The following is a 263155-nucleotide window of genomic DNA, read 5'->3' as shown; positions in this document are numbered from 1 at the left end:
TTGCAAAAATCATCTATTTGGACATTTTAGTCGTCAAGATGTCCAACCTTAGGATGTCCAAACATCCACATTGAAAATGTCCAAATCCAGACCATTTTGACATGGGAGGGTTCAGAATTGTAATGGATTGGCCACATAGATATCTAAAATCATTTTTTCCATGAAAATCGGCTCTCTGTACATCCAGATGTTTGATCGTCCAGGTTGCCACTACCTCTATCTTTATAGTACATTGTCAACCAAAAATTTGTCAAAGTCTCAAACACCCAGAACAAGACCATTTGGATGTGGGAGGGGCCAGTATTATGATGGACTGGCTACCCAGACATGGCAACAGAGCAGAGGGGCACCTTATAGGGTATCAGATAACCTATAAGGGAGTTTTGATGAGATATTTATGGTGAGCCCCCTAAAACACCCCCAAAACCCACTATACCTACCTGTCTACATCTCCTATATGGGTTAGGGGGGAGGAGGTTTGGTGGGCTCACATTTTCCACCATTAATGTAGGGGTTAGAGTGGCGTTTGGGCCTGGGTCTTCCTCTCCATGGTTCAGTAGCCCACTCGGCAGACTACTTAAGCCACCTCTGTGTAGCTCTACTAGGCTTTCCTATAGCAGGTGCTGATGTTTTTATTCTGAACTCTGTGGGGGTGCATTGGGGTCAGTGAACACGGAGGGAGTGTGTGAGGGTTTTTACTTCGTCCCTGCAGGTACTTTGGATACCTTTTTGGCACTTACACCTGCTTTTACATTGTCTAACTCACAACGTATAAGTTTTGCCTAGGAAGTCTTGTCAAAAATTTAATTATCCCTGCAGGACGACTTGGTCTAGCTTTAAACACTAGACCCCCTCCTCCCCCCCCCCCCCCCCCCCCCCCCCACAGTAACCTTGCAAGATTAATGCAAGCTCAGTTAATATTCAAGTCAACCTTTTTTTTCCCCCTTTTTTTGGGGAAAAAGGTTACCTTGGTTATATTCGGATGGATTTATATTTGAGTATACATGGTAAGTCACCTTGAACTATTAGAAAAGTGTGAGCTAGCTACTCATAAGCCTTCCACATGCTGTTTGACAGAACATATTTCAACAAGCTCCAAATTTATGTACAATAAGCTTCTGTGAAACTGTCAGCCTTGGGTTGGTGGCATGCTCTTCACCAGGGACCAATGCTTAAAACTTAGTCCAACACCTGGAACATGCAAAGTTAAATTCTAATGCCACACCAAAATCTGCAATGACTATGAAACCAATTGTAAGGTGGCTGACTGCCTGTTGATAGTCTTCACAATAGCCACGTTGCTGGTACAAATGAAGACTCTCCTACTTAACCACTGTCCCCAAACCATCAAAGCTTCCGATGAAGAGAACAGGTCCAAATGTGCAATGTTTCAACCCCAAATCCTTCTATTCCTATTAATCATTTCTACTTTATAATGCTGCTAGACATACAGAGTGCTTTACATAAAACGCATGAGACAACCCTGCTCGACAGAGCTTACAATCAATCCAATCAAAACAGACAAATAGGGGTTAGAGAATTGCTTGCAATGGGGTCATTTTACTAAGGCGCTCTAGCTGTTTTAGGGCGTGCTAAATACTAACGCTAATGATAAGTCTATGGACCCCAATAGGAATGATTAAAACAGACATGGGTACTTTACAAGTGAGTGTAAGTTAGAAGTTAAAAGCATCCTCAAAAAAAGTGGTCTTTTAGCCTCGATTTGAATCCAGCCAGAGATAAAGCTTGACATACTAGCTCAGAAAGTCTATTCCAGGTAGAAGGGACAGTAGAGGAGGAAGGTACGGATAAGAGAGATGTCTCTCCTGCTGACTTTCACAAGGTATCCTTCAAAAACCCTTCAAATTCCAGGTCCCCAGAGATAATGCACCCTTGGAGTTATGAACTTTGGAATTTGAGCATAGAACTTAAAGAATACTGACTATAGCAGTTACACATCTAATTACCAATTAATACTAATGATAGCAAAAAATGTTTTTTAAGGCCAATCAGAAGCTAATTAATTCAATAAGTAGCATGCATAACTGATCTTATGCTATAAGTAATGTGCACTAGTTGAACATTTGGGCTCCCAATTTTTATAGAATTATGGGGTTAATGTTTAACACAATATCCCAAAAGATAAGTAACGTACACTGACTGGTAGATGTTTTTGCAAATTCAAAGGGAGCCCATAAGCCTCAGCCAATTAAGCTGTCAGATCCTGCCAGTTGTTCAACTGCTCAATGAAAAAAGGATGCAAATGCTTCAGTGCAGTGCCATAGGGCAACCCACATTCCCTCAAAATGAAAGCCCTATAAATGAAAAGAATCAAAGTGAATGTACAGGAACTGAGAAGCTGATTCAGCATCAGTCTTTATATCAGCAATTCAGGCCTAATAGACCACAACAGGCCTAGTGCCAAATCAAAACAATCGTACAGCACCAAAAAGCCAGATTAATAAAAGAATCAACACTGTCCTCAAGAGGATAAGACATACATTTAAAAAAATAATTCTAGCTTTGTTCAGAATGATACTAGATAGGGAAATAACAAGATTCAGGAAAGGGCATTAATTAAAGTGGTTTGCAATCCTGGCCAATTCTAATTCTTTCTATAATGTGTGAGCAACTACCTTATAGTAACATAGCAAATGACGGCAGACAAAGACCTGAACGGTTATACCCATTAAAAATACATGACTAAATTAACCTCTCTTCTTTGATATTTCTTGGTCATAGAATGTAAGGTCTACCTGATATTGTCCTAGGTTCCAAATGCTGAAGTTGCCGTCCAAGCTCACTCCAGCCTATCCAACCATTCTGTTTGCAGGATATCTACCATAAAGTCTGGCCAGTAACATCCTCGTGTTCCAAGTTAGTGGAGATCCCATTGATGCCCTCCCCAGCCCAATCCTACACCAAATCACCACATACAAGACATAGGTCGTGCAAGCCTGTCCAGTACCGGCCTTAGCTCTTTAATTTACATTCTTCAAGGGGCGCTAGCGTGCCGCGTCGGAAATGGCCGCTTGAACGTGCAGCTCCAGCGTGATAGAAATTGAAAGTCTCAAACAACGTGTTCTAACCTGACTCTTCAAAATTTAAAAGGTATCCGCTGCATTTTCGCCACAATGGCTTCGGGAAAAACGGGAAAGCGCCGCAGTTTGGAGCCGGTATCGCCTTCTAAGCCGCCTCTAAAGATTGATGACGTCACCGCGGCCTCCTTACTCGAAGAACTGCGTGCGCTCCGATCCCTAATGGCCGAAAATAAAACTGTGACGGATGAAATACTCTCAGAAATTTCTACTTTTAAATCGGAGATCGCTGACCTTAATGTCAGACTTGACACAGCAGAGAGTAAAATCACAATGAATGCTGAAAATATAAAAACGATGCAGAAACAACTCAAATGAATTACACTGCTAGAAAATGAGCTGGAAGATTATGGTAATCGTTCTAGAAGAAGCAATTTTCGTATACTTGGTATTCCTGAGGCTCGGGAGGGGCGAGACATGGTGAAATTCCTTGAAGATCTGTTACCTAAGTTGCTCAAGATTGAGTTCAAACATGCATTCGAAATAGAAAGAGCTCATCGGGTCCCCACACAACAACCCACTAATCCTGGAAAGTATCCACGACCGGTGATTGTTAAACTCCTCAGGTACACACAAGTGATTGAAATAATGCAGCAAGCCAGGCTTCAGTCTCCTGTTAAGTATGAAAGCTGCACCCTGCTATTTGTTCCAGACCTTTGCAAGCAGACGGCTAAGGCCAGGAAAAAACTCCTAGAATACAGACCCAAACTGAAACAGCTCGGAGCAAAATTTGGAATGCTGTATCCGGCTAAAATGAGAATCACACTGAACAACTGTACAAAGGACTTTACCAGACCGGATGAATTAGCTGATTACCTGGAAACCCTATCTCCAAGTTCTATTGACACTGCTTGATGAGTATAGCATTTTTTGTGTTCTGTTACATCACTATAATATTATGTCACTGTCTGCCATATACTGGCGCGGTCTTTTATACATACTATGATGGAACAGGTTGTTGATTTCGTTATACTGACTAGTTTCAGATTTTCTTACACGCCTGGTGGCCATGTTTGAGTCCATTCCACGTGCTCACTATCCCGTGTTTAACCTCTATAAATGTTAAATGAGTTTTCATCTCTTCTCTTTTCCTTTTCTATATTGTTACTTATGGATGACGTCCTGTGTATTCAATATCTCATACATTTACTGTGTAATTGCTTGTGCACTATTGCTTCAACTGTGAAGATTCATTTATTGCTGTTTATATGCCTCTTCACTGTTTAACACTTAATGTCAAAGGGTTAAATAACCCAATTAAAAAAAAGAAAATCTTTAATTATATTTCTAAACACCAGGCAGATATCATTTGTTTACAAGAGACCCACTTAAATGAAGCTGAATCCAAAAAATGCAGTCTTCCTTGGGCTTCTCCGGTATTGTATTCACCAGCACTGGGTAAGAAAAATGGTGTTTTACTTTTCATTAAAAAACGACAAGATATTATCATCCAATCTCATCTTACGGATACTAATGGCCGTTGGATAAAGGTGTGTTTAGAAATAGCTGGGACCAAATTAGTATTTATCAATCTATACGGTCCCAATGTAGACGATGCTAATTTCTATGAGGAAGTAGCTGAAATTTTAAATGAAAGTAGAGATTTCCACTATATTATAGGAGGAGACTTCAATGTAATTCAAGATCCCTCTAGAGATAGAAAATCATCTATAACATATAAAAAATCCAAAAATTGGTTTTCTCTGCAAGATATCATCTCACAATTCAAACTGGTTGATACCTGGAGAATCACACATATTGATGATAAAGAATATACATTCTACTCCACGCCTCATAATTCTTATTCACGACTTGATTTTTTCTTAATTAGCCCATCTTTAGTTCGGTTTTTAAAATCCTCTGTTATAAATGAAATCAGTGTCTCGGATCATGCGATGGTACAACTTCACCTGAATAATTTTGGAAAAACCTACTCAGCAGGTCAGTGGAGACTAAATAATTCGCTACTATATGAAGACGAATTTCAAAAATCAATAGGGTTTGCTATCACAGAATACTTTTCCAATAACTTACCTGCGGATACCAGCTGGCCTGTCATTTGGGATGCCTTTAAGGCATATTTGAGAGGTCATGTCATTTCATTTGCCGCTGCTCGAAAAAAAAAGGTAATGAAAGAACTGCTTGATCTTGAATATGAGATTAAAAATTTGGAGAAGGAACATTCTATGAACATCACAAATATGACCACACTGGGCAAACTAAGAGCCACACGCTTCTCGTACAATGTTACTTTAAGCAAAGTGGCTGCCAATCAAATATATTCACAAAATGCTATTTACTACTCTGACACAAATAAATGCGGCCACAGTTTAGCCAATTATTTAAAAGGTAAACGAGATAAGACTAATATTACTGCGATATATAATGACTCTGACACATTATTACATGATCCTAAAGATATATTGTCTTCTTTCCAACAGTTTTACAGCCATTTATACACATCAGAGTTGGATGATGAGGTTGATTTTGATGGATTCCTTAATGATCTACCTCATAATATTATAGATGAATCTGACAACTCCAGATTGAGTGAGCCTATTACCGCATCTGAACTACTTGAGGTTATCAAAACCATGGCGAAATCAAAAACTCCTGGCCCTGACGGGATAACCAGTGAATTTTATTCGACTTTTCATGAATTGATGGTGCCCCGTCTCCTAGATTACTTTAACTTCCTTATCTCAACTGGAGATGTGAGTGGTTCCTTTACAGAAGCTACAATTATAGTTCTACCCAAACCAAACAAAGACCCACTCAGGATTACCAATTACAGACCTCTTTCCATGATTAATACTGACGCAAAAATATTTGCTAAACTACTGGCTACCAGATTACAACTCGTTCTTCCTAAAATCATTGCAAAAGATCAAAATGGCTTTCTCCCCAATAGGTTCTCCAGCGATAATACTCGCACCTTCCTCAATGTCATATTAAGAGCTGGTGAAATGAAAGATCCCCTGGTTGCTGTCAGTTTAGACGCAGAGAAAGCCTTTGATAGGATAGAATGGTCATATTTATTTCATGTCCTACAATGGTATAGATTCCATCCGCACTTTATTAATATGCTTAAAGTACTTTATACTTCACCTCTCACCAGAATCTATATAAATGGTTTATTTTCAACTTCATTTAATCCAACGAGGGGCACTCGTCAAGGATGTCCTCTGTCCCCACTATTATTCAATCTGGCGCTTGAACCTTTACTGATAGCATTGAGAAATAAAACTGATATTAGAGGAATCACTACAGTTGAGTCTGAAGTAAAAGTTTCTGCTTATGCAGACGACGTGTTATTATACATTACTTTGGATTCTATTCGTCCCGCATTACAGATAATAGACTCTTACTCAATGGTATCAGGTTATAAGCTAAATTTAACAAAGACAGAAGTGATGGCTCTAAATGCCCCAGAAGCATGCGAAACGATTCAAAGCATGGGTTTACAATGGTCAGGTAGAAAGCTCAAATATCTGGGCGTTTTTTTTGCACCATCGATTGAAGAAACAATTCAACTTAATACTGAACATTTACTGGACCTAGTTACGAAAATGACAACCAGATGGTCTCCCCTTCGTTTATCTTGGTGGGGACGCCTAGACACAATTAAGATGATGATTGCTCCGGTGATAAATTACACATTAAGTATGATTCCGGTTTACCTCAAGCGATCAACTTACAAATCATTTGATTCTATACTATCCAAATTTTTATGGAATAACTCCACTCCACGTATCAGTTTAAAGAAATTGAAAAAGGAAAAAGTTGATGGGGGTGTCAGATTTCCATGTTTCTATGCTTATCACTCCGCTATGCTGTTACGACAGGGATCTCACTGGTTACCCACTTCTGTTGAGGAGACTCATCCTTCATGGGTCAATATGGAGAGCGAATGTACCAACAAAGAAAATCTCTTTTATGACACCTTTTTACCTATTAAGTTCAAACCTCCTACTGATCCTGTCTTGTCGACTAGATTGGCAGTTAGAGATTTGGATAATCTCTTAAAAATAAATTGGAAGGATACTACTTACATCCCCATTTGGAATAACCCGAAAATAATCATTGAGAACAAAACCATAAATTGGATTCCGTGGAAAAGTGCTGGTATTGCGTTCCTGACACATTTATATTGTGACAGTTCCTGGATTCCGTTTGAACAGCTATGTCAACAATACCATTTACCACCCAGTCAATATTATAAATGGTTACAACTACGACATGCCATCACAGCTAGTTACGACATGAGATCTCTCAAACAAATTAAACCTTCTATTTTGAGATTATATGAATTAATGAGACATAAAAGCAAAGGTCTCACATCTGCCTGGTACACGTTAATAATCAGTCTTAAATATGATGATAAATTAGGCACATATGACTCATGGGCCAAGGATACAGGTGTGAACCCTGAATTACTCACCTGGTCTAAAATCTGGAAAGATACATTTTCGACCCTTCACTCTGCAAGCATTGTGCAATCCACCTACTTCTTATTGCACCGAGCCTTTTGGACCCCCCACAAACTGAACAAGCTGCCTACTTCAGATGTCAACTGCTGTTGGTCATGTAAAAAGGATATTGGTAAATTGGATCACATGATCTTTCATTGTCCTTCTATCCAAACCTTTTGGCTAAGAATTTGGAAAACAATTACTGAAATACTTCATATTGATGAACGTCTGACACTAGCGGTAGTGATTTATGGGCCATATGGTTTACAAACCTCTCTTGAGGCGGCCAATGCAAAATTATTAAAATGCTTGCTTCTGATTGCGTTGAAACTGATATTTACTAATTGGAAGAATCCTGATAATTTATCACATACTTTGTGGTGGCATAATGTCTGTCTAATCATGCGTTATGAACGGAGCTTCGCCATAAAACATGGAGGGGTCGATAGTCATGATAATATATGGCACCCTTTGACAGCTTACTGTGAAGCTTTAGTTACTACTGAATGATGTGTTTTCATCTTTATTGATACACTAGTGATGCACAATTTAATGATCTACTTTAGTATACATTCTTTGTTACTGAATGTCATCTATTGTTCATGATTGTTCCTTATACTCTTCTTATTTCTAACTCATTCTAATAATTGTAGAATCTGTCAATTATCTGTACTATTATTATATTCACAAAACCAATAAAAAACATTGAACTTAATTTACATTCTTCATTTTCTAATTAGAGATCCTCTATGTTTATCCCATGCTTTTTTGAGTTCCATCACCGTTTTCCTCTCCACCACTTCCCTCAGGAGGGCATTCCAGGCATCTACCACCCTCTCCGTGAAAAAGAATTTCCTAATATTGCTCCCGAGTCTTCCTCCCTGCAACCTGAAATTATGCCCTCTAGTTTTACCATTTTCTCTTCTTTGGAAAAGATTTGATTTTATATTAATACTTTTCAAGTATTTAAACGTTTGTATCATATCTCTCCTATCCCTCCTCTCCTCTAGAGTATACATATTTAGGTATTCCAGTTTCTTCTCATACTTCTTTTGGTTCAAACCTCTTACCATTTTTGTCGCCTTCCTCTGGACCGCTTCAAGTCTTTTTATATCCTTGACCAGATACGGCCTCCAAAACTGAACACTGGTTATTTCTGCTGGTTATTCCTCTTTCTGTACAGCCTAGCATCCTTCTGGCTTCAGCCACCACCTTATCCTACTGTTTAGATGTCTTTAGATCCTCAAAGACAAAAACCCCAAGGTCCCTCTCTCTGTCAGCACATACGGTTCCCTCGGATTTCTACCCCCTAAATGCATCACTCTGCACTTCGCATTGAATTTTAGTTGCCAGACATTAGACCTCCTTCTTAGACCGCACTGAAATGGTGGACCATCAAACGGAATGATAAATTTAGACCTAAACTCTGGCCATAATAAATCTGTTACTCAGAATAGATCTAGGGCCAGCTTTCCATGAGAGGCTGCTAAAAAGTTCTCAACCCAGCCCAAAAAGTTGGGGCAGTTTCCATCTAGGGCTATACACTGAGTTCAATGATTTTCTACTTTTTGTCGTTGCATATTTTTCCAACAGAATGAAAAAAGTGGGAAATCACTGGACTAAGGAGCTGATTCTATAAACAGCACCTAAATCAGCTGGATCCTATAAAAAAGGTAAAGTAGCATAGGGGGAGGAGGTATAGGGATATGTAGGCTTCTGGTGAGGGAAGTGGTATTGGTGATGGTATGAAAACTGTACAAGAAACAAGAGGAATTTTGCCTCAGCAATATCGCAGAAAACCAGAAACAAGAGGCAAAAGAGATGTCAGAATATCAACCAAGGGAACTCTTTTTTTTTGGTGAGTTTTTGCCCTCACAGATGCTCTCATCATGTTTTGACTGTTATCAGTGTCCTGCCGGTTTTTGCAGTCCCTCACTCATAGCAGTGTCCATTCGTCCCCTGATGAAGGCATCTAAGGATGCCAAAACCGGGATCCCTGTTGGGACAATCTAGGCGTGACCTAGACTCAGTTGTACTTATATCAAGATGGACATTATACTATAGATTGCGTCTCTATTTTTATGATTTCATTTTATTAACTTAATAAAGAGTTCCCTTGGTTGATATTCTGGCCTCTCTTTTGTCTCTTGTTTCTGGTTTTCTGCGATATTGCTGAGGCAAAATTCCTCTTTCCTCCTTTTGTTTGTGAGAACTGTACACCATAAATAAAATCTGTTCACTGAGCTTTACATGAAGTTTCTCTGTATGGCATGGACTCCGTCCTGGAATGCACCCTTACACAAGGAACCCCCAAACCAATATACTCTACCACCTCCCAAATACACACCAGGTAAAACAAAACAAATCATCCCACTTTTCTCCAGGCCAGAAACCCACTCTCTCCCTAGCAACACAGAAAGCACTGCTTGCAATTCTCAGTGCAAAGTGGAGGTACTGTAAGGCCATAAAATGAATTCACTCTGCGATTCTCACAGATGCAGGCTTGCTGAAGTCTTCCCCTTGTCTCAGAGTGCTTAACTCGGCACCATCCCCCTCCGCACCAAACCTGTCTCTCCCACTGGCTCCCAAAAGCAACTTGTGGGGAATCAGACCCGGATACAAATCCCACTCTCATGCAGTGAGAGAGTCCATTAAAAAAACCATCCATGCCAGAAAAGAGAATCCTATAAAGCCACCCAACCGTGTCACAGACTGCTCTTTGGTGCTCTTTAATTCTCAGTTACCAACCCAAAACTAAGGTTTATTACTCCATAATTACCCCCCTAATGTTCCTGCTCTCTTTCCCCCAAACAGCAGCCATTCTAATACCTTGTCAGCTTGTACTTGTTGATGGAGTCCACCGAGCAATACTTCTCCAATGACATTATTCTGTTTTAATTACTATATAGGTTGGTAACCCATGCAGAGGAGAGCTGTAAGAATCTCTCAAACAGAAAAAAAAAAGTGTATTTCAAAAATCATTAATTAAGAGAACAGAGGCCAAATTGATTTCAAAGGCACGCATAGACCATGCTCTTACCCCGGTAACGGCACTTCAGCTCATTACTGTGAACATTTGAGCTTGATTTGAATCTACTGATTTGTTCTTGCAGCTTATGCTAATGTCATAGAACTGTATCCCTTGTGTGCAAACTCTTGAAGAGATGTACATTCTGCATCTATGAGCCACACACACCATATGGTAGAGACATATTATTACGCTTATTATCGGAGCAAAGAGTTGCAGTTCTGTGAGAAACAATACACAGCACAGTGGATGCTCGATTGAACATGCTGTGGTTGAAAAACATATTGGCTACTGTCTGCTGGAGCATCCTTGCTCCTTTCTGCATCTTGGGGTATAATTTGGTACTCTTTTAGCATGCATATCATTTATTTTGTCAACTATAAAGAGTCTGATTTCTGCTAAACTGCATTCCCTTTTGCTTTTCCCCATCACTTTTTTTTATTTTTATGAAATGATGTAACCTTCTCCGTCTTCCTTTTATATCTTATATAGTCTCCTCCATTGTTTGCATCATAAACAGTCTCTTATGTCATTTAATTGTTTATGTCTAGCCTCCCTGTTTTAAATTATGTAAACCACTTAGGATGGTTTTAAGCGGTATATCAAACCTAATTAAACTTGAAACTTGGGATAACTATGAAACATAAAAGTTAAGTATGCTGTAATAATAATAATAATAACTTTATTCTTTTATACCGCCATAACCAAAAGTTCTAGGTGGTTTACACTAAAAAGAGCTGGACAATCAGCGAAATACAATAATACAATAAAAAAATACAAATATTTGTAAAATAGAATTTCAATAATAAAACTCACTAAGTAATAAACTTATCGAACAAAGTGGTCGTAATTAATTTCCGATAACATAGCTTGCTGAGTACATTTACCTAACCAAGATTGTTGCCTACCAGCTTGAAATGCTAAGAAGGTCTTATATCTACACCCATTAAGTTTTGGATAAGCAAATAAGTAGAAGTTTCTAGTTTCTCTTAGTGGTCTATGCAACACAAAATGAGGCAATGTTTCTCACCTTCTAGGGTTGATGGTCTAGTTCAATGGCCAATCCAGTGTTCAAGATATCCCTAATTAGTATGCATTATCATTCACACTACGAGTTCACTAGAAAATCACTGCGTGTGTAGAAAATTTCCACCACAAAACACAAGTCCATTCCTCATTCAAAATAATATCTTGAAACTATACAATATTTAAAATATGATGTGCTCAGACCCATAGCCAAAATGCCACAGGGTAGGCAAGGGTTATGATGGGACCATCATAGCCACCTCAATGTCCCAACTGCCTATACCTTGTCACACTTTTAGTCTTTTTATCACCACCATATGTCTAGAAATATATACTGTATATTTTTTTAAAAATCCTCTATCTGGACGTCCAGCCATTGGGACACCCAGACCTTCAGGACATCTATCTTTATACCACATTTTCAAACAAAATTCTGTCCAAGCCAGAAACAGCCAGAACAAGACCATTTGGACGCGGGAGGGGCCAGTCCTGTAAAGGAATAGCGACCCAAACATGGCGACAGAGTAGTGGGGCACCTTAGAGGGCACTGCTGTGAACTTCACAAAAAGGGTGCCAGATAAACATCTCACCTTCGTATAAGTTATGATGAGCCCCCCAAAACACCCTCCAAACCCACTGTACCCACCTGTCCACAGCCCCAATAGCCCTTATGGCTGCAGGTGGCACCTATATGGCAGTAGAGTAAGGTTTTGGGGGGTGGGTGCACATTTTCCACCATAAATGTTGTGTTTAGAGTGATATGTAGGCCAGGGTCTTCTCTATGGCTCACTTGCCCTACTAGGATGCCCCATACCAGATGCTGCTGTTTTAGAGACAAGTATGTACCTTTTTGTTTTCATTTTTATGTGGTGGAAGGGGGTCAGTGAGCACTGGGGGAGTGTGGAGGGTGCATGCAATGGTCATTTAATCATTTTGGGCACCTTTGTGGCACTTAGACCCTTTTTAAAACAGGTCTAGTTCCAAATGTATAAGTTCCATCCAGGATGTCCTGCAAAATCTTTCCATAACACACATCCACCATGCCCATCTCGTGCTCTGAACGCACAGAAGCTGGAATACTTGTTAGATGCACAAAAAGATGATTTAGATTATTCGCACCGCTAACTGTGATTCATGGTTATTCTTCCCAACGTGCATCACTTTGCATTTGTCCACATTAAATTTCATCTGCCATTTGGACGCCCAGTCTTCCAATTTCCTAAGGTCCACCTGCAATTTTTCACAATCCGCATGCGTTTTAACAACTTTGAACAGTTTAGTGTCATCTTCAAATTTAATTGCTTTATACATTCTTTTGAATATTGTGCAGAGTGTGTGGGTAAAAAGCAACCATGGACAATTTGAACATAAGGTATGCTATGTTCTCTTAGGCTTCCATGGCTGACGTCATGATTATAGCAGTCTCCGGGTCTCACTACGTCTGTGTAGAAAGAACCGTCGTTTCAGCCATCATGCTGTGGCTTTCTTTACGGTATGCTTTCTACACCAGGGGTAGGGAACTCCGGTCCTCGAGAGCCGTATTTCAGTCGGGTTTTCAGGATTTCCCCAATGAATGTGCATTGAAAGCAGTGCATGCAAATAGATCTCATGCATATTCATTGGGGAAATCCTGAAAACCCGACTGGAATACGGCTCTCGAGGTCCGGAGTTCCCTACCCCTGTTCTACACAGATGAGGTGGGACCTGGAAACTTGCTACAATCATAAGGAATGCTATGTTGGCTCAGACCAAAGGCTCAAGACCAGTATCCTGTCTCTGAGAGTGACTAATCTAGATCACAAAGACTGCAGGATTTTAGAGTAAAATCCATATTTTGTTGCTTGCTCCTAGGAAAGTGGTCGGTTTTTTTGGTTTTTTTCTTCCAAGTCTACCAGGCAACTAATGGTTTACGTATGTACTTTCCCCCCACCTTTAATGTTGCATACTCTAGCAAAACAACTCCCACGGCTTGCTGTAATTGTGCATTAAGAAAAAAAAGACTTTCTCTGGTTCATATTAAATGTGCTACCTATTAGTTTCATGCAGTTTCCTCTATTTGAAATGCTATTTAACAGTTCCACTCCATTCATAATCTCCTAGGCTTTTATCAGATCTCTCAGTGGTTTCTTTTCTTTAGCCTGTAGACCTATGCCATGCTGTTTGTCATTTCGGTTGCCCTTCTCTGTATTTTTTCTAGTTCTGTGCCATTATAGAGATGAAGGGAGCAAATTATATAACTTCTTGCTTAAAAATAGCCACCCAGAGGGTAGGAACGTATTCTATTAAGGAACACAGATGCCTAATCTCCTTTATAAAATTCTAGTGTAAACATGAAAATGCACAAATACATACACAAACGCACAGAGTTGGTATAATTGTCTGCACTAGAGAATGACACGGGGACCATTTACCGTGGTAAACCGTGGTCACTGCAGTAAAACTGCAGGAATGGAGACATTTGCAACTGGTTTTCCGCGGGAATGGAGACAAGACCTTTTACCGTCCCGTGGGAGCAGTGGAAAGTCATGCTCCTGTGGTAAAAAAAATTGCGCCCTTGTCAGACTCGGCATCTCTTCTCCAGCTCCTCTTGTACCTATTTTACCTTCAGGAGCCATCCATGCCACGATGAAGACAGAAGGAATCCAAAGCCTGAGACCAATGTGATTTTGTGATTAGAATATTTCAGATTTTAAATATGTATCCTGTTAGAGCTGATATTAGATATAACTGGGGCACAAAGCCCAGGCTGTGCTTCTTTAGCTTCCAGATGGCTTAGTGCTCTCTCTGACCAGGGGGCAGTTGCCCTAGTTGAACTCTCCTAACACTATACCTGCCATGTGTGACTGAAATATTCTGCTAGCTAGCTTGATTTTTCTATGTAGCATTCTGTAGTAATTTGGTTTGTTCAGTTTTCACAACAGTGGAGAGGATATTTGTAAAAGGGAGGGAGACAGGGGTTTTATTGATTTTTGCTCTGTATTATTTGTGTTTATAAAATGACAATTGTACAGAATATTGTCTTTTTATACTTTAATAAGATAAGTTCATTATAAAATCATAACTATTTGAGGCTTGTACGGATGGGATCTAACAGCTTGCGGGGCGGGGACAGGGACTGAGCTCGCGGGGATGGGGCAGGGACAGGGACTGAGCTCGCAGGGAGGGGGCAGGAACGGTGATAAAAAATTTTCTCCATGCCATTCTCTAGTCTGCACCTAAGTTACAGTGATGTGTGAGTAATTTATAGTGAGGGATGGTGCAACCTGAGAGAAGGCGAGTTAGAACAATCAGATTGGGATGGGGTTAGGGATGGAGATTGGGGAAGAGCAACCAAGATGATAAAGGGGATGGAACTCCTCTCGTAGGAGGAAAGACTAAAACAGTTAGGGCTCTTCAGGTTGAGGGGAGAGATAGGATTGATTTGATTGGTACATGAAAATATTACCACACTTTAGTAAGACTCCCTTAGACTAATTGTAGGTTCTGATACCTTTTACTAGGTCAAGATCCATATTTAACAAACATGCGCTTGTACAGCAGTTTTTAAGACTATCACGTCCTTATTTCAGATAGTTAAATTATTTCTAAAGAAGTAACTTTGGGCTGGATTCACTAAGTCCCTACCACTTTGCGACCTGATTTATCTCCAACCCAATTCACTAACCTTGTGGCCGATCATCCTCCAATCCGATTGATCCGTGCATGCAAATGAGGGGAAACGGCATGTAAATCCTGAGTGAAGTAGAACGGGTACAAGTGGATCAATATTTCACTAGGGGACATGCAATGAAGTTACCGGGAAATACTCAATAGGAGGAAATTTTTTTTCACTCAGAGGTTGTGGTAAGAGCGGATAGCGTAGCTGGTTTTAAGAAAGGTTTGGACAAGTCCATAGAATGTTATTGAGAAAGACATGGGGGAAGCCACTGCTTGCTCTGGAGTGGCAGCATGCAATGTTGCTGCTATCTGGGTTTTTGCCAGGTACTTGTAAACTAGATTGGCCACCATGAAGGAAGTTATCAATGAAAACTATTATTAAATCAGGTTACTTTAGCACTGGATCTCATTGTTTAATATGGGACCCTGAGCTAAATTACCTGATGTGGTAAACTAACCTGACTTATGATATAATAACCATCTTAATGGTAGCCTATGTTGATAGCTTCCTCCCTAAGTCTAATAAGCCATAAACTATAAAAAGGAGGAACACCTGTCTTAAGAAGAAAGGCTAGAGTACAGAGTTCTTCACTGTTGAGAAGAGATATGACAGAGATCTTTAAAATCATGAGTAGGGTCAATGGAGTTATAAGGAATTGTTGTTTAACCCTTGTGTAGGGTCAATGGAGTTATAAGGAATTGTTGTTTAACCCTTGTGTAGGGTCAATGGAGTTATAAGGAATTGTTGTTTAACCCTTGTGTAGGGTCAATGGAGTTATAAGGAATTGTTGTTTAACCCTTGAGTAGGGTCAATGGAGTTATAAGGAATTGTTGTTTAACCCTTGAGTAGGGTCAACGGAGTAATAAGGAATTGTTGTTTAACCCTTGAGTAGGGTCAATGGAGTAATAAGGAATTGTTGTTTAACCCTTGAGTAGGATCAATGGAGTTATAAGGAATTGTTGTTTAACCCTTGAGTAGGGTAAATGCAGTAATAAGGAATTGTTGTTTAACCCTTGAGTAGGGTCAATGGAGTTATAAGGAATTGTTGTTTAACCCTTGAGTAGGGTCAATGGAGTTATAAGGAATTGTTATTTAATCCTTGAGTAGGGTCAATGGAGTCATAAGGAATTGTTGTTTAACCCTTGAGTAGGGTCAATGGAGTCATAAGGAATTGTTGTTTAACCCTTGTGTAGGGTCAATGGAGTTATAAGGAATTGTTGTTTAACCGTTGAGTAGGGTCAATGGAGTCATAAGGAATTGTTGTTTAACCCTTGAGTAGGGTCAATGGAGTCATAAGGAATTGTTGTTTAACCCTTGAGTAGGGTCAAAGGAGTCATAAGGAATTGTTGTTTAACCCTTGAGTAGGGTCAATGGAGTCATAAGGAATTGTTGTTTAACCCTTGAGTAGGGTAAATGCAGTAATAAGGAATTGTTGTTTAACCCTTGAGTAGGGTCAATGGAGTTATAAGGAATTGTTGTTTAACCCTTGAGTAGGGTCAATGGAGTTATAAGGAATTGTTGTTTAACCCTTGAGTAGGGTCAATGGAGTTATAAGGAATTGTTGTTTAATCCTTGAGTAGGGTCAATGGAGTCATAAGGAATTGTTGTTTAACCCTTGAGTAGGGTCAATGGAGTCATATGGAATTGTTGTTTAACCCTTGAGTAGGGTCAATGGAGTCATAAGGAATTGTTGTTTAACCCTTGAGTAGGGTCAATGGAGTCATAAGGAATTGTTGTTTAACCCTTGAGTAGGGTCAATGGAGTCATAAGGAATTGTTGTTTAACCCTTGCAACTGTACTAAGGCTAGGAGGCAGTCCAGAAAACTAACAAGTTGCACGTTAAAATGAAGCAGAGAAACAATTTTTCCCCAGTAAAACATTAAAGCTGTGGAACTTTTTGCCAGGTCTCATCAAGAATAGTTGTGTTCAAAAAAGGGATTAGACAAGGTCCAGGAGTCATGCTGATCTTTGCATATAAGGATCTCACTGAACACTTGTGTCATTGATTGGCCACTATTAGAAACAGAATGTTAGGCTGGATGTATGGTACACATGATGTCTCTATGTTCTTCTTGGATGCACGCAAGCTGTTCTACTTCTATAGATAACTAGCCTTTAATTTCCATTTCTTGCCCCTGGCCATTTTTCAGTCATCAATTAACACTGTGAGGACATCCTACTTCCCTATTGTAGGCAAGGAGCACTTTAGAAAAAGTTAGATATAGCTACTTTTACTGGTGTAAAATTGCAATTATTTTTCCATCATGCAGTGTAGATTTCAGTTTTTGTGTTTGAGAATTTCTACAATCCTTAAGTCTTCCTTGTAAAAGCTAGCAAATTGCAACAAATCATAAAAAAAGAAATATACTTGATGGAGACCCATCTGAACTGGAGGCTTCCTACAGAAGCATGGAACTAATATTTTAAAGTTTTTGAAAGAATGAAATTTACTCTCCCCTTTTACAAAACCATGCTAGTGTTTTTTTAGTGCTGGCTGCGGCGGTATCAGCCCAGACGCTCATAGGAATTCTATGAGTGTCGGAGCTGTTACCGCTGTGACCCACAACAAAAAAACCACTAGGGCAGTTTTGTAGGGTGGGGTTTAAGTAGTAGACTAACCCCCTCTCACCACCACCACCTTTTTACAAAAGCACTTTTTAGTGCCGGCTGGTGCGCTGAATGCTGTGTGCTGTCCCGATGCTCATAGGAACTCAATGAGCATCGGGAGCAGTGCGGGCCATTCAGCGTCTCTCTGCATAGAAAAGGGGGTGAGTTAGGACTTAATGTACTAATATGCCTTAACCAATTAACATGCATTATTTTAAGCTGTGCGCATACAGTAATTGATACATAGACCTTAGTGAGAAAAATGGGACTTTTGATATTTAATATCTATTAAAACATATTAGTAAATGAGGCTCTCTATTTCTGCCTCAGATTTCTCTCCTCTTCTCTGCTTTGGTCAATAGGTCCTTGTGCTGCATAATATAACTAAAAACTTTCATTGGCATTTAGTGTTAACCCAAGCTAGTAGAAATCGCCCCTGGAAACAAATTCACCAATCCTACTAGAAATCTGAAACCACCCAAACTATGAAAGTGAGAAGGAAACAACCTCAGAGCTCCACCCCTTCCCTGTTTGAATAGGCATAGGTGGGGGATCACTGGCATAAAACAAAACCTCCTTCGCTACAAATATAAGGGTGGTTTCGTGGATGGCAAAAACAAGCTTTACGTAATCTTAAATTTTAATGTTTTGCACGCTTATCGGTTGTTGGAGAGCTCAGTCACACCGACATCGGCCAGTGTTTCGCATTGGGGTGTGAGGGCAAACAGTCCACCCGTTTTTGATGCATATTTTTTAATGGTTTTGGCATTAATGCCTGTTTTATCGTATATTGTGTTGGTTGTTATCTGCTTAGGCTATGCAGTATAGATAATGCATTTAAAGCTGAAATGGGCATGAGTTCACTATAATAACAGTTAATACAACAGTATGATACCTAGCCAGCACTATTTCCTGCATTAACGACATAATGGACTTAACATGTGGTTCGGTACCATATGTTGTTCCTTGTTAAAGAAGCAAAGACAGAGGCTGGGATGCCTCCATCGGTAATAGAAAATATTATCACACTTTAGTAAGACTCCCTTAGACTAACTGTAGGTTCTGATACCTTTTACTAGGTCAAGATCAATATTTGGCAAACAGCAGTTTTTAAGACAATCACGTCCTTATTTCAGATAGTTAAATTGCAGTAACTTTGGGCTAGATTCACGAAGCCCACCGATCAAGTCCTGATTTCCCTCCAACCCAATTCACTAACCTTGTGGCCGATCATCCTCCAATCCGATCTGATCCGCGCAAGCAAATGAGGGGAAATGGCATGTAAAGTAGGCAGGCAGCGATTCACTAACCAAAAACTGGAACACCGAGTGGGCTGGCCGATCAACAAATAAGCGATTGCTGGGGACCAGTCGCTCACATCGTTTCCAACTGCATCTCCTGCTCACTGCCCCGACTTTCCTGCTCTCTGCCCCGATCACCGCCCTGCTTCTGCCCCGACTGTCCTGCTCTCTCTGCCCCGACTTTCCAGCTCTCTCTCTGGCCCCAACTCTCCTGTTCTGCCCCGACTTTCCAGCTCCCTCTCTGCCCCCAACTCTCCTGTTCTGCCCCGATCAACGCCCTGCTTCTGCCCCGATTGTCCTGCTCTCTCTTCCCCGACTTTCCAGCTCCCTCTCTGCCCCCAACTCTCCTGTTCTGCCCCGACTTTCCAGCTCCCTCTCTGCCCCCAACTCTCCTCTTCTGCCCCGACTTTCCAGCTCCCTCTCTGCCCCGACTTTCCAGCTCCCTCTCTGCCCCCAACTCTCCTGTTCTGCCCCGACTTTCCAGCTCTCTGCCCTGATCAACGCCCTGCTTCTGCCCTGACTGTCCTGCTCTCTCTGCCCCGACTTTCCAGCTCCCTCTCTGCCCCCAACTCTCCTGTTCTGCCCCGACTTTCCAACTCTCTGCCCCGATCACCGCCCTGCTTCTGCCCCGACTGTCCTGCTCTCTCTGCCCCGACTTTCCAGCTCTCTCTCTGGCCCCTACTCTCCTGTTCTGCCCCGACTTTCCAGCTCCCTCTCTGCCCCCAACTCTCCTGTTCTGCCCCGATCAACGCCCTGCTTCTGCCCCGATTGTCCTGCTCTCTCTTCCCCGACTTTCCAGCTCCCTCTCTGCCCCCAACTCTCCTGTTCTGCCCTGACTTTCCAGCTCCCTCTCTGCCCCCAACTCTCCTCTTCTGCCCCGACTTTCCAGCTCCCTCTCTGCCCCCAACTCTCCTGTTCTGCCCCGAATTTCCAGCTCTCTGCCCTGATCAACGCCCTGCTTCTGCCCTGACTGTCCTGCTCTCTCTGCCCCGACTTTCCAGCTCCCTCCCTGCCCCCAACTCTCCTGTTCTGCCCTGACTTTCCAACTCTCTGCCCCGATCACTGCCCTGCTTCTGCCCCGACTGTCATGCTCTCTCTGCCTCCGACTCTCCTGCCCTCTGCCCTGATCGCCTCCCTGCTTCTGCCCCGAATTTCCTGGCCTTCCCCTGTAGTGCAAGCCTGTGGTTTTAACCCGCAGAGATCTTCTAACCCACTAGATCCCTGAAAAGGTTCAAGTGGCTCACATAACTGAATGGTAGTACAATAAAAAGGGACTTAAAAAAAAAGCTACAGATTTAGCTGTGTCCTGGGAGTCAAAAGATAGACTGATCTATTGTAGCATCACCTTGGCTAATTCTTGTTGTTCCTAAAAGGCATCACAACCTTCAACATGGCATCTTCCACCCAAATTTGATGAGAATGGCACAGCAGTGCTGGTATGTATGTCAATCACAACAGGGCTGTAAATAGTTTCTGATGTTTATGTTAAAGCACTGAAAATATCACACCTTTAATAAATATATGTCATTCAATAAATTATTTGACAAAAAAGAAAGAATCCCACAGCATTTCTTTTTAATAACTGTTCAGCTACAAAATTTTATTGGTATCCTTGTATGTTCCCCCAAGAGGGTGTAGTGCACAAAAGCACTGCCATGGAACATATAAAATTACAAAGGAAACTGTTGTAAAAAGTAGAATGTCTTCTAGACTGGTGATCGCATTTATTTAATTCATAAACCAAAAACTGTGGGTATAATGCTGTATATTAATTGTCATCAAGTCGGTGTTCTAAACTGCCATCCAATGTTATTGACTGATATAAGACATTTATTGAAAAGACAATTTAAATGTATAATCTTCCAACAAACTGTTCCACAAAAGCATTGTAAAAACTCTTTCGACATGTTGCGTTGTGCTTGACTTTTATGGTTAGCTACATAATTTGGTTGTTTCATATTCCACTGTGTTGGGCAATTTGGCATTAAAGACCTGCAAGGCAGAAAGGATCCTCACTACCTCCGTGGTAGACAGCTTGAGTCTATGGCGGAGAAGGCAGGAGAAAAGGTCCAATAAACGCTGACCAGGTGGGGAAAGTTTATTTACACGATCCCGAATCTCTAGCAATTGCAACAGGGCTGAATCCTGTGATCCCTGAGTATAGGGGTAGTCCAACTGCAAAATCAAGTCTCGAATAGCTTCCGGGTCAAAGTGCATGCTATAGCCAAACACCTGAATACTGTTGATCTTCATGTAGCCCAGGTTCCGTGAAGGGTCAATAAATTCCAAGGGTTCATAGTAAATGCTTTCATTGCCATTTGGACCACTTGACTTTATGCGACTCCTCAGATAAATATGGACTGTTTCAAAAAAAGTCTTCCATTTGTTGCCTAGACTCAGCGTCCAGTTATAGCACTGCAAAGGTAAGTCCAGTTTAGTCCGTTCCCAGTCTGGGAAACTATTTTCATTCACAGGCATAAACCAGCTCTCAGAGTGGCTGCCTCCAAATGGGTTGACATAGACTGCTAAAACAGGTTCCAAGGTGCTGTTCTTTGTTAAACAAATCTGAAGAGAGAGTCCCAAAATTATATGAACCATGTTGGACTTATACTTGTTGCTCTTCAAAGTAAGAAGCATACGTTTGCGCCAGGAAGGATCAAACCAACTGTTGAGGCGCATGTCATTGCTGATGAAGATGGCATGGACTTCAATTCTCCGATCCATTTTCTGCAGCAAATATTTCATCTCCATATCCTGCATATCTGTCTCAAATCTAATGTAGTTGTCAGTGGAATCAGACACTTCAGGTCTGCAAAGGCCTTGGGTGAGCATATATCCAGTGTTACAATTTCCACAACGGGTACGGTTATCAGGTGCACAGGTCAAACATGCTGTTCCATCTCCTACAATGCAAGGAAAATAACTCTGGCAGACTAACTGGTCACTGGGACAAGTGCAAGAATGAGTTTCTTCAGAAAAACTTCCCAGAAGGCCATTTTCATTACAGTACAAAAAAGATTGGATGCGGTTCAGCCAGTAGGATACAGATCTGTAAAAATAAGTAAGCAAATGTTAAATATGGCCATCTATAGAAAATAAATTATCTCAGTAACATTAGTATAAAATAAAAACATAAAGAGCATTTCATTTCTTTACAGATGTCAGTAATACTATAGAGCTGCTGTAGGGATTCATAAAAAATAAAATAAATTTAATGCAGAGGTACTTTTACTAAGCTGTGGTGGAAATTGGCCTCAGCACACCTTTATGCGGGGTTTTCCCTTGCACTTAGGCCATAAAAACCCCGATTTTGTATTTTTTTTTTCAATTAATAGCCATGTGCTAATGTGGTCAATTTCAAAAATTACCATAGAAGCTCTTACAGCCTTCAGTTTAGTAGGTTGGAAGAGATCCTTTATTATCCATGCACTAACCAGTTAACACATGGTAATGTAGATTAGAGAATGACACGGTGGCGGTTACCCGCGGCTAGCCGCGTTTAGCCACGGGAAACCTGCCAAAACGGTGACCAAAAAAAATGGTCACCGCAAGTTCGGGGACAAGGCCATTCACCGCCCCGTGGAGCGGTGAATGGTAGCACGGGGCGGTGAACAATCTTGAACACGCGGTGACCGAGCGTTCGAACTTAGTTCACGGTGCAATACCACAAGCATTAATCTCCAAAGAATCAGATTCTGAAGGTAGATGGGTTAAATTAAATATTTAAATATCTTTGTAAACTTGAAGCAACCACATTTCAGCTAGTCTCAGGAGTCAAAAATTGATTATGCTCAGCCAGTGAGACAAAAAGTATCCATACAAACTCTAGCCCCCTTTTATCGAACTGCGTTAGCTTTTTAAAAAATCGCTGGCTGCTGCAGTAAAAGCTCCGACGCTCATAGGAATTCTATGAGTATTGGAGCGTTTACCGTAGCGGCCAGCAATAAAAAAACATTAATGTGGCTTGATAAAAGTGGGCCTCTTTCTTAGATGATTTCATATAGACTCTATGAACTTAATAGTATGCTCTAACAAGACTGAGGATCAATGAAGAAAAATATGGCCACATTGGGTTAGGGTTACAAGATTTAACGATGGACAAATCCGGACACATAGCCCATTCTGCCTCCAGCCTCCCCCCCACCTCCCCCCCCCACACACAAAAGCCTCATCTCTTTTTTCCTGACTGCCAGGTCATGTCTGGAGGGCCTTCAACCATGCGCAGATGCATTTGACATCATCCGTGCATGCTTGTTGAAGGTCCTCCAGATGAAGCCGGAGCTCGGGGCTTTCCAAACCCAGATAAACAGTCGGGTTTTGGAAAGTCTATCCGGGAACCCAGACAGTCCTCTAAAAAGAGGACGTCCAGGTTTTCCCAGACATTTGCTAACCCTACACTGGGTCATTTTAATAATCAAGTCTATTCAATGATTGGATTTAATAAATCCATCCTCGTTGGAACACTTGTAGTATCAGTGTCCATCTCTTGGTTGTCATCATTGATTGTCTGTTCTGCAGGATGCTTTAAAAGCCATCGTAATATAGGCAAGAAATGCAACTGATGGAAGCAGAGATAAAATGGTTTGAAAGAGGATATGTGGTACATTAAACAAATTTAAATATAATTATAATTTATTCCTATGTAAAGGAGCTGTCGTCATGCTGAAAAAAACAACTAGTGGTTGATCCAATGAAAAAGGTCCAAGTTACAGCCCTGTTTACAATTTCTGGGATGAGTAACATCCAATTCTGAAATCTATAATTATTATGAGACCATATATATTTTATCATCCTTGTTAATGACAACTGATTTAGTAAATTTTGAAAGTAATATAATTTTTGGGCCCAAAAATGGGGGTCTCGTCCTATATTCCTGTCATCACCTAATGACCGCTCGATCCCCTCCCGGACTTGTTGCAGGCTTCTGTCGGCTCCCATATGACCTGGTAGGCCGGGACAGGAGCGATCCCTCCTGTCTCCCGTCCCGGCCAATTCTAACAATTTTTTAAACCCCCCCTCCACCCCCATGTACCTTTTTTCACCTTTTCAAATCCCTGGTGGTCCAGCGTTGTATGGGCAGGAGCAAACTTTCCACGCTCCTGCCCCGCATTGAGCTCCTCCCTCCCTGGATGACTGCCTCAGATTTCGTGGCCAGTGACGCACCTGAAATGCAGGAGAGAGCTTTTCGAGTTCCTGCTCGGCCCTGTGCCGCTCCCTGAATGGCTGCCGCTAGTTCTCACGAGTCCCATGAGAACTGGCGGCAGCCATTCAGGGAGTGGCGCAGGGCTGGACGGGAGCTCGTAAAGCTCGCTCCTGCATGTCAGGTGCGCCACTGGCCACAAGATCTGAGGCAGCCATCCAGGGAGGGAGGAGCTCAATGCGGGGCAGGAGCGTGGAAAGTTTGCTCCTGCCCATACAACGCTGGACCATCTTAGTGTATTGAAAATGCTCCTAATATTGTAATTTTCAAGATGTCTGTAGATTAGAGAACTATAAATGAAAAAAAAAAAAAATACAAACATACATAAATGTTTGGCTATGCATATATTATTTTCTAAAGAAACTCTAGCTACAAATGTCTGAGGGAACAATTGTACCAACAGCAAATTTTAAAGTGAAAGTATGTGCAAAATCCTTAAGTAAACTGTACCTGCAGAATTTTTGACAATGTGGATTATGTAGTTTTTTTAAAAAACCTATTTTGAAAGAGAGAGAAAATTCCCTTATTATCCTTGAATGAAAGACCAGAGGGAGTATGAACCTGAAGTTCTAAATCTTTTACAAAACAATGAGTGCTTGAAATATTACTTCTGCTGATAAAAAAGGTGAGTTGGTTCAATCAAACTATTAATTTGGCAAGCATGCTCTCTACCTCTATATTTAACACAGAATGTCTTCAATACAAGAATATCAATTAATGATTCTATTCTGCTATAGAAAGGATTTTTTTTTCCTAATGTCTTTTTTTTTTATCAGGACAATAGCATATATGCAATTATTTGATAATGACTAAACAAAGTGTAATTGTATGCACTTAGAAATAAAATTGAATTGGCTTCTATTAAATAAAATAAAGAAAAATTACTTGACACCATATTCACTCAATTAATTAGCTCAAAGTGTACTTGGTGATTCTGCTATACCCAGAATAGCTAGGGATTTTGCTGTGTAAGTTGGAAAGTAAGAGAAAGACAGATAGATATGATTTTAGTTTTGATAATGTGAACTGGGGATGGAAGTACAGTTGCTGCGGGGATGGGGACGGTGGTCTGATGACGGGGACATATTTTTTTTCCCCGTGCCATTCTCTAGTTCACAAACTATCTAATGTACCTGGGGCAATGGAGGGATTAAGTGACTTGCTGAAGTTTAAGCATAACGCATATGTGCCGAACGCAAGTTTATGTTTGTGATCTCCTGCCCTGACGCAGCACTATAGCGAAATGGTGGCATGCCTCATTGGCAGGGAGCATCGAAAGGATTAAAAGAACCTTAATTATTGCAGCCCAAGACCGGCATTACATAAATTATATAGACAAGTGTTAGTTTCTCATGATTTTCTCGCAGTCATTGAATGTTCAATGCGGTTTAAAGAATTTAAGGACTAATACAATAGAAGCCTGTTGAATATTGTGGGATAGACTATACAACCAGGTTGGTTTTTTGGTTTTTTTTTTTTTAACCCAGTGAAGTAGTTTCCCTATCCAGCACAGCCTACAAGATATGTTCTGGGGGTGACGAGGATCTGCGGCTTTTTTCCCCCCTAGAGATAGGAATGTTGGAGACTACAATGAAAGTCAAGTTATCATTCAATAATTTATTAGCAGAGGGGCGTATTGGTGGATAGATTAATTTGCTTTTCTCTCACAATTACTTGCATGGTAAACATTAAGAATTAACCCCCTCTTTTACGAACGCATAGAATTCCTATGAGCATCGGAGCAGTTAACTTCCGCTGCCGGCGCTAAAGCCCACGCTATGCATTTGTAAAAGAGGGGGTAAGTGACTTGCCCGGGGTCACAAGGAGCAGCGTGGGCTTTAACCCGCAGCTTCAGGGTGCTGAGGCTGTAGCTTTAGCCACTGCTTCCCTTTCATGTAACCTGCAGGGAAGAGAAGGGGAAATAGCTTGGAACGGAGCAAAGAACAGGAACTACTCCTTAATCCAGCCCCTCTTAGATTGTTGTTCCTGGCTCCACAGATCCACTTCCTTTTTATCTACAAATTATGCCCTGCAACTAAGGGCAATAACAATCTGTTTATGCTCAGATTTTGTGTTGGATCCAGCTTTTACCTGAAATCAGTTAGCTACTAAAAAGACTCTCTGTTTAACAAAAGCTAGCCATTAGAACTAATTTTCCTAAGAGAGTCAAATTTAAGGAACCTTGAAGGGGGGATTTTATTGCTTCCAACCAGTGAACCAGACGCCTGATGGGTTTAGCAAGCTGAATCCAATTATGAGATGAACTGACTCTTACAACCATGTTTATTTGGGATGAAGGGGAAAATCAGTTATGTTCCAGCTGGGACAGGCTGCTAGATTTGGCAGATTGAATTGGGCCTGGCTGGAAGGTCTTATTTCAACCATGGGAGAGATTAATTTTGATATTCAGGCAGGTATTAATGCTATATGTGAACTTTGCATTGGATTTAACCTGAACTGAAAATGTTTGGATGCAAAAAGTGGGCAGTGAATTGCTTGCCTTTTTGTGACATTTATTTGCAAAATCAAAGAAGCACCCCAGGAAACAGCTAACCATTGAATGAAAATTAAATTAACTGTTCCGATTAATACTACACTTTCCCCAACAGAAGATGTATTTGTTATAGACTCTGGAAAGAGCATCAGAATTACATCAGTGTGCCAGGCTGAGAAAAATACATCAGGCAAATCCAGGACTGCCTTCTGTTTCTACAAAAGTCAATAGTTTGAATCCTGAAACAATATCAGCTCCTATTCCAGCTCAAATTTTTGGCAGGAATTGGGTTGTGCTGTGACCACCTGCAGAAACTATGGATGGGCATTACTGTGTTGTGTCTTAGGAAGGATGTGCAAACCGTTTAATTGTGAATTTTAAAAAAGCCCAAACTACTGTTTTTCTCCGAGTTCTCTGAGAAATGTCCTTTCAATTTTAATAAAAACAAAAAAAAACAAAAGGGGTGACAAAAAACAAACCACAAATGCAGAGTGGAAAAGCAACAAATTGCCAGGATGAGAGCAGGAGTCCAAAATAAAATCAATTTATTAAAAATACTATAAAAACTAAGGCAGCAAAGACCAGATGAGTGGAAATACTAAGGATCCAGCAAGGCCCATATTTTGGAAGCCTAGACCATCCTTAGGAGTTCGTATATCCAGAGCTGCGCCCTATAAAATTGTGTAAATAGGGTAACAACCAGGTTGCGTTAAACTCTTGCTGCTGCACTGTGTGTATCAACCTGGCCTTTACCCCATTTACCTGAGGAAGGTAAAGGCTGTCAAAACATGGAACATGTTATCTCCTTAGTATATCAGAAACCTATTCTGACAAAATAACTTAGACACTCGGGAGAGTAGGCTTTTATCCAAAACGAGCCTCAGAGCTACAGGCCCGGCCAGGAACGCCAGAGCCTCTGTGTCCAGCTGAACTGTGAACCATGATCAAAAGGAGATAACGTCAGTGTTTGCAAAAATGATGTTTCCGTTGAAGCCCCGGAACTGAGCAGCTAAGTACTTGGCTTGTCTATGTGTTTGTTTCTTTGTATTACCACACTCTTAGACACTGAGCTTTTGCATTGATTTTGTCTCTACAGCTAGCAAGACCTTAGGTTTTTTTCTCCCTTGGGTGAGGTTTTTTTTCCTGGACCCGATGATTATAGCAGGTCAGCTGTATAGCTGAACACAGAGGCTCTGGCGTTCCTGGCCGGGCCTGTAGCTCTGAGGCTCGTTTTGGATAAAAGGGTTGTTTAACTTAGTCAAAGCCTACTCTCCCGAGTGTCTAAGTTATTTTGTTAGAGTAGGTTTCTGATGTAATTTATTTAGCTGACGTAAGTTACCTTGAGTGTTGCGCAAGGTCCTTAGTATATCCACTCAAGGTGCTTAGTATATAATAATGAGGCATCGAGTAAAATACATCCCATATAAACCTAGAAAATACCTTCATCCCCTATCAAACCCCACTCAATCTATGTATGACTACATGTTTTAAATCATTTAATACCATTTATATATCATTAAATGATATAAATCATTTAATACCCTCTATCTTCCCTCCCCAAACCCTCCCTTCTCTACCCCTCCTCAATCTCAGTTAGGACACCCATCTTAAAACTGCACTACGACCTTTAGGAAATAAGACTTGAAAATATGGATCTCATATTTTGCATAAACAACATCTTTCGCTTCCTCATCCTTCCAGCATCTCTAGCTTCCCAGATGGCCAACTGATCCAACTGGTTTTGCCAATGCCAAAACTTTGGAGGGTCAGGGATCGCCCAATATTGAAGAATACATTTTTTGGCCAGTAGACTCATTTTCCTACACAGCGTCCTATGCCCCTTAGGCAAATGACAAAAAGCTTCTGGCAAATCCAAAATATGTTTTTATGTGGATTATTTATTTGTCTTAATAAAGCCTTCATCTTGGACATCAAATCTCCACAAGCCTTTTGTTTTTTGGTCGTGTCCCCTTTATGGAGGGATCAGGGTTGTTCTGAATTAGGATTCCATTTCATAGATCTGGCACCTTTACTCCAGAAAGTTCCAAATGCACAATGTCATGAACTCGACGAAACAAACTTTGTCATGGCTCGATTTAAAGTGATGCACTTATCGGGGCTATTCCATTTCTGCCCATTCATCCACCCTTGGATTCAGTTCTCTGTAGTATTCTAATGCATAGAAGCATAGCACAGAAGAATGTTTCTTCCTCACAGAAACAAATATTTTAATTGTCATAAGGTGATGGTAGGGATAACGAAACTTTCACCTGTCCATTTTTAATTACTTTTCTACTATGTTATGAATTACAGTAAGAGGTTAGCAGTCTAATAATTCCTAAAGCGCTTGAGAATCACTGTGAAAATGAAAATTGCAATGGCCTAGCAGCACTGATCATTTTAATTAAATGTAACATTTATGTTATAAGAACAGCCTTACTGGGTCAGACCAATGGTCCATCAAGCCCAATAGCCTGTTCTCACGGTGGCCAATCCAGGTCACTGGTACCTGACATCTCTCTAGAGTTTGTGCTTAGTTATATGATGCCAGAAGGTAGCCATAATGTCAACTCGATTGCAGTTGTCATGCTACAGCATTGAAAATCTCCAATGATATCCAGGCAAACAGCAACAATACTGACCTCATGAGAAAATCAAATGTAATTTTTACTGTTCTTGAAGACGGTGTCACATAGCAGCATGCCACTATAAATCAGATTACTGGAATTTGCTCAAGTTATTGCTTTGTCGCCAGCTACAATAAAATGTGGAAGCTTGTATAATTCATGATAAGCTAGCCTGCAATTCCACAGAAGATCACATGAAGATGGTATTATAAAGAATGAGAATGACCCTTTCTTAAAGTGATGGCATTCCACCTTTGATTTCTATTCCATGTGCGTCTAAGTTATGTCTTCATTGTGCTGATGCTTAGAAAGATGATGTATTTCCAGCTCTATAGCACAAACTCCCTATAGGAGCCTTCAGGAATTAAAGTTGCAAAATGACTTTTTTTTTTTTTTTTTAAAGAAAGTGGATCACAACAATCCGATGAATCTGTTAATTTGAAGTTAATGATGGAATGCATGGTCTTAAAATGTCCCTTGCTTTACTTTTCCGTTTCTCTTTCAGAGTCATTCTAAGGACAATGTTCAAAGCCATTTACTGGGGTAAACAGCAATTTGTTCAAGCAAAATGACTTGTCTAAAAATTGACCTTCACCAATTTTATGCAGGGTTGTGAGGAAGCATTTCCAGAGGCGTATTTAGCGAAGGAGAATAAAGAGAGGGCACACAGGACATTTTCACAAGTGCATACTTTAACATGTATGTTGCATTAATTTGCACGGGAGAGTGTGGCGCAGTGGTTAAAGCTACAGCCTCAGAACCCTGAGGTTGTGGGTTCAAACCTACACTGCTCCTTATGACCCTGGGCAAGTCACTTAATCCCCCCATTGCCCCAGGTACATTAGATAGATTGTGAGCCTGCCAGGACAGATAGGGACACTTTAGTAAAAGAGCCCCATTACCTGGATTTCAAACGTATATTTTTTAAATTTAATATTCTGCCTTGTCATTTAAACAGATAAAAAATACGAGCGAAGATAATTAAATCACAAAACTTTATAACTGAACTCTAAAACAAATACCAAATGCCTGAGTAGGCAAAAATGTTTTTATTTTCTTATGAAAACTATTGAGTTCAGTGAAAAATCTAATATCACTTTGAAGTAAAATCCACAGTCGCTGAAAAGATGGTATTATTTAACAATTTCCATGGTTGAAGGCTCGTGATAGCGTGGGCCTTTACAGATGCAGTCAGTCTAGGGTAAAAGAAAAGCAAGACTCTTTAATAACACAAAATATGCTGAAGCCTGTTACTTCACAGGTACATTAAATTAGAAATAAAGTCTCTCGGAATTCGGTTGCAATCTTTATATGTTCCTATTGCTGACAAACTTCACAGTCTCAGCCTAGCTGCAGACCTCTGAAACAGAATTCTCACAAGATTCCAACGTAAAGCTTTGCCTACTTTAGCCAGGTTTCTTATAGGCATAGCCTGTAGGGCTGCTTCTCCCTCTCCTGGGTCTCCCTGGCTTGACTGTGCTCCGTAACTTTATCTGGCTTCTTGAACCATTTCTTCTTTGCTCTGTAGGGTAGGACCAGCTTCTTAATGTGGCTCTGTGAGGACGTGTTATTAAGGGGGGCTGGTAATTTCTTATACACACTATCACACTTTGAATAAATCTTAAAGGAGTATTTGCAATCTAATTTCCTTACCTTAATACGGTCTCACTTTCAAAAGTTTAATACTAACATAGTAACATAGTAGATGACGGCAGATAAAGACCCGAATGGCCCATCTAGTCTGCCCAACCTGATTCAATCTAAAAATTTGTGGTTTTTTTTTTTTTTTTTTTCTTCTTTTCCTTATCTAATTCTGGGCAAGAATCTAAAGCTCTGCCCGGTACTGTTCTTAGGTTCCAACTACTGAAGTCTCCGTCAAAGCTCACTCCAGGCCATCTACACCCTCCCAGCCATCGAAGCCCTCCCCAGTCCATCCTCCCCCATACGGCCATATACAGACACAGACCGTGCAAGTCTGCCCAGTACTGGTCTTAGTTCTTCAGTATTTACTATTATTTTCCGATTCTGGATCCTCTCTGTTAATCCCACGCTTTTTGGAACTCCGTCACCATTTTCCTCTCCACCACCTCTCTTGGGAGCGCATTCCAGGCATCCACCACCCTCTCCGTAAAGTAGAATTTCCTAACATTATTCTTGAGTCTAGCACCCCTCAACCTCAAATTATGTCCTCTGGTTTTACCATTTTCCTTTCTCTGGAAAATATTTTGTTCTACGTTAATACCATTCAAGTATTTGAACGTCTAAATCATATCTCCCCTGTTCCTCCTTTCCTCTAGAGTATACATATTCAGGATTTCCAGTCTCTCCTCATACATCTTTTGCCGCAAACCTCCTACCATTTTCGTCGCCTTTCTCTGGACCGCTTCAAGCCTTTTTGTGTCCCTCACCAGATACGGTCTCCAAAACTGAACACAATATTCCAAGTGGGGCCGCACCAACGACCTGTACAGGGGCATCTTCTACTAGTTACGCCTTTCTTTATACAGGTCAGCATCCTGGCTCTCCCCTCTAACCCCTGCAACTATTGAGGGAGGAGTGTATTACCTTTATCGGGCTGCAGTGATCAGTTTTCAATGTGATTCTTTTAAACATTTTTCTAAGTGAAGTTGTGAAATGGTTATCAGGAAATGCTTGCCTTTTTGCACAAAATACCAAAATCTGCAATATGGTAGATATATGAAGAGGGATCTGCTAAAGCCAAACAAATGGACTGGAACAACCCAATCTTCAAGACACATCCAGCTAGTCAGGTTTTCAGGAAATCCAGAATGAATATGCATGAGATAAATTTGCATATGCTTCCCCCAAATACTAAATTAACAGTGTATAGTCCAAATCTCTGCCCAGAAAATAAAGTCTGTATTTATATTTCAAATATTCTGAGCTCTTCACAACCACTAACAAATTTTAAACTCCTTCATGAGCCTCAGCTCCACCACTCACCACCTCAAAATCCTTTCATCGCGGCAAGCTTTACTTGGTCATTTCCTCATCGTCTCTTTATAATACTTATTTTTCATTTCCTTTTAAGCTATTTTTAAAAGTGCATTTGTGCCTTACATTATTGCACTTCTCCCAATATTTATATAGTTATATGTTAAAGTGCTCCGTGCTTACTCATTCCATCAACCTCTCATAAATATGTAAATAAGTATAAATAAAGCAAATAACTTAGCTTGATTTAGTGCTGCTTAGTTCATGTACAGCTTCTTTCCTAAACCTTCAATTTAATTTATTCGGCTTGGGAGGGCAGCGGTGTCAAAGTCCCTCCTCGAGGGCCATAATCCAGTCAGGTTTTCAGGATTTCCCCAATAAATATGTATGAGATCTATTAGCATACAATGAAAGCAGTGCATGCAGATAGATCTCATGCATATTGATTGGGGAAATCCTGAAAACCCAACTGGATTGCGGCCCTCGAGGAGGGACTTTTGACACCCCTTTTTTAAGGGTATCCTGAAAACTTGGCTGGTTGGGTGTATTCCAAGGACCGGCTAGAGAACCACTAGCCTAGAATTTGGTAGTTAAAATTTCTCCCTAAGAAAAATCAGGGTCATGAATTTAGGATGTGAAAAACTCAAAGGAATGGTAAAGTCCTTTAGTGCACAGAAGAAGAGAAAAATCTGGGAATGATCATATATCAAGTTTCAAGTTGATTAAAATTTTGATAAAACGCAAATCAAGACTTCTAAGCGTTTTACAATTTGTATTAAATAGGGGGTGACAATAAACAAATAAATACCCACTAAACAATACTTGACAAACGTAAAAAATAGGAAAGTAGGGAGACCACAATATGGAAGCTAGAGAATAAGGATTATTGAACAACTCTGGCTGTATCCAAGTCTATTTAGCAGTCCTATGCATCTTGGAAGAGGTAACACTTCAGATTTCCCTTAAATTTGTCTACATTTTTTCCACCCTGATATGAAGTGGTAAGGAATTCCATATTGTGGGGGCCATTGTTGCAAATGAGGTGGCCCGACGTGTGCTAATGATTTTCAAGGATGGTGTATAAAGAAGATGCTGAGAGGAAGATCTTAGAACTCATGTGGAATAAGAAGTTTGTGAATAAAGGCCGGTTCTTTAGTGTTTTGAGAGTTGAAGGCGAGGATGGCTATTTTATATATGATTCGGTGTGGAATTGGTAGCCAGTGTGCATTTTTTAACTGGGGAGTGATGACCTTGATGTAGTAAAACAGGATGCTTGGATGCAAAGGGAGAGGGATAGCCACCAGGAAAAAAAAAAGAGATGAAACTGCATGTTCTAAATCTCCTTCCTCTTCTTCTCTTATCCCTGCCTCTTGCAACATAGTTCTTTGAACAAAAACTTAACCCAAAAAACAAGGAAAAAGGGAAAGGGATACAAAAATATATTCCTCCTATAAACAACAATACACTGGGAGATCACCATCAAGAGTGAATGCCAAACATAAACAATAAAGTTGACTGTTTACATTAATTAATGAATAAAATTATGGTGATGGGTCCTCAGTTTACACAACTCACAATTGGGACCAGCCTGTAAGATGGAGTTGAGAGAGTATAACCCACTGGTTCCCAAACCTGTCCTGGAGGACCCCCAGGCCAGTCGGGTTTTCAGGATAGCCCTAATGAATATGCATGGAACAGATTTGCACGCCTGGCACCTCCATTATATGCAGATCACTCTCATGCATATTCATTAGAGTTATCCTGAAAACCCGACTGGCCTGGGGGTCCTCCAGGACAGGTTTGGGAACCACTGGTATAACCCAGTAGGGTTTTTCACAGGTGTAACATCCCTGGACCCATTGTGAATTTTGTGAAAATGTGCAAAAACACTAAACATTCATCAATTATGAACTCTCCAGTGTATCTTGTGCAAAAATGCTACAAAGTCCTAATTGGTAATATCAAAATTGTGCTCTTTCAATACTGAATCAAAGTATATATGTCCAGCTTTTTGGGAGCAGAAGAGTACTTATCTCACAATTGCTGATGGTCCATTTATTCCTGCCACAATATTGTCCATGCCAATCGACTTGAAAAGCTCAACGGGGCTCCGTTTCGGAGGGTCTCAACCTCCTTCGTCTGGAGCTAAAGCATAGACTTCTCCGATTCAAGAGAGAACTGCAATACAGCGGGTTGATTTCCAAAAGAAAATGGCACCATAATTGATGAATGTTTAGGTGTTTTTGCATATTTTCACAAAATTCACAATGGGTCCAGGGATGTTACACCTGTGAAAAACCCTATTGGGTTATACTCTCTCAACTCCATCTTACAGGCTGCTCCTGATTGTGAGTTGTGTAAACTGAGGACCCATCACCATAATTTCATTCATTAATTAATGTAAACAGTCACCTTTATTGTTTATGTTTGGCATTCACTCTCCCAGTGTATTGTTGTTTATAGGAGGAATATATTTTTGTATCTTGCAACATAGGACATTTTAGAATCCCCTATGGTCTTTCATTCCTCAGGAATAGTTCCCATACATTCTTAAGTGAACAAATTAGCAACCTTAGGATTTTTCTTTTCCATTGGATTACTAGCATGGGGGTGGAAAAGGGTGCTCATAGAATAGGTGGTGATCTAATATTCTATCTTAAGCAGTTGGGTAGCTTGATAATTAAAAGAAAAAAGAAAAATCAATAACTTGCTCAGCAACCAGCTAGCTAAGTTGATTTAAGGTAAATTTCAACCATATAATAGTTAAGTTGTGGCTTTAAATTATCCTAAAGCTAGCTAAATGTAGATGCTCAGTTACTAAAGTATGGAACCACATTTACCACCTCTTCTACAAAACCGCGTTAGTGGCTGCCTCACGGCAAAAGTCCCAAAGCTTTGCCAAAGGGGAGGGGGTGGGAGGTTAGTGCTGCAAAGTCAATGAGAGCAATCAGTGAATAAGTGCTGTTTTCGGTGACTGGCATTGAATAATTTGGATTCTTTTTGCCTGCCCCAAATTTGCCCCCTCTTTTACGAACGCGTAACGCGGGTTTTAGCGCTGGCAGCGGCGGTGACTGCTCCGATGCTCATAGGAATTCTACGAGTGTCGGAGCAGTTACCGCCGCTGCCAGCGCTAAAACCCGCTTACGCATTCGTAAAAGAGGGGCTTAGCCGACTATATCGATATTCAGTGCTGCCAGTTAAGTTTATAGAAGTCTATTTAAGTGGCCCAATTCAGCCTCTAAACATGTTAAATAGAACTGATATTGGGCTCTTGGAAAATCTAGCCTTTACATCAGTGAGTAGGGCATCTGGAGTGTCAAAGTTTTGTTTTTGCTGAATATCTGATTTTCTACCTGAAGTTTTATGCATGTACATTTAGGTGGGTGCATGTGTGGGTAGCTGCTCCATAAGCAGTATTGGATTGGGTTATTTTAACTATGCAAAAAGCCTCTGTCTTCTAATATAAGAACATGGAAAGTGGGAGTAAGCAGAAAAAAAATTAGCATTTCAAAAACTGCTTTAATTACTCTACCAGCCTAGAAGGGGAAAAATCCGGTAAAAACTGTTTGACCAAGTGTTAGCACAAAAAGAAACATTTTTCTACAATTAAATAGCTTAAGTTCACTGTTTACTATTGGATAGAGCCAGGAAGGATACTTAAAGTAATCGGAATGCAGGTATTAGATAAATCCAAAGTAATTTTGATCATGCATAATTCACAATAAGGATGGGCTTTCATTTGCAGCATAGGAAATGTCAATTGCATATCCCATGATGTTTTATCCCATTACCAAATGAAAATAAGCAAGAAAAATATGATGTGCATGTAACTGTGGCCCCCTTTTATCAAGCTGCGTTAGGGATTTTTATCGCCGGCCACTGCGGTAAAAGCTACAATGCTCATAGGTATTCTATCAGTGTTGGAGATTTTATTGCAGCGGCCTGCAATAAATAACTCTATCGCAGTTTGATAAAAGGGGGCTTTATTTATTTATTAATTTAGTATTTATATACTGTGGTTTACATTAAGGTACTCAAACATTTTCCCCTATCTGTCCTGGTGGGCTCATACTTTAGGGGATGTACCTGCCACAATGGGAGATTAAGAGACTTACCCAGGGCAACAGGAATAGCATGGGATTTGAACCCACAACCTCAGGATGCTGAGGCTGTAGTTCTAACCACTGTGGCACTAATTTGGATTTGCACACATGCTGCTCTATAACCTTGGGCATCCAAATCCCACAGCATGCTACCCAAAATGGGGCATTGCCATGGGAGGGGCATAGGTAGGTCAGGGGTATTCCAAAAAGCTGGGCACATTGTTATACAATATGGGGCTGATTCTGTATAAGATACTGCTCTCCGTGGCCACCTAAGAAGCGGCTGAGAATCATGCACTGGTGTCCTATAAAGAATTTCATCTGTTTTAAAGGACAGACGCCTTACCCTGCCCCCCTCCTCCGATTCTCTAACCGGTGCCCATGTCACCGGTACTGTTTAGAGAATCGCGCCTGGGGATCCCTTGCCGTCATCTGATTGTGGCAGGGGCCCCCCAAAACCTCCAATCGTCGATACTCCTCACCCTGGCACCACTCTCAGACCCCCAACTGCCGTACTTTTTCTAGTACAGCCAGCCGGCAGGCCCACCTCTTCACAATGATGGCCCTTTCCCTTCCCAGTGCATCCTAGGATGAACTGAGGAGGGGCTTAAGGCCCTGATTGGCCGAGGCACTTAAGGCCCCTCCCATAGGAAGGGCCTTATGCACCTGGGTCAACCAGAGTCTTAGGCCTCCTTCCCAGAATGCACCTGTGACAGATGCTTACAGTGTAGGCCGCCTACTTCGGGGTATGCTTTTTTTTAAACATGCATCCCGATTGGCTGGTGAGACAGCAGTAGGACACCTACTTATTGTTCTCTACTGATCTGCTTGTACCACACCAGCACATCTAGATGTTAAATTGAGGCATATCATGGTTGTAAAACTCCTGTAATAGTACATCCACCAAGACATTTATAGCTTTTCTAATATCATTGCAGTCAGTAGCTTTGGTGGAATATACAGTAGTCGCTGCGAGCTTTTTTGCCAATTTCGTGAATAAGTGGGGATAATAGCACTTTATAAGGGTCAGCTTTCATTCACTGGCCTAAAAATCTCCTTGTGCTTTTATCCTATTGATATCTTCAATTGATTATACTTTCAAACAAAATTGAGTATAAATATTCACTTATCTCTATAATATGTTTAAAGCTCAACGGTCCAGTTCACCACTTCAGAGGCTTCATCTTAAAGAAGCAGCAAATGGCACATCTATGTATGTCTTTTTAATCCCTGTTACGCTTCAGCAGGTTAACCAAGTGCAGTGGCTGCTGGAACTATAACGGTGGCTTCTTTATGAGAGACAATACAGAACTGAATCATGAGACACACTGTGGTAAGAGCTAGCACGTGCTTATAACAGGTGAGGTACACTCAGGTGTCCTATGGTGCGTACTTTCCACGTGTACGGGGGTGGAAAGTAAGCATGTTCTGAGCTGAACATAGGGTTACCAGATTTTACTCCTGCCCAGTTCTGCCCAAGTTGCGTCCCTCTCCGCCCCCAGCCCTGCCACCTTCAACCTGTTCTCGTCCTCGAGACCGCGTCGGGAGGGCATTTTCAAATGTGTGGATGCAACGCCCTGATGTCCTCCTGAAGCGGTCCCGAGGTGAAGGCTTTTCAAAACCCGGACAAAGTGTCGGGTTTTGGAAAGCCATCCGGATGCCCTAGCTACACAGGCCCGGATTCCTATAAATGGCGTCATTGGTGGCCCCAACCTTACAAATGGCCACTGATCGCATGCCAATTGTGTGACAATTCTGTTTATAGAATTGCACCTTTGAGAAAGATAGTTGCGGGAAATGTAGGTCAGGGTTTTTGAGGCCTATGTTTCCGATGCCTACCTTTCACACGAATCAGGCCTGTGGAGGCGCTTTTAAGATGCCTAATGCCACTTCCAGTGGCATTAGGTATTGTAAAGCGCCTTCGTAGGCATGAGGCACGCACCAAATGGCATTTTGCACTACTAGTGTCTAAGTTAAAGCACAATTTATAGAATATGGGACTTAGTGCAGCTATTATCATGTACTGACCGATGAGCACGTGAAGCCTTACTGCCTAGAAAGCAGGCATCAGTAAGTGCTCATGTGCTAACGGCTACTTGCTAATGGCCATTACTGGGAATAATAGAAAATTTTACCGCTGTGTTAAAAGGGAAAGATTATGCTAGGGATAGCGCTGGCCACATTTTAGTGCAGTTTAGTAAAAGGATCCATGATCTCTAACTCCCTCTTTTACAAAGGTGCACTAATGCGTGCTTGTTATCCTATGGACGTTTTGATTTAGCACGCACTAAAACGCTTAGCGCGCCTTTGTAAAAGAGGTCCCAAGCTTCTTTTTCATTAAAACACTTAAGTTTCAAATCATGTGCAGTTCTTATGCTAACAAGTGCTGCCCACAGACGCACTGGAAAAATACTTGAAAGACAGAAACATAGAAACTTAGAGAATGACGGCAGAAAAGGGCTGACGGCCCAACAAGTCTGCCCACTCAAGAACCCTCCCTCCTCCGGGAATCCATCTTTTAAGCATTCCTCTGGAGCGACCCCACCTGTCAGTTCCATCGTCCCTTGAAGTCGAGTGTGGTTCTGGCCTCGACTACCTGACATGGAAGGCCATTCCATCGATCAATTACCCTTTCAGTGAAGAAATACTTCCTGGTGTCCCCATGAAATCTTCGCCCCCTGAGTTTTAGCGGATGCCCTCTTGTCGCCGTGGTATTTGAATGTTTTATCATGTCCCCCCTTTCCCTGCGCTCTTCGAGAGCATTACTGACAGTTTTGTTGCTAAAGCTACAACTTCTGACTTAATATTCCTTCTCTCAATATGTCACCTATAACAGTAGTTCCCAACCCTGTCCTGGAGGACCACCAGGCCAATCGGGTTTTCAGGCTAGCCCTAATGAATATGCATGAGAGAGATTTGCATGTAATGGAAGTGACAGGCATGCAAATCTGCATATTCATTAGGACTAGCCTGAAAACCCGATTGGTCTGCTGGTCCTCCAGGACAGGGTTGGGAACCACTGACCTCTAAAGCAATGTCCTGCGTGTTATGAATCTCTGTCATGGTCACAGAGGTTCTTACCTTTGCTTTGGCCAGCTGATCAGCGGCTGTTTATGGCACCTTTTGCTAAGGCTAAAGAGTTTGTGGACAATTTTCTGGGCCTTCAGAAAAAGCTGCTTCATGGCGCTTTCCAGTTGCTCGTAGCGACGTTGGAAATTGGAATCCAGAGTCCATAAATGCATTATGGTAGATACGTTGAGGAAATAATTCATGGGCAGTCTTTTCATAAAAAACTTGAATTCATCTGAAAATAAAAATCAATATTTTTGTTTTACTTGTACAGCAGTGCTCATCTACTTCTCGGTAAAGACGTAATATGAAACACTAGTTTGCTTCTATTGATTTTCTAAACATTTGTATGTTCAGCAGATGTACAGTGGATTTGAGTGTGGGCATGTGCATTGTTTGCTTGCTTATCACTAATAAATAATACAGCAGTGTTATTTATTACTCTGCACATAGGCCTACATAGGAAATTGACGATTAAACTAATCATCATTTGTTGCCTTATAAAAGCACTGGTGGCTGAACACCCATCACAGTATTTCCAAGAGCTGTGCTATATACACAGTTTCCCTGGACATCCCTTTACATTCGGAATTATTTCTTACTATAGGCATTTGCACGTCCCCTTCCTATCTTTCTCACTGTTAAGTCACACCACCAAAAAAACCCAACAAAATACCTTGCATGTGGCAATAACTGGCTGAAATTTCATTATGGAAGTTAACATTTGTGCTAAATACCAAGATGCCCCTTAAAATTTCTCAACCAACTCCCCCCTTTTCCTAAACATGCCGACCCAGATTTCAACTGGCATAATTGGGTAACCCTTTCTGGGACTACCTACCGTGCTCTTGCCCCTTTGTCTACTAAACCTATCTCCCACTCCCGCAAGGCTCCCTGGTATCTTCCATACCACAGGAAATTAAAGCAGAAATGTCGAGCCCTGGAACGTAAATGGAAAAAATCGAAATCCCCTTCAGACAGACAATCCTGGAGAGACAACATCAAGTTCTATAACACAGTACTAAAAAAAGCAAGGAAGAATTTCTATGGAGATAAAATCACCAGATCAAAAAACCAAAATAGTACACTGTTCAACATTTGGCGCAACCTAACCTCAAAAAACGACTCCACCTTTCCCATTTCCCCCCCATCCGCAAACGACCTAGCTAAATTTTTCAATGAAAAGATTACTACCTTACGGAGTTCTTTCCCCCCAGCCGTCTCTTACAATTCTCTGCCTCCCAACGACTCCAACCCTATCCCTGCTGATAGATCCTGGACTGCCTTTGAACTTGTATCTGAATCCCAGATCTCTAAACTCTGTCTCAAACTGAAATCCTGCAATTGCATCCTGGATCCTTTCCCTTCCTACCTTTACAAAAACATTCCCGCGCAGACCATCTTCTCCCTTACCAGGCTTATAAATTCTGCTTTACTATCGGGCCTGTTCTCCACAGAAATGGGACACATTGCCTTGTCCCCTCTTCTGAGAAAAGCTGATCTCGACCCTTCCTTACCATCTAACTACCGCCCCATAGCAAATATCCCTCTCCTAACTAAACTGCTAGAGGCCATAGTCGCCACCCAGCTCTCTTCTTACCTAGAGAGATTCTCCATCCTCTATCCCTACCAATATGGCTTCAAACCCAGCTTCAGCACCAAATCCCTCCTAGTTTCCTTAATTTCTAAGGCGCAACAACTACATTCTCGTAACAAATTCGCTGTCCTATTACAATTCGATCTCTCTGCAGCTTTCGATGTTGTCCACCACGACATACTACTTTATCAACTTTCCGAGATAGGAATTGAATCCACCGTCCTAAAGTGTTTCTCAAACTTCCTACGCTCTCGCTCCTACACTGTCAACACAAATGGCACCATGTCCGTTCCTTGGACACCATCTTGCGGTGTCCCTCAGGGATCACCCCTATCTCCTATTCTCTTTAACATCTATATGTCCTCCCTGAAACTCCTCCAATTATCCCCCCTTGAAACAATCTACACATACGCTGATGACATCCTTGTCCTCCTTGAGACAGACCAGAATCTCACCAACCTCCACGAGAACATTACAGCTTGCATAATGAGACTCCATTCCTGGTCCTTCTCGGTACAGATATAATTGAATGAATCAAAAACAAAATTACTCTGGCTCGGCCCAAAATTAGAACACCTGCCCAACCTCTCTGCACTACCCTCAGGAACTGCACTGCAGCTTGAGTTCTCAAGCAAGGTCCTTGGCATTATTATCGATTCTTCTCTCTCCCTCAATGACCACCTCAACTCCTTGGCTAAATCATGCTTTTTCAGCCTCCACATGCTGAGGAAAGTAAGATCCTATTTTCGCCAACAACATTTCGCCGTCCTTGTCCAATCCATCATCCTCTCCAAATTAGACTACTGCAATGCCATCTACTTAAGCCTATCAAAAAAAAGTCTTCAAAGACTCCAGCTAATCCAGAATACTGCAGCCAAGTTGATCTTTGCAAAATGCAAGTCTGACCATGTCTCCCCACTCCTAGCCAAACTTCACTGGCTCCCAGTGATTTCCAGAATCCATTTCAAATGCTCCTGCCTGGCTTTTAAGATCATTCACGGCATCCTTCCTCCCTTAATCCCACTATTTTATAACTCCTCGAGTCCTGAATCTACCAGACCCACCCAAAGGTATAAATTATCCTTCCTCTCTCTACACGGTATTCGCTATGCAGGCAAACTGGGAAAATCCCTTCTCTTCAGAATCACAGGTCTTTGGAACGACCTTACTACCCCACTGCGGAACCTGGGTTCCCTCCAATTATTCCGCAAGCAACTGAAAACATGGCTTTTCACTAAAATGTAATTCTATCCCCCCTTACTCTTCTCTTCTATATATAAGTTCATGTAAACCTTTTTTTCCTTCTTTTCCTATATTTTAAGTTCTTTTAAACCATGCCGAGCTCCACAACATCCGTGGAGATGATGCGGTATATAAACTTAAGGTTTAGTTTAGTTTAGTTTAAAATGGGTACCGTGGAGGAGCATAATAAAAAAAAAAGTCTTTAAGTCCCCTTTTGGACTAGGCTCTAAACGCTGAAAGTAGAAGCAGGGAAAATGTCCATTCTCAAAAAAACGTCCAAAAGGAGGTTTTTTTTTTATAATGGCCTGCCTCTACATTCAGCTGTTTAAACGCCCAAACCACCAGTATGTCTACATTAACAACATATAATCAACAACAACAAAAAAAAAGCCTAAGTCCCAAACGCCAAAAACCAGACCTTTTAGGCGAAGGAGGAGCCAGTCCTTTGCCTAAAAGCTGGATTCTGTAATCGGTGTCTGCCAAAAAGCACACTGGTTACAGAATCCACAGCCCTCCTCCCCTAGCAAGGATTGGGGCAGGAGAGATGGCTCATCTCCCCTGCCGCGGTAACGATCCCAATGTGCCGCCAACCGCAGCACTTCGGATCGCTATTGTGGCAGGAGAGATAGCCAATCTCTCCTGCCACAATCGCCCCCCCTCCTCAACACGACCGGGGCAGGAGGGAGCCCAAGCCCTCCTGTCCCGGCTACCCCCCTACCCCCACTACCCCCACTAACCCCTACCCCCACTAACCCCCTGGGTTCCCAGGCCTTCCTGCCCCGACACAGCCCCCCCACATCCGCCCCACCGCAACCCTGATTGGCACCCCCAAACACCCCCCACCCACTGACCCGCGGTTCGGGGGGTGGGCGATTGCTATCACTGCAGGAGAGATGAGCAATCGTTGCTGGGGGGAGGGGGGTAGGCAGGTTGCCGGGGCCGCTGAGTTGATTGTGGCAGCCACAATCAGCTCAGCAGCTCCTTTTTTGGCACTTATACCTGTTTTGGTTGGCCTAAGTCAAAATGAATAAGTGCCGACTAGGCAACCTATCAAAAGGTTTGGTTATACCTGCTGTACGACTAAGAGTAGGTCAGCCTACCTCTCGCCCTTTCCCTTCCTCTAAAAACGCCTCTTTTCGCTCTATGCGTTTAGTGGCAGGGAAAGGCTTAAACTGGTTTTAGATATGTCTAAAACCAGTTTTGGTTATGGGTACTTGGACGATTAGGCTTTTTGATTGTGCAAGTACCCATTTAGGCCACTTTTTAGACGTTTTTTTGTTTTGATTATGAGCCCCTTAGCTTTTAGCATGTGCTAATTTCATTAGAGCACACAAAGCTTTAGTATAAAGGCTACTTTTAAGTCATCAAACCATCCCCCATACAACAAATCAAGATGTAATAATGTTCCAATAATATAAATACCATTTATTAATTCATGATTAGTTATGTTCAAGATACTGAAGGGAATAGACTTAGTAGACAAAGACAGGTTGTTCACCCTCTCCAAGGTAGGGAGAACGAGAGGGCGCACTCTAAAGTTGAAAGGGGATAGATTCTGTACATAACATAAGGAAGTTCTTGTTCACCCAGAGAGTGGTAGAGAGCAGGAATGCTCTTCCGGAGTCTACTGTAGGGAAAACACCCTCCAGGGTTTCAAGACTAAGCTGAACAAGTTCCTGCTAAACTGGAAGAATGCAGTTGAGGCTGGACTCATAAAGAGCACTGATCTTTGACCTGGGGGCTGCCGCGTGAGCAGACTGCTGGGCAGGATGGACTACTGGTCTGGCAATTCCTATATGTTTATTATCCTAAATAACTGGAAGAATTTTGGGTGGAAGGGAACCCTCTGTAATTATTAGTTAATTCCTAGAGATTCCTTAACCAGCTGCTGGGTGATCGTTGTGACACCTTTCATGTTACTGGATTTTTCCTTTATAGGATATACTCGTATTTCTTTTTTGGGTTCCACATCATTTTTAAAGTGAAAGAACATACATAACTTCAGTTTGAAATCTAGTGTAAAACTTATATTTACAATTACTCTTAGACTTTGCAATAGTTTGAAGTTTGATTAAGGATCCCAAGAAGTAGAAATGACATATGGCTCTTTCATACATAGATGCTAATTTAAGGCACGTTTATCAAGCTGCGCTAGAGGTTTCTGGTGCGAGTTGGTGCAATAAATGCTATTACGCTCATAGAATTCTTATGACCGTCAGAGGACTTGTCTCACTGGCCTGCGCTAAAAATCTCTAATGCAGCTTGATAAAAGCTGCATGTCCAAACATTTTGCTTAGCCACTAATTGTGGCTATTTAGCAGCATTATCCAGAAAGTGCCACTGAAAAACCTTAGAAATAGTCTTGGCACTATCAACATAGCATTGAGGTGTAGCATGGGACGGGGACAGCATCTGAAAAGCGGCAAATACTCAGAACACCATCTGGTAAATCTCTCATATGGTTAGGACAGAATATTTGCTGTCCTATTTTACCCAGAGAGCAGCTTGACTATCGCCACCATCAAAAATGACAAAGACTAGGGGACACTCGATGAAGTTACAGGGAAATACTTTTAAAACCAATAGGAGGAAATTTTTTTTTTCTTAGAGGAAAACCTCTGGAACTCATTGCCAGAGGATGTGGTAAGAGTGGTTAATGTAGCTGGTTTGTTTTTTTTTAAAAAAGGTATGGACAAGTTTCTGGAGGAAAAGGCCATAGTCTGCTATTGAGACAGACATAGGGGAAGCCACTTTTTGCCCCGAGTTGGTAGCATGGAATGTTGTTACTATTTGGGTTTTTGCCAGGTGCTTGTGACCTGGATTGGCTACAGTGGAGATGGGATACGGGATTGGATGGACCGTTGGTCTGACCCAGTAAGTCTGTTCTTATGTTCTGCACTGATAGTCAACACTGCTCACTATCCCCACCAAATTTATTTCTTGAATTCATTTTCTATCTTATTGTCCCCAAGGAGCTCAGAATGGGTTACAGATTACCATATATACTCGAATATAAACTGGGATTTGCCTATATTCGAGCCAATACACCCCCTTCCAAAATTATTGCAGGCTACCGCCACCGCAAAGCTCGGCACCCTGCTCCCTCCCTGTCCTAACCTCATACCTCTACTGCTGATCCCCGGTGGAGGTGCAGCGGGCAGGAGCGAACTTTCCAAGTTCCTGCCCCGCTGTTAACTGGCTGCCGTGAGTGTCTTCGGCCGCTAAGAAGCATGAGCAGGCGCGCGATTTGGCGCTGCTGCTCAGTGTTGAGTGGCTTCCTTTATGGCTCCCGCAAATTCTCGGGAGCCATTAAGGAAGCCGCTCAGCGCTGAACAGCAGTGCCAAATAATGCACCTGCTAGTGACAGCGGCCAAAGACACTCACAGAAACCTGTTAACAGCAGGGCAGTAATTTGGAAAGTTTGCTCCTGCCTGCTGCACCTCCACTGGGGTTCGGCAGTAGAGATATGAGGCTAGGGCAGGGAGGGGGCAGAGCCTGACTGGGGAGGGAAGGAAGGGTGCTTGGAGCAGAGTCTGACAGGGGAGGGAGGGAAGGCACAAAGAGGGCTGGGTGCAGTGCCAGACAGGAAGGGAGTTGGGTGAAGTGCCTGACAGGGAAAGGAGGGAGGGAAGGAAGGGTGCTGGGTGCACAGCTTGACAAGGGAGGGAGAGAGAGAGGGAAGAAAGGGTGCGGGTTGCAGAGTCTGACAGGGGAAGGATGGAAGGAAGGAAGGGTGCTGGGTGCAGAGCCTAATAGGGCAGGGCACTTGACTATTAAGCCGCCGACTTATATTTGAGCCACCCATTTTTCCTCCTTTTTGGGGGGGGGGAGAAAAGGGGTCTCGACTTATAGTCAGATCAACTTATATTCGAGTATATATGGTAAACATACATAATTTCAGTACAAGTTTACGATACAATTTTTTTATCCTAACTTGACACATGCTAGGTGTCTAATATTAATATATATTTAACTAGTGTTAAAGCCCGTTACATTAACGGGTGCTAGAAAGCAGCCCCCTTTCCCTCTCCCCCTCCAGTTCATCCCTGTCTCTCTGTGGCCCTCTTCTGTCTCCCCTCCCCCAAGCAAAGCTGTCTGCCTCTCAGCACACCCCTCCCCCAAAGCAGCCCCCTTTCCCTCTCCCCCTCCAGTTCCTCCCTGAATGTGTCTCCGTGGCCCCCCTTCTGTCTTCTCGCCCCCCCCAAGCAAAGCTGTCTGCCTCCCAGCACACCCCTCCCCCAAAGCAGCCCCCTATCCCTCTCCCCCTCCAGTTCCTCCCTGACTGTGTCTCAGTGGCCCCCCCTTCTGTCTTCTCGCCCCCCCAAGCAAAGCTGTCTGCCTCCCAGCACACCCCTCCCCCAAAGCAGCCCCCTATCCCTCTCCCCCTCCACTTCCTCCCTGACTGTGTCTCAGTGGCCCCCCTTCTGTCTTCCCACCCCCCAAAGCAGCCCCCTTTCCCTCCCATCCGACCCTCCCTTCCCGCGGTGTGGCCGGCTCCCTTAGTCCCTTGTCGCCCCCTTTCCCTTCCTGCGGTCCTGACAAACGTCCTGACTCCAGCAGCGGCTGCAGCACTCTAAACACGCTGCTTTGCGGCCTTCTACTGCCCTGATTTGCTCTGCAATGTCGGGCAGAGCAAATCAGGGAGGTAGCAGGCCGCGAAGCAGTGTGTTTAGAGTGCTGCGGCCGCTGCTGGAGTCGGGACGTTTGTCGGGACCGCAGGAAGAGAAGAGGAGCGGCGGCAAAGGACTTAGGGAGCCGAAGGGAGGGTCGGATGGGAGGCTGAACGGGGTTTCGGGTGTGCCAGGGAGAGGAGCAAAGACGACGACGACCTTTACAATTGGGGCCTTGACTCCCTTAGTTCTGACCGAAGTTAGTTTTAAGTTCTAAGCTGCGGCAGCGGCTTCTCTCACGATCCCTACCTGCGTCGGAAGCCTTCTCCGACGCAGGTGCGGCTCGTGAGAGGAGCCACCACCACGGCTTAGAACTTAAAACTAACTTCGGACAGAACATTACCTTGGGTTCCGTGATCGGGTCCTGAGCTGAAGAGCAGGGAGTCCCGCGTACAGATTCTCTGCCGGCCACTGTCACAGCTAGACACGCATGCGCACTCCTGCGGCCACAGACCTACTGATCATGGAACACGCATGCGCGGCTAGCGTTTTATTATATAGGATATACAGTTTACCAGTTACAGTTGCCATAGTTATCCTTACAGAGCAAAGTTTTCAGTACAAGTTCATTCCTAATTTGACACACACAGACACTTTACGGGTTAGATTTGCCATAATTTCAGTGCAAGATATTTACAATATAGTACAAGTTGTCCTCACCCAATTTGTATATGGAATTTAATTGGGCACTAACAAACAATTTTTGGCACTGATTTGAATTCTATAAAGATGCATGTATAAATTTCACGCATGGATCCAAAAAGGGAGCATAGGTGGGTGGGTCTGGGGAGTTCCTAGAATTTGTGTGCAGTGTTACAGAATCACAAGAATTTAGGTGTCAGGATTTCCACCAGAATTCAGTTGTTGAAAATCCTTATGCCTAAAATTGGGCGCAGATCCTAGCGCCACGGTGCTATTCTATAACATGAGCGCCATTCATTCATAGAATAACATTGCATGCTCATTTGGATAGAAGTGCTGAATACCCATGAATAATAATTTATTTAATTTTAGTATTTATAGACCACTTATAGCTTAAGGGCTCCTTTTACTAAGCTGTGTTAGCGGTTTTAGCGCACAAAGAATTGTCACGCGCGCTAGACGCTACCACCAGCATTGATTGAGCGTTAGATTGAGCTGGGTTTGCACGCGCTAATATTCTGCCTATCTGTCCCAATGGACTCGCAATGTGACTAGTCTTAAGTGACTTGCCTACCAGGGTCACAAGGAACAGTGCTGGGTTTGAACCTGCAGCCCTAACCATTAGGCCACTCCTTGTGGCCAACACTTAAAACAAGCACCAACTGCAGAGCTTAAGTATTGAGCTGAACATTTAACGGTTTCAAGGATAAAAACAAATAACCATTAAGTGATCCTCTGAAACTGGTTTCACTGCAAAAGTGACCTAGAATATTAGTTTGTACATTTTCAACAGAGTTGAAAGAACACCAGAGGACATCAAGTTAAACTTCTTGAGAGAATCAATCCGATGCAAATAATATCTGAAAGCTCTAGTGTCAGCTAAAAACTGCATTAGACTGCAGTAAATTTCCATAGATTTATAGATTTGAATAATCCCTATTGTGCAGGATAAGAATGAACATTATTTACATTCATGAAAATGTATAACATTAACTCACAACTGCTCCTTGGAAACCTATTAGAAAAACTGGGTCATTCAAAAGTTGGACATTTCACTTTGGAAAATGGCTATTCATTGTGGATGTTTTCAGTGTAAAACCATAGCCATAATCAAACAGGAAATTTAGGCATTTTTTCTTGTTTGATTATGACTGTGAGAGAGGTGTTTTGGACAGCTTTATGGTTGAACCAGGAGTTTGCATGGATGTCTGGCACATTTTTAAAAGATAAGCCTACACTCAAAAGTAAATATGGAAGTTACCATGTGTAGGTTTTGGCTATCATTCTATAAAAATCAGTGCACATATAGGTCCCTTCTAGAATCAGCCCCCAGGACTACACGTGTAGGTGTTGGCAAAGGTAGGTGAGATCCCAGCTATATTTGGGAGAAGGATCAACTTTACAAATTTAAATGTGGGAAATATACATAGGGAAACCACAGGGTTTTTACATTTGTGTGTGCTGCCACATGTATGATGTGGATGAGTATGATAATTATTCCTTTCGATTGATTGAATATTGGGCTTTTTGTGAACTAGAAAGAGATAGATACTATTGTAAGAGGATTAGGCTTGCAGTGAATAGACCACAAGAATTATTTGATACAGTGAAACTTCTGATTGAAGGTAACACCGTTAAGGGTAATGCTGTAGGTCCAGATGCTGATGATTATTTAGAGTATCTCTTGGAGAAAGTATCTAAATTACAGACTAGGTTTATTAATATACGAGATATGGAAATACCTGTTGCTGGAGATCGGAACATTAAATGGGAGAGCTTTGCAAATGTAGATAAACAAGAGATAGCTAGAAATTTGAACTCTTGAGTAATTAAAGACCCATAGCAGTAGTTCCTTTTATGGGAAACATAACAGAAAAAAATGGTACTTCAACAATTAGAGGGTTTTGTAGAGAAAGAAAAGTTACATGGCAAACATCAATTTGGATTTCGTGTAGGCCATAGTGTAGAGTCTTTATTAGTAATACTGTGGATGAAATAAGAAAGGAGATGGACGAAGGTAAAACACGTTGTTTAGTTTCTCTCGACATATCTGCTGCATTTGATACAGTGGATACTACAATTTTGATGGGTAAATTTAGGACACTGGGAATAGATAGTACAGTGTTTGCATGGTGTGTATCTTATTTCCAACAACACTCGATCCGAGTACAGAGTAATGACCAAGTATCTGAAGCCCATTTGCAAGGCGGCTTCAGGAATCTGCATTGTCAGAATTAATGTTTAACTTGTATTTGGTGTCATTGAGAAACGTATTTCAATATTTAAAAGTGAACTATCACTTCTATGGAGATGATATTCAGTTGTTTTGGGGTTTGTTTGTTTTTTTGCAATGGATGACTGGACAATGTAGCTGCATCCAAAATTGTCCATGTGTTTACAAGCTGTCACTACATGGATGATGGATCACAAGTTGGCACTCAATCTCACAGAGACTGATGTGATATTGATTGGGAAGGAAGAAGACTCTAGGTGGCAACAATATATTGATATCAATAGTACGAAAATTACAATACATAAGCAACTTAAGATACTGGATGTTTGGTTAGATGCTACCTTGAGTATGCACTATATTATTTATTTGGGTTTTGTCAACCTTGAGTATGCAGGCATAGGTGCGGGCTATGATCAGGCCTGCTTTCTTCCAGATGCAAATGCTTAAATTAAAAGTGATGTTGCAACATTATGATTTTAGGAACGTTGTGCAAACTCTTTTATCATTGAACAATTAGATTACTGTAATGCTTTGTATCTGGTAATTACAGCAGCCAAATGTAAAGCTTTGCAAGTTGTTCAAAATGCAGTAGCTCGGTTGATCTATGGAGGGAGCAGATTCAATCATATTTCACTTTTACTGAAACAACTTCATTGGTTACCAGTGAAATATCAGATTGTTTATAAAGTTCTTCTGTCAATTTTTAAAGTGATAAATTTTCATATCCCCTGGTATCCGACTCAGGTGCTGAGATCAGAGGGGACATTATTGGTAGTTAGTGAAGGGCTGAGAAGCATACATTAATGCAGAGAAAGAAAGAAAGGTCAGGGAGAGAGGAAGAAAAAGTTGGGGGAGGGAATGAGGTGTGGAGGAGAGGAAGCATACAGGCTGAAAGAAAGATTGGATGCACAGTCAGAAGAAGAAAGTGTAACCAGAGACTCATGAAATCATCAGACAAGGTAGGAAAAATGATTTTATTTTAAATTTAGTGATAAAAATGTGTCTGAATTTTACACTATGGTCCCCTTTTACTAAACCGCAATAGTGGTTTTTAGCGCAGGGAGCCTATGAGCGTCGAGAGCAGCGCTGGGCATTCAGCGCAGCTCCCTGCGCTAAAAACTGCTATTGTGGTTTAGTAAAAAGGGAGGGGGTGGGTATTTGTCTACTTTTGTATGGTTGTTACTGAGGTGACAGTGCATAGAGTCATCTGCTTTGACCTCTTTGAAAAAACCCCGGAATAGGAATGATAATTAACAATTCTATGTGTACAGTGTGCGTTGTGTTTTTTAAAAATTTTATTGTTGGTAGATCATTTTGACTTGGTCATTTTAAAAGTAGCTCGCGAGTCAAAAAAGTGTGGGCACCCCTGCCTTAGACAGTTAAGTTAGAGCTGGCCTAAAAGAAAAAAAACCCTGAATATTCAATGCCGATCACCAGAAATGGCCCAGCATGTTGCCAGCCGGGGGCTGAATATCGGGACCAAGTTCTTTAAACATAAACCAACATATTTACAAATACTCATTAGGAAATTTACTGGCTACTCACTGGCAATGAATATTTTTTTTTTAGTCTGGCTAACTGTCGGCTCCTACAGCTGACAGTCCGTTACAATATGTTCCTATTGATGTCCACTCTGAATAAGAAGAGTGCTTGAGCAGTTCCACTTGAAAATTTGCCTTTACTTTTGCTTTGCTCTACACCACTTTCTTTTCCCAAATTAAGCACGTTGGCATAAATTCTCTGTGAAGAATGAAATGCAAGGGATATGAGCGACTGTAAAACTGATATGATCTGCAGTTGATCCTTTTGAGAATTAGCAATCTAGGTCTGGAGCAGACTGACATTTCTGCAGCATGGACCCTGGACGATGATAATGTCATGTTTTGGCCTACCATGTTTTTGTGATACTATTTATGACAGTGGTACGATAGAAAAATAATGGAGAATTCTACTTTGTATGGTTCCTCTCAAACTTATTGAGTTTTAGTACACAAGCAAATTGGCAAAAAGCTTAATTAGTGGTGCAGTTTCTAAGCGTACATCATATTAAAAACCAGAACCTATCTTGTCTAAACGATATTTCTTCTCAGGGAGTTGGATAATTACCCATACCACTGCCAAAGCAGTAATCCAGCTGATATTCTCACCCATTAAAAGTTAAACATAAGGCCACGCTCAACTGCACAGCTGATTTAATATTGTGGGAATCAGAATGTCTGAAATGTCACAATTTAAGTCCAGTGGTGTGCTGTGTAGTTGTGTCTTACAGTTTTGCTTGTTTTCTGCCATCCTGCTATAATTATTTGAACTATATCCCAAAATTTAGGAAGAACCTTAATTACAAATTACATGACTTATTGTACAACAGGTTAAGGCTGAGAGAACATTTTAATGGACTACCTAAGCAGTGAGGAAACAAAAGCTCATATGGTGTGCATCCTTGATAAAGGCAATATAAGAACATAAGAAACGCCGCTGCTGGGTCAGACCAGTGGTCTATCGTGCCCAGCAGTCTGTTCAGGTAGCGGCCCTTAGGTCAAAGACCAGTGACCTAACTAAGTCTAGCCTTATCTGTGAATGTTCTGGTTCAGCAGGAACTTGTCTTGAATCCCTGGAGGGTGTTTCCCCATATAACAGCCTCCGGAAGAGCATTCCAGTTTTCTACCACTCTCTAGGTGAAGAACTTCCTTACGTTTGTATGAAATCTATCCCCTTTTAACTTTAGAGAGCGCGAACAACCTGTCTTTATCTACTAAGTTTATTCCCTTCATTATCTTGAATGTTTCGATCATGTCCCCTCTCAGTCTCCTCTTTTCAAGGGAGAAGAGGCCCAGTTTCTCTAATCTCACACTGTACGGCAACGCTTCCAGCCCCATAACCATTTTAGTCGCTCTTCTCTGGACTCTTTTGAGTAGTACTGTGTCCTTCTTCATGTACGGCGACCAGTGCTGGAGGCAGTATTCCAGGTGAGGGCGTACTATGGCCCGGTACAGCAGCATGATAAGCTTCTCCAATCTGTTCGTGATCCCCTTCTTAATCATTCCTAGCATTCTGTTAACCTGTTTTGCTGCTGCCGCGCATTGCATAGACAGCTTCATTGACTTGTGTACCAGTACTCCCAAGTCTCTTTCCTGGTGGTTCTCTTCAAGTACTGCACCGGACATCCTATATTTGTGTATAAGTATTTTGTTACTGACATGCTTCACCTTACTCTTATCCACGTTAAACCACATTTGCTAAGTCGCGGCCTATTTCTCGAGCGTGTTTGTCACGTTGTAGGTCTTCGCAATCCTTCTGCGTCTTCACTACTCTGAATAACTTTGTATCATCCACAAATTTAATCACCTCACTTGTCGTACCAATTTCCAGGTTGTTTATAAATATGTTGAAGAGCATAGGTCCAAGCACCGAACCATGCGGAACTCCACTCGTGATGCTTTTCCAGTCCAAGTATTGTCCATTTACCCCCAGCCTCTGTTTCCTATCCGCCAGCCAGTTTTTAATCCACATGAGTATTTCACCCTCGATTCCATGGCTCACAATTTTTCGAACTAGTCGTTCATGCGGAATCTTGTCAAACGCCTTCTGAAAATCCAGATATACGATATCGATTGGGTCACCCTTGTCTATCTGCCTGTTTACTCCCTCGAAGAAATGCAGCAAGTTATTATAGTGAACTAACCAGTGCTCCAGGTGTTACCAGTTTGATTTCTGCCTTCAATGTTGATATGAAATGTCTCTGAATATGCCTGGCTTTCCAGAAAAATCCATTATAGGAATTCAAATCCATAGACAACAATAATCTCCCTCACTGAAAAGCTTCTCTTCTGCAAGGTTCAAAAGAGCCTGAAAACTGTTCTTAGGATTTTTCAGTCTCTCATGTCCTCACTAAGGAATCCCTACACACTTGTGGTAAGGTGTAGAACCAACATCAGTTTCTAGTCTAGGTCCACTGGATATAGCTTGAGTAATTCAGAGGCACTTCCCCTACTGCAAGCCTAAAGGGGCTTTCTCTCATCTTTCCCCCCTTTGCAAAAGTTTTCTCCAGTTCTCTCCCAGAACTCAGTGTCTTATGCAAATGACATACAAATTCCATGATTCTTTTTTCAGGTAAATATGATATCCTTAAGGGTTAATTCCCCTCCCTCTTATCAGGGTAACTGACAACATCTCCCCTAGGGACACATCCTCTTTTACCTCTTTCACTACACATTTGCCATCACCATAAAGAAAAAGGGGGCAGGACAGGGCTGGGGCTAGGGTGGGATTGGAGGCGGGGCTGGGGTATAACGGGGCATAGATGGATAGAGCTGGGCGGGCCAACCCTAGGCTTTGTAAATCTTCCTTTAGCTCTAATGCATATCTAGGATCTCTTCAGAAATTCCTGGGCAAGTTTAATTCATGTCCTCCTGTTCAAAGGGGGAATCCTCCATTGCCTTTGGTCTTTCCACCTCCATGAGAGTCTCTTCTTTCTCCTTAGGAGAGTGAGGTGTAGTGGTTTGAGCTACAGCCTCAGCACCCTGAGGTTGTGGGTTCAAACTCTGCACTGCTCCTTGTGACCTTGAGCAAGTTGCTTAATCCTCCACTTCCCCAGGTACTTTGAATGTGGTTGTAAAACTACAAAAAGGTGATATACAAGCCCCAATCCCCTTTGGCTTTCCTAGAACATAATCTGTTCCACCCTCCCCTTGTGAGGGTACTATATACTGCCTGCAGACCTACAGGGGTTTATCTCTTCCTGGGGTTCTGGGCTGGGCCTGAGAGAGATCTTTTTCTACCCTTGCTAATTATCAATGTATAAGGAGTGTTCAATAATTTATTTACTTCAGTAGGAAAGTAGAGTTTTTTAAAACATATTTGTTTTATTTTTCAATATAGTCCTCTGATAGCTCCATACACTTTTTTCTGCAATGACTTTAAGCCCTTTGAAAATAATTTTTTTGTTTGACCTTCAAACCAGGACATCACAGCCTCCTTGATGTCTTAATCACTTGAAAACTACTGTCTATGGAAAGATTTCTTCAAAACTTGGAACACAAAATAATCTGAGGCAGCCAGGTTAAGACTGTACTTCCATTGCATTGATTCCATTTTGGACTCATGATCTTTGTGATATACCCAAGTCTCATCTCCAGTCACAAAATGATGAAAAAAAAATACACTTGGTCTTCACGGAGCATCTCCAAGTTATCCTGACATCACTTGAGCCTGGTGACCTTCTGACATGGCGTCAGCATTCTTGGAACCCATCTTGTACTAACTTTGGACATGCCCAACTTTTCATGAATTATTTTGTAAACTGTACCTGCCAAGATGCCCATTTCTTCAGCTATTTGGGAAATGTGTCTGCCAAAATTAAATCCTCAACTTTCTTGCACATTTCTGTGCAAGTTGCTTCTACAGGCCATCCAGTGTAAGTGTCATCTTCAATGAACTCTCTACCCCACTTAAACTGTTTGCTCTAAAATTTTACTTTGTAGGATGATGGGGCAGACTCAGTATAAACTGCAGTCCTGTGTTCATGGGTCTCTTTTGGCTTTTTCCCTTCTTTTGTGAGAAATTTTATCACATAACAATGCACCAAATCTAGCAGTTACTTGATTTGCACAAGTGCTTTCCTGACATCCTGTCTCTTGAAATGTTAGACTCGCACTGAGCCACGACTGTGCATGAGTAACCTTGAGACATGTCACAACAAGCACAGACTTGTTTAAACACGATTGCTACTTTTTTTTCATTCTCAGGTAAATAAATTATGGAACACCCCTCCTATATTCAGAAGAAAAACTATGCCTATTTTTATTTGAGGGTATATATGGTGAAAACAGTTCATAAAAGAACCTTCAAAAAAAGGAGCGGCTTCATATGGAGCTTTGAATGTATCAAGGCTGTCATACATGTAAACGGCAGATTTGGACCCTATACATGTAACTAGTGGATTTGACCAGATTGCACATCTGAGGGGAGCCAATTAAGGATCCAAATTCTAAAACTTTTTTTTTTAATTACTATTTGGGGTGATTTTGAACAGCAGAGGGAAACCAAGCACAATTTATCACCTCACCTTGAATTATTCCCCTAAATCCTAGGCCTAAACAAACAGCTGGAAATTAAGCATGTCTAGGAGCAGGTGCAAATGCCGATAAGGATGTTTTTTTTTGCAATATATGTGAATTTTATTTCTATAACAGGAAATAGAAGTATAATTTTAAAGTAGACCCAGAGTATGTTCAGAGCTTCAAATCTATGAATGCTAGATGCAGTTCTTCAAAAACTGATTCTCAAACACGTATTATAATTTCCACAAGTAAACCTTCCATATTCACTTCAGAGTTAGCAATACACGCAGTAATACAAAAACTATTCAACCCTAGTATCCCAGTGATGCTTGCATATATAGAGAATCTCTTTAAATCAGACTTATTTTTATGTAAAACCTGTTGTATTTCTAATTTAAATAAGAAGAAAGAAAAGTCAAACCTGATTCTTCAAATTCCTTGTTATAAATGGACCAGGTTTCAGTAATTCGAAGAAGATTGTCTTCCATGGCTTGGATATCTACATATGGACAGTTGCATTCTGGGAATTTAGGGCCACACTGGCACCAGCAGTCATTGTCTTTGCAGATAAAATCCCCTTCAGAATTGCAGGCAATATAACTCAGGGCTGCTTGAACAAAACGCCCCTGCAGGTAATCAGGCAGAATTACTTGAAGCCCTGCAGAAAAGAGAACAGGAAAATTGTTCTGGCAATAAAAAAAAAAGAAATCTAAATCTTCATTCAAAGCTGGCTGTAATTGCTTCAGCAAGTTAGAAGGGGATTAGTATACAAATTCAGCTAAAGGAATCTAAAGTTTGAATCTCTGCATTCCCAGTTGGACTCGGAATCTTAACACTTGCAACGAGCAATGTTCTCTACATTGAGAGTTCACAGAAGCGGTTGCCTTCTGGCTGAGAAAAGACTGCATTGGTTATACACTGTTGAATGTTGAATATACGTATAGTTCCGTCTGTGAGAGATGTGCAATAGGGAAGCAGACCCTGGACTTACAATCTCGCCTCGAGCAGAAATAGAGAGAAACCAATTATGATGGACAGCAGCTGGGAGGGCAAAAGGAGACGTCAACTGAAGAAAATATATACTGATCTCTTTATCATATGAAAAGGCTCATTTGGCAGTGGGATAGCCAAACACTCAAAAAGAAATGACTGTAGTGAAAGCTAGTTTCCAATCTGTCTCATTGGCATAGTCAAACTAAAAATAATAATAATTGTATGTACATCCGCAGTAGTATCATAGATTATATTGGTTGACAATGGAGGCTAGAGTGCTTTTCAAATTAGGTTGTATATGTTTTAAAGCTTTCAACAGATTATTGCCACGTTATCCGGAAACATCTACGTATATTTTGCATCTTTGATTTTCTATCAGTAAAGGGTTGGGTCTACAAACGATTTTGGGATAAAATGTTGGCATATCAGTCGGCTCTGTGGGAAAACCAAAGAACATAAGAACATAAGCACTGCCTCTGCCGGGTCAGACCAGGGGTCCATCGTGCCTGGCAGTCCGCTCCCGCGGCGGCCCTCCAGGTCCATGACCTGAAAGTGTTCCCTACCTAACCTAAAATATCCATACCCTATTCGCTCAATGTCCTGTAAGGTAAACCTCTATCTGTACCCTGTTATCCCCTTCGCTTCCAGGAAGTCATCCAGTCCCTTTTTGAACCCCAGAATTGTACTCTGTCTTATCACCTCTCCGGGAAGCGCGTTCCAGGTGTCTACCACCCGTTGAGTGAAGAAGAACTTCCTTGCATTCGTTATGAATCTGTCTCCTCTCAGTTTTTCCGAATGACCTCTTGTTTTTGTTGTCCCTGCTAGTCTAAAGAATCTGCCCCTCTCCACCTTCTCTATGCCTTTCATGATTTTATAAGTCTCTATCATGTCCCCTCTCAGTCTTATATATCCTTTTTCAGCTCCTCCTATTCAGCTTTCGGAAAAATGTTGAAAACGCATCTCTTTGGTAAATGTGATGATTGTGATCTACTCTATTGTTAGTATTTCTTGATCTGTAATCCACGTAGAACTGTGAGGTCATTGCGGTATATAAGAATCTATGTTATTTTATACAGTAATGCATGATAGTATAATGTCAGCAGGAGCTACATAACAATAAGAGGCATAACATGCAAATAAGTGCAAAATACCTTATTATCAAGTCGCGTTAGAGTGTTGTTTTTTTAATTGCAGACCGCTGTGCTAGAATTCCTATGAGTGTCAGAGCTTTTACAGCAGCGACTTGCGATAAAAAGTCCTAACAGATTGCATTGAATTCTGTAAAGCTTGCGTTATTTTCTGGAAGAAATAATGCCAGTTACAAGGCACCATCTTAAAGGGGATAATACACTTCCCTTAGCAAAATCTCCACCCCCAAAGACTTCCTTTGCCCCAGAAGATACATTGTGGATTTTATGCCTCCAGAAGTCCCTCTCCCCTTTTCCCTTGAAGAATCTCCCTCCCTTCTGAGGACCTCTGGAAATCCCTGCTTATTTAGGATAACGGGGCTGGGGCAATCTCCAGTTTCTCCTGCCCATTCCAGCACCAAATTCAAAATGGCACCAGTCGAACCATAGCATTACTGCTATTGGTTCAAATTGCCATATAAGGTTATTGACTGGAATCTGGTGAGGGAGACTTTTGGCAGGTTTTCGGGAGTCTTGGAGGAGGGGGAATCCATGCTGCTTTTAGCAGGCCCCTTTAATAAAGGTCCCCAGGAGCACAGGGCTGCATGTTAGCAGCCTGAAACTACTGGGAAGAAGAATAATGCAGTTTGTGGACCTCAGCGCAAGCTGGCTGTGTTATTTTACTGTTGGAGTCGCTAACATTGAGTTACCATAGGTCTGTGGCTCCTGCAATATAATAATATAGTTTTCAACAACTTAGGGGCATGGAGGAGCATTTTCAATAGTCTGACTTTGGACATCGCTCGCAAGATGTCCAAAAGTTAGGATGAGGAAACATCCATTTTCAAAACATCAAGATTTCCAACCTTAAGATCCCTAACTTTGTTCAACCACAAAAACATCCAAGTTCAAAATGTCCAAATCCAGACCATTTGGACATGGAAGGGGCCAGCATTGTAATGGACTAGCCACACAGACATGCCAACAGAGCAGTGGGGCACCTTAGAAGGCACTGCTGTGAAGTTCACATAAAGAGTGCCAGATGTACATCTCACCATAACTTCCTTATAATTTATGTTGAACCCCCCAAAACTCCCCCCAAACCCTACTATACTTCCTTTTTGAAGGTGTGTAATAAGAATATGTCAAACATAAGCAATAGACAATTGCTGCAGTAAAAAGAAAATTCAAATTGCAATACAAAGTATGACATAGTAAGTTACATTACAATATCAACTCAATATGCAATAAAACATTTTTAACACAAGTCTCTAGTAGCTCTATAGAGTTCCAGCTGTCAGCAAACAGGTTCTGATATCTCTTGGGCTTTCGCTCTGTCTTCTCATTGCAGGATTTTTCTTTCAAGACTTCTCAGGCCGTCTTTTTTCTTGGTTCTGGGTAAGCCTTCCTTAGGAACTCTCCCTCTTACACCTCTCCTGACCTAATCCAAGGGAGTTTATTAGCACAAAGGTAACAGGATTTATTTATCACCTTTCTGAAGTTCATTCAAGGTGGTAAATTAGCCTCTCTACTCCGTCTTCTCTGGGACTGGATGTTTTCCTTCATTAATCATGGAGTTGAGGAATATCATCCAAAAGAATGACCAGTCATCTACTTTGCTTTAAACTTATCTCTCCACTTGACTAGTAACCAGTCAAGTGAAACCAACACTGGCAAAATATAATCTGCTATTCCATTTTCTTTTTCAGGATTAAGTCATTCTATTTGTGCAATTGAATGCATTCCATTGTAAAAGAGGAATCAAACTTTTGTATTCCAGGTATTTCCTCATCCTAAAGAAGAAAAGAGGACTAATGTCAATTTAGGATCTCAACTTTTTTGTCTCCTAAAAATAAAACCTTTCCCACTATTCTCTCATGCCTAATCAAAGGCTGTGTTTGATGGATCTCAAAGATGTGCATCCCCATGTCTCGCTTTATTCTGCAAAAAGAAGTACGACCATTGCAAAGACCATTGCATTTGGACTATGCTCAGCTTCAAGGGTGTTCATCAACGGGCAAATTCTATAAAGTCTGCCTAAAGTTAGGCACCTATATTGGTGTGCCTAGCTGATGTAGGAACCTAACTTAGACCCTCTCTTACTAAGCTGCAGTGGAGGTTTCTCCTGTGGTCCAGAGCACTAAACGCTCCAGCACTCAAAGGAATTCTATGAGCGTTGCAGCAGAATAGGAACATTTAGGCCCAAATTCTGTAAACCAGCGCCTAAAGTTAGGCACCTATTTCAAAAGCACCAATCTAAATTAAATAACATTACATTACATTACAGATTTCTATTCCGCCATTACCTTTCAGTTCAAAGTGGATTATAAAAAGAGTTATAGAAGAAGGGTTACAACGTTAGATCAGAGAAGGTTTCCAAGAGAGGGAAAAGTAGGATCTGGGGTTAGGGAGGGGATGGTAAGAGGGGGGTTAAGCTTTATCATGGTATTAAGCTTTATTAAGGGATTTCTTGAAGAGTATAGTTTTTATTTCCTTTCTGAATATCTTGTAGTCTGGGGTTGTTGTCAATAGGTTGGAGACTTGGTTGTCTATCTTCGCTGCCTGAGTGGCCAGTAGTCCGTTGTATAGTTTTTTTCCGTTTTACTTCTTTGATTGGGGGGTAAGTGAATGGGGTGTGTGTTTTTCTATGCCTGGTAGAGGTAGTTTGGATGAGGCGGTCGTTCAGGTAGATTGGGCTGTCTCCATTTATAGTTTTAAATAGTATACAGTAGAATTTAAATTGTATTCTTTCCTGGATTGGAAGCCAATGAGAATTGATGAATGCCTCAGTAATGTGATCGTGTTTTTTCAATGAATAGACGAGTCTCAGAGCTGTATTCTGAATTGTCTTTAGTTGTTTAATCATTATTGCAGGGCAGGGGAGGTAGAGGATGTTGCAGTAGTCTAGGATAACGAGCTCAATTAAGCTTTTTATTCAGCACTGATTGAAACCTAGGCGCCTATCAAGAAAGCGCGATTCTGTAACAAGACGCCTCTAAATATTTAGGCAACCTTAAAAAAAAAAGGCGCTATGCATGTTAGGCGTGGGCGTGGCTTCGAGTTAGGCGCCTTGTTACAGAATCGCCGCTCTTAAGCGTGCTTAAGCGCTCGTATGGTCGCCTAACTTTTAGTTGTGCCTAGAGCTGGCCTATTTAATGGGCGCCTGCAAAATAAGTGCCGCTCAGCGTGATTCACTAAACAGCGCCCAATTTTATTTGAATCGCGCTGAACGGTGCCTATATTGGCGCCCAGCTTTTGGGCGCTTCTTATAGAATTTGCCCTTTAGTGTTTGGGCCACAGTAGAAACCTCTACCACAGTTTAGTAAAAGAGAGCATTTAATTGATAGGCTTAAGCGGTGCTGATAATTAGAACTTAACATCTCAGAATTGACATTAATTGAGGTTAATTGAATGTTAGGTACTGTAGTTGGTGCTGACTTTTTAAGTGACCTATATAGAATTGGACCCTAAATGTATTATAGTGATTGCAAAATCAAAGCCTGCTTGTATTTCTGTACCTTGATGACTGATTTCTACTGGTCTCCTTGCTTGAATTGGCATCACCCTTGGCGACACTATATTACATTGCTAGTTTTTCCCATCAACTTTGACAACTTATGAAGAAGATCCCTTTATAGGAGTTCAGAGACATAGAACACGTAAAAGGTGAATGGCTCACAGCCTGAACCCAGTGGAGGATGAGAGCTACCCCTCCCCTCCCCTCTTCCCCACCCCCACAGGCACCTCGTTAATGTTCATGGCATGAGTTGCAACCCTAACCTGATGCTCGCACTAGCATCAGCTCTTCCTCTGCTGTCACTTCCTAGGTGCGGGTCCAGGAAGTGACATTAGAGGAAGAGCCACAAAGGTTAACGAGGTATGGGGAAGGGAAATGTTGCACGCATGCGCAGTAGTGGGAGGGGGGCAGAGAGGAGGATGGGAGCTGGCGCCCCCACAAAGACGGCACCCAGGACAAACCGCCACCCCCTTACAGATGAAAAATCACAATGGGAACACAAGTTTCAGTGAAATCAATGGATTTAATCTTTATTTAACAAAATCAACCATTCCAACTCATAGCAAAACTATGCTGCAGAGATGAACCTCCAAAATCAACTTTCTAAAAAGGATTTGCTTTGTGCCTGAGGAGTATCATGCATACTTACCATGGATGCTTCCAACATGGACTATGGACCACATATCAACACTCACTCAAAATACCGGCTCAAAAGTCAAGAAGTGACTTCAAATCAATCAGCTAGAATTGAGAGCAATATTTTGCTTCTCTAAATTATTTGCCCCTCTTCACCACGATCATTTACAACCAGATTCTATAATAAATGATGCCTAACTCAGTAGGCACCTAGAAAAGGAGCACTTACTGTCAATCATTTGCAGAATTGTGCCTAGCAATGCCTAAATTGACTTAGGTGCCAGTAGGTGTCAAAATCTCAGGTGCCAGAATATTAAGCCAGGGTTTTCTTGCCCTAAAATACTAGCACCTAAATCAGAAGCGGGCAACTCCGTTCCTCGAGTGCCGGAATCCAGTCGGGTTTTCAGGATTTCCCCCAGTGAATATGCATGAGATCTATTTGCATGCACTGCTTTCAATGCATATCCATTGGGAAAATCCTGAAAACCCAATTGCATTCTGGCCCTAGAGGACCAGAGTTACCCACTCCTGGCATAAGTCGATCTATGCCCAAACTCCACCTCTTATCTGCCCCTAATTGTGCCTACTTTTAAGTGGTACCGGGTTAGACACCTACCAACTAATTAATTTTTTAAAATGGCATTTTTAATAATCAGCAGTAATAATAAGCCACAGTAGAGGTTTCTACCGCGGCCTAGAGTTCTAAATTCTCCAATGCGGCTTAGTAAAAGGGGGCCTAAGTTAGGCCCCTAGATCAAGTAGGCATGCCTTACTGTAGGTGTCTTTTCTAGAATCATGGCCTTACTGTCAATGATGTATACCAAAGAGCAAGAAACTATAAGGCAGAGGGATAGCAATGGGTGAATCTAACTGGGTCATCACCCCCTCCACTTCCTCCATATCATAATTTGGATTCAGATCTACTCAACGTTCATACTGCCTATTGTCACCCTAAATGAACCAGGACCCCACCAAAAATCATTTCTAGTTACACAATTGGTACAAGATTCTTTGAAACATGCTTGGAGGCAGCACAGATTTGGGACTTTGTGAGTCTCAATCACATAGCCATCAAAGCTACGAACCTATTGAGATATCAAAAATAATTGGCAGATTTAGCAAAGTTCTGCTGCCTTCCAAGTGACCCCTAGATCATCATACTCTGCAAATCCTATTTCAAAACTGAGGCATTCCTCAGATAGACGTTTTTACCACCAGCTAAAATGCAAAGCTAAATTTCTATCATTCAGTCACTCACCTCTTGCTCTACTAGCACGCTGCCCAAAATGTACTTGACTCTTCCTCAGTCTAATAACCAAAACCCTAAACAAATTCCAAAGGTCATTTTATAAGCTGACACTTAAGTTTAGGCACCTAGTGCACATATGTGACAGAATTCTAGCACTTACATGCTTGATTGGTGCCACTACTTCAAACTTTTGTGTATAAGTATTAGGTGATACTCTAGTGTGTGCGTTGCTTAGCATGCGACTGCAAAGAGAAGCATAGATGTGGCCAGATCACGGATGTGTTGTCAAGCAACACAAGGCAACTTATAGAATACTATCAGTTGTACCTGTTGCATGATGTACATAGATACCACAGGGAGTAGGACACACAATCCCCACAAAGGCAAGCAGCACAGTCAAAAAGAAGTGGGAAAAACAGAGATGCTTTCAGGTGGGATCTTTATTCGTGATGACATCAGTTTTCACAAAACTCAACACTGACAGTGTTTCGACGCCACAAGGGCGCCTTCCTCAGGAGTCTATAGACAAATAAACAAACATCAATATGTAAAACAAGTGTATATAAAAAAAAATAAATGTATGTATGCATCAGAGATTAAAAACAGACAAAATACAAACTCCGTTTAAAAAAAACATATTAAAAAAAAACATTAATGTAACATGAATATTTAAACAACATAAATATAAAAATATGAAAAACCATGTATAAAATTATAAATAAACTCACTGTATTTTTTTAAAGCAGAGGAAAAAAGTTGTAAAACAACAAATTCCACTAAGTGGGGAAATAGTTATATACTGGCTGTCACCCCCCCCCCCCCCCCAACACACACACACAGAGTGGTATATAATTTCTCCAGAAATTATATACCAAAAATCAAAGAATACACCAAAACAATACAATATATTGAATGGAACAATATTTCCCCAAAAATAAGACCTATCCTGAAAAGAAGCCCTAGCATGATTTTTAAAGATGCTCCTAAAATAAGCCCTTCCCCCAAAATAAGCCCTATTTAAGAATGACACCCAAAGCCTCCCCCCCCCGAATATCTCAGACACTCCCTGACTCCAATTTTGACACTAGTGCTGCCTGATTTGCTGAAAAAAATCGGACTCGTCGATTCAGCAGCCCCCACCCCTGCTTCTTTAGGAAGCTTCAGAGTGGAAGGATATCTGTCTCACAGCGGGAGGGGAGGTGGGGTTATGATGCACAGGGTGATGGGAAGGAGGGGTAGAAAGATATTGCATAAAGGAATGGGTAAGAGGAGAGGAAAGATGCTACACATGGGGGGGGGGGGTAGAGAAAGGAAATAGGAAGAATTGGGGTAGAGGAGAGATGATTGTTATTCATGAAAAAACTAAGACATCCCCAAAAGTAAGCCATAGTGTGTTTTTTGGGTCCAAAATTAATATAAGATACTGTCTTATTTTCGGGGAAACACGGTATATGCAGGCACTTTAACACATGGCTTCAAATCAATCCTAGTACCGCAGTCAAGCATCTTGCAATTGTCCATGTGCAAATAAAATTATTTGTTTTGTCCACTTAAATTTTCCAAATCCTAGTTACTACTTTCTGCCTTCTTTAATTCTTTTTCCAAAGGTCTCCTGTCCATTTATCATTTTTTATCCATTTGTCTTCTTCACTTCCTCTACTACATCCAGCTACAACATTCATCTGTTTCAGCTTTCTCCCATTTTTTATTTTTCTCTTTCCATTCATATTTCATTTATTTGCATGAAGTATCTCCCATTTATTACTGTGTCTATCTACTTTTGTTACAGTGTCTACCTACAGATTTTCACCGTCACCTTTTTAACCTGTTTGGCCAGCTTAAGATCATCACATACAATCACACCCATCCTATCCTTTTGTCGTGCATAAAAGTTCTTCTCCCCCTAAACTGCACAGTTCCCTCGGGTTTATGCAACCCAAATGCATGACCTTGCATTTCTTAGCATTAAATTTTAGCTGCTAAATTTCAGCCCATTCTTCAAGCTTCGCCAGGTCTTTATTCATGTTATTCATACCATCCGGCGTATCTACTCTATTTCAGATTTTGGTATCATCCGCAAAGAGGCAAATCTTACCCGACAACCATTCAGCAATATCATTTATAAAAATGTTAAGAATAGGCCCAAGGATAGAACCTTTAGCACACCCTGGTAACATCCCTTTCCTCAGAGCGATCTCCATTGATCACTACCCTCTGTCGCCTTCCACTCAACCAGTTCTTGACCCAGCCCGTCACTTTGGGACCTATCCCGAGGGCACTCAGTTTATTTATTAGATGTCTGTGTAGAATACTGTCAAAGGCTTTGCTAAAATCTAAATATACCACATCTAGCACACTCACTCTATCCAGTTTTCTGGTCACCCATTCAAATAAATAAATCAGATTCTTACAAGACATATATCTAGTGAATCCATGTTGCTTCCAGTCCTGTATGCCACAGGATTCCAGAAACTTCACCATTCCATTAATTTGCTTACCACAGAAGTCAGACTTACCGGCCTGTAATTCCCTACTTCTTCCTTACTTTCAATTTTGTAGAGAGGGACCAAATCCGCCCTTCTGCAGTCCTCCAGTACCACTCCCGACTCTAGAGACTCATTGAAAAGGTCAGTCAGCGGAGCCACCAGAACTTCCCTAATCTCTTAAGCACCCTCGGATATACACCATCCAGCCCCATCTCGTTGTCTATCTTTATTTTAGCTAGCTCCTCACGAACACAACCCTATGAAAATCAATCAGGGTCTACCACGCCTCCATCCTTATTCATGTTTGTCTTTTGTGGTCCTGCTCCTGCCGCTTCAGCCATGAACACAGAACAGAAATATTTGTTAAGCAATTCACCTTTTCTTTATCAGCTTCTACATATTTCTCCCTTCACCTTTGAGTCTCACAATGCCACTTTTCCACTTCTTCCTATCACTAATATATCTAAAAAATATATCTTGCCTCCCCATTTTACCGTGTAAGCTATTTTTTCTTCCATTTGCAACTTTGCTTTCCTGACTATATTATCAGCCTATCTTAACTTTTTCAGGTATTTTTGCCTGTCTTCCTCTTTCTGTGATCTTTTGTAATTTATGAAAGCTAACCTCTTATTCCTTACCTTCTCAACTACTACTTTTGAGAATCAAAGCGGCCTTCTTTTCCTTTTCCTTTGTTGCCTCACAAAAAGGTTTGTCACCCTTACAATCGCTCCTTTCAGTTTTGCCCTCTGCATTTCTACTCCTTCCCAGATGTTCCCATCTAGACAACAATTCCTTGACGTAATCCCACATCTAAACAAAATTAGTTTTTAAAAAGTCTAGAACCTTTACTTTTGAATGAGCCCTGGCAGTATTGTTAGTGGCAACGTGGATGAGCAGCATCGGATAATAGTCATCAGAATTGATAAGTCTCGGCAAGCTCTCCGTAACATCTTGGATTTTGGCACCATCTCATGACATCATGTCTAGTCTACAGATGGATGCTTCTGTACCCCTCAGAAGGGAATCACCAACTACTACTACCTTATGTCTCCTAGTGGTCACAGATCCAGTAATTTTGGGGTTTTCAAGCTTTGGTCCTTTCTCTCCTTGGGATGCCCTCATTTCCTCCACTTCCAGGACAGCATACCGGTTCTTCAGTTCAAGGGTGGGGAGAGTCACAATACCAATCTTGCAGTGTACTGTAATCTGAATCCAGCTGTCTTCCCTCAGCATAGCTTCTTCTTCCCCACTACTGGAAATATTTGATGTATCATGAACCATTTCATCAATGTACCTCTTATTCTTGCCACCTCCTTTGTCATTTCCTTTACTTCTTTCATGAGAGATTCTAGCTGAAGACATCTTGCACATGGAACCACTCCCTCTGCCTGGGTAACATTTTCTTTCTGCACAGAGACAAAAGTTGTAACCTGAGCAGCAGCTTTGGTGATACGATGTTTCTCAGCCATACTGTGGTACAGAAGTATTTATACCTGGAAGAATAAAGAAAGGGCAGAAAAATCCTTACAAAGTAATGCCCTGTTCCTGGTTGGCTGAAGAGCCTATAAATAAAGAAAACTCTCCTTTGGGGTGGGTGAGAGGGAATAAAATTAACACCAGAGCCTTTACTGAACACCTATTTGTGCCCTAATCTGATATTATGCCCTGAAATGCAACCTAAAATACTAATCTGGGCTAAAACGCAGAAACTCTAAAGGCTACACTATTGCCTAACTAATTTTCCTGAGCTAAAATAGAGAACTACAATGATATAACCTACTGAAACCCAAGTTTGAATGCCAGCAGGCAAGATATTCCAATGGATGTTTTTTTCTCCTTAGCAGAGCAGATCCTCCCTCAGTACCTCTTCAGGTGTGGGGAAAAGGTGAGTTTCCAGATCTGGTGAGAAGGTTTGGGGGTTAGGTGTTTCTGCTGATTGTCATTGTTAAGATGAGCTGGAGAAATGTGACGGGTAATTTAAGAGTAGTATAAGAGTAATTTGAGTCTAGGGATGGGTGGGCTTAGAACTAGGCCAGCATTCCTCCCCTCAAGAGTCACTCAGATCTCTTATGAAAGTCCTTGTTGGGGGGAGGGGAGAGCAGAGAGAGATTTAGAGAGAGGCAATGGGGGAGGTCCTGTTTGGAGATGGGAGGGTTACCCTCCCCAAGCCTCTTATCCTGGGTGCCTAAGGTACAAATTTATACAATTGTCCCAAATGTGTAAATGCTGATATTTACAAATGTAGATAATTCTAAAATAACTATCCATAGTAAATTGCTATTCACATGTATGACTGGCTCAGAAAATCATCTTTTAAGAGTTGACCAAATATATTTTTTCAAATTCTCCAACAGGAAGTCATATGAAAAGAGTCCGATCATAAAAACAACCAAGGTAACGGTGGAACCAGCTTATCAACACGTGACATCTCATGCTGATTTATGCAGTTTCAAATGTAGTGACATCCTTCAAGAACCATGGAAGGCTCACAAAGGAAAGTTAGTAAAACTCATCTGTTGCACATCATGCCTCCGTTCAGTCTGATTCGCTTTAAGCAACTCCAGCTCATCAAAGGAGATGTAGAGACAGACGTCAAACAATGTGTCATAAACTGACATGACAATTTTCTTAATAATGCTACTACGAAATATTCTATGCAGTTTCTGCTGGGATGGCTTCTGAAAGAAAGCAAATTAGTTCTATATCGGCACCAGAGAAAGTGTAAGTCCTACTGGAAATATAAAATTGTTGTTGGAGTGAGAGTAAACTTGTCTCAGTGGCATCTCATGAAGACAAAGTAGGGATATCAAATAAGACAAAATAATTAATAATTCACCTATAAAATTCCTTATTGAAGCTAATCTAATCTAAGCTTTAAATTTATATACTGAAGTAGGGGCTCGACTCGATTTATATAAGACTTCAATAAACAGGGAAATCGGTTTAACTAACATGTGAATTACTAAACAAAAGACAATTCACACTCCTTAGTACCATTTCCCTAAAACTGTTGAAACAGCATTACAAAAAATCTGGCGAGAGAAAAGAGTTCTCATATAATAGAAATTTCATTCCAAATCGTTGTAAACCTATATGAAAAGGAGCGAGAGATATTACCAACAAGCTTTATCCTTTTCACTGAAGGAAATGAAAGTTTGTACTTCTGAGAATTCCTTGAAACAGAAGACCAAAGAGAATTCCATGTTAGAGGGACTAGAGGCCAAAATAGGCCATGGATAATTTTGAAACTGACACATTACAGATCTACGAGCCACTACTAGCAGCTGTAAAAGCATGGAAAAATTAAATAAAAATAAAAGCATGCATTAATTAGACCAGTAATGGTGAAGTGACTGAAAACTTAGGCCCCCTTTTATCAAGCTGCGTTAGGATTTTTTTTATTGCGAGTCACTGCGATAAAAGCTCCGAAGCTCATAGGAATTCTATGAGCGTCAGCTGCGATTTAAAAAAAAACAACCCTAACGCAACTTGATAAAAGGGGGCCTTAATTTCTGATTTTGCCCTAATTGCTGCTACTTTTAAATAACATAGAAACACTAGTCTTATAGCCCGTTACATTAACGGGTGCTAGAATATATGTGTGTGTGTCTGTCTTTATTTTTTTTTTCTCTCTCCTTAGCCGCTTTCTGTATTTCTGTCTGTCTTTTTTTTCTTTTTTCCTTGGCTGTCCACTACCACCCCTTTCCTGCTCCCCCTGTCCATTCTCCCTTCCTTTTACCTCCCCTGTGTCCTCCACCACCCCATCACTGCTCACCTTATCCAGCAGAAGCCCTTCTCCCTTTTTTTTACCTCCCCCTGTCCATCATCACCTCCTTCCTGCTCCCCCTGTCCAGCAGTAGGCCTGTGTTCATTTTTCTGCCCCCCTCCCTGTTCATCAGCACCTCTTCCCCTGTCCAGCAACCCCTTTTCTGCCCCTCCATTTCCCTGTGTTGCAGCATTTCCCTCCCACCCCACTTCCTTGTGCAGTATTTTCCTCCCCCCCATACCTTCCTCCTGAACTCCATGCCCTACTTATGTTAAAATGCTTTCCGGGTTTGGCTGCCGCGGCCTGCAGCCGCCGACAGCCACCGTGGCCGACATCCGACTCAGGCCGCCGCGGTTGACATCCACCTCGGGGGGAGGGAGGAAGAGAGAGAGCTTCGGGCGGCCAGCAGCCGCCGCGGCCGACATCTGCCTCGGGCCACCGGCAGCCACCGCGGCCGACATCCACTCCTATCTGCGGTGCCCTACAGCTCACAGAAAACCGTCGCACGCAGATGGGAGTGCGCATGCGAGGCCTAGCATTTTATTATATTAGATGACGGCAGATAAAGGCCAAATGGCCCATCTAGTCTGCCCATCCACAGTAACCATTATCCTAACAAGCAACACATACCCCCTCTTCTATTAAACTGCGCTAGCAGTTTGTAGTGCAGAGGGCCGCGCTGAATGGCCCGCGCTGTTCCCGACGCTCATAGGAACTCCATGAGCGTCGGGAGCAGCATGGGCTATTCAGCGCGGCTCCTTGCGCTAGAAACTGCTATCGCAGTTTCGTATAAGAGGGGGATACTCCTCCACTTGAGCTGGAAATCTGCACTAAAAATTTCTATCTGTTTATAGAGCACAAAAGCTTTGCTTACCATTTGAACAACATTTCTATAGCTTCTAAGGCACTGTTAGTACTTTAGACTAGAGGCCAAAGAACACACTGGTAGCAGAGAAATAAGAGAATAGAGTTCACATTTTAAGTCTGAACAAACAGAGCACGATATACCTCTAGCAAACTTCTTATCATCCGATTCCCGTGGGCAGTGTGGAGGTAACATTGGAGAGGTCCTTTATTGGCTCCAGATTCTATTTTGGGAGATTTTTTGCTATGATTTATTGTTCCTGCAGAATAATCGACTTCAAGCACTGGTTAAGGTCTACCCTAATTGCCACGCTCTCAAGTGCTTCCTTCTTTCTGAACTGTCAAAGATACAGCCAGGGTACCATAACTTATTATTACACCCAAGCCCAATAATTGTTTAGTCAGTGTATTTCTAAGGAATTGAGTTTTTCTCCTTAATACATAGGTAGAATGAGAAGTGGAGCAGGGAACAGAATCAATGGCAGAAAAGCTGATAATGTCCTTGGAGGTTAGATTGGGCATTAGATTTTTCAAGTAGAACACATGGTCATGTTATTTCTCTCTATGTATTGCATCTATTCCAATTAGTAGCTCTCCCACTGGTAAGGATTGCTGGATCATCACCGACAACCACAAGAAAGGGAATTAAACTGAAAATGATAAAAAAAAGAATTCTTATTTACAAAATTAAAGCATGCTTTTAAATAGCCCCTCTTTATAACCCAAATGTGATCCTTATCACAATACTTGCAGATAAGAGAGAGAGATGATTTTATAGCTATTTAATCGTGCTATCTATTGCTTTCTGTGGCACAGTGGTTGGAGCTACAGCCGTAGTACCCTGAGGTTGTAGGTTCATAATATCACTATTTTTGTATACTGCCACAATCAAAAAGAATTCTAGGCGGTTTACACAGGAGAGAAAAACTGGATAATTGGTGAAGTACAATATTAAAATGAGAATACGGCATATTAACTAAAAAGACAATAAAAATTTAAGTAAAAGCAGTAAAATTATATTAAGAATAAAAACATTGAATTAAAAGATAAATTTAGCAAATAATACTGTCTTAATTTCTTTTCAGAAGGCGCCTTAAGATAACATGGCTCCGCTAATATAGTTACCCAACCAGGACTTGCTTGAAATGCCAGCATCCTGTCTAAAACAAGGCCTAACTTTACAGCCTAAAATCTTCGGGTTACCGTCATGGGATTATATAGCACAAAATGAAATAACAGGTAGGTAGGTAGGGGCCAATCCCCAAACCAACTTGAAACAAAGGCATGCAAATCTGAACATTACTCGTGCTTCCACTGGCAACCAGTGTAATAATCGATAATAAGGATTGATAGGGTCGCTTTTCTTCAGCCCAAATATCAGGCGAACAGCCCTATTCTGCACTATTCTTTAATTTTCTCACAGCTTTCTTTGGTGCTCCCAAATAGACAATATTACAGTAGTCCAATATAGATAATACCAATGCCTGCACCAGCAATCTAAAAGATAAAGGGTCAAAATATTTTTTGATGGTCTTTAATTTCCATAGCACGAAAAAGCACTTTTTCACCACCAAATTTGTATGTTCTACCAAGGTTAGATGGGACTCTAAAGTGACTCCTAATATTTTTATAGATTTTAAAATTGGGTAATCATGCCCATTAAAGTGAAGTGATGTCCTAGTTATTTTATCATTTGGACTAGCCAAAAAAATTTTGTCTTTTCTGTATTCAATTCCAATTTAAAATGGTTGTCCATTGATCTATTTCAGACATGATATGAGAAATTTCAGTTGTTATGTTACTCAGAGGAATTAAAATGGAAATATCATCTGCATATATATAAAAGTTTAAATTCAACTTCTGCAATAGGTATCCTAGAGATGAGATATAAATGTTAAAAAGCGTGGGTGACAACGGGGAGCCCTGAGGTACCCCAGATAGATTGCTCCAAGAATCACACATCCATGCTGCTCTTTGTGACCCTGGGCAAGTCACCCATTGCCTCAGGTACATTAGATAGAGTGTGAGCCTGCCAGGACAGACAGGGAAAATTGCTCGAGTCACTGAATGTGCACCTCTTAGGGCTCCTTTGATCAAGGTGCGGTAGGGGGTTTAACGCGCAGAATACCGCGCTAGTCGCTAATGCCTCCATTGACGAGACATTAGTATTTTGGCTTGCCGCGGGGGTTAGCGTGTGATGAAATGTCTGACGCAATAACCCCCGTAACGCACCTTGATAAAAGGAGCCCTTAGGTTATAAGTGACATATAAATAAGAAAATAAATATTTCACCTAAATAATTGGCACCAACTAATATGGCTCTAAGGGCTACTTTTACAAAGCCACGTTAGCGGTTTGACACTCGTAATAGCACGCGCTAATTTGCTGGCCGCGCTAGCTGCTACCACCTCCTCTTGAGCAGCTGCTTTAGAAGTATGCTTTTTTGCCGAAAGGAATATAACAGATGGAGGGGCAGTTTCAATAGGACACCTAAGACAGACTTTGGACATTTCCCACAAGATGTCCAAAAGTCAGAGTGGAGAAATGTCCATGTGTGAAACCGTTAGACGTCTATATTTTTTCTCCAAAATGATCTGTTTGTACGTCTTGGCCATCAGGATGTCCATTTTCAACCACAGAAACGTCCACGTTCAAAACTTCTAAATCCAGATCATTTGGATGTGGGAGGGGCCAGCATTGTAAAGGGCTGGCCACATTGACATACATATAGAGCAGTGGGGTGCCAGATACACATCTCACTATAAATCCTTTATAATTTATGGCGAGTCCTTCAAAACGCCCCTAAGCTTTAAAAAAAATACTTTCACAGTTGTTTGACAAATTGGTATACACTTCTCCCTCTTTATTCGCAGTTTCTGCACTCGCGGTTTCACTTATTTGAGATTTTTCGCATGCTGACTCCGCCCCCCAAAATTACATCATGATTAAAGTTCCTTTCCTTTTACTGTACTGAAAAAAATGTTTAACATTTACCAACATTCACTCTGAAAATCGCTGCTTCCACCAAATCGCTTTCTCCCACCAAATCGATGCTTCAACTCTTTCACCCTGAAAACTGCTGCTTCCCAGCGCGCAGAGAGAAAATCGCTATTACCCAGAAAATCGCTGGGAATCGCTGCTTGCCTGCTAAAAGCCCTAAAAGCTGTACATCATTGTATAGTATGGTCAATAAATATTGTTATTCCACCAAAATTGCAAATTTCAATATTAATAATAGTGGCCGTTTCCAAAAACCGCGAATAACAGTTGAAAAGTTATTCGTGGTTTTAATAACAAAACCGCTGGCTGTTACAAAAAAACCACGAATAACATATAAAAAGTTATTGGTGGTTTTTCCATATTCGCGGCTATGTTCCGCCTGCATACGGAGGGAGAAGTGTAGTATTATTTTACCGTATACGAGTATATATGAATGGATAGAGATGTGTGCAGGCACAATTGTGGGTTTGGATCAGTGGCATAGTAAGAAAGGGGAGGCCCCGAGTGCTATGTTGGTGGGAGCACCGGCAACCCTTCTTCCCCTCCTTCTCGCCTCCCCCTCTGCCTCTTCCCACTCCTCCTCTTGCTATGTACCTTTAGTGGTTCGCCATGAGCAACAACTTCAACATGTTCCTCGCAACCGGGTCTCGCGCATAGGAAGTGACATCAGAGGGAGAGCCACTGGGATTGTGAGGAGCACACTGAAGTTGTTACTCGCGGCGGTGAACAGCTAGAGGTACGAGGAAAGGGAATGTGCGCACAGCAGAGGGGGTTCAGGGATGGAGCAGGGGGAGACAGAGACAGGCGGGTGCCTCCACCCCTGGCGTCTCTCACCCTTGCTATGCCACTGGTTTGGATTATTGAAAATACAGTTTTATTCCCTGATTTTTGATCATTTTTCATTTCATTTTATACATTCATGTTACTAAAAACAGGAGCTGGACGATGAGCAGATTTTGATACCGGGAGCCTCAACCCTGCCGAAAGGTTTTTGAAACATGGACATGTTGGTAGAGGCACTCCCTTAATATCTGAACATAAATACCAAGATAAGTACTATTTAAACTAAATTAAATGATTATGAATGATATTTATTGAAGAATATATAAAAGATATAAAAAAATAACAAAAGACTAAGGGGCTCATAATCGAAAGAGAAAAACATCCAAAAACAGGCCTAAGTCGGCACTTGGATGAACATTTCTCAAAAACGTCCAAGCGCCGAAAATAAAAACGGGTTTTGGACGTATTTCTAAACGACCTAGGCCTTCATAGTGCCACTCAACGTCCAAAGCTAAACAGGGCGTTTCGGGAGGCGTGTCGAGGGTGGGAGTTGAGCGGGACATGGGCTGGCTTAGACTTAGTCGTACAGCATGTATAACCGAAAGTTATACAGCCCAGGATCGACGGAACTTGGACGTTGTGACTTCGACCATGTAAAACATGGTCCAAGTCACAAAAACCCACCTAAACTCACCAGATAAGCACTGCAAACACATAACACAGACCCCCACACACTACCCCAGTGATCACCAACCCCCCCCATGAAAATTTTATTCACAAATTTAAATTTCAGCCTCCAGACCATCATCACCTGGCCGCCTGGCATAGGAAAGCCTAGTCGTCCAGCCCAGAGGCAGCTTAAGTTGGCTTGGGGGTGGGTTAGGGACCCATAGAGAGGAGGACCCATGCCCATAAGCCCCTGTAATCACTGCATTGATACTGAAACATGTGCACTCCCCTATACATCCCCAAAACCCTGGGTGTTCAGTCCATCACTTTGCAGACCCCTCCCACGTCCAACAGGGCTTGTTCTAGGCGTTTTGGACTTGGATGGAAAGTTGGACGGAAATGTGGTATAAAGATGGACGATTTAGCGGCTTGGATGATCAGATCGGTAGGACGTATAATTAGACGATTTTTGAAAGTAAAAATAAGTTGGACGTCTCTTTCGAAAATGTCTCTTAGGCTCTTTTTAACTTTGGACGACTTGCGAGATGGACGTAAATGGATTTAGATGTCCCTTTCGATTATGCCCTTGGGTGTTTGTGATTTGTTTCACGATAACCATTGAGGCATTTTATTAGCCCTTTGAGGATCATAATCAATGAATGAATATATAAAGATTTCATATGAATATGCTTGCTGGAATTTTAAGTTTAAGTTGTATATATTAACTTCTGGCCAATGAATAGCCATAATATAGTATTACAACTTTTATGGACACTGATATTAGCAAAACCAAATACAAGCTACAAATGTCCATCATTTTTAAATGGAGGATTGCTCTACTGCCTTAAATTCCTAAAATACTGTCACAGAGAAGGACAGAAATATTCTGAGGACACTTGGGGTGAGACCACCAAATGGACCTCCCTGAAATGAGATGCCTCCACCCCCTCCCTCACTCCAAAAACGGAAAAGTTATGCTCACACACCTTGCAGCTGTATCTTATTCTCTGGACTTTGAACCAAGACGGAACTGACCGAATCCAGATTGTCGTAGTTACTGCAGCCAAGAGGGCCAGTCCGGGTTTCTGTTACCTGAAATCAAAGGAAGATAAAAAGCTATTTCCAATATTATACACATCAAACCGGGACTTTATTTTATGATAACAAATTGTCCTGAATATTTGTTATGTATGTGTATTTTACCAAGTAATATCCAGTAACTAAAGCATGAAATCTACTATATATGGTAACTATGTTATGCTAAAACCCTTAGGGCCCCTTTTATAAAGCCATGGTAGCAATTCCCAGCACGATAAATGCGACAAAACCCATAGAAATTGAATGGGCTTTATTGCGTTTGAAAAGCTGGAATCACCACTGCTGTTTTGTAAAAAACAAAAAAACGTGAATCCTACTATAAGAATCCTAGGGGTTAATTTAGGTGAAAATCGCACTATGAATTCAAATACAAATGCTTTAGTAAGGAAAATTTCTATATGTTGTGTAAATTACGGACTATTAGACCATATTTTGATGTTTCTTGTTTTAGACTGTAGGTACACTCAATTCTAAATATTTTGGATTATCAGAAAAGTCTTCATAGACCCTGCATCATCCAAATCACAGCAGTCCGATTAATTTTCAATCTGAAAAAATCAAATCATGTCACACCTTATTACCAAAGACTACATTGGTTATCGGTCAAGGCCAGAGTCAGATTTAAGTATGGTTGTACATGCTATAAAGTCTTACATGGTTTAGCACCTGATTATCTTGTGGATCATTTTAAATTCATTAATTCACAACACCCAAGACGTAATTGTAATTGGCTTTATACAAGAGCTATTTTCAGTGATTCCTATCTTTTCAGGCAGCTTCTTGTGATAAACAGGTTGTAAATCTGTTAGCTCTCTTACTAGCCGTTCAGGAAATGATTTAAGGGAGAATTTTTACAATATTAAGGCCTCCTTTTATGAAACTGTGATAGCAGTTTCTAGCGTGGGGAGCCATGCTGAATGGCCCTCGCTGCTCCTGACGCTTATTGAGTTCCTATGAGCGTTGGGAGCAGTGCGGGCCATTCAGCGCTATTGCAGTTTCGTACAAGAGGGGGTAAATTTCAGGAAAAGGCTTCGCTGGTCTAACCCTCAGCTTCTCTAACTTTTTTTCCTCATCTGGAACCACCGGTCAGCTTCTTAAGGTCCAAAATAGATCTTAGATGTTCAAGGTGGAAGAACACATATTTTATACTCAAATATTTAACTACACATTTGCAGCGATAAGCTAGCAAGAAAGTAGAACCCAATCTTCTCATTTCATTTTGCATTATAAGAAATTATTTTTGTCTCTCTTGAGTAGATTTCATTACATTTGAATATAGCCATATTCTCTGTCCACAAAAAGGACAAAGATTCCGGCTCAGTCACCAATTGAAATTTTTAAGAAGTTTCTTATAGAGAATCTGAACTTTCCACTAGAGTCTATTCCACCTATTAACAAGGCTTATTTTTATTATTATTTTTTTTCAGCTGTTAAAGGAAAAAAAAGGTTCCTGTGAAAATGGTTTAATGATTCAAAGTAGTGATGGTGTAGGACAATTACAACACCTAACAGGGATTTTGGAAGATTCCCTATCTGAAGTTAAGGAGCGAAGCACTTTGATAGTGAAATTTGTATTTGGACAAGATCTTACATCTGTGATGAGAATTTTCTTTAAGAAGGGAGTAATCCCTTTTTGTGGACATTTCTGACTGTAAGACAAGTTGTCCAAGTGCCGATAATCAAACCGGGTTTTAGACATATCTCAAAACAATTTAGGCCCTTTCAGTGCTGCTGTACGCCCAGAGCTGAAAGGGGTGTTTTAGTAGGATTGGTGAGGGCGGGATGTGTGGCGGCCTAGACTTAGTCGTAAGTATAACCAAAACGGAAGTTGTGCGTTGCGATTTAGGTCATGTAAAACCAGGTCTAAGTGCCCAGAAGGTCTCCAGAGTGAGCAGATAACCACTGTAGACACAAAGTACAGACCCCCCCACCACACTCCCCCAGTGATCACTGATTCCCCCCCCACCTCCATAAAAAATGGAATAAAAAATCTACATATCTGCCTCCAGAACATACCCCCAAATTATGTATATGATGCCTTAGGTTGGATGCACACATTGGCATATGTAGGTGATGTATATGCACAACTTAATTGAATAATTGGCCTAATCAGTATCAATAATTGACAATAAATACCTTGCAATTGATGCTAATTGGGACTAATTAAAAGTTATGCGCTCAACTTGGAAAGTGTGATTCTTTAAGTATGTGCCAGTTGAAGTATGTGAAGTTGAAAAGAGGGCATGGCCAGGGGTGGATTTGGGCATTCCTAAAAGATATGTACATTGTTACGGAATCCACCCGACACACACATAACTTAGACAAAGGCTTTTAGGCCTGGTTGTAGCGAACCAAAAGGGGTGCCCCTAAAAGTTATGCGACACACTACTTTGCAAAAAGTGGCCTATTAAGTCCAATGAATCATAAACTAATAAACCTCCTAATAGTTCATGCACAGGATTGAGAACCAGGAGAGCAAGTTTCAAATCCCACTTCAGATCTTTGTGAATTTTTTTAAAATTATTTTATTTAAATTAAATGTGAGCTCTTCAAGGGAAATTGATTTTGAAGGAAGACCAGGAAGGAAATGAGATGGACCATGGTGGGGAGAAAGGGTAGAGATGCCCCTGTGAGGTCCTATGCTGCCACAAAGACGTCCATGTTCCTTGTTTACTTGGTTCATAGTTTGGACATTTCCCTTGAGAAAAGGAGACTACGAGGGGATATGATCGAGACATTCAAAATACTGAAAGGAATCGACAAAATAGAGCAGGAAAAAACGTTATTTACAATGTCCAATGTGGCACGGACAAGAGGACATGGGCTGAAGCTAAGGGGGGACAAGTTCAAGACAAATATCAGGAAGTTCTGCTTCACGCAACGAGTGGTGGACACCTGGAATGCTCTCCCAGAAGAGGTAATTGCGGAATCCACCGTTCTAGGATTGAAGGGTAAGTTAGATGTACATCTCCTTATGAGTGGCATGAAGTGACATGGGTAGGGGTAGGCTAGATGCACTTCTCTTTACGAGAAGCTTGGAGCGATATGGGGACCAAAACTATGCCAGGGTACACCTGGTGGGGCCTCCGCGTGTGCAGATCGCCGGACTTGATGGACTGTTCTGGAGATGGCGCTTCTTATGTTCTAAGTATCCTGTATTGTATATGGGAATTTTTGTTTTGTTATGCTGGTGTTTTTTTAAATTATTATTTGTTTGCTTTGTTTCAGGGACAATATCAAATGCACTGCATACTCTTCAGAAGGGGTGAACAGCATTTGTGACTAGGGTGCAGTATTTGTAAAGAATGTACCCAATTTCCAGTAAGGAATTCCAGAACAATCTTCAGAGCACATTTCTATTGCCTTTACCAAACATAAATAAATAAGAAGGAAGCATGTTCGATCTCAGCTACCTTGCATATTTTTAATATTTTTAATTTTAACTGAGACGCTCAAGGGGATAATAATTCTCTGACATCTACATCAATCCTTAATTTTTGTTGTGACCCAGATAGAGACGACGTGACATTAGCTGCTCTGCTGAATTATGTAGTGCACCTGACACACCAGGCTCCACTTTCGGAGGGTATGCAGATGGCTGGAGACATTGTTAAATCCAAGATAGTCAGCTGAAAATTTACAGACACTGATGAAGAAAATTGGTGATAAAGCAGAATTGTGGAAAAAAAAAAAATCTTCAACTTTCCAAACACCCACCAAACAGCATTTTCAGCTATGGAATACTCAAAATGTGATTCATATTCCTATAAAAACTTATGAAGGGATCTGCAAACTCCTTAGCACAGAATGATGGTTAGAAGAGACCTCTACAAGTCCAAAGTAGCCTGCCACCATGTCCTGGAGCGCTAAGTGCTCTGACGCTACTCCAACGCTCAGGAATTCTATGAAAACGTCAGCGCATCTAGCGCTCCGGGCCGTGGTAGAAACCCCTAACACAGCTTAGTAAAAGGGGGGGGGGGGGGGATTTAACTTGTAACTCAGGAGTGGGCAACCTTGGTCCTCAAGAGCCGCAACCCAGTTGGGTTTTCAGAATTTCTGTAATGAATATGCATGAGATCTATTTCTATGCATTACTTCCATTGTAACTTGAATCCCTTTTTCCAAATTCGTTCTTGAAAGCAGCAATGGCGTCATCTTTGAGTACTGCTCTGCACTAATCCACTCTAAGATGATATTACTCTGTTCCCTCCCCCCCACCCCCCATGCAATTCAACCTCATCATTCATCACTCCCTCCCTCCCAATATAGGCTATCATTCCTCATCTTTTCTTCTCCCCTCCAGCTCTAGATTCTGATTTCTTGGTAATCACATGTCCTTCTTCCCTACCAGGCCTCTTCCTGCTCTTTATTCCTTACCTTTATCCCTCTGTTTTGTCTTCTCAGTCTGGTGCCCGATAAAGGTAAGGACTAAGGAGAAGAAGGAGTTACAGCTTAGAGGGAACGTTGACTTCCAGAGTGCCACACTCTCCCCACCTGGGTATTCCCTGGGTAGCTTTGAAAAGAGGAGAGGTAGGAAAGCTAGTGAATCCTTCACTCAATATTCTTTAACAAAGAATAAGCTTTTGAAGTAAGGCTCCTTCACTAGCGGCATTCAAATCCAAGCTAAAAGCCTACCTTTTTGGAGGCTAATTTAAACTCCTAACTCCCACTCGCTGTAAGAAACTTATGTCCATCCTATCATTCTCTCTGCTAGAAACTCCCCAGCCCCTTATGGTCCTATATGTTCAAATTACATTGTAAGCTCTTCTGAGAAGGGACCATCTATTACATTTTAAATGTACAGCACTGTGCACACCTTTCAGCATTGTATAAATGATAAATAGTAGTAGTAAAGGGTGGGACTTGAATATACAGCGCTCCCCAGTGGATTCGCAGTCAGCGGTTCGCGGTCCCGGTCATTCACGTGGTGTATTCTGACCACGAATGACTGGGCAGGAGAGGGCAGCCAGAGCGCCGGCGAGTGAAGGAAATCGCTCGCTGTATGCTCCGACCGCCTCTTCCTGTACTAAAGTCGGGCCGTACCAATCAGAGTTCTCAGCGGTTTACATCTCTTTTACAGGTACTTCAAGCATTTTCCCTGTCTGTCCCAGTGAGCTCATAATCTATCCAATGTACCTGGGGCAGTGGAGGATTAAGTGACTTGCCCAGGGTCACAGGGAGCAGTGCGTGGTTTTGAACCCACAACCTCAGGGTGCTGAGGCTGTTGATTTAACCACTGCACCACTAGAAGGCTGAGGAGGAGGCGGGAATAGTACCAGACGTACAATGGCATGTTTGATCAGTTCTTGTACACCCTGTTCTGGTTCCTTGCCATTCCTTCTCTTACTAATCCTTCTTTTCAGCCACTCCGTTTTCCTACTGAGTCCAGAATGAAGAAATAAGGAGGATAGAAAGGTTCACTGTTCCCCTCTAACATACTGAGATCAATATAGAAATATTTGGTAACTGAGACCTTTGAAAGCTGCGGATGATACGAAGTTATTCAGAGTAGTAAAGACGCAGGGGGATTGCGAAGATCTGCAACGTGACATAATCAAGCTCGAGGAATGGGCATCGACATGGCAGATGAGGTTCAACGTGGATAAGTGTAAAGTGATGCATGTCGGTAACAAAAATCTCATGCATGAATACAGGATGTCTGGGGCGGTACTTGGAGAGACCCCCCCAGGAAAGGGACTTGGGAGTTCTGATCGACAAGTCGATGAAGCCGTCCACACAACGTGCGGCAGCAGCAAAAAGGGCAAACAGAATGCTAGGAATGATAAAGAAGGGGATCATGAACAGATCAGAGAAGGTTATCATGCCGCTGTACCGGGCCATGGTACACCCTCACCTGGAGTACTGCGTCCAGCACTGGTCGCCGTACATGAAGAAGGACACGGTACTACTCGAAAGGATCCAGAGAAGAGCGACTAAGATGGTTAAGGGGCTGGAGGAGCTGCCGTACAGCGAAAGATTAGAGAAACTGGGCCTCTTCTCCCTCGAACAGAGGAGATTGAGAGGGGACATGATCGAAACATTCAAGGTACTGAAGGGGATAGACTTAGTAGATAAGGACAGGTTGTTCACCCTCTCCAAGGTAGGGAGAACAAGAGGGCACTCTCTAAAGTTGAAAGGGGATAAATTCCATACAAACGTAAGGAAGTTCTTCTTCACCCAGAGAGTGGTAGAAAGCTGGAACGCTCTTCCGGAGGCTGTTATAGGGGAAAACACCCTCCAAGGATTCAAGTCAAAGTTAGACAAGTTTCTGCTGAACAGGAACGTGCGCTGGTGGGGCTAGTCTCAGTTAGGGTGCTGGTCTTGGACCAGAGGGCCACCGCGTGAGCGGACTGCTGGGCATGATGGACCACTGGTCTGACTCAGCGGTGGCATTTCTTATGTTCTCCTGCAATCTATGTAACAAGACTGCCCTTTTTAAATTTTACCAGAGATTTCAAGTAATTTGCATGACTAAAATACGCCATAAACTGAAGAGCAAATCTGGATACAATGTTTCTGATTTTCTATAACACCTTATATGAGTCTAATGTATTAAAACCCCCCCACAAAGATTGCTCTAAGAGGAACAGTATACTGTAGATAAGAGGGGCTGCCCAACCAAGAAGAGAATGATGAAATTTACAAGTTATTCCACACTTTTTCTTTCATTTCATATCATTGAAACAAAGTATCAAGAAAACTGTGGAATAACTTGTAAATTTCATGGCTTCCATATCATTCTCTTGTTGGTTGGGTTGAGAGCTTTTCAGTGGCCCCTCGCACATGAAAAGAATTTGATACCATTTAGCTATTCAGATATGATTTTCTAGAAACCGAGGGCTCATTTATCATCTAGAAAAGATACGTAATAAATCAGTTCAAATATATTTTCTCAGGCAAGAAATAATTGATTGAAGGACATCTAGACCTACTGTAGCAGAACCATAATAGCAACAATTCTCCATTGTGACAGCTAATCGCAAGGTAAAAATCCATTGATGATTAGAAAAGAATCTGTTGTTCTACCTTAAACTTTTCATAAAGAGACTCTAATACCATATTATGGCCCCATTTTTCTAAGTCACACATCCGAGAGCCACGCAGCAAATGTCCTAGCCCCCATTCAGTTCCTTTGGGTGGTGGAGCATTTACCACGGCGGCCCACACTGTTGAATTTAGTAAATGGCCGGGGGTATATTATGGATCTCATTCATTTAACTTTTTTTCCCCCCCCCCCATGGATATAGAATAAAATATAATTCTTGATATATTAGGTCTCCTATAAGTTGTAAAACCCAGATTATCTTACTCCTCATTTTACCTTGAGTTACACTAATAAGCGTACACGAAGAGTTCATTTGTTTGCAAATCCCCCTTTAAAATCTTGTCATTTCAGGCCGCCAAACTGAATACATAGCTTGCAAAAATTATGTTAGGAGCTTCCTCTTATCTTGATTTTAGAAAACAGATAAAGACTCAATTATTTGATAGACTGATATCGTAACATATGTTGCTTCTCAATTTATTCCCTTTTATTCTGTTTTAAATTGCTGTATTTTACCTATATGGAATGCATTTAATCTCGCCTATTCTTTAGATGTATTTATCTGTATTGTATGTATTGCCTTGACTGTTGTGAACCACCTAGAACTTTTGGTATGGCGGTATATAAAAATATAATTATTATTATTACCCAGATAGGAGCTTGTACCTAACCTCACCCGAATTCCTTCATTCCTCTCAATAGGAACCCCACAATCTCTGTCTGCTATTATGTCCTCCTCACAACTGTACCCAGCTTCCCGCTGGTGCCTGATGTTCTTCAATGTAATATGAAAATTATGTTAATTCTATTCAATAACCTATGTACATCTTTCTCCTAACCATTTGGCACCTTCTAATTCACTGACCGCTGAATGTTCTCATTTCTATCTATACTCTGTAATTAGCTGATTGTACAGCTTATCTTCATTGTGAACCGCCTAGAAGTCGCAAGATTATGGCGGTATAGAAAAATAAAATGAAGACTATTCTAATAGCTATAAATAATTAAAATCAATCATAAATTAGCCATCCTATTTTTCACATCAAAAGATTTCTCAGAATGATTAGGGGAGGAAAAAAAACCTTGGTTCGGTGAAAGAAAATTCTATTCTCTCTTTAACACTGCAAATCATGATGGGATTTCATAAACAGAACAAATCCCTATAATCAACACAGTGGAAACTGTCAAATATCAGAGCACACAGCTGCAATGGAGAGGGGGGTATTTTCTATTAGGATGTACTGTTAGTCATTGCTTGTTAAGGTTTCTGGCATGTTCTATGGAATAAAGAACTGACTTTGTTAATTCTAGTTGCATCCTCTTTCTTCCTAGGGTCTTATGCTTCAAATTTCTCTAAGAGCCAATAAAGCTCTTAAGCACCACTGAGATTGGAACGAGCCTAACCTGGTGAAAGGGGTTTTTCAATATATTTCAGGTTATAAGGTCACCGACTTTCCTTCAGATCAACCTAATTACACAGCTCACAGAATAGCACTGCAATGTGAAATAAACCGGGTCCCTACCTTTATGGCTGTGGATGCAATTTGAATGTGATGGAGTCTACGCAGAGTGCTGTCCCTATCAATGAAATAAGAGGCAGCCAGTTGATGTAGAGTCTCCAGGGTCACAGAAGAACTATTGCCACTGGGATCGCTTCCTTCCGATTTCTTGCTCAGCTTCCTCTTGTCCACAAAAATTGTGAGCGACTCCTCTCCTGTACAAATAATATGTTCCTAAAATGTAATTACAGCTTTCATAGCACTCATAAACACAGCAAACATATTAAAGTCAAAGTCTCTGCAATATTTATTCTAGCTGTGCTAGTTGTTTAATGCAGGAATTACTTCACTTCAACAGTGTAACGACACTGTGGGCCCCTTTTTACAAAGCAGAGGTAGCGATTCTCCCTCGTCAAATGCACTGAAGCCCGTAGGAATTGAACGGGCTAAGGTGCGTTTGTCACGGTGGAATCGTTACCACAGCTTTGTAAAAGAGGCCTTGTAACATTGACAAGGGGATGCTGAAACGTTCTCAGCCCAACAACAAACTTTCTATATCCTGAGTGTTATTTTGCCCTTGTAGCTGAACATTTTTTTTGAAATGCAGAATCAAAATTCTACGTTTTGCCATTGTTTCGGATCATTGATTGAATCATATCCATGTCATTCTCTTCTTGGTTGGGCTGAGAACGTTTCAGTACCCCTTTATATTGTAGTGGCTATAAATAGTGGTTCCCAACTCGTTCCTTAAGGCATATCCAGTCAATCAGGTTATCAGGATAGCACAATGAATATGCCTAGGAAAGATTTGCATTCCAAGGAGGTACATGGGTGTCAGGTCAAAAGCGCGTCGGGACAAAGGCGCGCACAGACAATTGAGCGCAGCGGGAAAATTACTGTTTTTAGGGCTCCGACGGGGGGGGGGGTGTAGGGGGGAACCCCCCCAACTTTACTTAATAGAGATCGTGCCACGTTGTGGGGGTGTTGTGGGGGAGTTTGGGAGGTTGTAACCCCCTCACATTTTACTGAAAACTTCACTTTTTCCCTGTTTTTAGGGAAAAAGTTAAGTTTACAGTAAAATGTGGGGGGTTACAACCCCCCAAACCCCCCACAACGCCGGCGCGATCTCTATTAAGTAAACTGGGGGGGCTCCCCAACAAAACCCCCCGTCGGAACCCCTAAAAACAGTAATTTTCTTTGGCGCACGCCTCCGTCTTGCGCTCAGTTGTCGGCGCACACCTTTGTCTTTCGCGGTGTTGTCTATGAACCAGGTACATCATGCAAAATTATCTTATGCATATGAATTGCATTTTCCTGAAAACCTGACTGGCTGGGTATACCCCAAGGACTGGTTGAAAAGCATTGCCTTAACAGCACACATATATTCTGTGTTAAACAGCTAATTCATAAAGAAATATGGAATGGGTAGGGAATTTGCTTTATAGTTGACATGACAGTGTTGGCACACATTAATTGTGATCAATTAAAACCAACTTGAGGAGTAGCTTACGAGGGTCGCCTGAAATGTTCTCAGCCCAACCAACAAAGTTGGGGCAGTCTACATCGAGGGTTTTACATTTAGTCCAGCGATTTTCCACTTCTTTTTGTTCCATATTTTTCAGCAGCCCCTCATATATATGAGATATCTTATTGCAATTAGGGAGGATTTGTATAAATGGTAATGTAAATAAAGTAGTAAACGTTGACAAGTCCAATCAAAAAATTCTGGTTTGTTCTAATGTCCTTGGCACTCGTGCCTGCTTTTTGGGGAACAATGGATTTTCTCCCTTAAAGTGGAGTATTAAAGCCAGGAAGGTTGTTCCCACTGTTCCTTTTTACAGGTTGAAACCTGTGATAATAATTAGATTCCACTAAGACTGACAAATGTGAAATATATGCACATCCTGGAGCTTTGAGGTTTCCTTTTTATAAATGTTACTATATAGAGAGGGACATGTTCGATAAGAAGTCTAAATCCAGGTTTAGACATTTTTGGACGTGCATCCAAAAATCAAGTAGAGACAATGGCCATTTTCGAAAAGCAAAACGTCTGTCTTTAAAATGAACATTTCTAGTTATGTTCACTCTTAGTGCATCCATCTTTCTTGATGTTAAAAAAAAAAAGTCCCCCCCCCAAAAAAAAATGCACGAAACAAGTCATTGGGATGTAGGAGAGACCAGCAGTTTTAGTAGACTGGACGCACAAACATCCCAGCAAAGCAGTGGTGCACCTTAGGAGGCACTGTAGTGAAATTTGCATAAAAAGACCCAGGTATGCATTTATTTATTTATTTATTTCAATTTCTATCCCGTTCTCCCAGAAGCTCAGAACGGGTTACAAGTAGACATTCACAGTCGTCTGAAAACATCATGACAACAAATAGGTTACAGTAGACAACAACAGAGCTTATTCTAGAGACCAGACTGCTCATAGCGAAGAGTACTAGGAAAAGTATATTGAGGAGGCAGTTTTTAATGGCCCGTTTGGCGGAAGAGGGAGGTCTTTACTGCTCTACGGAAGGTCATTAGTGAGTCTAGCGACCTGATCTGTGTGGGTAGTCGGTTCCATAGCTGAGGTAGGAAATGGCTGTAGGATCTTTTATACGCCATACTCATTCGGAGGGATCTCCCTGCGGGAATGCTGAGTCTTTGTTCTGCTTTGGAGCGGAGGTGACGGTTAGGGGGTGTATAGGCGTAGCTTGGATGCAATGGATACATCTCACCATAACTCGCTTATATGGCATGATAAGCTCTCATTATGGAATGGGCTCCCTCTGGATCTCCCTCACAAGCTTTTAAAATCGGGTTAAAAATGTACCTATTCTGAAAAGCCTTTCTAGTGTAAATGCTTTTCCCTCGCCCCTCTTGGCATGCTTTGGAGATAATGGGACAGTGGGTTTAAGACCTGTGAGACCTCTGGCAAAGTATTATCCTCTTTTTTGATGGTTTTATTGGAATTCCTTTCTCTTTTCTATAATTTATGTTGCAAACCACTAGGATGGCCTGACCCATAAAGCAGTATTTCAATAAATGTAACCTTGAACCTTGGAGTAGCCACAGGTAGGCTTGGTAGGATCAAGCCCACCCAACAGTAAGTGGTATAGTAATGGGGTGGGGCAGATTGCCCCAGGCACAGTCTTCGCGGTGGTGCTGGCGCCTCTCCTCCTCCCCCCACAGAATACATCTTTAAATGTTCGACAGATCAATCAGCATTTTCTTCCTGCTCACGGCGCAAGCAGTGGGTGGAAAATATTGCTCACCCAGGTGAACATTTCAAGTGGTGTGTGTGTGTGTGGGAGGGTGTTCAAGTGGCAGGGAAGAGTTGTGGTGGTGCCCAAACAGCGGGAAAGAGTGTGGGGGGGGGTGCATGGTGTGGTGATGCTGGGCACCACCACCCCGGGTGCCAACCTCCCTCGCTACGCCACTGCCCAACAGTTTGTGGCCCACTTAATTGCTCCATTTTATTTTTATGCAAACTGCTGTGCTGAGACGTACACAAGATGGAAACAATAAAACTTTTAACACTCTAAAATAAACTTTGCCATTCACTCTTTTCTTTTTCATGTTGCAAATTATTGAGTCTCATAAAAAATGCAATCAACAGCACAAGAAACTGAAATTGTTTTTATTATTATTATTATTATTCAAGGAGAGGATCCAATGTAGCCAATAATTGCATGTGTTTACCCACACTGCTCTGCTGAAGTGAGCGAATATGAAAAACAAGCATAGATACAAGATGGTAATTCACTTTTAAACTAAACTAAACTAAACTAAACCTTGGGTTTATATACCGCACCATCTCCACGAATGCGGAGCTCGGCACGGTTTACAGGAAGAAAGATGAGAGAGGAACTACAGTGGAGAGATTAAAGAGTTAGGTGTAAAGGGGGAAGGTGAGAGGCCTAAGAGGGGGGAAGTGTTATATGCTATTCTGCATCCCAACCCAGTTTGTTACAGTTTTTCCAGTTTCTATAGAAAACTGCCTTTGATTTTGTTACTGGAAAGGCAATTTCTAGTGTGACAGACACTATTCCTGAACTTGTGAGTAGTCAATCCCTTCTTGTGAGAATTCTTGTAGGGAGCCTCATTAACATTCTTTTGCTCTGCCTCCTATCCCTCTCGACTGTCCTCCAATTCCTCGTTTGTTTCTCTACAAGCAAGATGGTAGGAGCCTGTCTTCTCTGCTCATGTTTATTTTCAATTATTATTTTTTTTTTTTTCTAAACATTTGCTAGGCTTTTCGGTGCTGCAGAGGATCCTACTCTTGGGACAGCTCTGGTTGTGGGAGAGCACAGACCCTGAGGTTGAAGGTCCACTTTCAAGGGACAGATTGCTTTCCAGTGCACTAACAGTTCTGGGGCTCAGGGACCGTTCCCTTGGAAGCAAGGCTCACCACAGGTTTGTCCGCAGTGGGCCTGAGTGCAGGCTGAATGGTGTTTTTTTCCAGGATTGGGGCTAACTACTTTCCTCACCCCATTTGCGTGCATAAGGTCCAGAGGGGGGTTGAGGTCTCCAGCCAGTTCATTGTGCCTGAGAGGCAGTCTGAAGACACAAGTAGTCCAGATTCCAGACTTATTGAGGCATAAGCTCTCCCTGTAAGCTGTTTGCAGCTTCCAGACTTACAGCTCCCAGGACAAACATAGCATGGCACAGTGAGTAACAGGCTGACAGCCTGGAAAACAAAATTAGAGGGAGGGTGTATTTAAAATCAATTTAGGAGGGGATTATGGGGTTAAAGTTAGGCTCCCCCACCTCTAAAATCCCAAAATTGCTAGTTTTTGTCACCAGTGTAACTCCCCTGGCCCATTTTTGGCACTAAAATTGCTACTGTGGCAGCTATCTTGGATTTCCAAATTTGAAAATAAAAGCCTCTATCTGCCTCAAAACACCTTGATTTTGCTTAAAAACAGATGTGATAGACTCCTCAGTCCAGGACACCTTGGACTCATGCCAAATATGTGATGGATGACCGTCTCAGGATCATTCATATTCCACGTGCCACACAGCGCATGGAGGGGCAGGAGCCACTGACTTAGCCTTCTCTGGTCCCTTGGGAGGTGTTAATGCCCAGTGAGTGTGAGGGCCATGAAAAAAGTCCAGATGAGTTGGGGAGCAGCACAAGTGTGACCCCTGCACACAGTAGCTGTGGCACTGCCACAAAACACTAAAAAGATAAAGATGAAAAAGTGAGGCCAAATAGAACAACCGCAACGACCAAAATCCTCACTGTTTCGATTCAATACCAGGATGGCAATAGGGCTTTCAAAGTCATCTCATTGCCTCCTTAAGTGGTGTAGCTTGTCTATTCACTTCTGTATCATTTGTCAAAAATGAAAACTAGTAGACAGCATAAATTCTTTTTACTTATCATTTTAATGCAGTGTCTCTAGCATGCCCCAACGGGACCCGTTTCGCCCAAAAGGCTTTCTCAAGAGTTCATGGAGGAGCTCACATACGGCGTCCTTCCTCTAAACGAGAGTACTAGAGTACGACTGCTTCTGTGCCTAGGAAGTGACGTTAGAGGAAGAGCTGGTGCTTACAAAACAGCATCTTGGGGGTTGCTGCTCGTGCCAGGAACGTTACAGATGGGGGAAGGGAAGTGGGTCATATGCGGCAGGAGGGGGCGGGGACGGAGATGGAGCATATTGAGGTAGGGGCAGAGAAGAGGGCAGGGAGGGGCACCATCACCCTGGGTGCCTCGCAATCTTGCTACGCCACTGCACACAGGGTCCAATTACCCTGCAGGATCCAGAATGCTTTGGTCTTATGGCATGGTTCTTGAGCACTCAACACTAGTGCATAAAGACTATTCAGATGGAGTGGTCTCCACCTTTCTAAGATGTAGGAAGAAGCCTGGAAGTGCTTATAAGCTTGGTGTGCTTGGGGGAATGAGGACCTAAGCTCGGTTCCGATCTCTTTGGTGCTCAACTTCCAGCAGGAAGGTTTGAAAAAAGGCCTAGAAGTTGGCTCCCTGAAAGTTCAGATTGTGGGGCTCATGTTTTGGGCCTAGGATTAATAAGAGCACCGTAGCCGCACATCCAGATGTGGCCAGGTTTTTGAAGGGCGCTTTGTGTCTTCATTCTCTGGTGTGACAGCCTTTTCTGGCATGGAGTCTTAATCTGGTCCTCTGGGCACTGGCTAGAGCACCCTACGAACCTCTGGAGCAAGCTTTTCTGATGGATCTTACTAACAAGATGGTGTTTTTGGTGGCAACTACTTCTGCCCAATGAGTGTCAGAACTATAGGCTTTGTCGTGTAGAGATCCCTTCTTCAGAATTTTGGATTCAGGTGTGGTCTTCCACACAGTCTCATCATTTATACCAAGAGTGGTTTCACATCAACCAAGAAGTATGCTTGCCTGCTCATGATCAAGAAAGAATAATCAGGTGTTGAAATTGTTGGATGTGTGTAGACTCGAATTTTGACTGTCAGATCATATGTTCATATCGGTGGGGGCTGCCCATAAAGGCCAACCAACCTCATAAGTGACCATTTCCATATGGACATTTATTCAGCCTATATTGGAAGTGGAAAGCATCTACCTACATCTGTGAAGACATACTCCACTAAAAGCATGGCTTCCTCATGGGCAGAATCCTTGGTGGTGTTCCCAGAAGAAATCTATAGAGCAGCCACTTGGTCCTCTCTCCATATGTTCACAATGTTTTACAGGGTAGACATGGCAGCCAAACAGTTCTGTCAGCAGGATCATCTGTCCTACTCTAAGCTTGGGGGACTGCTTTGATACAGCCAACAAGTTCAGGAATAGAGTGTCTGTTGTACTAGAAGGAAAGATTAGGCTCTTACCTCGATAATCTTCTTTCTGGTAAACAGACACTCTGTTTCTGAAGCCTGCCTTGTCAGATGTTCATTTGCCTGCTTGCTGCCTCAAAGGTGCCAGGGAATCTGGATATCTTGTTTATTTCCTTTACCCAGCCTTGATAAGGACAGAGGATATGGCTGCCGCATTGAAGAATCTAGGGGGTATCTATAAAATCTCCCACACTCTTACTGCAGGTTGTACTCAGGTTGGTGACTTAAGAACATAAGAAATGCCACTGGGTCAGACCAGTGGTCCATCATGTCCAGCAGTCCGCTCCCACGGCGGCCCCTTAGGTCAAAAACCAGTGCCCTAACTGAGGGCTAGCCTTACCTGCGTACGTTCTTGTTCAGCAAGAACTTGTCTAACTTCGTCTTGATTCCCTAGAGGGTGTTTTTCCCTATAACAGCCTCTGGAAGAGTGTTCCAGTTTTGCACCACTCTCTGGGTTTTCACTGTGTTATATTTTGCAAATGGCTAAGTTTTGTTATATGTTTATGATATGAGTAGAATAGACATGTTTCTAGGGGAGTGTCCCTATACTCCTCCCTATTCTGTTTCCACTCCAGGGCTGATCATCTCCTTTGGCATGACCTGAGGAATTAGAGGACAGCCCAGAGGGGATAGCAGGCAGAGCGAAAAAAAGTTGAGGCACCCTATAAGAATCTCATGAGAAGGGATTGACTACCTACATGTTCAGGAACAGAGTGTCTGTCTACTAGAAAGGTTACCAAGATAAGTAGCTAATCTTTCCATAATAAATAAATAAATAAAATCATATGTAACAGTGAGAACAATCTGGCTTTCAGCACAAGATGGCACAAAATGAACTGCCTCTGAAAGCAACTAACATACTCAATGCTGCAGAAGTAATTTCTGCTGCAGTGTTATGTTGACATATAATCTTCCATCTGTGTCACTAATTAAATAATCATTCAGATAATTATACTTTATAGTGCTTAAAACAAAGCTCTGGAACATAGGCTCTGAGTCACATCATTTCCTCTTATTCACTGGGAGTTCAGTTCAGCAAAAAAAAATTTAAGCTGCACAACTGGTGAAACAAATGGGGACTATTTGGTATAGAACACTTGTCATGCCATAAAAGACATTTGAGATAAGAATGCATTTCTTTGAAATGACTTAGGGAATGTCAACATTTACCATGTTTGCTTCAGATCGTTTTAAAACCCAAAACGACAGGAAAAATTTCAAAATTATTTTTTTTTCCCCCTGTGTAATCCAATTGCTTAAACAATGTGCACTAATGGGGTGTACTAGTGTACATTTTTTATGAATAGGCACGCTATTGTTATTGCACAATAGTGAGCATTATTTGAGCAAAAGGGTGCACTATTAGTGACATTTCCTCGAAATGAAAATAAGAAAACTAAACCAGAATAAAACCAAAAGTCCAATGCACAACACAGGAAACTAAACACATACTGGCAGTAGTTAGCATTATGTCCACTGCCGGATGTATTCCTGGATAGTCAATGCTGGACAATGTCCAACTATCTGGCCTATTTTCCGTACAAATGGGACACATTGCTCTGACCCCACTACTGAAAAATGCTGATCTAGACCCATCCTCCCTTTCAAGGTATCGTCCTATAGCAAATATTCCTCTCCTGATCAATATGCTCGAGGCTATAATATCGACTCAGCTTTCATCTTACTTAGAGAGATTCTCCATTCTATTACCTTGCCAATATGGCTTCAGACCCAGTTTCAGCACTGAATCCCTGCTGGCCTCTTTAATCTCAAAGATTCAACAACTTCAATCTCGTAATAAGTTTGCTATCCTACTACAATTCAATCCATCTGCGGCCTTTGATGTTGTCCACCACGATATTCTAATTTACCAACTTTCTGAGACAGGCATTGATTCCACAGTCACTGGTTCTCAAAATTTTTACGATCCCGCTCTTACACTGTTAACATGAATGGAACCATGTCTTCTCCTTGGAGACCACTATGTGGTGTTCCCCAGGGATCACCCCTGTCCCCTCTTCTTTTCAACATTCATATGTCTTCTTTGAAATTCTTCCATCTATCTCCCTTTGAAACTCTATTTACATATGCAGATGACATTTTGTCCTTCTTGAGATAGATTTGAATCTCACTAACCTCACCAAAAATATAACAGCTTGCATAACAAAACTCCAATCCTGGGCCCTCTCTGTACAAATGAAGCTGAATGAGTCCAAAACAAAACTACTCTGGCTTGGCCCAAAATTAGATCTGTTACTCATTCCATTACCTTCTGGTCCCACACTGCAGATCGAATTCTTAAAGTTTTGGGCATCATTATTAACTCTACACTTTCCTTTAATGATCATCTCAACTCTCTGGTAAAAAAATGTTTTTTTTAGTCTTCACATGTTGAGGAAAGTGAGATCCTGCTTCCGCCAACAACATTTTGCTCTCCTTGTACAATCAACCATTCTTTCCAGACTGGACTATTGTAATTCCATCTATCTAAGTCTAACCAAGAAAAATTCTGCGTCTAGGTTGATCTTCGCAAAAAGCAAATTTGATCATGTTTCCCCGCTTCTGTCAAAACTTCACTGGCTTCCAGTGATTTCTAGGATTCACTTTAAATGTACCTGCCTAATTTTCAAGATCCTACATGGCATTCTTCCTCCCCTAATCCCACTATCCTGGAATTCTTCGAGACCTGACACTACCAGATCCGCCCACAAACTCAAACTATCTTTCCCCTCGTTAAAAGGCGTCATGTATGCAGGTAAATTAGGGAAATCCCTTTTCTTCAAATTCACTGAGCTTTGGAATAACCTTCCTGCCCCGCTACGGAACCTAGGCTCATTCCAATTATTCCGAAAGCATCTGAAAACCTGGCTTTTCTCCAACGTAAAGTTATCTATTTAAAATGTAAAGCTAGCTATCCTCTTCATAACCTCTAATTTCTTATTATGTCCTTCCCTCATTTATTGAATTACCTATAAACCGTGTCGAGCTCTATCTTTATGGAGATGATGCAGTATACAAACTTAAGCTTTAGTTTAGTTTAGTTTACCAGAACTCAATATCCAGTTTTACATAGGCTGCTAAAGCTTATGCAGTTGCATTCAATATCCAGGTCTTACCCATAAAAACTGAACAGTTTATAGATTATGCGGCCCAATTTAAGCAGTTATCTGATGTGGTCAAGGGCTAAATATTGGCATTTAAGTGCATAAGGGTCAACTCCGCCCCGTAACACCCACAAGTTAGCTGGTTTCAATGCAGGTGCTAAACTGAATGTTCAGCAGCGTTAACTGGTTAAGTGTCATTGGAATATCAGCAACCGATTTAAGCGGGTAGGAGTCTAAATAATTTTCAATGAAAATTGATTGTCTGCAGACTTTATTTAATGTGTGGAGATTTGTGAGTATCGGGTTGTACTCCTCTGCATCATTTTTTTTGTGGACCTTTGATCAACAAAGGCCTTTATAAGAAATGTCTGGCTGTTTAACATCCTTTATATACTTCACTGAACAATATAGGCACTCTAAGAAAAAACATTAGACAAGACATGGAATATCCTTAGTGGCTGGAAAAGAAAAGTTGTGAACATAAATTTCTTCATGGGAACTGCACCTACATTTTACTAGGGATACCAAAAAGAGGACCAGCATTGGAGACATTCTTCCAAGCTGCACATGTAATTATAGGGATCTGTGCTTAATTTAGACATGGGGATTTGCACTACCTTTCGGATAAAATGAATGGCTGTACCTAAAGTTAGGCACGAAGCACAATTATTTAAACAGTGAGTAACGTTGAGTGACATTTATAGAATAGCGTTCAATATTTTTTTTTATTTCCCAGTGCTAATTTTTTTAGGTACCATATATAGAATCTAGTCCTTTATGTTCTGCTTCTGTTTCATATAAAGGAGCAAAGAGGGGCATAATCGAAAGAAACGTCTAAGTCCGTTTTGGGCCTAAGTCACTGGTCGCCCAATGTCGGCAGTGTCTAAAGTCCATTCTTGAATAATACATCCAAAATATTTTGTTTTCAAGAGTCATCTAATTGTATGGCCAGATGTTTGATCGCCCAGACCACTAAGTCGTCTATCTTTATACCCCATTCTCGTCCAAAAATTTGTCCAAGTCAAAAATGCCTAGGAAAGGACCTTTTGGACATGGGAGGTTATGATAATGGTGGTCTATCTTAATTCCAAACGAGACCAGGCCAAACCTCCTAGATTCCAGTCTTTTCTGATGACATATAAGAATAAGAAAAATGGTGATGTCAACATTCGGTCAATAGACATCTAGTTAGAGATAACCAAATTGACTTGAATTGGATATTCAAAAAGATAACTGACTAAGTTGGACTATTATAAAATACATGGTTAAAGTTAATTGGATAACATTATCCTGTTAACTTTGCAACTAGTATTTTTTTTCTCCCAGAATTACCCAAAGTTGACCACATTGAGCAGAATAGTGGCACTATCTAGTTAATTTCTACTCCCCCCATCCCCACCTTCCGGCCCTCCTCTATTTAACTAGTTAAATGCAATGGGTGATAAGCCTAGAATGTTCAAAACAGGACAATTTACGTAGTTAATTCTCAAAAGTTAAACAACATATGAATATGGCCTCTATGTTTTTAATAAGAGAAAAAGTGGAAACTGCCCTCTGATTAGAGAGTATTAGCAAGAATAACCCACTAATCTCAGACTCATTTCGACCCAATTTAAACGGCTCCAGCTGTCTGGTGATTTGAACTGTGCAAGACTCTGCCGTCTTGCACTGGTAAGCTGGAACATTGAGTTTATTTATTTCGTTATTAATTTGACTGATCTTTGCAAATGCTGCTATCCCTAGGGTTGAAAGCAATTTTCGCATACTTACAAACAAAAATCTGGAAGAACAAAATAAAAATAGGCACAGCCTGGCTTCTTAGTAACAATTGGTTCCTTGCCCAGTTTAAACCTGTCCATTCCAATTCCTTATTTTTTTCTCTAAAGCTTAATATCTTGCTTTAACAAGTTTCCAGGATGACAAGATGCTCTTTGTACATCATTTTTTATTCTCAATGAACTCAGCCAATCTGTCAATGAGAAAGACTTTACATTTTTTTTTCTATCGGTTCCCCTATATTTGTGATTAAATTAAGGGTTGCCATAGGAATGCCCTTCAAAGTCTGGATCAGTGTTTGATGCAAGCTAGAACAGATTTTGAATCATAACACGTCTAGGATGCTATTAGATATCAGAGGACTGACACTTGCTGGACCTTGTGCAAGTCAACAGCTCTGGCAACAGAGAAGGAATTAACACTGGAACAATTTATAAAGAAGTAAGAAGGGAGAAGCTGGACACAGAGAGATATATGAAAAGAGGGGAGATGTGGGCATAGATGGGAGCATAGGAACAGGGACACAAAGGGGAATGTTTTATGGGGGTGTCTAGCCATCTTCTGTGTCCGGCATTGCCCCACTGTCTGTCTACTCTTAACTCACTTGCCAGGGTCTCCTGGCCATTTGACATGTCTTCTTTCTCCATGTTCACCATTCATCTTCCATCTCTGTGTGTTTTTTTCCCATGTTCAGCAAGCATTTCCCTTCGCTGTCTCCTAAACTTTCCTTTCTAATATTTCCCCTGGGCCCATCTCCCTGCCTTTATCATCAACACTATTCTGTGACCCTATCCCCTCCGTGCCTAGTGTCAATCCTCTATATCCCTATGCCCTTCCTCCCAAGTCCAACATCTCTCTTCTGCGTTCCTCTTCTCCCTTATGTCTAGCCATCTTCTGTGTCCGGCATTGCCCCACTGACTGTTGATGATGATGGCTAGACATGAGGGAGAAGAGGAACGCAGAAGAGAGATGTTGGACTTGGGAGGGAGGGCATAGTGATATAGAGGATTGACACTAGGCACGGAGGGGCTAGGGTCACAGAATAGTGTTGATGATAAAGGCAGGGAGATGGGCCCAGGGGAAATATTAGAAAGGAAAGTTTAGGAGATAGCGAAGGGAAATGCATGCTGAACATGGGAAAAAAACACACAGAGATGGAAGATGAATGGTGAACATGGAGAAAGAAGACATGTCAAATGGCCAGGAGACCCTGGCAAGTGAGATAAGAGTAGACAGATGGAAACAGAAACCAAAGAATGAGACCACTGTGATGTGATAAATAAAATGACCAGACAACAAAAGGTTGGAAAAAAAATATTTTCTATTTTGTGATTAAAATATGTCAGATTTGAAATATGTATCCTGCTAGAGCTGATGTTAGACATAACTGGAGACTGCAAAGCCCAAGCTGTGCTTTTTTTTTAGCTTCCAGTTGGCTTAGGTTCTTAGACAACTGGGCCAACAGGAGTCTGCCAGCTCTGCTCACGTGTGAGTCACTCTCACTGCGATCAATCGGATGGGAAAGTTGGGGATTGCGACAAACCTCCAAATGAATCATTTGCATGCAAAATTTTTAGTGCATCAATCACTCTTTTAGAATCAGCCAAAAGTCAGATTGGAGCGGACCCATGTGGCCTTACCAATCCTAGTTAGTCCATCTGTCCCTAGAGCACATCCTGTGGTATGCCTTTTTAATTTGTAGTAAGTACAGGCTAGCACTTATCATGGTTTAGTAAAAGAATCCCAAAGAGCATTAATTTAAAGTTTAAATCTATTAACATGCCCAATGTTTTTCAAAGCACACTAATGAACTTAAAAGATGCTGACAAATATACCTCCCAAATATGGAGCCAACATCATTTGACGAGTCAAATGGAGCAGAGTACCTATGGTTATACAGGATGCCAGGTAGACAATAGAAATGAAATATGGCAAAATATGTTTAAAAAGTAAACTATTTTAATCTTAAGAAATGAAAAATGCTGGAGATTTTATACTTTTTGTATTTTTTTGTTTTTTTTTTTAGTGTGAAAAGAACACCAAGGATACAGGGTCAATAACTCAGTGAAAAGTAAATGAACTAAAATAAAGCTCTGTAAAGGTCCAGGTCTGACAGGGATGCCAGAATTTACTGCATGAAGGTCATCTCTGAAAACACTGATGACTATCTCGCTGGCAGCAGTAACTCTTTGGCAGTACACAGCAGCATTACTGTTAAGGTTCTGCTAATCTCTTGCTGTCGAGTTTTGGATTATATGGCGGCAGCATAAAACTAGGAAGGAAGCATATGGTCCAAATGACACAACAGGGGTTTAATTTATTTTCTCATGCTTCCTGAAAAGTTTTAAAGAAAAAAAATCAGCACCGTGAGCCTCTAGGAGATCCAGCTAATACAGTGAATACTCATGTTCTTTTTCTGGTGTGTTTTTGCTCTATTTCATATAGTCCCATAACCCTGAGTGGTTAGACTGCATCTCTAGTTTAGCTAATGCTTCTATGTCCTCTCTGGCTATATTTCAGTTGAATAACACAGCTGGTAAGAAACATTTCGTCTTATTTCACAGTGAGCATTATTTAAAAGCTGAGTGTTTGTTTTCTAATCCTGTTCATACAAAAGAATATGTTGGTTATGCCTTTTTTTTTTTTTTTTTTTTACTATTCCCCCATTTTATGAAGCCAAATTAAGTTTTTTTTTATCGCCAGCTGCGGCAGTAAAAGCTCCGCCGCTCATAGAATTCCTATGAGCATTGGCGATTTTACCGCCACGGCTGGTGATTTTTTTTTTAAAAAAAACCCTAACACGGCTTCATAAAATGGGGGTATATTAGGGCTTAAATAAAAGGGCTTCTTTTCTCTCTCTTTCTTGCTCATTATGTTTATACCTGCTTAATCACGTATGGGTTTATAAAAAAAAAAATCTTTTTATCTACCAATATATATATATATGTGCCTAGAAAAAAGGTGCCAACCGTGTGTCAATCATGCTTAGGCACCGTTTACAAAATCACAACTAATGGCGCCTATCAAAAAATTTAGGTGCCAGTAATGTAGGCCATGCCTAGGTCGGGTTCCGGAATGTTGGTTGTGTCCTCCCTCGTGAAGACTGACGTGAAGAAGTCATTTAACTTGTCAGCTATCTCTTTTTCCTCTTTTACTACTCCCTTTCTGTCTCCATCATCCAAGGGTCCCTCACAAACTTATTGTACTTCTTGGCCACTCTTCTTTGAACCTTTTCTAGTGCCACTATATCTTTCTTGAGATAAGGAGACCAGAATTGAATGCAATATTCCAGACGAGGTTGCACCATGGAGCGATACAGGAGCATTATAACATACTTAGTCTTGCTAACCATCCCTTTTTTAATAATTCCTAGCATCCTGTTGCTTTTTTGGCCGCCGTCACACATTAGGCGGAAGGTTTCATCATATTGTCTTGATGACACCCAGATCCTTTTGTTGGGTGCTAACCCACAAGGTGGACCCTAGCATCCAATAACTGATTTGGGTTATTCTTTCCAATGTCCACATTAAATTTCATCTGCTACTTGGATGTTCAGTCTTCCAATTTTGTAAGGTCTGCCTGCAATTTTTCACAATCCTCATGCATTTTAACGACTTTGAACAGTTTAGTGTCATCTGCAAATTGAATCACCTCACTCATTGTTTCAATTTTCAGATCATTTATAACTAAGTTAAATAGCACCAGTCCCAGTACAGATCCCAGTACCACTCCACTGTTTACTCCCCTCCATTGAGAAAAATGACCCTCCTAGGAAGTTAGAAGGGAAAAGATTCCGTACAAACGTAAGGAAGTTCTTCTTTACCCAGAGAGTAGTAGAAATCTAGAATGCAATTCCTCTTCTGCCTCCAGCACTGGCTACTTATTCTTTCTCTTATCCTCCTTTTTCTTTGCAACTGTTTTTATTGTAAACACTTTAGTGGCACATTCAGTATATCAAGATAATTAAGGAGGAGGAGGATGATTTTTTATTTTTATTTTATTTTTGTAAATGTATTATCAGTTATTTCCTAGTAACCGACTAATCTTCTTGGCTGTAATCTGCAGTGAACCTCCTGGTATCTGGCACAGTATACTGTAACGATGTTATCGTATTATATTGCATTGTATCTGAACCCCTCTTTTACTAATGTATTCTAGCAGTTAATGTGGGAATTAGCACCAAACCCCACAATGCTTACTATATTGACTGCATAATGTGGAATGGGGCTAAATATGGCATATTTTATGGTTTAATTATCTTGATATATTATCATTTGGGAATGGAATTACAGCTAACGTGGTAAGATAATGTGAAGCTACTACTACTGCCTCAGGGGCTGGTTTTAGGTATGTGCATTTTATCTGAAATACTGTAAACAAACTTTAGTTGTATTGCCGCTGCTGGGTCAGACTAGTGGTCCATCGTGCCCAGCAGTCTGCTCTCGCGGCAGCCCTTAGGTCAAAGACCAGTGCTCTAAATGAGTCCAGCCTCACCTGCCTACATTCCAGTTTAGCAGGAACCTGTCCTACTTTGTCTTGAATCCTTGGAGGGTGTTTTCCCCTATAACAGCCTCCAGATTTCTACTACTCTGGGTGAAGAAGAACTTCCTTACGTTTGTACGGAATCTATCCCCTTTCAACTTTAGAGAGTGCCCTCTCGTTCTCTCTTCAGTACCTTTTTGTGTTCTGTTCCAGTAGGAACTTATCCAACCTTGTCTTGAATCCCTGGAGGGTGTTTTCCCCTATATCAGCCTCCGGAAGAGCGTTCCAGATTTCCACCATTCTCTGGGTGAAGAAGAACTTCCTTATGTTTGTACGGAATCTATCCCCTTTTAACTTTAGAGAGTGCCCTCTCGTTCTCCCTTCCTTGGAGAGGGTGAACAACCTGTCTTTATCTACTAAGTCTATTCCCTTCATTATCTTGAATATTTTGATCATGTCCCCCCTCAGTCTCCCCTTTCAAGGGAGAAGAGGCCCAGTTTCTCTAATCTCTCACTGTATGGCAACTCCTCCAGCCCCTTAACCATTTTTGTCTCTGCATTAACTCAACAGGAAGATCGTAGGCATGCCACCAACAGTTTACTCTTTGTACAGTATTGTCACACCACAAATGTGCTAGGAAGATAAGTTTAAAAAGTATTTTCATGGATAAAAGAGTACCTTATGTTCAGAAATACTGTAGACTTAAAATTAAGCTCCTGAAATGCAGACAAACATGACTTTTCTCGCCATTCAGAAATAATGCTGAGAAGCATGGGAAATCCTCTTTCCCCACCTGTGCCATGCTGCTAACTAGGCAAAATGGAGGCTACTGTACATCTCTCTTTCTCTTACCCTTCCACTACCTTGATATACCTTGACCTATTTTTATTTGCTTTTCTTTTATTACATGATCACTGTTCTTTCCTCCCCTTCTCATTACATTTCTTTTTGTCAGCCATAGCTTCCTCTCTGTGAAATGAATGGTTCCTAAAGTTTAATGGTGTATGAAAGTGCCTATCTTAAAGGTCAGTTCAGACTCATGCATCAACCACATATGGACTGCAGAAGGTCAGGGATGGTTTTAGAAAGTTGAATTCTTCTTCTTATATCCAGATACATACAATAGTAGTTGACATATTTATGGGATGTTTAATATTTGTAAGATAACTTTTTATTAAACATTCTATTCTCATGCAGAAAGATGAATCCTTAATCTAATAGTTCTGAAACTTGTACTTAGGGGAATTCCCATTTGTTTGGAATTTCAGGCTATCCATAATGAGTATGTATGCGATACCTTTGTAATTCAGAGATTTAGTTATTTGTTATTTGGTTTTGGAGCTCATCCTTTCATAAGGGCTCAGAACGGTTTACATATCTCGTTTATAGTGAGTCCGGTGGAGATAAGACGCAGTAGGTTTATAGATACAGGCTTGGATGGTACAGTGTTGGAATGAATACAGATAGTACAGAAAATAATAAGAGGAGGTAACATGTTGAGGAGTAGCATGACCTACTAAGCAGTATGAGTAGGAGAGGCAAGAGGTTTGGGAAGAGAATAATAGTAGCTATACACAGTGGTATAGTAAAGGGGGGGGGGCGGTCCGCCCCGGGCATTGTCTTGGTGAGGGTGCAGCTACCCATCTTCATTCCCCACCCTCACTGCTGCACGTGCACACCACTTTCCTCCCCCGTACCTCTGTAACGTTCTTGGCATGAGCAGCAACCTCCGACCTGCTGTCGCATCAGCGTCAGCTCTTTCTCTGATGTCACTTCCTGGACCCATACCTAGGAAGTAACATCAGAGAAAGAGCTGACGCTGATGCGACAGCAGGTTGGGGGGTTGCCTCTTGCACCAGGAACGTTACAGAGGTCCGGGGGAAGGGAAGTGAAGTGGGCATGGCAGGATTGGGCAGAGAAAAAGCATGTGGAGGTGGGGGGGTGGAGAAGAGGACAGGGGAGAGGTGCTACCACCCCAGGCACCTCTCACCCCTGCTATGCTACTGGTTATACAGTTTCAATTTTCATATAAATTGTTACAAATATATTTACATAAGTAGGAAACTAGGGTATTCTCCTTTTCGATACATCATTTTGAGTTTTTGGTTATAGGATACTTCCTTGTTTAGGACATCACTTTGAATTTACACTAGTTACAAAGTTAACATGGAAGAAGGAGAAGTTGAGAGGAGATTTTGTCGTTTTAGGTTCTGGGGTTGCTGCAGATTCATAAAATCTAATCTAATCTTCTATTTGTGTGTCGCTCATACCTATACAGGCTCAAGGCGACTGTAAAGAGAGGTAAAAGGGGAGAGAAAGAGAAGGGAGAGAGAGAAGATGGATAGGTAAGAGGGAGAGGAAGGGGAGAGAGGAGGAAGGGTAAGAGAGAGAAGAGAGGGTAAAGGAGATTAAGTATCGAACAGATAGGTTTTCAGTTTTCTTTGAAAGATGATGTGGCAAGGTTCAGTTCTGGTCTTTTCTGTAAGGCTATTCCAAGTTTTGACTCCTAGCAAGGTGAGCATGGAGTGGAAAACTCGTTTGTAGTGAAGATCTTTAGTGGATGGGAGATTTAGTAGCATCTGGTTGAGGGTTCTGCGGGAAGTAGACCATGCTATTGAGAAGATTTGGATGAGTGGGGACCTCGTATTGGACAGTTGGTTAAGAAGTTGTGGATTCACTGCTCCCATGTATGCCTCATAGATAGGAGGGCTGGGCTGCAGGTATTAACTAAACAAATAGGTTTTTACCATATTTCTGAAGCTTAGTAGGGTATCGAGTGAACAGATTGCTTGGGGGATTTGGCTCCGGGGTTTGAGTATGAGCATCTGTGAGGTTTCTCGTGTAAAAGTGAGCAGCTCGGCGAGACTGTCAGGCATTTTGCTCCTTGTGTGTGAATATATTTCATTTTATTCACTCTGAATACTCAATAATCATGATTGAGTGTGGGGGGGGGGGGGCAGATTTGGGGATCATTGTGTCCAAGTATTCTTATGCAATTGAAAACTATCAGCTCTGGGTTCTAATGCTTGATCGGCCAAAGTCACTTTATATTCTATTAATTTCTTTCTCTGTCTAAGCTAAGGATTTCTCCCTATTTTGATTTAGAAGATGGTATTTGCTTACTACACCCAGAACAGCAATTCATTCATCTGGTCTGGTGGAAGCTAATTCCCTTTTTTCTTCACTTTAAGGAAATGTGTTAATAACGTGAAAATACCACTATTACTCACACCACTTTTCTCAGAAGGCAGTGCATTACGGAAATCAGAGCTGAGTAGTCTACCTGCCTGCGCATTTAAGAAGTCCTGTAAATGGAAAGCATTTTATGGTAATTGCTTTAGAAGAGTGTTTGCACATTGAAAGCAGAAGTGCAGAACTGTTAGAGGGAAAATGACCCACAAAAAGCATGTTTAAAAAACAGTGAGCTAAGCCATGAAAAAAGGATCCGTTTTTAGGAAACAATGGGAAATAAAAAAAGATCAGGGGGGGAAAAAAACCCACATTTTCATTGTGGGGGGGGGGGATTGTGTGTACTCTTTGTAAATAGTGTGTCCCCTTTATGAACAGTGCACGCTCTTTCATAACGTGAACACATCCATGAATCATCACACATATGGAAATAGCATGTGCATATGCAGACTGACAAGAAAGAAACATAGAAATATGATGGCAGAGAGCACTTTTCCTGAAATAATGTGCACTCTTCAGGGCTGATTGAGGAAGTGCCTGCTGTGTGAAAATCATTGACAGGCACCACTTTCAGAATTGCAGCTTGACAGGATCCCAGGCGCCGGAAATGTAGGCCAGGGTTTCACAGGCCTGCATTTACCCCGTTTCCATCCTGCTGCGCATCCGAACCCCCACTAACCCTCCATCCTTCGCTCCCAACCGATCCCCACTGACCACGACCATAAATAGCTTCCAGAAGAGGCGTGTCAGGCCAGCAGCACTCGCAGGCTGCTTCATGGCCTTCTGTGTACTGATGACATAATCAGTGATGCGGTGGGGACGGCTGCGCGGCAGCGGTTGCTCAAGGGTTCTGCTGCACAAGGGATGGGAGAGAGGGAAGGATGGAAGCTGAGCAAGGGTTCTGCTGCACCGGGGGATGGGAGGGAAGGAGGGATAGAAAGGTGCTGCAGAAGGAAAGCACGATGGGATGGGTGAGTGGGGAGGAAAGATGTTGAACATCTGGGGGAAAGGAAAGAGGAAGAATCGGGGTGAAGGAGAGGAAGGAAGTGATGAACATCTACATGAAAAAAATAAGCCCTACCCAAAAATAAGACCTAGTGCCTTTTTTGGGTCCCAAATGAATACAAGACAGTATTGTTCAACATGACATATGCGACATTTTTCATTTATCATGCGTCTCTTAGTAATGTACAAGTGCGACTTATGACTTATTGGTTTTATTGGAACAACGTTTTGTAATCTCTCACGACTGTTTAGGGCATTTGTTCTTGGTCTCCTATTGTTTTTGTTAACTTAGGGGGTCTTTTACTAAGGCGCACTAAATGATAATGAGTTCATAGAATATAATGGGCGCATTATTATTTAGCGCACGCTCCATCGGTTAGCGTGCCTTAGTAAAAGACCCCCCTTATTGTTTGACCTTGCATATCTCTACTTGTCATGTATTGCTGAAATAGGTCAATTGATTGTTGTAAGTTCTAAAAACGTAATAAAGATTATTGAACTAAAAAAAAAAAAAAAAAAAAAAATCGCAGCCAGTGGCGCACTATGAGGCTGAAGTCTGGCGCCGCCCCTAACCAAGCCCACTTCCGGGCCTTGCTGTCACTATGTGCCACTAGCTGCCAGGGACTTAGGGATCCTTTTACAAAGGTGCGTTAGGGCCTTAACGCGTGGAATAGCGCACGCTAAAACGCCGCACGTGCTAGCCGCTACCGCCTCCTCTGTAAAAGGAGCCCTTAGACGCCGGTCCCGGAAGCTGCATAATGGCACCTTTTTAATTGATTTTAAACAAAGTGGTCAATTACCCTGTCATTTAGCACCAATTAAAACAATTTTACCTAAATTTTGGTGTCCTGACGAGGATCCGGGTCCTCATGAACAGTGTGTCCCTCTTGTGAAAAGTACAGACTTTTCCTCGATCGTGCACATATGCCAATAGTATGTGTATATGCCTACTGTTAAGGAAGTGTGCACTCTTTCTCAAAAGAAAATAAACATAAGACTCCTCCTTTTAAACATTGCCATTGGTCAGCAATTGCTGTCCTGAATTTCTGTTAGTCTTGTTCAGTGTCTTTCAAACTTTTTTTTAGCCCTGGCGCACTAAACGGAGCAAATGGTTTTTGCGGCACATTATAATTGAAATTATAAAATTGCTAAACCAACAAACAAATTTGAAAGCTACATAGTAACATAGTAGATGATGGCAGATAAAGACCCAAATGGTCCATCCAGTCTGCCCAACCTGATTGAATTTAAATTTTTTTTTATTTTTTCTTCTTAGCTATTTCTGGACAAGAATCCAAAGCTCTACCCGGTACTGTGCTTGGGTTCCAACTGCCGAAATCTCCATTAAAACCTACTCCAGCCCATCTACACCCTCCCAGCCATTGAAGCCCTCCCCTGCCCATCCTCCCCCAAACAGCCATATACAGACACAGACCATGCAAGTCTGCCCAGTACCGGCCTTAGTTCTTCAATATTTACTATTATTTTCTGATTCTAGATCCTCTGTGTTCATTCCACACTTCTTTGAACTCAGTCACAGTTTTCCTCTCCACCACCTCTCTCGGGAGCGCATTCCAGGCATCCACCACCCTCTCCGTAAAGTAGAATTTCCTAACATTGCCTTTGAATCTACCACCCCTCAACCTCAAATTATGTCCTCTGGTTTTACCATTTTCCTTTCTCTGGAAAAGATTTTGTTCTACGTTAATACCCTTCAAGTATTTGAATGTCTGAATCATATCTCCCCTTTAAGCTATGGATGGGTAATTGTAACAACGGTGAAACTAAAGTAGACAGAATAGAATTGCTAGTCAATGCAATGGATGTGCTTGTTTTTGAGTGCAAATTAGCTCAAACGTGGCTCGATAGTCAACAAGCAAACACACATTTCATCATCCATCATCTGCAGTTGTTCTCTTTTTGTCAATTTAATTTCTGTCAGAGCTGAAAATCCAAGTTTGCAAAGATAAGAAGATCCAAACAGTAACAAAGCTTTGATTGCTTTGTTGCTCAAGCTTGGATAACTACTGCATAAAAAGTAAAACTAAAATTACTTGCCATTAGTTTTCAAGGACCAATCATCAAAGAATGATGCTTGTCTGGCCAGTTGTATCCCAGTGCACGCAGACGCTCATAACATTGACATACTCTTGCGTATGCGACATATGTGTCATCTATTCTAGTGTAGTCTTATGAAGGGAATTTTAAAAACAATTCAAAGTACATAAGAACATAAGAAGTTGCCTCTGCTGGGTTAGACCAGAGGTCCATCGCGCCCAGAAGTCCGCTCCCGCAGTGGTCCATCAGGTCCATGACCTGTAAGGTGATCGTTGTCTAAACCCTTTAATCCCCTTTATCCTTCTTCCTAAGCCCTTTCATAACCTGTCTGTACCTTTATCTGTATCCCTCAATCCCCGTGTCCTTCAGGAATTTATCCAATCCTTCCTTGAAGCCCGGTAGGATACTCTGTCCTATCACAACCTCCAGAAGCGTATTCCAGGTGTCCACCACCCTCTGAGTGAAAAAGAATTTCCTGGCATTGGTTCTGAACCTGTCCCCTTTCAATTTCTCTGAGTGCCCCCTTGTTCTTGTGGTTCCCAATAGGCTGAAGAATCTGTCCCTTTCTACCTTCTCTATACCTTTCATGATCTTGAAAGTCTCTATCATGTCTCCTCTGAGTCTCCGCTTTTCTAGGGAGAAGAGCCCCAGCCTTTCCAACCTGTCTGCGTAAGAAAGGTTCTCCATCCCTTTTACCATTTTCGTCACTCTCCTCTGAACCCTCTCAAGCATTGCCATGTCCTTCTTGAGGTATGGTGACCAAAATTGGACACAGTACTCTAGATGCGGGCGCACCATCGCGCGATACATCGGCATGATGACTTTCTTCGTCCTGGTCGTAATTCCCCTCTTAATAATACCCAACATTCTGTTTGCTTTCTTTGAGACTGCTGCACATTGTGCCGTTGATTTCATTGTTGTATCCACCAGCACACCCAAGCCTTTTTCAAGGGTACTTTCCCCTAGCACTGATTCCCTCATTTTGTAGCTGAACATCGGGTTCCTCCTCCCTATATGCATGACCTTGCATTTCTCTATATTGAAGCTCATTTGCCATTTATTTGCCCACTTTTCCAGTTTGTTTAGATCCTTTGTAGGGAATTCTGGAATCTCTTGTGGCACACCCAGAATCTCTTTGGGGCAGGCTATTGTGCTGTGGCACACAGTTTGAGAGACACAGGTCTAGTTCCTTATACCGGTCCCAGCTATCCTAATTCATCTGCTCCCCTCAACAACATCTTGCTCCTGAATTGCAATTCCCTTTACAAGATAAGTCTTCTTTATTAAAGCTCAGAAATGATACTCATTCATCAAAATATTACCACGTGTTGTACGTCGATCTAACCTATATTTTCCACAAATTGCTTTTCGTAAAAGAAGCAATGACTTCCGGTTTCATTATAGTATGTTTATTTACGACAACCTTTTTATGAAATACTGTGAGGGTTACAATTAAACTTGTACCTCTTGGAATGAATGACAAAAGGATTTTCTTAAATATAAAAATTATCATATATAATAATGATTATTATAATAGTAATAATAATTACACAGTGCCAATCTTTCTCAACTATTTACAAACTACAATCGCCCAAGAATAATGGCACAATCCATTTCAATCAACACTAGGTTGCTATGATAAGTTCATTATCTCTGCCGTTTGGGAATGCTGCCATTCTCTGTGCCAATCACTGCTGGTACTTTTTCATTCAGAACATGCAGGAATACGTCATAGACCATTAATTAATCTTTGCCAGTGGCACCTATTTTGTACAGAGAGGAAATATGAGTTGGAAAATTCTACGTCTGCCAATCAACTTGACTGATTTGATCTTTTCCAGCATGCCTCTCCCTTTCATATAAAGAAAAATGTGCTTGCAACAAAGGTTCATATAGTTATGTAGGCAGGATGAGAGAAGAATAGGAGTCATTAACCACAGTCCTTTTCTGATTCCTTTACAGAACTCACAAGAATATAATTCAATTGTGGGCAACTCTGTAGCTTAAATAGCTTGCACTAACTAAGGGAGTGTTTTTCAAATGGCCTTAGTGCAGACATGGGGACAAATTTTCCCTGTTCCCGTGGGATCTCTTTATCCCTGTCCCATCTCCCCAAGCTAAACTAAACCTTAGGTTTGTATACCGCGCCATCTCCACAAGCGAAGAACTCACCACGGTTTACAGGGTTAGGTTGAAAAGGAGCTACAATGAAGGATTATAGGAAAGGAGCTAGGAAGATAAAGAGGGACAGGGAACCAAACAGCGGGAAGTGTTAGATTTTTGAAAAGAGCCAAGTTTTCAGGTGTTTGCGGAAGGATTGGAGGGAACTTGAAACTCTGAGCGGGGATGTGAGGTTATTCCAGAGTTCTGTGGTTCTAAAGGGGAGGGATGTTCCTAATTTTCCTATGTGGGATATACCTTTTGTAGAGGGGAATGATAGTTTCAGTTTTTGGGAGGATCTAGTGGAATTAGGGTTAGAGGAGTTCCAGAAGAGAGGGATAACGGGAGGGAGGATGCCATGTAGGATCTTGAAAGCTAAACAGGCACATTTAAAGAGGACTCTGGAGTGAACTGGGAGCCAGTGAAGTTTGGACAGGAGTGGGGAGACGTGGTCGAACTTGCCTTTAGTGAAAATAAGCTTGGTCGCGGCGTTCTGGATTAGCTGAAGTCTATGGAGGTTTTTTTTTAGTTAGGCTTAAATAGATGGAGTTGCAATAATCCAGTCTAGAGAGGATGGTGGATTGAACAAGGACCGTGAACAAGCTCCGTCCCTGTTTCATTCCTGCAAGCTCTATCCTCATCCGCACAAGCCTCAAACACTTTAAAATCATAAGTGTTCCAGGCTTGTGCAGTTAAGGCAGAACTTGCGAGAACTTGAAGGGGATATTGAGAACCCACAGGGATGGGGCCAAATTTGTCCCTGTGTAATAATCTAGGATTTTTATGGGTCTTTCCTGCGCACTACGGCCATTTTTATCAATAGTCATGTGCTAATGTTGCTATTAGCACATGGCCATTTTTAAAAAGTAATGCATGAGAGCATAAGAATAGGCTTACTGGGTCGGACCAATGGTCCATCAAGCCCAGTAGCCTATTCTTACGGTGGCCAATCCAGGTCCCTAGTACCTGGTCAAAACCCAAGGTGTAGCATCATTCCATGCCATCGATCCAGGGCAAGCAGTGGCTTCCCCCATGTCTTTCTCAATTACAGACTGAACTATGATCTTTTCCTCCAGGAAACTGCCCAAACCTCACCTCTACCCATTTTGTAGGTGGTAAGGACTCATGCATTATTCCTATGCTAACCATTTACGACAGGAATGCCCAGTCTTTACCACCAGACATGTCTCCTCCCAAAAAAGATAAATATTTTTTTAGCATCGTTAGCATGCGCTGATTTGACAGTTACGGCAGGATGCTTGAGCACATCTCGTAGTGGACCATTTTAATGCTGTGTTAAGTGCATGTTAGTACCTAATACAGCTTAGTAAATAGGCCCATAAAAGAGGTTAATGAGTACAGATAATTTTATCAAAGGTCCTGAGAATTAAAACAACCCCTCCTTTCATGAAGCTGCGTTAGCGTTTTTTATCATCGGCCGTGGTGGGAAAATTTCTGACGCTCATAGGAATTCTATAATTTACGGAGTCATTTTAGTTTTAAGAGATTGCTTAAAACAAAGCTTTTTGTCGATGCATATCTGTGAATTGTTCCTAGGATTTTAGTTTACATCTAACTATGATGATAGTGAAGGATAATACCAAGGAGTTTTTAGGTTCCACTTCTTGAGTTGCTTTGAATTACTGTACAATGCTTTGTTATCTTGGAAACCGCTGAGACTCCAGGCAGTATATAAATTTTAAAAATTAAATAAATAAATTTTAAGGATCTCATAACTTGTTTTTCTTCACTAACAAATGCAAAGTATTTATTATCTGGACCACCAAATATATAGGGCCTACCTACCCATTGGGAGGGAGTGGCCAGGCAGTGAGATGCTGCAGTGTGGACAACGAGGGAGGGAGGAGAAAAGAGGCATTGGTTTTTTTTGGGTTTTTTTTGGGGGGGGCAAGAGGGGGCGTGGGAATAAAAAATACTTATGCAGGCCCTAGCCTAACATTCAGCTAGGACACGCATAACTCTTATGTGGGCCTGGCTAAATATTGGCTGGATCTGCATAAGCTTCAGGCAGTTAGACCACCCAGAATTATGCCACAATATTCAGTGCCAGCGCCCAGACATGGCCCAGCACTAAATACTGGGGCATAATTTAGTTGGTGCCAATTAGTGCATTAAACAAAAACCCCACAATGATCATTGCTGGCTGAATATCTGTAGGATTCCTTTTATTGAAAAAATATCTTGACCTTCAAGCTACCATCTACTTCCCCTTTCCTGTACTGAGTTTGAGTAGAGTGGCAGAAACCAGCAGTAAAACCAAACCAATCAAAGAAATAGAATGAGGATGGGGGCTGCCCCAGAGGTCACTAGGGACCACCATTGGTCTTGGGCCTTGCATTGAAGAACACTGTGCTAGAGATTGAAACAGAGAATATGATAGCAAATAAAAGTGGCAATCCCTACTTGATGTACAGTATAGCTTTATTCTTGATTCTTCCAAATTAAATCTATTTCGTGTTTTTCCATGTTTTGAAAAAAAAAAAAAAAGGCAGTTCATTTGCATGGTTTTAATTAGACACACCAATTTTGTTGATTGCTATACAGACAGCATACACAGCAAGGCTAAATTTATAACACTGTACCTCCAAGAGTTGCACACAATAGGAAGTGGGTTCCATACTTCTTGATAAGGTTCTCTGTGATCTGTTGCAGGGATGGTCTGCGGCCAAGAAGTCTTATGTTGCGAAAGAATTCAGGGGCCAGAGGCAAGGGAGAGCCAAGAAAATCTCTTCTTTCAATGGCTAAGTTATTTACCTTCCAGCGACCAAACTCTCTACAAAGCAAAAAAAAACAATGCACATCACAATACGACAGAGACATTTAAAATATTTCAAAGATATCAATACACAAACTAATCTTTTTTTTTTCAGAGACTGAGAAGAGGTAGAACTAAGAGGTCATGAAGTGAAGAGCAAGTTGGGAGACTTAGGATCAATGTCGGGAAAATTTTTTTTTTCACAGAAAAGATTTATGTTTATGGTGACCTTTATTTGATATACTGCCTTTCATCCAGAGATATCAAAGCAGGTTACAATACATTGAACAGTAAGCAGGTAGTTTGTGGATGCCTGGAATGCCCTTATGTGAGATGTTGTGACAGAATTTAAGAATACATGAGATAAATACAGAGGAACTTGATCTAGACAAATGATAGAATCCAATTAAATGGCCTCATAATTGGATTAAGCTTTGACAGCAGCTTCAGTGATTAGGAATTATGACCAATGCCAGCCAAACATCTACAGCAGGGGTCCCAGAAATGGGAAAAGCAGATCAGAATTAAGGCTGGGATAGACTTCTACAGTCTGTGCACTAAAATTGGCAGGGAAAAGGACATAGTTGTGGAGGGCCGTTTTCGATATGACATCTAAATCTGAGTTTATACATTTTACGGACCATGCACAGAAATCCAGTAGCAAACGTGACCATTTTCAAAAGAAGAAAATGTCCATCTTTTTGTTTCAAAAATGGCTATTTCTCAGTTGTGTTTGTCTTCAGTGCATCTAATTTTTTGAACCATTTTTTGGAAAAAAAAAAAAAAAAAAGGATCCAAAATAAAATTGCATAAAACAAGACATTGGGACGTAGGAGGGGGCCAGTATTTTTACTAGAGTGGCCACACAAGCACATCCCTTGTTGTTTTCAAATCCAGGCTCAAGACCCACTTCGAGGTTGTTGTCAATTCCTAATCCCCATTTGCTATTAGGCATTCATGCCTGATAAACTTCCTTGTCCTAACCCATACTCGCTATAAGACATTCATGCCTATTGAACTTCTCAACACCCTACTTATCATGTTTGTCTGTTAAATAGATTGTAAACTCTTCTGACCAGGGACCATGTCTTGACTGGGGCACTGCATAGAACTTCACCAAAAATGTCCCAGGCACACATCTTACCATAACCCCCTTATATTGTATGGTAAGCCCTGCAAAACCTATCCAAAACCAGCTGGACCCAACTGTACACCCAAGGCAATAGCCCTTAAGCCTGCAGGTGTCACCTATATGTAGGTACAGTGGGAATAGAGTACGGTTTGAAGACTCACATACTCCATAACTGTGGTAGATAGAGTGGAGTAATGGCCAGAGTCTCAATATCTATAGTTCACTACATCGCCCACCAGGCTGCTCTAGTAGGGATGGCCTTAACCTCCGAAGTGGTCATACAGTTAGCTATGTACGATTTCATTCATATCTTTGGGGGTGGGAGGGGTCATTGACCCCTGGGGGAGTAAGGTGGGGGTCATGTCTTCATCCCTCCAGTGTTCGTCTAGTGAGTTTAGGCACCTGGTTGGCACTTATTCATCATGAAAACAGGTCTAGCCTTAAATGTCCAAATTGTGCTCTGGACGTATTCTACAATATTCCATTATTGCAACAACCAAAAATAAATTCAAATTATAAACCCACCCTTGCCCCGCCCAAACCTCCAACATGCCCTCTTGAGATTTAGATGCACTGCAGACAAAACAGCATACAAATTCATTGACAAAATGGGTTTTGAAAATTGGGATTTGAAAGGTGTGGTAGAAAAATATCCATCTGCCCCATTTCAGACATTTTTCTGTTTTGAAAATAAGCCCCTACGTATGCCAACATTAAATCATGAAAAGTGGAACCTATGCAGATTGTCAGATTCAACTCTAGCAATAGTGCAAGTCGACATTTACTACTACTTATCATTTCTACAGCACTGCTAGACATACACAGTGCTGTACATTAGAACAGTCAAGACATGGTCCCTGGTCAGAAGAGTTTACAATCTATTTAACAGACAAACATGATAAGTAGGGTGTTGAGAAGTTCAACAGGCATGAATGCCTAATAGCAAATGGGGATTAGGAATTGACAACAACCTCGAAGTAGGTCTTCAGCCTGGATTTGAAAACAACAAGGGAAGGAGCTTGACATAATGATTCAGGTAGTGTGTTCCAGGCGTAGGGCTCAAGAAGAACGGAGTCTGGAGTTGGCATTAGTGGAAAAGGGTACTGATAGGAGAGACTTACTTGATGACCAGAGTTCTCGGGGAGGAGTATTGGGGGCTATAAGAGAGGAGAGATATTGAGGAGTTGCAGATGGAATGCATTTGCAAGTCCAGCAAGAGGAGTTTGAATTGTATGCAGCAATGGATAGGGAGTCAATGAAGTGAGTTGAGGAGAGAGGTAATATGGGTATATCAACTCTGGCGGAATATAAGTTGCGCAGCAGAATTTTGGATGGATTGAAGGAGAGAGAGGTGATTACAAGGAAGACGTGAGACATAAGTTGGCGAGAGGTAATAAGGATGTGGACTGCTCGGGGGGGAGGGGGTTCCGTTAAACATGATTGTATGGAAAATCTGAATGAGTGTAGATGCATTTTAAAAGAAAACATCAGAATACAAAGTTCCCCAGCCAGTTCACATAAGCTTATGAAGATCTTTGAATTAGCAGTTAAATTTGATTATATCGTGTGTAGCAATTAAACAAACTAAAAGCAAGGTTTATAATAATAATAACAGCAACCTACTGAAAAGAACGTATAGAAGAAATGCCCAGAGCAAGTAAATTGCCTCAATCTTCTGTCTTCAAAATATTGGAAGAATGCAAGCTTAAGGCCCTACCTCCTAATGCAATAAGGCCGAAGGAAGCACAGTCCGGGCTTTTGTTCGTTAAATCCGAAGTCTGGATAATCGAGGGTTTATTGTAGTTACCTTTGCCAAGTTTCACAAGAAGCTCCAAATCTGAGTTGCTTTAGGTTCAATATGGGAATTTTGCTTTTTCACTGGGGGCAGAAGGACAATTTAGGTTGCGTTCATGATCTCCTAATGATTTTCGAAAGTTGACACTATTTGATCTGAATGATTTGATTCCTTCAAGCACCATCTTGGCCAAGTGTTCTACAGGCAGTTAAGTATAATTCTGAAAGCCAGAGTTTCTCAAAATCAAATAATTGGGATGGAATTGATTCACAGAGTGGTCTAAATATATCAATATTCATTCTTTGGAAGAAAGACAGGAAAGAGTGTGTGGGACAGTCATTAAAGCTACTGCCTCAGCACTCTAAGGTTGTGGGTTCAAATCCCATGCTGCTCCTTGTGACCTGGGCAAGTCACTTAATCCTCCCATTGCCTCAGCTACATTAGAGAGATTGTAAGCCTGCTGGGACAGACAAGAAAAAATGCTTGAGGCCCTGAATAAATATAATCGTGTAAACCGTTCTGAGCTCCCTGGGCAGAACAGTATAGAAAATTGAACAAATAAATAAATATCTCATTTGCTTAAAAGCTTTACACTTTGTATAGATAGATGTATGTTTGAAGACTCATCACAGCTGTGTTTCAGCAAAAACAATGCCTGCATCAGGAGACCAATCTCAGTGGATGTAATCAAATCAGAATAATATGACAGAACAAACACTGGCTGCTGCCGTGTTTCCCTGAAAATAACAGGCTCTTATATTAATTTTAGGACTAAAAAGCGCACTAGGTCTTATTTTTGGGATATGTACATGATCATCTCTCCCAGTTCTTCCTCTTTCCTTTCTCTCCCCCACATGTGCAGCATATTTCCTCCCCTCCCTCCCATCCCTTGTGCAGCAGGACCCTTGCCCAGCTTCTATCCTACTCTCCCTCCCTTCCCTCATGCAGCAGGACCCTTGCCCAGCTTCTATCCTACTCTCCCTCCCTTCCCTCATGCAGCAGAACCCTTGCCCAGCTTCTATCCTACTCTCCCTCCCTTCCCTCATGCAGCAGGACCCTTGCCCAGCTTCTATCCTACTCACCCTCCCTTCCCTCATGCAGCAGGACCCTTGCCCAGCTTCTATCCTACTCTCCCTCCCTTCCCTCATGCAGCGGGACCCTTGCCCAGCTTCTATCCTACTCTCCCTCCCTTCTCTCATGCAGCGGGACACTTGCCCAGCTTCCCTTCCCTCCAATCCCTTGTGCAGCAAGACCCTTGAGCGAGCACCTCCCACGCACACCTGCCACTCAGCCGAATCCCCATCCTTCCCTCTCTCCCATTATAACCTGGCCATGAGCCCTACATACCTCCCTAAGCAGCATTTGTCCGGCAGCACTCTAACAGGCTGCTTCGGCCTTGTCTCTCTGTGAACTCTGCTGCCTTACTGATGACATCATCAGTAACGCGGCAGATTTCACGGGCGGACAAGGTCGAAGCAGCCTGTTAGAGTGCTGCCGGACAAATGCTGCTGAGGGAGGTATGTAGGGCTCACTCGCGGTCAGCGGGGTTCGGATGGGAGGGAGGGAAGGATGGGGGTTCGGCTGCGTGGTGGGTGTGGGTGCTTGGGGTGGAGTGGGGTGCGCTCTCAATAGTTCTGCTGCACAAGAGGTGGGAGGGAGGGAGGGGAAACTGCCAGCGAATCCTGGGACTAGGGCTTATTTGGGGGGGTAGCAAAAATGAGAACAAACAAGCCACAAACATGAACTTATTGATGGTACTTTTTTTTAAAAGAAGGAAAAAGGATCTCAGAAATCCAAACCATAGACTACTTGACTGTCTATTGGTAATCAATGGGTTGTGATCTCTTTCATTGATCCTTAAAAAAAACAAAACCCTTCAATTTTGTCTTACATATATACATATATATATATATATATATATATAATTATTTTTCAATTTCTAATTTCAATCTCTTTTAAAAGAGAAATTTTTCTTTGTGATATAATGGGTGCACCAGCTTATGCCTGTCATAACCTAGCTGTTGAACCTAAGTTTTAGTGCATCAAAGGGAGTAGAGGATTAGTTTAGCGCAGGGATCTCAAAGTCCCTCCTTGAGGGCCGCAATCCAGTTGGGTTTTCAGGATTTCCCCAATGAATAGGCATTGAAAGCAGTGCATGCACATAGATCTCATGCATATTAACTGGGGAAATCCTGAAAACCCGACTGGATTGCGGGACTTTGAGATCCCTGGTTTAGCGGCTAGTACAATGAGCTAAGATCCTGGGGAATTGGGTCTGAGTCCTACTGCAGCTCCTTAGATTCTGGACAAGTCACTTAACCCCTCCAGTTCCCTAGGTAGGGACAGAGAAATTACTTGCATATAATATATGTAAACTGTGTTGATCGTACCACAGAAAGGCAATATATCAACCCCAATAGCCTTATCCCTTTGTGCTACCATTCTGTAATAAGTTAGGCGCCTTAATACCGTCATAGAATTAGGGTTAAGTGCCTCTTTGTTTCACCACCGCTTTATAGAGTTGCTCCAAGAAAATATCTGCCATACCTGAATGTAACTGCTGGGAAAGGCAGGATCCGAATCCAATTTACGCCGCGTGAAAACAGATGGCTTTGCTTCATATGCCCTTTTAAAAATATTTTCTTGATTGTAATAACATCACCTTATTCTAAAGATATTCAATTGAGCTTGTGTACTTTATTTCCCATTAATGATTTATACCGCGTCGGTGTTGTTATCATGCCGTGATTATGTCGACCTGAGCGAACCAGCTGTTATATTATAATAATAATGTATGAAGAGTAAGCAAGCCTGTCTATGGTGAAGCAGTGACTGCCAATAATTGAATTTTCTTGCCTGCTCTATCCTATGAAGGCAGCTGTGGTCAGTTATTTCCCTTGGCAATTCAAACGTTAGAGGCTGCTACAGCAGAGGGTATTTTGAATCCACACGCCATGCCTTGATGGCTCTTTCTCTAAAGCAATATCAGTCACTTTCTGTATTATTGCAACTTGCTCTCAACGTCTAATGAAACAGGGAGGAAAAGACAATAAGAAATATGAGGTCAAGAGTAGAGACAGAGGGTAAATTAAAGGTCAGACAAATTTCAGCCTGCTTTGAGTTTAACATTTTTGCAATTTCTTCAAATTATTGCAGGGAGGGGGAGAAGAGCGGCAAGGGCTGGGGTAAGTGAGGAAGAGATTCATGAGAATTTAAGTGAAAGGAGTAATTATATAAAGTATTACTTTCTAGGGATCTGCCTGCATAGACATGTCAAATTTTTTTTTTTCTAAATTTACCCTCTTGTACAAATATATGCTACGACACGAAGGCACCTCCTTGCACATGATTGTGATAGAGGCATGTTCAGGGGAGGAGTGTGGGTTGAATGATGGTGAAGTCAAGTACGCGCTTAGGTTATAGAATACACACGTATTGGCATACTTCAGTTGCAGTGGCATAGTAAGAGGGGGTGGGGGTGCTGGCACCCCTCCTCCTCTGTCCCTACCTCTTCCCACTCCTCCCCTCACCACGTATGTGCCCCTCCCCCTTCTCATTCTCCATCCGTCTAGTTGCTCACCGCCGCATGCAACAACTTTAACGTGTTCCTTGCGACCGCATCATCTCTGCCACCGACGTCACTTCCGGGCGTTGCGCATAGGGGGCGCAGAGATGAGGCCGAGAGAGGGGTGCCACCACTGCGGATGCCTCTCGCCCTTGTTACGCCACTGTGTGTTTATAAAAATTATCTCAAAATAGGTGCCTATTTAGCTTCCCTGAGAAGCGTGCTTACCGCAGGTTAAAAAAACACTGTCCCTCAGGGATTGGCACACACCTTCCATGCTGTCTGCGGGTAGACAATAGGCAGGTTCTACATGCTAAACAATTAAGGCTAGATTCACTAAGCCCACCGATCAACTTCCGACCACTTAGCAACCCCTGTATGACCCTACTGCCCTCCGAACCGATTCATTAACCTCTGACCCGATCGTCCTCCGATCCGCGCCTGCAAACGAGGGGGAACGGCATTCAAATGCAGGCGGGAAGCGATTCACTAAAATAAAAAAGCAACACCAACTGGGCTGGCCGATCCAAAAATAAGCGACCACTGAGGACCAGTTGCTTAGGTCCTTTCCAACTGCCCTGCCTTCTGCTGCCCTGCTCTCAGGCCCGAATCTCCTGCCCTTCCATGCACTACGAGCCCGTGGTTTTAACCCACAGGTTTAAAGCGGGTTAAAACCGCGGGCTCGCGAAGAAAAAGTAACAAAAAAGGTTGCTACTCTTAAGCATGTGCAGACCATCCACAGGTGGTCTGTGCATGTGTCGGGATCACTAGAGAGCTATCCCGACAGGGGGTGTGATTCCGATCGCCCTCATTTGCATGAGGGCGATTTGTGAATCAGGCCCCCGAACAGGGATCGGATCCGATCCGTGCCCCTTGTGAATCTAGCTCTTACTGCAGGATTAGCCTGTTGAGCCCTTACCACTTCCCAAGTGCTCAAGCTCTAATGGGGAAATTAGCATGTGGCCAAAATGGGGCTATTTTACTACCATGCTAAAAGTGGCCTCAACATGTGGCACTGGGGATAGCGCTGGTCACTTTTTAGCGCAGTTTAGTGAAAGGGCTCCTGGGTGACCTGTTACATGTCCTGTGAACCTCTTGAATTAGGGAACTTGCTGGAACTATGAGGAAGTTTTGCTGATTTGAAGGGTTCACTTCACATTTTTAGAAAAAGTTTGCTATACACAATTTCGTACCGTTTCACTCTGTTTCAACAATTGTTTTTAAAACTAGAATGTCTATAGCTAAGAAATATTAATTGAAAACAAAACGACTCATAAAAATATGTTACATCAAGTTTTTTCTAATCAAGAAATTAAAAGCATGGATTCACATGGATCTAATAAAACTTTTTCTTACATGTACTTTATTTGGACTTGGTGAACAACTTTTCAGTGGTGGTTCAAGACAAGTCGCATTCAGGTATTTCCCTGTCTCTGGAGGGCTTCAAGTGTCTTAAAATTTTGATAAAACGCAAATCAAGACTTCTAAGCATTTTACATACCCACTAAACAATACTTGACAAACATAAAAACAATAGGAAAGTTGGGAGAACTATAAATTAAAAGTAAAGAAAACGAAGCTAGAGAATAAGGATTATTGCACAACTCTGGCTTACAATATAATTAGCAAAAAACAAATGATCATTTTTTGCATGAATTTCTGAGCACCAAAAATGCCTTTTATTCAGTAGTCGATATTTAAAGAGTATCTAGCACCACCTACAGGGCAATTCTATAACTGGGTTCCAGCAGTTGTGAGGAGCCAAATTGACACATACGTGTATCTGTGCAATTGTACTACTTGGTTTTCTATAAGGTAGATAAAGTCCTGATTCTATAAATGATGCCTAGATCAACGTGCCTACCCATTCTAGACATCCAACTTAACTATTTAAAAAGCTTAATCAGTACCGATAACAAGCAATTAGCACTTTAGAATTGGTTTAAATAAAAAATGAATTGGTTGGTAGGTGACTAACTCAGTAGCCAAGGTGCCTACCAGAAAGTAGGTGTAGTTAGGGGGCAGATCATGGGCAGGATCGTGGACGTGCTTTGAGAAGATACATTCCAAACAAAAATTTATAATCAGAATTGATGATGAAGTTGATTGAAGAAAGAAACCAGATTATACCTTTTTTAGATATATTCTGAATGTCTACTATTAAATCTTTGTCCACTTCCATCTGTGAAGGAGGTCTGTATATCACACCAATGTAAATATATTCACCATTCCCTCTTTCCTCTTCCTTGCCCTGCAGATCCTGCAATTGTGTGGATTTAATATGATCTTTTACATATAATGATACTCCCCCTCTTTTTCTTCCTACCCTGTCTTTCCTGAACAGATTATAGCTCGGTATAACTACATCCCAATCATGGTTCTCTGTAAACCACGTCTCTGTAATCACCACTATATCCAACTCATCTTCTTCCATCACAGCTTCTAGATCCAGAATCTTGTTTCCAATACTTTGAGCATTAGTATATACTGCTTTCCAGACATTGCCCTCTTTTCCCATTCATGTAAAGGTATTCAGTGATTTACTTACCTGAGAGCTTATACTCACCTGGGGGCTTTTATCATCCTGCCCCATCACTTCTAGTTTAAAGCCCTCTTCAGTAGATTAGCTAGACTATTGCCGAAGACACTTCTTCCCTTGTTTGATAGATGCACACCAACCCTACTCAGCAGCTCTTGGAAAATCATCCCATGGTCCAGGTAGCCAAAATGCTCTTGACAACACCATCCACATAGCCATGCATTCACCTCTAGGATCTCAACAGGGAGGATGGATGAGAATACCACCTGTACACCTGACTGCTTCACCTTCTCTCCTAGAGCCACAAAGTCACTTCTGATAAGTTCACAGGGATACCTGGCAGTATTGTTAGTGTCAACATGGTTGAGCAGCATCGGATATTAGTCATCAGTTTGATGATTATTGGCAAGATCTCCATAACACTTGGATTTTGGCACCATGCAGACAGCATACCTCTCGTGACATCATGTCTGGTCTGCAGATGGATGCTTTTGTACTCCTCAGTAGGGAATCACCAACTACCAATAATTTTTTTTAGAAACTTTGATGTCCTATTCTCTACTTCCACTACACCTCTTTGTTTATGCTAAAATGGCTCTTTAGATGCTGCAGAGTAGCAAAATGCCCTAACAGTGACCCTACAGTTTTGATAGGCAAACAGTGAGGTTAAAAAGGCAGTAAAATAAAAATACTCTACCTTACTTAACATATTTAACTGGCCAACCAATGGGGGTGCGAAGAAGCAAAGTACCATACCACTGAACAAGCAGGTTTCGAGAAGTAATCAATTAGGCATGGAGAAGAAATAAAAAGCATGCCCCACCAGTGACAGACCTCACCGTTCAAATAATGTGCACTGCTTACTGGAGTTGGTATGGATTAAGGCACGAGAACTGGTCCGGGGTGGAAATTGGGAAGCAGTGACTAGAGAGTCTGTTGACAGGATTTCTGCATCCGCAGCCTTTTGTTTGTCCACTTCTAGTCATCATGGAGTCGATTTTGTCTGCTGTAGAATCAATCCCTTTATAAGGGTTGATCCTCTTTTGTGTTGGTCTCTTTAAATACCATGACTGAGTTTCAAGAGTTTAATACTGAGTTGCTTATTCAAGCCTTTAGAATGGCTGACTTGGCATCTTCTGTTATCAAATTAAAGATTATCCAAGCAGCTGCTCTCAGGATAGATAATTATTCTGAAGAAAGATTGATAACTTGTAAAATTAGAATAGGACTCTACATTTAAAACTGCTTAATTTTTCTCATGGATTTGGTCCAAAGATGCCTTAAAGAAGTACTGAAATATCCTGAGAATGGGTATCCTCTTGTGCAAATAATCTTTTATCTGTCCGTAAGGCAACAGTTTCCTCCTGTTTTACAAAGGCATGCTAGAATATAATGGAAGCGTTACCATTTAGCATGAGCTAAATCGGCTAGTGCATCTTAGTAAAAGGATCCTTTAGTTAATTAAGTCACACATGTAAATACTATAACTACTCGCCCAAATGCGTACCTAAATTTGAACACTGTTTATGGAATTCGGTGATACGTGCATATAAGCCTGAATTCAAAAACGGTGCCAGCCATGTGTCAATCGTGCATAGGCACCATTAACACAATTGTGGCTACTGAAAAACTTAGGCGCCAGTAATACAGGCCAGCGTTTTAAAGACCTACAATACCGGTCTCTAAATTTGACAGAGATTCGCACCTAGTGGCGTCTAAAGCCATCTCTGCCCCCAACCACGCTTACATTGACCTTAGGAATCGCTAGGCACCATGCTTAGATGTGATGAGTCCAGGGCCAACGAGGGTAGGTGTCTCTCTGCGCCTACTTTTTTAAAATATCTTTTTAATTGGTTTTAAATGGTGCTGTCAATTACCACGGCAATTAAAACCATTTAAAGCAATTAAGTTAGGCAGAGGTAGAGCACCTACCACCACCTAACTTCCAGCACTGTTTGTAGAATTTGGGCCATAGTGCGTGCTCTCGGTGCACTATTTGCACAGACTGTTTTCTAACAGAACGTGCATGCTCATCTATTGGGAAGGAACACAAGTTATGGACGCAATTCTGCAAATGGTACGGCACGCCAAAAACTGTGTGCTAAGTACTATTCTATATATAGTTCTCTAAGTTGGCTCAAGCTTATAGAATAACACTTAAGGGGAAATTCTAAAACCAACGTCTACACTTAGGCGCTGGAAGACGCCCTACCGGCACCTAATTAAAGAGCACCATTAGACACATCAAAAAATGGCAAAGTTGAAGCGCTTACCATCACCTAAATAAAAGGCACTGGAATCGTGCTTTAGGCTGCCAAATGCCAAAGAAGTTGTGGTCAATGCCAGAAGTGGCATTAGGCGACCTAAATTGCCTATGTAGGCATGATTCACATAACGATAGGCGCCGGAAAATCCTGGCCTACATTTCTGATCATGTCTCCCCTCTCCCTACGTTCCTCGAGAGTGTAGAGCTGCAACTTGTTCAGTCTCTCCTCGTACGAAGAGAGACTGAACAAATTGCAGCTCTACACTCTCGAGGAACGTAGGGAGAGGGGAGACATGATCGAAACATTTAAGTACCTCACGGGACGTGTTGAAGTGGAAGATGATATTTTCTTTCTCAAGGGACCCTCGGCCACAAGAGGGCACCCGCTCAAACTCAGGGGCGGAAAATTTAATGGCGACACCAGAAAGTATTTCTTCACAGAGAGAGTGGTTGATCATTGGAACAAGCTTCCAGTGCAGGTGATCGAGGCAGACAGCGTGCCAGACTTTAAGAATAAATGGGATATCCATGTGGGATCCCTACGAGGGTCAAGATAAGGAATTTGGGTCATTAGGGCATAGACAGGGGGTGGGTAAGCAGAGTGGGCAGACTTGATGGGCTGTAGCTCTTTTCTGCCATCATCTTCTATCAATGCATGATTGACACTTTCAAGGTAGCCACCGATATCGGAGCTGCTTACAGAATCCAGATATCAGTGCTGAGATCTGTGCCCAGTTTTGGGCGTGAAGATATACACCAAATACTCATGTGCAAATCCTAGAAACTGCCCTGACCCTCCCATGGCAACTCCCCCACTCCCTTTCAGATCCACATAAATTTACATGCACATCTTTATAGAATAGAGAGACTATAAAGATCCACATTTAAATTCCAATTATTAATAATAATAAATTTATTCTTTTATACCGCCATTACCTAAAGTTCTAGGCGGTTTATTGTCAATTAGTGTCATTAACTTTTGTAGATTTTGAAGGAGTAAACAACTGATTTGTCTTGACCTATTCAACTCCATTCAAGATGTTATAGACCTCTGTCGTATTCCCTCAAAACATCTCTTCTCCAAGGTGAAGAGCCCTAGTCTCTTAAGCCTTTCCTCATATGAGAGGAGCTCTATTCCCTTAATCATTTGGGTTGCCTTATTTGAACCTTTTCTAATTCAGCTAGATCTTTTTTGAAATATGGCAACCAGAACCAGACGTAATAATCATAAAACATCACATTAAAAGATGTTTCTTGTGAATTTCAAGTATTTAATTAATAAATCGTCATATTTCAAATCTATCATAAAGGAGCTTTTATGTCTTGGAAAAACTACAGCAATGGCCCCTTTGAACCTTGAACAAAAAGATAATTATACTCCAGAGTGTCAGGGAGTTTTCTTGTTAGGAAAGTCTTGAAAGCTGAGACTATGAAACATTACTTTGCAACCACCAAGTTCCTTTATAAAAGGAAGAGAAAATGTTCAGAGCATGACCTACCCAAGAAGGGCATCTTCAAATTTGCTTCTAATGTTACTTAGAGAAAAGAAAACCAAACAAACATTACCGAACCTGTCCAGAAAATATATACTGTTAAATTGTTGTTGTTGTTTTTCTAAAATTGAGTGCCCTTTAATTTCAAGAGTAATTATTATTTCATCCCCACCCCATCTTCCTGATATATTCAACTCTGATTTATATATAGAGCATAACAACATTCTGCACACTAAAAAAGATCTGTAAAGAGATTTAAAACCAGAAAAAACAAGGGCAAGATGCCTAAACACGGTCGCTAAGACCGTGCGAGTCACTGTTGGCTGATTTTTAGGCTGATTGTTCCAACACGTTTCCATGCAAATGATTTGCACAGAGGTTCACCATAATCCCATCCCACCAGTTGCTCTTCAACACATGCAAAGAGCCGGATTGGGGAAGCCCCAAAGCAACCTCCTGCCACTCAGCTGTTGGGGCTTTTTTCTTCCTTTTTTTTTTTTTTTATTGCACAGATGTTAATATCTGCCCCATTAAAAAAAAGAAAAAAATCCCCTACCCCAATGACAGCAATCCCCCCCCGCCAAATAACCCCTGGTATAATACATTGGCTGAAGGGATACCCACTCCCTCCTGCCGCTGCAAACCAACACCCCCCACACTTACTCCTGCCCTGCAATGACCCCCCCAAACTAATACCACCCCTTTTCTTCCCCAAAGATCAGCAGGAGGAATGCCCACTCCCTCCTGCTACTGTGAACCAACCCCCCCCCCATACACACACACACTGACCCCTCCCTCCCCTTCATTGCTCCCCTTCCGAAAAAATAAATAAATTGGCAGGGGGGACGCCCACTCCCTCCTGCCACCAGATGCCCCCCAGTTCCCTCCAAACCACCCCCACACCCCCTGAACCTCCCCCATACCTTCAAAATAGATGACAGCAGGAGGGATGTAGAGTCCCTCCTGATTTCCAGGCTTGCTATTCCAAAACGGCAGGTCTTTCCCTTCCGGTGCATCCTAGGAGGTGGCTAAGGCCCTGATTAGTTCAGACACCTAAGGCCCCTCTCCTGGTTTAACAATCTTGTTAATAATTGTGGTATATTAAATAAAGCAACTGACTTGTCAGCAGTCCTTTGTCCACATCTATGCGACTAAAGGGTGATCAGTATATTATGTATGTAACTAACATGTTAACCACATAGTTCTATGTGGTATATAAATTTTTAAATAAAATAATTATAAGTTCAGCTTTTTAAGCGGGCATAGGAGTAAAAGTCTCTTCTTGTTTGTTTTCATCCAGCTCTAAGGGAACAGTCAGTGTTGCAGTCAGCATTTCCTCTCACTTTCTCGTGCCCTGCCCTTTTTGTTTCGGAGAGCTTTTTCCTGGTCTCCATCTCTGCTCCCTTCCCCCCTTTCCTAGGCTAATAGACTATGATTTGTTCTTGTGAGGAGTTGTCCTGTAGGGGGAATGTAACCCATTTCTTGGTGCGATTCTGCAGGGGAAGTACAGTGGAACCTCGGTTTGCGAGTGCTTTGCAAGACGAACAAAACACTCAGCAAACTTTTGCCTCGCAAACGAGAGCCAGAAGGCCTTGAGCATGCGCAGATGCTCAAGGTCCAGCCCAGGCAAGAGGCGGGAGCTCGCATTCACCCTTACAACGAGCAGAAGGGTTAAGGACTGTGCTTGGGAGGAAGGGCGGGCGGATGCCGCTTTCAGCACGGGGGTGCTTTGCGGTTCTCGCAGGGGGGCATTCGCAGGGGGGGAGGGTTGCAATGCCAGTTCAGGGGGGTGCGATACCGGTTAGAGCGGGGGGAAGGGGTGATGGAGCAGCACCGGTAGCCTCGGAGGGGGGGGGGGTTGGTGGAACGTAGAACAAATTGTTCAAGTTTCCATTATGTTCTATGGGGAAAGTTGCTTTGATTTGTTTTGGTTTAAGAGCATGCTTCTGAAACAAATTATGCTCTTAAACCAAGGTACCACTGTAGTAGGTTTCTATAAACCCCATCACAAGGAGCTACTCAGGAAATCCACACTATGGTGATATGGGACCATGCAACTGCTGCAGTCCATGACGTTTCTGAGGCATCTGCTTGGAGTGGAGTTAAGGGAAGTGGCACTGGACCTTGTTCATGAGTGCAATCAAGGCCAGAATTAGCCTGGATTTGGTACCTCCAAGGCAGGGGATAGGAATAGAGCCCACTACTCAAATAAACTATGGAAGACAGGGTGGATGTAGTGCTGGGGGCCAAGGTGCTGTAGCACAGAGGATCACTTTCAGTAAATTATGTCAGTTCATGGTAGGCTTCCCAGTGGTGTCCCTTCTTTACGGCCAGTATAGCACAGTTCTGTCAGTTCTGACCAGAGTTCACACTTGGAATGTTACAGCACAAAACAATAATTATACATCTGATGCTCTTGGAATCAACAACCCAAGTGTGGAATTGATTAAAGAAGCTCCATGTATATCTGAGACCACCATTTGGCCCCTAACACAGGTAATATGCTGTACCATTTGTCTTCATAGATTACAATTAATTCAGAATACTGCTGCGAAGCTGATCTTTAGAAAACGTAAATTCAACTATGTGACCCCTTTGCTTCAGAGTCATCATTGGCTCCCGGTTTATTTTAGAATTCAATTTAAATGCGCTTGTATTTCTTTTAAAATTTACATGGTATCTTTAATCCTCTTATTCCTTTATTCTTTAATCCTCTTATTCCTTTATTCTCCTTTGCAAGAGGTATCCAACAATTTAAATTCTCTCTTCCTTCTAAAAAAGGGGTTAAAGGAGTCAAGATCTTCAGTCAGTCTTTGGCCTTTACATTCTCTCAACTCTGGAATGATCTCCCCTTTTTTTAAGGAGTTCCAGTTCGTTTCAATTTTTCAGTAAATCTTTAAAAACTACTCTATTTGCCAAACATTTTGAAAATTAATTCTTTTCAAATTTTGCTATTATCTTCTATTTATCATTTGTAAATCATTCCCTGTTTATTTAATTGCTGTAAACCGAGTAGAACCTTCTCAGAATGATGACTCGGTATACAAAGTTCAGCTTTAGTTTAGTCCCCAATAAAATTTGCCCCTTTGCTAAATTAGTCTTCATAGTATACCTTGTAGACCCATTGCAAACTCCTTCACTGTGGTCACATTTGGCTATTATGAAAGTTTTGTGGTGTTCAACTATGTTACCACAATGAATAATGCATTCAGTTACTTCACAGAGCTCTTGCCCATCCTCAGTGTGTGTTTCACATCCAGCCCCCCGCCCCCCCAAAAAATATCCTATAACCCCTGCTGCAAGTTGAACAGTGGGCTGCTCACCTGTAGGCCACTAGTCTCTGGCTCTGGCTTTGAATTGTCATCTGCAGAGGGAAAGTGGAAGAGATGTTGTTGGCCATCTCTCCATCCTGTCGCTGTTCACTGGCATTCCTACTCTTGCCCATTCAGGTTTCCTTCCAGTGCTCAGCTGGCAAGCAGCACCAGTGTTATGCAACCCCTACATAGTAACGTAGTAAAATTGTAAATAAAGACCCAAATGGACCAACCAGTCTGCCCAATTGTACACGTTCTATAAATTAATAATTTAAATGGTCCTTTTTCTTAGATATTTATGGGCCAGAAACCCAGAGCTCTGGGTTCTATCTACTGGAGTCTCCGTTAAAGCTCACTCCGGCCCATCTAAACTATCCCAGCCATCGAAGCCCTCAACTGAATGGTCATATATAGGACACAGACCGTGCCAGTTTACCCAGTACTGGCCTTAGTTCTTCAATATATACCCATTATTTTCTGATTAGAGATTCTCCGTGTTTATCCCATGCTTTTTTGAACTTTCACCATTTTCCTCTCCACCACCTCCCTCGGGAGCGCATTTCAAGCATCAACCACCCTCTCTGTAAAGAATTTCCTAATATTACTCGAGTCTACCACCCCTAAACCTCATATTATGCCCTCTTGTTTTACCATTTTCCTTTATCTGAATTTTGTTCTGTATTAATATCTTTCAAGTATTTGAATGTTTAAATCAGGGGTGTCAAACTCAATCATATTAAGGGGCCGAACTCTAAAACACAGGCTGCCATGGGCTAGACCCCACCAAATCTTCACCCCACGACCCCACCCCCGTCCCATAATAGAACTAATTGTAACACCATTTTTTTCCATTCATTTTTCATATATACACACACAATATAATCGTATTAACAACACAAAGATTAACCACAAAATTAAACTACACAAAGTACACACAGTATGCTTCTCAACATTCATTCCTACCAGAACACAGATAACCCCTATGCAGATACGGGACCAAAAACTAAAAGTACTAATATATACAAACGAAACCCTAAGATTCAAGACTCTGCTTGCAGTACAACCCCTAGAGAAATAGAAACAAATGCATTTCTTCCTGAACAGCGCAAAATATAGACAGCAGATGTCATTTCTCAAAACTGACACAATCAATCACTAAATTGAAAATAAAATACCATATTTTTCACTCCATAAGATACACTTTTTCCCCCCAAAAAAGTGGGTAGAAAAAAGGGTGCGTTCTATGGAGTGAATACTCAAATTCTTCCCCCTCCCCTCCCGGTTACCTTGCAGGACTGCTACGCATCCCTCGCCCACTGCTGCTGCTACTGGTTGCTCAGTGCGGCCAAAAGTAGAAGGGAAAGGCCAGGCGGGTGCAGCGATTGCACGCCGCCGGCCCAGAAGCCTTACCCCTGACATCAATATGCATTTAGGTACAGAAGGTAATTTTCTGTCTCCGGAGGGCCTACAGTCCACTTTTGTACCTGCGGCAGTAGAGGATTAAGATCACAAGGAGATGCCATCAGACTCACCTGGTTCTCACCCCACTGCTCTAGTCTATACTCAATGACCTGAAGTGGATGAGGAAATTGGGAAGAAGAAAGCCAGAGTGCGTGAGAGAGAAAGAAGAGTATATGATGGGGCAAGACGAAGACCGCATGTTTTGCTGGTGGAGACAAAGGAGGGATTGACAAGGAGACTGGTGGTGACAAGGAAAGAAGATTGAGCCAGAAAGAAAAAGGGTGGGGTTGGGGGTGGTGGATAAGAAAGGGGTTTTCTAAGAGAAAATACTGGGCTAATGTTTGCATTGGGGCTGGAGCTTAATAGGGTAAATGCTTCCTACTGAGGCAATTGGTGTCATTCTGGAGAGAGGATACTTAGTAGGGGCAAGAGAAGTGAACAGGGTCTTTATTCCTTGAGATTCCTTTTGAGCTACTTGCACTTTAATAATCCTCAGTCACAAAACATTCTAAGCTTGCCTGGGGAATATAAAAGAGAGAAATAATAATGAAATAGGTGGATGTGCATTTAAAAGAGATTCAAAGCACTCAGGTTTTCTGCAAAAGAGGTCCCCCCCACTTTCTTTAAGCATGTTGCTGTTTCTCAGATAACCATATCCAGTTTGGACCAGTTATTCAGAAGTAGGATGAAAACAAATCATCTTGAACAATAGAGGTTTAACAGTGAAAGTTCTGGGGAAATGTGACTGGAATGAGATTCTAGGCACAGATTGGAAAATGAAAGACTTTCTTGAGAAAGCCAGCTGCTCCAGCCTTCCATTCAAGGACTGCAAAGCGATGCACGTGCAGAAGCCTTTGTGAGTAAAATGACTTACCAGGAAGATTTTATTTCGATATAAATCCATACTTTTAACTTTTCCATTAACTAAGCCAGAGGGAATACATTCAAATGATGTGAATGTAAAAAATCTCTTTCAACTCAGTAAAATGAGTGATATGACAAGTAGCCTTACTGCAACCCCCATATATCCAATGACAAAGGTGCCATCTTTGAACTCCTCACTAGAGGATGACACGGGGACAGATTTATCATTGAGCTCTAGAATGTTGGTACTTAGGATTCTAATGGGTTTGGGGCTTGTGCAGGTGAGGACGGAGCTTAGGCATTGGCGGGATGAGGCATTATGACATCACAATCTGAGCTCTAGAATGTTGGTACTTAGGATTCTAATGGGTTTGGGGCTTGTGCAGGTGAGGACGGAGCTTAGGCATTGGCGGGATGAGGCATTATGACATCACAATCTGAGCTCTAGAATGTTGGTACTTAGGATTTTAATGGGTTTGAGGCTTGTGCAGATGAGGACGGAGATTAAGCATTGGGAATTTTGAGAGGTATGGGAGGGGGTGTATTGATTGGTTGGGAGGAGTGAATGTGCGAAAAGAGGAGTAAGAGAACAGGGGCATAATAAGGAAATGATGTGTTTTAAGGTTGAGACATAATATGAATGACCTGGAAGACTCGAGAGCGGATGAGATGTATTGAAAAAGGATGGGGGTAATGAGGAGGAGGATGGTTCTCTGATGTGGTTGAGCCCAAAAGCAGGTGTGAAAATGGGACATCTTGGGCAGATCGGAGTATTCTTAGAATTTATGCCTAATTCAGGCATGAGAATTTGCATCACATTTCATTTGGTGCAAGTTGACATGCCTAAAGTTAGGCATGGAGGGGCATTTTCAATAGGATGTCCAAGTCTGATTTTGGATGTTTTGAGAAAAACTTCCAGAAATCCAGTAGAGAAAATGTTCATTTTCAAAACTGCAAGACGTCCATCTTTTTTTTTTTTTAACTGACTTATGTAGACGTTTTGGCCCTTAGTACATTTATCTTTTTTTGGCCATTCTTGAATATAAAAATATCTACATGAAAAACACACATAAACAAGCTTTTTGGGCATTCAAGCAGCCAGCATTCTTAGCAAACTGTTCACAGACAGCTGAGCACAGCAGAGAGGCACTCTAAGACAGTGGTCTCAAACTCAAACCCTTTGCAGGGCCACATTTTGGATTTGTAGGTACTTGGAGGACCTCAGAAAAAAATAGTTAATGTCTTCTTAAAGAAATGACAATTTTGCATGAGGTAAAACTCTTTATAGTTTAAAAATCTTTCCTTTTGGCTAAGTCTTAATAATAATATTGTCATTTATAGCTAAAGAGACATATGATCAAGAAACTTTTATTTTACTTTTGTGATTATGATAAACATACCGAGGGCCTCAAAATAGTACCTGGCGGGCCGCATGTGGCCCCCGGGCCGCGAGTTTGAGACCACTGCTCTAAGAGGTACTATAGTGAATGTCACATCAAAAGTACAAGGTACAAATATCACTATAACCTGCTTATATTGTTCAGTTTGAAATCCAGAGAGATTGAACAGTGTAGGCGAGAGTGGTGAACCTTGAAGAACTCTACAAGGGCTCTTCCAAACAGTAGAGGGAGTGTTATTGAATCTAAACTGGTATAAATGAGATTCTAAAAATCCCTTAATCCAGGAGAGGACTTTATCATGGATCCCCTTGGCATCCAGACTTTCCAGCAATATTATATGGTCAATGAGATTGAAAGCACTGCTCAAATTGAATTGAAGGACAAACGCATAACTGCCTTTACTCAATAAGCTGTTTAAATAATTCAACAGAGTGGCTAATACAGTTTCTGTGCTAAAGTGTGATCTAAAGCCTGATTGAGAGTCATACAATAAAGAATGTTGCTCCAAATACTTTAGTAACTGAATTTGAGACAGCCCCTCCATGATTTTCACAAACAAAGGGATAGACGCAACCGATCTATAATGAGATGATAAGGAAGATGATTCTTTGGTATTTTTGATTATGGAGTGATGATTATGTTGCCTTCCTCTTGTGGAAATTTTCCCTTACTTAAGGAGTCAGATATCCATTCAAAGATTTCCAATTGGAAACTTTGCCATAAGAACTGAAGGACAAAAATCTAAAGTACAATATGATTTCACATATTTATGAAATAGTTTTGAAAAATCTTTCCAATCCAGGGGTGTCAAAGGGAATCCATACTAAGTCCGCCTGAACATCGTCTCTACTTCATGGCTTTATCCCCATAAATTTGGACTAACATGTCTCTGATTTTACTTCAAGTTTAACAAGAAATTTACTCTAATTCAAGCTCTGACATTCTTGTGACAGCACACAAAAACACTCAACAATAATGAATGCCACTCAGCAAGACACCGCCACGTGTCGACACAGACACAGCTGTGAGACACTGATATACCAAGGTTATGAAACCTTACTGACATAAGCCCATGGAGGCAAGTTCACAAACTTAATTGTCAGAGCTTATATTTTTGATATAATTCAATAAAAGTTTATTAAACTGAAAAAAAATACTGGCGCTGGGATATTGTGCGCTATAACTATAATTAATCCATTTTAGTATGGCTGTGGTCTTTGAAAGCTAATCTTATTTTCTTTTTTGTTTTCTTTATTAACTTTTAAACTGGACTAACAGGGCAACAACATTATCCATTAAACTTCCAAAAATCTGTTTTCTCCTTACCTACTGCTACTTGCCTAAAGATATTCTTGTATTGCTGAATCTGCTTTTTCTCACTCTTTTTTTAAGGAAGAACAGTTGATACAGTACATTAATCCTTAGAGCCACCTTTAAATATAGTAAGAACATTCATTAACTTTAATGTTGTCACAAAAGGGAAAGAAGCAGAAACTGGAGAGGTCTATTTCCTAGATAATGAGGTAAACCCAATCAGTGGATGCGCTTGGGTCACCCAATTATACACACATTCATTGCATAAGCCAGAGACAATTTTACATTGATGCATAACTGTTGTACCTTCTGTAACTGCTCAGCACCGCTACAGGGTAGACCAGTATTCTCAAGCTTATTCACTGGTCTCATTTACAGGCTAAGTACATTGGGTATTTAAGAGAGGCATTTGTAGCCAGGATAATTTCTATATTTTGCTTACTCAGAAAACCTTATCTGCAGTAGTATATCATAGGTCTCCAGAACCCAGAAACCAATGTTCATATTGGCTCCCCCCACTTCAGCAGTTCAATCCCAGGTGAGAGCAGAAGAGTGCAGCGGATGGTGCAAAAGAGATAATGTTACTCTAACCTGTTCTTCCTGTTGCTGGCAGAGAAGTTTTATTTTGGAACTTGTGCCACCAGAGAATCCACCTTAGGCGAAAGAAATAATTGCTGGTAATCATTGCCCTGGTCCCCGACAGAGGACCCTCTGGAAAATTCCAATGCTCCGTTATCATCCTGGCAATCCATAGGCAGCGGAACACTGTTTGGTTTGGGGGAACCCAGAAGCTCTAGCCTATCCCCAGCGGAGTCCTACGACGTGGCCTCTCCCCAGCTCCTGACTCCCCCATCTACCTGCCTACTCCCAGTTACACCTTAAAAAACAGAAACACAGATAGACCCCCCCCATGAAAGACAGAACAAAGGTCTACAAATTAGACATAGAAATATACAAATAAATAAATAGAGTAACTGGAATAAAGCATGGTCTGTCAATTGCAAAAACATGGGCAATGTCATCAACAAATCCCATGTTGGAGCATGGCATTAACAAATGAAAATGAAATCATTAAAAAGGTAGATTTTTCTGCTCCTTTGCTGACACTACGTGGCTCATAACTGAAACAGAAAAATGTCTAAAAACCGGCCTAAATCGGTACTTGGACGATCTAAAAGACAAGTCATCCAAGTGCCAATAATCGAACCGGGCTTTAGACGTATTTAAAAAGGACCTAGGCCTTCACAGTGCTGCTGAACGACCAGAGCTAAAAGGGGCATGTCAGGAGGAGTGTTGAGGGCGGGATTTGGGCATGACGTGGGCCGTCCTAGACTTAGTCGTTCTGTATATATAACCGAAAGTTTTACAACACTGCCTAGACGGAACGTAGACGTTGTGACTTAGGCCATCTAAAACCAGGTCTAATTCACAAGAAGGTATCCAAAGTGATCAGATAAGCACTGCAGATACAAAGAACAGACCCCCGCACACTACCCCAGTGATCACGGACCCCCCATAACAACTTTACATATCTGCCTCCAGAACATCAGCACCTGGCAGCCTGGCATAGGAAAGCCTAGTAGAGCTGCATAGAGATGGCTTAAGTGGTCTTAGAGGTGGGTTAGTGAACCATAGAGAGGAGGACCCAGGCCCATAAGCCACTCTAATCACTGCATTGGTATCTAACATTTCCCCCTCACTTCCTTTGTCACTACCCACATCCAGCTGCGGGTGGGAAGGGAAGTAAGGTGGAAACCTTACTTCCCTTCCCACCCACAGCCCTCAGATCTAGCACTCTCCTATGCTTGGCTTCTCCTTCCCCCTGTCCAGCATTATTCTCCTTCCATCACTTTCATGAGGCATTCTCTCATTTTGAAAGTGATGTGTTGAATTTGCTGAATTATCAATTATGTTAGATTAATAAATAAAAGTCAAAATCGCTGGCTGGAACTGACCAGCTAAACTAAGCTTTGAAAAGCAAATGACATCCCTCTTCCTCTTAATGACCACTGCCAGCTTGAAATGACAAGACAAAAGAATCAAATTGAAAAATAAAATCCAACAATTTTGGTTGCAAAAAATAAGTATAGCCAATCCCCCTAAAACAGTGTGTCTGGCTCTAGACCAGGGGTGTCCAACCTTTTGGCTTCTCTGGGCCGCATTGGCCGAAAATTGTTTTTCTGGGGCTGCACAAATGCGCAAATGCTGCAGCAAGACAGAGGAGGGAACCGGCAAGACGGTAAACAGAGGAAAATACTGCATCACCCTTGACCGGGGCTGCACAAAATACTTCACGGGGCCGCATGCGGCCCTTGGGCCGAAGGTTGGACACCCCTGCTCTAGACAATAATCCTCAATATAAGAGCATGGACATTTAGTTCTCTGCCTGTTGTCAATAAAAAGACTGGTTGTTCTCTAGTACAAACGATTTATTCTGAAGTTCTCAGAATAAAACCCTCAAGTAATGGACAGATTCTTATTGAAATAATAATTAGGTCAAATACTGTTGATCTTTAATGTGAGAATCTGAACATTCCTGGATGTATTAGCTCAGGGATCTCAAAGTCTCTCCTTGAGGGCCACAATCCAGTCGGGTTTTCAGGATTTGTCCAATGAATATGCATTGAAAGCAGTGCATGCACATAGATCTCATGCATATTCATTGGGGAAATCTTGAAAACCCGACTGGATTGCGGCCCTCAAGGAGGGACTTTGAGACCCCTGATTAGCTGAACACTTTATCCCATAAAGAAACAGCCAGAATATTTAAATTTACATGGATATGTGCACAAATACAAACATAACTGTATTCTGGTTATTTACAATATGTTTCAAGTTTATTATGGATTGATATACCGCTTTAATGCCAAAGCACTTTACAATATAAAACCATTTTAAAAACAAACAAAAAATAATTAATAACAGGGAAAATGTGCATTCCTGGCGCCTATTCCTTGTCACTTTTAAGCAATTACCACAAATCACTCTCCCTTTTCCCTTTACAGCAGGGCTGCCCAAGTTCAGTCCTCGAGAACTACTGGCAGGCCAAGTTTTCAGGATATCCACAATGAATATGCATGAGAAAGATTTGCCTGCACTGCTTTCATGGTATGCAAATCTTTCTCATGCATATTCATTGTGGATATCCTGAAAACCTGGCCTGCCAGTAGATCTCGAGGACCGGATTTGGGCAACCCATCTTCCAGCTCCCACCCAATATCCAATGCAGAGATGAAACTGTGGACCTTTTCCATGGCATTGCTTAGCACTTCCACTGAGCCTTGGGGCCATACATCATTGCTCTGTATTTTCAATAAATTACTTCTTCTGCAGTCAGATTATTTTTTACTGAGAAAAGAAAAAAACTATCCGGTGCAGATTTTCTGATAAAGCTATAAAAATATCTTTCAGTTTCAACCAAAAATATATCCCTCTTGTGTCTGCGGGAGCTCTTGAGTGCACAGCTGGCAGGCACCACATGAATCTCCTGCAGGTTGCTGAGAATACAATGCTTGACACGACCCGTCCAGCTCAATCTATCAATCACTCTGAAGTGTGCCTCATACACTGCAGAGGCTTATTGCCACATACTGCAGATACTGCTGTCTCTAAGGAGATCCTAGAAGCTGATCCTCTTTTTTTGCTTCGTCTCTGGAGTATACTTTGCAAAATACCAACTCTTAATTATGAATTTATTTTTTGAAACAATTGCCGGAGTTGTACGTACATTGAACTGGTGGAACAGGTTTAAATTCTGGACCTAACTTCTACTCTGAGAAACTGGGGCCGGGAAGACTGCTGAGCAAATTTTCATAGCCCCCAACTGAGATAAAGTCTCTGAAAAGGCTAAAAATGACATCTGTAGTTTGGCTTCTAATATAGATTGGAATAGCTTCATTCTAGAATTTTTGGATTAACTCCTTGGTGAATTCCAGGCAAATAAGTGCATAGGGCCACTACCTATAACATAAAGAGGGGCATTTTCAATAGGACATCTAAGTCCACCTTTGAATGTTTTATTGAAGATGCACAAAAATTACCAGGAATAATAATAATTTTTTTAAAACCCCAACAAAAAACAACATGAAAACTATTTCTCATATCAAAAATGGCCAATAGTAATTTCCAAAGTCTGAAATTCCTGTTCATCATAAAACATCTCCACATCTTTGCAAGGAGGAGTGTGTGGCACAGTGGTTGGATCTACAGCCTTAGCACTCTGGGGTTGTGGGTTCAAACCCCGTGCTGCTCCTTGTGACCCTGGGCAAGTCACTTAATCCTCCATAGCTCCAGGTACGTTAGATAGATTGTGAGCCCACCGGGACAGAGAGGGAAAATGCTTGAGTACCTGATTGTAAAAAAACCGCTTAGATAACCTTGATAGGCGGTATATAAAATCCTAATAAACATTCATCCAATAATCAACTATGGAGAATGTCATTACTGTAGTGATGTCAGGATGTTCCTGCAGAGTCCTATATAAGAACATAAGAATAGCCTTACTGGGTCAGACCAATGGTCCATGTCATTGGTACCTACATGCACCAGGACAGCTGGCTCCTCCCCAGCACTATCTATGTGACGCGTGAAGTCCGCCACCTTCGCACCAGGCAGGCAAGTGACCAGGCAATCCTCACGCCCACCAGCCACCCAGCTATCTACATGCCTAATAATCAAATCACCAACTACAACCGCTATCCTAACTTTTCCCTCCTGGGCAAAAGCCCCTGAAAACACATCCTTGGTGCGAGAGGATATTGCATCCCCTGGTGGGTGGGTCTTAGCTACAGGATTATTTCCTACTTCACCAGGATGATGCTCTCCTAGAATGCTCTTCTAGGAGACCTCGCTCCTCCAAGGCAGCACATGGACTACCAAACTGGAGGTGGGAGTTCTCTACAACATCCCTGTAGGTCTCCTCTATGTACTTCTCTGTCTCCCTAAGCTCCTCCAAGTCTGCTACTCTAGCCTCAAGGGAACATACTTGTTCTCTGAGAGCTAGGAGCTCTTTGCAGCGAGCACCCACATATAACTTCTCACCAACCAGGAGAAAGTCATACATGTGACACTCAATGCATTAAACTGGATAGCAACCCTCTTGCTGTTGTACTACTGTCTGCATCTTTTTTTTTTTTTTAATCTTTATTCATTTTAAAACTTTCAATAAGTGTTACATAATATACAATCATTTTAAACTTTAACATCACTTAATATTACCTAAAGTTCAAACTCACATCAAATATCCCCCTTCCCATATATCCAACATTTGTTCTTAAGCATAAGAGATCATAAAGTATTCCCTCCCCCTCCCCACACACACCCTGGACGTGTATGCAAAAAAGGGAAAAATTATAATCATTCATTACTGTCTGCATCTTGTTATTGAACTTATTAATTAACCTTATTAAGCTATTAGGAATATATTAGACTAGTATAGACAGCCTTAGGATTTTACTAAAAGTTTTAGTGCGAGCCGGCACAGCAAATTCTCTGATCCTCATAGAATTCCTATGAGCGTTGGAGCACTTACCTCGCCGGCCTGTGCTAAAAAATTCCAGCGTAGCTTAATAAAAGAGAGGGGATTAATCAGAAATTGAAGTCTGGATACTTTTCTAAAAGGTCCTCTTACTAACGAATTTGTGTATAAGTGTCATGTAGTCTGGAACAACCTTACCTCCCCTCTTCGGAACTTGAGCTCTCTCCAAGTTTTCCGCAAACATCTGAAAACCTGGCTTTTCTCAAAAAATGTAAGTCTCCCTCCAACTTAGGAATCAAGGAAACTCATATCTTGGCATCCCAAGTCCTCTAAATTTTCTTCACATTTCTACCTCTAACCCTCTGTTGTAGTTCCTTCCTATTTCTCCTACTGTAAACCGCGTCGAGCTCTACGAACGTGGAGATGATGCGGTATACAAACCTAAGGATTAGATTAGATTAGATTAGTCCATAGGCATATGATGGACTGTACGACATTTAATTTTTGCACATTGAATCTGTTAGAGCACTGATTACAGGAAGGAACTACCACTTCAAGGAACTATACTGAACAAAAAGCTGTTTAGTTTTCAAGAGAAAAAGTAGTGGATTTCTATTTGCCATACCAGGACAACCATTCTTTGACAGAAAGTCAATACCCTCCCTTATCTCCAGCAAGCAGTGACAGCACAGAACACAGAGCTATCCAAAACGATGTCTTTGATTGCTGTATAGAACAACATAATTTATGAAATTAATATGAACCTGGAATTACTATGAAAAAGGTTTACAAATAAAGGCAAAATGCAAATGACATACAAACCAAATGCATTGTACATTGGGGGTTTCTGCTTCTCACTGCAGGTGATACAGAATGAGCCCTGTGTTTGATTACTGGGGCATCTAGGTACGTGCATATGACTCCCATACTGAAGCAATTACATTGGTTAACGGATTGACTATTATTCACCAATTAATTTATGTCACAGCAGCGTGGTATTTCCTGCAGATTTTGAAGATATATCAACCAGTGCACACGTTGAGATCTTGGAATGCTTGGAAGTTGTGCATCTGGGAACGATACATTATCCTGATACTAGGGCAGGTGTGTGGAACCATTTGACCTGACTGGGCATGCATGAGAACTGTAAATGTCCAGCTTTGGCTCATCTAATTGCCTCCTTATAAAAGTGTAGCAGGTAATTAGATGAGCCCAAACTGGACATTTACAAGTTATGGCTCTGAAGACCTTTTTGCCATCTTGGGATTGAACCCGAAGTGAGGTGTATGATTGTCGTGGTTGTTTCCAGTTTGCCTCACTCTTTCATCTTCTACTTCCTTTTCATGCACGAGACGTCCCAGTATCCGCAACAGGAGTCATGCTGAGGACTTCTGAATTACAGAAGCAGGCCAAGGAAAAGGGGAGTGGCTCGGGAATTGCATTTCCTCAGCTGGCAGGGCTTTGTGGAGGGGGGAGGGGTCTGAGCCAAAAGTGCTTTCTGTGGTTGTGCTGTCTTGGGTGTGTTGGTAGTTGTACAGGGCTGATCAACTAAAGGTGATGGTAAGCTTAAGAGAGGGGAGGAAAGGAACGAGGGATTAAGAGCGAACAGGGAGGGGAGGGCTAAAGGGTGAGTGCAAAGAGTTAGAAGGTGGAGAAAGAACAAGGAAAGAATGCAAGAGGGAGGACGTGAGAACACGGACACACACAAACCTTGAAAAAGAAAACACATACACACACTAACAACAGGGTTACCAGATGTCTGGATTTCCTCAGACATGTCCTGCTTTTGAGCACTTTGTCCGGGTTTTGAAAAGCTTATATCAAATCACTGCCCAGCAGGAGGGCATCCACGCATGCCATGCGAGAGCAGGCAGTGGGGGCGGGTCTAGAGGTCTGAATTTACCAAACGGAAAATCTGGTAACCCTAACTACAGATCTACTCACCCCCTTGCATAGATGTTCCGAATACATTCTCTCTCTCGCTCTCTCTTACTTTTCCACACTTCTTCTTATACTCCCCTTCAGTTCCAGTCGTGCCCTCCCTCACACCATCCCTGTGTGTTACAATGGCTCCTCTCAAACAGATTCAAACTTCTACACACTTATATACAAGCTGTGGAGGGACATAATCAAAACATACGTCTAAATCCGATTTGGGCGTTTGGCACTAGACGCCCAAAGTCGGCAGTGGGAAAATGTCCATTTTTCAAAAATATGTCTACAATGTTTTTGGTTTTCTATTTTGAAAATCGTCTGTCTGGATGTCCAGACTATTGATCGTCCAGACTGCCAGGATGTCTGTTTATACCACATTTTCAACCACAATTTTGTTCAAGTCCCAAACACCCAGAACAAGACTATCTTGTAATGGATTGGCTACCCAGACATGGCGACAGAGCAGTAGGGCACTGCTGTGAACTTCACAAAAAGGGTGCCAGATAAACATGTCACCAAAACCCACCATACCCACCTGCCTACAACCCCAATAGCCCTTATAGAAACATAGAAAATGACAGCAGAAAAGGGCCAAGGCCCATCAAGTCTGTCCATACTAATGACCCACCCCCTAACTTTTACCCTCTTAGATATCCCATAGCCCATCAAGTCTGCCCACTCAGATTGCCCTCCCCCAATTTACCCTCTTAGAGATCCCACATGTGCATCCCATTTTTTCTTAAAATATGGCACGTTGCTGGCCTCAATCACCTGCATTGGAAGTTCATTCCAATGATCAACCACTCTTTCGGTGAAGAAATACTTCCTGGTGTCGCCATGAAATTTCCTGCCCCTGATTTTTAGCAGATGCCCTCTTGTTTCTGAGGGTCCTTTAAGAAAGAAAATATCATCTTCCTCCTTGATACGACCGGTGATATATTTAAATGTCTCAATTATGCCTCCCGTCTCCCTACATTCTTCGAGAGAGTACAGCCGCAATTTATTCAACCTCTCCTCGTATGAGAGATCCTTGAGCCCCGAGAACATCCTGGTGGCCATTCGTTGAACCGACTCAACTCTCAGCACATCTTTTCGGTAGTGTGGCCTCCAGAATTGTACACAGTATTCCAGATGAGGTCTCACCATGGATCTGTACAACTGCATGACCTCGGGCTTCCTGCTAACGAAACTTCTACGGTAGTAGAGTAGGGTCGGGGGGGGAGGGGGTTTGGTGGTGCACGTGTTCCACCATAAATGTAGTGGTTAGAGTGGCTTATGGGACTGGGTCCTCCTCTCTATGGATCATTAGCCCCCCCCAAGGCTATTTAAGAGACCTCTGTGCAGCTCTACTAGGCTTTCCTATATCAGGTCCTAATGTTCTGGAAATGGGTATATACGTTTTAATTCTAATCTTTGTGGGGCTGTGAGGGGGTCAGTGAACACTGGGGGAGTGTGTGGTGGTCTTTATTTTGTCTCTGCAGTGGTTATCTTGTCACTTTGGATACCTTTTTGGCACTTATATCTGTTCTTACATCTTCTAGCTCACAACGTTTAAGTTTCATCCAGAATGTCTAGTAAAACCTTTGATTATCCCTGCAGGACAACTAAGTCTAGGTCGGCCTCCATCCCGCCCACATGCCCTAACAACTCCTCCAGATATGCCCCTTTCAGCCCTGGGCACACAGTCCAGAAAGTCAGTTTGATTATCGGCACTTGGATGACCTGTCTTTTAGGTGGTCCAAGTGCCGACTTGGGTGGGTTTTTAGACGTGTTTAAGTTTTGATTATGAGCCCCATACTGTACAGCTGCCTTGTACTGATACAAACTTGACATTGTTTATTAAAAACTTTCTATACCGCTTAACAGCCAAAAAGGATCCCCATGTCCCTGCAGTGCTATATTCACCCATCCCACCCACCTACTACTTAGTCAGTGAAATGAACTTTAGTGCAACACTTAGGAGCAAATTCTATAAGTAGCACTGTAACTTAGGCAGTAGTAGGTGCCCTATCACCGCCTGACGGAATCATTTTAATTAAAAGGTTGTTATAAGAATGGAGGTGCCCTTAGATGCCTCCAAAAACAGTGCCTTTATCCTGATTAAAGAGACGCCTAAGGGTGTCTACAGCCACTGTAGGCGTGGTTAACACCAGAATTGGCCTAAGCCAGGGGTGCCCAAAAGGTCGATCGCGATCGACTGGTAGATCGTGAAGGCAACATGAGTCGATCGCGTTGCCTTCGCTTTCCACAGAAAGAAATAGGGGCAGGGAGACAAAGAAAGAAAGGGGGGACAGAAAGAAAGGGGGCATGGAGAGAGAAAGATAGACAGAAAGAAAGGGGAGGGGGCAGGGAGAGAGGAAGAAAGAAGGGAAAAAGAAAGAAAGAGGGGCAGGGAGACAAAGGAAGACAGACAGAAAGAAATGGGGGCAGGGAGACAGAAAGAAAGAAAGGGGAGGGGGCAGGGAGAGAGGAAGAAAAAGTTGGTGGAGGGAATGAGGTCTGGAAGCATACAGCAGGCTGAAAGAAGGGAAGAAATATTGGATGCACAGTCAGAAGACTAAAGTGCAACCGGAGATTCATGAAATCACCAGGCTACAAAGGTAGGAAAAATGATTTTATTTTCAATTTAGTGATCAAAATGTTTCCATTTTGAGAATTTATATCTGCTGTCTATATTTTGCACTATGGCCCCCTTTTACTAAACTGCAATAGTGTTTTTTAGTGCATCGTGGTTTTGAGCATCGAGAGCAGTGCGGGGCATTCAGCGCAGCTCCCTGCGCTAAAAAATGCTTTAGCGGTTTAGTAAAAAGGGAGGGGGTATATTTGTCTATTTTTGTATAGTTGTTACTGAGGTGACAGTGCATAAAGTCATCTGCCTTGACCTCTTTGAAAAAAAACCACAATATAAATGATAATTAACATTTTCTATGCGTACAGTGTGCTTTGTGTTTTTAAAAAATTTTTTGTTGGTAGATCATTTTGACTTGATAATTTTAAAAGTAGCTCGCAAGACCAAAAAGTGTGGACACCCCTGGCCTACGCTGTCTTTAGGTGCCTTATTAGACACGATTCTCATGGAAAATAAGTGCAGGAAACTAGGCCTTTAAAACCCTGGCCTACATTTCCAGCATCTGCCTTTCACGCAGATGTGATTCTACAAATGGCACTGTTGCATGATTGACAACACACGATGGGTGGCCGTTTTGTAGCTGGCCACTGATAATGGCACTATTTGTAGAATCCGGCCCTTAGGGCCCAATATTCAGCACTATTTAGATGACTGGGAGCACAGCTCTACTTAGACAGCTGGGACACAGTGGTCACCACCAATATTCAGAGGCTCGCTAGCTATGTTCAGACAGATGACAAACTTCTAATTTTAACTGTAGCTCACCTTGAAACTATGTTTAGGCAGTTTATCAAATTTTAAATAAACTTGTAGTAAAAAAAACCCCAGAACAAACCATACAAATTGTAACACATCCAGAAAGCACAAATGCCAACCTTACTTCACACAAATGGGCTTTTAAGTATGTAAAGCATTGCTTTTGATTTTTTTTTTTTAAATTATTTTAATTAACTGTCCGAAAAACTGTGTAGCCAGTTGCTTTGAATTATTTCTCATTTATTGTATTTATCAAATATAACTCTAGGGAATTCAAAGTGGTAGCATCTCTTTATGTCGTTGCAAACATGCTTTAATTTGCTCTTATAAATGCATCAAAAAAAATCCTTGAATGTCACTTCTTTCAAAATTATCCATAGATGCTAATATCCCACTTTGATTGCCGCATTCATCTAGCATCCATGTATTTTCATCACTCGTTTCCTAGGCTACTATGCAAGATGGATGATCTATAAAAATGCTGTAATTATGTCCTCAAAGACATTATTTGGGGGGGCTGAAGTAAACATGAGTGGTCTCATGTGAATTATGACACTGGATTATGACATCAACCAAATGCATCAAAAGCAATAAACAGCAGAAATCTATTTCAGGTATAGAGTTGAACTCAATGTTGGCGTTAGCATCTAGCATGCGCTAAAACCACTATCGCAGCTTTGTAAAAGGAGCCCATAGTGTATTACAAGTTGGAAGGGTTAGGACCTAAACACAGTTTTGAAAAAGTGGGGTTTTAGCCTGTATAAGAAAAGGAACAGAAGGGTAACTCTAAGAAATATAGTTTAGCAGATATCAGATAACTTATTTTAGTTCAAGGTGCATGTAAATCAGCTGTGTGCACCGATTGGTGCACACAATTTATGACGCCATATGGGAATATTAGATACTTACCTTGGTAATCTTCTTTCTAGTAGATAGGAACATCAATCTTGATGCCTTCCTTAACTGCAAGGTGTGTAGAAAACCTTATTTACATTTTCATCTGCTCTGCCTTCCTTCACACTGGGCTATGTAGGACATCCTCAGTTCGTATCAAAGCAGAAAGTCAGCCCTAGAGTGTGGACATAAGAAAAGGGACAAGGGGATTCTTCCCAAAACAAGCAAGTTTATTCTGCTAACATAACAATATGAAAATGAACATATCTAAACAAATTATAACACATAGCAAGGTGGAAACAAACATGCCACCTAACTGTATGCAACTTGCACCAACAGTTATAGAATTGTTCAAATTTACAATTATGATACTCCTGCAGTGAGATTTCTTTGCCTCTCTGCCTTTTTTGAATAGTGAAAGCAAACACGACATCTGACTATGCAGGCATGTTTGAGACAGAAAGCAGGCTAACTCACATCTGATGGGGTGGGCTTCAAGACTGATGTTCCTGTCTACTAGAAAGAAGATTACCAAGGTAAGTACTTAATCTTCCCTTTCAGTGCAATAGGAGCATCAGTATTGCGTTCAGTTCTGGCCTCTTTATCTCAAAAAAGATATAGCAACACTAGAAAAGGTTCAAAGAGCAACTAAGATAAAAGAGCTGGAACTCCTCTCGTATGAGGAAAGACTAAAAAAGTTAGGGCTCTTCAGCTTGGAATAGAGATGGCTAAGGGGAGATATAACTGAAGTCTACAAAACCTTGAGTGGTGTAGAACAGGTACAAGTGGCTCAATTTTTTACTGCATCAAAATTTACAAAGACTAGGGGGCACTCAATCAAATTACAAGGAAATACTTTTAAAACCAATAGGAGGAAATATTTTTTTCACTCAGAGAATAGTTAAGCTCTGGATATGCCAGAGGATATGGTAAGAGCAATTAATGTAGCTGGTTTTAAAAAAGGTTTGGACAAATTCCTGGAGGAAAAGTCCATAGTCTGCTGTTGAGACAGACATGGGACGGTAGCATGAAATGCTGCTACTCTTTTTTGCCAGGTACTTGTGACTCGGATTGGCCTCCGTGAAAACAGGATACTGGTCTAGATGGACCACTGGTCTGACCCAGTAAGGTTATTCTTATGTTCTTATCAAAGAAGTCCTCTAAGTGTAGGGCAGGACAGATGAGTCTGCAACCAAAAGTAGTATCCAGCTTGGCTACTATATCTATCATGTAAAAATTCATAAGTGTGTGGAGATTGGACCTCATGGCTGCCTTACAAATTTCCTCTGCAGGTGCACTAGATCTACTTGGTGAGGTCTGGCCCATGACTTAGCCTGTGTTCTGGATTTTGGCCCCTTAATGTGATTCAGTTTGACACCCCTGGTTTAGATTATCTTAATCTAGTTTAAATATATGAGAATTGTATTGGTATATTAACCATTTCATCAGTTTTTGAAATGATCAAATCAAAATATTTGTACTAGCACAAACCAGACCAGGAAAATTAGGGAGGTAGTTACTAACATGGTATACAAGTCCCCATTCCTCTTTTCCTTAATGTGAGTTAAATGACAAAATATTTTGTTAGCAAGTCACTGTGTGCTGTATGAAATACAAAAGCATCTCATTATTATGTAAATTAAATAATGCAGCTTCACAAGCTGCATTATCCATGGAAAAAAATGTCAGGCAGAAAGCTGGGAACATCGGGCCAATAACACATGGCCCAATGCTTTTGGGTGTCATCTTAAAGAGACCAAAGCTCAACAAATAGAAGAGTGTTCCTCTTCCCCCATCCTGGTGCAAAGAGATCACCAAAGAACTCCTTCCCCAGGCCCTTTTGGATCTCCTGAAGCTTTCACTCTCCTGTAGGCTCTCCAAGCCTACCTTAGTCAATCCTTGATGGTCTAGGGCAGTGTTCTCCAACCGCCGGTCTGCAGAAATTTTCTGCCAGTCCACAGGGCCGGCATGTGCATCGGGCCCGAGACTGTGTTCTTCAACTGCTGGTCTGTGGTGCAATCGATGCGGTGTTATCTTCTGGTCGGCTCCCTTTTCCTCACTGCCGCAGTGTACAAAGCCACGGGCAGCGGCTTCTACAAGCATCCTGTGCCTGAACCAGAAGCCTTCTCTCTGACGCGGGACGTGTGAGGAGCCGTTGCCTGCGGATTTGTGCTCTGCGTCAATGTGGAAAAGGGAGCCGGCCAATGATAACACTTGGGGTGGCATAAAACAGCCACATGGGAGCAGGCCAGAAGGTAAGGCACAGCATGGAGGGAGGGAGACAACAAAGATAGGGGGAATTATTTTATTTTTGAATTTAGTGATTGAATTGTGTCAATTCTGAGAATTTACATCTGCTGTCTGTATTCTGAACTGTTCAGGAAGAAATAACATTTGTTTCTTTTTCTCTGGGGTTGTACTGCATGCAGAATCTTGCATCTTAGGGTTTGTTTGTATATACCTGTATTAGTACTTTTGGTTTTTGGTCCCGTATTTGCATAGGGGTTACCTGTGTTCTGGTAGCAATGAATGCTGAGAAGCATACAGTGTACTTTGTATAGTTTAATTTGGTGGTTAAACATTATGTGTTGTAAATAAGATTATATTGTGTGTGTATATATAAAAAAATGAATGGAAAAAATAATGTTACAATTAGTACTATTATGGGGTGGGGTCTGGCCCACGACTTAGGGGTTTCAGAACAGGAATGATTCCTAGTTGCTTCTGTCTCTGTAGGTGTCAAGTTCAACATGGAGCCAACAACCCTTTAAAGGTCTCTTTACTATTACCAAGGGTTAAGCCATTATATATGACACTTGGAGCCTTAGTGGTAGTACCATGAGTCTACTGCTAGGGGCAGGAACAACTGTGGATAATTTCAGCCCCAGACTCCATAGACCACCAGAAACTGGCTGAGATAGGCCCAGAGGGAGGGCTTAGGATATAGTCCAAGAAGGAGCCTGGGATGGTCTTTGGATGGGGAAGGGGAAGGGGAATATTTTATTATTTTGAATGACAGCCCTTTTATGAAAGGCTCCCCAGAAGCCTTTGGCCACAGATTAATTTCTCCGTATTCCTGGGAAGCAGAATAAATACAGCTGCAAGATTGATCACAGTTTACATTCATTTTAGGAGTCACTACGTACCATAGATTTGTTGTGTCTGCAGTTATTAATAATATACTTTATCACAGCTTAGGAAAATCACCCCTCTGTAATTTAATAATTAAAGATATGAAACAAGAAAAAGTTCACACTGAAACTAACTATTGTTGTTGCTGTTTGGTGCCATTGACTTAGGCTCGAGTCCTAGCGACTTGATGAATTGCAGATCTAGTCCGGAAAGGTCCTCCAGCGTCATCCCCATGGTTCTTTTCAACGTGTCCAGCCATCTGATTGCAGGTCGTCCTCTTTGTCTAGTTCCTTCAATCTTCCAAAACATGATGTCCTTCTCCAGTGATCTCTCTCTTTTGATGGTGTGATCACAATAATCCAATCGCAACCTTTCTAATGTTCTTCAAAACACATTCCCTATTATATTCACTGGCACCACTCCAGACGTTAAAGACCTTCAGAAAGCCACCAGGTAATATAACTTAGTGGCTTAAATCCTCATTGGTCCGCTGAAGTTTGGTGATTTTTTTTTTAAAATATATAAACACTTTTAATTTTATTTTTATATCATTTCTTAGTAGTACTTCAGGTACTTAGCTTTTAGTATCTGTACCCCATTGCCGCATTCACGTTTCGTTTTGCGTTTTCAAGGTGGGGAGATACATTATAGTGTTAGCACTTGCTTGTCGAAACCAGTCTAAATGACCAACTCTATAGAGGCACTGTGTGCACACTAAACAAAATGGTTTTGTTATTACAGTCAATTTAAAAAGCACATTTCATTCACAGGCGTACTTTTAAGATATTTTACGCTTTAAGTGCCTTAGGCTCAAACTTGCCTCTTGGTATCAGTGTTAAGTGCTTAAAGATCCTTCTACACAACAAGGAACTATATTTTTATGTAAGAAAAGGCTTCTGACAAGAGTGTGGCAATTAAAATGCCATTATTCTCAATAATATCAATTTTAACGGTTAATAGTTCCCTTGTCCAGTTTTTAAAGCTAAATGTCTTTGCCTACTGAGGATACATACACTCAGGCAGAAGCAGCTTTAAATTTATGTCCTTAAAATCCAGTTTGTTCCTGTTAAACAGTCACCTTGGGGCCATTTTGTTTTCTTAAACACTCTCATTCCATAATATTGTATATTTCTCACCATAATAAAAGAGCTTTGGATATAAAAGTAAACAAGACTGACAAATTATGAGAAAAACATTGGTCAGGGCCCAAGATTATGAATCGCAGAACAGATGAGTTGACAATGCATTAGTGATATGCATGGACAAAGAAATTTCATCTTGTTTTCAGGTAATTTCATATATTCAGATCCATAAAAAGTGTTTAAAAGACATATTAGAATTTTTTAATGTATGCAGATTGATTGCACATCAGGGATTGGACGGATTCCTGAGGGATAAAGGGATCGTGGGATACTGAGGGAGGAGCTGGGATGTAACACAAGTATAGAAAGCTAACCAGGTAATAAGTATAGAAACCCAACCAGGTCGTGCATGTGCAAGACCGGAGGGTTAGGACTTCGATGGGAAGATAGGACTTCAATGAGAAACCAAGGTGGCAAGGGAGCCCCTTCTGGTGATTCAGACAGGTCGTGACCTGTTTGGGCCGCCGCGGGAGCGGACTGCCGGGCAGGATGGACCTATGGTCTGACCCGGCGGAGGCACTGCTTATGTTCTTATATGTTATTTCATAGCTTAATGCATGTTCTGAGGTAAATTGATTGACCACCAGGTAAGGCCGGGAAGGTGGCAGGGAGGTGGGGGTGGGTCAGAGCCGGATAATTGCGGTTTTTTGGCATTTGCGGTCCGGCTCTGCCCGTATCCCCCACGAATGACGAGGAAGAAGTGTAGGGCCTCTTTTACAAAGGAGCGCTAAGCGTTTTAGCGTGGATTTAGCATGCACTGAATCAATGCGTGTGCTAACCGCTAACACATCTATAGAATAACATGCATGCATGCATTAGCATTTAGTGAGTGTTTAGCACGCGATATTTAGCGCGAGCTATAAAGCATAGCGCACTTTTGTAAAAGAGGGGGATAATGACGCTAGAAAAGGTTCAAAAAAGAGCGACCAAGATGATAAAGGGGATAGAACTCCTCTCGTATGAGGAAAAACTAAAAAGGTTAGAGTATTTCCCTGTAACTTAAATCGAGTGTCCCCTAGTCTTTGTAATTTTTGACGGCGTGAAAAATTGACCCACTTGTACCAGTTCTACTCTACTCAAGATTTTGTTGACTTCAATCGTATCTCCCCCCTCAGCCATATCTTTAGCTGGATTGGCCACCGTGAGAACGGGCTACTGGGCTTGATGGACCATTGCTCTGACCCAGGTCGTGTCGAGGTAGAAGATGACATCTTTCTACTCAGGGGACCCTCGACTACAAGAGGGCATCCGCTCAAACTCAGAGGAGGGAAATTTAGGGGTGACATCAGGAAGTATTTCTTCACGGAAAGAGTGGTGGGGCATTGGAATAAGCTTCCGGAGCAGGTGGCCAAGGCCAACAGCGTGCTTGACTTTAAGAATAAATGGGACATCTAAGTGGGATCCCTACAGAGGCCTAGTAAGGCACTCAGACTTGATGGGGTGGGTCAGTAGAGTGGGCAGACTTGGTGGGCTATAGCCCTTTTCTGCCGTCATCTTTCTATGTTTCTTACGTTCTTAACCCAAATCCAAATTTCAGGTTGATTTCAGTGCCAGATCTGAAACTGAGATGCAGTTGAAAATCACTATTATGTGCAGTTTAATCTCACAAAATACATAGGTCAGTGAGTACAAACCAGGAAATATGATCACTGCTAATCAAATTCTTACATCAGTCATGCTATTTTACAATCTGTGAATTAATTGGAGTAATTTAAATTTTCTTTTAGATAAGAATCTAATTGTTAATTTGAAAATTACTTATTCAGAGTTACTTAAATAGCAATAGAGTGTTAGCAGGATGGCAAACTTTATTTAAAAGTCTAATGTTGTTCATTACTTTGCAACAACATTCCCGAGTACCACTGAGATTTGCTTCCTCAAGATACTATAATTTAGCTGCTACAAGGTAATTAAGTATAAATTGGCTTAAATATTGCTTAACAGTTGGCACTATTTGGGGAACACGTGAAAGCTAATTTGTAAAATGGCATTTATTTATTTATTTTGATTTGCAAAAGTGTAAACATGCTCACAAACTAGACCTTTCAAAAGAAAAAAAATGACTTAAGCAGCCTCCTGTTGCATGTTAAATCACCTTATTCTAGAATCAAACAAGGCCCTCAGTATTGTGGGAGATGAGTTTTTCTTTTTTTATTCACTCAGATCCCTCCTGCGGGGAGTCGGCGTGCAGTGAATTTTTATGAAACAATGACTGCCAGTGCTCACATGCATAAAAATTCAATTTGGGTAGAACATTGACTCTGTAAAAAGAATACTTTAATACCGCTATGATATAACAAAGTCACTGAAATAATGCACTTTATACAAATGTATTCTCAGGGAATTCATTGAACAGGAGTGGTAAATCAAAAGTCAGTCTTATTATGCACGCTGGAGAAATGTTGTTTTGGTTTTCCTCCTGTTTAAAGTTATGTTCCTCCAATCTTGTGGAACTTATTCTTCATGCCATAAGGAGAGCTGTTCTCTAGCATATGCAGGTGCCCCTTTGTAGGACACTAATAGAGTTGGATACCAGGTGGCAGGTGCTGCATTAGAAGGAACATAAGAGACCTGTGATTTCAACACTTTTTGAATCTTGTATTCAGGTTCCCTCAAGCAGTCCACAAAACATGGTCCACGTCGGGACCCGGGAGGATTTAGAAGAGAAGTGTGTGGCCCAGTGGTTTAAACTACAGCCTCAGCACCCTGAGGTTGTGGGTTCAATCCCACACTACTCTTTGGGACCCTGGGCAAATCACCTAATCCCCCCGTTGCCCCAAGTACATTAGATAGATTGGGAGCCCCCTGGGACAGACAGTGAAAAATGCTTGAGTACCTGAATAAACTCATGTAAACCGTTCTGAGCTCCACTGGGAGAATAGTATAAAAAATGGAAGAAATACATAAATTGTAAACCACTGGCGTAGCGAGGATGAGAGGCGCCTGGTGTGGCAGTGCCCCTCCCCTCCAAAATTCGGACAACTACCGAGTTTTGGAAAGTCCATCCAGGCACATGTCCGGTAACCCTTATATGCACACACATGCACTCTCACTCTTCAGGCACGGTTCATAATCATTAGTGCGCAAGACAAATGCGCACAAACGCACGTGGTCAGATGCATGCAGGACTTTATAGCGCAAGACAATAGCACGCAAGTCATAGCGCAAGACAATAGCTCACAAGTCACAGCGCAAGACAATAGCTTGCAAGTCATTATAGCGCAAGACAATAGCTCGCAAGTCATTATAGCGCAAGACAATAGCTCGCAAATCATAGCGCAAGACAATAGCGCACAAGTCATTATAGCGCAAGACAATAGCTCGCAAGTCATAGCGCAAGACAATAGCTCGCAAGTCATTATAGCGCAAGACAATAGCTCGCAAATCATAGCGCAAGACAATAGCGCACAAGTCATAGCGCAAGACAATAGCTCGCAAGTCATAGCGCAAGACAATAGCTCACAAGTCACAGCGCAAGACAATAGCTTGCAAGTCATAGCGCAAGACAATAGCTCACAAGTCACAGCGCAAGACAATAGCTTGCAAGTCATTATAGCGCAAGACAATAGCTCGCAAATCATAGCGCAAGACAATAGCGCACAAGTCATTATAGCGCAAGACAATAGCTCGCAAGTCATAGCGCAAGACAATAGCTCGCAAGTCATTATAGCGCAAGACAATAGCTCGCAAATCATAGCGCAAGACAATAGCGCACAAGTCATAGCGCAAGACAATAGCTCGCAAGTCATAGCGCAAGACAATAGCGCACAAGTCATAGCGCAAAACAATAGCACGCAACACAATAGCGTGCAAGTCATTATAGCGCAAGACAATAGTGCAAGTCATTGTCTTGCGCGCATTTGACTTGCCACCTTCAGGCACATTGGTCTTTATTCTAAAAATCCTCCCCTAACCATGCCTACTTCAAAGTGGTAGGTGCCTATCTGCTAATCATTTTTTTCTCAGCCTGCAACAGCCCTCTCACACTTCCTGCTTTTCTCTTACATTCCCACTCCTTGTCCAGACTCTGTGCTCACCATCAAATTTTTCACTGGTCTCACTGTCTCCTGCCTCCTAGCTTATTTACTCCCCCCTTGAAATAGCCCTTGCAGCTCTGTCCATCTTTGCTGCGACTAGAAGCCTTCCCTTTGGCTTGATTCTACTGAACGGAGGGGAGGATTGGAAAGCAATAGAGGAAATCCAGACAGTTGGCAATTCTAGTCTCTTGAGTCCTGAGCACATCCGACATGGCTCCTGTAATCTTTTGAGCCCTAGGAGCATGGTTAGTTTGTCTATACCTTTATCCAACCCTGTGAATCACAGACATAAGAGGGAAAACAATAGCATCAATCCCAAGCTCAAACACTCTGTACTCATTCTCTTGTGATAAGACACGTGAAAAAAATGCCGATGAGTCCTAATCCCTCTTCCCTCTCTCCCTCACACACTCTCTCCCACATGTTCTGGCTTCCTCTTGTGAAGAAGTCATTGGTCTTTTCTCGGGGCCCCCCCTCCCCCTTCCCACAGCTGCTGTTCCTGGCTCTATTGCCATTTGCTGCCGGAATACTGTTCAAGTTTGTCAATTGTGAAGTGCCAGCTCCTTTCTTTTCTAGCAAAAATAAATTTGGATGAAGCCTAGAGTAGGAAAAGTCTTAGAACCAATTCTATTCAATGATGAATTTAAGATGCAATATGAGAATATTATACAATTAATATTCTTATTAATTACTACTTTAAATAATTCCTAGAATGCATATTGTAGGCACTGCTGTTTGATTCCCCTTTTATGAAGCCACGCTAGGGTTTTTTTTTATCGCCAGCCGCGGTACTAAAAGTTCTGACGCTCATAGGCTTCATAAAAGGGGGACTAATAAGCACACATTGGAACATTCAAATAACGTAGATTTGAAGCTAATGCTTTTCTACAATACATCTAATCATATAGCTGAGGGGCCAGATGCAGATATTAGATGGCTACAAGTTGGGTTGTTTTAGACCCTATGCTTAAATAACCCAACTCCCCCCCCCCTCAGACACATCACCCATAAGTCTCATTCCTTGGGGTTGTCTGGACATCTCTAGTTTTTACCAAAAGCAATGGATGGTAAAATGACTTGCTCTACTTCCTGGTTCTTAGCCCACTTCTTCAGAGCTGCCAAGTTACTCAGTTCCAGAAGGGAGACTTTCCAGCCAGTCCTGTTTTTGAACTTATATCCCAATTCAGAATACTCTTTGTAGTCCCTGATTTTACCCACTTAAAATGGCACTAAAATTTCTCTCCTGGGACTTGATAGCTTTCCAGCTCTATTAAGACTCTTCATTTGAAGTATGTTTGCCTAGTTTCAGTGCTCACTCACAAATTATTATTGCTGCTATAACTAACGTGACCATTAATTTTTTCCTCAAAACAGAACAGGACCTCCAGATCCTCCCCCCGGACCCCATTAAATATAGACAGCAGATATAAATTCTCAAAACTGACACATTTTGATCACTAAATTTAAAATAAAATCATTTTTCCTACCTTTGTTGTCTGGTGATTTCATGAGTCTGGTTGCACTTCCTTCTGACTGTGCATACTTTCTTTCATTTCTTTCTTTCTCTCTCTCTCTGCCACCCTTTCTTTCTGTCTGTCTGTCTTTCTCTCTACCTGCCCCCCAAGCCACCCTGCTTCCTCAACACACCCTGCTTCCCCTGCTCCCAACGTACCCTGATTCCCTGATGCAGCAACCCAAGGCGCGTGCAGCAACTGTACTTAACAAGTGCCGGGCCTACAAGCCTCCCCAATCACTGGCTGGCTTGGAATTTCCTCTCTGACATCAAAATTGACTTGGGGGGAGGCTTGTAGGCTCGGCGCTTGTGCAGTGCAGTCGCTGCAATGCCTGGTCTGTTGCTGCGTTGGGGAAGTAGGGAGAAGCAGGAAGAAATCCTGGGCTCCGAAAACAGGACATTTTGGGTGTGCTTTAGGACAACGGAACAAGGTAATTAAAAACAGGACGGTCTCCTTCCGTTCAAAACGGGCAGTATGGTCATGTTAGCCTTAACCCACAGCTAATATCTGTACTTTTCCCTGCTATTTCTGAATAGGTAAAATGTGTGCATATGGGGGAGGGAGAAGGTCATGAATAAAGAACTGTGCGGCAAGGTGGGAGAGAGGCAGGGAAAGCAGAGAAGGGGGGGAAGAAGAAACAGTGAATCTATGGTAGGGAAACTCACAAAGATATATTTTCCTATGGTTGTACTAGAAGGGAGAATCTGCCTCATTCATTTTTCTTGTGGATATTAGATCAAGGATTTGGAGAGGAATCTGGCTCGCCAACATATTTTTTCCTATTTTGACTTTCAGGAAGGAAGGAGAGAATGAGGTTTGGGGCTAGGGAAGGATTGCTGATTATCATAGGTCAGAATTAGATTTGGACAGCCAAGTTCAGGGCCAGATTAAGAGTATCCGTTGCTTTAGGCAAATCTTCAGCTTTGTGCCTCCCCTCTCCCCACAAGAGTGGCTCAAGGCCCATCCCATAGTTCAGCATCTCCCCTTCCCTTCCTCCTGCTGTAGTCTGGCATTTTCCCCTTAGAAACATGACGGCAGATAAAGGCCAAATGGCCCATCTAGTCTGCCCATCCACAGTAACCATTATCTCTTTCTCTCTCTGAGAGATCCCACGTGCCTATCCCAGGCCCTCTACCTTCTCCCCTGATTGCCAGTATTTCCCTTTCTCCTTTACCCTCCATACTAGTCCCAGTATCTCCCCTTCCCCTTTATAATTCAATTTTTATCATATCCTATTTGGGGCAGACTTTTTGTTGGAGGTAGCAGGAAAGGGTTATACTTGAACATAGGCCTTTGCTCACACAGTGTTTACACCGGTAAACCCCCCCCCCCTTTTTTTTAACAAAACTGTTGTGTGTTTTTTAGCACTGGCCAAAGCGGTAACAGCTCCAATGCTCTTAGGAATTCTATGACCGTCAAAGCTGCGACCACCACAGCTGGCGCTATAAACAACGCTACGGTTTAGTAAAAGGGGGAATAATGTCAAGGTAAATGGAGTAGAAAAGTTGCCCCAAGGGAATAACTCTTTACATCTTCTCAAGAAAGACTTTGCACATGTTCTGAGAAGGCCTAGAAATATCTAGAAAAAAAAAATCATTTGACCACAAAAATTACGATTCCTAATTTTATTTAACACAGTAACAGTCCCCCTTCTCTGAACCTCCAAATGCAAGTTCAACAACAGTCTAATAATATCCAGATTTTTTCCAGAAATGTCCGCAATCTTCTCTGCTTCTTGACGCCAAGCCAACTGAGTTTCTAAATGGAATATAAAAGTCCTTAGTCATAAGATGAATAGGTTCAAGAGGAACTTTTAATCTCTTTCTATAATAACGTCATTGCATATTCAATGTTAAGACTTAAGCTGACTTTGGATAGTTGATAAATTTCACAAGCCTCTAGCTTATGCTAAATTATAGCCTGGTTTATGTCAAGAGTGAGATCATATTTCTTAAGCTATAATGCTTGCTGAGTCAAGGAAGCTGCATTAATTTTCACAGCCTAAACTATGCCTTTCTACAATAAATAAGAACTTTAGATATTGTCCATTTTCTTCACCGGTGAGGTTGAAAGCATTACTAAAGTTTTCTAAATTGAACCCTGAGACAGCAACATTGGACTTACATACAGATGCAGACTTGCATAAAGATGCAAAACCCCCTTAGGTCCAGAATTTACTTCATCAGATATTATAGCTTCTGGACTTTTCAAAGCTACACTTCTCCCTCCATATTCGCTGTGATAGGGGATTAACAGAACCGCAAATAATGAAAAACTGCAAATAACTTTTTTTATATGTTGTTTGCTGTTTTCTGTTAAAAACCATCGTGAATATGGTGAAATCGCAAATAACATGGCGGGAGACCTGGCCTGCTCCTGAAGGAGAGGCAAAACACGGTGAAGAAAGTGCCGGAAATCAGCAATTTTAGCTGTAAATGCTTGGAATTAGCAATTTCTCTATGCAAGCTGATGTAATTTTGGGGGGAGGAGCCAGCAAGCTAAAAAACATGAATAATCGAAACCATGAATGCTGAAACTGCAAATACGGATGGAGAAGTATACAAGCATTCCCATACCACTAAAGAAACTCAGATGAAGGAGTAGAAGGATATTTGTCTTTAGGGCAGTTTTATCACCCTACTAGAAATGTTTTCATTGATAAAGTGAGTGAAATAAACTTGATTTCCCTTAAGAAACCTCCCTCATAGGGTCATCTTAAGAGAGGCATGACTAGTCAAAACCTTACCCCCTCCTTTACAAAGCCGTGCTAGCATTTTTAGCGTCAACTCGGACGTTCATAGGAATTCTATGAGCGTCAGAGCTGTTACCGTGGCGACTGGCGCTAAAAATGCTAGCATGACTTTGTAAAGGAGGGTGTTAGAGAAGAAACAAGATAGAGAGACAGAACGGGAAGAAAGGGTCCTTCTGTAGAAATTCATAGCCTGTGGCTGAAGTTGGCATGCTAGAAGCTGGTTACTGTGGGTACAAAATGATTTTAACTGAAGTTGGACAGAATGCAGTTCCTTTTGTTGTGTGAAATTGATCTGCCTTTGTTTGAACACAAGATCTGTGACAAGAACAGACCCCATTGTGTTATAATTGAGGGTATAAGCAGTATACTTTAACTTGCAGACTGGCGGAGAAAAGTAAAACCTAATTATTATAGGCTAAGCACATTGGCAATTATAATCAGTTAAAGATTGCCCAAGTAGCAAATAGTGCAGAAAAAAAACCAAGATATCTTGGTCCAGTAAATCCCGATATCCTGAGACTATACTGTATAAATTTTTTAAAGGTTCTTCTCCAGTCATTGGTTAAAAAACTCCACTCCATTCTAAATACAACAATCTAATGCAGTCTTCAAAAGCAAATTGCAAAATTTTGTCTTAAAGAAAACGCTCATGGGCTGGACCATGGGCGCATTAACTGGGGCTGAGCACAGATGCGAAGATTTTGGGGAAGGCTAAGGGCTGGGCAGTAAAGGGTTAAGGGTTGGGAATATGAAGTGATGTAAGGGAGGGTTAGAAAAGTTTGATTTGATGATAAGTTAGGAGGAAGGAGCTGGGGAAGAAGTATTGTTGTGGAGAACTGGCAGGCTTGGGTTGTGAGGGAAGTTGGTGGGAAGGGCGTTAAAGGTCCTGCCCAGCCCTCCCTCATTTAGTGGGATAGATGTAGGTGGATATTGGGCTTTTGCGCTTCCATCGAGCTCTGTCAGAATGGGGAGTGGGTTTTGAGGTTTGGGTCCGTCAACTTTAATGATAAAAGGTTACGGTTTGCTGGAGTGCGTCACTGCCTTCAGCACTTTGGATTTTGGGCCCTGGGGTACCATGGGCCTTTGGAGGAGTACGGTAGATGACCTTAACAGCTAGTAAGTCACTGTCCAGCTGGGGATAAAAGGGATATGACAATGTTTATATATATATATACTAGTCTTTAAGCCCGTTACATTAACGGGTGCTAGAGACTCCTCTTCCTGTATAAAGTTGTTTTTTGTTTTTTCATTTTAGACTTCCTCCCCCTCCCTTTCCCCTTCCCGTCCCACCTTTCGCTTTTTCAACCCCCTTGCATCATCCGCTCCTTCTCCTGCGCGGGACACCGGAGCAGAGAGGAAGGGGCGGAGGGGGCTGCCGGCTGGGGCCGGCGGAGAGGAGCTAGGCGGCTGGAGGAGTAGCAGCAGCCACTGCCGATCGCAGCCTCTGTCCCGCCTTCGCCTTCTTATAGTTTTCTTCACCGATCCTTTGGAGAGCGGCCTGCAAGGTTCGCTACAGCGGCTGGCGAACCTCAGCAGGCCGCTTTGAAGAGGACCGGTAGCGGGAGGGAGGAGTCGCTGGCACACGTGCCTCCAGCTAGCGCAGGCGCCGTGAGGACTGGCACAGAAGCACACCTCACGCCACCAGGACTCACGGACTTTCGACAGCGCATGCGCGCTCTAGGGTTTTATTATTATAGATGCTAAGTGATGTAAATTGTGATGTATTGACATGCTATGTTGGGAATGTTTAAAGATTAATAAAAGCTGTGGCCAAGTTTTTTGCCACCATAAAGTATCAGGGGCATTATTGGATATGTGAGGAAGTGAATGGGTGTGGAGGCAAAGGTGTGCAAGTACCCAAGTTAGCAAAGTTTTCAGACATACAATCCCATAGCATACATAGCGTACAACTCTAAACGGGGTGGGGGGTAGGGGGGGAAATCTTTGGGGTTTCCGGCAGGAGGGACTGGGCATCCCTCTTGCTGGCTGACTTTGCCGGGGGGGGGGGGGGGTGTCCCTGTTGTGTCCACTAAACTGATCGCAGCATGGAGATTCCCTTGTCACAATCAGTTCAGCAGCCATGTCTATTTGAAATGTAGGCCAACATTTTGCTGGCCTACTTTTCAGGCGCCTATCGCAGCCCTAGGGAGACACCTAGGGCTGCTTAAGCTTGCCTAAGGAAAATTCTGGGTGAAACCATGCCCACACCTAGCCTTGGGCGAGCTTAGGCAGCCCTACGCATCTCCCGAGGCTCACAAAAACACCTACAATGTAAGCTGCCTGCCTCGTGGTGATATACGTAGAATATGGTTTCACTATGGCATTGGGGGACCTTAAAGGAAGTGCCCTCTTAAAAAATTACCTCCTAATTTCTTAATGTACTTTAGTAAAAGGGCCTTCAGATTTTACATGGAACAATTATCCAATGTACATAAGTTATTGGCTTTGGAGTAGAGAAAACAGGTTGATCACTGACAGCCAGAGTGCACTAAATGCCCCAGAGCCGGCCCTATTCCAGCCAGATCTCTGTACAGCTCCTCCACTGTACACCAAATGCCAGAACTAGATATCAAGGACCAGATTCTCTAAATGCCGCTAACGCCAATCTCATGTAAATCACGCAATGATTCTGTTTAGAGAATCACAGCCACATCGAAAATAGGTGCCAGAAATGTAGTCCAGGGTTTTATAGGCCTACATTTCTGGCGCTTACTTTTGATAAGAATTGCATGATAGAGGTGCCTATGTCAACTTCCGGTGTAAACCATGCCTATTTTAGATGTGGGAGCCAGTAGGTGTCTCTATGGATGGGAGTTGGCCACACATCATTTGTAGGTGCTTCCAAACACCTATATTTTTAAAATTAGATTTTAATTCTTTTTAAGAACATAAGAATTGCCGATACTGGGTCAGACCAGTGGTCCATCGTACCCAGCGGTGGCCCTTAGGTCAAAGACCAGCGCCCTAACTGAGTCTAGCCTTACCTGCGTACGTTCTGGTTCAGCAGGAACTTGTCTAATATTTATCACCAACTAGCAGATTACCCAGCGTTACCCAGATATTTATCCATCCCAAAATGTCCCACCCCCCACAGGAATGGCCCTCTCTATGGGGCTGAACTTGGACTTAAATGCTATCGGGAGTGTCAGTATTCATCTTAGTGAGCCTGAAAACTATGGGTTAGACACTAATATCTGTTGTTTTTGATAATTTTTATATGTCACCTCCTTCCCACCCCCACAGTGTTTGTTCCCAGATAGTAAATGATATGTATACCAAGTTTGGTTGAAATCTGTTCATGCGTTTCACAGTTATGCTGGAACATACATACAAAACAAAAAACAAATACCCCACCAAAAGCCAGAAGGAGTAATTCTTATAGCGAAAGAAAAGCCTCAGACATGCGTGGATGTGTACCCACACCCTACCACCCAAGCGTCATAGGCACAAAAATCTTTGCAAGAATTAACTAAAAGCTGGCAGGTGAGAGCAAAACATGCATAGCCAAAACAACTGAATGGTGTGGAAGAACCACTAGCAGGAAAAAGGCCGACAATCGTTTTGTGGTCAAAAAACCACTGCTTCAGGGCCTTAAGTACCACCAAGTCAAGCTAACGAGTTGTAGAAATCAACTGCCATTTCTGCTCCACGAATCACTTTTACTGTAAACACTGATGACGGTTACAGCAATACTCAAAATCACCATTCAAATGTTTGGACAATTCAGTTTGGAAGGTTTTTTTAAGGACTCTGCAGATGATTTGCGAGGTTGACGTTAACTTGGCCTGACACATGTCATTCGTGGAGTGCTGTCCTTTCACTCACTGTTTTCAATTCTCAGATGGCAAAATATCTATTAATATTTATGGTTACACTCAGATTCCAGGAAGCCGGGTCTGTCACAAGCTGAATATATCTATTTTTAAAATTCTGTTTCTTGCCTTGTCTCCACACCAGATAATCCTCATAGCTCTGAACAATTACAAAACAATGTTGTAGACGTAATCCATTTAGAAAGAATGATAAGCAATTTCCAGACAGATATTCTTGTATGAAAGCATCAGTCCTAGAAGTAAAACTGATAATTGGTCAACACGGTTTTCCTGCACTACAAGAACGAAGATTTCCTTTAGCCCTTGCTGTAAAACCTTTTTGTGAATAAATTAATAAATATTAACAATAGATTGGTTGTGTCTGCTTTTTTCCATCTCCTAAGAGAGAGACTTCTCCCATCCTGGTTTGCTGCCAAGATTCTGGGGGAAAGGGAATATAAATAGTTTATAATGAAAGCCTAGAGAGTGTTCAGAGGCAACTCAAGCTTGAAAATATTCTGTCACTTTTTTTTTTCTAAACTGTATAATGAGTTTTAAAAATATAAACTGAAAGTAGCAATACCACAAATGCATTAAACTGTAATTGGTTTTCTTGAAAAAATACAGCCTCACAATCTCCGAGGATGGAGAAATGGTCCTAGTGTTGTTTTCCATTCAAAGCCGATTGGGCCATTTCTTTTCTTGTATACCGCCCAACCAGTAGTAAGGCACAAAGATAAGAAGTCATAGAAAACATAGAAACATAGAAGATGAGGGCAGAAAAGGGCTCCAGCCCATCAAGTCTGCCCACTCTGCTTACCCACCCCCTGTCTATGCCCTAATGACCCAATTTCCTTATCTTGACCCTCGTAGGGATCCCACATGGGTATCCCATTTATTCTTAAAGTCTGCCTCGATCACCTGCACTGGAAGCTTGTTCCAATGATCAACCACTCTCTCTGTGAAGAAATACTTTCTGGTGTCTGCAGCAGCCACTCTCTCCTCCTCTCCCTATTGGCTAAGGCTCTTAACATTTGCATCTCCTCTTCCTATAGGCTAAGGCTCTTTACACCTGCATTGTGAGGTCATAGAACTTTCTGATTATAGAAACATGATGGCAGATAAAGGCCAAATGACCCATCATAGAAACATAGAAGATGAGGGCAGAAAAGGGCTACAGCCCATCAAGTCTGCCCACTTTGCTTACCCACCCCCTGTCTATGCCCTAATGACCCAATTTCCTTATCTTGACCCTCGTAGGGATCCCACATGGGTATCCCATTTATTCTTAAAGTCTGGCACACTGTCTGCCTCGATCACCTGCACTGGAAGCTTGTTCCAATGATCAACCACTCTCTCTGTGAAGAAATACTTTCTGGTGTCTGCAGCAGCCACTCTCTCCTCCTCTCCCTATTGGCTAAGGCTCTTAACATTTGCATCTCCTCTTCCTATAGGCTAAGGCTCTTTACACCTGCATTGTGATGTCATAGAACTTTCTGATTATAGAAACATAGAAACATGATGGCAGATAAAGGCCAAATGACCCTTCATAGAAACATAGAAGATGAGGGCAGAAAAGGGCTACAACCCATCAAGTCTGCCCACTCTGCTTACCCACCCCCTGTCTATGCCCTAATGACCCAATTTCCTTATCTTGACCCTCGTAGGGATCCCACATGGGTATCCCATTTCTTCTTAAAGTCTGGCACGCTGTCTGCCTCGATCACCTGCACTGGAAGCTTGTTCCAATGATCAACCACTCTCTCTGTGAAGAAATACTTTCTGGTGTCAGCAGCAGCCACTCTCTCCTCCTCTCCCTATTGGCTAAGGCTCTTAACATTTGCATCTCCTCTTCCTATAGGCTAAGGCTCTTTACACCTGCATTGTGATGTCATAGAACTTTCTGATTATAGAAACATAGAAACATGATGGCAGATAAAGGCCAAATGACCCATCATAGAAACATAGAAGATGACGGCAGAAAAGGGCTCCAGCCCATCAAGTCTGCCCACTCTGCTTACCCACCCCCTGTTTATGCCCTAATGACCCAATTTCCTTATCTTGACCCTCGTAGGGATCCCACATGGGCATCCCATTTCTTCTTAAAGTCTGGCACGCTGTCTGCCTCGATCACCTGCACTGGAAGCCTGTTCCAATGATCAACCACTCTCTCTGTGAAGAAATACTTTCTGGTGTCTGCAGCAGCCACTCTCTCCTCCTCTCCCTATTGGCTAAGGCTCTTAACATTTGCATCTCCTCTTCCTATAGGCTAAGGCTCTTTACACCTGCATTGTGATGTCATAGAACTTTCTGATTATAGAAACATAGAAACATGATGGCAGATAAAGGCCAAATGACCCATCATAGAAACATAGAAGATGACGGCAGAAAAGGGCTCCAGCCCATCAAGTCTGCCCACTCTGCTTACCCACCCCCTGTCTATGCCCTAATGACCCAATTTCCTTATCTTGATCCCACATGGGTATCCCATTTCTTCTTAAAGTCTGGCACGCTGTCTGCCTCGATCACCTGCACTGGAAGCTTGTTCCAATGATCAACCACTCTCTCTGTGAAGAAATACTTTCTGGTGTCTGCAGCAGCCACTCTCTCCTCCTCTCCCTATTGGCTAAGGCTCTTAACATTTGCATCTCCTCTTCCTATAGGCTAAGGCTCTTTACACCTGCATTGTGATGTCATAGAACTTTCTGATTATAGAAACATAGAAACATGATGGCAGATAAAGGCCAAATGACCCATCATAGAAACATAGAAACCTAGAAGATGACGGCAGAAAAGGGCTCCAGCCCATCAAGTCTGCCCACTCTGCTTACCCACCCCCTGTCTATGCCCTAATGACCCAATTTCCTTATCTTGATCCCACATGGGTATCCCATTTATTCTTAAAGTCTGGCACGCTGTCTGCCTCGATCACCTGCACTGGAAGCTTGTTCCAATGATCAACCACTCTCTCTGTGAAGAAATACTTTCTGGTGTCTGCAGCAGCCACTCTCTCCTCCTCTCCCTATTGGCTAAGGCTCTTAACATTTGCATCTCCTCTTCCTATAGGCTAAGGCTCTTTACACCTGCATTGTGATGTCATAGAACTTTCTGATTATAGAAATATAGAAACATGATGGCAGATAAAGGCCAAATGGCCCATCTGCAACATCCACTATCTCCTCCTCTCCCTATTGGCTAAGGCTCTTAACATTTGCATCTCCTCTTCCTATAGGCTAAGGCTCTTTACACCTGCATTGTGATGTCATAGAACTTTCTGATTATAGAAACATAGAAACATGATGGCAGATAAAGGCCAAATGACCCATCATAGAAACATAGAAGATGACGGCAGAAAAGGGCTCCAGCCCATCAAGTCTGCCCACTCTGCTTACCCACCCCCTGTCTATGCCCTAATGACCCAATTTCCTTATCTTGACCCTCGTAGGGATCCCACATGGGTATCCCATTTCTTCTTAAAGTCTGGCACGCTGTCTGCCTCGATCACCTGCACTGGAAGCCTGTTCCAATGATCAACCACTCTCTCTGTGAAGAAATACTTTCTGGTGTCTGCAGCAGCCACTCTCTCCTCCTCTCCCTATTGGCTAAGGCTCTTAACATTTGCATCTCCTCTTCCTATAGGCTAAGGCTCTTTACACCTGCATTGTGAGGTCATAGAACTTTCTGATTATAGAAACATGATGGCAGATAAAGGCCAAATGACCCATCATAGAAACATAGAAGATGAGGGCAGAAAAGGGCTACAGCCCATCAAGTCTGCCCACTTTGCTTACCCACCCCCTGTCTATGCCCTAATGACCCAATTTCCTTATCTTGACCCTCGTAGGGATCCCACATGGGTATCCCATTTATTCTTAAAGTCTGGCACACTGTCTGCCTCGATCACCTGCACTGGAAGCTTGTTCCAATGATCAACCACTCTCTCTGTGAAGAAATACTTTCTGGTGTCTGCAGCAGCCACTCTCTCCTCCTCTCCCTATTGGCTAAGGCTCTTAACATTTGCATCTCCTCTTCCTATAGGCTAAGGCTCTTTACACCTGCATTGTGATGTCATAGAACTTTCTGATTATAGAAACATAGAAACATGATGGCAGATAAAGGCCAAATGACCCTTCATAGAAACATAGAAGATGAGGGCAGAAAAGGGCTACAACCCATCAAGTCTGCCCACTCTGCTTACCCACCCCCTGTCTATGCCCTAATGACCCAATTTCCTTATCTTGACCCTCGTAGGGATCCCACATGGGTATCCCATTTATTCTTAAAGTCTGGCACGCTGTCTGCCTCGATCACCTGCACTGGAAGCTTGTTCCAATGATCAACCACTCTCTCTGTGAAGAAATACTTTCTGGTGTCAGCAGCAGCCACTCTCTCCTCCTCTCCCTATTGGCTAAGGCTCTTAACATTTGCATCTCCTCTTCCTATAGGCTAAGGCTCTTTACACCTGCATTGTGATGTCATAGAACTTTCTGATTATAGAAACATAGAAACATGATGGCAGATAAAGGCCAAATGACCCATCATAGAAACATAGAAGATGACGGCAGAAAAGGGCTCCAGCCCATCAAGTCTGCCCACTTTGCTTACCCACCCCCTGTCTATGCCCTAATGACCCAATTTCCTTATCTTGACCCTCGTAGGGATCCCACATGGGTATCCCATTTATTCTTAAAGTCTGGCACGCTGTCTGCCTCGATCACCTGCACTGGAAGCTTGTTCCAATGATCAACCACTCTCTCTGTGAAGAAATACTTTCTGGTATCGCCATGAAATTTTCCGCCCCTGAGTTTGAGCGGGTGCCCTCTTGTGGCCGAGGGTCCCTTGAGAAAGAAAATATCATCTTCCACTTCGACACGTCCCATGGTCATGGATCTCTCACGCGTAAAAGATATCCCATGAGGTAGCCAAATTTCTCTCCCATTCTTAAAGTAAATAAATAATTATCTTTTTGGCTAACACATCATAAGAAGAAAGGAATTGCCATACAGGGACAGAGTGAAGGTCCATCAAACCCAGTATCCTGTTTCTAACAGTGGCCAACCCAGGTCCCAAGTACCAAGTTAAATCCCAAGTAGTAAAACCAATTTTATGCTGCTTATCCTAGGAATAAGCAGTGGTTTTCCCAAGCAATCTCAATAATGGCCTAGAAACTTCTCTTTTAGGACATTATCCAAGCCTTTTTTTAAACCCCGTGAAGGCAGTTTGTTCCTTGCTTTATATACTTTTAAAGCAGGTCTAATTCTGAGAGTGTTTTGGGATGCTCAGACAAATTATTGTGTTATCCATTATGACGGCAGAACGAACATCCCCTAATGTCACCTATGGAATGCCCGCTTTGCAGACACCTTGATTTCAATTACTATCATTAGGCAACATTTATTTATTTATTTATTTTTATGCTTTGGACATTTTATTCTCACCAAGATAGTGCCACAGCAGTCAGAGCTGATATTCAGTGAAACTGCCTCATTAACTGCCCTGCCCCCCTTTTTTTTAATACAAAATTGTAGTGCAGTTTTTAGCGCCAGCCATGGTGGTAACAGCTCCAATACTCATATGAATTTTATGAGCATCAGACCTGTTACCACTGTGGCTGGCGCTTAAAGCCATGGTACGGTTTTGTAAAAATGGGGGGGGGAGATGTAAATGCCACTGAATATTGGTGACCATGCAAAATATCCATCCTATTATTAATAGAAATATTGTCAGAGAAACTTTGCAGACCCCTGTAAAGTTGCATAAGTTGTTGGCTTACTAGGCTACTATTTCACAGTCATTTGGACTCTGTAAACACAATACAATAAAATTAAAAAAAAAATATTGTGAATTCTTGTTGGTCAAAAGCGTTAATCAATTCAACACGTGCAAAAGTACATTGCACCTACCAAAAAGTTAATCAAAAATGAAAGCAATGCAAAATGTATCTTTCTGGGTAGTTTTGTGTATCTTGTAATACTCTTAACTCTGTTTGTTTTTTAAGTCCTTCCTCAAGAGCTTACCAGATTGTGATGCAACTTGGTTTCTCAAAAGTAGTAGCTGAGACGGTAAAGAATAAGAGGTTAACTTTCATAAACTACAAAAGATTGTAGAAAGAGGAAGATAGGCAAAAATATCTGGAAAAATCAAGAGAAGCTAGTTGAGCAGTCAGGAAAGCAAAGATGCAAATTGAAGAAAAAATAGCTGACATGGTAAACCGGAGAGACAAGACATTTTTTTTTTTTATATATTAGTGATAGGAAGTAGTGCAAAAGTGGCATTGCGAGACTCAAAGGTGAAGGAGAGTTATATGTATAAGTTGATAAAGATGAGGCTGAATTGTGCAATAAATATTTCTGTTCTGTGTTCACAGCTGAAGCATCGGGAGCAGGACCGCAGAAGACAAATGCAAATAGGGATAGAGGTATGGTAGACATTGATCAATTTCTTTTACTGCTATTGTGCAGTTAATACAATGTAAGTTATTTATGTCAAGCTATGCCTGCTGTATACCACCTTAGGTAAACTTCTTCTTAAGGGTGATTAATAAATCCAATCACATAATTACTATAAATAAATAGGTAGACTGCAGTGCTAACCACTGTATTTTCCCAAGAACTGTTGTGTGCTGTATTCATTTCCTGTTTCCTGTCATTTATCTCTGGGGTACTGAACATAATACACTTAGACAGGCCTCTTAAGATAAATCAGTTGATCTTTCCTTTCAGCAGGGCACAGTCCAGGAAGCTAAATTTTTACCAGGAAGAAAAAATAATCCAGCTGGGTTGTTGCTGAGAATTCTTTCAGCTTGTCTAAGAAGATCATTATATCTTGAAGGAAATAAGGAAGGGGTCATGGAATCAGTTTAAAAAGACTCACAGCAGGAATTTAAAATATATATATATTTTATAGATCCCCTTTTAGCCAGTGGATCTGGTCACTTATCAAAGACTTTCATCTTTCTTTCTGCAAGTTATACAGATTAGCAACTAGTCTTTATCAGGCAAAATTTTTTTTAAAAACCTACAAATGGAGATCCTGTGTAATGAAAGTGTTACTAATAGACAAGAACCTACAAATGTAAAAGAAAAAGGAATACGGTACACAGACAGAAAGAAAAGTAGGCAGAGGTCATCTCTAAAGTTTAATAATTGTGTTCACTAGTAAGAGTATTAAATATTAGGTTGCAATATTCCCAATTCCCTTTCATAGAAAATAGAGATAAGCAAATAGAGATACTGGCAGATCAAAATATATCACAGATGCATGGATTATATTATGTACTCACAACAGGGTTGGACATCACTTTAAGAAACCCAGACAGGTTAATTTGAAATTGTTCTCAACTAAAGGACATCCGATAGAGTGAAAATTATTTAAGTAAAGATTACGGTAAATTAGTGATCATTGAGGAACTAGTTTATAGGGAGGCAATCATTCATTATATGGCAGGTTGACCACTATCACTAGGGTTATGGCTGCTGTTTTGAAACCTGGTGACTACTAGGGTAGGAATGAACAAGGGCCACTCAAACTCTACTCCAGGAAGATCTATAAGCGAGAGCATCAGAGGTGGGGTGAAAATTAGGGTTTGCTATTTGAAAGTGCTTTTGTTCAGAGGGATTCCTGTTGGGAGGGTGATCCTGAACGATCTTACCTTGGGATGGGAGTTGTGATTGTGGGGGGGGGGGGGAGAAGTACTGTCTGGGGGCCTTAATTTTGAAAGGGGGCTGTCTGGGTTTACTGATCAAGCAAATGGATATTGCTATAGAGTAGGGGTAGGCAATTCCGGTCCTCGAGAGCCGCAGCCAGGTCAGGTTTACAGGATCAACACAATGAATATGTATGAGATGGATTTGCATGCACTGCCTCCTTGAGATGCAAATCTATCTCAGGCAAATTTATTGTGGATATCCTGAAAACCTGACCTGGCTCTGGCTCTCGAGGACTGGAATTGCCTACCTCTGCTATAGAGGGATGAGACATATTATCAAGGGGAGCTAGATTGGTGGGGGGAACTTGATTGTAGATAAGATTGAATCAGGGGCTGATTGGGTGGGATCATATTGGGGGGAGAGCAAGCTGTGATCATAAACTATTTTTATTAGTTTGGGGATATAGCCATTCCACATGCCACCTGACTACCACTACTTAACACCACCTCTAGAGGGAGCATTAAGTGCAGCTGTACTGTTGACAGTTGTGAGGGTGATATCACTCAGAGTAGGCCTTGCCCTGTCGCTACCTAGAACCCATCAGATCCTCCACCACCCTACAGTAAGTATTTACTGCAGGATTTTTCAGTGCAATATCTGTTAGTGTAGACCAATGTCTCTCAAACTGTGTGCTACGGCACAGTGGTGTGCCCTGAAGAGATTCCAGAATTTTACCTTATTTTAAAAATTTCCTTCATAAGTATACACTAGAATAGATGACATGTATGTCATGTATGCAAGAGCCTGTCAGTTATGAGTATCTTTGTGTGAAAGGATATAACCGCCCAGACAAGTATCATTCTTTGACGTGATTGGTCCTTGAAAACGGCAAGTAACATGCTTTTAGTTCACTGCGGTGTGTGGTGATTGATCATCTCCCCTGCTCTGTGAGACGTGGTGACTGGAGACGTCAGCTACGTCAGAGGGAACAAAGATAGATTTACAATCTACAAACCGTCCACCCAGCTGGGCTGAATGCCCGAATTGAGTGGGCGGGTTCTTTGGTTGAAGCTGGCTGGGGATTGGTCTGACTGAAAGGGGAGGAGTCTGTACTCCATTTTGAAGATCCAGCTTGCCAGCTTGTCTGAGTTCAGGGCAGGCAGGTGAAGTCAAGCAGAGGAGGGAGAGAGGAGAAAATCCACCGAAGAAGGCACGAGGGAGCTGAGAGAAGGCAGAGGGTGAGGGGCTGAGGCGAGAGGTAGCTCCGCCCACTCCCTGACATCACCCGAAGCAGACTCGAAGCTCCCCATTAAAAGGGGAGGAGCCAACGGCGCGCGGCCATTCGGCGCGCGGCAAAGGCGCTCGTCTTAGCGAAAGCGCCTTTGCGAAGGGCCAAGTCACTACACCCAAGGACACCAGGGAAGGACAGCAAGCAGGCACAGAGGGATAGAGAGCCCATCAATGGTTCCCTAGACGTTTTGTTAAATTTTTTATTATCACTACAAAACATTGAAGGCTTAAGCCAGCTCTAAGCCCAACTAAAACATGCCTTCAACATGGTCCCTTAGAATTTAGATGAACATGGGGGCAAACAGCCTTTAAAAAAAAAATTTTAATATAGATTTTTAAAATAGTGATTTGGACGTTTTAGCAACAAAAAATATATATATCCAATTGCCACTTTATGCCATTTTTGGATGTTTTTCTCCTTTGAAAATGAGCCCCTTAGCAATTTAAATAGCCTGATGCTGTCCATATTAAGAAAATATAGATACAGAAACTGAAATTCCACAGTTGTGATGAGCATGTAACTTTTTTTTTTAATACCAGCCAGAAATCTAACAAAACCAAAAAAACACATCCCCACTTGACGTGGAACGAAACAGATTGGTTTTGAGAGAGTATAAAATGTCATATGTTGCAGCCAACATGAACCAATCCATTCCAAAAATAACAATTGAAACAATGAATGATTTTTCTTAACATAGAGCCAAAGGTTCAGGGAAATCGTTGCAGCATATTGCAAAATCATATGCACTTTTCAAATATTGTGCAGTAGAAAAACAGTACTGAAGCTTTTAAGAAAGGGAAGCATATGGTAGAGACTTTTATTACCATAAATTTGAGTTACACGGTATTCAATTAACAAGCTCTAATTTGCCAGGGTAAACACTTGTAATGAACCATTTCTAAAAATAATTTAGTAAGTTAGCTGATCTGAATTCCAACTTTTTTTTTTTTTTGTACAGTAACAGATTTCTGATCTGTTCACTAGCAGATTGAAAACAACACGCAAACATATTTTTTTTCATGCAGCACTTAATTAAGCTCTGGAAGACGTGGAGGGTCATTTTTGATGCATCTAAATCTCAGTTTAGTAACATAGTAAATGATGGCAGATAAAGACCTGAATGGTCCATCCAGTCTGTCCAACATACACACTCTATAATTTAATGATTGAATTTAAATTGTTCTTTTTCTCTTTTTCTTCTATATTTCTGGGCCAGAAACCCAGAGCTCTGCCCGGTACTGTGCATCTACTGGAGTCTCCAGCTCAACCATCCCAGCCCATCCTCAAATGAATGGCCATATACGGGACACAGGCCGTGCAAGTCTGCCGATAACTAAAGTGACCATCTATTTTTTTCATCAAAATGGGACATCTATTAATTTTCAATCCCGCCCTAGCCCGCCCCAATTTATTCCATTCATTTTTCATGTACACACAATATCTTAATTCATAATGGTAACCATAAAATAAAATAAAAAACAACAAACACAAAGCAGAGAAGAGGTTAATTATCATTTATATTCGGGGGTTTTCAAATGACTTTAAAATATGCAATGTTCCTCGCTCCCAGGTCGCTTTTTTCAGTACACTTGGGAGCCCTTCCGGACTACTATGACTTCAGTGGCCCGTAGCCGCCTACTGTTGATTTTTTTTATATTGTTATACCCTTTCTAAGTACATCTGCTTATTTTTGCAATGCAGTTCGCTACTGGGGATTCACTTGGAAGGAGGACTTGGGGTGGGATGGGGAGTTTGGGGGTTTGAGAGGTGGGGAGCTGTAGTATGGTGTGGGTTTCTTTAAAATGTTTTGAGCTTGTTCTAGCTGTCATGCGTATTCTTACCTGTTTCATTCCTTTTGTTGAGCTCAATAAAATATATTTGACAATAAATTATGTAATGTCACCTCAGTAACTATAGAAAAATAGACAAATATAGTGCAAAATATAGACAGCAGATATAAATTCTCAAAACTGACACATTTTGATCACTAAATTGAAAACAAAAATCATTTTTCCTACCTTTGTTGTTTGGTGATTTCATGAGTCTCTGGTTGCACTTCCTTCTGACTGTGCATGCAATATTTCTCTCTTTTTCTTTCATTCTTCCTTTTGCATCCAACATTTCTTTCACAATCCAGTCCCACCCCCCTACTGGACCCAACTGTACACCACATTAATAGCCCTTATGCCTGCAGGTGTCACCTATATGTATGTTCAATGGGATTTGGAAAACTCATATATTCCACCATAAATGTAGTGGTAAGAGTAGAGTATGGGCCTGGATCCCCATCTCTATGGTTGCCATTAGGCTACTCCAGGAACTTGTTTGCTGCTTTACTAGGACTGGCCATAACATTTGAAGCTATTGTAAGGCAAGTATGTACTGTTTCATTCATATCTTTGGTGGGTGGGAGGGGGGTCAGTGACCACTATGGTTGGATCATGTTGACATCCCTCCAGTGGTCTTCTGGTCAGTTTGGGCACTTACTCTAAATTAAAACAGGTCTAGCCTCAAACGTCCAAACTGTGCCCTGGATGTATTCTTAAATGTTCAAAATGTCCTAGTATAAGTCCTCCCGAGTCCTATCCACACAATTCCTCTAATGTGCTCCCTTGAGATTTACCGTATTTTCACACATATAACGCGTGCGTTATACACGATTTTACAAACCAAGCATAACCATGCGCGTTATATGCGTGAGCGCGTTTTACAATTTTTTTTTTTTTACATTGCTGGTTCCCCCCCCTGACGTCCGATTCATCCCCCAGCCCCCCCCGCACTGTTTGCGATGGAGAAGCAGCCTATCGTGGGTTCGCGATGCCAGTGAGCCCTGCGCTGCTTCCTCTGCCGCGGTCCCGCCCCTTCTCTGACATCAGAGAAAGGGCGGGACCGTGGCAGAGGAAGCAGCGCAGGGCTCAGAGAAGGGGCGGGACCGCCAGCAGAAGAAGCAGCAGGGCTCACTGGCATCGCGAACCTACGGTAGGCTGCTTCTCCACCGCAAACGGTGCGGGAGGGCTGGGGGATGAATCGGACGTCGGGGGGGGGGTGCGAGCGGTCCTTCAGGGTGGGAGGGCCAGCAGTCTTTCAGGGTGTGGGCATCAGGCTTTCAGGGTGGGGACAGGACTTCAAGGGGGGACAGGCAGACCTTTAAGGGGGGACAGGACTTCAAGGGGGGCAGAAGGAGGTTTTAATTCAATGAGCAGCATGCGCGGTATACGCGTGTGCGTGCTATATATTAATTTATTTACATAAATTTCTTTTTCCCGCGCTATACCCGTGTGTGCATTTTACACGGGTGCGCGTTATACGCGTGAAAATACGGTAGATCAACAGCATAGATATCCATCGAGAATATAGGTTTCAAAAATAGTACATTAGAAGGGTTTGGCAAGAAAAGCGTCCATCTGCCACTTTTTGGATGTTTTTTTCTTTTTTTGAAAATGAACCCTGTAGTCAGAACAGCTAATGAAAGAGATTTGTATATGTTCCTGGAGGAAAAGTCTATAGCTATTACCAGCCAGCCAGACTTGAAAGTCATCATTTATCTTTGAAAATGAACTGTAATAAATTGACCTACTTTTTTGGTATTGCAATATACTTTACTGACCTGAATTGGGTTCAATAGTCCTTGATGTGACCCATTATGGTATCATATGTTCTTATCAATTAACAACATCAGATAGATCTAAGGTTTTTATGAACTATTTATTCCCATCATTTTGAATGCAAATACATTTTAACTCACCTATGGGGGGGGGGGGGGGCTATATGAAACTTTTGTTTGGACCATTAGGATGTATTAAAGTATGAATTAAAAATCTGCAGCAAAAATATTACCTGAAAAGAGGGTTTCAATAAAGAATCCATAGCTCGTGAATAAAAGTTTCAAAATTTAGATAAAATATGTTTGGCAAAGAGGGTAAAAAAGCATTGGTAATTGTTTTTATTATGGAAAGATATATATAGTATTTATCTACTTAGAGTGGCTGAATACCAGAGAGTAACATGGTAGAGATATGCATTTGTTATTGCACATTAGCATAACTAAAAATCTTTAGTGAACTCTTAACCTAAGAATTCACACCCATCCATCCCCTTTTCCCTTCCTCTACCAGTTGAACGTCAACAACAAAAACGTGAACACAAAAGGAGGAGCACACAAGTAATGGCAAAACAAGGGTGCCATCTTTATTCAGAATTCAATTTAAAAGCCACTTAAATATCAAAGCTTGTTATCACAACTAATCCCAACTAACTCCTGTATTAGATCCACAAAATCCTATAACATTTTCCATGGATCTTCTCTCTGGATAATCCTGCCTACTCTACCCACTCCTTTTCAGTCTTAATCTGCAAACACACATGGCCATTCAACTGGTTGGTTATGAGCTAGCTACATTGGGGAATTGTCTATTCTGTGGATGATCTATTTGGTGTGCTCATACACAACCCCTACTGGCAGCCTGGATCTTAATACCTCACGTCCCTACCTCCTTCAGCCTGTAATGGTGTTGCTTACAGGACTTTAAACTCCCTTGTGGAGCTTTGTACTCTGCCCTGATATCCTTCCCTTTAGGCTAATTTTGGGAGAATGGTTAGATCATACCCCACCATAAGTAGTGCAGACTCAATTGCTTCCCATGCTTATGGCACAGATCCACCTGCAGCCTCTCTGTACTATACTCAAATTTATGTCCAAGCTAGTTTCAGAAAGTTTCACCCATCAAACATATATAAATCTAGACTGTCTAGCATCACAGCTCATGAGACAACAAGCAAACTCCTTAACAAAACTAGAACGTGGACACTTTTACAATCATCCATCATTGAAACTTATCTACTGATTTGACATTCTTGGTATCCCTCCACATCCATCTAGGGATAATCCAAGATGATGCTAATCTTGCAGTGAACTAACAGAAAACCCCTCTTCATTTGCCTAGTAATGCCTGCTCCTTTTAATTAAAAAAAAAAAAAATGTCAATGCCTCTCAAGAAATTTAGCTAGGAATGACAGAGATAGGTCTGTAATTGACAACAGAATTGGGATCCAGGGAGGGCTCACAGCTGATCTTTTTAGACCAACAGAGACATTCCCATATTAAATTAATTTGTTGATTATATCAGTAAAGAAAGAGGCAGATAGGTCTTTCAGGGATTGTATTATTGTGGGAGAGCAGATATTGGGGACACATCAGGAACTGTTGACTTGTGAGAAAATATAGACGATATCTTGAGATGACACTGTGTGAAGGAACTGGGTCTGCTGATAGTGGAGGTTCCAAGGGCAGAGTTTTTGGAATCAAAAATCATGGTGATAGAAGAGAGTTTGACAGAGAAATCCCCCTAAATACCAAACTGTCAAGGGAAACCAGCATCAGGATAATACTCGATTATGTTTCTAGGGTTGCAATATTATATAAAATGGATATTTATGCTGCATGTACATGGTACTTAAATGTCTATTTCTCCAGTGTTTCAGAACAGGTTTAATGTTGGCAAATTCTGTTCTAAAATAACTGATGTAGTTTGAGATGTTTTGACCTGCATGTCTCAATTACTACTTCTATGACATAATCTGGGGCTGTATATCTCTATATTTTGCTGACTTAGCCTTTCATCTAAAAACCCTGCTAGATCACCAAGGGATGTTAAGGTAGGGTCAGGGGAGCCTTGAGGGGGTGTCCTGTTCTTGGGAAGATGCCGCCCAGACAAGCATTATTCTTGGATGTAATTGGTCCTTGAAAACTAACGGCGAGTGATTTTATTTTTATTTTTTATGCAGCAGTTAGCCTAACTTGAGCAACAAAGCAATCAAGGCTTTGTTACCATTTGGATCTTCTTATCTTTATGAAATTGGATTTTCAGCTCTGACAGAAATTAAATCGAAAAAAAAGAGAGAATGACTGCAGATGGTGGATGATGAATTGCATGTTTACTTGTCAACTATTAATCCATGTTTTGAGTTAATTTGCACTCAAAAACAAGAACATCCATTGCATTGATTAGCTATTCTATTCTATCTACTTTAGTTTCACCGTTGTTAGAATTACCCATACATATAATGAACTCTCAAATTTAATTTTTTTGTTGGTTTTGCAATTTTATTATTTCCATTATAATGTGCTTTAAAAATGTTTGATATATACTAATCCCTCCCATTTTACTAAACCGTGATAGCGGCTATTAGCGCAGGGAGCAACGCTGAATGCTCCGTGCGGCTCCTGACACTCGTAGGAACGCTATGAGCGTCGGGAACTGCGTGAAGCATTCACCGCGGCTCCCTGCACTAATAACCGCTATCACGGTCTCGTAAAAGGGGGAATAAGTTAGTATGTGGCAACACCCCACATACTAGTTGATTAATAATAATAACAGCTTATATACCGCAATACCGTGAAGTTCTATGCGGTTTACAAAGATTAAGTAAAGGTACAATTTGATTGACTTTAAGAGGGGAGGAAGAAAGAGGGTTAATAGGACAGGAAATCCATTTTTGAGGAGAGAGTGATCAATAGAACAAGTTAATCGCTATAGAGGGGAGAGAGAAGAGAGAATCAGTTGTCTAGATACTTTAGGAACAGGTGTGTTTTCAGACGTTTCCTAAATTCCTCATAAGTAGTGGGTGAAAGCAATTGTTCTAGGTCTTTACCCCATGATGCTGCTTGGTGCGAGAGAAGATGTTCATGGTGTTTAACGCTCTCGTACCTTCTCCCCACCAACACAAATTCCTTTTTTTAAAAAAAGTTTTAGTGTGCAGTGTGCACATGCAAATTGGCCATTTTGGTCCCAAGACTTACCACAGTTTAGTAAAAGGACCCCATTGTGTGTAAGCTACTTGAACACCAGGGTGAATGTTCTCCCCTTCAGAAGATTCTGGAATCCAGTGAGTGCTCTACAGTGCTCATACTCCTGACCAACTGTAGGGAATACCATGGAAATACCTTGCTTTAGAAACATAACTAAATTGCAAAGATTTCATTTGATTTGATTTGATTTATTAACGTGATATAAGGCTTAATACGTTCAGGGCCTAATTCTATATATGTCACCTAAAAAACTGACACCGGCTAAGTGTGATTCTATAAAAGTTAGACACACTATATAGAATTATGCTTAGTGCCTCCTATGCGGTGTAGGTGTCAATATGTATCCTAACATGTAGGCACACCATATTTATGAGGGGTTTTCTTGGCTTAAATGCCAGCACCTATGGTAAGTTGTGCGCACATAAGAACATAACATAAGAACTGCCGCTGCTGGGTCAGACCAGTGGTCCATCGTGCCCAGCAGTCCGCTCACGCCGCGGCCCTTAAGTCAAAGACCAGCGCCCTATTAGAGTCTAGCCTTACCTGCGTACGTTCTGTTCCAACCTTGCCTTGAATCCCTAAAGGGTGTTTTCCCCCCAAACAGCCTCTGGAAGAGCATTTCAGATTTCTACCACTCTCTGGGTGAAAAAGAACTTTCTTACGTTTGTACGGAATCTGTCCCCTTTTAACTTTAGCGAGTGCCCTCTGGTTCTCTTCACCTCGGAGAGGGTGAACAATCTCTCTTTCTCCACTAAGTCAATTCCCTTCAATATCTTGAATGCTTCAATCATGTCCCCTCTCAGTCTTCTCTTCTCAAGGGAGAAGAGGTCCAGTTTCTCTAGCCTCTCGTTGAACGGCAACATTGGACCATATTCTATAATCATGGGCATAAGTAAAAAAAGAAAAAGTCCACGGTCTGCTCCTAACTATGCCCAGTTTTAGATGGACACTTTGGACTAACATCTAACTCTTATAGAATTGCGCCTACCAAGCTGTGCATTTCATGTTTAATTAATGTCAATTTAGGAGTCATTAAGTGTCATTTATCAGTTATTCAATTAAGTTAGGCACCTACATTGGTTAGGCATGCCGATGTATGCACCTATCTTTAGGAAGACAATAGAATTTGGGGTTTAGGATTTAAAGTGGCTTACAATGGTAAACAAAAAACAACAACCTTACAATAAACTAAAGAAAGAATGTTGGTTAAAAGAAAAACCACCTTTAAAAATAATTGTAGCCATTAATAGAAAATAATTATTCTGTCTTCATGGTTTCTTTTGATTTATAAAGAGATCTTGTGAGGAATAAAATTACTTGGCTCTGCCTCCATCTTTTATCTCTGTCAATCACAGCATCAACTAATTAATATTCTATTTATGAAGAATTATGGCATAATTGTATTCCTTTCCGATCATTTGAGGGATTTTTCTGTGACAACTATCCCTTCATATTCTAAGGCAGTTAAATTGTACTTTCTAGCACACTCCCATCCCCGTACAGTAGAGGCTCCGACACTCATGAATTCCTATGAGCATCGGAGCATTTAGTGCCCTGGGCTGTGGTAGAAACCTCTACCATGGCTTAATTCTGTACCACAACCTGCACAGTATTCAAAGTCACCATTTCAAACAGCCAAAGCTTTATTGGACAGCAAAACCATTACTAGCAGCAATGACAGGTACTTAAAAAAAAAATAAAATAAAAATCCCCCCCAACATTATGCAGATGTCGTACTCAGCAACTTGGCAAAAGTCCAGGGTAATAAACTTCATCCAGTGAATTGGAGATGTTCAAATAGATATTACACTTATTGCTCCGATTCAGCTAAGCAGCCACTTCCAACTGTCGTCCCAGTGGGTTTTGAATTTGTACAGCCTGTTACTAGACTTCCACTGGCTGGTGCATATCACAGCTCAAAACATTTTTGTGCTCGATATGTCCCACCTGGGGAGCCTGTTGGCTGAAAGTGAAAATAATTTTCCACATGCAAACCGAGCATGAAATGATTTAAATGAAAACAGAGATTCTGGCCTCTTCTGTGGTGGAGATAACACCGCTTGAGACAGGATCCGTCAGAATTCGACAAAACTTGATGTCACTTACTACTGGTGGTGGTTTCAGACTTCCATTACTGCCTTTTCCCTGAAGGCAGCAGTATCCTCAAATCATTGCCCTTGTTCAGTGTACATAGAGAATAATGTCTGTTGTCCTCTATGCTCTCAACATCAGCTCTAAGAACGGGGGTCATTTGTGGGCTAGAAACCCCTACGCAGAGTCCTTTTATTGTAAGATGCCATAAAGGTTGCAGCATGAGGCTTTCCAGTTAACAAAACAACAGCAGCACTGGAAATGACTGGGCATATTAGAGCGTTTCTTTACCCAATGCTAATAAATAACGCTGGGAACCAAACCTCAGAACAGAATAGTGTCCCTTTTGAAAGAAGTCTGAATGCATTTTACTTCTACTATTAATTATTTCTATAGCGCTACCAGACGCATGCAGCGCTGCAAAGAGTCACAAAGAATAAGAAAACAGTCCCTGCTCGAAAGAGCTTACAATTTAAACAGGCAAGACAGACAAACAGGATGTCATGGGTACAGTCAAGGGAAACGGTCAATCAGCGGAGTAGGGTTTTAGAGTCAATTCTATTATGAAAAAGGTACAATGGCCCTGATTCTATAAAAAGTGTCTGCTATTTGATGCCAATCTAGGCGACTAACTTAATTTTTAATTGATCCAATCGAAGCACAGCGATCTTTTTTCAAAAGGTTAAGCGATTGAGCTTTATATTCTGCTTCAGCAGAATTCCCGACCCTGATGAAGGAATGAAACACATCAGTGGGGGTTGGTGCAAGAACATTCAAAGCTAAGTCCAACTTAACGAGATCTTATCAATAATGTTATGAAAAAAAGTAAAAAATACAGAAAAAAAGCAGTTCAAGAAAGCACTAATAATGTTATGAATGAAAGAAGAAGAAAAATTTAAAGACATAGCAGTAGCTTCAATGAAGAGTGCTGCCACACTGAGTTAAAGTACCAGCATGGCGTTCTACGAATCCTTTAAAGCGTGTCTATTGACACTATGAATGCAGCGTTATTGTGTGAATACCAGTGGATTACTGTAATATATTGTAAATTGTTGTACTTGGGATGGAGGTTGGAAGAGGAGGGGGTGGGGGTAAGGGTGATCACTCCCATATCTTCCCTGCCTCTTACATCTCCCAGGATCTGTCTGTGCCTCCTTCATGCAAACTTGCTAAAGTGGATAGGAGGCAACATACTGCAATGGATTAGGAACTGGTTATTGAACAGAAAGCCGAGGGCAGGATTAAATGGACCATTTTTCTAAATGGAAGAGGGTGAATAGTTGAGTGCCAGAGGGGGATCTGTATTGGAACCATTACTATTTATCATATTTATAAATGATATTAAAATTAGAACAACATGTGAGGTGATTAAATTTGCAGATGTCTCAAAACTATTCATAGTGGCTAAAATGCATGTGGATAGTGAAAAATTGCAGAAAGATCTCTGGAAATTGGAAGACTGGTTACCCAAATGGCAGATGAAATTTAATGTGGACAAATACAAAATAATGCACATTGGGAAGAATAATCCAAATCATAGTTACCAGATGCTAGGGTCCACTTTAGGGGTCAGCATCCAAGAAGAAGATCTCGGTGTCATTGTTGACAACACGCTGAAATCTTCCACCCGATGTGTGGTAGCAGTGGCCAACAAAGCAAACAGGATGCTAGAATTATTAGGAAAAGGAGGGAAAATAAGACCAAGAATATTATAACGCCTCCATATCTTTCCATGGTGCTACCTCACCTTGAGTATTGCATTCAATTCTGGTCACCATATTTATAAAAAAAAAAAAAAAAAAAGACTTATGCAAAGGTTTTATCGATGCAATTATTGAGATGCATGACATTTTTAGTGCATATGGATCAGAATGGTTTTGTTGAGGGGAGGTATTCATCTGATAACTCTTGTGTATTCTGGCAAATTCTGTCTGTTGCTTCTGGTCTATCTGAGCTCTTGGTGGTGTTTTTGGATGCAGAAAAGGCATTTGTTAGGCTAGAGTGGCCGTATTTATTCAAAGTCCCAGAATGGTATGGGTTAGGTGCATGGTTTATTGCACTGGTGTTTTTTGTTTGTTTTTTAGTTTAATTTATGTGTTTGTTAATGGGGTGTTGTCAGATATCTTCATATTATTTTGAGGCACTAAGCAAGGGTGTCTGTTCACTCCTTTGTTATTTAATTTGGCTTTAGAGCCTTTAACCATTGTGATTCAGCAAAAAAAGAACATTTCATGAGTTTGAATTGGGGTGGTGAATTGTAAGCTGTCAATATATGCCAATGATCTGTTGTTCTATATTAATGTGCATTCTTTGCCAGTCTTGTTTGTAATGTTTGAGGAGTTTTGGACTATAAGGTAAATTGGAATCAGTAGGTGGTTATGCCTCTTTCTGTACATATCATTTGGGAGGTTATTCTTTAGAGTTGGTGTCCAAGTTGAAGAATTTGGGGGGTTGGTTGGGACCTTCAATTGATAGCTCACTTGAGTTAAATATGGAGTTGTTGCTTGTGCTGGTGGATGGATGAGCTTTTCCTTCTATGGTCTCCTTTGTACTTGACATGGTGGGGTAGGTTGGAGGCAATTAAGATGGTGTTGAACCCTAAGGTAAATCATATATTGAGTATTGTGCCTATTTTATTCCTTTTATAAGGTTCTGGAGGGTAAAATATCCCAATTTCATTGGAAAGGGAAACCTCTGCTTATTGGATTACAGAAGCTTAAGTTGCTCAAGGAGTTGGGGGGAGGGAATTTTCCAGATTTTAAATTGTATTATTATTCATTCCTTGTAGCAGTGTTTTGGTTTGCTCCTGTGGAGACCCTAGAAGGACCAAGATGGTTGTAGGTGGAGAAGGAGTTTGCAGCACCCTTTCCTCTGCTTAGTTTGTTAATGGTGCAGGTTTGGTGGATTGCAACACAGTCTTTGGCTCTGCGGGCAGCATTTGGAGCATTCTTTGGATTTGTCATGCCCAGTTTTTGGCTGCATTTACTTATGGTATAATCTTGACCTTAAAGATCAAGAGCAGGTCATTAATTGGCTGGAGTGGCAGGCTAAGAGGGTTTGGTATGTTAATCAGATATTTCTAGGTAAATGTTTTAGAACTTTTGAAGATATATGTAGTGAGTTCCATCTGGAGGCTAGACATTTCTTCCAGTGGTTCCAGTTGATACATTGTTTGAGTAGTTCACGTTGTTTGGAACAGATAAGAATTGCAAACTCGAAACTGCGTGCATTTTGTGTAGGGCTTATAGGGCAGTTGAAGAAAGAATCTGCTTTTTATTGCAAGGTTATGTTTAAGGGAGTAAATATTTGTGTTACATTACAACAGTTATAGAAGTATGATTTTGGGAATGGTGTTGATGAGGAGGAAAACTCAATTAATGCCATACTCTATGATATCTTAAAGTTCATAATATCACTTATTGCTTACAGAAATTTCATACTTATTTCTTTTCACTCATAGCAGAATCTTTCCAGACTTCTTGCCAAATCCTTATATGGCCTCAGCGGCTACACTCGAGTGTCATCTTTCATGTAATACTCGAGCCTATAAGTAGCTAGCCTCCTCATCGGCCTTTAAATAATTATCTCAATGTTTAAATATAAATAGATATATGACTTAGAGTTAATAAAGAACTTATCTCATCTTATGTGAATATACTGAATAGGGCTCCGACGTGAATTCAGCGTTTCGCATTATAAGATGTTTCAAGGAGTAATCCCTTATCTCCTTACTCCTTGAAACAGCTTATAATGCAAAACGCTGAATTCACATCGGAGCCCCATTCAGTATATTCACATAAGATGAGATAAGTTCTTTATTAACTCTAAGTTATATATCTATTTATATTTAAACATTGAGATAATTATTTATCTTTTTTGCGAGAATATCTGCCTGCTGTCCCTGGATAACACCTGTTACGGTAAGTAACTGTGCTTTATGAACTTTAAGATATTATAGAGTGTGGCATTGAGTTTTCCTGTATTGAACATTGTCTCTACTCAAAAATTTAATATATTGAAGCCATTAAACTTAGTACTATCTTTCAGTGCATGGTGGGCTGGAGTATGTCTTGTATGCAAATATGAAGAGTTAAACACTGTTGAGTACAGCGCTTGAGGAGGGTTTGGGCTCCACTGGATGGCATTTGCCAATTGGCTAATGTATAATACAGTGTCTCTCAAACTGTGTACCCCGAAAAGATTTTGGGGGTGTCACAAGAGATTCCAGATTTTTACTTTATTTTAAAAAATTCCCTTCATAAGTATGCACTAGAATAGATCACATGTACATTGCGTACACAGGACTTGGTCAATGTTATGAGTCTGTCAGTGTCTGTGTGCGTAAGGATACAACTACCCAGACAAGCATCATTCTTTAACGTGATTGGTCTTTGAAAACTAATGGCAAGTAATTTTATGCAGTAGTTATCCTAACTTGAGCAACAAAGGCTTTGTTACCATTTGAATCTTATCATTTCGAACTTAGATTTTCAGTTCTACCAGAAATTAAATTTTAAAAAATAAATAGGAGGACTGCAGATGGTAGATGATGTAATGCGTGTTTGCTTGTCAACTATCGAGCCACATTTTTAGTTAATTTGCACTCAAAAACAAGCACATCTATCGCATTGATTAACAATTCTATTCTATGTACTTTAGTTTCACCGTTGTTACAACTACCCATATATACAGTAGCTTGAAGAACTTTAAATAAATAACTCTCAAATTTAGTTTTTTAATTTTATAATTTCAATTACAATGTGCCACGAAAAATGTTTGTTTTATTTAGTGTGCCGGAGCTAAAAAAAAAAAGTTTGAGACATGGTATAATCTATCTTGTTTTATCTTTGAACTAGACTCCTAATTTGTAAATTAACATTGTTGTTATATATTTGTAGAGGAGATGGAGGTGGGGGAAAGGGGCCTTCTGTATTGTTAAAGATTAATAAAAATATTTTATAAAAAGAGATAAAACAAAATCAGAAAAGGCTCAAAAAGGAACAACCAAAATGATGAACAGAATGGAACTCCTCCCATATGAAGAATGACTAAACAAGCTAGGGCTCCTCAGCTTGGAAAAGATGGTCTACAAAATCCTGAGTAGTATAGAATGGGTAAAAGAGAATCCATTTTTTTACTCGTTCAAATATTGTAAAGACTAGGGGACACCTAGGGCTCCTTTTACTAAGCTGCACTAGCAGTTTTAGCGTGTTCTTGGCATGTAGTGCGGGGTTAGCACGCGTGACAATGCAGCATGCGCTAAAAACACTAGCGCACTCTTAGTAAAAGGAGCCCTTAATGAAGGTATATGGAAATACTTTTGAAACAAATAGAAGAAAACATTTTTTTCACTTAAAGAACAGTTAAGCTCTGGAACGCATTGCCAGAGGATGTGGTAACAGCAGTTGGTGTTTAAAAAAGTTTAGGACAAGTTCCTGGAGGAAAAGTGCATGGTCTGCTATTGAGAAAGATATGGGAGAAGCCATTGCTTGCCTTGGGATCAGTAGCACTGAATGTTGCTACAATTTGGGTTTCTCTCAGGTACTTGTGACCTCGATTGGCCACTGTGGAAACAGGATATTGGCTAGATAGACCAATAGTCTGACCCAGCATGGCTAGTCTTATGTTCTTAAACCTGCCTCAGTGCTAACACAGAGGTAACATGCTCACATCTGAAAATGACAGTCTGCCCCTGTGGTAAGCACATTTTTGTGTTTGTAAAAAACCCCTAAATGTGGATAAGAGAAAGGAAAAGTGAAAAAGGGCATATCAGCATCTATGTTAATGAGTAGCAATTGGTATGAATTGTGTAAGTATTTGCAAGAAAACAAGACCACCCAATTCACAATGCTGGAAAATGGGGGAGTATTATTGACAGTTTTAGGACTAACATAGAGACATGGGTCAGATACTTGCATCACTACAGCAGAATCTTTGATCTAATAGGGATCTTCCTACCCTTCCTCTATGAGAGCAAAATATATATTTTCAAGAATTTTTATGACATCAGGTGGAATGAAATGAATCAGTAGTGAGTGGCGCATCCAGATCTTCAGGATCTAAATTATCCTAAAATGCCAAGATGGTACTTTTCTGTTCCTGTCATCGAGATCCCCATAATCTATGATGTCAGCAAAATAACCTGTAGAATAGCTGTTTGACCTTTATCAGATTATCAGGTTCTATAAGATTAGTTGACATCAAATCTTATTGAGTCATTAAAAATACAGGCATCCCTTGCTTGAAATTCTTTGGGCTATTAATTTGTGCCTACATAGAAGCAATGAAAAGTCTGCTAAGTCAGATTGGCAGGTAAGTTCTACTAATTACTGTTCTAGTGTAGAAGCAGTTTCATAAAAATTGATAATCTCTCAATCGTGACCTGCACTCAGGGAAACTTTTAATTTGTGCTAATCTCTAAATACCTCCTACCTTTTGTGCAATGTCGGCTGATAAGAAGAGCAGATCTAGCCAGCAAGGAGCTATAATCACCTTGTACTGCTTGCTATAATTACTGTATTATGCTGCTTGTTGACCCTCTATTTGTTCCCCTTAGTTCATGTGCTGTTGCAGTCCTGTTGGGGCTGGAGTTGACCTCAGCAGACTTTAAAATTAGACCTATGTATGGTGGAGCTGTATACTGCTTCCTTTACTACTTAACAGTGTTGCTTGATTAGTCTTTGTTTTTCTCCATAGTTCATGTACTGTTTGTTACTGCTATCTGTTACAGGTCCAGCCTCCCTGCTAAGACTGGAGTTCATGTGCTGTTTCCCCTGCTTCTACCGCTTGTAAACCCTCACCTCCCTGCAGGGACCACAGGAGACCAACAGACTACTACTTTTAATATTAATCCCAGAGCAGCTTTCTCTAACTACTATACTTAGGGTTACCAAATGTCTGAGAAAAGCTGGACATGTCCTCTTTTTAGAGGACTGTCTGGATGGACTTTCCAAAATCTGGTAGTTTGTCCAGGTTTTGGACAAACTGGGAATCTGAAAAGACACTAATATGTATGCATAAGTCCCCTGATATTTGCGGGGGTTCCGTTCCAAGAAACCCCGTGAATGCTGAAAAATCACAAATATGTTTTTTAGCAGGGGAGACAGGAGAGGGCAGCCGGAGTGCCAGCGAGTGAAGGAAATCTCTCGCGGTATGGTCCGATCGCCTCTTCCTGTACTAAAGTCGGGCCTCACCAATCAGGAGCTGCGTGTCAAAGTAGCTCCTGATTGGTGAGGCCCAACTTTAGTACAGGAAGAGGCAGTCGGAGCATACCATGAGTGATTTCCTTCACTTGCCGGTGTTCCAGCTGCCCTCTCCTGCCCGGTCATTCGTGGTCAGAAAATACCACGAATGACCGGGACCGCGAATTGCGGACCACAAATTTGCGGGTGAGCACTGTATATGAAAAGATGAAGCTGAATGATAGAAATGCTTCAGATATTTGGACAGCACACAGAGTACATATTTTTCTGTTACCAGGGAAGAGAGAAAAATAATTTGGTTTAATGTCTGGAAAGTGTGTGTGACAGACCAAACATACTTGAATTTTAGCTAAAAATAAGATAGGGGTCACAGTGACCTAAGAACTAACATATTTTGTACTGTTCTCTTGGCAACTGCTTGGGGAAGCAATATGGCATAGATTTGCTGGGATGTCTTGTGATTCAGTAACATGTGATAATTTCAGTAGCATGTGATAATTTAAGACATTACTTGTTGTTAAGGAAAATTAGTAATAAAGTATGATTGCCCAGAAACCATGCGACTTGAATAGAACCAATAGAATATTGCTGGAGTATGCAATTTGTAATGGGATCATAGTAATGCAATTCTTATCTAATTGGAAGATGTACCAACTACGTATGTTTAATAATGAATTAATTGATGATGTCATTATCCCAATAAAATGGTCAGTCACTTGTATTTGGGTGAGACTTTTGGTTGTCATCCTACCAGTTTGTAGGATGCCAAAATGTTCCCAAGGCCTTGAATGTTTAAACTACACTTGTATGTCTGATAGGTTTTATTCCCCCTGGCCTCCTCTGGAGATAGAGCTAAGATCTGAGGGGGTATGTAGACTGTTCATGTAGCTATTTAGATCAAATAGACACATTCATCCACACATGCTCTGAGGCCCTCCAGATGTGGCCGAGAGGTCGGAAAAGAAAGATGAGGCTTTGTGGGGGCAGGGCTAGAGCTGGAATGGGATGGGGCTGGGAGCAGAACAGGGCATTTTTTCCGTGGAAAAATCTAGTAACCCTAATTATATTGTGCTGCTTGCTTACTCTCTGTTAGTTTCTCTTAGTTCATATGCTGTTTTGCTGCTGGAATTCATGTGCTGTTTCCCTTTAAACTCCATCCCCTTGCCAGGACCAGAGGCGGTGATAGCAGATTAATTCTATCAAATTAAACCTACAGTGGTGTTGTGCCACAGCAGTGTGCACTATAGGCATGCCAAAGGAGTACTACTGCTACTATTAATTATTTCTTTAGCGCTGCCAGAAGCATGTAGAACTGTACAGAGTCACAAAGGGTAAGAAAACAGTCCCTGCTCGAAAGAGCTTACAATCTAAACAGGCAAGTACAACCAAGGAACATGTCCTGCTCCTTTGGGCACTCCTTAGGGCAGGTTTTTTTTTACTGCTTCCTCTAGTGCCAATTTCTTTTCCTTTCCGCCTTCCTTTTTCTTCTTTTTTGTTTCCAGCCTGATGCTTTCAGCAGAATGCTCAATACTAATGATATGGGCCCACAGGGTTCCTGCTGCACTTCTCTCAGATGTGGTCTTTAATTTATTGCAGTGCTACAGAGAGCTGAAGTGCTGTGATTCCCCTAACTTTGCCCAACAAACTTGTTGAAGGTTGAACTGATTAATGTCAAATCTCTCCACTAAGAACATACGAGGGTGAATCAAAAATTAAAGGCAGTTGTTAAATGATGCGATAACTGGAACAGAGCTAGTGAAATGCAGAACATGTACTCGTACATTGCCTGTTGGATAGTTTGTCCATGCAGAGTGCAGCACTTGGCCTTTAGTTGTGTGGCAGCAACGAGGTCAGAAACATAGATGTTCCATTGCTAGATCGCACCATCAAAGTACAACATGCAGTAGTGCACTTTCTTTGGGCAGAGGGAGTGAAACCTGTAGAAATTCACCATCAGATATTGACTCAGTATGGACCTAGCACCATGAATCAATGAAAGGTTTATGAGTGAGTAATAAGGTTTAAAGTGGGAAGAACAAGTATAACTGATGAAGGTCATTCTAGTTGCCCATCAATATTGTGCACCCATCAATATTGTGCACATAAGAGCACATTGACAGGGTGGATGCTTTGATTAGAGAAGATTGATGGATAACGGTGTCTCAACTGGCTGCAAATTTGGATATCTGCTATGGATCTTCATTTGCCATAATACATGATGACTTGAGATGCAACAAAGTCTGCGCATGATGAGATCTCAAACAGTTTACTGATCTGCACAAACAACAGCATGTTGAGGTTACGACCCAGTTCCTGAGTATGAAGAAGATCCAAGTATTCTTGAGAGAATTGTCACCAGCGAAAAGACATGGGTGCATCACTGCGACCCACAGAACAAAAGACAAAGCATGATGAAGTAAAGGAAGTGGTGCTCACCTGGCTTTGGGAGCAGTCAAAAATCTTCTCTGCAGGAATCAAGTTCAAGTTTCAAGTTTATTAAATTATTTGATTAAACGCTTTTCAGGATACAAAGCGTTTTACAAAGAAATAAAATTGGATTTCTTAAAATCACAAATACATCGTAAATAAAAATAATTACTTAAAAAATTAAAAAACGAACTGGGGTAACAAACACATGGAACAGTAGGAAAGGAGGGATAAGAAAAAATACAATAAAAAAAAAAAAAACAAGATGAGTTAATCAGATTGGGTTAGAACATAAGGATAATGTGAGGAAAGGATTTAAAAACTTGAAAATCTAAAAAAAAGGGGATATATAATCAGAGTTTAATACAAAACGATAAGATTAGGAATGAACCGAAAAATAAACTTTTAGTTAAAGGCTTCTTTAAAAAGAAAACACTTTAAACTATTTTTGAATTTATTCAAATCTTGTTCAAGTCTTAAATGAAGAGGAAGTGAGTTCCAAATAGTAGGGGCTGTAACCGAAAAAATCAGGTCACGGCGAGTACCGATGACTTTCAAAGAGGGAACATAAAGGGACGCTTGTGAGGATGATCTGAGAACTCTTGAGGGGCTGTAAGGAATCAGAAGCCTATCTATAAATGCAGGTGTATTATTTCTTAATGTCTTAAAGACTAATAGTGCTATTTTATAAGTAATTCTATATGATATTGGTAGCCAGTGAGCATTTTGAAGCAGCGGTGTAACATGATCGAATTTTTTTGAACCTGAGATTACCTTTATTGCAGTGTTTTGTATGATTTGGAGGCGCCTTATATCCTTAAGATATGCCCCCTTTAACAAGGAATGCAGAAGCTAGTTGATACAACAAATGTACGGGGACTATGAGGAAAGGTGATATGTTCAATTACTCACAGTTACTTCTATTAAAGCTGTCAAATGAATTTTGCCTTTACTTTTTGTTTACCCTCGTATATCTGTCTAGGATCTCATTTTTGTGAATCATCTCAGCTTGCTATGTGTCGCTGAAAGTTGGAGTAGTGATGAGGAAGTGCTAGACTCAGTTAGGGCGCTGGTCTTTGATCAGAGGGCCGCCACGTGAGCAGACTGCTAGGCACGATGGACCAGTGGTCTGATCTAGCAGCGGCAATTCTTATGTTCATATGTTCTTATCAAAGATCTCCCCTATGCTTCTCTGTTTTGTACCAAAAAAGGGATAAGCAGATAGGTGAAGGACTTATGAATTTTTACACAAAGGATCTGTCAGTGAGGACTCTTGTTGCTGTTGTCTTCTATCGCTTTAAGGCACTCTTGATCTCCATTAATGTTACTCCCCCTCCTGCTATCTATTATTTACCATCTGCCATCTTTGCCAGCTAGCTGTAGGGAAGAAATCTGTAGTACATTTCACTGTTGAGCTCACCACATCTAAAGTTATTAACACCAATGTTTAAGTCAATTGTAGGTTAAAGTATAAAGATTTCTTAACCTTGATGAGATATTTGGAATTTGGGTATTTCATATTGCCATTCCAATACACAGCACTTTTGATGTCTTTCTACCCAGCAGTTTCTCTCTGCTAGTGAACCGAGTGTTTCAATGTCAGGTTCAGCAAGACAAGTATGATATCTCAAGGATATTTGTCAGAAAATTGAATCAGGACATATAAATGGAAAACCAGATTTAGCATATCAGGAGATTAAGAGATTGAGGCAGAAATTCCAACCTTGACTGGGGATGCTTAAAAAATGCAATGGAATGATATTGAATAATCCAGAAAGCATTAAAAAGAGATGGAAAGAATATACGGAAAATTTATACAAACAAGGCAATGAGGATAACGTTGGGGAACTTGAACTGGAAACTGAAGCCTAAGAAGAAACAGATATTTTAAAAGAAGTCATAGCAGCAATTAAAGCTTTATCAAAAAACAAATCACCTGGTATTGACAGTATTCCAATTGAATTAATAAAAGGCTCAAAAGGTGCTATGATGGCCCTCACTCAACTGTATCAACAGATTTGTAAGGAAAAAACATGGCCAACTGATTGGAGATCACTGTTCATGCCTATACCAAAGAAAGGTGATGCTAAGGACTGTAACAACTATAGAACAATTGCATTAATTCCATACACCAGCAAAATATTGCTGAAAATAATACAACGAAGACTCCAATCATACGTTGAGCAAGAACTACCCGAAGTTCAGGCTGGTTTTAGGAAAGGTTGAGGAACAAGAGGCATTATTGCCAATGTTAGAAGGAACTTGGAGAGGAGCAAAGAATACCAAAAAACCCTATTCCTTTGTTTCATTGGCTGCAGCAAAGCTTTTGACTGTGTAGATCCCAATAAACTATGAAGAACTCTAATGGGAATACCCAAACACATAACTCAACTGATGAAGAGCCTATATGAAAATCAAGAAGCTGATTGATTCAAATAAAATGTGGCATTAGGAAAGGATGCATCTTGTCACCTTACCTGTTCAATCTGTACGGTGAAACCATCTTCAGAAAAGCAAATTTGGAAGAAGAGAGTGTTGGTTTCAAAGCTGGTGGCCAAAATATAAACATTCTGCAATATGCAGATGATACAACGCTCATTACCAGCAGCAAAGAAGACATGCTGTATCTAATGAGAAAAGGCAAAGCCGAAACCCATAACATGGAATTAGAACTGAACATAAATAAGATGAAGGTCATGAACACGAAAAATGATGAAGATTATGTGCTTGAAGGTGATAGAATAGAAGTTGCATATGATTTCAATCTCCTAGGCTCTTTTATAAACAAAGAAGCAGCTAGCAGGAGGGGAAATACGCCACAGAATAGCACTTGGTCGCTCTTCAAAGAAGGCTCTTGAGAAAGTATTCAAGGGCAATGTGGTAACACTCCAAACGAAGATCAGACTTGTCCACACACTCATTTTCTCAGTGGTCAGTTAAGGATGTGAAAGCTGGACACTACGGAAACAAGACAGAAAGAAGACTGACTCATTTGAGCTTTGGTGCTGGAGAAGGATTTTAGACAATACTAAATTAAATTCAGCATATACAATCGTTATATATTTTTTTCAAAAGATTTTTAGATCCTCAGAGGGCTATAAAACGCCTCTATGGGTTTATGCAAAATAATCGCAGCAACCCGATCATCATTGGATCATTATTTCCTATTATTTTCTAATTATATTTTTCATTATATCTCAGATTAATAGTAACTGGTACTTATCTCATTGTTTTTTTAAGGGAGCGTCTCTACCAACATGTCCATGTTTCAAAACTTTTTCATCAGGGTTGAGGCTCCCAATATCAAAATTATCACGCTCCAAAAGTAACAATCCACAGAGGCGTTTTATAGCTCTCTCAGGATCTAAAAAATCTTTTGAAAAAAATATATAACGATTGTATATGCTGGATTTGATTTGGTATTGTCTGCAAAGTGTGTCCAGCATTTGATTAGCCATATGTGTTTAATCACTGTGAGGAGAAGAATTTTAGGCAAGCTGTGGATCGCCAGGAGAACTAACAAATCAATTCTGGAAGAGATCACACTGGCTATGTCACTCGAAGCCCAAATGATACAGTTTTGACTGTATTAGTTTGGTCACACCATCAAGATAGAGAGACGAGGAGCTCTGCCTGTTTCATGGGTCCTCCGCATGGAATGGGGAACATTTCTGAAAATGCTACCCTGGAGTTTCTTGATTTGGCTTCTAAAACCTCCCTACCACATTTCCCTATGTCATTGGTACCCACTTGTACCAAGACAGCAGACTCCTCCTCAGCACGGTCTAAAATCTTATCTAGGTGATGTGTGAGGTCTGTCACCGTCGCACCAGTCAGGCAAGAGATTATGCGATCTTCATGTCCACCAGTCACCCAGCTATAACAGCCATCTTAACTTCTCCTCCTTGGCAGAAGCCCATGGAGACACATCCTCAGAGGGAGAGGACATTGCATCCCATGATAGGCAGGTCTTGGCCTCCTATTCACCAGGGTGATGCTCTGCTTTAGAAGGCCTCCCTAGCACTCTAAATTATTTGTAGGCAGCCAAATAGAGATGGTAGGCTCTGCTAAACTGTTAGAAAATGTTTTAAACAAATAAACAGTTTTAAATAAACAATTTCACCTAATAGCTCAGCGGAGTACAAGCCATATACATAATAAAAAACAAAACATTCATGAACAAACAAGTTTGTTTGTTTATTTAAAAATGTATAACCCGCATATCCTACAGTACATATACATTTTAATCATTCTGTCTGTTTTCTGTTCACTTAATAGTGGTAGTCAAGAATAATGTTTAAAAAAACAATCAAACCCCCCCCCACACACAGCTTTAACAAACATGTACTTTCAATAGAGGTGGGTATTTAGGCCCTGATTCTATAAATGATGCCTAACTTCTAGGCACTGAGGAGCACAATTGTCAATCATCTGCTAGCCACCATGTATAGAAGCACACCCAGCGGCACCTAAGCGGTCTTAGGTGTCAGTAGGCATTGAAACCTCAGGTGCGCTTCAATTTGTGCCAGGATTTTCTTGGCCCAAATGAGTGCACCTATGTCAATCCAGAATCTGCCCCTGATCACACTTCCTTTCTGGTAGGTGCCTCAGAGTAGACACCTACCGAGTTAGATGCTTACCAGTTAATTATGTTTTAAATTGTTTTTTTTAAATGGCATTTTTCAATTAACAGCACAGTTTAAGCCAGGGGTGTCCAACCTTTTGGCCCCCCGATAAGCATGGCATACACCCAACCCGACATCAAATTTGGGAGCAGGAGATGTGCTCGGTCCCTCCTGCTTGTAGGCCTCCCACCCCCGGCCCACCTCTGGTCGGCCCAGGCGGTCGGGCCCGGCCCACCCACCCACCCCGGTACCTTTACAATTCTTGGGAGCAGGAGGGGTGCCCTGTCCCTCCTGCTCCTTCGAGGCAGGTGCCCATCTTCTGGAGCAGGAGGGGTGCCCGGAACCTCCTCCTGCTCCTACGCCGATGAAAATCTTTGGGGGGAGGAGGAAAGCCCTCCTCCTGGTCTCCGGCCAGCCGTCGCCCCAATAGCGGCCTTAGGCCCTGCCCTGGCACATCATCTGATGCACGGGGAGAGGCCTAAGGCATTGATTGGCTGAGGTGCCTCAGGCTCTTCCCTTTGGAGGGGCCGGGGCACCTCAGCCAATCAGGGACTTCCTTAGGGAGGAGTCTAGGGAAGTCCCTGATTGGCTTTCATCTCAAACCATTCAGAAACAGTATCCTAGTGGGCCAGTTTCTGCATCTCAGAAGAATCTGTTCAGATGAAAGAGACTTTAACACTCAAGCTCATATTATATTATATACCCAGGTCACACAGTTAGAAAAGCTTGGAAATGAGCCAGGAACTGTCATCATGAATGGCTCATGAACCCTGGGTCTCCTACACGTGATGACATTGTGACTTGTGTTCTCCCCTTTTCCATCAATAGCAGCAGGGTCAAACAAATCATTAAAAAACATTAGCCGGTCGTGCAGGTCCATCATAAATTAAGACAAGTCCCTAAGTTTGCGTTCTCTAGAGGGCGCAATTTAGGTGAAATTCTTTGCCATAGAGGTCTTAACATCTTATCTACCAGTGACTTTGCTCATCAACCATGCGGCCACAGTGTGCATTGCAACCATGTACTTAGAAAAAACAATTTGAACATCCCTCGGTCTAATGGCCTTCAGTTCTCTATGCACACTATGTAGGAACCCAAGCACAGTACCGGGTAGAGCTTTGGATTCTTGCCCAGAAATAGCTAAGAAGAAAAAATTAAAAAATTAAAATTGAATCAAGTTGGGCAGACTGGATGGACCATTCGGGTCTTTATCTGCTGTCATCTACTATGTTACTATGTTCACACTAACACTAACTGTGAATCACAGGCTGTAATTTATTGCATATTATGTCCTTGTAACAAGTATTATATTGGGCATACAATTAGAAAAATCAAAGTTTGCATTGCAGAACATTTAAGTAATATTCGTAGGAATCGTTTGTAAGCGCCTTTAATAGCACATCAGAGTGAACTGGGTCATACGTTAAGTGACCTTAAATATACTGTTCTAGTCCAGCTCAAAAATTATTCTGGTGATTTGTCTCAGTTTTTCTTAATAAAAGAACACAGATTTATATGTATTTAAATGGAATGCCTTAGCTCCTGTCGGCCTCAATGCTGATTTTGATTGGTTCCAGCTGTAACTACTCCTGCCCCTTCTGTCAAATCTAATATGCGCCAGCCCGTTGTGCGCTATAATAGGAGGTGCTATTAAGCGTTTCTTCTGGTTTCCGCCCTGCTAGTCTGCCTGACTATTGCAGCCACATCTAAGTAAGTTAAGGCATAGTTGAAATGTCTCTGGTTATTGAGTTATAAGTATCTAGCTTTCAAAGTTAGCAATCTGTTGAGTAAGTTAAGAAAAAATGTAAAATATAAATAAAATAACATATATTATCCCTTTTAATTTCTAGTATCCCCTCCTGATGAAGGACATGAAACCCGAGTTGGACCAATGAATACAAGAACCTTTTTCTTTACATTTTAAATGAACTTCCTAAGTTACTGCCAGCACAATGATTTCAGCGGACCGCCTGATTACCACAGATAAGTTCAAGTTTGATTTCTATGTTATTTTTAATTCACGTCACAATTTATAATGGCGGTCGGGATATTAAAGGTGCTATGATGGACCCAGCGGCAACTTTGGTTTAGTTTTATACTATCACAAGGTTGCGTGTCTGAGCACTTTATATAATAATCAATTTATATAGCGCAAGGCCGTAAAGTTCTATGTGGTTTACAGTAGTTAAAAAAAAACAATAAAAGAAGTTGAATAGAATTAAAAAAGTTAAAAGCCAATAATTAGAGACACTAAAATGATCAAAATAGTGCATAATAAAATTTTTACGAATTAGCTGCTTAAATACTTCAAAAACAAATATGTTTTTCGATGTCTCCTAAATTCCCCATAAGTATCAGTAAGCAAAAGCAATTGTTCTAAATCCTTACCCCATAACACTGCTTGATATGAAAAAAGATTTTGCTGATGTTTTTTAAGTTTACATCCTCTAACAGGTGGAAAAACAAAATTCAGATGTAAGTTTCTTGTATGTCTGTTGGTTGCAAAAGAGAAAAGCTCAATTATATATTTGGGAGCTAAACCAAAGAAAGCCTTACAACAGAAACAACCAAACTTAAACTTCACCCGCGCTTCCATTGGCAGCCAATGCAGTACTCGATAGGAGGGTGTTACGTGATCGTATTTCTTCAACCTAAAAATCAGCCTGACCGCCGCATTTTGTACTATTCGCAATCGTTGCATATTCATCTGGGAAATTGCCAAATAGGCAATATTGCAGTAATCAAGCTGGCTTAGTATAAACACTATAATTTATGTTTTTGTTTGATGAATATTATTGCAGTGATTGAAATTTAATCTCCCTGGAATTGATATTACAGTAAAACCTTGGTTTGCGAGCATAATGTGTTCCAGAAGCATGTTTGTAATCCAAAGCACTCGTATATCAAAGCAAATTTCCTCATAGGAAATAATGGAAACTCAGACGATTCATTTCACAACCCAAAAACTTTAATACAAAATACTATAAGTACTTGTATTGCAAGACCTCGCTCATTTAGAAGTCACTTCACTCTTGCAGCGTCAGAGAGAGAAGAACCATCGGCTCAGTTGTGATGATGTGAAGCGTGTATACTGTATGTACTCGTATTGAAAGACTTTGCTCGTTTAGAAGTCACTACACTCCTGCAGCGTCAGAGAGAGAAGAACCATCGGCTCAGTTGTGATGATATGACGCATGTATATTGTATGTACTCATATTGCAAGACTTTGCTTGTTTAGAACAGTCATTACACTCTTGCAGCGTCAGAGAGAGAAGAACCATCAGCTCAGTTGTGATGATGTGACGTGTGTATACTGTATGTACTCGTATTGAAAGACTTTGCTCGTTTAGAAGTCACTACACTCCTGCAGCGTCAGAGAGAGAAGAACCATCGGCTCAGTTGTGATGATATGACGCATGTATATTGTATGTACTCATATTGCAAGACTTTGCTTGTTTAGAACAGTCATTACACTCTTGCAGCGTCAGAGAGAGAAGAACCATCAGCTCAGTTGTGATGATGTGACGTGTGTATACTGTATGTACTCGTATTGAAAGACTTTGCTCGTTTAGAAGTCACTACACTCCTGCAGCGTCAGAGAGAGAAGAACCATCGGCTCAGTTGTGATGATATGACGCATGTATATTGTATGTACTCATATTGCAAGACTTTGCTTGTTTAGAACAGTCATTACACTCTTGCAGCGTCAGAGAGAGAAGAACCATCAGCTCAGTTGTGATGATGTGACGCATGTATATTGTATGTACTCATATTGCAAGACTTTGCTTGTTTAGAACAGTCATTACACTCTTGCAGCGTCAGAGAGAGACGAACCACCAACTCAGTTGTGATGTGTGTACACTGTATGTACTTGTTTTGCAAGACATTGCTTGTATATCAATTTAAAATGTAATAAAATGTTTTGTTTCTCTTGCAAAACACTTGCAAACTAAGTTACTTGCAATCCAAGGTTTTACTGTAATTGCCATATATGGGACACAAACTGTAGAGCCTGGCCTAACTTCCCCACTGCTGGAGCTGACATCTAAGCACCATTCCTGCCTATCATAAATGAACTGATAGTTGTTGATGTTGTAAGCTTTATTTTGATACCATCCTATTTCTATTTAGGGATCCCTTGTGTCTAGGGTTACCATGAAGCTCCAGAAAAAAGAGAACAGAATGAGACATCCGGGTTTTACTTCTACAGCTTTTAATGGAAGTAAAACCTGGATATCTCAATCTGTCCTCTTTTTTTTCTGGAGCCATATGGCAACCCTACTTGTGTCTATTTGAGAATGACACGGTGACAAAATTCATCACCATTCCCGTCCCCGCGGGAAACCATCTTCATGTCATTCTTTAAGGAAAGAGGGAAGAATCAGAGTATGAATGGCCACAACCACTGACCCGCAAGCTTTGCTTTGAAGAATGCTGGTGTAGAAGGACAGAGGATGAAATATACACTAGAAAATGACATGGGTTTATTTCCCGCGGTTATCCGCGGGGACGGGAACGGTAATGAATTTTGTCATCATGTCATTCTCTAGTGTCTATTCCACATACTTTTGAATTCTGTCACTGTTTTTGTCTCTAATACCTTTACCAGGAGGGTATTTCCGGCATCGACCCTCTCTATGATAAAGTTCCCTTTTGGCAGTGGTTAAAATCCTGTATGCTTTTTGGCACTTCAACAAATTCATGTCATCTAGTCTTGCTATATGTGTTGAAAATCATGATTCATGCCATGTTACTTAGCTTCCTTAATTATGGTAATGCTCTTCATGCTGGCCTCAAGATCGCCATGTTTACATGACTTCAGAACATACAAAAAAGGTGGATAAATTACTTTATTCTGCATATAAATGTGATCATGGTGTGTCTCAGGTCACTGAAAAGCACTGGCTGCTTGTCAGATACTGAATAGAATTCAAAATCCTTCTATTGACTCACAGAGCTTTGTTCACAGCCATTCCTTCTTATTTGATCCTTTGGCAGTCTCCTGTTTGGTGCAATTGTAATATTGTGAATTTAATGCATTTCTCTCCTGTTTCACGATCTCCCCTGTAGGCCTCTTCCAGACTGCTTTTAATACCTTACTCCCTCCTTATGAAATGCAAAACCAGATTACTTGAAGGAAGAACTCATATTTTATATTAAATTTAAGAAAAGAGTCAAGATTTTTTTTTTTTTAACACAGACTTATAGGGAGCAATGGGGGGGAGGGCACTGTGGGAGAATGAGGTGATAAAAATAAAAATTAGCACATTTAAATACTTGAAAGGTATTAATATAGAACCAAATCTTTTCCAGAGAAGAGAAAATGGTAAAACTAGAGGGCATAATTTGAGGTTGCAGGGAGGAAGACTCAGGAGCAATGTCAGGAAATTCTTTTTCACGGAGAGGGTGGTAGATGCCTGGAATGCCCTCCTGAGGGAAGTAGTGGAGAGGAAAACGATGATGGAACTCAAAAAAGCATGGGATAAATATAGAAGATCTCTAATTAGAAAATGAAGAATGTAAATTAAAGAGCTAAGGCCGGTACTGGACAGACTTGCACGACCTGTGTCCTGTTTGTGGTGATTTGGTGTAGGATTGGTCTGTGGAGGGCGTCAATGGGAACTCCACTAACTTGGAACATGAGAGTGTTACTGGCCAGACTTTATGGTAGATATTCTGCACACAGGATGGTTGGATAGGCTGGAATGAGCTTGGACGCCAACTTCAGCATTTGGAACCTAGGACAATAACAGGTGGACTTTACAGTCTATGACCCAGAAATAGCAAAGAAGAGACAAGTTAATTTAATCATGTGTTTTTAATGGGTATAACTAATGGGCAGACTGGATGGACCAATCAGGTCTTCATCTACCGTTATTTACTATGTTCTGTGTTACTATGATAGGGTTGAAACCAGTTCTATTTCCTCCTTTTCTTTTCCATTGACTGTCTAGTTAGTATTTTGGTTGAGTATTTCTCTGCCCTATATTTATGCCATACTGTTGTAACCACGTTCGTATATCTTTTATGGAAGGCAGTATAGAACAACTGCAGTATATGAAAATGATTATTTGATTCCAGTTACTGAGATGTTCCTTTTGCCATTCTAATATTACATTAGAGTGAATTCTGCTCTGACGTGTTGAATTCTGAAAAAATAAACTCCAATATATGCAATGTCATACAAAATACTCTGTGGACTGGATTCTGTATTTGGTGCCAATAAAAATTACTAAGCGTTATTCTATAAATGGTGCTCAGAGTTGGGCACTGTTTAAAGAAGGGTGTTTGGCGCTTGGATCTGCCCCCTGCCCCCCCAATGTTGGGTGTGAGCAGTGGCATAGTAAGGGGGGATGGGGAGGTGGACCACCCCGGGCACTCTCTTGGCGGGGTTGCCGGCACCTCTCCTCCCTCCATGCCACGATTGTGCACTTCCTACCCCCCCCCCACCCCCCGTACCTCTTTAAAATCTTTGCCAGCACAAGCAACTACTCTAGCCTGATGCTTGCACTGGCCTGGCTCCCTATGAAATCACTTCTGGGTCATGGGGCCAGGAAATGACATCAGAGGGAAAGCCTGCGCGAGCAGAAGACCGGAGAAGGTACAGGAATGGGAAGGGAGGGCATGAGTGTAGCATGGAAGGAGAGGGTGACGAGAGGAGGGTGCAGGGGGTTGGTGTGGAAGGAGTAGGGGATGGAGAGGAGGGCCCAGGAGGGCGCCACCACACCAAGGGCCTTCTACCCTTGCTACACCACTGGGCGTGAGGATTTATACCAACTAAAATCTGGTATGAATTCTTACAAGGCATGGATCTCCCTTATTATGTATCCCTGCACGCAAATTCTAGGAACATCCCTTATCTGTACATGCTCCTCCCCTTGTCACGCCCCCTTTTCAGATCCACATGAAAAATTTACACACAGATCTCAGCACCAAAAGATGCATGTGTAAATTTAAAATAAGGCCAATTAGTGCTGATAATTGATTATTAGCACCCGACTATCAGCGCTAATTGGCTTGTTTATCAATTAAATTGTGCGGCAAATTTGGCGCATGCCTATATTTGCACATGCAGTTTTGAGCTCCATATATAGAATTAGGGTGCAGATGTAATTATTGTGCAGTCCCTCCTCTATTTTGTTTACTACTTCTGAATTGGAAAAAAAAAGGTGAACTGATCGGCAACAAGCTGTTATTTATTAAGAGGCCCTTTTACTAAGCTGTGCTAAAAAGTGGTCTGCACTATCCCCAGTGTAGGACGTTCCCACACGCTGAGGCCATTTAGAGTCCACACACTAATTTCCCTATTAGCGTGTGGCCATTAATCCTTACCAACAACTATTTTCTAGTTGTTGGTAAACTGGTCGAGAATTTGCATCAATACACTGGGCTCAGGGGGGGGGGGGGGAATTACAGAGGGAATGATAAGACAGATATTGGTGCTTAGAAGGTGGGTTGGAGTTTGGAATTGAAAGCATATTCAAAGATGTGGACTTTGGATTCGAATACTGCTAGAGATGGAGCTTGACGTAACAAGTCAGGCAGTTTTTTCTAGACATACGATGCAGCAAAATAGAAGAGATAGAGTTTGCAGTTGGCCGTAGATAAGAACATAAGAATTGCTGCTGCTGGGTCAGACCAGTGGTCCTTCATGCACAGCAGTCCGCTCATGCGGCAGCCCTTAGGTCAAAGACCAGTGCCCCGATTGAGTCTAGCCTTATCTGCGTATGTTCCGGTTCAGCAGGAACTTGTCTAACCTTGTCTTGAATCCCTGAAGGGTGCATTGCCCTATAACAGCCTACGTGAGAGCGTTCCAGACCTCCACCACTCTCTGGGTGAAGAAGAACTTCCTTAGGTTTCTACGGAATCTTTTCCCTTCTAACTTTAGCGAGTGAGAAGGGTACAGATAAAATAGACTTATCTGATGAGGGGAGTGCCCAGGGAGCAGTGTGGGGAGAGAGGAGAGATACCGAGGAGCTGCGGAGCTAATACACTTGAAGGTCATTAAGAGGAGTATGAACCGTATATAGAAATGGATAAGGAGCCAACGAAGTGACTTGAGGAGAAGAGTAATGTGGATTTACCGACACTGATGGAATTTGAGGTGTGCAGCAGAATTCTGAAGAGGAGAGAGATGGTTTCGAGGAAGGCCATCCCTTGCTAATGGACATAGCTGCACTAACCGATTAGCACGCCTACTTTCCACCCAAGCTCTAAAAAAATGTTTTCCATTTTTTTTAGAGAGCAGGTAGTTATGTGCCGAACACAAAACTACTGTAGGATGTCTGAGCACACCCCATGATGGCACCTTTTATCTTACAGTAAATATATGTTAGTGCATAAAGCTGCTTAGTAAAAACATCCCCATATATATTTTGCTCAAGAGGACATCAAATCAAACTCCTTTGAGAAAGTAGAGCCAAATTTTAAAAGAACCAAGGAAAGCGGTTGAATGCTAAGAGAGAAGAGGTTCAGTTACAGAAATCTACACACATGGAAGAGGTGAATTTCTTGTACAGAAAGAGGATGGAGTGAAAGTGATTACATTTTTATAAATATGGACTGCAGTGGCGTAGTGACGAAAGTTGGCTCCTGGGGTTCTGGCACCCAGCATCACTGTGCCATGTGCCCCCTCCTACTGCTTGGGCGCCCCCACCCCACCCCCGTGTACCTCTTGAAATGTTTGCTGGTACAAGCAGCACCTTCCACCAGCTACTTGTGCCCGCCTTGGCTCCCTTCTGTCACGTCCTGGTCATGTGGCCAGGAAGTGAGGTCAGAAGGGAGCTGATGCTGGTGTGAGCACCAAGTAGAAGATGCTGATCACACCGGCAAACATTTAAAGAGGTATGCAGAGGGCGGAGACTCCCGAAGACGATGCCCAGGGTGGTCTACCCCCCTCCCTACTATGCTACTGGTGGACTGATTCCATAATAGTGTGCTAGATCCAAATCAGAACTGTAAGCAGGGTTAGCAATGGACATGTTGCAGACGAAAGGAAAATCCACATGATTACATCACTAGAAGATGAAAAACTAACCTGGGAGCAGGGATTACAATTTATGCTAAAAATTAAATGAAATCCCTGGGAATATATTTACAGGTACATAGAGCTGGTCTGGATGGATATCATTAGTGAATGTAAAACTGGCAGGTGATGATGTAACTATTCCATCATTAATTTTGAGATAAAAAGTTGAATTTAATGACTTTCTGACCTATTGATAGGAACATACTTATTAGACGCTCTCAAACAATGTCTCATATGGTTTTAGAGAATAAACCTGCTGAATTTTTAAAGGTACCTGTATATAATATGTAAGGCAGAAAGGTTGTTTATCAAATGCATGCCCCCTCCAAAAATATATAATAGCCAGTGAAATCTAAGCTAATTAGAGGTGCTGTTGAATTGGCTAAAATTGATGTCATTTTTAGAAGAGCAACTGAACCAGTCAAATATTTTTCTCCATTGAGTAATACCAAGATCCATATAAATATTTGCTTTCCCCTAATGCATTTCAATCCAAACATATATTTAATCCCTGTTAGAAGACTGTCTTAAACCAACACTGATTCCTATTAGTGAGTTCACTTTGACTGCTGATGACAGCTCATTCAACTACCTACTCACACATCTATGGACTCTCCTGATTGACTTTTCATTTGTTAGAAGGCTTATTTCTATGCTTAGGAGATCCAAAGAGAAATACCGACCTGCTGCGTAACGTCCCTTAATTCAATAGTTCTCAACCTAGCCATCAGAGGACACCTAGCCAGTTAGGTTTTCAGGATATCCACAATGTGCATGTACTGCCTCCTTGACATGGGAAAGGAAAAAGGGATGGGATTTGCTATACTGGCTTTCTGTGGTTAAAACTGAGGTGGTGTTTACATATTAGATTGTTGTTAGGTGCCATTGACTCGTGTTCGAGTCCTAGCTACTTGATTGGTTTTGTGCTAGTCTGGAAAGGTCCTCCAGCGTCAACCCCATGGTTGCTTTCAACACGTCCAGCCATCTGATTGCAGGTCGCTCTCTTCACCTGGTTCTTTCGATCTTCCCAAACATGATGTCCTTCTCCAGTGATCTCTCTCGTGTGATGGTGATGGGCTTCGAGTGACATAGCCGGTTAGATCTCTCCTAGAATTGATTTGTTAGTTCTTCTGGCAGTCCAAGGCACGCCTAAAATCCTTCTCCAGCACCGAAGCTCAAATGAGTCAATTTTCTTTCTGTCTTGTTTCTGTAGTGTCCAGCTTTCGCATCCGTAACTGACCACCGAGAAAATGAGTGTGTGGACAAGTTTGATCTTTGTTTGGGAGTGTTACTCTAGTACATATTATATACAGATACTTATTTAGTGCCTGGGGAATGGTAGGTTAAGTGACTTAGCCAGAGTCACAAGCAGATGCCGTGGGAATCGAACCCAGTTTCCCTGGTTCTCAGGGCACTGCACTATTAGACTACTCCTCCCCTCCAAGTATTTTTCATGCATATTCATTGTGGATATCCTGAAAACCCAAGTAGATGGGTGTGCCCTCAGGACTGTTTGAGAACTACTGCCCTAGTGTACATGTAAGTAGTGTGTAATCAAATACATTTTATTTTCTAAAACGGTTCAATATTTAAGAACTGGGGGCAATATCATAGGGTTACTCCAGTGACTACAGGCCATTTGGAAAGACTAGGGTTGTACCAACTAGTCTGCAACCTTGGATTTCACAAATACAGCTAACATTTTCACATACTCGTGGTTGAATTTGCTTATATCTAGGACGTTTGCACAGATTTGCTGTAAATTTGGACCTGTTCTTTTAAAAAAACAAAAACAAAAAAAACAAAACCCTTGATTCTGCAAAGTCGTTAAACAAATCCATGTCTTTTTGTACATTTTTCAAATTCATTTGTAAATCTTTTTTAAAAGTTTGCATTTCTCTATCCAGGATTCAGTTTAAGACAGGGGTGTCAAAGTCGGTCCTCAAGGGCCGCAATCCAGTCGGGTTTTCAGGATTTCCCCAATGAATATGCATGAGATCTATTTGCATCCACTGCTTTCATTGTATGCTAATAGATCTCATGCATATTCATTGGGGAAATTCTGAAAACCTGACTGGATTGCGGCCTTCCAGGAGGGACTTTGACACCTGTGGTTTAAGATCTAGATTTTGAGGTACCATCTTGTACTGATGTAGAAAAGAAAAGATACATTAGATACAAAAGATACATTATAGTATTCCTCCGAAATTCATGGGGGTTCCGTTCCAGGAGCACCTGCGAATTTTGAAAAACCGCAAATGTGGTTTAGGAGCGGATTGGAGGCGGAAGAGGGCTGCAGGGGCAGAGGTGGTTACTGAAAAAAAAAAGGCTGATGCCCTGCGGGATTGTTCTTAGTGCCTCAATTGTGCTTCTCTGCTGCTAGGCAGTTTTGGCGAGAATGTTGCTGCTTCTGCTACTGTGGCGGTTCCATTGGTCAGTCATTCGCGGTATTTTCTGACCGCCTCTTCTGGGAACTAAAGTCAGGCTACACCAATCAGGAGCTACTTTGACACACTATCTGGCACGTCAAAGCAGCTCCTGATTGGTGTAGCCTGACTTTAGTTCCCAGAAGAGGGGGTCAGAAAATATCACGAATGACTGAGTCTGCGAATCGCGAACCGCAAATTCACAGGAGTATACAGTACTCCTGAGTATGTGGGAGAGAGGAAATAAAGCCCAATCAACTTCTTGACTCAGATGTTTTCATTTTTTTGTGATTAAAAGTTACAACATTCAGATTTGAGTCATTTTGGATAATAATCTATAATAATAATATGCTAAGCGCGCATGCGCACTCTTATCCCGTGTTCCCTGAGATCTGATCTGTCAGGATGTGGCTGGCAGAGTGCGCATGCACGCGTCGAAGGACCGGCCAGGTAACACAACGCGACTCCCCCTCCTCCCCCCCCCACCCCGCCGCCGACCCTACCCAGCACACCACTAACACGCCGTGACTCCCCCCCGCCGACCCTACCCGGCACAACAGAAACCCCCGTTGACCCTCCCACCGCTACACGGCCGACAAACCTCACAGCTCCAGCAGCGTCCCAGGCACAGTAAACACGCTGCTTCGGCTCTTCTACTGGCCTAATTTCCTCTGCCGTGTAACTGATGATGTAAGGCAGGCTGGCATCGGGGGGGGGGGGAGTTAATGTAAACATGCTGCTCAGGGGGATGGGAGGCAGGCAGGCTGGCATCGGGGGTGGGACAAAGTCTAGAAGATAATGATGAGGACATAAGGAGGCACTGGGGTCACTAAGGACATAGAAATGGGCACTAAGGACATAGGATGCATTGAGGGCACTAAACTGGACAGAGGCACTGGGGGTACTAAGGACACAGGAAGGAGGTAATGGGGGCACTAGGAACATAGGAAGAGGTACTAAGGACATGGGAAGGAGGCACTAGGGACACTATGGACATAGGAAGGGACACTAAGGACAGGAAGGAGGCACTGAGGGCACTAAGGACATAGGGAGAGCCACAGACAGAAAAAGTGACAGACAGGCAGCGTGCAAGGAAAGAGAGAGACAAAAATAAAAAACCCAGACAGACAGGCATTTACTCTAGCACCCGTTAATGTAACGGGTTTAAAGACTAGTAATAATAATAATAACTTTATTTTTATATACCACAATACCATAACATTTTTAAACAGTTCACAATAAAAGAGACAACTGACAGGCAGCGAAGTTACAAATAGCAATAGAAATACAGCTTAGTTGTACTTATTGTGCTACTAATCAGAAGAAAAATCTGGTACCCCCCCAAAAAAAAAAAACAACAAACCATTAACAATGCCAATTCCTAATGAAAACTTGCTTAAAACCACATTAAGAATAATTACCAATGACATTGTATGCATGCTCTTCATAAACCTAACATCTCTTTGCATCCTTTAAAAATTAAAGAACAAAACAAACCATTTTGTTTTAGATGTCATCGCATTTCCTTTGCCTTCTTACCTGTAAATCTTGTATCTCGTACTAAATCCCTGCCGACTTCGATCCACAAAATCCGTGTATTCCTGCGAGCGATGGAAAGGTCCTTTATCAGAGAGGAGCCAGTCGAAGGGGCTGGTGGCATGCTGATCCGAAACAGCAGCGGTCACTAAAACCCAGCAATGAAGACTCAGTGCTATCCACTCCCATAAAGCCATCAGAGAGAGCAGTTCAGCAACCGCACTGCATCGCCATATCATTCTTCCAGTGGGGATTTAGCACCTTCATTCTCTTAGCTTTCCCTCAGCACCTAGACAAAATGCAAAGTAATTCGGTAAGCACATGCACAAGTTGTTCCAGAAGTTTTACAGAAAGACCCTTTCCAGTAAAATAAAAGAAAAACCAGTGTCTGGCATTATTTTTCAACAACATACTGAAAACAGGGCTAGCAGAGGGCTATTTCTGACTGCTTTGCAGAGGTAACTGCTTCATCTTTTAAAACTTTGTTAAGGAATGATTATCCTGCATCAGGGGTAAGGTCACCTAAAAAACTGGCTCTGCCAATCACACCTTGTAGCAGTGGAAAAGCATCTTTTTAAATCGGTGGGTTTCTTCTGCAGTTGTTTTAAGTTAGAGAAAAAACAAAAAAGGCAACCAAGTCACATCAAGGTCTGCGTGGGGGAAGCCCTCAGTGCCAAACTTGTCTCACAACTTATAAGCCAAATACAGTGTAACAAGTCAAAAGAGCATGACACACTGTGTAATGTTGTAGGGCGCTCTCAGTGTGAACCCTCAGTGATAGGAGCACAGCTCCGACACTTCACTTCTGGGTCAAGGCAATGAACCTCCACCCACACACCATCATCGAGCGCCCTGTGTGTGCAAGAATCAAAGCAATCAACAATCAAGGTGAGTAAATAAAACTCAACACAACACAAGCAAGCAGCCTGAGCAACCCCCACACAAACCCTGCCAGCCGCACCCCCTCAAAAAGCACGCACAAAATCACAACGAAATCAAAAACCATGCCAAAAAGTGAAGAACATATCCAAAAGTGAACAATACTTATCCAAAACTGTCACACCGACGGAAAAACCGCGCCAGGAGGAAAGGTTCAACCGCGCTGGTTTCGGGAGGAGCCCTTCTTCAGGAACCTGGCCTCCAACAGAACACGAGCAGAGAGGACGACTGGAGTTTGGCACTGTGGGCTTCCCCCACGCAGACCTTGATGTGACTTGGTTGCCTTTTTTGTTTTTTCTAGTTTAGGATTTGTTTGGCAAATTAGGAGTGTCTTGTTGTTGTTGTTTTAAGTTAGAGGACAAAAGTCAGCATTCTAGTGTGTGAACTCTGTCACCCTGAATATGCTCCAGCCATAAGATGCGCATGGTTTTAACCATTGACATGTTAACTGGGCTGAGTGCCCATGAGCAGGGACTAAAGTGTGATGAGAACAAAGGAGTTAATAGAAGAGGCAAGGTGGTCATTAGGGTTTGGCTGAAAAGGAAAGAAGGGGGAGAAGTGAGGTGATAGATGGCTTTTGTAGGCATTTTGTGGGCTGAGAGGAAAGGCTGAAAGGGACGGTGGGAGAGTTATTGTTGTTATTTGGCAGTTACAGGGTTTAGTTACCTGAGGAGCGTGGCTGCAGCATTGTGATTTTCCCGCCACTGGGAGTGTTGAGGTAGAGTTCAGGATGTCTGCGGTTTTGGTGGTTGGGCCGGGCAGCGTTGTTCGGTGGCGTCTCAGTCAGAGTGATGGAGACTTGAGGACTGTTTGTATGGGATCTGGTGCTGGTAGGAGCGTAGAGGAGGAGTTCAGGAAATTGGCGACTTTGGCAGCTGCTAACATTATGTGCTGCGAGTCCAAATCCGGTGCTTTGTTTAAGCACATTGGAGGTTGGAAGCGGCCGTCGGCTCAGGGATTTGGGTATCACAGCTGCTGCAGAAACACTGTAGGGAGGTCAGCACTTGGCGAACTGGGGTTTGTTAGGTGGAATATTGTGTTAGCAAATGGAGGTGGAGTTGTGTTGGCCGGTACTGTGGTGGGGAGGAGTTTCTTGTGTATGGGGGGGGGGGAAGGGGTTCTGGGGATGGGTCCTAAAAGGCACCAAGATCAGTAAGTCAGAGCCAGTGTCAGTCATAACATTAACAATTTATGAAGCCTTGGTATTGTGACTCTTGAGAAAGCCGGTTATACAGGCAAAACGGGTGCCATCAGGTTGGATTGTAATAAAAGATACGTGTTTTGACTAATTTCTTGTTTGAAGAAAAAACTGGCACATTGAATGTAATTACATTTCCCCCCTTCGCATTCGCGGTGATAGGTGAATAACAAGTCAGTGAATACAGAAAAACCGCAAATAACTTTTCATACGTTATTTGCGGTTTGCTGTTACAAAACCGTGGAGAATATAATAAAACCGCAAATAACTGACCTGTTCCTTTGAAGAAAGATCAGCAATTTTCTCTGACATAATTGGGGGGGAGGAGGGGGGGCGGAGCTTGTAAACGAAAAACCGTGAATAACCAAAGCCGCGGAGGGGGAAGTGTAGATTTATAAAGTGCACCGCATTCAATTCCTTACGTACTGAGCAGGTTTCTGCAATCATTTTCGCCTCTTTTTCCACATTTGTTGCGTGCTACAATTAGAAAGAAGCTATTTTGGCGGTGTGTAGCAGTATGCTTTGTATCGTCTTTTTCCATCTATTTTTGGGTTGGTGGTGAGAAAGTCCACTGTTTGCGCTCTCGCCATTCTATAGGAGCACCTCGGGGAGAGGACATCCATTGCAAGCAGCGGTTCTTCAGGCTGCTTTGCAGCTTATTTCTGTGGGACTTGGTGAGTGAACTGGAAAAATGAAGAGTGTTGTCACAGCATTGCCATCTTGGAACTATTCCCAGTCTAGGTGTTTCTTATGTTCCAGATCAGACAGGTGATATTATATTCAGACAATGAGGTGGTGGTCCGAGTGCTGAATAAATACTTGGCCCATTGCTCTGGGAAATAATTTTGCATTGTCTATATTTGAATATAACTCTAATTGTTTGTCATGTTCCTGGATATATTAATGATATTGCTGATGTTCTCTCCTGTATGTAGTGGTCCTATTTTAATGCTTTGGTACTGATGGCAGACCCAGTGCGAACCATGATGGACATTGGGAGAAAAGTGTTCCGGTGGTTCTTGAAGAATTGTTTGGTGCCAAATACAAAGAAAGCTCAAGAGTGCTGGGTGACGGCAGTTGACAGTTTTTCAGTTAGCCAGTGAAGAAATGAGAAGTATTGAATTTTATTTTATATGCAAAATGTGTGCATTGGACTCTGGCGGCAGTGATGCTATCGTTGGACAGTATAGCCTTCTTATCTCATGAGGAAGGCTGTAGAGATCCAACAAAGTCTGGTTTAATTAAGCAGTTGCTTAAAGGATTTGCAAAAGAGTCTGGGGTGGTGACCTCTATATTTACTTCTTCTCAGATTCAGAATCTCGGAGAGAGCGAGACCAGAAGGCTTTGAGCATGTGCAAATGCTCAAAGCCCAGTCCAGCCCGGCACAGGGAAGAGGGAGGATCTCCCTCGCACCGCCCAGCCCAGCGAGGGAGGATCTTCGGGCACTGGCACTGGCACGTCCTGTGCATTGGTGCTGGTGCCCAATCGGGTAAGCGACCGATGTCTTTGCAGTGCTGGGGGGGATGTAAGATCGCGGGGTAGGGGGAGTGACGCGTGCGGGGGGGAGGATGCCGGTTTGCAGGCCAGAAGAGGGAGTAAGCGGGAGTGGTGGGAGGAGGATATAGCAGCATGCGCGGTATACGCGTGTGCGTGCTGTATAAAATTTTTTTTACACAAATGGTTTGGACCCGCGCGCTATACGCGTATGCGTGTTATACACATATGCGTGAAAATACGGTATATAGTTTTTTTTTTTGTTTTTTTAAAATGAATCTTGCTGTTTGAGAATAGACATTTTCTCTACTGGATTTCTGGACATCTTTCCCAAAAACATCCATACTCAGACTTAAATATCCATATATAAGTTAGGTCTACTGTTACATGCCCTGCTAGCACTTTTTCTGAGTAAATCTGCACCTATGTAATACTTGCTAGTAGTTTATATATGCAAGGGACATATTAATACAGACACTTAATCATAGAATTAACGTTTAGTGCATGTTAAGTACATTGCATGAAGTTACCTGCATATGAAGATATTAGGAATGCTTCCAATATTTAATGCAAAGGTTTTGTAGTTGTTGTGCGTTAATTTTGGCAATTCACACATGGTAACTGCAACACCTTTCTATTGCACTTTAATAAATAATATTCAACTGAAAATAAATTTATTTCAGTATTCCAAAAAAATAAAAGATTCAGAGTGATGGAATTTTGGTTTTATTTTTTGGAGAAGAAAATGCAAAATACTTGTTGCAAAATATGGAAATCCATTGTTCCACCTTGCACTAAGAAAATCATTTGTCACTGCTTCATATCTGAGAACAGAGCTGGCCCATGAGTATCTGAAGCCCTGGGCAAACCTTTAGATAGGCACCTCTCCCATCTCTACAAGCAACTCAAAGCCCTACCTTGTAGTCTTGTATCTTTCTTCCCCCAAGTGACAAGGATCTCCTTTCCCTATCTTTCCTTGGGTCTAGCATCTTCCCTTCTCTTCCCATCTGGGTCCAGCATCTTAACTCCTCTTCTCCTTTCCCCCAGCATTTTCTCTCACTTCTCCCTCCTACCCCCCCCCCCCCCCATCGTATCCAGCATCTCAAATCCCCTTCTTTACCCTGGTCCAATGTCTAGCATGTGCCCCTTGCTGCTGCTGCTGCTGCTCCAGCTACAATACCTCTTCCTGTCAGCTTGAAGGACATCATGTTGGGGGAGGGTAGGATACAACAGGACTTGAGCTTAGCTCTCTACTGCAAAGCCCCATGCTGGCATGCAGTAGTTTCAAAGGGATTAGGAAGAGGTGCAATGGCAGTAGTAGCAGGGGTAGTATGCCGAATGTGGGTCCAGGGTAAGGAAGAGATATTTGAAGAAGCTTTTCTGCCACTCTCTAAATGCTGCTGCTCTAGGCAAATGCCAAGTCTGCCTGGTTGTAGGGCTGGCCCAGTTTGAGACTCCTTAGTCTTGATTTCAGAAGTATCCTGGGCCACGCAGAATAATATCCTTTATTAAACAGGTCCATTTTATACCATAAGAATTAATACTTTCTGAAAGCAAATGATCATAAAAAATGACTACATTTTCCTTTGTAATTACAAAGTGATTTAATTGTGGGGATATTCTCCTGCAGCTTATTCATGGCAGTGCATTTACATTAATAAAATAAACTGCTGAATGTGAACCTAAATTTGCCAGCTGCAGGAAACTAATTTAGTCCAGCAGGGAACAAGAACAGATTTGGCTCGTGCACCTTACACAGTTAATGTAGTGTGCTTATGTTCCAGTTAGTCTTTTGAAAGGGGTAGATAAAAGTTTATTTGTGTACATGAATTCTTTAAGACTAATCACTGGTTTATTTTGCTATTTGTAAATATTTGTTAAAACTATTTGTTCAATTAATCAAATAAATATTTTTTTAAAACCATATGTAGAAAGCTATCTAATTTTGTAATATTTCATAAGCGTTTAGTGCCAATCTCCTGCATTGGAGCCACAGCGCGATTATTTTGGGACCATCATGACACTTATGGGTCCCTTGAGCTGATATTAATTATTTCTCAATTTCTACCTTATACACTATCACCTCGGCTGGAGCTCCTTTCACTCCTATATTCTTTATGATATTATAATGGCACTTATCTTATCCTCTCCAGCTTAGGTGGTCTTAAGATGTGGCTCCGCAGGATTCCTCCACCAAGGGCTCCTTTTACGAAACCGCGATAGCGGCTTTAGCACACGCACCTTTTTAGTGCCTGCTCAAGAGGAGATGGTAGCGGCTAGCGCAGCCGGCAAATTAGCGCGTGCTATTACGTGCATTAAACCGCTAATGTGGCTTCGTAAAAGGAGCCCCAAGTATATATATATGTGTGGATAACTCTCATTGTGCTTTAATGAATAACTGCTCATTTATACCCGGCATTAATATGTTTGTTAATAGCAATGTGGGCATTTTTACATTGATATGGTTTTTCACATTTACAATTATATGAGGGATTAATAGAACCAGAGGTCTGACATAGAAGACTGAGGCCATTTGGCTTATTCCCTACATGCAGTGGTGATAGTGAGATTCAGATGGTAATTGGAGGACATGGAAAGTGATATGTCGAGAATAAGATTTAAGATTATACGGACTTCCACCAACTCCATTCCTATAGAACAGAGTTTTTAAGGTTCATCATCTTTGTTCCCCTAACTTTTCAGAAAATTTACAGCCTGTTTTACAAAGCTGCATGGCAACAGCCCTGAAGCTCTTTAAATCTCTATGGATTTCGGGACCATTACCGCGGCTTTGTAAAACAGGCCTTTAAACATAGTTACATAATAAATGATGTCAGTTAAAGAACTGAATGGTCCATCTAGACTGCCCATTAGTTATACACATTATAAATTTATGATTAAAATCTTTTTTCTTTGATATTTCTGGGCCATAGACGGTAAGGTCCACCTCTAGCATCTGTCCGTCAACCTAATCTGTTTCACCAAGTTGGGCTCTAACTTCAGCCCGTGAAGTTTATTTAATAGTCTCCTACGAGAAACCATGTCAAAGGCTGTGCTGAATCACATCTTCGATCCAATTCTCTGGTCGCCCAGTCAAAGAATTCAATCAGATTTGTTTAGCAAGATTTACCTTTAGTAAATGCATGTTGCCTTGGATCTTGTAATCCATTAGATTCAAAGAATTTCACTATCCTTTCCTTCAGCAACATTGCCATTATTTTTCCAATAACTGAAGTGAGGCTTACTGGCCTATAGTTTCCCGCTTCATCTCTGCAATCACTTTTGTGAAGCGGGACCACATCTGCTCTTCTCCATTCTCGTGGAAACTCTAAGAATTTATTGAACAAATCTTTAAGAGGACTTGTCAGAATCTCATGGAGCTCCCTCAATATCCTGGGATGGATCTTGGCTGGTCCTATAGCTTTGTCCACCCTTCAATTTTTCAAGTTGTTCATAAACACTTTCTTCCATGAACGGTGCGGTCTCCATTCCATTCTCAGGTGTAACTTTGCTAGCCAATCATGCGCCTTCTTCAGGATTTTCTTCTGTGAACACCGAACAGAAGTATTTGTTTAGCATGTTTGCTTTTTCCTCATCACTTTCCACATAGTGGTTCATACCTTCTTTCAGTCTCACGATTCCATTTTTGTCTTCCTCCTTTCACTAATAGCATTTTTTTCATTCCTGGCTTTGCATTATAGTTAGCATTCATCCATGGCCATTTAAAAAAACCCAAAAAAAAACCCCAAACAAGAACTCCTATTTTCTCCTATTTAGCACAGCTGTGATGTCATTGCACTTGCTGGTTAGCGCATCCATGCCCACTCTCTACCCCTGACACTGTCCCTTCAAAAATGAATAAATAAATACCTTGTGCACACTAATGTGGAATGCTTTAACGTGTCCTGTGTTAAGCGAACACTAATGCCTAACACAGCTTAGGAAAATTACTCCATAGTTTTGTTTTAGGTGTTCTTTAATAAATTTCATCATTTTTGAGATCTAGAAAAGAGAAGGCGGCATATTCACACTTCAACTTGCATTTATAGTACGAAACTTAAGGGGGGACGTTATCAACGTAAGCTACGGATAAGATGGGTTATTTTACTTTTAACCTGGGTTATTAGTAACTAGATCTCATTGCATAAGATAAGACCTGTGCTAAAGTAGCATGAGTTGTGGTAAAAAAAAAAAAAAAAAATAGCTCATCTTAAAAGTAGCCCACAATGATAACTTCCCCCCTTAGAGGCTTTCAGGTGGTTATGTGGGAACCTTCCCTCCCCCCTCCCCCCTTCTCTGTTACCTTGGAACAAGCCAGAGCTACTTTGGACTGCAGCTAAGTTTATCTGGTGACAATATCTTGTTCCCTTAGGTCCATTAGCCAAAAACTTTTAGCAGTTCCCTCACTGAAAATTATTGGAACTCGTCATCATGACATTTTTTCTGTAATGGCTCCACAACTATGGAATGCCCTACCACAGTATCTTAGAGATGAAAATAACTTAAACCGTTTTAAAGGCAATCTGAAGAGCTTTCTTTTTAAAGATGCTTTTAACTTATAAATATATTTAATGTTCATTTTTCTTTTTTTAAAAAAACACAACCTCCTCTTTATTCCCCCTTCCCTATTGTTTTTACCGTTTGTCTTCTTCTATACCTAATAATCATAATTGTAGTTCAGCCCTTCTTTTCCTTATATATCTGTAAGTTTGTATGTCAGTCTGTTTAACTCATATTATTTATTGATTAAATTGATATAAATTTATATTTCATTTGTTTTAATTTGTACATCGCTTATTAAAATTTAATAAGCGATTCATTAAGTTAAAAATAAACGAAACTTGAAACAATGCTCAGTAGATATCTGAGAACCTTCCATACAAAAGGCAATGAAGTCTTACAATAAAAAAAGCCTAGTAATTTTCTTGGATGCAGGAAGGACCTCTTTTTAGTAAAATAAAAAGGTGCACTGCTGAAATTACTAGTAGTGGTTATGGAATAAACATTTTAATTGACTTAGATTCTGATTTTATTTGGTTATAACATTGTTTTTCTTTTGTTACTAGTTATGCATTCCCTTACTATAGTAATGCCTTCAAATTAGTTAAAATGTCTTCCAAATGTGTAAAACTGGTTATGGGAAGATAGCTAGAATATATATCATGTGCTTTAGGATATTTTAATGCACGTTAGGATATTTTATAGATGGCATCAACTTAAAAAAATGAGATTGGAACTTTAGTACAAAGGACTAGAGCAATTCCCATGAGAGACAGTAAAGCAAATTGAAATAGAGGACATCAAATGGTTCCCCCCCCCCCCATCTTTATTGGCTTCAGAAGTTCTGTGACATTATTAGTGTATAGCAATAAATTTCAGTAGGTATACTGTAAATCTGTAGCTTAATGAGTATCCCTTTGCAAATTGCTGAATTTCAGCCCCTGTTGAAGAGCCAAATAGGAGGACGGTATTATGATCAGGACTAGAGTAATCACAGTCAGGTTTAATTAATGATGCTTTCTGTGCTGATTAAGCAAAATAGTTCGTTTTTTCATGACCTGGCAGTTTTCCCTTCTACTCCTTTATATTTCCAACTCCATCAGAAACAGGCTGCATTTGAAAGTGTCTTGAGATTTTTCCCACTGTATTTTAGCTCCCTGCCCAATGCACCTCGTGTGATCACTGCAATGAAGGTCCTGAATCCAGCCACTAGGTGTAATCTTTAGCTGATGACCACAACTACCTCTTTCACAAAACTCATGAACGTGGTCTCTTTAGCATTCCAACCTCAGCCCTGCAGAACAACAAGGAAGGGGGAGGTTCCATCCATCTTGTCCCTCCATCCTCCGCTCGACACCACTCCAGATGTGAGGATCGGACCTGGCTCAGTCCACAGCAGAGTTCCAGCTCCTCTTCAGCCCAATTTGAGGGCAGCCGAAAAGTTTCATTGCAGAACATCTCCACCTTGTTTGTCCCCCCCCTCCTCCGCCCGACGCTGCTCCAGACCCCCTACAACAAAAAATAATCCTACCCAATGAAAAAAAAAAAAAAGAAAACCCCAAAAGAAACACAGCACACTCCAAACTTCTTCACATACACGCCAACCATCCCACACCTCTCAACTCCACAAAATGAAGATAACAAAACAGAAACAAACAGTCATCGTCCTGCTACTCTTGATCCTAATAAACCAGAAAGCAAAAGGAACTACAACTTTCCAATTCCAGTTTAAGTAACAAGTAATAGAACCACCACACAGCAGGGAGAAGACCTACAACCGTCACCAGAAACCATCCCAGCAGCAAACCCACCCCCACGAATATAACCTTATCTACCCGAAAACTTCAAGTAACACTAAAACAGAATTTACATCAATAAAATGCACATACATGAATATCAGATCCCTAGGCCCAAAAACTGAGATTATAAGGGACTGGATAGAAAGAGAAAAACTAGCATGCCTCTTCCTCACAGAAACATGGCTAACCTCAGATGCCGACCCCAGAATAACAAAAGTCTGTCTACAGGGCTATAAAATATAAGTAGTTTACAGAGACAAAAAATGAGAGGGAGGTCTAGCCATCCTAGCCAAAAACACTCTAAATATAGCCCTATAGGACAAAGCCTCCATCCGACACATGAATCTATGGTACTCGCATGCCAACTATCAAGCCCCACACTCAAGGGAACCTTAACATGCATACTTTGCTACATAGCACATCAGAATTTGAAATATTTATTCTCAGAAACTCCCTCACACCAACATACAACCTAATCCTGGGCGATCTTAACTTGCACCTAGAAAACAAATCTTCCAATCAAACAGAAAACCTCCTTGCATTCCTCAAACCCCTTTCCTACAGAATCCTGGACCCACAAACCACACATGAAAAGGGCCACCAACTCGATATAGCTGCCTTCGTGTCCCAAATATCTACCACACAACAAATACACACCACAAATGGAACGTGGTCTCGCACCCTCTGGTCAGACCACTACAGGTACATCTTCAAAAACAAAAGGACACAGGGCAAAACCAAACAAAATAACCAAAGTTTAACATACGAAACACACAAAAAGATTGACCCAATTAAATTCTGGAACAAAGTATATACCATGATACAAGATGGCAACCCCAAGGATTTCCTAAACCACTGGTGCACTCTAAGCACAGCCATCCTTGAAGAAATGACACAACCGTAAATAAAACCCAGAATCTGCAGACGCTCAGACAAATGGTTTGAGAACTAACTACTACAACTCAAACGACAATGCAAACTTCATGAAAGAGAATGGAGAAAAGACAACCAAGAACACACAAAACCAAAAAGCTAAAAGAAAAAAGAAAATCATACTACACTAGTCAAATAGGCACAGAAATCCAAGACACCAAAAAACTTTTCAAACTACTAAAGGAACTCACAGACACCAAACCCTACCTAGCCACCAAAACCGCCCCTCCCCCCATAGCAAACCAACTGGCTGAATTCTTCAGAAACAAAACCTCAACAGCCAGAAACACTTTCACCGGGACCCCAAGCCATCTTGATGAAATCTCACTACCACCCATAGAAAAAGAGGCCTACGCAGCAGACAGAAACTGGTCAGACTTCCCAAACTTACAATGGCCTGACCTAGAAAGAATACAACAAATACAATCATGCAGCCTACGACATCAACCACTGCCCCCTATATCTGTTAAAAGCAGCCAGCACTAAATTCCACACCCATCTCATGCGGTGGATCAGTTACATACTAACAGAGGGCCAATTTCCACAAGACCTATCCGAAATCATCATAACCCCTATCCTGAAAGACCGAAAGGGAGCAACAGATCAGCCATCCAATTACACACCTATAGCTTCCATACCGCTTTACATCAAGCTAATGGAAGGCCTCAGCAAAACTTCTCACTGAATACTTAGAAAACCACAACAAACTCCACCCCTAACAATCAGGCTTCAGAGGTAACTACAGCACAGAAACACTACTAGTCTCCCTCCTAGACACATCCAAAGAACACCTAAGTAAAGGCAAAAAAATGCTACTCATACAACTCGATCTCACAGCGGCATTTGACCTAGTAGATCATAACATCCTACTACAAACACTGGAGGCAATAGGAATCGTAGGCAAAGTCCACAATTGGTTTGAAGGATTCCTCCGCTCAAGAAAATAGAGTTAAAGCAAACAAGGAACAGTCAGAATCCTGGAACAACCCCTGCGGAGTCCCCAAAGGCTCCCCACTATCTCCAACACTCTTCAACCTTTACATAACCACACTTGGCTTAGATGAAATAGGTATAACTTCATACAGCTATGCAGATGACATCACCATCCTCCTGCCTTTTGACCAAATCAACCCCAACACAACCAACAAACTACACACTGCCCTAGAAACAGTGTCAAAATGGATGAGAGAACACAAATTAAAGCTGAATCAAGACAAAACCAATTTCTTACTTCTAGAAAAAAACAAAACTCCAACCATAACAAACCTAGAAATAGACTCCATCACAGACCCCATGCAACCCAACCTAAAACTGCTGGGAATAATGATAGACAAAGGCTGCATCATGCAACTTCAAATCAGCAAAACGATCCTAAGGCATCCTAAGGCAACCTAAGGCAACAAACAATTCAAACTCTTGGTACAAGCGCTAATCCTAGGACTCCTAGACTAGTGTAACATCCTATATCTGTCGTGCCAAACCAACATGCTAAAACAATTACAAACAGTCCAAAATACAGCTCTTAGACTGATTTACTCGCTTTAAAAATATGACCACATCACCATCGCTTTCCGAGATTCACACTGGCTCCCAGTACAAGCACACATACAATACAAATTCTACTGCATCATATTCAAAGCCCTAAATGGAAACAGACCAAGCTATCTGAGCAACCGCCTAATCAAGAAAAACACATCCAGACCAAGGAGAACTCATGCACATTTCACCCTCCCCCCCATCAAAGGTATACAAAGCAAAAAAAATACGACAGACTGTGATGCCCAACTACAAAACATTCATGAAAGAACTTAAAACTTTTCTATTCAAGAAATTTGTCAAATGATCTAACTAAACCTGATCGACCTTCCACAGACCCCCGACGCATACTACATCTATTAAACATGTATTTTCCCTAGAAAAGCCCAGGCCAATTCTTGTTGTAAATCGCCTAGAACTGAAAGTTATTGGCGGGATAGAAGACACTAATGTAATGTAAAGTTTATATTTTTAAGTTGGTATGTTATTTCTACACTGTTTAATGCTGCAATCTAAACCCCCTCCCTGTAAATGCTGCAAAGTCTCACTAAAGTTTGTCCTACCCATACTATGAATGTACTCTTGTAACCCATTCTGGGCTCCTTTGGGAGGATGGGCCAAATAAATGACTAAATAAATAAATAAATAAGTGCTATTTTATAGAGAATGACACCTGGACAAATTTTTCTCTGTCCCTTATGGAACTCAATTTCCCCGTCCTGTCCCCACGAGTTTTGTCACTGTCTCTGTCCCTGACCCATTCCTGAAAGCTCAGTCATAACCATACAAGCCTCGAACGCCTAGGATTTTAAAAGTGTTTGAGGCTTGTGCAGCTGAGGACAGAACTTGCAGGAATGGGGCAGGAACAGAAAAAGAACTCTCTAGGAATGGAAAATGAGCTCCTGCGAGGACAGGAAAAACATTGTCCTCATGTCATTCTCTACTACTTTATAAGGGGTGCTCGTCCCTGAGCTATTTTTCCCGGCACCTATTTTTCTGTGCTATTTACTGAAGGGCAGAATGTCAACAGAAGAACAGAGTGTCCCTTCATTGCAGTCTATGATTTAATCTAATCTAATCTAATTTAATCTAATTTAATCTAATCTGCAATTCCTGAGTCACTCTATGCTTAATGAGGTTCAAGGTGACATATGAGCTACCAGAATTGATAGGATAGAAAGAAAGCAACATGATTGATTTCAGTCAATGTGATGTAACGGCCACTGTTGAGGGTAAGAATACGAGGGGTGCTGAAAATTTCTTAGCCCAGCTAAAACGAGAATGATGTGAATATGGTTCCATCAATGATCTGAAACAATGTCAAAATATAGAATTTTGTTTCTGCAAATTAGCACTTAACAAAAAAAAAGATAACACTCTTTTCAGCTACAGTGACAAATTAATGCTCAGAATTTAAGAAGTTGGTTGGTTTGGCTGAGAATCTTTCAGCACCCCTTTGTACTTTATAGTTGAATTATCTTAATAGTGTGGCATAATTTTAGGGCCATCTGCTATAAGGAAAAATAGAGTTCCTTGATTTTCTGTGGAACTGAAAGAAATGAAAAGTAAGCTAAGGGGGTAGAAAGAAAATTGAGAAAATGTCCATCTAGACCAATGGCCTCAAACTCAAATCCTTTGCAGGGTCACATTTTGGATTTCTTGGTACTTTTGAAGGGCCTCAGAAAAAAAATAGTTAATGTCTTATTAAAGAAATGACAATTTTGCATGAGGTAAAAACTCTTTATAATTTATAAATCTTTCCTTTTGGCTAAGTCTTAATAATATTGTCATTTATAGCTAAAGAGACATATGTTCTAGAAACTCTTTTATTTTACTTTTCTGATTATGATAAACATACCGAGGGCCTCAAAATAGTACCTGATGGGCCGCTGGTTTGAGACCACTGATCTAGACCCATTTTAGAGCATTATAATTTGCTGCTACTGCTTCAGCAATATAAAACCACTGTCTCTTCAGTTAAAAGGAAATTTTGTAATAGGACAATTGAGTCATCGCTCTCCCAGACTAAAGAACTACTGTATATGCAGTTGTGACTGGCTTAATTAAGAATGATAATAAAATCAATTCAGCTACTATTCAAATTGGTTGTGATGATTTTGCTTAAACTTTCATCCACAAGATAGAACTAATTAAATAGTAATTTGAAGTTAGATATTTTCCAAAAGAAGTTGATTGCCCTTTATTAGATAGTGAACTTTGGTCAAGTTTTCAAGTTGTATCTACTGACTTTGTTATAGATCTGGTAACTAGAGTTAATTCTATGCCATGTATGCTGGATATTCTGCTTCCCTCTGTGATGAGAGCTTTCCGGGAAAATGTAGCTGTCTTATTTTGTTAGGTACCAATTTGCAGAAACAAAATTCTATGTTTTTTGACATTGTTTTAGATCATTGATTGAACCATATCTACGTCATTCTCTTCTTGCTTGGGTTGAGAATTTTTGAGCACCCCCCCTCGTATCACTTTCTGATATGCTGGTTTTGACAGAGGACAAAGGTATTGGTTGATAACTTTGGATATATCAGCAGCTTTTGATACCTTAGAGCATGTACTTTTGTTGAATTATCTGATGTCTATTAGCCTGGGTTGAATAGTGCTAAGATGGTTTTAGCTATGATCATGTTACATTATATTGGCATGGAATAGAATTTAAGATTCTACGAGTATCATTTGTGTTTAAAATGTTAAGTAATTCAATGTCTATCATCATTGCTGCTGGTTTCAGATTGCATCAACTAGTTAGATCTTTGAATATGCAAATTTGTCCAAATTGGACATTCGCTCTTTCCAAGTAGTATGACTGGAACAATACCAGTCATTCATTTTTTTCATCGATGGACCAAAATTCTAGAACTCATTACCCCATCAGTTCTGGTGATAGGTGATAAGAGTAGGGATGTGAGTTTTAGTAGTGTGTTCAGAAACAAAAGGTTAGAGTTTGGTGATATTAGAGAGGACGGACCATTATCATGGTGAATTTTCACTTCCTATTTATATGACCCATATCCCAACACAATTTTTGCAGCAGAAAACTGTCACCTTTAGAAAGAAAAACCCGTCTAGAACTTTTCCGGCCTCAAGTTCTAGTTTCTCTCCCTGGTTCTCCTAGGGAATATCCTATTGATGACAGTTGGCATAACTGGAGCACTACTACAGAAAGCGCTTATCAATCTTTAGTGCCAGTAATCACTAAAACAATTTCCTATGCTCGGAATACACCATGGTTCCTACCCATTCATAGAGCCCTAAAACAAAATTTTAGAAAGTTAGAAAAGAAATGGAAAAAAAATCTCATTCAGACACAGATAAATCAAATTTGAGATGTGCAATTAGAAAATATAATTTTGAACTTAGGAAAGAGAGAAAAACTTACTATGGATGTAAAATAGCTAATTCCGACAATCAGAGTAGTATTCTTTTCAAACTCTGGCGTTCCTTGACTAACTCCAATCCAAATTTAGATAAACTTTCATCTCCTGCTCATGTTTTAGCTTCTTTTTTTTCAAGACAAAATCTCTCTTATCAGACAATCTTTTCCTGTAGGAGATACTGGTTATTTTTCTATATACTCTATCAATCCTACAATGGAGATACCAGTTGATCGCTCCTAGTGTTCTTTTTATCCAGTATCCGAACACCAAGTTTCTAAATTGTGTGAAAAGATGAGAAAGTGTAAATGTTCACTAGACCCTTTTCCATCATATCTTTTTCTTAATAACCCCTCTCAAACGATATCGTGGCTGACTACTTTATTGAATTATTCATTGGAAAATGGATACTTCTCACAATCCATGGGGCAAATAACACTTATTCCTCTTCTGAAAAAAGTAGATTTAGATCCTACCATTCCTTCTCACTATCGACCAATCGCCAACATACCTTTGCTGAAAAAAATGTTACAATCAATTGTAGCTGGTCAACTTACTAATTATCTGGAGAAATTTTCACTACTTCAACCATTTCAACATGGATTCCGCTCTAATTTTAGTACTGAAACTCTACTGATCTCTCTTCTTTCAAAAATTCAACAATTACGATTACACAATAAATGTGCAATTTTGCTTCAATTTGATTTATCTGCGGCATTTGATGTAGTGCATCATGACATTTTGTTTCATTTACTTTCAGATCTTGATCTCAATCAGGTTGTTCTTGACTGGTTTTCTAAATTTTTATTGTCTCACAAATATTCAGTCAATATTGATGGTGATATTGCCAATTCTTGGCGGCCTCCTTATGGAGTTCCCTAGGACTCTCCGCTTTCCCCAACCCTGTTTAATCTATATATGACTACTCTGAATTCTTATCAGTTGGCAGCTTGGGAAACGCTGTTCACCTATGCGGATGATATTTTTATTTTGATTGAGATTGAATCAGATATAACCAATTTAGTTTTTAAAATAAACCACTGTATCTCCAAACTTCAAGCTTGGGCTATGTCAGTCCAAATTAATCTTTTGTAGTTAGGCCCAAAACTTGACTGCCTTCCTCCCACTGTACTTCTGGATTTTTGGGATTCTCTGCAGATTGATTTTTTTGATTCCTCTTTCACCTTTAAGGATTAAATAAATTCTTTGGTCAAGAAATGCTTTTTCAGTTTACGAATGCTGAAGAATGTTAGATCTCTTTTCCATCAACGCCATTTCTCTGTTTTGGTTCAATCTATTATACTATCTCGGCTAGATTACTGTAATGCTATTTATCTTGGTGTTACAAAGACCTGTCTCCGAAGATTACAGTTGATTCAGAGTACTGCTGTGAAGCTGATTTTTGGAAAAAACAAATTTGACCATGTGACTCCATTGCTGTTGAGCCTTCATTGGCTCCCGGTTTATCTCAGGATTCAATTTAAATGTGCATGTATTTCCTTCAAAATCTTACATGGTATTTTCACGCCTCTTGTCCCTCTGCTATGGAACATTTATAGATTTTCCTATGCTAGAGGTGCTCAACAATTCAAACTTTCTCTTCCATCTAGAAAAAGAATTAAAGGAATCAAGAGCTTCAGCCTTTCTTTGGTTTTTAAATTTTCTCAATTATGGAATGAACTCCCTTTATCTTTGAGAAGTCCTAGCCCTTTCTTATTCTTCCATAAATCTTTAAAAACTTTTTTATTCACTAAACATTTTGGAAATTAATCCTCTTTTAATTCTTGTTTTTAATTCTCATTGCTTTCTTTTAGTGTATCTTTTTTTAATTATTGTTAACTGAGTCAAGAGTCCCCCTGGTTGATGACCCGGTATATAAAGCTAAGCTTTAGTTTAGTTTAGGAAGAAATGACAGACTTTTAGCAGTCTGTTGGATTTGTGCAGAGAAAGAGAAGGCGTCAAAGATGACCCCATGGTTGCAAGCTTACAAGATAGGGAGGATGAGAGTATTATCCACAGAAATAGAGAATGGGGGTAGAGGAGAAGTGAATTTAGGAGGAAAGATAAAAATCTCAGTCTTTGCTTGATTGTATTGCTAAATACATGTAAGTTTAAAATTGGGGAAAAAAGAAGCTTTGTCTTGGTCATATTTAGTTTTAAATGGCGGTAAGACATCAAGGTAGCAATGATGGACAATCAGGCTAAGACTTGGGCCTGGATTCCTGTAGAAATTTCTGGTGCAGAGAAATAGATCTGGGAATCATCAGCATAAAGGTGATACTGGAAACCATAGGAGGAGATCAGAACACCAAGGGGATAAGTATAGATGGAAAAAAGAAGAGGTCCCGAGGTACACCGACTGATAGTGAGATCCATAAGACCACATGCTAAAGGTGGGATGGGAGAGATAAGAAGAAAACCAGGAAATAATAGAGCCCTGAAATCCAAGTGAGGACATTGTATCAAGGAGTACAAGGGGGTGCTGAAAAGTTCTCAGCCCATCCAAGAAGAAAATGACCTTCATGTGAAGAACATTAATAAAAACAAGAGAAAAAGGAAACCAATATGGTTCTCCAAACTAGTGGCGGAGAAAATAAAGGCAAAATAGCTGGCATTCGTGAAATATTTAAAAAACCAAGAAGAGGAGTGCAGAAAGGATTACAAAATATAAATGTTTTAAATAAATAAATAAAATGCATACATTATCCCAAATTTAAAAGGTAAAGTATGCAACTATTTAACCTTTGAAATTGCCCAATCTAAATTACTTATACACAATTTATTCCTACTAAATTGAACAATCAAAAATAGCAAGACCAACCACCAGTAAACCCCAGACATAAAAAAGATTTTAGATAGAATGCATTGATTGGAATTAACTGGAAAAAGAGAGACCTACTCTCAAGTCTTAGAACTGTCTTGAACCTAGGGGACTTTCAAATTTGCACTGCTTAATTAATGTTAGGTAACTACACCAATAGATTCTAAAGATTTAATAAATAGTAGAGGATAGCAATCAGTTCATGGGAACTTGTTAACAAAAAGTCAGAAGTTCGCCAGGCCTTGTCAAGCATAAAGCACCCTAAAGTGCATGCAAGGTTACCCACAAACATCAAAAAAAGCCATCCTCTAGCTTAATAAGGTTTTTTTGTGTTATAAATATGTAAAAATCTAATAAATATAATATAAATTCAGAAGTACAAAAATTGATGATGATAATAAAGTGCCCAAAGTGTCAAGTGCAAAATCACATTGTTCCAGAATTTCAAACAGCACAAAAAAGTGCAAAAATCACTATTTGAGCCTCATAAAAGCAGGAAATCACATTTGTCCAATAAACTTAAACTGCCATCTACAAGGACTTATTTCAAAAGCCGCCAACGTTCATCTGATAAGAAGGTCTGTTGTCCGGGAGTGCCAACTGATCACCCGACAGAGCCCCTTTTAAATTCTCCCAATTATGGAATTAACTTCCTTTAATTTTGAGGTGTCCCAGCTCTTTTCATAAATCTTTAAAAACTTTTCTATTCACTAAACACTTTGAAAATTAATCCCCTTGTATTTTAGCATATTTTTAACTTATTGTTAACCATGTCGAGCTTCCTCTGGTTGAAGACCCGGTTTATAAAGTTAAGTCTTACTTTAGTTTAATTTAGAGCTGTTGTGAGAGTCCATGTGATATAATCAGCTCCAGGTAAACAACCTAACACTTTCTTTATTCTCTTTTGCAAGGAATTTAATGAAGGATATTTAATCATTTTCAGCAGACAGATCGAGAAGAAAGAGTTTAGAGTAGAGTCCATTGGATTTGGCCAGGAACAGGTCATTAGAGACTTTAGCAAGGGCAGTTTCCGTTGAGTGGAGAGGGTGAAAGCCCGATTAAAGCGGGTCAAGAATATTATGAGAAGAAAGGAGTCCAGGCAACTGCAGTGAACAGCACGTTCAAGTAGTTTAGATAGGAAGGGGAGGAGGGAGATAGGGCGGTAGTTGGAGGGGGACGTAGGGTCTAGCAAGGGCTTTTTAAGGAGGGGCGTAACTACAGCATGTTTGAAGACATCAGGAACCGTAGCAGTGGAGAGCAAAAGGTTGAGGATGTGACAGATGGGAAGGATCACCCCGGGAGCGATGGATCCAAGTAGGCAAGTAGTAATCGGATCAGAGGAACATGTGATGGGTTTGGAGGCGGAGAGAAAGCGAGCAGTTTCCTCTTACATAACTTCAGAAAAGGAAGAAAGGGTCGTAAGGGTTGTCGAAGGGAGGTTGACGGAGCGGACAGTCGTAAGGGGCGGTGGGGGAGGCAACGTTGTTGAGAATTCAGGGTGGATCTTTAGAATCTTGTCGCGGAAGAACTCTGCCATCATCTGGGGGGGAGAGTGAAGAGGGGATGGGAGGTGGCAGCACTTTGAGTAGAGAGTCGAGCGGGGCAAAGAGACGGCGAGGGTTGGCACTAAGAGTTAGTTAAACGGTTGTAGTAGTCTTGTTTGGCAAGCGAGAGGGTAGATTGGAAGGACATCAGCATGAATTTGAAATGTACGAAGTCAGCAAGCATGCGGGATTTAAGCCAAAGACGTTCAGCAGCTTGGGCACAGGAGCGCAGGTAACAGATTTGGGGGGTCAACCAGGGCTGGGGTTTGGCACATCTTACAAGGTGTTAATTGTCAATTATCAGTGCCAATTAATCAATTAAGTTATGCACATAAATCAGCACACATTTGAACACACAACTTAGCTCTTAAAGTTAACAATATAGGGTCTTATTTATTAGCCTGTATAATATTTTTGATACATTCATCACATTAATGCATGTAAATATTAGAGGGACACTTATAGGAAAGGAGCATTGGTGGGGCACAGGCAGAGTTGATAGTCATGTGGTAACCTATTTATCAAGATTATCTAAGTGGTTTACAATCAGGTACTCAAGCATTTTCCCTATCTGTCCTGGTGGGCTCGCAATCTACCTAACATATCTGGGGAAACAGAAATGGTTATGTAAATGATGAATACATAAAAAAAAACTTTTATATTACAATGTTAAAAAATAAAGTAGTCGGACATCATTTATCTGTGCAGTAAAACTTACATAATTATAAGGAAGGATAGTATCCAACTAGGAATGCAGGTGACCAGAGAGCTCAGGTTTCCATAACACTTGTAATGACTTTCAAGTAAGTCTCTACGACATTTTTACAAAATAATTGGTGCTTATGATCTAAAGATAACAGTCCTTGTCAATGTAACAGTGAACAGAGCAAGCATTGAATAAGGTGGTTGAAAAGTTTATATTTAGGAGGAAATGTTATCCTTGGTTCTCAAGAAAGCAAGTTCTGGTGATACTGGAAGAAGTCCAACAAAGTTGTTGTTTTGGGAGTTTTTTTCCTCTCAGCTAAAATACAGAACTCCAAAGACACCCGTTCTAAAAATACCTTTAAAGGGAAATTTTCGAAGACAAGCTGAAGGTTAGCTAGTGGTAGGAAACCCTATTGCCAGCTATGCAACCAATCTGTAAGCATGTTTTAAAAATAAAAATAAAGATGCGAACAGTGCCTTCATTTATGGAGCCAATATTGTGCTTACAAAAGTGCTTAGGAGCGCGTAAGGAGAGAAGAGGAGAGGAGGGACAGGAGAGATATGATATAGACATTTAAATACTTGAAAGGTATTAATATAGAACCAATTTTCCAGAGAAGAGAAAATAGTAAAACTAGATGGATTCACTAGAGGTAGGTCTTGTCAGACAAATCTGATCAATTTATTTGACTGGGTGACCAGAGAATTAGATAGAGGATGTGCGCTAGATGTGGTGTATTTAGATTTTAGCAAAGCCTTTGACAGTGTTCCACACAGATGTCTGATAAATAAACTGAGTGCCCTTGGGATGGGTCCCAAAGTGACGGGCTGGGTCAGGAACTGGTTGAGTGCAAGGCGACAGATGATATTGATCAATGGAGATCACTCTGAGGAAAAGGATGTTACCAGTGGTGTGCCTCAAGGTTCTGTTCTTGGGCATGTTCATTTTAACATTTTTTAAAATGATATTGCTTTAGGGTTGTCGGGTAAGATTTGCCTCTTTGCTAAACTAAATGAAACCTTGGGCTTATATACCGCATCTTCTCTATAACAGTACAGCTCGGCAAGGTTTACAAGAAATTAGAAAGGAAAACAGATACAATATGGATTTGGAATAGTATGGAGAGGAGCGAATGATACCAAAATCTGCAATAGAGTAGACACCGCCGGATGGTGTGAATAAAATGAAGACAGACCTGGTGAAGCTTGAAGAATGGTCTGAAATTTGGCAGCTAAAATTTAATGCTAAGAAAACAAGGTCATGCATTTGGACTGCAAAAACCAGAGGGAACAGTACAGTTTAGGGGGTGAAGAACTTATGTGCACGACAGAAGAGCGGGACTTGGGTGTGATTGTATGTGATGATCTTAAGGTGGCCAAACAGGTTGAAAAGGTAACAGCGAAAGCTAGAAGGGGATGCTAGGTTGCATAGGGAGAGATATGGCCAGTAGGAAAAAGGAGGTATTGATGCCTCTGTATAAGACTCTGGTGAGACCTCATTTAGAATATTATGTACAATTCTGGAGGCCGCACCTTCAAAAAGATATAAAAAGGATGGAATCGGTCCAGAGGAATGCTACTATAATGGTGTATGGTCTTTGTAATAAGGCGTACAGGGACAGACTTAAATATCTCAATCTGGAGGGGAATGGCCAAGATGGCGCTAAGCTGGAAGCATTGAGAACGCTCCCATCACTGCAGGAATTTTTTGTTATCGCAATGCTGCATACAAAAAGAAAAGGTTCTGTGAGGGTGCCTACCTCCTCAACACCCTCGCCTGCCTTAGTTCAGCGAATGTTGGAGCAATGCTTCCCAGCTCTTTGCTCGAGATTGGACGAGCTAAGTCCCGCTGCGAGAACGAGTGGAGAGGACACATTCTCGCTGGGGCAGGAGATCTCATTCTCGCCTGCACCGGTTGTCCTGCCTCCTTGTCCGGCTGATACTGCTGCCCAGGAAGTGGAAGAAGGGAGGCCGAAGTTGCACCGGACACTCCTGCAGAGAGAAGTTCCGCGGCAGATAAGCTTCTGCCGATACATACCAGACTTGGAGATTCATTCTCCTCCAACGAGGATACTTTATCAGCTATACTGAAGACGCTCCAGAAATTGGATGTTGCCACAACAAAGACGGCAGAGGAGGTAAAGGCTCTTGGAGCCAAGTTGGATAATGTTACTCAAACCTTTGAGCAGATGAACACTGAAACTAAAAGCTCACTTAAAAAGTTGCAAACTGAGGTACAATCATTACATGACTACAAAAATTCTGCAATAAAAGTATTTTTTTTGCAACGGAGTATAGAAAATATAGAAAATTACAATTGTAGGCTTGAACTTTTCTAAATCTCCTGGAATTTCACTGTATGATATGTTAAAAAAAATGTGATGGAAATGCTTGGTTATTCTTCAGAATTTATTCCCCCTTTGAATAAAATTATATTATCGTCAGCGTATGTATATGTATTATAGCCTATTGATTGGCACATGCTCAGTAGTGGAGATAGAAAAATGTTGAACAATAAAGGGGAGAGAATGGAATCTTGGGGGATACCGTAAGTTAAAGAATAAGCTTTAGAAGTCGTATCATTGTATCTAACCATGGATGAACGGCTGGTAAGAAATGAAATGAACCAGTCTTAAACTTGATCAGCAACACCTATGGATTTTAGTCTTTTGAGTAGTAGATCGTGGTCAATTGTGTCAAAAGCTGTGGATAGGTCTAATGAAAAAAGAATTACAGATTTATGATGGTCTAAGTAATAATGTGTGTTCGTTATCAGTCCTAACATTGAATATTCTGTATTATGATATTTCCTAAATCCCGTCTGATTCGGGATAACTAATGGGCAGACTGGATGGACCGTTCATTACTGCCGTTAATTACTAAGTTACTATGTAAGGATGTCTAAGGCCCGAATGGGTATGACTTGTACCTGAAGTAGCCTTAGGGGTCCTTAGGTGCCCCTAGGCACTTCCTTAAGTGTGACACTGGTGCCCTAAATCTAGGTTTTTGAAACGCTGGCCTACATTTAAAGCAACGGTATTAAAAAAAAAAAAGGGCAAAATTGTATAATCAGTGCTGATTCATGATTGACACGCTATTGGTGGCCGCTTCTTAGGTGCCGATTATGGAATTTCCCCCTTAGTGTTTAAGTTGCCACCAGATGTGACAGTGGAAAGTGATTGCAGTCATTTCATTTCCCCTCTTTGTCCTCTCATTAGCAGTAATTCCAGATACTGATTGCTTCTGGAACAGACTAAAGTAATATATTCTCAAATCTTTACCTCAAGATGTAGTTCCTCGATATAAAAAGTTTTGCAAGGATGGATTCCATCACAAGCAGAGATCATAATTTATTTATATTTGATTCCCCCCCCCACCCCAACACACACACACACACATACACAAAGTGTCTTTCCTAATGTTTAAACTTACAATCTGTATTATGTTAGTAGTAGTTATGTTTATCTGGCACACACTGAGAAATAGAACCAGGAATCTGACGACGATTATATATTCAATCAGAAACTGTTAGTTCTCCAATTAGAATGCATTTGTATATTTGAGTACTTCTAAGTAATCAGGAGGTTTAATGTGTTTTCAATGTAATTGTAATGATCCAAATTTTGTTCATTAATCATCATACAGAGTCTCACTTGCTTGCAGCCATTCTCTTTTGGCCTGCCTGTATTAACATTTGCTTGCATTACTGATTTCATAGATTTTAATGGACTATCAGGTATGTTTAATGATGTTGCAGCTCCCCTTTGAAAGCCTTCTGAAGAAAACTGCACCTGATCTACCTCGTGCACAGCTGTTTGAGTAAACTAATAATCAAGTTTCAAGTGTATTGTTATTTTGATATATCGTCTACCAATAATTTTATCTAGACGGTTTACAAGAATTAAAATGGCATTAAAAAGGAAAACATTGCCACATACAACTAATACAATTTGCAATGGTGAGGAGGGTCACAGAACCAAAAAAGAGTAACAGGACCGGGGGGGGGGGGAAACAATAGGTGGTGTAAAAATACATTAGTCCTTGAACCAAACTGGGCCTCTATATCTGAAGAAGTGGAGAAAACCACAGAAACCCTAAGAGTGTGAAGGCGCGTTAGCCGTTTTAGCGCGTGCTAAACACTAGTGCGTGCCAACGCGTCCATTATATCCTATGGACGTGTTAGAATTTAGCTCGCGATAAATCGGCTACCGCACCTTAGTAAAAGGACTACAAAGAGCCAAGTGGTAACATGCAAACCATGTGTCAGCTCTTACCAGTTTCTATGCAGCACATCTAAAGCTTCAGCAGCTCAAGAGATTGAAGATTCCTGGCTTCCAGGAACCTTTAATAGTTTAGACCAGTGTTTTTCAACCTTTTTACACCTATGGACCGGCAGAAATAAAAGAATTATTCTGTGGACCGGCATCGGTCCGTGGACCGGCGGTTGAAGAACATGGAGCTAAGTCATGGGCCAGACCCCGCCCATCTCCACCCAAGACCCCGCCCCCATAATAGTACTAATTGCACCTTGCACGTCCCGTGCCTCATCTGGAAGCCTTCCCTCTGACGTTGCAACGTCAGAGAGAAGGCTTCCGGTTCAGGCGCAGGATGCCTGTAGGAGCAACTGTCCGTGGCTTTGTGCACTGAATCAGTTAGGAAGAGGGAGCTGGCTTGAAGATAACGCCGCATCGATCGCACCGTGGACCGGCAGTTGAAGAACACTGTTTTGGGCCTGATGAACGTGCTGGCCCTGTGAACCGGCAGGAAATTTCTGTGGACCGGCACTGGTCCATGGACCGGTGGTTGAAGAACACTGGTTTAGACCCCCTTTTCTGCATCTTGCTATGTTTCATTATCCTGCATGGAATGTAGTTCATACCTCTGCTGCTTATGATTGGCTTATACCTGTGGTTTCAAACTCGCGGCCCCGCCAGGTCCTATTTTGAGGCCCTCGGTATGTTTATCATAATCACAAAAGTAAAATAAAACAGTTTCTTGATCATATGTCTCTTTAGCTATAAATGACAATATTATTATTAAGACTTAGCCAAAAGGAAAGATTTATAAACTAGAAAGAGTTTTACCTCATGCAATATTGTTATTTCTTTAATAAAACATCAACTATTTTTTCGGGTTTGAGTTTGAGGCCACTGGCTTATACTGTATGTTTTTGAGTTCTACATTGGAGTCTGAAGCAGCCTCCTTTTTGTCATCTGTGTGCTTATCTCTCTCTCACTCTCATAACAAATGCAGGCAGCACCAGTTTCAACCTATGTTCTCTGTGCAAGCTACAGTACAATTCATTATAAGAAAATGGGAACATGAGACTGGAATTTCAGATTCAACAGCGGCTGTAACTGTAGCAGAGCCCAGTATCTCTGGCACTGTGTTTAGGGGCACCTCCTACTGGTGTCTAACTGCCAAGTGCATATTTTAGACAAAAGAAAAAATGCTGAATCTTTGAGCAAATCTAATTGTTATATTTGATTATGTGAAAATTATAAAGACTTAAGTGATCAGGTGATCAAAATTCACATGTGGAAGATGGGGTCATCTATTAAACTGTCTTGGCCTTTACTCCACAAATTCATGGATATGGAAAAAAAATGGCTCAGTCTAACACAGGGATCTCAAAGTCCCTCCTTGAGGGCCACAATCCAGTCGGGTTTTCAGGATTTCCCTAATGAATATGCATTGAAAGCAGTGCATGCACATAGATCTCATGCATTTTCATTGGGGAAATCCTGAAAACCCGACTGGATTGCGGCCCTTAACCCTTTCAGGACCAAGGGACATATTTGTCCCATAACTTTAAAATCCTATAAATTTTGATTGGGATAGTCTACAGTTCTAAATTTGATATGTACGGATTCCATATGATACTGCCTTTATGTAAACAAACTGGTTCCGACATTCATTCATTAGCGTCGTTGCCAGATTGACGAGAAGATTCACTTGCCACACTGTCCATAAGCCAGAAGTGTGATTTTTTAAATAAAAATAATGATATTTCACAAAAAAAATTAATTTTTTGGCATCTGCAAGCCCTTTTTACCATAAAAATGTCGTCAAAACCACAAAAATTGGCCTACGATCCTTATGGTCCTGAAAGGGTTAAGGAGCGTCTTTGAGACCCCTGGACTCTAACACCAGTATCTCTCATAATAGTTACTAACAGCCAGTAATAAGAAAGGAAGATTGGATTTGGATTGGATTTTAAGTTGCATTTCAAAATCTATGCTCAAGGTGAAACAGGTACACAAGTTATGTCCCTTTTCATGTGGACTTACAATTCAAGTTTTGCCTGAGGCAATGCAAGGTGAAATGACTTGCCCAAGATCAGAAAGAGTGACAGCAGGAGAAGCAGCCTTCTTAGAAATTGATTCACACCAAAAAATCAGTGTTGTAATTTCCCTGCTCTGTGCACAGTCACATCATTCAATGAGAATGGATTCTCTATGTTTGCTAACTGGTGAATACCACAATTCACATCTGATATAACTGGAGTCTACTGTACTGCAGAGTTCACATGCCATTAAGATTGCATAAACTGCATAAGAACTTAAGAATTGGCACTGCTGGGTCAGACCAGTGGTCCAACGTATCCAGCAGTCTGCTCACGCGGCAGCCCCTAGGTCAAAGACCAGTGCTCTAAATGAGCCCAGCCTCACCTGCGTACTTTCCAGTTGAGTAGGAACTTGTCCAACTTTGTCTTGAATCCCTGGAAGGTGTTTTCCCCTATGACATTCCAGTTTTCTACCACTCTCTGGGTGAAGAAGAACTTCCTTATGTTCGTACGGAATCTATCCCCTTTCAACTTTAGAAAGTGCCCTCTCGTTCTCCCTTCCTTAGAGAGGGTGAATAACCTGTCTTTATCTACTAAGTCTATTCCCTTCATTATCTTGAATGTTTCGATCATGTCCCCTCTCAATCTCCTCTTTTCGAGGGATAAGAGGCCCAGTTTCTCTAATCTCTCGTTGTACGGCAACTTCTCCAGCCCCTTAACCATTTTAGTCACTCTTTTCTAGACCCTTTCGAGTGGTACTGTGTCTTTCTTCATGTACGGCGCAGTACTCCAGGTGGGCGCGCACAATGGCCCCGTACAGCGGCATGATAACCTTCTCTGATTGTTTGTGATCCCATTCTTTATCATTCCTAGCATTCTGTTTGGCCTTTACGCCAACGCCGCGCATTGCACGGATGGCTTCATTGACTTGTCAATCATAACTCCCAAGTCTCTTTCCTGGAAGGTGTCTCCAAGTATCGCCCCGGATATCCTGTACTCGTGCATGAGATTTTTGTTACCGACATGCATCACTTTACTTTACACTTATCCATGTTGAACCTCATCTGCCATGTCGATGCCCATTTCTCAAGCCTGATTATGTCACATGGCAGATCTTCGTAATCCCCCTGTGTCTTCACTACGCTGAATAACTTCGTATCGTCTGCAAATTTAATCACCTCACTTGTCGTACCAATGTCCAGATCGTTTATAAAGATGTTGAAGAGCCACCATCTCTAGCCACCTTCAATATGTTAATTCAGAAAAGTAACTGAACCCTAAGTTGCTCTATCCTCAGATCACCAGGCTACTTTGTGATCAAAATTGACTTGATTCCTAAGTAGCCTGAAATTTGTTCCACCAGAGCCAAATTATAAAAGTCAAGGGACCAAAATAAATTAACTATCCACAATTGTTTTATTAGTCAAAACACAGAGTAACAATATATTATTTGCCTTTTTGGTATGGGGCTGTTATTTAAATCCCAAAATAATAGCAAGGTTTTTCCCACTTGACAAAAAAAAACAACCCAACAGAGCAACTCAAACTACAAAGTTACAAAACATTGCAGTCCTCAGAGACCATGCAGTACACTTTGAAAACCTTATATCTGCAAAACACAGATTTCCCTAGCAGAGAGACAAGCGCTATAAGAAAAAGAGAAGAGAACATTAAGCAATCCAATTTAGAAAGAGGGAATCGGTGTTTGCTTGATGTACTCTAACTTACTATAGCAAATATTCAGTGAGTTGCCTTCTATAATGTAGGAAGGAATGTTAAGTACCCGTTTGCTAAGAGCTTCTGTAGCTGTATAAAAGAGTAAAGGTCCTGCTGGTTAACAGTTTAATGATTAAGTATAATCAATCTACCAGAGGAAAAAGAGGCAGGAATTTGGACCAAAAGAATAAGTAAAGCTGGAAGTGGTCCAGTTGCAGAAGACAGACTGCTAACTTTTTTGGCACCTGCTACTCAGGCCAGAGGGAAATTTTAATTATAACACATCACTCAGTACTTAATAAGAGGATGGACTCCCAGTGCAATGATGAAGCCCTGTCTGGAAAGCTGATTCGTACCAAATTCCATATGCACCAATATAGAAGAACGAAGAGTTCAAGCAATGAGTTGCACAATCACTCTCTCCAGCTACGGGTACACACACAGATACATGGATGCACACATTCCTCCAGAATATCAAAGGCTAAAATGAGCTCCACTTCTCTTTCCCTTCCGTCCCAGCAAGAATGCATCTTCCACTTTAAAATGATTTTGCACTTGAAGACCTTTTGGACTGGCATGCTAAACAAAAACTAAGCATGAAATTTATTTCTCCCCCCCAAAAAAAAAAAAAAATTAACATTTTTCATTTGAAGCCTAAGCATACAGAATTTTGACTACACTTTGGTTGCCTTTCAACTAGTATATTTATTAAAGTACTGTCTCCGACACACCCTCAGGCACCCCATCAATCTATCTAAATATACCTTTCTATCAGAAAATGCCAGCAGAAAAATTGCAGGTCTGCAACACATGATTTTTCCATTCCACTTATATTTTTATACACTCACCAAAACAATTCATAGTAAATTAAAATAATTATGCACATTTAAACCTCCACAAAATTCTAGTGCGCCCTTTGAATTGCTGATTGACTAACCCACATCTACTTTAATTAGCTTCCAAATATCAAACCCTCTCTCCCACATATAAAATTAATTGGTTCACAATATGAGAAAGCCTGACCTGAACAGCAATAAGAGAATAAGAAACACTAATGAACTTTTCTAAACCTGGAATATTCTCAGGAGAACAAGACCACAGTAGGCGTTTGAAACGCACTGACCATAAATCATTTGACCATGTGTTATAAGGATACAGTATTTTAACTATGAAAACTTAACCCATTTGCCCCCCACCCCAAACACACACACATGCAAAAAAAAAAAATAAATAAATAAAATAATTCCTTAGTGGCAAGATGTAATTGTAAGGTTTAGAAAATCCAATAGATAAATTAATGAATGTATATGCAGAGGGATGTGGGGAGAATGGTAGTGCTTGATAAACCTTGATTCCACTGCTGTGATCGGCATATTAATGGGTTTAGTGAAGTGGAGAGCTTCTCCTTGTTCCAGTAGTAATTTTAAAACTAAACATATAGAGTAACACTAAACTCACATATACAGAGTATCGTTATACTAATCAAAAAGCCCCCATTACTGAAGATAGTATAGAGAAACTCAAGCTGGTTACTGTAAGATCTCCTCATTATAAATGTTTTTTTTTTAATTGCTCCTACAAAATAAAGTACAGTACATACCAGATAGAATTTCAGGAAGCCAGATCATGTTGCTGCTCTGCAAGACATATCCAGAATTCTGGTATAGATTCCATGACGATCACATTTCAAGCCTGAGCAGCAAACGGCATGGCTGGACTTCAAAATTCATCAGCAACTCCTTGTCGCACAGCACCAAAGTACAACACCCCGGTTACAAGGAGAAAAACCACTACGACAAAAATAAATAAATATATATATATTAAAAAAGGGATAGAAAAAGAAAAAGAGACAACGTACGAACACAATGAAGGACGTGGGTCGGTGAAGATCCTCGGGAAAAATGACAAAATAATTAAGAGACGGTAAAGGAGTGAGGGAGGAAGGGTAGCGCTAGAAAGACTGAGGGGGGCCAACCCCCCTCTCCAAATAAGATCAGGAAGGGATGACAGAGAAAACTGCATGAAGAAGTGAGACGATGTTACTGAGCTCAGGGAGATAAGCAAGAACTAGTGGGAGACTTGCATTCATCTAGATACCTGCATCAGCTGTAACGATTCTGTGAGCTGGAGAGGATCCAATGAGCATTCAAGCGGATGTGGGGGACACAGGAGAGGCAGGGGACAATTACTGAGACCCCCACAGAGCTCAAGGGCCCCTACTTCCCTACAGATGTCTGGATCGCTGGCAGCACTCTTGTCATCAAATCCGATGCTCTCCCACCCAGAAGCTTTCAGAACTTGACTGGGGAAATCAAGACCTTCCTTCAGTTATTGTCACGATCCTCCCCCACTTATATGCACTCTCCTCCGTCAGTTATTTTGCAGGTGGCAGTCCGTGAGATGGAGTACAAAATCAGACAGGAAGAAAAGGAAAGGGCTCCAGCACTTGTGCAGTTGACGTGCGAGGAAAGGTTGCATCTTTGCAGGCAAAAAGGGTTGTCTGGTCTGCAAGGCAACAGTGTGTGCTGCTTTGCTTTCAAACTAGAGATTCAGGCTCCAGTTCTCACTGAAAAAAATACTCAGGCAACAGAGGAGACAAAGCTCTGGGCTCTGGATTTTTAAACAGTGCTTCCTATACGCTGTCAACACCTAATCACTGGCATTCAAAGCTTATTGTTAGCTGCTAAGGACAATGGAATGAATCAAAAACTGTACCTTCCATCCTAGCCACAAAAGTGCTATAAAGTATGAAAGCAATGTTCATTAAAATAGAGAACACTATTAAAACCGATTTAAAAATAAATAGGGATGTGTAGATGACCAAATTAAAAAAAAATAAATAAAAGAAAAACTTATGCATAAATGATAAAAGTGTGATGAGAACGAAACCCACAGTTCCCCGATTCTGTCTGATGTTTTATGTATCCTGTTTCTCTAAGTCCTCAGCATTTTTTCGCAGTGATTTAACAGCTCGGGAGCCAGAGCTTCCCTTAGTATGGAGATTGAAAATTATATCCATGCTCGCAAACCCCCTAAAGGGGGCTCCTTTGGATGCTTTCAGGTGCATTCCCTGGCTCCCAAGTCTTCCTCCCTTCCCTGTGAACTGTTAAAAGGTGCCTGTATTTTATTAAGATGCAGCAACAGTGTTGACCCCCCCTCCCCCCAAATCAGTGTGGGAAAGGGGAAAGCCAGTAAGGCAGTGGTGAGGGACAGAGGGCATTTCACAGCTTGGGATAATAAAGCATCTGAGCATTTCTGCAGATTTGGAGACCAAGTGTAATGGCCAGCAAGCAACACCATCTTTTGCAATGACCCAGCCCTACGGATTTAAGCTGGTGATGAATGAGCCTGTGAAGGGTTGTATTTCAAGGGGACTTGGGCTGAGGCATTTTTTTTTTTAAGGGAGCTTTCGCAAGCCTCACACAAAGCACAGCTCGTGCACTGTCTGGGGCTAAGTAGGAGAGGACTAGAGCAGCCCATTTCGGGGGGGGGGGGGGAGGGGGGGGTTCAGATCTTGGATGCATTTTGCACTCCTGACACTGAACCAAAACTCCTGAGCTCTCGGCTTCCACTACATCAGGGGTGTCAAAGTCCCTCCTCGAGGGCCGCAATCCAGTCGGGTTTTCAGGATTTCCCCAATGAATATGCATGAGATCTATGTGCATGCACTGCTTTCAATGCATATTCATTGGGGAAATCCTGAAAACCCGACTGGATTCCGGCCCTCGAGGACCGACATTGGACACCCCTGCACTACATGAATCCTACCCAAGGGACAAAACTGGTCCAGCAAAAGGTACTTTAAAGCAGCGATTCCCAACCCTGTCCTGGAGGACCACCAGGTCAATCAGGCCCTAATGAATATGCATGAGAGAGATTTGCATATGATGGAAGTGATAGGCATGCAAATTTGCTTCATGCATATTCATTAGGGCCTGAGTGGCCTGGTGGTCCTCCAGGGCAGGGTTGGGAACCAAAGCATACAGAGGAAGCTGTTCCCCTTGTTGGCGCATCTCCCCCCCCCCCCTTCCCCTCACCTCCGCGGTCGCCTTTCCACGTCAGAATGTCCTTTCGCGGCGGCCGTTTCCGGGAGTTGCGCGCGGTTGCCCGGCCCGACGCTTCCTGTCTGACGCAACTTCCTGTTTCCGTCTGAGCGGAAGGCGTCAGAGGGAAGGCTCGAGGCCCGGCAGCCGCGCGCAACTCCCGGAAACGGCCGCCGCGAAAGGCCATTCTGATTCGGGAAGGGGAGGGGAAGAGGTTGAGTTTTATTATGTAACATCAGGTGGGTGTGGGAAAGGGGAGGGGGGGACAGGCTGTGATAGAATTGGGGTGGAGGGAGATGGGGAGTCAAGGGAGAGAGAGAAGAGGGCATTGGGGGAGGGGAGAGCAGAGGCTGAATGGAAGTGGAGAAAGAAAAAAAAGGCAACATGCAGGGTGGGGGGAAGAGGATAGAGTTAGCGAAAGAGTGGAGGAGGGGAAGGAAAGGGGTGGCACAGTGAAAAAAAGGGAAATTGAGGACTGCATAGTAAGAAAGAATTGAATTGAGGCAGAAAATAAATTGAGAAGGAAGACCAGGAGAAAAAATGAAAGGAAAGAGAGACAGAGATACCAGTTCGGAGGGGAGAAAATGAGAAGACCACAGGTGGGGGAGAATATACAGATGCTAGACCATGGGAGTTACGGAGGGAAGAAGATGGATGCCAGACCAGGTTTTTTGTTGGGTTTTTTTTTTTTGGGGGGGGAGGGAAGGAGACAGAGATTCTATGGGGGGAGTGGAGGAAAGAAGATAAATGCCAGCCCAATGTTGGAGGGTGGGGGAAGATGGGAGGGGAGGGGCATAGAAAGAAAGCAGATGCCATACACAAAAAAGGCAGAGAGGGGCAGACAGTGGATGAAATGAGGAAAACAGAAACTAAACGACAAAAGGTAGAAAAAAAATTATATATATTTGTTTGTTTGTATTGTTTTTTGCTTTAGGATAAAGTACTATTGTAGCTATGTTGATAAACAGAAATGGAAATAACGTGATCCTTTTATTGAAATCATGTTAATGCAATTTTGACTAGCTCTCAGAGACCAAATCACCCTTGCTCAGGTCAGGACAGGATATTGTAACAGCTGTATACTTTACTAAACCTCTGAAAACTAATTGAAAAATGTATTAGCAGTGGCGTACCAAGGGGAGACAGGGGGGCGGTCCACCCCGGGTGCATGCTCCAAGGGGGTGCACAGCCAGCCGGATCCGGAACCTCCCACACTGCTCCAAACGGCACCTCAGCGTGGCTGCCGTACTTAGAGCAGAGTCGGCAGCCGCACTGAAGTGAACGAAGGTCCTGCGATGACTGCGCAATCTACCGCCTCTGTTCCGGGAGAAGTAAGTGACATCAGGGGTGGGGGGGGGGGACCGGCAGCCACAGTCATCGCGGGATCTTGCTGCAACTAACTGCGTCTGCTGGCCCAGCCCCCTCCGACATCACTTACCTCTTCTATCCGGAGCAGAAGCCGTCATCGTGGGACCTTTGGGATGGAGAAAGAAAGCATAGTAGGGTGGTGAAAGGAGGTCAGGGTGGCATGGAAGGGTGTGAAGGGTGACAAAGGAGGGTCAGGGTGGTATGGAAGGGTGTGGAGGGTGACAAAGGGGGGGGGTCAGGATGGTATGGAATCATGGTGAAGGGTGGCAAAGGGGGGTCAGGGTGGTATGGAATTATGGTGAAGGGTGACAAAGGGGGTCAAGGTGGTATGGAATCATGGTGAAGGGTGACAAATGGGGTCAAGGTGGTATGGAATCATGGTAAAGGGTGACAAAGGGGGGTCAGGGTGGTATGGAATCATGGTGAAGGGTGACATAGGGGGTCAGGGTGGTATGGAAGCGTGGTGGAGGGAGAGAAAGGGGCAGATGCTGATGGAATTGCAGGGAAAGAGACATAAGGGGACAGGATACTGCATGGAATTGGGTTGTCGGGAGAGAAAGGGGGCAGATGCTGATTGAAGTGGGGGGAAGGGAGAGAAGAGAGTGAAATGCCAGACCATGTGGGTGTGGCAGAAAGAAGGGAAGAAGAGGAGAGGAGAGATGCCAGACCATTGGAGGAGGGAAGGGAGGAAGATGGATGCCAGACTAATGGGGGTGAAGGGAGAAATGGAAGGGGGATGCATAAAGTTTCTAGAACGGGAATAGAAAGAGAGAAGATGCCATATAGAAGGAGCAGAGAGAGGGTAAACAGTGGATGAAAGGAAGAGAGTGACAAAAAGATGAGGAAAGCAGAAACCAGAGAAGACAAGGTAGAAAAAAATTATATTTATTTATTTATTTTTTGCTTTAGGTGAGATGCATCGCTGTTTCTGTGATGTTGCATTGTATGCAGAGTCCAGCTTCTTGGTGCTTCAGTTTAACCTTTGTCTACGTATTTTTATTCTATCTCCCCATTTGCAAAACTGTAGAGCGTTTTTTAGCGTTAGCATCTGAGCTGTTACCACCGTGGCTAAAAACCACATTACAGTTTTGTAAAAGGGAGAGGGGTTAGTTTGTGATTACATATTCCATAGTAGGCAAAGGTGTTTTCTGTGTTCTATGTGTTCAAAAAGACATGGTTTTCTGTTAGGATTGACTGTGTAGGATTGATCTGTACTAGTCTGGCTTGTTTAGTTTTACAATGGGTTTATTGATGTACTGTTCACTGCAGTATGTAAGATGCTGCCTTTTACTAAATATTCATGTGTGACGTGTGGATTGTTACTAAAAATCATGTTTTTCATACAGATGGGGGGGGGGGTCAAAAAATGATGGGCCCCGGGTGTCACATATGCTAGGTACACCACTGTGTATTAGTCCCATAAAATAGTATTATCTTATTTTCCATCTTTTGTTTTTATTTTTATTTGTTAATTTGTAATGTGGTTTGTTATTTCTCTTTTCTCAAATATACATCTACTGTCTTTATATTTTATACATTAGGGGGAATGCATCACTGTTCTGTGGTGTTGCATTGTATGCAGAGTCTGGCTTCTTGGTGCTTCAGTTTAACTTTTGTCTACATATTTCTATTTTTAGTTTGTGATTACTTATTCCATATTGGGGAAAGTGTTTCTGTGTACGAAAGACATGTTTTTTGTTAGCATTGATTGTGCAGGGTTGATCTGTTCTAATCTGGCTTGGGTTGGTTTTACATTGGGTGCACTGATGTTCTAGTGCTCACTGCAGTGTGTAAGATGCTGCCTTTTCCTAGGTACACTCATAAGCGACTTGTGGATTATTACCAAAAATCATGTTCTTTATAGAGAGGTGGAGATGTTAAAAAAATGATCATCCCTGGGTGTCATGTATGCTAGGTATGCCATTGGTGGAATATGTTAGCTTTGGGATATGTGCATCACAGATTTTTTTTTATTGTGTCCAATGGCTTACCAGACAACTGATGGGGGAGTGAGGATGGGCAGTGGCCCTGAACCCATGGCACAATGTACATATTCGTACCCCTCCATGCCACTAGCATCCTGGCTTGGAGGGTCAGGAGGCAGGATGGTGGATTTCCCCTGGCGACGGTGTCTGGGTGGCATTCACCCAAGCCCCTCAGAACATGCATGAGTAGTATTTGTGGATGATGCAATGGCAACGTTAAACGAGCAACAACCCTATTACTGCAAATTGAAGCTACAATGATGGAGCTTTTAACCACCGGGACGGGAAATTTCATGGCGACACCAGAAGTATTTCTTACCCGAAAGGGTGGTTGATCATTGGAATGATCTTCCACTGCAGGTAATTGAGGCCAGCAGCGTGCCAGATTTTAAGAAAAAATGAGATAGGCATGTGGGATCTCTTAGGGGAAGAAGTTAGGGGGGGTGGGTCATTAGAGTGGGCAGACTTGATGGGCCGTGGCCCTTTTCTGCCGTCATTTTCTATGTTTCTAAAAACATGCTATAGGTTGGGTAGTTACCATCCTGAAAGACGAACATCCACATTATTGTGAACCGAGGTTACAATATACAAAGGAGAACAGTGAGCAATCTGGATTTTTGCAAGCTGGCAATTGGGGAAGATAGGAGTCAACATGTAAAAAACTATATGAAACAAGCTATAGCTGCCCTAAGTCACGATCATGCACTACAGTCCTACCCAGCATGCAGAGAAATTAAAGGAGAAAAACAAATTAACCTCTAGGGAATATCAGGAACTAGGACAACAAGGTGCCATAAGGGTAGCCATGCTTCTATGCAATTAGCAAAATAGATTTTGTTTTTTTGTTAAGGATTAGATCCTACTGCTCTGCCTCAACCCCTCTGTTTGATCGAACTTTCAGGCATCGGACAGGTAGCACCGACGAGATAGAGACAGCTGACCGGGAGCATGTGTGTTCTGCCCGACAGTGGAACAAGATGAGGAAGCAACTATGGCGGGTGATTCCTAGGCTCCCTTTAAATTCTGGACACCCCTCCCTGACTCCTCCCTTGGGGGCCATCCCAGTGTTCCGACGAACACAAAGCCCCATGGTAGGAATTCCCCAGGGATGTGCGGCCTGCTTGGAGTGATCAGTGGATCCCTCACCAGGTTAAGTCGGGCTGACCCGATTACAAGAAGGCCTCGATTCAATTAATGCACAATAAGCAGCCTATTTACTAAAGTGCATGCTGTTAGCACACAAGAAAAAAGTCAGTGTGCAAACTGCACTTGGATTGCACATAACCTGGTGACAGCCTCAGACAAAATGATAAAATAATTAAGAGATGGTAAAACAGTGAGAGAAGAAGGGTAGTGCTGGAAAGACTGAGGGGGGCCAACCCCCCTCTCCAAATAAGATCAGGAAGGGATGACAGAGAAAACTGCATGAAGAAGTGAGACGATGTTACTGAGCTCAGGGAGATAAGCAAGAACTAGTGGGAGACTTGCATTCATCTAGATACCTGCATCAGCTGTAACGATTCTGTGAGCTGGAGAGGATCCAATGAGCATTCAAGAGGATGTGGGGGACACAGGAGAGGCAGGGGACAATTACTGAGACCCCCACAGAGCTCAAGGGCCCCTACTTCCCTACAGATGTCTGGATCGCTGGCAGCACTCTTGTCATCAAATCCGATGCTCTCCCACCCAGAAGCTTTCAGAACTTGACTGGGGAAATCAAGCAGCGGCGCCAGACCTTCCTTCAGTTATTGTCACGATCCTCCCCCACTTATATGCACTCTCCTCCGTCAGTTATTTTGCAGGTGGCAGTCCGTGAGATGGAGTACAAAATCAGACAGGAAGAAAAGGAAAGGGCTCCAGCACTTGTGCAGTTGACGTGCGAGGAAAGGTTGCATCTTTGCAGGCAAAAAGGGTTGTCTGGTCTGCAAGGCAACAGTGTGTGCTGCTTTGCTTTCAAACTAGAGATTCAGGCTCCAGTTCTCACTGAAAAAAATACTCAGGCAACAGAGGAGACAAAGCTCTGGGCTCTGGATTTTTAAACAGTGCTTCATATACGCTGTCAACACCTAATCACTGGCATTCAAAGCTTATTGTTAGCTGCTAAGGACAATGGAATGAATCAAAAACTGTACCTTCCTTCCTAGCCACAAAAGTGCTATAAAATATGAAAGCAGTGTTCATTAACCCTCCCCCCCCCTTTTACAAAACCGCAGAAGCAGTTTTTAGCACAGACTGGCACGCTGGATGCTTTGTGCTGAATGCTCTATGAGCGTCAGGAGCAGCATGGAGCGCCAGCCGGCACTAAACACCACTTTTGCGGTTTTGTAAAGGGAGGGGAGGATATATTGGAGAATGGTATTAAAACCTATTTTAAAATAATTAGGAATGTTTAGATGACCAAATTAAAAAAAGGAAAAAGAAAAATCCAACTCATGCATAAATGATAAAAGTGTGATCAAAACACAAGCCATAGTTCCCTGATTCTGTCTGATGTTTTATGTATCCTGTTTCTCTAAGTCCTCAGAATGTCTTCGCACAGATTTAACTGCTCTGGAGTCAGAGCTTCCCTTAATAGACAGAATTAAAAATTATATCCATGCTCGCAAACCCCCTAAAGGGGGCTCCTTTGGATGCTTTCAGGTGCATCCCCTGGCTCCCAAGTCTTCCTCCCTTCCCTGTGAACTGTTAAAATGTGCCTGTATTTTATTAAGATGCAGCAACAGTGTTGACCCCCCTCCCCCCAATCCAGTGTGGGAAAGGGGAAAGCCAGTAAGGTAGTGGTGAGGGACAGAGGGCATTTCACAGCTTGGGATAATAAAGCATCTGAGCATTTCTGCAGATTTAGAGACCAAGTGTAATGCTCAGCAATCAACAAAATCTTTTGAAACGGTGTGGGTAATCCTGAAATCAAGATCCAGCCATAAATAAATAGCCCTAAGAATTTAAGGTTGAGAACAGTTGGTGATCAATGAGCCTATGAAGGGTTAATATCTGTCATTTTGAATTTAAAAGCAAATTGGGCTGAGGCATATTTTTAAGGAGTCAGTTAAGATAGGTTTTAGACCTTAGATAGATTTTACAAGCCTCACCTAAGGAAGAGCTTATGAACCTCTGTGCTAAGTAGGAGAGAGCTGGACCATCCAAGTAGAGGCAGAACCTGAAGTGCCCATTTAGGGGGGTTCCAGATCTTGGATACATTTGAACAAAAATCCTGAGGTCTAAGCTTCCAGTAAATTAGTATCTCACAACAGTGGCAAAGCAAGGGTGAGTAGCTCCCCTCCCCAGCCATCTTCTCCGCTCCCCTGCCATGCATGCGTGCCCCTTCCCCGTACCTTTCTAAGTTTGGGATTAACAGCCATCAACTTACTGCCCGAGTCGGCTTCGGCGCTCTCTCTGACATCACTTATTAGGCGCGGCTCCCGGAAGTGACATCAGAGAGAGCGCCAAAGCCGATGCGGGCAGCAAGTCGGTGTCTGCTCGTGCCAAAGTTGAAAAAGTACGGGGAAAAGGAAGGGGTGCACATGTGATAGGGGGAGGAGTGGGAAGGAGTGCCAATATCCTAAGCAAGATGGCACCCAGGGTAGACCGCTCCCCATTACTATGCCACTATAAGAACATAAGAAATTCCTCCGCTGGGTCAAACCTGAGGTCCATCGCGCCCAGCAGTCCGCTTACGCGGCGGCCCAACAGGTCCAGGACCTCTTCAGTAAATTTCTATCTATACCCCTCTATCCCCTTTTCCAGCAGGAATTTGTCCAATCCTTTCTTAAACCCCAGTACCGTACTCTGCCCTATAACGTCCTCTGGAATTGCATTCCAGGTGTCCACCACATGTTGTGTAAAGAAGAACTTCCTAGCATTTGTTTTGAATTTGTCCCCTTTCAACTTTTCCGAATGCCCTCTTGTTTTTTTTATTTTCTGAAAGTTTTAAGAATCTGTCCCTCTCTACTCTCTCTATGCCCTTCATGATCTTGTAAGTCTTTATCATATCCCCTCTTAATCTTCTCTTTTCCAGGGAAAAGAGTCCCAGTTTTTCCAATCTCTCAGCGTTGTGTCGCTCTCCTCTGAACTCTCTCGAGTAACGCCATATCCTTCTTAAGGTACGGTGAGGAAGGATGCCAGGAAGGAGGAAAGGCACTGGCAGCGGCTGAATTCCTACAGGATGTGCCTCTCACTCCAAGAGGCACGTCCTGTAGGCTTTGGCACCTCTTCTCCTCCTCGGCATCTCATGGCACTTCTGAAATCTCATGCAGCACACACTAGTGTACTGCAGCGCACAGTTTGTGACACACTGCACTAAATGAATCTTGAACAAACATATTTACTTTCACGCAAGAGAATCCATAGCCTTACCAAAGGGGCAAAAAAAATTATTAAAAGATCGATCCTGTAAAAGGTAGTTAAAGCATACAGGGCCTAGTCACCCTACACTAGGGTTATCAGACATCCGGATTTCCCTGGGCATGTCCTCCTTTTGCGGGCATGTCCTCCTTTTGCGGACATGTCCGGGGGCCCGGACGGCTTTTCATAACCCAGCACTTTTGCCCGAGTTTTGAAAAGCCTCCTCATATCGTATCAGGCATGGAGGAAGTAGGCGCATGCGCGGATGCCACGTGATGACGTCAACGCACATGTGTGATGGCATGGAGTGGCATCCGCGCATGCTAGGATTTCCTCCCTGCCCTACAAGAGCAGGCAGTGGGGGGCGGGATTAGGGTATTACATGGCGGGGATTGGCAGAACTGAGCGGGCCTGGGGCAGGTCTAGGGGGTCCGGATTTTCCGATTGGAAAATCTGGCAACCCTACCCTCCACTCTTATTTTCCAGTGCTCACTCCTTCTTCAAGCCTGTCTTATCCACTGGATTATTAGGGATATTTCCAGACAAAATTTTTCGGTTTGTTTTTGGAACTTGTGGAAATTTCCTCAAATTTTCTTTCTGTTTTTTTTTTTTTTTTTTGCAGATGGTCTAACTTTAACACAGTCTGTTCAATATATGCAAATTGTTTATATGCTTGTTGAGTTGTAAGGTATTCTGTCTGAAATCAATTTAATGCACGATAAGGAGCCTGTTTACTAAAGTGCATTAAGTAATTAGTGCATGCATTAATGCATGCTGTTAGCACACTAGAAAAAGGTCAGCATGCAAGCTGCAAAGTGACTGCACATAACCTGGTGACAGCCACGTGTGCATCGGGCCTGCGCACCACCCTCAGCTGATCAGACAAGAGGCAGGCTGGGTATTGGGGATACCCATAGACACCATTGGTGACATCATTATGACATTGCAGAAGTGGATTGGAGGCCATCCAGTGGGATGGCAGACCATCTCAGATCCAGACCCCGGGCAGATTTTAAAGCTCGTATTCTTCTAGTGCAAACTCCTCTTCTGATGTCAGAAAGTTTAAAGCTAGTCTCTACTACTACTACTACTACTTATCATTTCTTTAGTACTGCTAGATTTACACAGCTCTGTGCATTAAAACATTCAAGAGACAGTCACTGCTCATAGAGCTTATAATCTAATCAAACAGACAAACAGGAGAAGTATGGCATGGATATTGTACAAGACTTGCAGTGCAGGAACCTTGGCAAGACACCTGGACTTTAGAAACCTTGGGGAGACAGAATTGCGGACAAAGAGCTTTGACAAGACACCCAGAGTATATCTAAGAGTATATCTTGTGACCAGTCAGACTCTGTGCCTGACATGTTCCCATTTTAAAACCCTAGGAAAGTCAGAACTAGGGCCAGAAATATTATTCCCAAGCCCAGAAAAGTTCAGCAGCCTAGCCTAGCCTAGGTTCCCCAAGTACACTGAGGAGAACCCTATAGAAAATGAGTTCTTTTCTGACAGCTCAGAGGTAGAAGAAATGAAGACTCAGCCTAGCTCTGGAAGGTTTGTCTCCAAACCTATTAATATAAGGTTCAGGCAAAATGCCTGTTAGAAAGCCTTGCACTTTCCCCGGACATCCACTGGGGGAGCCCAAGAGAGCCTCAGAGCAGTGCAGGCCCACAGAAAGCAGGGCATGGCTCACATACTGAAAAGTCAGCAGTGTTTGTTCCACAGTTAAAGAGGACAAGGTGAAAGGATGGTTCTCTCTCCACTGCTCAGCAGCCAGCCATTCCTGGTCAAGCCAATAATTTGGAACTCATGGAGGTGAACGAGATAACTCCAAGCCTGGAAGCCGAAGACCTACCTCAGGAGGAACACATGGAGATTTTTGAGCAGGTATTTCCAGAACTTGAAGCTATGGAAGTAGGTGTTGCCTGTAAGGCCTACTGACTTTAAAACTGTGGATTGTTAATTTTTTTCAAGTTTCCAAGACAAGCCACTGCTCTGAACAGTTTTGTTTGTGAATACTGTTTTGGGTTTTTGTATGGACAATGTGTTGAATTTACCAGAGCTTGTGTAACAGCCAGTGACTAACTTCGAAAGAGGTTTTTTCTTTTTCTTTTTGCTGCATGGTCTCACAGCACTGCTGAAGCCCGATCTAAGGCCCCAGGCGGGGGCAGGGCACCTTCATGTGTTACATCAGGGCATTACAGTTTTGCTGAAAATGTTTTGCTTTGTGGAATTATATTTTGAATGGAGGAATTCAGAAGGAACTGAGAATTGTTTGGGGAGAAGTTTGTCAAGACCTTGGGTGGGATTCTATGAAAGCTTGTTTAGCAGTGAAGACAAACTTGTCAATTCTCCTGCCTCAGCTCAGAACCAGAGCTGAGGGTTTCCTGGACATTTTCTTTTGTATTTGTGTTTTGGAAAGCAATGCACTGAAGGATAATGTGCTAAGCTAGCTGGGCTGGTGCTCCTTTCTGAGCAGGCCTGATTTGAGGGCCAGAGTAAGGCCTAGGCACAGCCTAGTTGTTGTAGGCTGTGCTGGACTGCTAAGGCACAGGGACTTTCAGAAATTCTGAACTGCTGTCCAGGATTTTTGCCACAAGTTTTTTTGTTTTTTTTTTGTTTTATTTTCTTGCTTGCCATTCTGTTTGAACTGTTATGGAATAAAGAAACCTGAATTATAATCTTGCAAACTTTGAAGACACAGTATTGAATGTGTGACTTGTTTCATGATTCATTTTTGATTTTTGGTTTTCTTATTAACTTGCCTATATGGCTGGACTCCCTATCGAGCAACGTGCCCGGTGCAGTAAACCTGTGGTCCATTAGGGGCGCTATCAGCCTAGGCAGGACCTGGTGGCCACAATCTGCAAGGAGCTGGGTGAAATTTCAGAAGGGGAGGATCTTGCACCGCTGAAAGAGCTGAAGGGGTGCTGCCTGCTTCTGCGGTATCAGAAGCCCATAAATTCTTGCACCCATAGAAGTGACTTGAAGGCCGGGCACATGCTCACCTCAGCCATTATCCTACCTGGGTTTACCCATGCTTAGGGTTACTATATGGCTCCAGAAAAAAAGAGGCTAGATTGAGATATCCGGGTTTTACTTCCATTGCTTCCAATGTAAGTAACACCCAGATGTCTCAATCTGTCCTCCTTACTTCCATTGTTTTCAAAGGAAATAAAACCTGGATATCTCAATGTTCATAGCGGCCCAAGACAATAGCTGACTTTCCATTGCCAAGAGCTTCCCCTTTGGCTGCAGTATCACCACGTTTTTCTTCTAGGCCTGGGTGAGGGCTTGGCTACACAGAGGTATGCCATCCCAGCTGGCAGAACTTTTGATCAGGTATGCCTTGCCAGACAAAAAACAGACAGCAAACATGGCTGTATGAAAGAGCGTCTGAGATGCAATTTGAAGTTAAGTTTGCCTTGCTTGTTTACATCACATTTTATTAGACCTTCTTATATGGACTGAAAATGTTTTTTTTTACTCCAAGCTGTTGCCTTTATTGTTATGTTTTGGCAGATCTAACCTCTCATTCCACTCCATAATAATTATGAGGACAGAAAAGAGACTTTGAATATTGAAGTTGATATTAATGAATGAAATGAAAAATTGAGGATATAAATGTATGGGGTTTTTTTCAGACCAGTTATGATACGGAAAGCTTAGGGTACTGTCCGTGTATGAGGTCTGTTTTCTCCATTTTTTTGTATATATTATCAGTTGCTGTCTTGTTTTATTTATTTTTGATGAGATAGTGTGAATAAGGTTTCTCTGCTAAATCTATCATACAATGTGTTTCTTTATTTTTAGTTTGTGTTTAAAACCATCAATGTACCATTCCTCCGCTCCCTGTTTGTGTGATGGGAGGGGGTCAATGACCAATGGGGGAGTAATGGGGGGGGGGTCATGCCTTAATCCATCCAGTGGTCATTTGATCAGTTTGGGACGCTTTAGGGCACTTAGACACAACTAAAACAGGTCTATCTGCAGGCTTCGATCTAGGACAGTCCTGGGAAAGCTTTGATTATCCCTGCAGGACATCCAGGTCTAAGCCCATAACACCCCAACATACCCCTTTGAGCTCTGGATGCTGGATGTCCAGAAATTCAGTTTTGATTATCAGCACTTGGACGTCCAAGTGTCAACTTAGGCTGTTTTTTGGACATTTAAATGCTTTGAATATGAGCCTGATAGTGATACTGCTAGCATTAACAGAATATAGTTCTGTTATAGAATAGATTCCTACTGTTTTCACCACCCTTTCTGTGAAGATATATTTCTTTAGGCTATGCTTGTTTGTCCTTTTTTACCTTCATCCTATGCCTCCTCATACTAGAGCTTCCTTTCAGTTGAAAGAGATTTGCCTCCTGGAGGATAGAGGATGGTTCAGGGTGGTCATCCCTCCATCCCTCCTGCCATTATTTTCTTGCACGGGAGAGGGGGGTTGGCATAGCAGGATGAAGTGGGCATTCCAACTTCCATTTTCGCAGCCACGGGGGGGAGGGGGGCAGTTCCTGGTGCCAGTTCATCGGGGAGGACCATCATCGGTGGGGGAGGGGGCGTGTCTTTTTTTCTTTTTTTTTAGTAGGGCAGATATTTTGCATGTGTAACACACACATCATCTATGCCCATTAAAGAAAAAAAAAAAAAGGTTTCCTGTCCCAAACAGCCGAGTGGCAGGATGCTGCTTTTGGGGCTTCCCCTGCCTCAGGTGAGAGTTGCTCTCACAGCCATCAGTTGGACGGGAGAGACGGGGATTATGACGAACCTCTGTGTGAATTATTTGCCTGCAAACTTTTTAATGCATCAATAGCTCTTTTTGAATTGTCCAAAAAATCGGATTGGAGAGACCCACATGGTCTTTCCAACCTGCTTTAGTGCATCTAGGCCTGTATCTGGCTGTGTGAGCACAGGCCCAAACCCAAACCCCGTTCGCACTCTTACAGGCTCACAGTCTAAGTCTGTACCTGAGTCAAGGAAGGATAAAGTGACTTGTTCAAGTGCTTCAGTTCTCCCTAACCCCAACCCAGAGTAGGTGATCGCATCACTCGGGGACAGTGCCTACTACAGAAGAGGTTTGAATGTGTAGGTGGACCCATCCTGCGAGCAGGCCACATCAAAAGGCCATTCCAAAGTGTGTCCCTTCTTGTGCTATGTGTGTGCAAAGACATTAATGTTTTATTTTTCTTACATTTTATGACTGTATATGTGAACTATATTTCAGAGTGGTCTTTTATGTACATTGGCTCTTATACTCATATTTATTCTTATTGTGGAGGGAGAGTATTGGGATGAAAGGGATTTTAAATCCCACAACATTCCAGTGACAGCTGCTCAGAAAATATATGTTTAGTGGTCTCTTCATTCGCTATGAAACAAGTTATTAACCTCCTCTTTTACAAATGCATAGTGCGAGTTTTAGCGCCGGCAGCGGCGGTAACTTCTCCAACACTCATAGAATTTTTATGAGCGTCGGAGCAGTTGCTGCTGGTGCTAAAACCCGTGTTATGCGTTTGTAAAAGAAGGGAGTAAGTATACAGTATAAGATACAAATGAGAGAAACATCCTCCTATTTTGTTTAAAGTTCCTTTGCATTCTTCTTGCAATGATTTAGAAACTTTTATACCAGTGGTCTCAAACTCGCGGCCTGGGGAGCACATGCGGTCCACCATGTACTATTTTGAGGCCCTCGGTATGTTTATCATAATAACAAAAGTAAAATAAAACAGTTTCTTGATCATATGTCTCTTTAGCTATAAATGATATTATTATTATTATTATTATTATTAAGACTTAGCCAAAAGGAAAGATTTATAAACTATAAAGAGTTTTTACCTCATGCAAAATTGTCATTTCTTTAATAAGACCTTAACTATTTTTTTCTGAGGCCCTCCAAGTATCTACAAATCCAAAATTTGGCCCTGCAAAGGGTTTGAGTTGGAGACCACTGCTTTATACCTATTTTCTTCTTGCATTTCAGTGCTTGACCCGTATGTAATAAGGCAGTCTGTTTTTCATAACAGAGACATGGATTCCTGATGTGATTCAATATGTAATATCGGACCTTTGTCCAATAGGACACAAGATTTTACATGCACCTAAAATTGGAAAAAGAGGTGAGGGATTTGGCATTAATTTATAAAGATTTTCAGTTCTTATCTTTGACTAGCTTTTATGAATGTAGGCTTTGAAATGATGATTTACCAGTTGTGCCAGCTTTAGAAAATTTTATCAGACCAGAGAATAATTATAAAAGTTTTAAGAAGGCTTTGAAAACTTATTTGTTTAATGAACATGTGATAAAGGAGCAGTAAGTTCATTGTTGATTTTAAAACTAATTCTGGACATTGTCTCCACTTCTTTTACCCCCCCCCCCTCCCCTTTTATGAAGCCGCATTATGCTTTTTTATCGCTCGCCACAGTGGTAAAAGCTCCAACACTCATAGAATTCCTAGGAGCGTCTGAGCTAACACTGCCATGGCCAACGGTAAAAAAGCCTAAAATGGCTTCATAAAAAGGGAGCTTAATGTTAAACTTTGTTGAGGTTCAGAAGAGAGCGACGCGTTTGATAAAAAGTATGGAAAACCTTTCATATGCTGAAAGATTAGAGAGACTGGGGCTTTTTTCGCTGGAGAAGCGGAGGCTTAGAGGGGACATGATAGAGACTTACAAGATCATGAAGGGCATAGAGAAAGTGGAGAGGGACAGATTCTTCAAACTTTCAATAACTAGAAGAACGAGAGGGCATTTGGAAAAATTAAAAGGGGACAGATTCATCAATGGTAGGAAGTTCTTCTTCACCCAACGGGTGGTGGACATCTGGAACGCGCTTCCAGAGGGCATGATAGGGCAGAGTACGGAGGTATTGGAGTTCTAGAAGGAATTGGACAATTTTCTGAAGGAAAAGGGGATAGAAGGGTATAGATAGAGGGCTACTATATAGGTCCTGGACCTGATGGGCAACCGCGTGAGCGGACTGCTGGGCATGATGGACCTCTGGTCTGACCCAGCAGAGGCATGGCTTATGCTTATGCTCTTATATGTGGTATACAAATAAATGTATTTGTATTGTATTATATTTATAATACCATTTTGGGTTAAAAAGTGCAACTTCTTGCATCTTCCTCAACCCTCAATGTAGCCTTTAGATACTAAATCTTGCCCTAGCTGCAGTTATGTATTAGGGATAGGGGTGGAGCAGGGTAGAGCATGTGACAAAGCATGGATGTGGTAGATGGCGGGTTTTGTCTTTCAAGAAGTTAGTAACCCTAAACAACCTGTCCCTTGCAAATTTCCATCTCCCTCACTCCTCCCCCATCCCTCACTGTTGCAACATCTCCACAGGTCATTGAAGGGAGAAAAAGAGAGGTTGGATAATCATGGAAGTATGAGGAAAAGGGACCTATTATTAAGTCCAATACCTTTTTATGGCTTGGTCAGTTGGGAGGCAAAGAGTGGGGAGTTTAGGGAGCAAGAAGGAAAAGAGAGAAAATGTGGGAAGTCTTTCTTAATGTTATTCACACCATCCTGGGGATCTACTCTATTGCAGATTTTGGTATCATCCACAAAGAGGCAAATCTTACCACACAGCCCTTCAGTAATATTGTTTATAAAACTGTTAAAAAGAACAGGCCCAAGAACAGAACCTTGAGGCACACAACCGGTAACATCCCTTTCCTCAGAGTGATCTCCATTGATCACTACCCTCTCTTAACTTCCACTCAACCAGTTCTGGACCCAGCCCATCACTTTGGGACCCATCCCAAGGGCACTCAGTTTATTTATTAGGCGTCTGTGTGGAACACTGTTAAAGACTTTGCTAAAATCTAAATACACCACATGTAGTGTACTCCCTCCATCCAGTTCTCTGGTCATTGATCCAGTTCTCTGGAAATTGATCTCCCTCCATCCAGTTCTCTGGTCATTGATCCAGTTCTCTGGAAATTGATCTCCCTCCATCCAGTTCTCTGGTCATTGATCCAGTTCTCTGGAAATTGATCTCCCTCCATCTAGTTCTCTGGTCATTGATCCAGTTCTCTGGAAATTGATCTCCCTCCATCCAGTTCTCTGGTCATTGATCCAGTTCTCTGGAAATTGAACAGATTTATCTGACAAGACCTACCTCTAGTGAATCCATGTTGCATCCAGTCCTATAATCCATAGGATTCCAGAAACTTGAACATTCTCTGTTTTAAAAGTGTTTCAATTAATTTGCTTACCACAGAAGTCAGACTTACCGGCCTGTAATTCCCTACTTCTTCCTTATTTCCACTTTTGTGGAGAGGGACCACATCCGCCCTTCTCCAGTCCACCAGTACCACACCCAACTCTAGAGATTCATTGAATAGGTCAGTCAGCGGGGCCACTAGGACTTCCCATTTTTGATGGTCCATCTAATAATTTAAATACATTAAAATATATTGATGCCTAGAAATTATGTGTGAGGTGCATTTTGTCTGTATTTAAGATTCAAAGCAAAGGCACAGATGTGGTTTTTCTTTTGAAATTGAGGAAAGGTCCAATGGTGAAAAAAAGGACTCGGGGTTTTTATCCCAAAGCAGAGAATTTTAACATTTCCCCCAGATAAGGTTTCTCCTACTATGGAAAATATCTTTCTATATCTGACGGTATGAAATACAGGAGTCATTTTGGAAAACCTTTTCCACATGTAAAGCCTTTGCATGTAGAATGTCCTGAATCACACTGATATGTTAAATTGAACATAATATGAACTCCTGATTGAAGAAGTACTAGGAATAAGCAGTAGAGGTCACCATAACTGAGGCGATAATTTAAAGTATATAACATATAATGAAGGTAATTTGGAAAGCCACACAGCTGGGTAAATTGGCCAAATAAACATATGTGTGGGTTTCGGTAACACACACGCTTTGAACTTGGTTATAGAGAAGTATTTTTCTGGTTAGCAGAGAAGTGAACAATCCACATACTTTAGATTTTCAAATGCACCCAATGCTACAGTACATTTCCCCAATCTTGTTGGCAATTGAAAACTGCATAGTCACTTTTAATATGGCAACTTTCCAAGCTAGTAATTTTAATAAGGAAAATATACATGTATTTTCCTTTTCAAAGCTGGATGCAGTATACGTGGCTTAAATAATGTCCATAAATGTTGAAAAGAACATACAAACTATTCAAAAGTGCTCCCAGCAAGATAAACACTGAGCAAAGAGAAAAGCCTTAAATTAAGACCACAAGAGGAATTAGTGACATCAGGAAATAAATAATTCATTTCTTCTACAATCTGGGTAATAATGTTGTTTTAGAGCAGTGGTTCCCAACCCTGTCCTGGAGAAACACCAGGCCAATTGGGTTTTCAGGCTAGCCCTAATGAATATGCATGAAGCAAATTTGCATGCCTATCACTTCCATCATATGCAAATCTCTCTCATGCATATTCATTAGGGCTAGCCTGAAAACCCGATTGGCCTGGTGTTTCTCCAGGACAGGGTTGGGAATCACTGTTTTAGAGGACAACTTTGAAAGAGATTTTCCATTTTCTACAAAGAACACAGTATAAATATACAACACACTACCCTTTTCAGGAGATGTGAGAATGAATCTGCTCCAACAACTTTAATAATGTGGAGAAAAAAGACCTCAGTGCTCACAGTGCACCTCTTAAAGAGGCAAAACCACTATAATCAAAAGGTCAGAAAAACACTCCAGAAATCCCTACAAACTCCTGGAAACTATGATGGAAATAGTGTTTTAATGCAATGAAAAATAATGTTTAGGTGCAGAATTCTGTGGGTTGCCTAAAGGAACACAGGCTACTTGGGAATTTGATTTGGATACAAAATTGGATGAAACTCAGTGAAAATCAGTTTGGCTATCAGTTACATCATCATTACATTCAGGGCACTGGTCTTTGACTTAAGGGCACAATGGACCACTGGTCTGACTCGGCAAAGACAATTCTTATGTTCTAATGTAATCTTCCTTTTTTTAATGCATAAGGCATGATGGACTCCGGTTAAATGATCAAAAATAGATATTTCCAAAGAAAAATTTTGCTGGACCTGTAAAGATACAACTGGAACTTTAGAACATATGATATTTAAGTGTCCATATGTTGCTTCTTATTGGAGTAAAGTTTTGTCCACAATGTCAAATTTATTTTCTATAACAGAACTGTTAACTTATTCGATAATTATCGTAGAGGGGTATGGTTTTAAATCTATATTAAACACTAACAAAAAGCAATTATTGAAGAACTTAATGTTGATAACAATTAAAACAAATTTAACTAATTGGAATGATTTTTCTAAATTAGATTATAATATATGTTATGTTTGTATAGTAAATATGAGAAAATATATAAAAGTTTGGTAGCTTGAGGGAATTAAAAAAAGGTATGGGACTGTTTACTAAACATGAAGGAATAAATGTTTGTAGTTTTTCTGTTTTGTACATTGAGTTGCGACACCCCTTGACTTATTTATTTATATTGCATTAGTTTGAAGAAGAGCAGATGTGGTCCCTATTCACAAAAGTGGTCACAGGGATGAAGCAGGAAACTACAGGCCAGTGAGCCTCACTTCGGTTGTTGGAAAAATAATGGAAGTGTTGCTGAAAGAAAGGATAGTGTACTTCCTTGAATCTAATGGGTTACAGGATCTGAGGTAACATGACTTTACTAAAGGTAAATCTTGTCAAATGAACCTGATTGAATTTTTTGATTGGGTGACCAGAGAGCTGGATCAAGGACATATGCTAGATGTAATTTACTTAGATTTCAGCAAAGCCTTTGACACGGTTCCTCATAGGAGACTCTTGAACAAACTTGAAGGGCTAAAGTTAGGAACCAAAGTGGAGAACTGGGTCAGAAACTGGTTGATAGACAGACGCCAGAGGGTGGTAGTTACTGGAAGTCTCTCTGAGGAAGGAAAGGTGAGTAGTGGAGTCCCTAAGGGTTCGGTGCTAGGGCCAATCCTTTTCAATATTTTGTGAGTTATTCAAAATACACTTTCACAAGAAAGATCTAAAAGGTGTCATATAAAATATGAACAGTGCTACTTAGGTACAGATAGGGTGTGTCATAAAAAATGGAGGAAAAAGCCTCAGACTGAAGCCCTCCCACCTCCACAATGGTGGCTTAAAGGTGATTGGGTGGTAACCTCACTGGCAAAAAAACCTCCATTGCACTCCCGAAGTATAGAAACCTTAAGCAGGACTGTCTGTATTGAATGATAGAAGAAAAAAGCTTTCAACTTATCTTCTGTTGATCAGTACACCGACGGTGGCCAGCGTTTCACGAGTTTGCTGCCAATCAAACTGAAACCAGAATAAAAAACTTATGTTCATTAAACTGTACTAATGCACAGCTTCTAAAGATTAAATGATGCTTCATATTTTCTGTGTGACATTGCTGAAGGGTTAGAAGGAAAGGTATGCCTTTTTGCTGATGATACCAAGATTTGTATCAGAGTAGACACCGAGGAGGGAGTGGAAAACATGAAAAAGGATCTACAAAAGTTAGAGGAATGGTCTAATATCTGGCAATTAAAATTCAATGCAAAGAAATGCAGAGTAATGCATTTGGGGATTAATAATTGGAAGGAGCCATATATGCTGGGAGGTGAGAGGCTAATATGCATGGATGGGGAGAGGGACCTTGAGGTGATAGTGTCTGAAGATCTAAAGGCAAATAAACAGTGCAACAAGGTGATGGCTGCTGCCAGAAGGATGCTGAGCTGTATAAAGAGAGGTGTGACCAGTAGACGAACGAAGGTGTTGATGCCCCAGTACAGGTCATTGGTGAGTCCCCATTTGGAGTATTGTGTTCAGTTTTGGAGACCATATCTAGTGAAGGATACAAAAAGGTTTGAAGCGGTCCAGAGGAGGGCGATGAAAATGATAGGAGGTTTGCGCCAAAAGACATGAGGAGAGACTGGAAGCCCTGAATTTGTATACCTTAGAGGAAAGGAGGGACAGGGGAGATATGATTCAGATGTTAAAATATTTGAAAGGTATTAATGTAGAACAAAATCTTTTCTTCATTTGGACATCTTTGTGTTCAAAAATGGCAAAAAAAAAGATGTCTTACTATTTGATAATGGACATTTCTCTACTGGATTTCTAGAGATCTTTCCCAAAATGTCAAACCTCGGACATCCTATCAAAAATGCCCCTTCAAATATCAAATGTTTTAGAAGGAAAAGCCTCGGAACACCCAAGTTCATGCCTTTATTGGTACTATTTGATCATAGGCTCAAAAATCTACTATGGAACCAAACACTTCATAGCATCAAAAGTATAAATAAATCAAGTTTCCAAGTTTATGAAAATTTTTGATAAAACGCCAATCATACATTCTAAGCATTTAACAGTAAAAAAATTAAAATGGGGGACAATTAACAGATTTATTACTTACATGGAAACAACGGGATGGTAGGGAGAAATACAATTCTTAAAGAAAAGAGAACAACTAAGGTTAAAAACAAGAGGAAAAGGGAGGGATCATGTCGGTGTTAAATATCAATAAACAGCATTTGGCATGGAAGGATCCCAAGATCATTTAACATTCATAAGCGTCTTTAAATAAGAAACTTAAAAACCGCCTTTAAATTTATCAAGATTTTTCTCAGACCTTAAATGTGGTGGTAACGAATTCCATATTGCATTGCATTTAATTTCCATCTTCAAGATCCAGTGTGTTATATTAAATCCAAAGCCCAAAGGCTGAAATACCTTTACATATTTTAATAGTGCTACCCCACAGCTACCTGATCTGTTACTCCAAACATGGCGGTCCACTTGTTAATAGGAGGGGTAACCGTAAACAGCTCTTGCTGCAGAAAGACCAACATTGGATGCTCCATTTGCGTAAAGTAGCACCTCAAGGTTAAAACATGAAAATTTAATGGATCCATTTATTTTAGATAGATTTGTAGGCTGCACATTTTGATTAATACAATTTGTGTTTAATATGATTGTGGCCTTTTAATGCAAATGCTTTTCTCTATTCCTATCCTCCCTGCTTTTTGATTATATATTTCCTGCTTAGGGATTGGATGATTTATATTAGAGAATAACACGGTGACAAAATTAATCACCGTTCCCATCCCTGCGGATAACCGCGGAAAACCATCTTCATGTCATTCTTTAAGGAGAGAGGAAAGAATCAGAGTATGAATGGCCACAACCACTGACCCTCAAGCTTTGCTTTGAAGAATGCTGGTGTAGAAGGACTGAGGTTGAAATAGACACTAGAAAATGACATGGGATTATTTCCCGCGGTTATCCGCGGGGGCGGGGCGGTGATGAATTTTGTCACTGTGTCATTCTCTAGTTTATATGCCAGATTTTTAGTAGCAGATCAGGTAGGTGTGGGGTAGCACTGTTAAAATATATACATTTTTTAATGTATCCAAAATGAGAAGTCTGCAATCTAACCTGAAGAGGTAATCTATGCCAGACTTTACTTGTTTGACATAAAATTGAAACCATCAAAAATACATTTGTAACAAACGTCTTTTACAAGGGGCCGCTAAAAAGTTCTCAGCCTAACCAAGAAGAGATTGATGTGGAGTCATGAAACTTACAAGGTATGGCATACTTTTCGTTTCATTTCATATCAGTGAAACAAAGGGTCAAGAAAAGTGTGGACTAGCTTGTAAGTTTCATGGCTCCACAACATTCTCTTCTTGGTTAGGCTGAGAAATTTTCAGTGGCTCCTCATACTGTTGGAATACTAAGACACCATAAGGTCAAAGAACAAGAAGGACCCCTAGCAGTTGAACAGTAATTAGCAATAAACTTGACTTGCTCCTGAAGTCTGTCATTTTCTTTTACTTTAAGTTCAACATCAGGCTCAGTGTCTCTCACTGATTAGAAGTTGATTTCCTCTAACAGAACAGCATCCCTAGTTTTTCATGCTTTTCAGTTACAGTTCTATCCCAGCATGTCAAGCTTCCTAAGCTGGAATGGAGTAGCTGTAATCATTTTCTTACAATTCCAAGCAAGAAACCATGTGTCAAAATGACAAGACAGAGCTGCAAAGGAAACAATCGGATGTATTTGAATCTTGAGTTACAGCGACTGACTCAAACTCTTCAATGAAAGACGATCTACATCAATCAGCTTGGCAGGTTAGCAACTTCTCTTTTCACTTGAACTTTAATCTATCAAGAATGGAATTTCCAGCTAATGCACATTCATGAAGCATTTGTCAGATACGCAAGCTGGTCCACATTAACCTATCACATTGATACAAATAGATATCCATCCCTTTATAAACAATTGGATTGAAATCAAGACATCATGTTGGCTCTTTATCAAAAAGATGGGATTAGGAATAATGTTCAAGAAGTAAATTTGGATATAAATTTTGAAAATTAGTGGCATTTGCATAAATTTTAAAAGGGGGTTCGATACATTTCACCCATTTATGTTTCTCAATGAAATAATGTGGTGGACGTGTTAGTCTACCTTTCAAGGTAATATATAGGAATAAAACAAAGGAAATAGGTTAATGCCTCTTTTATTGGACTAACTCAGTACATTTTCACTTGGATTTTCTAACTAGTGCTGAAGTAGATGACTATCTTAAAAGTGGTCACTGATCACGTGTCAATCTCGTGATAACGCCTGTTAGAGAATCATTCCTCAAAAATCTGCTCATCTGTTAGCGTGAAAGAGATATCTTGCAGATAAATAGGTTTTCAAACCTTTTCAAAATCATCTGTTAGTGTGAAAGAGATATCTTGCAGACAAAAACTTCATCAGGCCTTTATCTTAAAAGGGGATAGTTCTTAATTGTACTTTAAGATAGTTCCACCATTTTGACGCCAGATATGGAAAAGAGAATGAATGTATTGTTTTATATTTAATACCTCTAGGCTTCAGAAATCTAAACCTTAAATAGGATAGTGCCTAATTGTATCCACAAGCAATTGTAAAGGTGGTATTCCCATGAGAAGGGCTAAGGCAAGTCAGAGGCATTCCATAGAATTGCACGCAGTATTACAAAATACTGTAGATACACATTCAACTTTTGTATCAGTGTTTACACCTGGTTGGTGTTAGTCCTCATGCCCAAAGTTGGGTACAAAACTTGATGCCAAACATTATCCTACTAGTCATTAAGCCCGTTACATTAACGGGTGCTAGAATATATGTCTGTCTGCCTTTCTGTCTCTCTCCCTCCCGCTGTCTCTCTTTCTGTCCCTCTCCCTGCCTCTGTGTCTTTCTTCCTTTCTTTCTGTCTCCCTCCCTCCCGCTGTCTGTCTGTCATTTTTTCCTCCTTTTCCCTGTGCAGCAGCAACAGCATTTCCCTCCTTCCCCCCCTTCCTCCACTTTCCTGTGCTGAAGCAGCAGCGGTATTTCCCTTCCCCTCCAGGTCCCTGTGCAGCAGTAGCAGCATTTTCCCCCACCCTCCCTTCTCTTACCGTGATCTGGCCTGCCTTCTGTCCTCCTTTGATCTGGCCTTCTTCGTTTGGCCCCTCCCCCTTCCCTTCCCGCGGTCTAGCCTGCTCCATGCCCCTCCCTTCCCTTATTGCGTTCCTGTGGCTGGAGTACTCTTCTTTGTCGGCCCCCCCCTTCCCTTCCCACGGGCTGGCCTGCTGCGACTGAATGTTTTTTTTACAGTTTAAAAGTTCTGCGGCGGCTCCTCTCATGATCCCTGCCAGCGTCAGAAGCCTTCTTCGACGCTGGTGCGGCTCATGAGGGAAGCCGACACCGCAGCTTTTAATTTTTGCTTGAGGAGGTGGAGAGCAGGGAGTCCAGCACTGCAGGCCAGTCCTGGTGGCCACGAGGAGAGGAAGCGATATATGCGCGCATACGCACTCCTGCACCACAGACCTACTGAGCGCCATTTACTTAATCTGGCCCTAAACGCCTAGTTTACCATGCCACTTACACTACGATCCTGTGACTACTATCTCAGGTTCAGAAAACTTTTAAAAGCATTTCTGTACCAAGACTGGGAGCCAACTCTGAAGAAACTGAAATGGGAATTATAAACGCTCATTTCTAAACTATCTAATTGCACTCCTGAGATATAACGATGAGCCAATGATAACCTACTTGAACTTGTAACTA

General features: G+C 41.5%; 1 protein-coding gene across 5 annotated transcripts; it reads right to left on the bottom strand.

The window, feature by feature from the left end:
- Positions 1 to 20739: 20739 nt before the first annotated feature.
- On the bottom strand, positions 20740 to 244716 carry BRINP3 (BMP/retinoic acid inducible neural specific 3). 5 transcript variants are annotated; one of them, XM_033962459.1, is made up of 9 exons: positions 244243 to 244716; positions 236945 to 237134; positions 206488 to 206773; positions 112007 to 112197; positions 84838 to 85028; positions 76158 to 76263; positions 56503 to 56739; positions 39651 to 39873; positions 20740 to 22239 (listed from the first exon to the last, which is right to left on the bottom strand). In XM_033962459.1, exons 3-9 carry the CDS (start codon positions 206721 to 206723, stop codon positions 21123 to 21125), a joined length of 2301 nt encoding a protein of 766 aa, XP_033818350.1. In that variant the 5' UTR covers positions 206724 to 206773; positions 236945 to 237134; positions 244243 to 244716; the 3' UTR covers positions 20740 to 21122. The 5 variants fall into 5 exon arrangements, with proteins under 5 accessions (XP_033818350.1, XP_033818349.1, XP_033818348.1 ...); XM_033962458.1 differs by lacking the exon at positions 244243 to 244716 and adding an exon at positions 239382 to 239469; XM_033962457.1 differs by lacking the exon at positions 244243 to 244716 and adding an exon at positions 237442 to 238220.
- Positions 244717 to 263155: the final 18439 nt, after the last annotated feature.

Source organism: Geotrypetes seraphini, chromosome 10, assembly GCF_902459505.1.
Source record: "Geotrypetes seraphini chromosome 10, aGeoSer1.1, whole genome shotgun sequence".
Classification (NCBI taxonomy): domain Eukaryota; kingdom Metazoa; phylum Chordata; class Amphibia; order Gymnophiona; family Dermophiidae; genus Geotrypetes; species Geotrypetes seraphini.
This window is presented reverse-complemented; position numbering and strand designations above follow the sequence as displayed.

What these genes read in the sequence shown, in the direction of transcription:
- BRINP3 (XM_033962459.1), bottom strand. Translation starts at nt 206,723, where the DNA reads ATGATATGGCGATGCAGTGCGGTTGCTGAACTGCTCTCTCTGATGGCT. An exon ending in ACGAGATACAAGATTTACAG is followed by an intron (nt 112,198 to 206,487) that starts GTAAGAAGGCAA and finishes TTTGCTTTGTAG; the next exon opens with AGAGTTTGGTCGCTGGAAGG. An exon ending in CAAGGAATTTGAAGAATCAG is followed by an intron (nt 39,874 to 56,502) that starts GTTTGACTTTTC and finishes TTTTATTTTCAG; the next exon opens with ATGAATTCAAGTTTTTTATG.